General features: G+C 32.3%; 11 protein-coding genes and 2 long non-coding RNA genes across 15 annotated transcripts; 6 read left to right on the top strand and 7 right to left on the bottom strand.

The window, feature by feature from the left end:
• Nucleotides 1–3772: 3772 nt before the first annotated feature.
• LOC143072765 (mesenchyme-specific cell surface glycoprotein-like) lies at nucleotides 3773–22015 on the bottom strand. The gene is made up of 11 exons (XM_076247857.1): nucleotides 21884–22015; nucleotides 20100–20278; nucleotides 17605–17856; nucleotides 16189–16375; nucleotides 12452–12596; nucleotides 11772–11886; nucleotides 10039–10221; nucleotides 7520–7588; nucleotides 5657–5898; nucleotides 4456–4664; nucleotides 3773–4034 (listed from the first exon to the last, which is right to left on the bottom strand). Exons 2-11 carry the CDS (start codon nucleotides 20272–20274, stop codon nucleotides 3929–3931), a joined length of 1683 nt encoding a protein of 560 aa, XP_076103972.1. The 5' UTR covers nucleotides 20275–20278; nucleotides 21884–22015; the 3' UTR covers nucleotides 3773–3928.
• Nucleotides 22016–26213: 4198 nt separating this feature from the next.
• Nucleotides 26214–27639, bottom strand: LOC143072764 (uncharacterized). Its single transcript, XR_012977295.1, has 3 exons — nucleotides 27577–27639; nucleotides 27020–27173; nucleotides 26214–26443 (listed from the first exon to the last, which is right to left on the bottom strand). It is a non-coding gene; the product is annotated as an uncharacterized LOC143072764 (long non-coding RNA).
• A 536-nt stretch (nucleotides 27640–28175) lies between these two features.
• Nucleotides 28176–47703, bottom strand: LOC143072761 (mesenchyme-specific cell surface glycoprotein-like). The gene is made up of 11 exons (XM_076247856.1): nucleotides 47573–47703; nucleotides 39292–39470; nucleotides 38088–38339; nucleotides 37251–37446; nucleotides 36261–36405; nucleotides 35167–35281; nucleotides 33268–33441; nucleotides 30908–30982; nucleotides 29954–30195; nucleotides 29249–29457; nucleotides 28176–28347 (listed from the first exon to the last, which is right to left on the bottom strand). Exons 2-11 carry the CDS (start codon nucleotides 39464–39466, stop codon nucleotides 28242–28244), a joined length of 1689 nt encoding a protein of 562 aa, XP_076103971.1. The 5' UTR covers nucleotides 39467–39470; nucleotides 47573–47703; the 3' UTR covers nucleotides 28176–28241.
• A 1576-nt stretch (nucleotides 47704–49279) lies between these two features.
• On the bottom strand, nucleotides 49280–51129 carry LOC143070718 (complement C1q-like protein 4). The gene is made up of 3 exons (XM_076244903.1): nucleotides 50997–51129; nucleotides 50458–50535; nucleotides 49280–49753 (listed from the first exon to the last, which is right to left on the bottom strand). The coding sequence occupies exons 1-3, from the start codon at nucleotides 51055–51057 to the stop codon at nucleotides 49368–49370; spliced, it is 525 nt and encodes a 174-aa protein (XP_076101018.1). The 5' UTR covers nucleotides 51058–51129; the 3' UTR covers nucleotides 49280–49367.
• A 3365-nt stretch (nucleotides 51130–54494) lies between these two features.
• On the top strand, nucleotides 54495–80238 carry LOC143072760 (mesenchyme-specific cell surface glycoprotein-like). Its single transcript, XM_076247855.1, has 11 exons — nucleotides 54495–54684; nucleotides 55431–55615; nucleotides 56117–56353; nucleotides 56700–56886; nucleotides 57515–57665; nucleotides 59262–59376; nucleotides 59755–59934; nucleotides 60668–60736; nucleotides 61643–61884; nucleotides 62560–62768; nucleotides 80119–80238. Exons 2-11 carry the CDS (start codon nucleotides 55441–55443, stop codon nucleotides 80228–80230), a joined length of 1677 nt encoding a protein of 558 aa, XP_076103970.1. The 5' UTR covers nucleotides 54495–54684; nucleotides 55431–55440; the 3' UTR covers nucleotides 80231–80238.
• A 6069-nt stretch (nucleotides 80239–86307) lies between these two features.
• LOC143072759 (mesenchyme-specific cell surface glycoprotein-like) lies at nucleotides 86308–107791 on the top strand. Of its 3 annotated transcripts, none has more exons than XM_076247853.1 (11): nucleotides 86308–86415; nucleotides 88526–88710; nucleotides 91223–91459; nucleotides 95769–95955; nucleotides 96846–96990; nucleotides 98436–98550; nucleotides 102562–102741; nucleotides 104227–104295; nucleotides 105683–105921; nucleotides 106702–106910; nucleotides 107671–107791. In XM_076247853.1, exons 2-11 carry the CDS (start codon nucleotides 88536–88538, stop codon nucleotides 107771–107773), a joined length of 1659 nt encoding a protein of 552 aa, XP_076103968.1. In that variant the 5' UTR covers nucleotides 86308–86415; nucleotides 88526–88535; the 3' UTR covers nucleotides 107774–107791. The 3 variants fall into 3 exon arrangements, with proteins under 3 accessions (XP_076103968.1, XP_076103967.1, XP_076103969.1); XM_076247852.1 differs by having other exon boundaries at nucleotides 86389–86503; XM_076247854.1 differs by lacking the exon at nucleotides 86308–86415 and adding an exon at nucleotides 86544–86631.
• Nucleotides 107792–112714: 4923 nt separating this feature from the next.
• LOC143072758 (uncharacterized) lies at nucleotides 112715–124369 on the bottom strand. The gene is made up of 2 exons (XM_076247851.1): nucleotides 124214–124369; nucleotides 112715–115330 (listed from the first exon to the last, which is right to left on the bottom strand). Exons 1-2 carry the CDS (start codon nucleotides 124260–124262, stop codon nucleotides 113136–113138), a joined length of 2244 nt encoding a protein of 747 aa, XP_076103966.1. The 5' UTR covers nucleotides 124263–124369; the 3' UTR covers nucleotides 112715–113135.
• Nucleotides 124370–145033: 20664 nt separating this feature from the next.
• LOC143072757 (uncharacterized) lies at nucleotides 145034–147920 on the top strand. Its single transcript, XR_012977294.1, has 3 exons — nucleotides 145034–145067; nucleotides 145326–145840; nucleotides 147782–147920. It is a non-coding gene; the product is annotated as an uncharacterized LOC143072757 (long non-coding RNA).
• Nucleotides 147921–152200: 4280 nt separating this feature from the next.
• On the top strand, nucleotides 152201–164423 carry LOC143072755 (protein mono-ADP-ribosyltransferase PARP14-like). The gene is made up of 2 exons (XM_076247848.1): nucleotides 152201–152786; nucleotides 164041–164423. Exons 1-2 carry the CDS (start codon nucleotides 152213–152215, stop codon nucleotides 164316–164318), a joined length of 852 nt encoding a protein of 283 aa, XP_076103963.1. The 5' UTR covers nucleotides 152201–152212; the 3' UTR covers nucleotides 164319–164423.
• LOC143072756 (uncharacterized) lies at nucleotides 156074–158250 on the bottom strand. Its single transcript, XM_076247850.1, has 4 exons — nucleotides 158234–158250; nucleotides 157760–157913; nucleotides 157385–157474; nucleotides 156074–156485 (listed from the first exon to the last, which is right to left on the bottom strand). Exons 2-4 carry the CDS (start codon nucleotides 157833–157835, stop codon nucleotides 156112–156114), a joined length of 540 nt encoding a protein of 179 aa, XP_076103965.1. The 5' UTR covers nucleotides 157836–157913; nucleotides 158234–158250; the 3' UTR covers nucleotides 156074–156111.
• LOC143070932 (uncharacterized) lies at nucleotides 159730–162269 on the bottom strand. Its single transcript, XM_076245032.1, has 5 exons — nucleotides 162131–162269; nucleotides 161716–161846; nucleotides 160864–160978; nucleotides 160554–160659; nucleotides 159730–159969 (listed from the first exon to the last, which is right to left on the bottom strand). The coding sequence occupies exons 1-5, from the start codon at nucleotides 162181–162183 to the stop codon at nucleotides 159730–159732; spliced, it is 645 nt and encodes a 214-aa protein (XP_076101147.1). The 5' UTR covers nucleotides 162184–162269.
• A 1942-nt stretch (nucleotides 164424–166365) lies between the features above and the next one.
• Nucleotides 166366–176662, top strand: LOC143072754 (uncharacterized). The gene is made up of 6 exons (XM_076247847.1): nucleotides 166366–166820; nucleotides 167658–167864; nucleotides 171866–172499; nucleotides 173180–173344; nucleotides 174794–174869; nucleotides 175775–176662. Exons 1-5 carry the CDS (start codon nucleotides 166418–166420, stop codon nucleotides 174828–174830), a joined length of 1446 nt encoding a protein of 481 aa, XP_076103962.1. The 5' UTR covers nucleotides 166366–166417; the 3' UTR covers nucleotides 174831–174869; nucleotides 175775–176662.
• A 9647-nt stretch (nucleotides 176663–186309) lies between these two features.
• Nucleotides 186310–208448, top strand: LOC143072753 (protein mono-ADP-ribosyltransferase PARP15-like). Its single transcript, XM_076247846.1, has 7 exons — nucleotides 186310–186728; nucleotides 189055–189245; nucleotides 191830–192051; nucleotides 192788–193012; nucleotides 193977–194007; nucleotides 199135–199731; nucleotides 208061–208448. The coding sequence occupies exons 1-7, from the start codon at nucleotides 186542–186544 to the stop codon at nucleotides 208333–208335; spliced, it is 1728 nt and encodes a 575-aa protein (XP_076103961.1). The 5' UTR covers nucleotides 186310–186541; the 3' UTR covers nucleotides 208336–208448.
• The last annotated feature ends 21783 nt before the right edge of the window (nucleotides 208449–230231 follow it).

Below are 230231 nucleotides of genomic sequence, written 5' to 3'. Positions count from 1 at the left end.
ACATGTATTGTCGAAATGCGCATCTGGTGCAAGAAAATTGGTACCGTTAATTTTATTGTCTCTTTGAACACACTTCCCAATTTCATTTTCAATTTCCTGTCTTCATCTAGTACGCTCACAACGATCTAATAACACTTAACGTACCTTCTGTTCTAAAAGTTACATCAGTCAATTACATTTCAGCCCTAAAATGTTTAATGTCAATGACCGTAGGATTTCGAAAAATCTTAATAACAGAAAATGAAAAGTAATGTTGTCAGATCCTCTTAATCGACGCATGTGTTGTAAGCTGATGGAATACTTTTTCCTGCAATCATTTGTAATCATTTGTTCGTTTTTACTTTGAATACCTTTTGAAGTCGATAAGAAACAGTTTATACTATGAATAAAATGCGGGAATTTCAATCAGCATATATCCATGTGGCTATCTCAAATCAGAAGTCTGTGGGCTATGTTATGATGGATCCAAATTTCAATTTGGCCGCAAAATAGTGTTTTTCCAATTGTTATTTACCTTTGTATTTATATTTGAATTTATTTGTTCTTTATCGAGAAAAAAAAATAATAAAGCTGATGGAATACTTTTTCCTGCAATCATTTGTAATCATTTGTTCGTTTTTACTCTGAATACCTTTTGAAGTCGAAAAAATGTTATAAACTGTTTCTTATCGACTTCAAAAGGTATTCAAAGTAAAAACGAACAAATGAGTACAAATGATTGCAGGAAAAGTATGTCATCATTATTTTCTATAATGTATGTACTATCAAGTACCTAAACTTTAAATATATGATTTATTGTCAGATAATTTGTAGGTTTGTTTAAACCTTTTAGTCAGTTGTGTTGTATTTAAAAGAAATACGCCAGTTTTCTTTTTATGTCGTTGTTGGTATGATTCAATGTTTGATTTTGTCACGTTAAAGTGCTTCCGCTTTTAACATTCCTCATTAACATTGAAACTTACATGATTCATGCCGAACCTTTATTTTTTTAAATAGTCTGAACACCAAAAAAGTTGTTGCACTGTATTTTTTGTCATAGGAAAATCCAAAGAAGCATCACTCTCTAGTCTATTCGTAAGTGTGAAACTGAACACATTTCGCCCAGATCTTTCAGTGTTGTGTAATTAAATATAGACACGTTCTTGTGAATAATTGTAAACCAGTATTTCCTTTAAGGTTACTTGATCTTGTATCGTTTGATTGTTTCATTTGTATATTTGAGCATTTCGTGTAGCTAAAGTACAAGGGGTTTATTCAAGTATGAATATTAGTAGCTCGCTTTTTAAATCACAATTTTTTATATATACTTTTCGTTGACTTTCTTTTATTTGAACGTTCTTTTGGACTTATCTTTTAAGTTTTGAGTTTACCAGTGTATCACAGACTCATTCGGGAGTAATTATGGTCATCCGAGGATTTGATGGGGTTTATGCTTCTCTGTTATTAGTTTTCTATGTTGTGTTTTGTGTTCTGTTGTTTGTCTGTTCGTTATTTGTTTTTTGCCATGGCACTGTTAGTTGTTTTCGGCCTATGAGTTTGAATGTCCCTTTGGTTTCTGTCACATTCCTTTGAAGATTACCATTCGTCTGGGTATACAACAAACGGAAGTTATTTACGACATTGACTGGTTATACAGGCAACGCACGGTCGGAAATTCTGGGTTCATAATATATATGTCGATTTATATTTTTTTTTTATTAAATTTTGCTTAATTTTTCTGGTTCAATTTTTCAGTAAGACACATACGTTTTGATGATAACGAAATTGGTATGACAGCATTGCAAAATAAATATCGGGACGTTGTGTGATTCACCAGAGATTAAACCTTGATAATAACTGTGTGTATAACTTAAGCACGTTAAAACAGGTTTTCATGAATTTTACTGGACTATGTAAGGGCAATTTATCGTCAGCAATACGAATGATTTGTAAAACTGCTATTACCAGCCATTTTGTTTTCAAATTATAGGGTTCTTTAATTTATTTTTACACAGTAATATAGAGTCCACTTTTGCTCTCAATCGATTGTCTATTACATGATGTTTATAATTATCAAAAGTACCAGAATTATAATTTAATATGCCAGACGCGCGTTTCGTCTACACAAGACCCATAAGGGACGCTAATTTATGCCGGCGTCATATATGGTGTATAGACCGGTGTCTATATACGTTAGTTGCGCGCCGGAGGAACGCTAAGAAATCGTTAAACACGCTTTGCATACGTTTGAAGTACGTCGAAATGCAATGATATACGCTTGGATGACGCTATAACTCCAAGAAATTTTTATCTAGCTCAAGCGTGTGCTAAGCGTATACCTGAACGCTACACGCATGTAAAACATACGCTATAAGCGCATTGAAAACGCTACAGATAAGTTTAAGACACTTTAAGGGCACGTTAAATACGCTTCAAGATTGTTCGACTCTATCTAAAACGTACGTGGGTATGCTTGTAACAAACACCCCATAATTCAACGTCATTGACATACCGGAAGCACGGATTTTCGTCCCAGATACGACCAGGACACGTCTCTAATAGAACCTTTCTTTTCTTCGTAGCGTGTATCCCATATACGTTATAAATTAGACAAACGCCAGACATACGCCAACATACGTTACTTGAACTCCCTGTAAACGCTTAGGTACGCTTATCGTACGTCCAATACACGCTTAAAGCTTGTTGTGCACACACTACAGATATGGTTGAGAAGTTGAATGTATCCAAAATTACTACCGTATTGGCAGCGTACATGATTCTTTTGCCACGCCCGGCGTAGGTCGGTGCTTTACGCTAATGTGTGATGGCGGTATAAGATCAAGGTAGCTATGAAGTCAAACAAGTACACATGTTGAAGAGCATTGAGGATCCAAAATTACAAAAAGTTGTGCCAAATACGTCTAAGGTAATCTATTCCTGGTACGAAAATCCTTTAAAAGCGAATAAAACTACTAATTTTAAAACGATAAAAGGTTCTTTCTTTACTAGCATGTCGTGCATTACTGTTGACTTTGATGTAATCTTGAAAGTACCATTTACATTAAGAGTTATTGAAGATTTCTTTTCCTCTCATAAATATTACAACGTCCGTTCTATTCTGTTATGATAATCCATGGGGGACATGCACTTATATCACATCTTCTTATTTTTATATATTGAAAGTGTGTGGTAGAACAGATAAAGATAAACCATACTTTTGAAAATGTTGTCCGTTGTCCCTGATTTCGTTATTAGATTTATTTTGTCTTCTGAATTCTGTTATATTAAATTATGGTTAATATCTGTAAAACCTTATTGAACATTCCAGGTTTATTATTCAGAACGCTAGATATGGGTGTCTTTTTAAAGCGTCGGCGCTTGATTCTTAGGATTCAGAAAATTAAAATTATTAAAAACTAAATGTTTAAAAAAAAAAAAAAAAAATTGTACCAAAATCGGTTATGGCAGTATATGCACATGTTATGAACAGTAAAGGTTGAGATAATTGCTGCATTGAAGATATACTATCAGCACGAAGGTATTTTACTACTACCCCAGTGATGCATTTTAGTGCATACTATAAAAACCTTATAGACGAAACGTCCACCAGCAGCGTTATCGGCATAGTGATTAGGAAGAGTCATTTATCAAAGACACAAGGTTCATACTTCACACGCCCGACACACGTTTCGTTTTGATATGACTCCTTAATCGAACCAAAGGCCAAATTAGTTACAAGTTGATTAAACATGTAGAAAACAGAAGCACATCTACGCCTCTAATAGAAAAAAACTTACTGTTTCATATGATTTTAATATTTCATTAAACAGTAGATACAAAAAATGACTGCATCAAAGAAATTTAATGTCATCACAAGAGCGTATCTTTCCAGTACTAAATTGAATTCAACTGAGATGAGATTTGTAGAACCAAAAATTATTATTTTAATTTATTTCCGTAAAAAGCTAACTTCATATACTCCAAGGGAACCAGTCGCTGAGCCAATTGCCCAAACCAATACTCTGCCGTTAGGCGAAACATCTGCGTTTATGATTCTGAATAAATAAAAATATAATCTTATTTCAACATCATTAATAACAGTAAATGTTTCAGTGTGAAGCTCTCTTTAGCAGCAATACAATTTAACATTAAACAAGTGCAGCATAACTAAAATAATTTCAAAGTGGCTCTATGTAATTTATCTTTATTAAAGATACAGGTAGATGTGCTTAGGTATTTTTTGTTCTTTTGATTCACAAATTGTCTAGATTCGGCACGATTTAAAGCTTAACATGAAGTATGGGCAATTGTAAATTACCAACAATTATACGTTGACCTGTGGATGTCTTGATTATTTTTCTGTTGTTTTTTTGTGTTCTTTACTCGTTTATAAACTATCAATATAAACGGTACAAAATCACCCAAAACAACGTTGATGGTAAAATAAATAAGATAAAAAAATATATATATAAATACCCGATGTCTGTTATAATGGCATCACCAGCTTGATTAGCGGTATATAAGGAGTTCCAAGTTTGAGTATTTTGCCCTTCTCTGTGTACACTTTGGTGTCTAGGTACTAATAAATCGTCACTGTAAAGATGTAAAGCACCTGTTCTTGTACCAATTACTATTAAAGGAGTAGTGCCACTCATTCCTACAGCTAATGCGGTTGGTTCTGGACCCTGAAAATTGTTTAAAGACCTATTTCATTGTGTAGGAATATAGCAAAAATAAAAATAAAATCTGGGTGCGTCAGAAGGACAAGTGCAAAACCATGAATAAGTCTCAGTCAGTGGTGTCACAATGAAGAACATATTGTCGTTACGGTAATGTATACATGATAATCATGATAATGAGGGAGGACTTCAACTTCTCTACATGGAAGCATTGGTGTAATAGCTCACTTATATACAGTCATCCTCTGTTAAGATTTGATTTGTTTATATAAGATTTAAAATAATTCATTATGGTCAAGAATGTCCTATTATGCTTAGTCTTTAGATTTCTATGTTGTGTCATGTGCACTATTATTTGTCTGTTTTTCTTTTTTTCATTTTTAGCCATGGCGTTGTCAGTTTGTTTTCGATCTATGAGTTTGACTGTCCCTCTGGTATCTTTTGCCCCTCTTTTATGGTAAACTTTACACGGTATAATTTACCTAATTGATCAAAAACATGCCCTCAACACTCAACACAGCATAACAAGTGATGCAAAGTTGATGCAAACTTCTTAAATCTTATTGTTCAGACTCGTTATATTAACTGTCACTAGATTTCATTAGTAGTCTTCTGCCTTTCACGTAATCCGTGGAAATTTGCCGTACTGCTTTTACTCTGCGTTCTGACTAAACCAATAGCACATTCTGTGAATTGAATGATTGTTAGAGTTACCACCACGTTCAGCAATATTTTCAATATCATCGTAACGGTCATTGTTTTTTTTTATGGTGGAAGCAGAGTACCCAAAGACTTTGGCAGGATAATTTGCAATCCTTTTCAGTTAAGATCGAAGTCGAACGCACCTTCCACCAAACGGGGTCGGAAGTCTCAACCTTAGTGTTGATAAACTACTTTATCAAATCAACCACACATACCAGAATTGGATTCCAAGAGTTGTCAACGATGAGGGGAATGATGCATCTATTACAACTATAATTTATTTTTTATCAACTTACATGATCGTCTGATCTTAGGTCTCTCTGTTGGATTGGTGACTGATTTCCGTTACTGCACTCTCCATTGAAGGTATTTGGATACATTTCATTTTCTTTTGTTTCAAGTTCATCTGCGGTATCATATGCTAATGACATTGTTTGTACTTGCCACAATGACGCGCTTCGTGCTCCATAAGCAGTAACATCCTTAATTCTTTGTGAGATAGGATCCCTCCCGTCTGATTCTCGGACAAGTAAACGACCTGCACAAATAAAATTATCTTTTTATAGTCATTTTCGTCATTTGTTTTTGCTGAATGTTTTGAAATAAGGGATCAAGATGATCTGGTATCAATGAGTCTAAAGAATCGAAGAAAGTTATCTATCCATTTTCTGTTTTATAAATTCACTTGGCTTTCCTTCTTATTGTACAAAACATATGAAAAAGATACTTATTTGATTATTTCGAAGAGTGCTTGTGTTTTTTTAATTCGAAAATAAATTGAAAACGTCATAGGATAAGAGAAAATAATCAAAACACAAACAATTGTTTACGAAACAAACATAGAAAAAAAACACTGAACAACAAGAACCCCATCAAAAAACGGAGTTATCACAGGTGCTCCGGACGAATAAGCGGATCAAACTCCACTTGCGGCACCCGTTCTGTTGCTAATTTATGTTCAAACCCGCTGATCAGTCTGATTCAGTACGTCAAATTCGGAGAAGAAGAAGATGGGATTGTGGTTACGACAATTGGAACGATCCGTCGTCATCTGTAAAACGTATATTCCATAAAGGTCAATCAAATCGTAATGGTACTCATAAAAGTTCCGAATGGTTGATTTCAATCACTTGAAACACTTGTTTTTATAGCATCCTGGTTAGTAGCAACCCTCTACCAATGAAATCAGGAAGCAAATGCAAACCCTTGAATATCGTATCAACTGAGAGATATATACTCCAGATACAGGCGCTGATGGAATGTTGCTACACAAAAATGGAAAGTTCACTAGAAAGCTGAAATAATCTCTTTTGTCGTGAAGTTTTCTTTTTAAGTTCGATGAAATGATATTTATAATAATAGTATCAACAGGCCAGTAGTCAGTTCTTCTGTATTGACATTGAATAATCCTTGATATGGTCATACTTATAAATTAACTGTTTACAAAACTTTGAAATTTAGAAATACTAAAGCTTTTCTACATCAGGAATATATTACGTTTGCTGTATTTGGCAACACTTTTAGGGATTTGTGGTCCCCAATACTCTACTACTGTTCTTTATTTGGCCTTTTTATCTTATTTCGATCGAGAGTCACTGATGAGTCTTTTGTAGATGAAACGCGCGTCTGGCACAAATACACAATTTGAATCATGGTATATATGATGCGAATATCATTTGAACACGAATATAAGGATCTGCTAACTAGTGGGTATTTATCACAAAAGATACAAATTTCTCTATGAAACATAAGATCGTATATGTCTTAATTTATTTATTTCTTAATGAGAGGTTTAAAAAGAATAAATAAATAAAAATGTTTTTAATCAATTATGCTTATCAACGTATTACAGGGCCAGTATAAATGATGAATACTGCAAACTCGTTAATTAATAAACCTCGCAATAATTTCTAAATTTAGAATAACCTTTTATGATCTGTATTAACAAATCACATGATTAAGGGACTTTTGAAATATAACATGATAATTTAATGATGGGTTGTTGATTTTGTACCCAAGAGTTAAAAAACATTAATTAAAACATGACAATTCTATTTTTGAATAACGGAGTCATTTTGCTAGTAATTCATTATATCGATAACGGCATCAAGCAATATATCGATAAAAGGGATATAAACTAATGGAAAGAAGTGACCTACCAAGTTGTTGATTGGAATTCACAGCTGTGGTTAACGTTGCTGGCCACGTGGCTGTATCGAAGTCGCCGTCTAAAATTAGAAAAAAAGTAACCATTTGAATTGCTACAAATAGCTCATAAATCTTCAAGTTGGCCGTTCAATAATTAATTGTTGCAAGGAATTATTTATTCATATTCAGATGTAAAGCTAATATACTAGATTAATGAATTGTGTGGATTTAATTTTTTGTCGAGCCTGCAACTTTTGTTGCAGAAAGCTCGACATAGGGATAGTGATCCGGCGGCGGCGGCGGCTACGGCGGCGGCGGCTACGGCGGCGGTGTTAGCTCACTTCTTAAAAGCTTTATATTTCAGAAGGTGGAAGACCTGGATGCTTCATACTTTGTATATAGATGCTTCATGTTACGAAGTTTCCGTCAGTCACATGTCCAATGTCCTTGACCTCATTTTCATGGTTCAGTGACCACTTGAAAAAAAAGTTAAAATTTTTTGTAATGTTGAATTCTCTCTTATTATAAGTAATAGGATAACTATATTTGGTATGTGCGTACCTTGCAAGGTCCTCATGTCTGTCAGACAGTTTTCACTTGACCTCGACCTCATTTCATGGATCAGTGATCAAGGTTAAGTTTTGGTGGTCAAGTCCATATCTCAGATACTATAAGCAATAGGGCTAGTATATTCGGTGTATGGAAGGACTGTAAGGTGTACATGTCCAACTGGCAGGTGTCATCTGACCTTGACCTCATTTTCATGGTTCAGTGGTTATAGTTAAATTTTTGTGTTTTGGTCTGTTTTTCTCATACTATATGCAATAGGTATACTATATTTGTTGTATGGAATGATGGTAAGGTGTACATGTCTAGCGGGCAGATGTCATGTGACCTTGACCTCATTTTCATGGTTCAGCGGTCAAAGTTAAGTTTTTGAGTTTTGGTCTTTTTATCTAATACTGTATGCCATAGGTCAACTATATTTGGTGTATGGAAATATTTTATGATCTTTATGTCAGTCGTGCAGGTTTTATTTGACCGTGACCTCATTTTCACGGTTCATTGCACAGTGTTAAGTTTTTGTGTTTTGGTCTATTTTTCTTAAACTATAAGTAATGGGTCAACTATATATGTTGTATAGAAGCATTGTTAGCTGTACATGTCTGCCTGGCATGGTTCATCTGACCTTGACCTCATTTTCAAGGTTCATTGGTCTTTGTTTAGTTATCTTGGTTAATGTTAAGTTTATGAGACAGTTGTAATAAAACTAAGCTTTATACTTAGGACTATCAACATAATATCAATGATTAGTATAGAAGGCGAGACATTTCAGCGTGTGCACTCTTGTTAAGAAATCAGTAATTATTTTTGTTATATCAAACAAATAGTTCATGATGTTGAGCATCATTTCACTTTCGGTCAGGTTTATATTCATGGTTTTGTGATTATGACACAGTTTTTCTTTTTTTGTGAAAGTTTTTTTTATTGTGTATTCATTATATTCGTGGTTAACTATTTAGATGTATTGACAAAAAAATGTATGTTTTTGGGTATTTGATTAAATGGTCTGCATACATGCCTACAGACATTTATATTCCACTGAACATTTTAACCGTAAATATTTGAAAATTTGCACTCTCTCTCAACTGCATTCAAATATAGCTGACAGATGGTAGTCAATTGATATTATTATACTTCACGGTAAAATGCCATATTTTGATTGGCTAAGACGAGGGTGTGAATTTACTCTATCACATGGCTGAGCGGATGACAATTTGTTTGAATGTTACCCTCTCGGCTAGACCAATCAAAAGTCGATAATTTAAAGGACAATGAATTGAATTTACATCAAGTTATTAAAGACAATGCTTCAAGTTCTACGTTTTGGCTCAGTTTCTATCATCTGACTTTCAAATAAAACAAATAAAACATCTTAGACTGCACTCGTTCTATTTTTTTCTTTAAAACCTATAAATCTTTATGTGTTATGCTTATTGCTGATATTTTATTCCATACGCAAACGCATTCGTTCACCATCGATTGGTTTCAATAGGTGATGTACATTTCATTGTGATGTATATTTCTCCGCCAGGTATGAGGCCTTTTTATAGGGTGATTTCCCCCAAAATTTAAATCAAATAAATAACAATAGCACAATAACAACAATTGAAAATATTTTTTTTACTATATAGCCGAGCTTTTTTTCCCGTTTAGGGCCGAATCTTTATATCGTTGATATGTCAAGTCAATGCACGATTATTGTCTATTTACTTCACTTCTGTTGATTTTTCTAATACCCGTAACGTTGTTAAGTACGTGACTACATAGAAAATACTTTTAAATAAATTTCATCTATAAAAGACAATAATGATAGGACATTCAGTATAATAAATTAAATAACACATAGCTGAGAGGGTGATAGAGCAGATTGGTACCCCTCGAAAAAGCATTGTCAACATTGGTTTCGCTGAATATCTTATATTATTATTAAAATCTTTCATTAATTCTTATAATAAAATAAACATACCAAGGGATATTTGTCTTGCTCTTTTGGACTCATCAAACGAATTTGTCAATCCATCAGCAGCTGCATATCTTTTTATAACTCCTTGATTTGCTGATACTATATACTCCTGACCATTTAAAATAGCAGTTGCAATATCTGTTGGCTGGTACATCGCATAAATGGGATAATGATTAAGATTTGCTCCTACATCAGTCAAGACATTAAAATTAATTGATTGCAGCCCAATCATGCACTATGGCTAGAGGTATAGGGGAGGGTTGAGATCTCATAAACATGTTTAACCCCGCTGTATTTTTGCGCCTGTCCCAAGTCAGGAGCCTCTGGCCTTTGTTAGTCTTGTATGATTTTTAATTTTAGTTTATTGTGTACAATTTGGAGTTTAGTATGCCGTTCATTATCGCTGAACTAGTATATATATTTGTTTAGGGGTCAGGTGAAGGACGCCTCCGGATGAGGGAATTTCTCGCTGCATTGAATACCTATTGGTGACCTTCTGCTGTTGTCTGTTCTATGGTCGAGTTGTTGTCTCTTTGACACATTCCCATTTCCTTTCTCAATTTTACTATGAGCGGCATAAGCAGTCAATTTAATGTTCTCCGATTTTACCCACAATATCATATTTGATTTATAACATAAACTTAATTCGTATATCTCTCAAAATTACAAAAAACACCAAAAGAAACAATAAGCAATGCATGAAAAAGAATGTATTATCAATTTGTGCATATTTTAGACTAGATCTCATCTAATAATTTTAAATTGAGATGACCTCCGAGGACTGCCGTGGATCCTGGATTCTGACATAAACCTAATCAATGTAGAAATGTAGTCAGAAAAGCATGTATAGTGACAGTTTTTCTAGGTTTGTTTGATTTCATGTTTAAGGATATAAATATATGTAATTCATCGTTTTAACTGTAGCATAATGATAATTTCTTGGCCGGACTAGCACCAAAATGGTAATTTCTGGTATCTCTCTATTTTCACTATTCAATATTGACATTCTTTTCATGACCGTGCCGCGTGACCGCATGCTTGAGCCATAACAATAAATGTTAAAGTTAAGGTTGCTTGAATACAGATTCAAAAGAATTAAATTATAAACTTGCAAGTCAATAATACCTGAACGATATTTTTCAGTTTATTTCGACGAAATTGAATCAACTGATAGCTTATGTTTGAGACAAAAGCATTATATTTAAGTTTTGTATAATTTGTACCTTATTTTCGATAAAAAATTGTTTCTATATGAAACCAAATCCAGTGAATACAAGAAAATCAAAAATTCACGTCGTCAATAAATGCAAACGAAAAACAGGATTTGTTGAAGCAGGTGCACAGCTCCCATGTCTCATCCGAAGATCAAGAGATTCAAACAACAACTTGCAAAAAATTGTAAAAGGTCGTCTTATTTGGACAGGAACTATATGTGGTGTGATTTAACCAGCGATTTAACGCGCACAATCCTCGTCGTTTTAAATATTTATATGTAGGAAAAATCAAGATACAAAAACTTTGAAAAAGATGCAGCACCTCATTTAATCTTTGATGACCCCCCTTTTTTCACTCATAAACTGTAGGTGTAATTAGTCGTTTTCTGGAGTTGTTGCAATGTTTTTTTACCTAGTGCAAAATAGACAAACCGTTCATACTATATTTGATTCTGCAATGTTACTTTAAAAATGCGAACATACATCAATGTTATTTTTTTACAACAAGAAACATCATCATACCTCCATCTTGATCGCTTGTGTCAGTTCTGAAAAGCGTCCAGTTCTTCAAACCTAATCCGAAAATTTCATTCACTGAATATGCGTTGATATCAATTCTAGCAATAGCATTATTTTCCTAAATACAATAAATAAAAACAATATTTAAACTGGTTTGTTATCATTGGCCTATTTTTGTCTCGTTTCATGCGTTCAATCGCAGGAAAACCAAGAAAGATTACTCGGAGACATCAAAATATTAATATAAGCCTTTATTTTCTGTGGTAATGAACGATTAAAGTCGTTTCAAATTAATGTTATGAACCAAGCTTAAATGTATTCATGAATTTTTTTCTTGTGACATGGAATAAAATATAGTATTAACCAATCAGAATCTATCATTTCAAACTGAAGTATACTAAACAAGAATATATTTCATGTTTTGTGTGTCATTAGTTTCATACTAAATTGGAGATTTTTTATATATTTTTGTCGCTATCGCTTGATAAAATACTTAAAAACATGAAGATCGGATTCATTTTAACATAACTATATCGATTTATGAAGAAGGAAATCATTACAAACATAGTTTTTGTAATTCTTCACACTTGAACGTTACCACCAACTCTCTGGGGGAAGCTATCAAGAAGATATAGATTTGACTTACTGAATACTGACAAAACATTTTTAAGTTATACACTCACCGGAAGTGAAACATAAGCAAACCGTTGGTCCATGCTTATAGTAACCTGGTCAGGCTCCAGATCATCCCACATATTGTTGACGATACCAGCAGTATGGTCTCCCCTATATACCCACCTCACACCCTGTGCCTGATACGCGGCTTCTCTATATTGGCGAAATAGAAGTTCATAAATAAATACATATATATCAATATCTTTAAACTTCTTAAATTTTGTGACAATATAGTACCCCAACGATGACCATACATTATGAGAACAATTGATTTAATAGGCGATATGTATTTTGTTCTACAAATTAAAATGAATGGATATGCATAAAGTATTTAATTTCTGCTGAAAGTTTAAGCGACTAACTATCAATATATTAACATTGTGTATACACCTATTTGGTGTACTGTTCGGGCACATGCGAGTGATCTCCCGTTTAACAGAGAAATTCTTATCTAGAAATATACTCAAATAATTTGTCCTATCGTCTGTTAAAAATGCAGTACATATGTACATATGTCTTACAATTTTGAAATTTAAGTTATTTATAAGAAATGTAAATTCTCAAAACACCTTTATGACATACAACATTTTGGCGAGAGCCGTAAAATGAGACTAACCAAATAAATATTTGATGCGTCTAAACAATTTTTCAGGATTTATCTGCATTATGATGGCTTAAACCCCAAAACTGCAGCCAATTATTAATAAAAAATAAATTTGATAAGCTCTGTGACCAAAAGAGACGGAAAAACTATAATAAAACCCCATATAAGGTGAACGTTCCCTGGTGAGTTGTTTTCGTTAGTCGCTAAAGATTTCTTATTTATACACTTTACAGTTAAGAAATGGTATGTTATAAATCATATCAGTACCGAAGCACTTACCACTTGCTGTTGACCAATAAACGGTCTACCAATAATTATATGAATATTTTACTGGCAAATGAAAGTCATTTTATATTTTATACATTGTGGGTGTCAAGAGATGCCGATTCTCTTAATCTGAAATCTTGTAGCTAGTCCGAGATTACTCTGACGTTCTACGGCTGTTTTGCCAGACAAGCTGGGGCCGTGGGACGTCAGAGCTCGTCCCATATTAAAAAGTGGATATTTGCCCACCCAAAATAGATGCGCTGCTTCGTCCGACGCTTCTGGTGCCGATTGAGGGCCTTGGAATTATATAAATCGGGCATCAATCTGTTCATTTTTCATTTATCTCTTCATTTATGTAAGTTTGACCTACCTGCCAACCTTTATTTTTCCATATTTTAACAGTTTTCACAGAGACCCATCGATTTCTGCATTTCAAAGATTATCACGTGACCACGAGAAAACAGTGCAAATGACCATAATGTAACACCTCGTTCATTTACGATGCAAGTTATCTAAATGTCCGAGAGCTTCCGAATGTCATCGTGGTCGGAGCTAAATGCTCAATACCGATCTCCTGTAAAGGAGGTGAAAAGTCGTGGTTGGCTTCTAAATGTTAAACATCGATCTCCTATAAAGGAGGTGAAAAAATATAAATATTTGCATATTTGAGTCTCGAGGCCACGAACTCTCTCGTAACTTGACGTCCATTTGAAAGTGAAAGTCAAAATGCAGAAATCGATGGGTCTCTCGGACTAGTAACAGCTTGTGAATTATATAATGTATATTACATACATATTAATACCTAATGGGAAAATGTATGAGCTTCAAACGGATGTGTCAACAGGTTATCGTTCCATGCTATGCATGCACTACCCAAAATGGGTGTCCTTATTCAGTTAAATAAACATATGTGGAAGATGCCCTGAAGACATTAAAAAATCATAAGTCGAAGACAAACCGATAACGACGTGTCAAAATAACAGCAGAAGACCAAAAGCAAATCTACAAAACAGTTAATAAAAAACTAAAGACAGAGCAGCACAAACACTAAAAAAAAAGCGGTTATGAACTCAGATAAAACAGAAAAGCGAGCATATCTTGCAACTCATGTTGAAACCGTTGTTTTGCTAATGCACGTACAAATTAGGCGAAAGGTTCCATTTGGTGATGTCACAATCGAAGAAAGAAGGACATGATTTTTTGTTGGGAGCATATCTCTGTTTATTCGTGACAAAGAAATACTATAACGATCACCCATCTCGTATTGTTGTTTGTACAATTTTCGATTGAATGTCACAATCGGGAATAGGATAAAAACCGTACAATTACAGATCATACGATGTTAACTATACTTGTTATATGAATAGAACACCAACTGCTAATTTTCAGTTTTCGTTATATCATTTTGACTCTTTCGCTCTATTCTTTTAAAGGGGCGGTAGCTACGAGATATATAAACGTGTTTTTGTTCAATCTTTAATGGAAGTGAAAAAGTGAAATAATAATTCGCGTTTAGCAGCCAGTCTGTTTCAATTTTGTGAAAATAAGCTAAGAAACATTGATGATGAATTATTTACTTGCAAGTGAATATTTCGACCTCATTGAATACGTAATCATGGGAAATTCAATTTAGCTCCTTAGGTAGAGGTGGATTACGAATGCATTGTTTGTGTAAAGTTATTTAAAAGAAAAGAATGTCAACAATGAAAATGAAACGAAGGTAAATCATTTGATTGGATGATTCGATCCACAAAAAAATCATTCGTAGACAGATAAAAACGATGATTGACACATGTTCTTAATCTATACAATAAAAAAAAAAAAAAAAAAAAAAAAAAAAAAAAAAACAGACCAAGAAAATTCCTATTGCACGCTTTCGATATATATATTTATTTCTTTAATTATGTTTATATCGTTGATATGGTCATCGGAGGTCGTCGGAGGTCAACTCGATAGTTAATAGATGGCGTTAAGACTAAGATACACACAAAACGAAGCTACATATATTGAGTCCATGCCCTGTAAATGGTTTATTTTAGACTTTTTATAATTTGGAGAAATGTTTTACATTGTTATAAATCAAATATGAGAATTTGAGAAAAAAAGAACCGGTGAACACGATTTTGAAAGCTAGTGCTCCTTTAAATAAACTATGGCGTTTTTTTTTTTTTTTTTTTTTTTTTTTTTATACAATTTCATTTCTATTTCATAGCAAATACCGTTTCTTTTGTCTGTGGTTAATTTTCGCTTTGTTCGCAGCAAATTGGGAAAAACAGTATATTGTGATGATTGACAGATACCAAAAAATGTGCATAGTTTATTACAAATTTCATTTTTATAAGAATTTAATTAAATTGGCTAATCATACTTGTCAAACCGTTTGACAACACAGTAGTTGGTGACATGTTCAGAAATGTTAATTAATGATGATCTAAAGTTATTAGAACCCCACATTTTCCGTTTAATGCAAAATATATAAAAATAAATCATATTTACACGGATATTTGAATAAATATGATTTTACATGTTCTGTTATACTATCACAATAAAATTATAAAAAAAAAATATTTTGAGCTTGCCCCAATGCAAGTAATTTAATTTGTCTTGAATGTTCCTTATATACTATGTGTTTTATGTATTTTATAGTACAAGTATTAAGTTATCAAAGGTACCAGGCTAATATACTGATTTGGGAATGTGTCAAGGAGACAATAACTCGACCAAAGAGCAGAAAACAGCTGAATGGCACAATGAGACTTCAATACAGCGAGAAAATCCCACACGTGCCTCAGCTGTCCCCTTAACAAATACATGTACTAGTTCAGTGATAATGGACGTCATATTAAACTCCAAAATATATAAAAAGAAATCTACCTATTTTCTAGGAAAGATTGGAAATTAATGTTGACATGTGCTGGAGATCCAAGGTCATTCCTTAGCAAAATAGACACAGAGCCTGGTGGATCTATGAATGACTCATCGAGTCCACCCCGACCTTCATTCGCAATGATAAGCTTCTGACAGTCAGTAGTAAATGCCATTCCTTTTGGGTCAACGCCAACTAAAATTAAAAATAAATATGAATTAGAATATAAGGCTTAATCAAATGCCAAAATCTAAAGCACAAACAAACCAAACGAATAAAAACAAGTGTCATATTCCTGACTTGGTACAGGGATTTTCTTTTGTAGAAAGAAGTCATTTGAGGCTTGATCTTTTCCAAGATTCAGAGATGATAAAAATCCCTTTCTCAAAGAATAAGTACGTATCTTGAAATACCTCACTAAATCATTAACAGATGCTCCGACAGATCCTAGGTCAAGCTAGTCAAATGTATCGTCTTAGAATCGTTTCGCATCAAGACTTTAATCGAATTAATTGAGAGAGGAATTGTATAAGCTGATTTAAAAATATATTTTGACTTATTTGTCAAACCATAACAGAGCTTTGAATGATTCGAAAAAGTATTAACAAAAACATAAAGATACAAGGTATATTGAAAAAAAAAGAAAACTCTATAAAACCTTGTGATAAAGCTTGCTTAACATTGCATTTGACTGTTGTGTGACCGTCACTATAATGGTAAGAGTTTCACTGTTTTCAATTGCTCGTGTTGTCATTCAAAAGACAACATTGAGTTAATTGAAATCCAGGGATCAATTTAATTCATTGAATTGTTAAATCATAATTGAATCAAACTTTTTTTAAGGTACAAGTGAGAAGCTTCTCACTATAAAACCAGGTTCAATCTACCATTTTCTACACTTAAAAATGCCTTTACCAAGTCAGGAATATGACAGTTGTTGTCCAGTCGTTTGCTGTGTTTATCATTTGATTTTGCCATATGATTAGGGTCTTTCCTCGGAGTTGAGTATTTTTGTGATTTTACTTTTGACTCGTTTAAAAGTCCTACAGATCACAATAAAATTTGGTCAATTAATCTAATTTAACTGTAGTGATGAATTCAATCCATCGTAACAATCGAAGTTATTTAACTTTCTTATATGATACAGAAAGAAACTGAGTTGTATGAAACTTAAGAGTTCAATTGATTGAAAGTTTATTAGAAATATCATATACTTTAACTGACTAGTTTGGATAACTTGATGATGTGCTACTTTTTCTAGAACAAATTGACTAAACTAATCTATGACTAACTAGGATTAACAGAAGATCAATTGAACTGGATTGACAATTACCTAGTGTATATGATAGAAACAACCTTGGTAGCCTATTCTGTAATATTTCCCCATAATCTGCCCTGTGTAATATAACGTATTGTCAGCTTACCAGGTTCAACTCCAACACTCACTAACTGTGTATTACCACGTCTAAATGTGGTAAACATAATCACGTATCCTTCTTTAGTAGGCACTGGAGAGTCTAAGCTTACTGCAACGGTGTCACCGCAAACTTGAACATCATTAGCTCGACCATATAAGGATGGATCAATTGAATGTGTGAGTAGAATAGATGGAGCCGCTGGGTTGAACATATCAACAATATGAAGAAGGCGTGGTCGATTTATTGCGAGTTGAGCACCTGAAATAAAATAACAAAAGAACTTTTTTAAGCTGTTCATTTTAAACTACTGTAAATTCAGAAATTATTGCGATGTTTTTATTATTGCGAAAAATGCATCAGGGTTATTATTGCAATAATTTAAAATCAAATTTTATTTTTTTTTATATTGAATTAAACAGGATTTTACTCAATATCGTAAAAAAAAAAAAAAAAAACGCATTTTAGTCTAAAATGACAAAACCGCAATAATAAATGCACGCAATAATTTCTGAATTTACAGTAGTTAGAGCGATCTAAATTAAGGTCATCGTAGTTCACCGATGTACAAATCTAATAAATTGAAAACAAATCAAGGTAACAAAAAACACTGAAGGATAACCACAAAAAGCAACGAGACCTGCGTCGACAGGGTAAGGGTCTTATGATATACATCCATCACCAGCCATGTAATTATATATTCATTTAAAATGTAATAATCTGGAATAGAGCACGGTCAGAAAAACTACAGAATAGACTATTCAGATATCTAAAGATCTGCCCATTGAATGTCGACTTAACAGTAGAAAGAATGGGGATAAAATGTTTAGAAATATGTAAAGAAGAATATTTTGACAATCTAGTTTTACGTCGTTCTCTATAAGGCTTTTGTGAAGTTTCGGTTTCTTAAGGTTATAGTCATTACTCTTCGTAATGAAAATACCATAAAAGAGAAAAACAAATTTGATTTTTCAAAAATCTCCTCCACCAGGAAAGATGTATCCTCCACCAGGAAAGATGTATCCTCCACCAGTAAAGATGTAATGGTATATGTTGGATTCCTAGTTTTGCTGTGAATTTCGAGTTCTTTAACAACACATTTTTTTTATCATAATTTGTGCAAATAAACCAATATCTTTGTTATGATAGATCAAAAAATTTGTTGTAGGGACCCGATAAAAAGTAAAATATCAAAATATCAACTCCAACGAAAATTCAAAGCGGAAAGTGCTTTGTTCTTTAAAGCACACATAACCGCACGTTTTGTAAAAGTGTGAAGCACCCTTGTGCTGAATGCACGTCGTAGATTTGGAATACACATCAGAATAATCTAGGCCGATACGCGTTTTCAAAATGAAAGATGTGTGCAATTGTTAAATTTTTCTCTAATTTTTCAATAAATGAATATTTTTCTTTATGTTAAATTTTGGACAATTTGCTGGTCAATGTTTGATATGTATGTGTTCAGAATTTCTAAACTCTGAATCAACCAACACAAAACACAAATATAATCATAGTAACTGATTGACTGATTATTGTTTGCTTATTTCATGCATATATCGGTCGAAAGTTTATTATAGAATTAATCCAATAGAAAGGTTTTTTAAAGATAAGTCGATCGAAAAAGAGTAGAGAAACTTTACAAAATAGAAAACTCAAATGAAGGATTTGTTAGGTAAGGGCAGAGTTTTGCTTTGAATCAGTTCTCAAAGGACCATTTAAAATTTGTTCAAATGCATGCATATAATTAGACGTCATCCCAAAAAGAGGCAATTTAGTACAATGTCAACACTTCACCAAAACGTATTATTAGACTAAGAAAAACGACCGATGCCTATCATTAGTCTTGCAGACGGACTGTAGTATTCAGGGGGAAAAATGAACACAAATCCTTTTTGCCTTTGTGTGCATAATATTTTAAAGGATATTTGTGCAATAAGTTGATTTCGGCATATTGCAATGTTAACCCCCATATGAGAAAAACGTTACGGAAAAAAATGCCTGAGATATGTAAAATGTTATTGAAAGTCAAAGAAAAACAGAAAATACCTTGGTCAAAAAGAAAAAAAAAGACAATTAAACATTAAAATAAACATAAGGCAACGCTAGAGCCACTCATAACTGATGGAGAACCCAGGAGCTGCGGAAGGGAAATCAATTGCGGTTCCACCTGGAACCTGTCGTATTCCGCATGGCAAGTTGACAATCGGTGATAATTGGCGTTCAGATTTAGTACGATCACGAAAAAGAGACGGGTTTGTAATTAAGACCGCGGTAATATATATTACCTTCCGGCTACCCAAAACTTTTGATTGCGTTTGTAAATATTGCGAAGTGTTGACTTTAGCTTTACAATTGCAAAAAATCCCGGAAACCATGAGAGAAAAACTGACGCTCTGGAATTTTGTATCTGCTGGGAAACATATATTCCAAACGCAGTCGGTGCTGGAATGCTTGAGGTCTATAATAGAATAATTCATAGTACAATTGCAGTAACAACTTACCTAATACGTAAAGTATTCTTTCCTGTGGGTCATAAGATGCCTGGTGAGCAGCATTGCTGAATAATGATGGTGTGCCTCCAGAAGTAGAAGGAAATGTTGTATAGCTTTGTCTTGTCAGTTGAAACTGGCATAAAGCTGTTGATATGCACAATCCAACTAGTAGAAGGATCTTCATTTTACTGTGAATTAAATAAAAATAATATAGACTAAGAACTATTTTGTGCTTTGACTTAATTAAATGTAGCAGTTAACATAAACTAAATGCTGTCTACTAAAAAGCTGCCTTTTGATATGGTAAAACCGAATCTAGAGTGTCAATGTAATACAGACAGACAGACAGACAGACATACATATAACACAAAAGTCAACATATCTGTCTATGTTAGCTTTGACATTTCAGTCATGTGATTGCTAGCAGGGTGATGCAGGGTGATGTAATACTTCTATCGTTCTGCTGTATGTCAAATGTATAAATTTTATCCGGTACCAAATATCTTCAAGTTGCTGAACACCAAAGGTCACTGAGGGATAGTGAAATAGTGAAACTCTCTAAAGTGCGGTGGACGTCTGGCTGTGGAGGATGCACTAGTCTGGTCAGAATGGGGACTTTTTATCTGATGTCTTTTGTAAAGAGAGTGTCATGCTCAACTTGCTACACTAGTTTGATTGGTCCGTAAGTGTCTTGTTTCAAGGCATAATTTCTGTCCCTCTTTTATATACAGTGTAGCTTCGTATTCCAGTGGCAGTCCAAAAATCCCCGTCCTGCACCACGGACCTATCTATTGTATTTATTGTTTTTTTCTCCTAAAAATGCATGAAATATTTGCCTCTAAATGATAAGCAACCAACAATCAATCAATCAATCGACTCCGAATTCCTCTAATGACAACTAGATTTTAGATTTATGGCAATATTCTAAATGATATTCACTGGAAAAGTGTAGATGTATCATGTTAGGGTTATATTCGATCTATGCTTATTAATTCTAAAAAAGCAAAAAAGGGAGAAAAAATGTGTAAAAATTTCGTTAATTTTTGCTGCAACTTTCAAGTTGTCTATTTGTACATTTCAAGGTGTATACCTGGATGTCTTGTTCGATGATTATGATAAGGTATCAATATATATTGTTTTGCTAGTGACGTCATTTAATACAAAATTTAGCACTGACATGAATTATTTGTACGATTCTCTAAACATGGTTTCATATATAAACAAGTCGAGGTAAAAAGAGAATGGTTAAGTGCTTAAATCGCACTGGTTTAACCCCAAACAATGTTAATGGTAATATACCCGTTCATTTCAGCGGCACAGATAATAAATTACTTTAAATTATATTGGTTTATAAAGTTTTAGTTTTGATGGCAGAGTTTACAATGCTCCACTAAAGATTCCTCAAAAAGTCTAGAGTTATGCCGTGCTAAATCAAAATGATATAGACAATACTTATCATGAATAGCAGGACTAACATTTTGTAAGCCTGACGCGCGTTGTGTCTTCTTAAGACTCACCAGTGTCGCTGGAATCAAATGCTTTTTTTAAGGCCACTAAAATACGAAGTTGAAGAGCATTGAGGAGCTTAATTTGCGGATCGTATTTTGATGTATTTTTGTTTTGCATTGTAAGGATGCTTTATAATTTACATATCTTTATTTTTGATATAAAAGAAACAATTGATAATGATAAAATTTGTGTATGTCAACTTGTCCTTTTTTAACATAAATGTGTCGAAATTTGGCCAATTGTCAACATCTGCTAATAGGAAATAATTGCTTGATGGGACTTACCTAGTCGCTTGTCTGTAAAACCGTGATACGTACTAACGGGGTGAGATCTATGTGTACATCTGTTGTGATTCCAACTTTTATCTTAAAATTGTGCGTGACGATCACGTAATACTTAACTTGATTATTTTGAACTATAGGAGGAAAACTTAAATAAACCAGAACAACAGATTCATTGTCACGTGATTTATGTAATGCCAAATTAACGTTTTTGTCCAAATTATGAATCAAACCAGGTTTCTAGTACACCAACTATAGTCAACATGGTCAAGTTGTATATCGGACGCGTGTTTCACTAGGTCGTTGATTAATTCAATACAAAGCCGGAATGAAAAATATATCTCTTGCATTTATTTGAAATAAAATGCAATTGGTATTGTATAATGTATTGACTTAAAAGCAAAAATATCATAATCGAAATGATATTGAGGGTTGCAGCAATCTCCATTATTTGATTTAATGGTCCAGAAAATTTTACTGTCATCCTACTATCAAAGAATAGCAAGGAACTATTTACTAGTTTAAGACTTTGTCGTTTATATACGACTGTCAAAAAGTAGCAACAATGTCTTGGTTGTTTATGTATTCATTCTTGTCTCATTTTTATTTTTCATTTTCATTTCTTTGTAATATACTTGAATTTTATATTCAGAGAACAAAGAATGTTTTAAAACCTTGATGCTAAAAAAATTGTCTAATGTTTCTCGTATTCTGGCAATGGCGTTTTTAAAGGTATAGATACATTGGAAATTAATCGAGGGCCTTCTCTGACGTTGGCTATTGGTATGTTAGATTACAGACGAAAGGTTTAAATATGTATCATTAATGGTATCATTTTTGTCTATACCTATATGTATGCAATGTACAAAGCCATATCTTTTCTGACTGTCAATGACGTCTTTACACTAAATCAATTGAATGTTGAATGGTGGCTGTGAACTAATTGATAATTGAGACTAATATACATAAAAAAAAAAACAAAAAAAAACCACTTTGTTGTTATTGGTGTTGAAGTAGTTGTCAGTAGTTGCAAGTACTCGCCGATCTGTACTTTGTGTCGTGTGTATTGTGGTTGATGTATCCATACCCTATCACATTCAGTTTGTGAGTTTGGTAAAAAGTAAATGTTTTCTTGATTTGTATTGATTTGTTTAATGGGTTAAGGCCTTTTCAACTGATTCCATAGTCTGTTGTTATGTTGTTGTTTCACCACTGCCCCGGCTGAAAAAGGTTGTTAGTGCCTTCAAAAATGATAAATTATGTCACATTCTTTATGAGACTATCCTAAGTCTTTAGTTCAGTGGCTGTTGGTGGTTCATACCTCTTTATTCGTTTGCCCTTATTTTTTGGTTTTAAATTAGGCCAGCAGTTTTCACAATTGAATTCATTTATATTCTTCGTGTCTAAAAGGCGTATTTAAGGCCGTAAGGTTAATACCTATAACATTCACTTCATTTGAAATTTAGAAACAAATAGAGTTTAGTGTTGAGATTGTGAAACGCTTGTCATTTATCTGTTTCAAATACAATGATTATCGATTTCATATTAAAACGTTGTACCCTAGACGCCTGTTTCTTCTACATAAACTAGTCAGTGCTGTTAGAGTTCAGAAACTAAAAAAAAAAAAACAAAAAAAAAAACCGAAAACAAGAAAAATTCCAAGTTGTATCAAACATTCCGAAAGGTTTTTTACAAATGTAGATTTGGTTATATTTTTATCGGATAGAAAATCCTTAGAATTCTAGTAGATCTGATATATTCAAACTTTTGTTCATACTATATTTATATTTGTCTAGATGTTTGTGACCATATGAATGACCATCGATGTCAACATACAAGTAATGACTATTGGGCCGGTGATACATTTTGTACCCTATCGAAGAACCTCCACCATAGGTGGCATCGACATATATAGAATCTCATCACTGGTTATATCCTTTGCTACATCGGAATGATTCTTTTAAAAAGAGTGCCTCAATGTGACTTTGCGATTGGAAAAAGCATTACAAGGACTTCGTCTTTTCCCTTTTCTCTGGGCATGTATTGATTTTGTTTCACGGATTGATATAGGGTAAAAGATAACCATTTAAATCATTTTTATAAAAATAAATTAACCAAATTTGAACAGACATTTCTTATGTAAAATATTGGTAGTGTCAACGATTTTTTTTAGGACAGGGGAATTTTAACAACATGATGACGATACCCTTGAATCGACGTTGTGTGATGTCGTTGATATTTGAGTCTTGATGATTCGAGACAAATATAAAAATTTTTACCGATTTTATGGACCTTCTATTTTTATGTCTACCTATTTTTGAAAGATTTCATTCGGTAATATTCCAGAAAAAATAGGTAAATGTCTTGTTTTTTTCAATTTTCATTCATAGTTTAACGAGCTTAATTTATATGCAAAATTATACCAAAATCTGTAACATATCCCATTTACTGTACATTAACCTTAACTAACGTTCATCAGATAATATAACCATGCATTAAAACATCGTTCCTTGTTTGAAAAAATAACAACACGCACAAGTAATTGTACTTTGTTAGAAGACCAGAAAACTTAGCTTGAAACCGTTTGTTTTGACTAGAACACGAAGGAACACGGAGGTAGACGTTCGCTATAGAAGAAAAGTAAAACACCAAAAATACCGAACTCCTAGAAAAATTCAAAACGGAAAGTTCGTAATCAACCATCAATATCTTCTTGTTGATAACACTAATAACATTTCTCCCATTTATAGTGTTCAGTCTTGTCCTATTGTTTCATTCTGGAAAATAGTTACATTTTCATTAAAAAAATACTAGTCAGGTGAACTTTAGATATGCCCTTTCATTCGAGGTGATTATTTCATTGCCGTTTATCTTTTCATTTCATAGTTTCATTTAGACGTATTGAAATACCATAAAATCATTATGACGCCACTAAACATAGCTATCATGACATGGTGTGGTAACCCATCGTAGATTGAACCTAAACACGAAACGCAGTCGTGACCTACTTATACAGTGTTATTCAAGGAAGAGGTTACGAGAATATCACAAGGCTAAGAAAATACAAATTATAGGAGGAACATTGTGCATTATTCCATAAAAACTGCAACACATTCAATCATAAAAAAATATTTTGGATGAAAGATATAAAAAGTATATAAAAAAAATATTGAACTCAAAGGAAAATTAAAAAAAATCTTCATGACTGGCAAAATCAAGCACTTTCAATCAAAGTGAACATTGACTGGCGTATTCCAGATTTGGTACAGGCATTTACAACTAGATTGGAAGGTTAAACCTGGTTTTATAGATAGCTCAATCTCCCACTTTTGTGACATTTGTTTTTAGTAGACAATGTACACATTCCTCAAAAGTAATATGTCTATTTAGTTGGTTTTCAAATATTTTGTCTTCGAGCATCAATGAAGAGACATTTATAGTCGAAACGCGATTTTGGTACAGTAAATTGAAATAACTCCTCTTATTATATGGGAGATGGGATGACATGTTGTTATTGTACGTCTTTTTTTTATTTCTTCCACTTTTTTTGTCAAGCTAACAACTCGGAATTGGATGAACAAATTGTAATGGAACCACAGCACAAGGTTAACCAATAGGTGTAGAATTGCAATCGCGGTATGAAAATTTAAAGATGGCTGTCAATGCCATGGAAAAAGAAGAATCACAAAAATACTGAACTTAGAGGAAACTATTTAAATGTGATATATATTGAAAAGTTCCAAAATGGCCGCCATTGTCATGGAAACAGGTTTAATACAGATCATAGCGGAAAATACATAAAAACTGCATTTTCTTATAGAATATTAAATCAAATCCGAAAAAACTGTTACCATGGTACCAGAAAAAAACCCCAAAAAATTTAAAATGCTCCAAACTCTTTCAATTTTTAAACAGTGTGTAATGGCATGTGGCCCGAGAATACAGTTATTTCGTAGTTCATTTCTTTCAGAAAATAAATTCAAATTAAAAAATCGCACCTGGTCAATCTCATAAATATTTTTGTCCATTGGGACAAATATTATCAAAATAAGAGAAACTTCTATCAGCTCTAACTCAAAATATTGACCATTCTGTGTTAAGGGGTCTAAAATTTAGTTAAGGAGCTTCAGACGTACTAATTTTTGATTTTTTTTTAAACTGGACATAATCACTACTTAACATAAAGATTCAGCACCCAATTTTTTAAAACATGTTATTTCATCCCTTTCTTAATATTTCATGCATTAAATTTCAAGAATAAAGTGTATAAAAAATTCAAGTTATACACTGTTCACACAAGGGATTATATTCGATAACTGATTGTGTCCTTGAATCATGTGTAGATGCACTGTTTGACTTTGGAATTTTCAGAATTGTTGTCGATACCCTGAACATAGTGAGGGATTTGGGGATGGGGGCGAGGTTGCCATCCTATTTGATCTTAATTTTCTTCTTTACCTAGATATCCTTAGAAACCAAAATAAAATAAGTTCTTGTTGTACCGCTATGTATTTGGTTAGAATACAAGATAATTTACTTCCGTCCAAATTAAACGTGCGTGCACTGAAAAATAAACAAAAGTAGATTTACTAGCTAAATCAACTGGTAACAGATAAATTCTAACAAGAACATCTGTTGATATATGTCTTTCGTTTTAAATTCTTTACCAAATAAACTTTAGTAGAACGGCTAGAAATAACATTGATAATAAGGTTCACTTAGTATGTACCATTATGTTTTTATTTGTTCACATGATGTTTCACCGTGAACAGTCTTAACAAAATTGACTATTCATATTTTGTCTTGGAAGGAAATTCATGTCATGCAAGTCTCTATGTCTTGTTTCTAGAAGGTTTGAGTTCTTATGTTTAAATAAATCGATTAATAATTGAATTCTTGATGTAATACGTCTTCTGTTTAGCTGGAAGTTGTTTGTCTATCATCTCATAGACATAATTACGGTCACTAACGTTTTTTCATGATTAATTCCTTAAAAATGGAAATTAGAATTTAATTATAAAAAACGACTGCAATGTTTTTCTGTCTATTTGAAATGACCTCAAAAATGTGGTTCACACTTATGAATAACTAAAATCACAAAAATACTGAACTCCGATAAAAATTCAAAACGGAAAGTACCTTATAAACTGCAAAATATCAAAAGCCCAAACACATTTAACGAATGGATAACAACTGTCATATTCCTGACTTGGTACAGACATCATTTTCATAGACAATGGTGGATGTAACACTGTACGCAGGTTCAGTATGCATCAGATGGTTGATGTTATTTCTATATAGACAGAAACAATATTACTGTAACAGTTATTCCTGACATACTCTCTAGGAACGTCAATAATAATGACGTTTTTGTTCTATGTATAGTAGTTTAATCTGGTATCTATGATGAGTTAATTCATATCATAGGTAGAGTAGGTACTGAGAGAGCAATCACAATTCACAAATGGAATGTTAGCAGACATCACCAATGCCAAAAGAACAAATGACGTTAGACCATTGATCGAAATTAAACAGGGTGTAAGTGAGATCTAACACGACAAATGCATGAGTCTGTCACAGTCATGAATTTCGTACGTGATTGTCACATAATGTTTTTCATGTTAGAAATCCTACCACATTTTTATATTTTCATAATGTTGAAAGGTCTGAGCTAAAAAAGTAGAAAAAGTAAATACCTGTACATGCGTTAACCACTATTGTAAGGTCATGTGTAAAATTCTGTTCGGAAATGAATCGATCACTTCTTATCATGAGCTAAGATTATTCTTCGAGATAAAACATAAAGTAACTGGGTATGTTCAAATTTCTATAATTTGATATACAGCTAATATAAATAGGTACATTTTGATTTCTAAAGTTGAAAAAAAATACCGATCTGATGCATGTATAAGAAGAAAGAGATGAATGGATAATATTTTAATCGAGACAGCATACCGCTAGAGTCTAACTGATGTGGATGTTTAGGAAAAATGCATAGCAAGATGCTTACCCTATCGACCAACCCTGGCTCGTTCATTTTGATTTAATGCGATTCCATCCGTTTTCTGAACTTGGTCGGATTTGTATCATCTTAATATATGAGTGTGGTTTGGTAAACAGTAGTAGAGCCTTCAACTGATTTTCTGATGAATTTTGTAACCCAGGAAAATAAATAATACATAAAAGTATTTAAAAAGTCTCCGTTTTTGAGTCCTGTATATCGAACGTTTACACAGCTTTAGGTATATGTATATAGTAAAGCCTAAAGTATGTAGCATAATAAAAATAAAACGTATTATGTTAAAATATGTTTTATTTATGGTAAGTCTTTATATATAAAACGTTTTCGATATAGCAGGTATTAGTTGCTGACAAACTGTAGTTCATAGATGCCTAGGGATCCGGACGCAGAACCAATAGCCCAAACTAAAACTTTTCCATTTGGTGATTGCGCTTGGTTGATAATCCTAGAAATTAAATAATATTTATCAGTTTTGTTAATCAGAAGTCGCTTTAGTTGTCAAGTTTTATATTGAATTAGTCAAAGTCTAGGCTTTTCCCGGTGATTAAAATATTCAATAACTTATTCTCCCTGAGTATTATTATAACACTGATTCTGAATTATATGATATAGATTCACTGAATCTATATCATATAATTCAGGCGTATATCCGCTACTAAACAACAATAGTATAGTTTTTAATGCCAATTAATTTTATGCAAGTGAAAACATCTGTTCCTTTTGAATGAATACGTTTATGTGAAAGTAAAATTCACCACATAGACAGTCTAGTATCAGCATTCTTCACCACATTTTTTAAAATTTAAATCCGCAATAGAAAAGAATACTTTTATAACTTCGGATACTTTTCCCCCAATATATTCGGAAAGAACGTATTCAATGGAGGAATTTCTATACTAGAACGTAGTGGTACTCTCTACATTTAAATGATAATTTACTCCATGAATACTGATTGTGCAGTTTTTGTTCACTTTGGGATCATTTGTTGATATTTCGTAAGGTGCATCCGACAAAATATCAAGGTAGTGTAGTATAGAAAACCTACGCCACGTGTGTCTTTATGTATGCACAAAAACTGGCTACCAAACACATGATTTGGTATTTAAGCCAAAACAAAGTGTTACTCATTTTTATACAGATGTACATGTATGTGTGCTTAAGAGAGAGCTGAGACAACTGACTGGGAAGGTTGATTGTGTTCATTTAAATATGTGGCATAAAAAGCCATTTCTGCACTGTACTTGTAAACTGATAGCACTTGAATTGAGATTACAAAATACCAAACATTTATTAAAAAAAAGTTGGGTTGTATCAGAAGGAACAAAGAATTTCATATCAATTTATACCCGATATCTGTAATGACGCTATCACCAGTCTGGTTGGTTGTATACAAGGTATTCCAAGGTTGAGCTAGTTGTCCTTCACGGTGGACACTTTCATGTCGTAAAGCAACATTTACATCACGATAAACATGAATAAGCCCTGTTTTTGTTCCAACTACTACCATAGGTGTAGCATCAAACATACCAACTGCTATAGCAGTAGGTTCTGGTCCCTGGAATAGCAAAATTAAATGCTCAATAGTATTCGCATAATTATATTTTCTGCAGTTTTATGATATTTGAAATTAATTTAAAATGCTATACAAGAGGTGGGTGTGTTTGTGTATGTATGTGTACTATTTACGCTTAATATGTTTAAGCATTCTTACATGTATCTGATGAATGTAACCTTTGTTCTCATTGCCCCTGCATATACTTGTAGTTGGATGGTTAGTACAACAGTAACTGCGATTCTTTATTACTTACTATTATTAACTTACTTACTATAGTTTCTTTTGCTAACAGCTTGGACTGCTATGTATTGTAACTTCACTTGATAAGGACAAGGAACTAAACGAGTATTGAATATTTTGTGCATTGTCTAGGAATATTAAAAATAAAATATTGAAACCAGTTTAACGACAAGATGGGATTATTAATATGAAAAAAAGCCATAAAATAATTAAAATCATGTATATCAATCTTTGTGTTAAATGCACCACAACTTACATGATCATCGGATCTTTGATCTACTTGTTGAAGTGGAGAGAAGCCACCATTACTTGCTTCACCGTTGAAAGTTGACGCATAATTTTCAAATTCCTTTCTTTCAAGTTCATCTTCAGTGTCATAGAGCCTACTAAAGGTTTGTGTCTGATGAACAGAAATACCACGACCGCCATAACCCTGAACAGTTTCAATAGAACCCAGTGCGGATCTAGGGGCATCTGAATATCGCACTTGCCATCGACCTGAAAATTCATTTGAATCTTTTATGTTAACCTTTGATTTAATGGTTATACGAAACAAACAGTCATATTACCTCCTTTTTTGGGGTTGGGGTGGGAAGGGGTCCGTGTTGCTCTGTAGTTCTTTAAGCAGTGTTTGTTGACTGCTGTTTGTCTTTTTTCGTTTACCTGTCTATTGTCGACTTAAGAGTATTGATTCGTCCTTTGATAAATCCACATCTTTCGTGTATAAATATTTTCAAGTCTTAGAAAAATTATAGACAAATCAAAATAATATAAGGCAAAAAAACCCATTAACGTTATGTTTGTTCTCTGTTTCAAATATGCATAGTTATCACGTTTGATGTAGGCATCCATCTTATTGGTTTAACAAATCATCAAAGGCGCGTGCAACATAATAAGAGACAGTACTTACGATTATCAAATATTTTTTAAATATTTTTTTTGATCACAAACAAATTGACCGCTTGGTTCATTTCATTACACAAAAAGAATGATGATGGCAAAACATGAATTTCGTCCTTTTTGACAATCAATATACAAGTACGCCAAACTCCGAAACAGCGGTAACGTCCTCTTTGCTACACTACGATGTTTCGGATTTTGCTAGTATGCCACATATATCAGAATCACCAAATAAAATATTAACATATGGTTTTCAGTCAAACAAATGTGAGGCTAACTTGATATTGTATGTAGTTGAACTAAATCTTACCAAGACGTTGGTTATCCCTTACTGCTGCTTTGAGATCAGCCGTCCATGAAATATCTAATTCATCAAATTCGTCATCTAAAGCAAAAAAGGAAAAGTATAAAATTACATTATTTTTGTTTTCTAATTTAAATTGTATTAATATTGGGAGCTAAAGGTTAATGTGCAAACGTATCGTGACACAGTTTAAAGTATAAGCATTTGAAACAAACGAAATGCCTAAGCATTTGTTGAAATTCTTTACCGCTTTCATAATTATACAATTACGTGGAAATGTAAAATGATCTGGTTATTGTTAATTTGTTTATTTGCGGACTAAGTCATCGCCAATCATTTTCTTTCTAAATAATTTTCAATTACCATTTCGCTCTAAAATGTTACGTCCTACGTTTTTTTTTCTGTAAATGCTACACGGAGTATCAGTAGGACAACCGGTGTGCCTCGCCTAATTTAATTCAACAGTCTTGAGTGAATAGTATCGTATTACACTCGTTACAGTGGTATAATCTATATTTATACTGCACTCGTTCTATTTGAGCAGTCAAAATGCACTGACCCGATATAACTTTCTCATGAATATTTAAATAGAAATTGCCGAATAATATTGAATTATTCATACGACCTCTTCAACCTGTTCTTGTTTCAAATGCATACATCGATGCGTGGAACGACTCAACATTGTTTCTTTTGAAATATTATTAGAAAAAACATATTTAATTTGTTAATATTTTTGTTTGCAACCTATAAATCATTATGTTTTATGGTTATGGTTGATATTTAAGTCCATACTCAAACGATTTCGTTCACCATCGTTTCAACAGGTAAATGTAAATTTCATTTTATACTGCACTCGTTCTATTTGAGCAGTCAAAATGCGTTGACTGTATATTTCTATGCCATATACAGTCACTGACCTGATATCACTTTTCCTCATGAATATTTAAATAGAAATTGTCGAAATTATATTTAATTATTCATACGACCTCTTCAACCTGTTCTTGTTTCCAATGTAAACAACGATGCGTTTAACGACTCAAACTTGTTTCTTTTGCAATTTTTGGGAAAACATATTTCACTTATTAATATTTTTTGTTTGCAACCTATAAATCATTATGTTTTATGTTTATTGTTGATATTTTAGTCTGCAACGAATTCGTTCATCATTGATTGCGGTAATGATATACATTTCATCGTGTTATATATTTCTCCGTCTGTGTGATATGAGGCCTTTTTAAAGGGGGATTTTTCCCAATATTTAAATCAAATAAATAACATTAACACAATAAACAACAATTGAAAATGTTTTTTTAGATTGCAGTATAAAGACAATAATAGTGCATTGACTTGACATATCAACGATATAAGGATTCGGCCCGAAACGGGGAAAATGCTCGGCACAGCCTCGCATTTCCCCGTTTGTAAGCCTCATCCTCATATCGTTGATATGTCAAGTCAATGCACTATTATTGTCTATGTATTGTATATTTCTTCGCGAGCATGATGTGAGGCCTTTTTAAAGGGTATTTCCCCCAATATTTAAATCAAATAAATAACCTTAACGCATTAAACAACAATTGAAAATGGTTTTTTTCAGATTGCAGTATAAAGACAATAATAGTGCACAGCCTCACATTTTCCCGTTTCTAAGCCTCATCCTTTTATCGTTGATATGTCAAGTCAATGCACTGTTATTGTCTATGTATCCCCTATGAAGATCCCGAATAGCATACAATGTATATGAATAAGATATCGCTTTAACGTATTGTGGATAAAGTTTTGTGTTGCTATCTGATTTAGAATATCAATAAGTTAATCATCTAAGATTTTGGTGAAAATGTTAACTAAAATTTATGTTGCTCATATGTTTGCAGAAAACAGCGACCTAATCACGCATAAGATTGAGGGTAATGATAAAATGAAGTCAACTTTTAGGTCACAGACGTTACTTCTGCCTGTCACAAGTCAGGAGTCTGTAATTCAGTGGTTGTCGTTTGTTTTTGTGTTACATATTTGTTTTTTCGTACATAAATAAGGCCATAAGTTTTCTCGTTTGAATTGTTTTATATTTGTCATTTCGGGGTATTTTATAGCTAGCTATGTGGTATAGCTCTGCTCATTGTTAAAGGCCGTACAGTGACCTATCATTGTTACCTTCTGTGTCATTTGGTCTCATGTCGAGAGTTGTCTCATTGTCAATTATACCATATCTTCTTTTTTTTATTCTATATGGAATGAATCTCATGAATATTCAGCTAAAGTAGTTGAGTGACAGTCGAACTTTAAAGAGTCAATAGCCATCATCACAAAAGAGATTTTGAATTATTTTTTATTTCATTTTGTAAAATATAACATATTTTACTAACCTTCGGCAATTGTTCTTGCTCGCTTAGATTCGTCAAATTCATCGCCTTGGGCAGCAGTATATCGTTTGATCATTCCTTGTTCTGCAGTTAATATAACCTCCATACCATTGAACGTAGCAATCTGAATATCAGTGGCTTGTCTCATGGAATAAACCGGATAGTTTGATAATTTACCTTTAAAAAGGAAATATATGTACACAATACGTAGTGTTTCTTATTTGTAATAAAATTTATGTTAAAATATCAATTTTCAACGTGGTATTTACCGACTTGTTTCTTTAATATTATGAGGCTGACTTCATACAGGAACTTCTTAGGAAGAAAGATAAGAAGTTAGCAATGTCCTTTAACTCTACTTTCCGCTATATAGATGATGTTCTTTCACTAAATAATTCCAAATTTGGTGACTATGTCGAACGCATCTATCCCATTGAATTAGAGATAAAGAATACAACAAATATAGTTAAGTCGACCTCATATCTTGACTTACATCTAGAAATTGACAATGAGGGTCGATTGAAAACAAAATTTTACGACAAAAGAGATGATTTCAGCTTTCCAATTGTGAACTTTCCATTTCTAAGTAGTAACATTCCAACAGCACCTGCACACGGAGTATATATATCTCCCTATTGATACGATATTCCCGTGCTTGCATTTCCTATCATGATTTTCTTGATAGAGGGTTGTTGCTCACAAGGAAGCTATTAAATCAAGAGTTCCAAATGGTGAAGTTGAAATCATCTCTTCGTAAATTTTACGGACGCCATCACGAATTGGTTGACCGTTATGGAATAACCGTTTCACAAATGATATTGGATATGTTCATTACGTCGTAGCTACAATCCCCTTCCCTTTCATAAATATGACCTACCGAATTAGACTATTTACCGGATTTGATATCTCATAAGCAACACCACGGGTGCTACATGTGAAGCAGGATCTGCTTACCCTTCCGGAGCACCTGAGATCACCCCTAGTTTTTGGTGGGGTTCGTGTTGTTTATTCTTTAGTTTTCTATGTTGTGTCGTGTGTACTATTGTTTGTCTGTTTGTCTTTTTCATTTTTAGCCATGGCGTTGTCAGTTTAGAATCACATTCAAAACAGTGTAGCTGTGGCCATTGATTGACAACCTTAAATTATCCCATTGACTGGGGCAGATTATGTGAACGTTTGTCTGTAACAACCGCTGCTCACTATGTACTTGTTAAAGGCACTTAAACTGTGGGGTCATAAAAGGTTCTCAACACCTAAATAAAGAAATTAGAAAAACTAATCAGGAATAACACGATGTTTTGATTTATATCAATAATATAAATCAAAACATAAAGTTATTCCCGATTAATTTTTCGAACTATTTTAATATTAAAGGCGTTAAGAACCTTTGGTGACCCCACAGTTTAAATTCTATAATAAGTAAGTAGTGAGCAGTTGTCGTTACAGACACACGTTCACCTCATCTGCCCCAGTCAATGGGATAATTTAAGGTTGTCAATCAATGGCCACAGCTACACTGTTTTGAATATGATTCTATTTTCGTTTTTCGAGTTTGACTGTCTCTCAGATATCTTTCGTCCCTCTGTTTTAACTACAAAAAACTTACTTTCGATCGATAGATTGATGTCAACATTACACATCACGCCCTCTCTAAAAAATCTACAAAAATAATAACCCCAAAAAACAACAACATTCAAATAAAAGTAAGAGAAAAAAAAAAGAAAAAAAATGAAAAAAGCGTTTCTCAGAATATGTTTTTCAGATTTTCCTTCTGCTGACAACGTATTTATTTACAAGTATGACGGTGACCTTTTGCATATACATGTATCTATTTTATCTTTTCTTATTTGTTAACATAAAAGATACAGGCTTTAGTTTAATGTCCGTAACAACATTTCGTACCTCCATCTTGATCACTGCAATCGATACCAAAATACTGCCAATTCTTCTCTCCAAGAGGAAATATTTCATTAACATTATAGGCGTTGATATCAATTCTTGCAACTGCATTATTTTCCTATAAAAAGAAAATGCTTGTTGGGATGTACCCAGACACTTCTACTCTTTTTTTGTTACCTGTTTTCTATTTGTATCTGTCTGATGAGTTAAGCCTTTTTCAACTGATTTTTATAGTTCGTTCTTATGTTGTACTGTTACACCACTTTCCAAGAGGAGGAATTGGATCCCGCCATATTTTGTATGTTTGCGCCCGTCCCAGGTCAGGAGCCTATAATTCATTGGCTGTTGTTTTTTTTTGCTGTGCCACATATTTGTTATTTTTTTGGTACAAAAATCAGGTTGTTAGTTTTCTCGTTTCAATTGTTTAACATTTTTCTTCTCAAGACCTTTTATAGCTGACTATGCGGTACGGGCTGTGTTCATTGTTGAAGGCCGTATGGTGACTTATAGTTGTAAGTTCCTGTATCATTTTGTTTCTTGAGAAGAGTTGTCTCTTTTTAATATTTATTTCTATTAGATCGATAAAGACAAAGCTACAAGAAGTTATAAGATCTGATATTAAATAAGCCTTAAAAATTCAGTCCTGTTAAAAAATACAAGGAACATTTTTTACATGAGGAATCAATTAAAAATAAAACATGTAAGAATGATTTTCCAATGATGATATATATTTTGTATTGGAAAAATTTATTCATTTTAACTTTGCTGAAATAGCTGTTAAGAACATTCTTCTATTTACATAAAGCTGGTGCAAATGTGAGGTAAAACTCCCCAGATAGGCTAGCAAAGAGTTTCTCTGGGAATAAAATCTACCTATCCATGAATATAAAACTTAACACATCTCTGGGGATAAAAGGTGAACACATATCTGGGAATCAAAAGTTCACACATCTGCAGGATTAAAAAAGTTTACACATCTCTTGGAATTAAAAAAGGTATTGCAAGTCTCTGGTCAAAACGTACAGAACATATGCAGTAGTACATAAAGTTAAATAATATTTTAAAAGTTTATATCAAACAACACTTCACACACTTACAGGAAGAGACACGTAAGCGAATCGCTGGTCATTGCTAATGGTTACTTGTTCAGGTTCAAGGTCGTCAGACATTTTGTTTATTATACCAGCATTATGGTTTCCTCGATAAACCCATCTTACTCCTTTATTTTGGTACTCGGTTTCTCTAAGCGAAAAAAATAAGCAATACAGGATTTATGAAGAACGACAAAAAAACTACGTAGAGAAATATACAAAGAGTTAAAGAAGAAACATAAGTTGAAACACGCTAAAAGACTAAAAAGGACAGATTAAAACGATTTCAATTTTAGAACGAACTGTCTCTTTCGAAGTTGAATAGGAAAGAAAATTGGTATTTAATATTTTTGATTAGAAGTTTTTTTGTACACCAAAATCAAGTCACAGTTTATTAATATACACTTATGTTTGCAAAAGTGTAACCGATGCTAAAATATCTATGCTCAATATAAACGTACTAAAAAAAAATGAATATTCTTGCATTTCCACTTTATTAGCTGCTACATCGATATGATTTTATGCTGTAGCACTTATATTAGCTGTTGTTGACTTCGAAAGATATGGGAGATTTGGCAGAATATGAAGTGTTGTTTATATTAATGTATATGTTAACCAAAAATTCAATTAGACTCGACTACGTTTTTGAACGTATGAATATTCAGTTCAAAACATTCAGATTTAAGAATTTAAACTAATAAAAATATAAGCAATATTGGTCTATCATTAAACTGTAGATTAATTTATGCTATTAATGTGTTTTCTTTTGCTGTATTTTTCTCTGTTGTTAAAGTAAAGTAAGAAAGATGTTACAATGTACATGTATCTTGATCAATCGACTATCAAATGCATATACATACGTATGATGTCTTTTGATCTCTTTCCCGCGACGAAATTCTTATCTTTTTGAAAATGATTGAAATGTTTTGCATATATTAATTGAAAATATAATGACAGACTGTTCACCTTATTTCTATACAAGAATAATAAAAATACCTGCCAGCTAAAAACAGGTCGAAACTGATGGTGACCACAGCTGGAGACCCAACGTCATTTCTAAGCATAATCGTAACTGTGCCTGGTGGATCAACAAAAGACCGAGCAATTTCATCCATATCACCTCGACCTTCATTAGCGATGATCAGCTTTTGGCAATCAGACGTAAAAGCAAGTCCCTTAGGATTAACTCCAACTGGAAAATATTTGTTTTGAAAAAAGTATATGTAAGATTAATTCTTGATGACTTAATCGTGGGTTGTTCACGATTCTATTTGAAAACAAGAACATACGGAACAATGAAACAATGAAACATTATAAACTAGTATACATCACGAGTTACAGTCTGTTGAATCCTTTCAGATTTTTCCTTAACACCATGTTTTTTTTTTTTTATAAAGGGTTGTGGCACCTTTTCTTTTAAAGGGAAGTAACTCCTTACTAACCCCATATGGTAACTGACCATGTATGGTAACTAACCCTTTATTTTTTAGTACACCCTATATATCAAATATACATAGTCATCAGATTTAGTCCTTTAACCAATCATATCTCTATAATTATATAGGAGGTAAGATAAACTAGTATACATCAGTAATTTCATAACATATACTAGTATGTTAAATAGAAATCCGTACGTTTGACTGGCAAGCAACAATCATGATACTTCAACACTTCATACCTAATGTGCTTTGGTCAATGCTTTTATGCCCATAAACATTACAAAGTTTGATTATTATTATAATATCTGCAGAAAAACAACAACAGCATTTCTATTCATCTTACACAAACATAAGCTCATTGATAAATATGATTGTACACCAAATTATTTCATACCTTGTTCTCTCCCAAAACTAACTAGCTGTACATTTCCACGTTGAAAAGTTTTAAAGAGTTCCACGTGTCCTTCTTTAGTGGCTAACGATGATTCTATGCTGACCGCTACCGTGTCACCACACACTGCTACATCATTTGCCCTTCCATTGACAATAGCATCAAATGAGTGTGTGTACAGGTTATTTGGGGCGGACGGATTAGAAATATCAATTACATGAAGAAGACGAGGTTGACTCACCCCTGATTGACTACCTGAAATAAAAATAGGTTATTTTTAATTCCTTCAATTAGTTGATTAGTTTAAAAAGATAAGAACAAACTATGAAAACATGTATATATTGTTTAATTCTTATTTAAAACAAGGGCCTGGCCTTGAAGGCATAAAACTTTGCTCAGTGCTCGGACCACAAAAAACATGCTCGAAACATGAAATCCAGCAATTTGATTGGTTGATTTCCGAGTCTGTGTACAAAAATCATGCTCGACAGTTTTATGACCGTGAGTCCAGGTTGTTTCAATTTTTGTAGAACAAGTACTCTATAATTGGTTTGTATTGAAAGCCTTGTTAACCTTTAATTACTATTAGCTTGTCGTTATGTCCTATTGTTTTGTTTACTTGTGTGTTCCTCTGTCCTGTACGTTATTCATTTTATTTGTATTGTAGTCCTGTTATTTTAGTGTTATATTTAACATTGTCATTAAAGCGGGAGGTTTGGCTAGCCACAAAACAAGGTTCAATTTTTTTTCTTAAAATGTCCTGTAACAAGTCTGGAAAATGGCTTTTGTTATCTTATAGTTCGTTTCTGTGTGTGTTGCATTTTAGTGTTTCTGTTGTGTCGTTGTTCTCCTCTTATACTTTATGCGTTTCCCTCAGTTTTAGTTTGTAAACCGGATTTCCCAATCGATTTATGAATTCCGAACAGCGGCATACTACTGTTGTCTTTATTTATATAGATTGTTAACCTTATAGCAAATATATTAAAATGCCAATTTTATTCAAAGGAATCATCAAATTATATATATTTGGTAATGCCTTAGAAATCGCTTGAGCATAAGGTCAATCTACATGTTTACAGTAAGAATTGAAAAAAAGGAATAAATGGAAAAAGCAGGACACTGTAATTCAGTGGTTGTTGTTTGTGCTGTATATCACATTTGGTTTTAGTTCAGTGTTTTGTAGCTAAAGCAGGTGCGAATTTCTTACCTATCACATACATTATCCGTTCTTGGGAATCATAAGCAGCTTTGTGAGCAGCGTCTTTTAAAAATCCATAGTTATTGTTGGTAGTATAAGGAAATTTAAAGTAACTAAGTTTATTCAACTGAAACTGAGAATACACCGCTGACGTGAACATAAGAAGTTGTACTACTGTCTTCATTTTTCTGCAAAGTATTTGAAACAATTTCTAGCTTTTATAATTAAATACTTGAACGTTCTGTCAAGTGAAAGCATACATATGTGAATAAGGAAAGTTGTGTCAAGTGAAAGCATACATATGTGAATGAGGAAAGTTCTGTCAAGCGAAAGCATACATATGTGAATGAGGAAAATGTATATTAATTGATTATTATGTGCAAAAACAGAAGCCAAATCTTTTTAAACATTTAATATGTTTTATGGATCTGTCAAATGCATCACAAAATCTCTTTCTAGAATGATTACATCTATTATATCAGCAAAGTGAATCTGCTACTAAAGTGGCTATCGGTATCTGACCCCATCATGCAATGGTATTCAACATTCAATTTCTTTACCATTTACTCAAGCATTCCGATTTAAAACTCATTTTAAGATTCAACAAAAAGCCATTCTTTGTTTCTTATAAAAGGAATACTTCACGTAGATATGAATTGCCTAGGAAGGGACACATCATACTTTATAAAAAACACACCTTCTAATTTCATCCTAAACTTTTCTATGACATCACCAACGTTCTTGATTTTGTTTTGTTGACAGAATATTTGTGGACGTGCTTAATTTTGATTGTTTACTTGCTGACTTGTTATTTTTATATGGAAGAAGTATGCTTCTTAAGAAAACAAATAGAAACCATCGATTTCGTAAACTTCATCTTTGGCTTCATAGATGATATTCTTTTACACACACGAGTGAGTGGAGATTTATTTCTATTCCGTTAAATTTAGATTTTCCCTTATCTCTTTCTATCCTTAGTAACTGTGGAACAAGTTTGTAGAACAAGTTTATAGAACAAGTTTGTAAAAGTAGTGTGAAGAACTAGTAAGATAAGTATCTATATATAAGTCTTTAATTAGTACTGCACGGGTATTTCTTAGGCGGATATACGGGTTGGTTCTAAGTCCGATACTTGAATAATATGTATTAAGGTTCTCACAGTAACTTATAAGTACGACACGTTCTGTATAGTATATTATTTGCATTATTTTATAATGATTTATTTTAGAATAGCTAGATGTGTATTTATTGAGAGATATTTGTAATGTTTTATTATCTTAAGCCCCAGTCTCACTAGAGCATGATCGCACCATGCTCACCGTGATCTAAAATAAATTCAGATCGTGGTGAGGTCGCGGTATGTCCGGCATGAAAATGTAAATTTGTGTTGCCTTCACGATGCTACTACTTCCTCATTGCGCTTCTACAACGACCCCGCTACGATTATACCACGTTCTCACACGAGTATGGTGAGTATTGTTGTATCGCACAAAAAATAATAAATTACTGCGAGCAAACCAACCCTACATTTTGACCTTGCCTCTTATTTAGCCATGTAGATAGATTATGAGGGAGCAATTGCAATAGTCAGAATCGGGACGTTAAATTAGATGCCTTCTTTAAAGATAGTGTCACAATATGGACTAGTTAATGAACCCTTGCAACAATGGTGTGAAGCATCAGTATGTTGCCTGTTGCAATGTAATCGATTGTGTCTCTATCAAATATGCCATCATTTTCCAGTGAGTCCAAATTTCCCACCTTTCATCACGATCGACTGTATCTTGCATAACCTTACTATTGTTTATTCTCTCTCGATCGTCCTGTGCATGTATGTAATGTTTGCCCCAAGACTTAAAAATCAATCAATCAATCAACCTTTAACTTGTTAGTTTCCATTGTGGTGACTGCTGATCGCCTTTCTCTAATCCTTATATAAAAGATACCACAGACACAGTTAGTTGAATCTGCTGATTAACATCAAAACATTAACAATGTGTATTCGTTGAGAGCTAGATTTTAGAGCAAAGATGGCTTTTTATTTTCTCATTGTCAACGTTCCATGTCTATATATATCAACATTCGAGTAACACTTGAACATGAAATATACATGAAAATATCCATTTGAAATATATTTAAGAGCGTTCCTTGCCTATAACAATGACATTGATAGTGGGATGTTGCTTAAAAGGAACTTACAGGTTCAAGGTTTGGTAAAGTTGTAAAAAGTAAAACCACAAAAATACTAAACTCCGAGGAAAATTCAAAAAGGTCTGGTTTACAAAATTTATAAAGTTTTACAGACGCGATTATGACTAAGTTGACTTTTACAAAAAAAAATCTTTGTCATTCAAACACCTTTTCTTGTCAAGTTAAATTCTGAATTTGTCTCATTCCTGGTTTTTTACTTGTCACGAGCTACACGTTTTCTGTCACTAGTATCATTATTGCACCAGGATGTTCAGCCGAAATTATAAATTGTGGTTTGTAGTAAAATATCTATCAATCCACATAATTTAACTAGTGTATAGAATTCAGTAGAATAGACTATTCTTAATCATGAAAATAGGGCTTTAGGAGAGTACATAACACACATAAACAGTATCATCTAAAACATTTGCCGAACAACAATATTTGTAATCTAGAAAATAGACACAACCCCCTCTCCCCAAAATATATCATTATAAAATTCTTTATAAGTTGACATTGACTCAAGTACACTAAACAGCTGTACGTAATAAACAGAATGTGTGATTAGTTGTTGAAGAAACATCTACAGATAAATGAAAAAAAAAATAATATTTAATTATGAAGTATACCGCAAATCACACTTGATGACTATTTACCGGATTTGTTATCACATAAGCAACACGACGGTGCCGCATGTGGAGCAGGATCTGCTTACCCTTCCGGAGCACCTGAGATCACCCCTAGTTTTTTGGTGGGGTTCGTGTTGTTTATTCTTTAGTTTTCTATGTTGTGTCGTGTGTGCTGTTGTTTGTTTGTCTTTTTCATTTTTAGCCATGGCGTTGTCAGTTTGTTTTAGATTTATGAGTTTGACTGTCCCTTTGGTATCTTTCGTCCCTCTTTTTTGATGACTATCAATAGTTGTGATTTCTTCAATATGAACTAAAAAAAAATATTAGGTTTAAGGTTTCACTAAAGTCAAAATAAAGGACACTTCCTAAACATCTAAACTTTGTCTGTTTTTGTTCAACCTATAATGAATAAAGTCCTAAACTCTGGAAATATATGTTTATTTGAACATCCTTTACATTTACACATTGTGTATTAATTGTAAATAAACTTGAAATTGTTATGTGGTGGCCAAACCGGTTCTTGGGGTTAACACTAAATTTTCTAATAAATCTGGAGGCATGCGAGAAAACTTTATTTGATTATTTTTTTATTTTTTAAGAAAATTATCATATTTTATTGAAATCTGTACATTTGTTAGTTGAAAAACATCAAGTACCGGTACCTTATCCCGGTCCATACCATGTCAGTAATTTCAAAAAAGTAGTTTACCATTAAGATTTTGAAACATAATTATCTAGTATAACAAATGCACAGGTTTTGAAAAAATATCTATGTTTTGTAATGAATTTCTTTTTTATTTGCACATGAACATAATTAGTTATACACATTTTTATGCACAATAGTCATATATACTAAACAGAAGATATATAGTATATTTGATGGACACAGCTGTTTTAGTTTGACACATTGCAGAAAATTATTGTAAGACAAAGGCTGTTTGGATATGAAATATGTTTACAATATATGTGGAGTCTATTAGGATTTTGTTTGTTTGTTTTTATTACAGTAAAGGAGTCCAGGGGTTCCAGCAGTTCTCTGCCCTACTGAGTAATTTATTTTTATAAAATGTATTTTTTGCTATTAATAATTTTCCTTTTAAATATTTTTTAGTGCTATAATATTGGTTTGTTCCATAGATAATTTGCTTCTATAAATGTAGAATTTTGTTAACAGAAGTATTAAGTTTCTTATATCATTTTATCTGGTTTTGTTAGACATGCGCGTAGCTACGTTTACGTCAAAACGCCCGGGCGTACACTTGAATTTTGAAAATAAAACAAATAATCGACATAGAATAAGAAAAACTGGTCAAAAGCACATCAGCCTTGTGCTTCTTTTTTTAATGGATTGTAATTTTAAATAAAAAGGGACTTAATTTACTGAAATAGATCAATTTATGATATATTTTGTTCGAATCTTTTGTAAAAGTCTGAATCCACTTTGAATTCTACGTACTCTTATATTTCTTATATATCTGCTCAGATTCGATATGCTGTTTGTATTTTTGTCGAGCCTGTGATGTATGTCCCAAAAACGAGACAAAGCGGCGTCAATATTTAGGTTCCGAATGTGGATAAAGTCTTTTGAATGACTCTCCGTGAAATTTTACGAAAGTTGTACAGAAACTGTTTATGATCAAAAGAGTATTCAGAGCAATATAATAATGCAATTATATCTTTAATTTTTGCCGCATTTTAAGGACAAAATGTATTTCTTTCTGCAATTAATAAGTGGTCGCAGTTTGGGCTTATATTTTGTTATTTCTCAATTACATTAACTACTTGTCGAACATTCATCGAAATTTATGAAAATGCCGAAGAAGCTTTTTCTATGACTAATGTCTAAAGCTAAAATTTTAAAAGCATTTGTTTTCGTTCATTTTTCGGTTCTTTTCTGATATCTGATAGACAGATAGCCAGACTCTTCTTTACGCAATTAATTGTTTTACATGGTCAATTTATAAACCTTCATAGATTGTCGTGAAATATTCCAGATCAAGAAAAAAATATCAATAGAAAATTTTAGACGGGTAGATTTTTTTTAATCCGTTTAAAGGAATGATAGATTGATTTACTTTTTGTGGAAGAAATCCTAGGTGTTCCAGATTTTTTTTATATTGCACCTCTTAGAAATATTTTTTTCCCGTGTTCATTAAAAGGGGCTTTTGTTGATTGTATGCTCACTCACGGCACCATTTAAACTTATTTAAAAGTAATATTGGTTTGGACGTTTTCTCTAAAACCAATGACCATTAGCCTAGCTTCCAGTTTAACACGATGAATAAGTTAACATATTACAAAATTTAAAAAAAAAATAAACCATTTAGATTCAAAAGTATGTTGCTATCAATGATTTTTTACTGACAGGAATCATTATGGTATCTCATTCTCGATAGCTTTCGGGGCTTCGTCCCTTTCGAACCCACTACCAACAGGTGCTTTGACATTGAGCGGTTGGCACCCCTCATATCCCTCGCCAAGGTTCGGGCGTACACGTAAAAATGACCCTGCTACGCCACTGTTAGAATACCAAATAAAAGCAAATCAATATTTAATGTTAGTTCTATTTCGGTCTCTTCTCAAATATCCAGGAGTTAAGGTCTTCCCATAATTTTGATATATATGGACACGTCCAGAATATATGTTCTATTGTTTCGACCCCTCCACACCCAAAACTACACATATTTGTATCTTAAATTTTTTATTTAAAGAGAAGTTCATTCGTGCCTAAAATTCGATGTATTATTATATATTGAAACCACTGCAATCTTTTATTTTTTTGTAATATAAAAGGGCAATACATGGATATTTTTCCAATTGAAGTTTGCATTGAGAATTATTGACCATTTTTGTTCACATTTTTGTTTAGGATTTGACTTTTTACCATTCAAAATATTATACATATACTTTGAACCTCTCTGGGATTTAAAAAAAAAACTTTAACATTTGGACATATTTTATATTCTATTAAATACTTTTTTATTGCAGAAATTAGTCCTTGATATGTGAGAAAATTAGTTTTAATATTGTATACATTATTAAAGTGATCAAAAGTCATAAAATTTCCACCTTCCTCTAACTAGTCATTGATCAGCCAAACCCTTTTTTTAGTCCAATCTTTATGTAAAACTGAATGGTTAGCAATCTTTATTTCATCATTCTTCTATATAGGGCATGTGTTAATTTGAGAGTATTTTTTTTCATATTTTGAAGATCTTGCCAAGCATCAAATACTTTTGAATATTTAGCTTCTTATAAGGACCAAGAAATTGCATTTCCAACAAAATCAAACTTTCTGAAAAGAGGAATAGTTTCACTAGTTTTGAATTATTAATTCTTCTTATCCAGGTTAATTTCAGACCTTTTATATAGTTTTCAATATTTATCATTTTTAGTCCTCCTTAACGGTGTGGTTTGGATAAGGTTCTCAATTTTGTTATCATGCTTTGCCTTTAAACTTTCTCAGATGCACAGGTTTGTCTGTAAATTTGTAGGTGAAAATGCAGCCATTTTAGCCAAAGGGTCCACATGAACCTTAAGCCATCTAGCAGGCCTCCAGATTTTTTTGAAAATTTAGTTATCACTCTAGTTTAGTTATCAATAAGTATTGCAATATGCATTTTGTTTAAATGAATTATCAGTATTTAGTTCTAATATAATCTTAAATCAATCCTAATTCTATCTCACTTTGATAGTTTTTCATATGTGACGTCATGCTGTTTCTAAATTTCAGAAATTCAAATGTGGCATAACGTTTGTGCCTTTTCGCCATCGTATGTGACGTCACATTTTTGTAATTACGTTGACGCCTGGACTGATTCGGGTGTGTCTATTCTGTGTTAAACTTTAATAGCATTATGTATTCGGGTTTAGTTTTCTGTAATTAGTTAATACTTCAGTTTCATTATGTATATCTCTTTCATATTCATTTGTTAAATTTTACTGTTTGCAATAGCATGAATTGTTCTATATAATAAGGATGTTCTTATCCCGGGCATAAAAACAATGCCGTATTTGGCAAAACCTGTTCAACTTTTTATCTTCAGTGCTGTACAACTTTGTACCTTTTTCACTTTCGATCTTTTATATCTGGGCGTTATGTATTCGGGTTTAGTTTTCTGTAATTAGTTAATACTTCAGTTTCTTTATGTATATCTCTTTCATATTCATTTGATAAAATTTACTGTTTGCAATAGCATGAATTGTTCTATATAATAAGAATGTTCTTATCCCGGGCATAAAAACAATGCCGTATTTGGCGAAACCTTTTCAACTTTTGATCTTCAGTGTTGTACAACTTTGTACTTTTTTCACTTTCGATCTTTTATATCTGGGCGTCACTTGTAAGTCTTGTGTGGACAAGGCGCGTTTTTGGCGTATTGAATTTTAAACCTGATGCTTTTTGTTATCTATTAATCATGTTTTTCTTTGTCTAATATGTTCTATTAATTTGTATTGTAGTCCTGTAATATTATGTTTTCATTTCAATGTTATATTTAACTTTGCCATTAAAGTGCGAGGTTTGGCATGCCACAAAACCAGGTTCAACCCACCACTTTTATTCCCCTTTAAAAGTGTCCTGTACCAAGTCAGGAAGATGGCCATTGTTATATTATTGTTCGTTTCTGTGTGTGTTGCATTTTAACGTTGAGTCGTTTGTGTTTTCTCTTATTTTTGAGAAATTGAGATAAGACGTGGCACGGTACTTGTCTATCCCAAATTCATGTATTTGGTTTTCATGTTATATTTGTTATTCTCGTGGTGTTTTGTCTGATGCTTGGTCCGTTTCTGTGTGTGTTACGTTTCGGTGTTATGTCGTTGTTCTCCTCTTATATTTAATGCGTTTCCCTCGGTTTTAGTTTGTTACCCCGATTTTGTTTTTTGTCCATGGATTTATGAGTTTTGAACAGCGGTATACTACTGTTGCCTTTATTTAAGAACTGGTTTGGCCACAGCATAACAATTTCAAGGTTATTTACAATTTACACAATGTGTATATGTTAAGTATATTCAAATGAAGATATGTTCCCATAGTTTATGACTTTAATCGTTGTAGGTTGAAAAATACTGGCAAAGTTTAGATGTTTATGAAGTGTCCTATATTTTAAATTTAGTGGAAACTTAATCAGTATCATTGTTTTAAGAATAACAGCAATTCATACTTTAAGGCCCAATCATGTAAATTCATGGTACTGCATTTACATGCTATATAACTTTTTAAGACCAATCATTTAACGATGAAATGACATTTATCACCAAAGCGTGCCTCTGGTGTATTAAGATTGGTACCGACTATGTTATTAACCCAGAATATTGTGTACTACATAGTGTAGGTTAATATTCCTGATGCTGTTTTCAACTTGTTTTCCTTAAACGACTGGAATACTACGCAAAAGTACCAAAATGCTAAATACTGTGTGACAACGCTAATAATAGTATTAGTAGTAAATTTGTGTAACATAAAAACTTACCAGACTACCTGTCTTTACTGATAGTCAATCCTTTGTGAAATATATGTGTACATCTGTTCAAATTCCAAAGATTAATCTCCATTCAAGTTTGTAATATAGCCTCTTGTTATTTTGTTTATGTAGGAGAATTTGTGAAAAGTGAAAATTGTTTCTGAAGAACATTGAGAGTTACACCATTAAGTCCGAGGAAACAAACTGACTGTTATTTTCTCGAAAGCATTTAAAAGACGGTTATCAATATTATAAAAGACGATTCTAATTTTTCTTTAGATTTTATAAAGGGTGGACAACTTTCTTTGTCAGTTTTTTCATCAACTTAGACAAATATATTCATTAATATATATCTTCGTTGAAATTGTAGTGCTCTCAAATAACGAACAATTTAAGTCTATTTTTTTACCATATAATGTTTTATAAATTCAAAATAAACTAGACATTGTCAATCAAGTTTTTGATTATTTTTCATGTAATTGATAAGAATGATTGTCAAATTTTGACATTTGATTAGGGACTTTCGGTTTTGAGTTCAGTAATTTTGAGATTTAACTTGTTTTTGTTTTGTATACAATATGGCAAACTTGAAACACATATGAGCAGATGACATAATTGGATAAAAAAAATCTTTTTTTAATTTTTTTTTATTAATATTGACGAAAATGTGATGGGTTTATCTTTCATTTGAATCTTAAATAGTAAAATTGCAACAAAGAAAGTTGCTTAGTTAAGTTCAAATGATTCATCGGTTTGCATAAGAATAAACTCATCATATAAACCAGGCTTTAGATTTTGTATGCCAGACGCATGCTTCGTCTTCAAAAGACTCATCAGTGACGCTAGAATCAGAAAGGTTAATCAAACCCTTTCACAAATCTGTTCAAGAGAGTCTTTTTTTCAAATGTTTCTCAGCTCTATATGTGAAAAAGAAAATGTTGATCATATACCAATGAGATTAGTTTTTGGGATTAGAGTCTTATAACTAAGACCACTAACGTAACGATACCCAAATTGCACCTATTATGACAGTTTTTTTTACCTCCGTTGTTTTATGATCAAAACAAAAATGTCCATTCTGTGTTTATTTTGTAGCCGTATCCTTCTTTATTATATAGGTACGCCAATTTGATTTTTTTCCCATATTTAGTCATAGAAAAATAGGTTTGAATCGACCTTCAAACTATCCATGATTCCGTAATGAGGAGTACCCAAATTGCATCCATGTTTTAATTCACATCATTAAAAATCGAATAACAGATGTTTTATTTTATTTTTCCGAATATTTATAACAATTTGACATTAGTACAAGCTCACTTTTCACTTTTCTAAAAATGGATGTTTGTAACATATTTGTTTTGTTCATTTATAAAAGATGACTTTTTGTGAACGTCGCATGGCGGCGTTTTCGTACATTTTTCTTTTCCCATGAAAGCTTCATCTGTTGATATAAATTGTGAACGTTTAGTGTATATTTGAATATATTCACCTATTTTGTAAGACGTGTATAATGTCAAATAATCCAAATACAATTTTTTTAGTCTCAAAAAAAACTTTTAGGAATTTCTCTCAGCTGTTTGTGTTGCATAGGTGCAATTTTGGTACTCGGTGCAATTTGGGTACCGTAACGTTACATATGTTTGTCAAATTTGAAGACTGGTCTACATAGAACCGCACATTGTGTAAATTAAAAAAGCGAAATAACGGACGCGTACAGACAACATTTGCTAGTTTATTTAATAAAAAAAAGAAACAACATCATGAGCATTTTGAAATATTTTATTAATCCAAAATTAAAAGAAAACTATGCAATAAAATATCCTGAAAACATTGACCAATCTTTTCCCATCATATTTTCCCCACCACGGTGATCTTTTTTAATAAACACCTTGTTTCCCTTTTTTAACTGTAAAACGGCGTTTGCAGTTCCTGTTGAGCCTCTGGTTCCAACGAGCTTTTCTTTCATCTCACCATTAACCTGTATCTCACAATGCAGATAAGAGGATCCATTAGGTCTTATTGTTGCAGATATCATATAAAGTCCGTTCCTTGGTGCTGTAAATATTCCAGTACTAGCAGAGTAATGTCCGCCAATATTGGTTTTCACTGATTCAAATTTTATTATCTGATTGACTTGTGAAGTCAAATGCTTTGACAACGTAACAGTAAAAGCTGGAACAGCTAATCGAGCTGTAAGTATAGGATAAATAAATATTTTAGCTTGTACTTTGTATTAAAAAGCGACTAGCTTATTGGTTGTCTCCCTCATTGAGAGCGTTTCATATATTCATGTATGACTTCATTACATTGACATATGGCAATCTATTTTGCAATTCAACGTTCATATCTTTAATATTTTCGGATAAAGACAAGTCTACATTCATATTCGTAATTTGTAAACTTGTAAATTTTTATCAAACATTCATATTGATAACTATATTTGTCATATCGATTTTTTGACATTTGCCACACATTTTGAATTATAAAAACGTCTCCTTAATAATCGATGTTATTGAGATCAGATCCTTTACCCTTATTAAGATAGAATGGCTTGAACGAGCAAGATACAAATTAAACGAGACAAAGACATTGTTTAAATAAGGTTGTTACATAAAGAGATGAAGAACAAGTAATAAATATTCATTTAGAGCAAAATGAATCGATAGGTTTGTTGGAAATTTAATGCGACGAAAAAAGGTTTGTACATTTAGTTAAACCACAAACAATGTCTGGAATTTGACAGGAGTAAATTGCAAATATACCACAAGTTAAATCTTTATCCAGTGTTTCACTATACTAACTTTTGTGCCTAACACATTCTAACATATTTGTTACTATTGGTTTTCTGTTCATCATGACAAACAAATGTTCTTGCTAAGTAAACGCGTAATTACCTGCTCCATAACTTCCATTCTTCTTTACTGCCTTCAGTTTGATGATGATATTCAGTAAATCTTCAATTATTTCTTTTTCTGAACAATTAAACACAAGTAGAAAAATGTGTAAATTCACAGTATAACAATAAGAATCCTAATATGTTTTTTATAAAAACTTTTGTGGGTAAATAGTTGTCGAAAGAAACAACAGGGCTGAAGTTTAGATTCCCAAAAATAAAAATTGTAAGTGTAAAGAGTGGTTTGAAGTTTTCGCTACTAGTTTCATAAAAAAATGTCAGTAAGTATGCACGTGAACAAGAGTTTAAGAGTGCTACATAATATGGACACAGTTATCTATATGTATGTTTACATGTATTTCAGGCTTCTTATAAAGAACTAAAAGGATATTAGTGTTGTCTAAAATTTGCATTTCCCGCAAATAAGGTAAACAAAAAAATCATTTAAGCAAGTATAGTGCAATAGATATTTAAATTAATACCCTTGCATGTGTTTTTTACGTTTTAAATTTTTGTTTGTAAATCATATATTTAACTTACCATGACACAAAACAACATTTCCACAGCAAACCAGACTTGTCATGAGCACAACAAATTTCATGTCTGTAATTTTTTTGTCTTACTAGCTTAGCCACCAAAATGAAGGCCGTTGCCATAAACATATGAAGAATTCACTTTGGATGGTAGACTAGTAGCATCTGTTTAGAAATATATTATGATTGCATGTTAGCATATGAAAACAGATACATGAAAATATAAAATGAAACATAAAGAAGTTTGAACAGTAACAGCTGGTGTTTTTTTAAGACTTTTTTGGATAATTAACTCCAAAAAGAGTTTAATAAATAACAAATCAAATCTCAGCAATGCATTGAAAAAAATGAAAAATCACTAAAAACAAATGGTGGTACTGTTGGGAATAGAAAAATTTCACAAAAGAAAAGTGATTTGAATGACAATCATTTCCTTGAATATTTTAGCTTTTAATTTCAAATTGATTACCACGAAACAACTTGTAAAGACTTATAATCGTGCTAGTACACAATGTATATTTCTTCAGAATTAGTATAAGCCTACAAGCAGTAAAGTTCAAGTTTCCTGATTGAATTTGTTTTATTCATACTTTATCTAAATAAAGGCAACAGTAGTATATCGCTGTTCAAAGGTCATCAATCGATTAAACGAAAATAAATCCGGGTAACAAAGCTAACCTAAAATAAAATTTTGCAGTATGTAATGAATAATTATATTTGTTGATATTTATAACACATCATCATCCGTCGTCTTTATCGTCGTCATCGTATTCGTCAACGTCATGCGTTTAGTTTTTACGACTTATCAATCCGTAAATGAAAAGAAATGAACACTCATAATACCAGAATGACACTAGTATATAAGGAAAAATTTTAGGCTATGAAATTATATCTCTGCTTAAAAATAAGTCTGTTTAACGACCCCTAATAGGAAGGTGTCGCACGAAAAAGGTTTTGACTTGAGAATTATGTTGCAGGAAATGCAAAATGACCCGACAAAGAATAGTATTTTATGTTTCATTCAATGTACAATCTTTTCATATCGTATCATTATGCAGTTTGTGATTGAAATACTCGAAGAATAGCTTTTGTATTTGTGAAATTTCTGGAAGTTCATGAAATGATTTTTTTCTGAAAGAACTTATAGGTACATATTCTAGGACATACATTGATATATTGATAAAAAAAATCTTTTTCCGTTGAAAAAACTTTAAAATTCATTTGTTGAAAACCATTTCAAATCAGTAGAATAAAGGTCACTTTCTATGTCGGAAATGTTGAGATGGTTGATATTAAGAAAATATTATCATCGTCTTGTTGACAAGTCAAGTCTTTATCTTCAAGCTAAAACGCACATTATAACGAGTTCAATTGCGGACATTAAAGTCTAAACAACAAACAAATACACAAACATGTTTACAACAATTTTGTCATAATAACTGAACTATAAACAACCGTCATACAAATGGAGATTTAACTAGCTATGAACACAGGTTTAAACTTTTTCTTCGGATAATACCTGTACCAAGTCAGGAATAAGACAGTTATTTTCCCTTCTTTCCGTTTGTTGATAAAGTTCAATGTTTATTTTGATATCAGTTTTTATGGTCTTCTCCCTTTTGGAATTTAATAACATTAACGGTACCAATTTTCCTGCACCAGATGCGCATTTCGACAAAACATGTCTCTTCAGTGATGCTCGTGGTCAAAATATTTGAAATCCAAAGCTTATATAAAAGATGAAGAGCTATAATCCTAAAGGTCCAAAAAGTATAGCCAAATCTGTGAAAGGAATCAGAGCTTTGCATGAGGGAGATGCTTTCCTTTATTTATGATAATTTCTAACATATTGTAACAGCAAATTTAAATAACTCCTTAGAGTTAGTTATTTTTGTTATACTTATTTCTATTCATATATTTTACCAAATTCTGTAGAAATTAGGTTTAATAGAGTACCAATTGAAAAGGATAGATCACGGTAACCTGTTATGGCGAAGGGATTTCCTATTTTTCATCTTTGCTGTCTAGTTTGCAGCGTACGAAAATCATAAATAAATCATGGTACCATTCTGAACAGTCAGTTCGTCAGCATTTATTTTCGATTTTTTATTATTGCTTATGTAAGAATTATAAATCACAATAGGAAAAATCGAGTGGAGCAGGATCTGCTTGCCCTTCCGGCACACCTGATACACTCAGTTTTTACAGTGGTTTGTGCTGCCTCGTCTTCCGTTTTTTATATTGTGTTTTGTGTACTGTTGTTTGACTTTGTTAATTTGCTTTAAATCTACTGCGTTGTCAACTTTTTCTATTTCTGAGTTGTGGTATACTTAATGCTTTGATATTTCTGATTTATATTTGTCACCCTAGTAAAGTCGAACTAAGAGAGTTTTACATTTCCGTTATTAACTCTCTTAAGTGAACCTTATATTTTGAACGCAGATTCGCATTCTTATTAAAAACTATCAATACAGGAAAAGCCCTTCGTAAATTATTCATCATCATTAATTCAAACCATTTATTTTAGTCTGAATCAAAGGTACCAGGATTATAATTTAATACGCCAGACGCGCGTTTCGTCTACATAAGACTCATCAGTGACGCTTAGATCAAAATAGTTATAAACCAAACAAGTAGCATGTGCACACAGGGATGATAAAAGAACAGTAACTTATTGACAAAAGGTCGTTATCTGTTTCAGTTCTTTATTTGTCACACATTGTACAATGAACTGATTCACCTACTGGTATCTTCAAATAAACTGACGGCAACCTGAAGTCAAATATAGATCAATTAAATAACTGACACATTCACGTTGCAAATCGTCTGAATGAAGTAGATATATACATGTTAAACAAGATTTAAGCTCATGTCAAATTCGAACTTAGATTAGCATAGTTACTGTAATCGTCTCAAATTAAAACCAATCTGCCATGTTATATACATATGTTCTTCAGTAAAATGCATTTAGAAAACACTATGTTTACTACCAAATATATTTTTGGATTTTTTTCAAAAATTGAACGTGTCATATATATATATATATATATATATATATATATACCCATATTTTGTAGCCATGGCTATGCAAGTATGCTTTGACTTCAATACACAAAGAGATAATATATCTACATGAACTGGTCCCCAAGTGATTGCTTACAAATTTAGATTATAACAAGTTAAAAAGTTGCTGCATTGTATATTTATTTGAGCTCATATGTGCATTAAATTGACTGATATAGTTTGATGAAACACACACACACACACACACACACACACACGTTTTAATAACAGTGTTTAGTTTCCTGATGAAGATAAATCAAGAAAAGCACATCGAACCGTCATGACATTAGGAAAATAGTCATTTCATGTATTTACATATTATCTAAGTTTCTTAAAATGACCCATTTTTGGTAGTCGATGCCTTGTTTATAAGAAACTCAATCGATCTCCTTTAGGTCAATGCACGATCAATTGTATTAAATACCAGTTTTGAGCATGCCTCAGTCAGTTATATATTCAATGAAGAATTTTATAATATTTTGATAGCAATTTTGTCTATATGAGGTCAGATCATGTATATCTTTATCAGATAGTGCCTAAATTTACTTAAAATAAGGTCACAACCAAGCTGTCGTGTCTCAAGGGTGACCGTTTTCCTGGGCTATAGAATATCGTTAGAACAAACTAACTAGGTAAGAATTATACATCTACATTTTTACTAATCTCAAAAATTATTTAAAGTATTATTATTTTATTATTTTCTAGAAGGTGTAGGTTTAGAAACGTGTTTCAAAATAGTACTTATGTAAACGATCCTTTTCTTCCATTATTACTTTTGTAAAGTATAGCAAAAAGTAAAATCACAAAAAATACTGAACTTAGAGGTAAATCAATTCGGAAAGTCCATAATCACATGGCAAAATCAAACAACAAATCGCATTAAAAACGAATGGACAAGAACTGTCATATGACTTGGTACAGGCATTTTCAAATGTAGAAAATGGTGGAACATATAAGGAACCCCATTTCTAATCGAAAAAAGGGTCAATAAAAATTGACGAAATCAAACGCCCACACAAGTGAAAAACAACAGCCGAATTCCTGAAAACATAAAAAGAATAAAACACAGTTTATCATTTCATAATTATCCCATTTAGAATAAAAAGTTTAAATTCAAAGTAATATTTGAAGAAGAAATAACTTTTATAAACATCTTGTGTTTTATGTATATATTCTCTCTCTCTATCTGCGTGTGTTTGATTGCGTATGTGTTTGTGTGTGGGTGTTAGAGTGTGGATATTCTCAATTAATTAAAACGATGGACCAAACTGTTGCTGTTTTATCAATTACGATCCAGCAGATCCCTTTAGTCTTGTCTGTGATTTGAAATCATAGGGTTTAATATTAAAAACTATTGAAAATTGATATGTTCTTGTAGGTAACCAATCATGAGGTCATTAATAATTTTTCTTCTATCAACACCTTTCGTGCTGAGTATCCTACAGTTTCGAGAAAGAGGATACGTCAGACTCCCATACAATACTGCCGGAACATTTGGATTTGGGAGAAATGGAGCTACAAAAGCCAGGTATCATGCTCCAACTAGAATGTTATATGTTATTGGTAAGTATGGATGGAGAGGAGAAACCTTTCTTTTTGTTATTTTGATTCACACCATACATCAACACATGTTAAAAAGAGAGAAAGGAAACCATGTGTGCGTTCAAAAACACATTTCAGATTAAAGCAGAGGAAAACATGGGCAAAATTACAAAACATGTCAAATTGAGTAAGGTCAGAGGAAGATCTGAACTACCTAACATTACATGTATATCTAAATTGGACCGCATTATAGATTACAGTTACACTATTTAAATTTCTGATTTAATACATACGGATGATATCAGCGTACATTATTATGATTATCTGTGATACGTCCATCAATATATGTCGCTGAGAAACAGCAGATATTATTACTTTTAGTTTGGTAAACAAATTAGGAATTTTTGTTTTTTTTTTTTTAATATTAGAATTATTGAATTAAAAGCAAACAAACAGTGTTTAAACACCACAGACGCAAAATATATATAAAGATATGACAACATTGATATGTACTTTTCACAGGAACTGGTACAAATTTGATGCACATAATTGAGCTTACAGATCCGGACACACCAGCCATACGTTATACACATGAATTTAATAGTGCTGGAGATGGTGAAATTACAGATGTCCAAGTTTGCTCAGACACGATAGCTGTTTCAATTGCCAGTAACAATAAGGTGTCTATTGGACATGTAGAGCTATTTTTACCATTCACTAAAAATGATAATACCTTAACTATGCTTGGTCGTCTAGCAGGTAGGTTTGACCTAAAAAAAATTAAGTAAGTTATACCATTATAAACTACAGCAGTCAAGACTGTAAACATGTCATTTCAAAAAAGGAATGAGGTATTTGCATGACTTAAACTTTCTGAAGCTTTCATAGCTAAATGAATGTGGTATATATATAATCCAGAATCTTTAAAGGATAAATTATCAACCAACCATCAAACTTGATGACTGTTCCAAATGCAGAACAAATCACCTAATATATCGGAATAACGAAAAATATTAATCCGTTACAGATAGAAAATAGAAATGTTGTATTATATATGTAATGAATATTTTCCGCTAATTTTATTGATTTTGTTTTTGCTCTATAGCTGGTTCATACCCAAAAGATATGGCTTTCAACAACGATTGTTCACGTTTGGTGGTTGTGAACGAAGGAAAACTTGGACTTCTAAATGGTGTTGTAAATGATCCACAGGGTTCAATGACCATTATTGTAAGAAATGACCAAGGTTTTCCACCAGAGGTTAACGTCAATTTCCAAAGTTTTGATAACAGGTAATGTACAGTTTTGAGAATGAAAAAGTATGAACATAATGGCATTAATAATGGAACGTTTTTGAGAAAGCGATTGAAGATACCAAATAAAGTGTCAAAAGTTACAAATCGAACAGAAACCAGGGAATTTCATAACAATCAAGCAAAAACGATAAAAAGACAAACAACAGTCTACAAATCACTACAAAGAAAAATGGAAACTTTGCAACACGAACCCCATCAAGCGCTTATTAAGAAACTGGAAACTTTTCAACGTCGTACTTTATAAAGAACAGCAATGCATATGCATAACCAAAACGCGGTCAACATGAATTTAAATGGTTATTATATGTTGGTTTATATGAGGCAAAGTCCTAGGTTATCAACATTTTTGTCTTGTGCACGTTTCAGTAAATGTGTCAGTATCGGGAATAATTTCGTATTTACAGGAATTTTTTTTTTTTTTTTTTTTTGCATTTTCGTTGACTGCGCCATGTTTGTGCATGTTATAGCAACTAATGATTTTAATAATTCAAACAATGTTTTATTCTATTATTTTTGTTTTTGAATATATTTATATTTAAACGTCTTTAAAAAGGACAAATACACTCTACTTAAATGTCCTATTTATCATCTACATTGATTGCAGAGTTCTTGAATATGTTTCAAAGGGTGTACGATACGTATTCAGAGGAGACAGCACTGCTAGTCCTCCTATTGAGGGGTCGTTTTCTAAAGATTTAGAGCCAGAATCTGTTGTTATTGATGACGTTGGTCGATATGCTTACATATCATTACAAGTAAGTGTTTACGCATAACAGTTCAAAAAAATGTGTTATAGTAATTATCATACACCGGTATAACAGATCAGTTTTTACCTTCCGGATAGACCTTTAAATCATTTGTTTTTTTCCTTTAACTGTTTAAGTTCATTTAAAAACCAATGCAACAATGAAATAATCTCGTTCATTTGCTGGATGATTGTATCGTTAACGGAACAGGATCGACCGGTCTATATATCTTACTTAGTGATGAAAAAAAAAATTCTTCACTCCAAGAAAAATTCAAAACGGAATTTCCCTAATCAAATGGCAAAATCAAAAGTTCAAACACATCAAACGAATGGACAACAACTGTCAAATTCCTGATTTTGTACAGGCATTTTCTTATTTTCTTATTACACTGATGCTAACAACTAATACACCAAATAATATTAAAATGTTGAACTTTTTGATCGACAGCATATTTGTTGAGTTTGGTGGATTTTTATTTCAACAGAAGTAGGGTTTCAATTGGGTTCTAAAACCTCATCTAAGATTCCAGACTTAATATTTGGCATCTTGCAAAGTTCTACTTTCATATAAACTGCTGATGTCCAGCTGTCACTCAATTATCGACATAGCAATGTGTGCTTACATGTACATTATATATCCCATTGAAGTTAAGATTAAGAGTACATCCATAACCAGGAAGCTTTCTTCATATCTTGAAACGTTTCCTCGATACTGACACAAAGTAACGACTTTAATCCAAATTCTATGACATACATGATGATTTTAACATGTTCACATTTCTCAGTAGTAACTACCCGGCTTATCATATGAAGTTTATATATCTCAATTAATACGTTTAGCTCGTGTATGTTCACACCGTACATACTGCATCAATCGGAGTGTGGTGCTCCTTACACAATAATGCTCCAACAGTGTTATGAGGAAGAACTTCTGAAATCGACACTACATGTATGCATTTTCGGTCACCATTTTGAATTGGTTGACCAATACATAGTGTCAGTCTTCCGACTGTGAAAGTTTGGCTGAGTTTGCATTCGCATGATGGGAATACATGCATAGCTGAAGGAACTTAATAAAGATGTTGTCCTATCCAATTCCACTTCGTTTTTAGTACATGTGCATGCAATTTCCTAAATTTTGGTTTTTAACCTTGATTTTGTCTTCTCTATTGATTTAGGATATTTTTTCATCGGTAAACTACTGCTGTCTTAATATTTAAACACAGTGGATATGTCGATGTAACAGTTTAATTCCCAGAACTTCATTCCTGCAATGCTTTGTGATTGATGAGATATGTGGCTTGTTTATATGGTTAGAAATTCACAATGTAACATCCTAACAAACTCAATCCAAATGTAATATACATGTACTTGTACATGTCTATAAATAAACCTTATACTAACGGTGCCTGTATTGTTTATCGTCAAGTGGCTATAGCTTATCTATCTTTCGTGCCCTTTCTGGACGAGTTTGTGTAGGTTGACAAGGATTTTGGTGGGGAAATATAATTTCCATGAAAAGGATACATTGTATTTTTCAGAAAAACCTGTAAATTTACCTTTAACGTTATTTCGTAATATTAATCATACATTTTGATTGCAGGAAAACAATGCCATTCTTAAGTTTGACTTGACAAATAACCAGTTCATAGATATTTATCCCCTCGGTGTCAAAAACTGGACTAGTTTCGATATGGATGCTAGCGACAGAGATGGAGGTGAATTTGTGTTTTTTTTCTATTTTTGTCGCTTATGTCAATGACCTTTACCATTCAAATATATAATAAATATGTTCTAATAAACGCACATATAAGTTAAGATAAGATACAGATACAAATCGAATTAAATGAATGCACGGTAAACGTCAATGCTATGGATCAGTGACTAATTATAACAAAAATAAATCCCCTAAAAAAATAATTAGAAGTCAACATTTTATTTTGAATACACAAATAAATATAAAATAATTATATTAAAAAAATCATCAAGATTGATACATTGTACATATGTTTTAATTCCATTTTAATGAATAATTAAGCAATATGCCATTAGTGAAAAAAAAGTGTACTAATATAGTTGTATTCTAATATTTTCAGGGCCAAATATGAAACGTCATCACATATATTCTTTTTATCAACCACGTGATCTTAAATACGGTGTTATCAATGGCCAGGGATACCTACTTACTGCTAATACCGGTGCTATGAAACAGTGGACCTTGGCGAATGACGGATACGAATTTTCAGATGGAATGAGGGCACGTGCTTTAAGAAATTGTAGGTTTCCCTATCTTTAAGTCATTTATTGAAATTACTTGACATTTGAATAAAAATGAATGTGGGATATCCACCAATGTGAGAGTAATCAATTGCAACGACTCAGGAAAATAAAAAGACATCAAGACGCCTTCAACGATGAAAATGTTTATATCACTGTTTAGACAACGAACTAGTTATCATAGAAGTTAGTGATGAATTACTAGGTTCTTTCTACTTAACCGTCCCTTTTACTTATAAGTATCCGGAGAATTGAAATACCAAAAATCCCTCTTACAAATTAGCATTAGTTAACAGGTATCTGAACCGCACTCTAAACTGACTCATATTCGAACTTCGTGTAACATTGTAATATTTTGTTCTGGTAATTTTTCATAAATAAATACTGTTTAAACTAAAACTGGTAGGATGAACAGATATTTGAGAACGAAGAGTATTCTTTATTGAGACACCTGCCCGGCGGTTTACTCGTGGAAATATGATCAATAATCAGAATGATAGCTTTGTAATGGTAAAACAAAATTACGTCACTCACAAGAAAGAAAACAGAATTAAAAGTCAAAACTTCAAGTTGGACCATGATGATCATAATTGAATGGACAACAACTGATAAGTGGTTTGTAGACTAGGTGCGCGTCTGGCGTACAGTTTTAAATTTTGTATCTATGATGAGTTGATTGTAGAGCTGCAATTTCTCTTGCACATTTAATTAAAATATCTTATTTGATTTTAGCTGGAAACATAGATGAAGCTTTAGTTGGAGCTGATGTCTTAGCAAAGATTAATAATGATGCCGATTTAGGTAGGGATACTTTCTTTTCCTGAAATAAATTATATTAAATTACGTTAGAATTTTGCAAAAACATTTCGGAACTTTGGGTCCTAAAAGCTTTTCAGCTTTATACTTTTTTTGGATTTTTAACTTCTCCTTTTAGAGCGAACAAATCTTAATCCTGAGGTTTTTATACCATGAAATAATAGTAAATAACTTTTTTTGTTAATTTTCTATTGTTACCTCTTCTGACATCGGACTCTGACTTCTCTTGATCTGAATTTTACTGTGCGTATTGTTATGCGTTTACTTTCCTTCATTGGCTAGAGGTATAGGGGGAGGGTTGAGATCTCAAAAAACCATGTTTAACCACGCCGCATTTTTGCGCCTGTCCAAAGTCAGGAGCCTCTGGCCTTAGTTAGTCTCGCATGATTTTTAATTTTAGTTTATTGTGTATAAGTTGGAGTGTAGTATGACGTCCATTATCACTGAACTAGTATATATATTTGTTTAGGGGCCAGCTGAATGACGCCTCCGGGTGCAGGAGTTTCTCGCTGCATCGAAGACCTATTTGTGACCTTCTGCTGTTGTCTTTTCTATGATCGGGTTTTTGTCTCTTTGACACATTCCCCATTTCCATTCTCAATTTTATTAATTCGTTATGATAAAATTCATGCGGTTTCATCTTTTTTTATACCATGTTTGAATTGGGTAATTAAACATTTTATAAATATTTGTTTGATTGGTAACTGAAATTAAATATTGATAAATTAAAGATAAAAAATGATCGGATTTAGAGGCAAAAAGAAATGTTGACAATTCGCAATCACAGATCCTATTTTACCAGTATGAAACAGATGATATTTATTAAAAGTGAACAAAAACAAATGAGAGAAGAAAACTACAAATTCATGTTTTCTCAATTTCTTTCTACAGGACGTTTACACATTGGTACTGACGATGGTCTGAACAACAACCAACAACTAATACAATATCCTCACTCTTTTGGTGGTCGTAGTGTTGCCATGTGGAATTCTGTAACATTCCAGCGGGTATACGATACTGGAGATGATTTAGAGAGAGAAGCTATGAACAAATATCCAATCACCTTCAATGGGGAGACTAACAATGTAAACTTATCCCCATCAGGAGAAATGGATCTCAGATCAGATGACTATGTAAATATAACTAAACTGCATTGGTTTTTATCCGATCTGTTATTAAAACATGGTAATAGCCCTTCTCCATTTTTTTGTATAATCACAAAGCTATCATCATGAAAGAAATATGTGAATGGTATATCTAATTTGAGAATAAAGGAATTTATCCGGTGATGTAAATGGGTTTTGTTTTTAAACGAGCGCCTATTTTTGTAAACAAAATGCAACTTTTTTTTTGTGCAACTATTTTCACACTAGAAAGTACTGAAGGCACATCTTTACTATTAACTATAGCGAGTATGTATTGTCCAGAAAATACTTTTTTGATACTTACTAGGTTAGTGCCCTCCAATCGAGTGTTGCGTTCTTTACTTTTTTAAAGGTCAGACTTAAACAAGTTTTTGCTGAACTATAATGGAAAGACTATAATTCTGCAGAAAAAGAGAATGTGCCATTAATAAAAAAATCACTTTGCAAATTAAATATAATTATGTTTGACAACGATTTGTTATGAACCGAATAACAAGATCCTTAGTACGTACTGTAACACAAGTTCTAATGTCAGCCATCATTGTTGTTCACTTAAATATTTTCTGAATGTAGTCTGAGATATTCGCAAGATTTCAAAGTACGAGAAAATACTTTTTGTTATTATTTGTCCTGAATTTCTTTCAAAAATAACTTTTTTTCCAGGGTGTTGAACCAACAGCTCTCGATATCGGTTCATTTAATGGCGCCCCAGTAATGGTAACAGCATCACGATCTGGATTTATATATGTGTACAACGTTGTGGGTACAGCTTTGTCATTCCAGTCAGTACATCGTAGAGGAGGTACCAGTCAAACATGGAACAATCTATACAACAGTAACCAAGCTGGTGATGCTTTAATTACTGATGTTGGGTATGTAATTAATGCTTTTATTAAGGTTTTCCTGTTTTGATGGTTCATTTCTACACCATTTTTTTTGGGGGGGGGGGGGGGTTCTTCATAGTTTAATATTCGGTGTGAGCCAAGGCTTCGTGTTAAAGGCAGTACTTTGACAAATAAGGGTTTACTTTTTACTAATGGTGACTTGGATGGAAAGTTATCTCATTGGCACTCATACCACATCTTCTTATATTTAAGAGTTGGTTCTACGTTATTTCATTTTATTCTTTTAAATATAATTTGTGTTAATGAACAGTTGAACGGCAAACGATTTAATGGCGTCTAAGTTCAAGACATTGGTCACGTGATAAAAGGTCAGAGTTTACCGTTTTTTTTGTGAACGTGCACACCTCGTGGTTTTTTACCTCGTATAGTCTTATTGCAACTCGTACTTATTAAACATTGTAGGATCCAAATCTTGAATGAATAAGCTTTATTATTATGTATACATATTTATAAAAAGTGTTACAAAAGTATGCTAAAACAACGATGGAAGTTGAAATATTTTTTGGAAAATTTACGTAGGTCAACTGAAAATCCCAAATCATTTCTTAAATAGGTTTGGTAACGTATGGAGGGGTATAAAATATGAAGTAAAACCATTTTCTGCATCTCATTTATGAATTATAGATCATAAAATCCCCGGATACGAAATTGTGTCAGATTATTCGTGGCGAAGCGGAGACCAAAGGGAGATAACTAGGTCCACGCAACGTACAGGGAAGTGAAGTGCAAGTTCAATAAAACTGTGTAAAATTTGATGCATGATTACAGTTCAGTTAAAAATATGTCGGGGTTTCTTTAAATCTTTAGTAAATAATAAATATCAAGTTAAATTTAATAAATTTTGATTACACAAAAATAGATCATGGATATGAAATGATTGAATATTGCATTTGTTCATAAAAACTTCCAAAATTTATAAATCTTATAAGACAGAGAGGAACTTCCCTAAACTCCAGACAATTAGATTTAAAATTTTCAAACATAAAAATAATATATTCATTAAATTTAATTGTTAAGAGGGGAGAATTAACAATTATGCTAGAGATTCTGTGGTTGAATGCTGCCTTTTAAATTATTTCTAGACAGTATGAAAATAGTAAACAATCAGGGTTTTTTAAATGACTTGCAAAGAAAAGGTTACATTCATGACATGATAGGCTTTTTTCTAAGGTAACAATTTCAATAAAGAAAAAATCTGATGAAAACAACAGCCTTAAAATGAATAGTTGTTGAATTTTTGCCAACAATGAATAAATGATTTCAAACCAAAAAGTCAGACTGAAAGTATGTATTTCACTTAAAATAAAATAAAAAATATAGAAATAAACACGCCCACCGGTTTTATTGGTGGATACACTGCAGTACCCTTGCAGCGCCCTCTAGCGATCCAACAATAGAAAGGATTTATATCCAATTTCGGTTGTTGATTCATCAGCAGAACTCGTGTTATAATTAGAAAAGAACTTTTTTTTTAATTTTATCCAATCTATGTACTTTACAAATTGAAAATGTAGACAGTTGGTAAATATTGATATCTAAGCAATAAAACATTATTTGATGTGAACAGAAATATAAACATTCTTATTATATTATCTTTCTAGATTAGAAACTATATCAGATGTACAAGTTCTACTGCTGGCTTTAAATTAAGAGACATTCAAACATCCAAAAGCCAGAAATGGATTTAAAAAATGCAAAATAAAGTAAAAATAAAAATGAAGAAAAATCTGAAATGCAATATGGTATTAACAATTCACATTAATGGCAAAAGGAGTTAGTGATATTTTTTTCTGAAATTAAAATATTCAAAAGTTCTAAAAAGTTCAAGCAAAAGCAGAGATTGCTTTTAATTTATAATTCAATTATGAATATAAAAAAAAAGGGTCTGTGAAAAGTTTATCCTATGTGTTTTTCTGCTTTTGGGAAATTAAATAATTAAATAAAAATTAAATGTTATTGCATTATAATTAAATAAATGGTACAAATATAAATGAACTGTACCATGTGTACTGCAATTTTAAATTTAAACCAAATTATGTTGTTATTTAATACTGTTTTTAAAGGAAAATAAAATAATAAAAACAAAGCAAAGCAGTAAATCATAAAAAGAAATAAAAGTTAGCTGAACTAACAAATAAGTAAAAAATAAACTGATAAATATTTGTTTTTCTTACACCTCTCCAGCATCCTCGCAGTATACATGAAATGAAATATGTTTCAATAAATTAATAAGAAAAAAAGATGAAGAAAAAAAGGGAGCAACTTGTACATGTACATGTATTTGATGTGCAACAAAATATACAGCCAGTCATTAACCACAATAAATAAATCTTGTCACAACAGGGGATATTATCAACAAATGATTACTCAGTCACTTACCAATGACTTCACTTAACCCTTTCCTCCATAATGATGCTTTTTGACGCAACCACCTTTACTCCATAATGACGCCTTTTTAATGCCTAATTTGAAACATCTTACCTAGGACAAATCTATCAGAATTAATAAAATTTGTTCTAATATAAAAAGTATATCATGAATATATGACTAGAATTTCATTGATGGAATATGTGTTTTCACACTGTATAAATTTACTACTTTAAATCTTATAAACCTAATAAATCTTTTTAATTTTAAAAATCCTATGCAAATCAAATTATTTTAAAAAAAAATCCGTAGAGGAAAGGGTAAACTTATGTGATATTTATTTTCTAATATAATTGCATGCAAAAGCAATTCTGTATGTTAATAGAAAAGAACTGTTACAAAATTAGTATGCAGCAAGAATAACACTTTGCTATATAATTTGCATGCACATTAAAATAAGCAACTATTCTGTTAAAGAGTAATAGGAATAGAGCATAAGCAATACTATGTTGTGTGGTTTAATGGCAACAAAAACAAAAACAAAATAAACAAGTTCTATAATATTAAATCTACAGGTAAGAGGAAAACTACAAGAATTCTATGTTATATTGCTTCAGCCAAGGAAAAACTAATACTAATCTACACTATATTAGATACTAAGCTACACTATATTAGATTATCTAAGCTACACTATATAAGTTACTAATCTAACACTATATTAGATACTAAGCTACACTATATTAGATATACCCTGTATTCATCAGGATACAATTAGAAAGCACATTCACCTCAAAAGAAAACTTAAATGGGACTTACTAAATATTATAACCTGAAAATGTGTCAATGTTATATATTAAAATCAGTTACATGTTTGACATATAATGGATATGGATTACTTTTACAAATTATGACTTGAATTGAGAGTTGTCTTATTGGCAATCATACCACATCTTCTTATATCTTTTTTATGTGTAATGACCATGCATGACTATGTTTTTTAACTTGTTTTTGTGCTTGGTACCAATCAGGCAATCTGTAAAGTTCACCAAATCAAAACTCTCCAGGTGTTGAGGGTTAACAATCATTTTACTTGCCATACTTTTTATGTAAAATTGAGAAAGGAAATGATGAATGTGTCAAAGCGACAACAACCCGATTATAGAGCAGACAACAGCCAAAGGCCACCAATGGGTCTTCAATGTAGTGAGAAACTTGCGCACCCGGAGGCGGTCTTCAGCTGGCCCCTTAAAAAATATGTATACTAGTACAGTGATAATGGACTAAACTATGAATTATACACAAGAAATTAAAGTTAAAAATCATACAAGACTAACAAAGTGTGTCTGTTCCAAGTAAGAACATGGGAGATTGTTTGAATTCGTAAATAAATTGATGTTTATTGTTTTGCATGCCAAACTGGCAGTATGGGTTTCACTGTGAAGGTGACCTTTAGTTGCTTACATTGTACATTCACATCATTTAAACATTGGTCTAAAGTCTTAATCAGATTCACAATCATACCACTTGTCCTTATTTAAATAAACTATTTCTCCATCTTTACTCATTCATTTTAGCTAATTTAAAACCATGTACATTGCATGTTGGACTGACTGAAGTGGCTTGTAAAGACTACCAATTAACAGAACATAAGCTGTTGACGTATCTACAGAAATGTCTCGCCTATTCTTTTTATACTAACATACAAATTTTAAAATTTAAATATAGTATTCAACAAAGTAATATTCAAAGATCCAAATATCAATGACCAATTTTTACCATTTAAAACCAGATATTATCATGACCTTAAAAACATAAATTCAGCAAATGTTGACAAGAAAACAGACCAGGAATGTGTGAAAAAGGCCAAAATATCTTCACCAAAAAATTGAATGTGCTGGGAACCTGCAAACAATATTATTGACTTCCACACAATCTTAAAATTTTAACAAAACTATAATCATGTGGAGCAGGATCTGCTTAAATATCCTCCCAGAGCAACGGAGATCACCATAATTTTTTTGGTGGAGTTTATGTGGGTTCATAGTGTATTGTTTTCTATGTTGGACTTTGTATGCCTTTAGGTCCTTTACTTTTTATCAAGATTCCTCAGTTTATCTTTGACTTACAATGCAAGGACTAATAGGTTCTAATGTTCCTCTAGTTTCTTTTGTCCCTTTTTTCCAAAATGAACAGACCACAACTCAGAAAAAAAGTAAAAAAATAAGATCCATATAAAATAAATGGGGTATAGCACTATCATTTAATGACATTACCCAAAATTTAACAGGAGACCTTATCAACTTTAACAACTTAACTGACCTTATCGCAAACTTGTTTACCCTGCCGGAAACAGCATGCCTTTGTATCGCCTTGAAAACCAACTTCAAAGTGATAAAAATAACCAAATATGATTTCATTTCCACTTCTCTGATACATAAATTAAAGAATTGAAAATAAAATCATCATTAAGTTACTGTTCATTCATCAAAAGGGATATTGGAATGGCAGTTTTAGTTAAGAATTAATGTAAAATAATGATTTCATATATCTGCAATATTTTTAACACTCAATCTTCAAATATAATACAATAACTATTAATCTACAACCCCCTCCATAGTCATAAGATAACAATGTTTTATCAAATGAGCATAATACAGTCTTTGCAATAAGGAGGAAAACATTGTACTTTTGATAAAATGATTGGAATTAAGGAGTACAATTACAATTAGCAAATCTCTTAAAAATAAGTTATTTACTGGAATTGTCTTTCCTTTAGCAAAATCATTAGTAACACTTTTTGAATGAGCAAAAAAATTTAAGCAAAAGAACTTTCCTAAACATTAATAAAACTATGAAAGACCAATATGAATTTTTAAAATTGTGCTTGAATTTTATTAACATCTGAAAATCCACTAAAATGGTCAATTTTTATTCCTAAATAAAGAACATTAAGAGTTTGATCTTCCAATATATATTTACCTTAAATTGGTACAGAAAAACTTAAAGGACATACTATACAGTTTTAACTCGCACTGATATTTTGATGAAAGTTTGATTAAGATCTTTTACCCCTTCAGTCAATTTAAATTTGAAATGAAAAAAATGATGCACAAATTTTTGGATAGAATTTCTGTTTTTTTTTCCACATTTCTAACCTTTGCTAACATATCAACACTTTTTGTTTTAAAAATATAATAACAAATTAATATAAAATAAATTTGAAAGTCTTCTTTGCTCAAGTTTAAAAAAAATCTTTTCCAAATGTTGCCAAATTAGTTTGTTAGCGATTAATTACAGTGAACATTACCACATCTGTAACTGTTTCGTATGCCCTAAAATTATTGAGATTACACACAATAAAAGTTAATGATGGACTTAGTAATACCATAACGCAGAATATTTCAGCTTCAACGAAATTCAAATGTTTTACCAACAACATGAAAAGCATTGTAGACAATGATCTACCACTCTCCATGAAGTTGTACATTTTATTTAATAACTGATTATTGTTTGCTTTACGTCCAGTTGCAAATATTTTATGCATGTTCAGGACGATACCTTTTATTTCACTACATTTAATAACAACAAAGTTCCATCTATTCCATATATTTCTTCAAATGTTCGTCAGTCATAAGTTTCAAATAACCCATAAATAGCTAATAATTATTAAATAAAAATAAAATGAAATTTTTTTAAACTGTTCCCAACGACATGAAAAACTTTGTAGACAATGATCTACCACCCTCCATGAAGATGTATGGCAGTTTAACGAGATTTACTTTTAAATAGTAAAAAATTTACTAATAATTTTTCTTTTGTATTAGCCAACCCATATTTCATGTATTTCTCAAGTAACTTTAAAACAGAATTAAAATCATTTAAACAAATATTTTAAAAATAATAAAGAAAATTAGATAACTTAATAACTTAATTTATATAATTAAAAAAATAACCTCAAATTGAGGGATGTCTTTCTTTTGATTTGTTGGATTTTATGAAAAGGGAAATGACCTTTACCTACTATAATTTGAAAGGGGTTTTAAAAATGAATTAACATTAAATCATTTAAAGATGACCTAAAATTTTTGCAAGGATAAGGTGTTAAGATACGGACACTAAAGTTAAATTTTCCCTGTAAAATGATTTATTTTTTACTTTTATTATAAATATTTCATTATTCAATAGTTATTTGAAATCAGAATTTTGTAGAAGGAGCTAAAATTAATTGAAATATTGAACAATTGCATGTTTTTTGTAATTTACACTTCATCAACAAGGCATTTCATCACAAAGCTGCAGAGCTGTAAATCATTACATACACCAAATATAGTTAAACAGAATCTAATAAACTTACAAATCAGTGAAAAATTATCATTGACCAATAAACAAGGAAAAAAGTCATGAAACCTGCCAGACATATACATGTATTCCTTCCTCATTTAATGCCCCAAATGTAATATACAAAAAAGAAACAAAAACAAAACATTGAACCCTACAAGTTTAAAGTCACATTGGGATGAAACATGCCAAACAAAACTTACACCTTACAATCATTCAATACACCAAATAAAGTAGCCCTTATCATTCAATACACCAAATATAGTAGCCCTAATCATTCATTACACCAAATCTAGTAGCCCTTATCATTCAATACACCAAATATAGTAGCAATAATCATTCAGTACACCAAATATAGTAGCCCTAATCATTCAATATACCAAATATAGTAACCATAACCATTCATTACACCGAATAAAGTAGCCCTTACCATTCAATACACCAAATATAGTAGCCATAATCAATCAGTATACCAAATTTAGTAGCCCTTATCATTCAATATACCAAATATAGTAACCATAATCATTTAGTACACCAAATATAGTAGCCCTTATCATTCAATATACCAAATATAGACATGTACATATTAAAAGGAACCTATATATATATATATATATACCAATTTCTAAATATAGTTATCCTTACAAATTCAAGGAAAATAGACATATGACAGACTAAAACTTCGTAACAGAAGAACCCAGGTACTTAGTTAGGCACATGCAGACAGTAAGAAATTTTTAAAACTTGAAGGGCGATTAAACTACAATGGGTAAATACTTCCAATAGCCCTTCTGATACTAAAGTAAAAACGTTTAGTTCCATCCTCATTTAGATGAACACGATCAACCTTCTTAAAATAACGGGCTGAACTTGTTACACCACCCCTGTGGTACCAAAAAACAACATCAGGTGATGCATGCCTAACTGAATAGTGAGCATCCAACTCTCTATTCAACTTGTCTTTTTCCTCATTGTAAAAGTCAACATCTGTGTGGCGGACTTTAAGACGAGGAAAAATCTCGCACAAAACAACTTTTTGTACCTGGTATTCAGTTTGAAGCTTTGTGATGAAATGCTTCACAGACTCCATATACACCTGTGGATGATAATCTTCTTGATCAATATCATTACCACCTATCTGTAGAATCACCATTTCTGGTCGAAAACTACGGAGTTTGCCATTCAGTCTCCTTGACTCATCTTTAATAAGGGTACTGATAACACCCCCCCGAAACCAAGACAGTGAACTTCAGCCTGATCAAGTCCAAAATCAGGTCTTAATGAAGGAATGGTATAAACATCATTTCCCAACCGAGTAACAAAACTATGTCCAACCACCAGAACATTATGTTTCTTTGGTGCTTGAACAGTAACTAAATCTAAATTACTCATAATTTTTGGAAAAAATTATAAAAAATTAACTAATATTTATGCTTACCCTGAATACACCTGAAAAGTGTATACAACAAGAAAGTTAAATAAAGGGCATTGTTTAAGTAGCAATCTAAAGTGAACACTAGAAAATGACCTAATACATTTGTACAAGAATGTATGATAATATAAAATATTAAGAGTATGTAAAAAACATTTCGTTTTAACTTTATGAACCATGAGTCCATAGTTTAGATAAGCAGATAACAGTTATTTAAAATACTAGTCTTTATACTTGCAAAATTAAATTTTAGACTTTAGGAATTCTTACATTATTAATATATAATATAATTTTAAATTTGTCACAAAAATAAATTATAAAAAAAAATAAAACAGTAACACCAGATTTTAATTTTTTTTCAAAAAGGAATAAATTTAAAGAAAATTAATGAGAAATTAAGATGATGTGAATTCTCAGATACAACAGTATAAATGGTCATTTCTAGCCTCCAATCGAAAAATAAAATAACTGAAATTAATATGATAATGTAAATTATTTTTTCCCTTCCCTTCACCCCTTGTCAATGTGTCTAAAAACTAGTCATGTTCCATCATTTACATTAATCTAAAACCATTACTTATAAGGGGGTTTTGGCCATAATTCAATAAACTCATTTTAAAGGTGGTTGCAAGTACTGGATATACAGAATGCTACAGTACTAATTGAAATTCATTAGGGTTTAGAATCCTCTTCGCACAAATTAGTGGGCTGCTGTCTCACTGGCTATATATATATACCACATAGGGATTTATCTTTGTCGGTGGAATACTGTCTCACTGGTTAATATACAAAATCATCTTATTTCTATTGATGGAGTGCTGTCTCAATGGCTATATATATACCACATAGGGATTTATCTTTGTCGGTGGAATACTGTCTCACTGGTTAATATACAAAATCATCTTACTTCTATTGATGGAGTGCTGTCTCAATGGCTATATATATACCACATAGGGATTTATCTTTGTCGGTGGAATACTGTCTCACTGGTTAATATACAAAATCATCTTATTTCTATTGATGGAGTGCTGTCTCAATGGCTATATATATACCACATAGGGATTTATCTTTGTTGGTGGAATACTGTCTCACTGGTTAATATACAAAATCATCTCATTTCTATTGATGGAGTGATGTCTCAATGGCTATAATATATATACCACATAGGGATTTATCTTTGTTGGTGGAATACTGTCTCACTGGCTATCATGGCTTTATACCAAGTTTTTTTATGTGGAATACTGTCTCTGGTTATTATATATATTAAAGATCATCGATTTTTGGTCCTTAATCTCCGTCAATTTCAAACATTGTAGTTGTTAGAAAATGAATCATTATGATAGATATTTGATTTGACATTTGTACTTAGGGGATTCTGGATTCTAGTGTATTTCAATTTTTACTGTATTATCTGTTACATACATATTGATACAATGGAACTAACAGAAACACACCATACAGCCGTTACATATCATCCATATTAAAAACACAACAGATACAACCAAACCTTGCTGCGTACTTAAATAAGGGTTGGGTGGAGTAGGGAATAGGTAAATGGAGTGGATATAGGGGATAGGTGAATGGAGTTATTAAACAAATGAATAAGAATGATAGAACAGATGGGGCTTTGCTCATTGTTGAAGGACATTCTTACACTGATAGTTGCTTAAATCCACTGCACAAGGATAGCTGTCTTGTTGGCATTCATACCTTATCTCCTATTTAATATGTATAAAATTTAGAAGTAAATAGGGTCACCAATACATGCAAGAAGTCTGTTATAATTGGAATAGTAATAGAAATAAGTTCATTTTCCCAACTTGATACATAAGATATAAGCCTTTGAATCTTTCACAATTGCAACATTATAAACACTTTTTCCAAGGAAGTCACTTCATTAGAAATTATTGAATACAGAATAGGACTAATTTTTTAAACTTGACAGAAACGTTACTGATATCAAACTGTAATGTAACTTGCAAAAAACACCTGACAGTATGCTTCATCTTTTTTTCATGGACAACATATATACTTAATTGACTCTGAATATCAGTGGTTCTCTGCAGGTTCCTGTACGAACCAGAAAAGACGGCCATAAAAATTCCTCTGTCCAAAAGTAATTAAAGTGGTGTTAAACATCAATCAATACATTCTTTAACGGACTGGAAGGCGTCAATAGACCAAATCGTGCTAGGAAAATGGACTAAACTTAAAAATGAAAGTGTTATATAAAAACAGCAGGGCATGGTTGTATTGGAAGGGTTTTTAAACAAAATGAATATCAATTGTAAGGCGAGAACAAATACTCGGCAGATTTACAGATCTGGTACTAGTTCACCTGTTAAAAATCCAAATGTATCCCAATATTGCTGAAACTCTTCTGATGGGTGAGAAGGGGCAATTTGCACTTCATCCTCACCTTCATCAGAATTTGAATCAGAATCAATATCGCTACAAGCATCTAACTCAGTATCAGAAAAACATTCTAATTCATCAAACAACTCAGGAAGTTCATTTTGACAACTAGCAATGTTCTTACAGTTCTGACACTTACAACCTGGACCACAATAACCACCAACACTAAAACCAGACTTCTTACAACTGCATCTATTAGTGGTACAGCCACTTTTGCAAGAGCAACCCTTGGTGTACCACTTAATAGTTTTCTCCACTTTATCTATGTTTACATCAGAATCCCAAACTACAGATACAGTTGTGTTTTTAATAATCCAACCAGATTTGTCTATGGGTTCTAAATGCATAGAATTGTCAAATGCTTGCTTCCAGTACTTGGCAACCCAACAACTTCTATCCCAATGAAGCTGTAAAGCATCTGAATTGGGGAGCATATTATCCTCAGATTGTATACGCTCCCACATATGCTCACGTATAATCTTAACCAATGCTGTGTGACTTTCTAATCCGTCACCCAGTTCAATAGTGTTATATAATTCACTAATAGAAGCAGATGGCCGAAAAGCAGGTCTATGTTTAGCAAAATATACTGATGCTACCAATCTATAAAATGAACATAGCCCTGTTTCATCGTGTGTGGAAAGGTTCAAATCACCTGCAATAAACTGTGCATTCTGGTAAAAGCCATCTAAAAATGCTTTCTTACCACAACCATGGAAGAATGACACAAAATCACACCCACTGCAAATATATAACATCTGAATGCACGATTCAATATGATGTATACCTTGCAGTGAGAGGTCATGAGAAAGAAGTGAAATGAAGCTCATCATGTCTATAAAAGTCTTCTCATAGGGAGTCTCTTTAGTCTGTACAAAAACAGACTTCTTTAGAGACTTGACAATAGGGAGACCAATGAAAAAGGTGTCTGTATCTGGACTATAAATAACTACTCGACTGGCAGCTGCCTGAGACGCATGTAACCAAACCCGTGTATCACCTTCTTCATGATTCCCAGACAGCTGTGCAAACTCTACAATGCCAACGTGAAGACAAGAGATTCCAAGTGCTTTGTCATGGTTGTCGTCATCAAAACCACCAGCTGTAATGACAGTACACGAACCTTCTATGAAAAATGGCGATGCTAGTCTTAAAAGTTCATAGGACAAAAAATTCACCAAGTTTCTCTTGTTTTCACGGTTGGCTAGAAAAGACCTCCAACTGGAAGGCAGCGAAAGACCTGTATGTATTACTGAACTCAACACAGTAGGATCAGACGTCTGAACACTACTATCTCTTCGTGACCTCTCCACATCCTTCGGACTACAACCATGCCTGTTTGGGTGATCAAACACAACATGGATTTCTGAAGCAGAAAACTGCTTATATGACCTAACAATCCACCTGTCAAATATAAACTTAGCGTAATCTCCAAAGTTCTTATGCTGAGGGGCTGGGTTGGAGTTAATCATAAACATGCCTTCCAGTATAACTGCAGTAAGTCCTGCCTCTGTGGGTAAAGCAGAAAGGAATGCATCAGGATAGCGTGACCTAAAATGATGAAGGGACAATGACTTCTGACCTTTCATGGGAATGCCTTCCGCATCACAAATAGCTCTAGGCAAAGCCAAAAACTGATCCAGATCAGAAACTGGTTCTGAGGAGAGTTTTGAAAAAGCTATTTGCTTGCGTAAACAAGAGATCACAGTCTTGTTATCCTTGATCTCCTTCTTCTGCTTATGAACAGTGACCTTAGGAGAAGAAAAGGTTTTAAGGTTTCGCCTTTTCCTGTGTGGCTGCTTAACTGAAATATCTGGGACCCTGATCAAGAAACACTGAATATAATTATTCATGTCCTCACTACCATAATACCTGTACCTCAAAAGGGAATCTGCCTGGTCACTAGAAGCCGTGGTGTGTGTAAATATGTGATGAAGACCACCTACCAAATCGTCAACAAATAGTGAGGAAACCTTCAAATTTTCCACATATTGGAAAATCGTCTGCTCTTCACTATGAATGTAAGACTTAGACAATTCTTTGCGTTTACCTGACTGACCACTTTCAATATCTAACTGCACCTTCAGATTATGCAATGATTCAGCTCTGTAAGGCAGATAATATGTCATGGCAGTCAATGAAGGCAAACTGAAGGTGTTTATTGCCTTTTTGGTCTTTAGGTTGATCTCCATCTCATGAGCTTCATCAAGAGCCACTGAAAAAAAATTATCCCCAGACAAAGACACTACAAAGCAACCAGCCTTAAAATGGTGTATGACATCAACAGGGAATGTAAGTAGGTCAGCAAAGTGATAAGGAATCATACGCATGTAATTATGCCTGTCGAAAGCAGTGAAAAGGCAAGCCAAGTTCTTCAGCGAGGCATTTCGTAAATCCCAATTTTGTTCCCTAATGGCAAGGTATAGACCAAGGTATGCCATAAAGTCTACATGAATAAAAGTATCCCAAAAACGAAATGTCTCGCTTTTTTCACTTGATAGCTTACGCCATTCATCAAATTCGACTTGTACACCTTGCAACATCATAGAAAATCTATCCTTCTGTTCCAAAACAGAAGACCAAACCTTGAAATCTTGAATATCACCTTCAAGATTCCCATTACAGTCTCTACCGACTGTAATGTCAGCACTTTCCAAAATGACAGAAATGATTTTCTGAAAATCATTATCAAAACAAGCAACACCCGGTGACCTGTGTGACCTCATGAAAGACTCTACCTGATATCGGAACATGGCTTCCCAAACATGTGATAAAAACCGATGGGTCATGGGAAATCTAGTGCACTCTGTCAACACCTTCAGAGTGGCCCCGTGATGAAACTTCACAGCTAGTTCTTTTAGACCGGCATCATAGTAAATTTTCATAAACACTGGTAGCAGGTTTTTCAGAATATGCCAATCTCCAGGGTATGGCAAAACCCAATCTAGTGCATTACCATATTCAGATTTCAGCTTAATAAGAATATCGTAAGACTTGCCATCACCAACTACAACTAAATAGTTGATCTTAGTTCCAACCTGGAACTTACCATACAAAATATTGAGTGTCAACTCAACCGTAGCTTTGGAGTCGGCGGTTTCATCCAAAACTGCAATTGAGTGAAACTCAGAAACCTCTGTCTGGCTGCAGTCATATGCTAAATAAGCCTTAAGTCCGGGAACTACAATATGATTTGTTTTCAACACTGATTTAGAGAAACAGTACGCAGACAAATCTGACACGTGTTTATCCCACGCAACTTTCTCTACCTCAGATATGGAAAAATCATCTAAAGATAACCGAGTAAACCTATTTACTTTAATGTTTGAAGGTTCACCAATGTTGTCTCCAGGTTCCCTTAAGGCCTTAATCAAATCAGATGGAATACTCCTAGATACTGATTTTACACATGTATCCGAAGCACTCTGATCTGGATCATCAGACTCAGATGGCTTTGGAACATACGTAAAATCATGCTTAACACTCGGCTTAGGTGTAACTGCTTGAATAGTCGTGCCATGAAAACCTGATTTGTTTGCTCCTGTCCCAACTATAGCATACTTTTGGTTTTTATCCAAATTGTCAAAAGATGCAACAGTGAAACTGTCTGAACTTAACAAATTAGGTTCTTTATCAAGCTGAATGCACCTACTACTAATAAAACGCCTCAACGACTCTTTCGAAACAGTTGCACCTAGCCGATTGCTAATTGCTAAAAGTTCTGTAGAAGAACCACTGTATTTGTCCAAGACATCACTTAGAAGCAAATGAAGGGGTTGACCACATTTAGAACTTTGAGCATTAAAAATGCAGCTAGCAATAAAAAGCCTAGGAAATAACCTCAAACATGAATCATCTATACCTAAATAGCTGTTTTCCCATGAATTAAACACATCTCTGCGCAATTCTTTCTCCTCAATTTCATTTGCAGTAAGTCTATAAATGAAATTCCAAAGAACAGGGTCAAGCTTCCGTATCTCATCATGCACATCAAAGCATCTAATATCAGGCAGTTCAGAAGAATTAACACTTGAAGAAACATATGATTTAATACACTGTCTAGTGATTTTTAATGTTTCATCAAGACATTCAATCTTCTTCATTGCCTGTAAACTTTCTGACAAGTCATCAAGTTTAATCTGCAAGGCCTTATTCACAGCTTGAAGTTCATCAATACTCTTTTTATGACCATGAAGCTGTGAATGTGCACAGCGCATGAAGTCTGTACCTACTCTATATACCATCCTACCTGTCTTCAAACCCTCTGGCACCCAATAGTGAAGTGCAGAGCCTAGGCATGACTTAAGCATTTTAAAAATCCACCTAATATCATGCCTAGCTCTATTTTCACTATCAACATTTAATGAAATGTTCAAAGTGTTGCACAATTTTGAGACATGTCCACAATATTCTGAGTACAAAGACTGAAGTAAAAGTGGTTTATATGTCAAAAATTTGTTTACAACTTCTGCCAGAATCATCCTGAAACAAAATAAATCAATGTTTGTGACGTCCACTGATTTAATATCAATCTCATCAAACTCCTGTAAACAATCAACTAAAAATCCATCAGACTGTGCATGAATTAATGTGAAATTAGTAGATTTGGAAAACACGTTGTATGATCTATAGCAACTCAAACATACTATCATGCTTTCAAATTCTATTTCTTTTTCAACATTTAATTCTTCTGTAATGTACAGGTTGAAATGGTCATGTTTATCTGGAGATATATTAACAAACTTTTTAGAATATTTCAAAGATTTGTCACATATACAACAGTTTATATCATAAACACATTTCTGATACTCTCTATAATGATGCTCACATAATGTAACCTTAACATCACTGGAATGGGGAAGGGGTTGCTGAGATGAGTCCCAAGTTTTAAAGCAATTCTTAAACTTGTGGGGCTCAACTGAAGCAACCCTACATGATATATCACAATCCTGATCACAATGTAAAGCTGAAAGGAAACATGAACCTAAAATAGAGACACATGGATTTGGTGCAACACTTGCACAATCACTGAAAGTGGAACATGAACCTGAAATAGATCCAGAAAAATCTGGTGCATTACTTGCACTATCACAGAGTTCTACACTTCTGCGTTTAGTAGGGGGTGTAAAATCATCGCTCAAGAGACGACTGTCCCTTGTTAACTTTAAATCACATTTCCTGCAAATGCAATCATCATCTTCTATAGAATGGTGTTCCTTTACATATTTATAATATGCAGGTAGTCTATCCTTTTTCTGACACATATGAACATAACGCTTCGTGTGATCATGTGTGCCACAAAGTTTACAGGGACCTGGCTCCCTTCCACTATGTACCAAGCTACAATTGGTGATATGTGGCATTGTCCAACTGTTATTGTTAACAATCAATCAATCAATCAATCAATCAATCTAATGCCTGTTACAATTAAAAAATAAGGTAATGCTCAGTGTACAGGGACAATAACGTATGAAAATACATGTACATGTTGACTTAAAAGGGATGGCCGCGTGTATTGGAAACTGATAAACAAGGACCTAAATCGGTTAAATTTCCACAGATCTGTGTTTAAATTGACAACAAAACACGTCTGGATACTTCGTAGATGTTATAAGTATGTGTGTGGTGTTACAAGAGCTAAATATATGGCGATATTACAAACAAAAATGAGTTTTTTCTGAACAAAATTGCTAATACAACCTTCCGTGAAGAGTCCTCTGAAAAAACAACGTGGTTATGTAACGATGGCTGGTAACGTGTAGCCACTTTATAACGGTAAATCTAATTGGATGATCTTCACAAAACAATTATAAAATTGCTAATAAATGATTGGATATCAAATTGTGTCAGATTATTCTTTCATGAAAAAATGTAAACATTGAAATCCGCCATTTTAACATACGAAACAAACTCCTTTTCAATATGAAATTAAAGACCATTGCACTTTGCCAGCATATCATACATAGTCAATCATGGAAATATATATATTCAAATATGTTTTCTATACTTACTATTGTATGATTCACTTAATTTAAAGTGTTAATTCCCTAAAGAACGGAGCATCGTGCTCAAAAACGACGAAGAAAAAAATATAGGTGGCGCTGTTTGTGGGCGTAAACATTTTACATACGGGTTCTTTTTTTGTCGACAAATTGACCTCTATCTGTCAGATTCAGGCGTTTGCCTTCCAACTGGAAAAGTTCTATTTAATGTTCCCGTATTGTTGTTTGTATAATAATAAAAAAGATTGTTTAAACGTTGAAGTAGTTTGAAACCACAGGAGGTGCAGGATATTTTAGGAGTAAGTGTGAAAAAGAGCAAAATTTTTGGAGCCACCAGAGAAGTTTCTCCCAGATATTTATGTCAGCAGTGTATGATGACGTCATGTTATAAAATTAAATAGAATCAATTTGACCAGAGATTTGTTAAAAGCTGAAATTTTGCTGTTTTGTAATCAAATTCTGGAAAATCTTTCAAACATTATGGTATACTAAAAGTGTCTTATATCATTCAAAATAGTATATTGACTCCCTACTCCCAAATGAAAAAAGGAACCAGATTTACACCAAAAACTAGAAATTACTCGTCGATAATGCTGTTTTTCTTTAGATACTTGAAGAATAATATTGAAATATTGAAACATGGTTAATAACATGTACACATACCTGATTTTATCTATTATCATAACACATACATATTATACAATTGCGTGTTTTGTGATTATTTTTGTGTACAATTCAATATGTAATCTCTCTTCTTTTTCAGGTATATGGATGAGACTATGTCCCCATCAGGTCAACCGATGGCATTCGCTGTTGGATCTGCTTCCAGTTCTATTGGATTATATGACATATATGATGATGGCAATACAAAATAATAAACTTCTTTGCTTTATTGTTTTATTACAAATTAAACTCCTGTTTTAAAAGACGCTGTACTGACTTGTATAATTCATTTGTGAAACATGCATTTGTACAATGAGGTCTCACTTTAAGATTGTCCCTTGATTGAACATAATAACTAACTATATCCGGTTTCAGGACCTGGTTATGTGCCAATAGCTGTCTTGTCTATCTGAATGATCACACAAAATCACAAACATCAAAATGTTATTTATAAAATTGGTTATCATTGTCCGTTGGTTTGTGGTGGACAGAATCAGAATTATCAAGAACTGTTTTTCTATTAATTGAAAACAGAGTAAAGCTGTTGCAATTGGACCACGTAAGAAAAACTATAACTACATATGTCAGACTAAAATAATTTTAGTGATACAAAGTAAATGAAACAAAAGAAGATCAAGTCATCAATATAAGATTGCATGTAACTTGTCTTAAAATATATACGGATACATTATGTAATGAAAATCGAAAGCTGTCACTTAAATGAAAAGTGAAGACTGGCTAAGCGACGACTATGATCTCTTAAAGGCAAAAAAAAAAAAAAAACTGAACAAAGACACATCTTATTTTTTTTTTAAACTACATTTTAATTAGTCATCAGTACGGGGGAAATAAAAAAGCAATTAAGTTTAAAATGCTTTTTAAATATCAAATGGAAAATTACTAATCGAAAAGCACTGACCGACCATTCGTCATTTTTGAAAGGGGTAAGATATAAGTGTTTTTTTGTTTTCTTTCTAAATGTTTGTTTTGTGAATTTTCCGTCCCTCAAAATATGAAATGTTAGTTCCAAACGCGTTAATGACTGTTATTGATTGACAAAGTGTAGATAGAAAAGATGAAAGATAACGCTTTCTGTCTAAAGACCAAACAGACACGAATGACTACTGTATCCACATTATCATTTTTTTTTAAATGATCATAAGTTACACTTTTGATTTTTGTCTTCGATGACTTGTCGAACTTTCTCCTGTTGATTTATAAGAAGGTTTGGTAAGATTGACTGAAGTCAACTTTCCACCAGAGACACCTTAATTATGGAGTAAAAGATACCAACTACATGTAACAGGTCATCGTACAGCATTAAACAATATGCAAAAAACATACCGCATAGCAGGCTATTAAAGGCCACAATACAAAAGTGAAACATTTACAAAAAGACAACTAATGACCTGATTAATGCACAAAACAAAACACGGAAAACAAATGTGATACATGTATACAGCAAAAAACGAAAAAAATATGATTTACAGCACCAAACAAACACCACTGAATCACAAGATCATGACTTAAGACAGGAACATACATGTTTACATGCACTAAGAACCATTATGATAAATTAATCAACCTAGTTAATTTTGCTTATATCAGGCATATGTTTTAAAAAAAGAAGATGTGATATGATTGCCAATGAGACAACTCTTCACAAGAGACCAAATGACACAGAAAATTTGCAGGTATTGGACACCGTACGGCTTTCAACAATGAGATAAGCCCATACCTCAGAGTTAGCTATGAATGGCCCCGAAATCATAAATGAAAACGATTCAAACGAGAAAACTATCATTCTGCTTAATGCATAAAAAATGAACGAAAAACAAATATGTAACACAGCAATATAAGACAATCACTGAATTGCAGGCTCCAGATTTGGGACAGGCGCATACATACAGAATGCGGAGGAGTTTAACATGCTAGCGGGATCACACACCCCCCTAAGCTGGAAAATGGTGTAACGGTATAACATAAGAACGAATTATAAAAATCAGCTGAGAAAGGTTAACTCATCAGATGGATACACACGGAAATACATCTTACAAATTTAAAAACACAGGGTTGACGGGGTCGGGTACTTGTACATCACAACAACAACAAAAAAAGACACTACGTACAGATTTGAGTGTACTCGCAGTTACTGACACTTAGTGCAAAGTCCATCACTAATAATTAAATAAATCCTGCATTTTATACTAAATATATAATCATCCAACATCCAACGGATTTAGTAAAAGGAACAGTTAGAGAAAAAAATGACCTTGTGCAATGCTAAGATACAGAAAAAGACAGATTGTATATCCATGAAAGTGCATATGAATAAAACAAAAAGATATATTCGTGCACGGTTGACAACATCTCCGTTAAAAACACAGTCACTTGTCTCAGAAAAAAATTTCCTATAAACCAGTGTTATAATAAGGTATATAGGAAATTTTTTTCTGAGCCAAGTGACTGTGGTTAAAAAGAGGATAATTTTTTTTATGCTACTTTAAAACCAATAGATATAGGAAGATGTGGGATGAGTGCCAATGAGACAACTCTCTATCCAAATAACAATTTATAATAGTAAACCATTATAGGTCAAGGTCGGGCCTTCAACACGGTGCCTTGGCTCACACCAAACAGCAAGCTATAGAGGGCCCCAAAAATTAATAATGTAAAACCAAGTCTTTATATCTATGGAAGAATTCCCCGTTTCAATTCTCAATTTTATTATTACTATGAATTTGAAAAAAGTATGTTATCTTTTTCTCTCTCTGTTATCAAAGGATGTAAGTGCAGCTGTAGAAATCAGTTGGAATTCTAATGCGATTGCAATAAGCAATATAATAAATAAGTGAGTGAAAACAAGGAAGAAAAGATGCGAGATATGGCAATAAACCATTCCTAAAAAAAAGCACTTGTAATATGCAAATTAGTTACACCTCATATCATTCATTTGACGGCTTGTGTTTTGTTTCCAAATTTACACTTTTAATGTACATTAAATTAGATTAATATGCCTAGGTCTCGCTCACATGTACAGACATACATGTATTTGCATTTCAGCTACACCACATGATACATCAAATACATGTATCATTGATGTATGTTCAGTCAACTTTCCACCAGAGACCAAAATGGCGTAATAGATATCAACTTATATGTCATCGTACGGCCTTCGACAATCAGAAAAACTCATACCACCTAGAAACCTGTAAAAAGGCAACAACATGACAAATGTAAAACATTTAGAAATAGAAAAACTAATGATTTATGTACAAAACAACAAAACGAAAAAAAAAAAAAATTATATGCAACAAAAAAATTGAAAAATATGATATACAGCAACAAATAAAAACCGCTGAATTACAAGAGAAAAAGAAAATGATCTACAGCAATAAATGAAAACCACTGAATTACAAGAGCATTACTTAAGACAGGCACATACATCAGTGTTTATATGCACAAATTGTAAGAACCATAAATTAATCAACCTAGTTTGCTTATATCAGGCTGTAAATTACACCCATTTTCATAATTTATTATTACAATGTTACTGATAGTTATAGTATGAGATTGACAAGGCGCAACGGTGTCTGCCATTTTGAACAATTTGTACATATACATTGCAGAAATCTATTTCTGCATCAAATTTGGCTGAACGAGACGTTTTTATGCTTACTGATTAGATTATTTTTTTCATTATATCTATATTGAGCATTTGTAGTGTTGCTTAATTGTTATATTTCCTTCAGAACGACTTAATATACAACAGAATGCATATATAGTTGAATCTTTAGTCAGAGAGAAATGGATTTTCCAAGTTTTTAGAATATAAATCTGAAAGCCAACTATGACAATTTCCATTTCAAATTCCCATTATTGCATCGCACCTTAAAAGACGCTAGATACTTTTACTAATACTATATAATTATGCATAATTAAATAAAAGAAACTAAATCTAAGGCTTGCTCGATTCCGCTTGAAACGCCTTGGTTTGGCTGAAAATATGTATATTTGCAAACTCAAATTAATCAAATCCCTTTACTAAATAATTCAAATTTGTTGACTACGCCTTAACGTAACAGAAAGAACATCCCACCTTTGATAAATATAATACTGTTGAGTATGTCTCATTGTTTGACTCCCATCTAGAAATTTACAATAAGGGTCGGTTGAGAGCAAAACTATTCGACAAAAGGTATAATTTCAGCTTCCCAATTGTGAACTATCTATTTCATCTATACCAGCAACATTGCACAAAGGCCTGCTTATGAATTATTCATCTTCCAGTCGAAAAGATACCTCTTTGTGAGTGCTTTAAATAATGATTTACATTATAGAGGGTTCCTGCATGTAGGTTAGCTATTAAAACCAAGGCTTCCAAATTATTAATTTGAAGTAATCCCTTCCCAAGTTTTTAAGTAAGCCATTAAGAGTCGATATGGAATGTCAATGTCGCACATTTCAATTGTCGATACTACACTCCCGTCGTATTTTTCTTGATTGTGACTTTTCATCGGATTTGAACGTCGCATATTGAGAAGGAACTGCTTACCTTTCCGGAGCACACGGGCTAACGCATGGGTTTTAGTGGGGCTCATATCCCTCAGTCTTTAGTTTTCTATGAAGTGCTTTGTTTGACTTTTTTTCATTTCGCTGGTGTCCATACATGTATCTTGCAACAGCGATGTCAATTTTTATTTTGAATTATTAGTTTTGATTGTCCCTTGCTAACATAATCATATTCAAAACAGTGTGGTTGTGGCCATTGATTGACGACCTTAATTATCCCATTGACTGGGACAGATTAGGTGAACGTTTGTCTGTAACGACCAGTGCTCACTACTTACTTATTATAGAATTTAAACTGTGGGGTAACCAAAGGTTCTTAACGCCTCAAACAATAAAATAATTCGAAAAATTAATCAGGAATAACCTTTATGTTTTGATTTATATTAGAATGAAATTCAAAACAGTGTGGCTGTGGCCATTGATTGACACATTAAATTCATCCATTGACTGGGACAATTTACGTGAACGTTTGTCTGTAACGACCACTGTTCACGACGTACCTACGATAGACATTTAAACTGTGGGGTCACCAAAGGTTTCTTAACGCCTTTAATTATAAAATAATTCGAAAAATTAATCAGGAATAACCTTTATGTTTTGATTTATATAATTGATATAAATCAAAACATCGTGTTATTTCTGATTAATTTTTCGAATTACTTTATTAAGGTGTTGAGAACCTTTGGTGACCCCATAGTTTAAGTGTCTTTAAAAAGTACATAGTGAGCAGTGGTCGTTACATACAAACGTTCACCTAAATTGTCCCAGTCAATGGATGAATTTAATGAGTCAATCAATGGCCACAGCCACACTGTTTTGAATTTCATTCTATTGATATAAATCATAACATCGTGTTATACCTGATTAATTTTTCGAATAACTTCATTTAGGTGTTGAGAACCTTTGGTGACCCCACAGTTTAAGTGTCTTTAACAATTACATAGTGAGCAGTGGTTGTTACAGACAAACGTTTACATAATCTGACCCAGTCAGTGGGATAATTTAGGTCAATCAATGGCCACAGTCACACTGTTTTGAACATGATTCTATCTTCCTCGTCATTTTCAATCTTCCAATCATAGTTTTGAGAGCTTTTAAATGAAACTTTGTAGTTAATTTTCAGCAATCAATTAAGCAAACAGATCAGTATTCATGTGGGAATATTTAGTAAGTAACCATTAAAAAAAACCCAGATAAATAGGCTTGCATCATTCAATCGCACTAAGTACGCTTTATCACATACATAAATTCTTACAAAAAGACAAAAAACAAAAGGGGTCTGACCTATTGAAAAAAAAAATACAAAACATAATGTATTACTAACCTAAAGACAGTCTTATTTAGATGTTCGGAGGAAACATGTTTTATTCAAATCATTTCAAAGCCTTTTCTTTGACACGAAAAATATATTTGATGTTCGAATTAAAGCATTAGTACAACAACCGTTATCCCTGTTATCTGAAACAAGAACATAGTTTGGCCACTTTTACATAACGAGAATTTCTCGTTGCATTGAAGACCTGTTGGTGACCTTCTGCTGTTGTCTGCTCTATGGTCGGGTTGTTGTCTCTTTGGCACATTCCCCATTTCCATTCTCAATTTTGAATCAAACTAGCTAAATACAAATATTTGACTAACAGCAAATCAGAAAAATTCACATGTTGCTTTGCAAAGCAATAAACAAGATATATAAGATATTTAATTTCGATCATGTCGACCAGATATGCAAGTTCCGTTATCGCGGGTCCACATTCTACGTAGTAGCACTATCTCGACCTGTTCTCAAAAGAGGCCAATATTTGGAAGTAATAAAGATATTTTTCCAGTAGGTATATAGTTGATAATTCGATTTAAAAAAAAAAATTGGATTTTTCACATATCGATAAACTTTAAGGAAGATCTACATCAAAAGCGTACGTAAATTTCGTTTTTAAAGTCAGTCAGCCATTTCTTATTGTAGTCACCCCTCATACAAATGTTTTAACCTTATCAATATTGAATTTAGTCTATAATAGTGCCATTCCTTATAGGTCGTAAATAGGTAAAGTAAAAATTCTATACTATTTATTATTTTTATACGAGATCCAAATGAAGCACACAACAAACTGTTTGTAATAAATGCACATGTTTTCATTCAATTTCTGAAGGAACGCTGTTATGCAAATAATTAGAAAGTTGTATTAAACATTGGGAGTTTTATACCCAATACATTATTATAACTGATACATGTAGAGGAAGATCGTCGAATATTAGAATAGCATTTACTTGGAGATCATGCATGGTTAATGAATGCAAAATCTGAATCAAAATACGTTAAATTCATGACAAATGTCACAAAACGAATCCTTTTTTTAGTACTAAACAAAAACCGTGTTTTGTGTGAAGGTGTTTGATAATTTTACACTACAACGCCTTAAATTTTAAGATAAAAGAATATCATACTTAAAGGGGTAATCAATTTAAAGCAGTCAATATCATTGCAAAAAAGACCGTAAAAGATGTATGTGTTTTGCGATAAAATTGAGGGAGTTGTGTCCCATTGTTAGGTCACAGGGGCCAGAAGGGCCCTTGTTAGCTTATGCCATCACTTTGCGTCCGTCTTCGTCCGTCGTCTGTCATCTAAATGTTCCTTAGGGTATCTAGTTTATAAATGTATCTGAAGTTTTGATCCATCGACAACCATGGCCGCCATGGCTCAAAATAGAACATAGGGGTCAAATGCAGTTTTTGGCTTATATCTTAAAAACTATTTAGCTTTTAGAACAAATCTTACAGGAGATCAAATTGTTCAATTGGTCAAGATTTATCAGCCCTGAAATTTTCCGATGAATCGAACAACCCATTGTTAGGTTGCTGCCACTAAATTGGTAGTGTAAGGAAATATTGCAATTTTACACAATTAGTTTGCTAACATTTAAATCTTCTCCTCTGAAATACAGGTGAGAGATTCAGGCTCTTGAGATCCTCTTGTTTATTTATGCGATTTATCATGTAAAGTAATATGTATCTATCTGAATAAACGTGCTTTTGCAGTATATTTGATTATCTTGCTCTCAAGCAAATGTTAGTTTAGTGGCATAGGGGGCATGTGCATATCTTCCCATGTTTGTAAAACATAACAAAAATGAAAAACTTCGGTTTTTATAAATTCTTAAAACATAAAAAATTGCAGGATGTAAACGTTTCAAAAGGACAGAGGCAAAAAATGGAACATTAAAAACAGGATGAAATTCAACACGAACTTCTAAATTAAAAAAAAACATTATCGCAGATGCTCAAGAAGGATAACCAGTTCCTGATCTTTGCGAATAAGAATTTTGTGACAAGTCGGATTTAAGGATTTCAGAATCAAGCAAAGAGGAAGGGTGTATATAAAAAATGGATCATAACCGTGGTCATCTATAACTCAGATATTCCCGAACAGCCAACCATGTTATCCCTAAAACTTTCAAATGTATGACTTCAACTTTATCATTTGGACCTATAGTTCAATAGCATCATTGTGAGCAGCAATCCTCTACCAAGAAAAGAAAAACAAAAAAACCTGAAGTATCGTATCAACCGGGACTTATTTATGCATGTACATCATATACAGGTGCTTCCAGAATACTGCTACTTAGAAAGGGAAAACTCACAATTGGAACTTGAAATCATCAGTTTTGTCGTTAAGTTAAGTTCTCTCCCTTGTAGTGAAATTGTAGTAAAAATAAAGCAGACTTTGTTGTATCTGGGGTATCCATACTTGCAAATTCCATGGGCTAGATGCAATCACCATATTCACCATACTTTTGACTCTTTTTAATAATTTGTTATAGAATACTAGTAGGTTTGATGAAATCCTCCGTCGTCAGATTTTTAAAAAAAATAACTACAAAAGCTTACTTTGACATACATCTAATGCTCTGACATTGTACTTGTATCTTTTTTTCTCTCAGAAAACCAGACATGTGGACTTTAATTTATTGTTTTGTTATGGTACCTGTTGTATCAGGCATTTTACAGTTCCGCGAAAAAGCATATATTAAACTACCGTACAACACTGCTGGGGATTATAGCATGTTTAAAGATGGAGCGACAAAGGCTAGCTATCATGCTTCGACAAGAATGTTATATGTTATTGGTATGTTTACAATGTAGTTCTTAAAATTCTTAAATTTAGCTACAAATTATGTCAATGTTCTTTGAAATATTTGCCACTGGACGTTAACCAACCAACAATCAATCAATGTCAATGATCTTTCAAACCGCCTCGGTGGTTTCGTGGTAAAGTATTCGCCTCGAGTGCGTGAGGTTTCAAACCCCCGTCAAATTGAAGACTTGCTGCTTCTCCGCTAAACACACAAATCTTAGGATCCATGTAGGAGAAGAGACTGGTTGGCTCTGCGTCAGAATAAGGTGTCCGAGTATGGTGACACGTCTTTCGGCAGACTGTCACCTTGTGAAATACCAAATTAAAAATTCGGCTCAACGTGTCGGTCTAGTACAAAACACGATTAATTTTCATAAACAATAACTTAAAGATGCTCTCTAGCTGAAGAGGCGTTAATGTGCTACTTGACTGTAAGCAGCCAACCATTATCATCATTATCATCAATGTACTTGTGTTAAGACTATTATAATAATAGTTTCGCATTATTATTATTCATTTTTGCTAGAAAATTTACTTCCGCTAAATATAGGAACAAATACTGATATGTTCGTTTTTGGTGCAGAAACGTCAATTATTAGTATCATAGTCACGAATAACACATGCATATGTCAAAAGTGACAAAAAGAATTTATGATGGAGATAAATTGTAAAAACAGCATTATTATACAGTTAATAATATTATTCAACTATATGGAAACAGTTTTATTGATAAACGAACAAGTCGATACTAGTATATTCTGGACATCTTATTACTCAATGGTCATTTGTGGTGTTACTGTGTTGTCGTTAACGTGTCGAAATTGACATATATGACCCTACAATGGTCATCTTTGACATAAATAGATAAGGACTTATTAAAGAAGATATTTCAACATATTAAAACATCTTTGTAAAACAAATCTTTCAGTAAAATATTTTTTGAACGATGTCTATCTGCATTTGTTTATGAAAAGTAATTCGAAGGTGTCAAAAAGTTATTTAACAATTTTGTTATAGTCAAATGCGAATACTTTTAAGGTTAAAAGCAAATATCAAGAAGAAATTAAAACCATTGTTATCTGAAATAATAATATATTGTTATAACCTCAAGCCGTATATTCGATTGTTTAATTGATGATTGTTGGTTGCTGAATGTTCAGTGGTAAATATATCTTGCAGGTTCAGGCGCTACATTTGATTGAAACCATTTTTCATTTTCATATGTCTGTCGTGAATGTTTAAGAAAAGATGGATACATGTAAAAACGTTTTAATCCATTCAAGACATTTATAGTCCTATCTGAAAATTCTTTTTAAATACTACCAATGTTTCAGAAATATTTAGATAGAAAAAAATATGAAATATATTCTATTTTTTCTCATACAATGACAATAATGGCCAAATTGACATAAAATTCAGAGCTGGTAATGTCGCGCTCATGCAAATACATGTACCAAATGAATATTTATAAAAAAAGAATTATTGAACTTTATATAGAATTTTAGCATATGCTCTGAGTTGTCTTAAAATAAGGAGATGTAGTATGATTGTCAATGAGACATTTATAAAAAAAAAACCAACAAAAGTACAAGAATGACTGTAAAGTTAGATTTTATTATAAAAGCCTATTAAAAGTCATTTAAAATTTAACTGACAAGGTCTTCATTTGGATGTACGGGATGTATAAATACGCAGCCACGTCCGATCTGTATGGGGATGTGTAAGGAAATGGCGAAACTCTCTGGATGCTGTGGTAAGTGGTTTGTTGCAAGGCACAATTTCTGGCCATATCCAACATTTACTAGTACTTTCCATATTATTTTCCAGAGTCCATCGAAATTCCTGCATCAATAGTAGGTCGACCTACCCTGAAGAACCTTCTTAATTAACATGTATTTATTGTTATTTCATTATCGCCCTGAATATGCCTACGATTTACATATACAATATTAGGTCAATGTTATAAAAATATAAACTTTTTTGTATGAGTTCAAACGCCGAAACCCTAATACCTAATATCGTGAGGATCTATGTTACAAGAAGTGATATACTGCATAATAAAAAAAGAGACTTTTATGCTCCTTGTTAAGGGCTCATTAGGACTTTGAATTGAAGGACAATAATACATGGCACTGTTCCTTTTCTTTTTAAGTGTTACATCGTTTCAAAATAATGGAGTGTTTTGCGACTGGTTTAGTCCACTATTTTTTACACAAGAAAAAGTCTGTACCAAGTCAGGAATATGACAGTTGTTATCTATTAAATTGATGTGTATGATATTTGATTTTGCCTTTTGTTCGGGGACTTTCTGTTAAGAATTTTCCTTGGTATTTTTGTTTTTTTCACCTTTTTTGCAGTTTATTTACTGATTTTATGTCTTGAATTGGTATCTCATATCCTTTGTTTTCCTATTATGTTGTATTAAAGCGAATTTAGGATAATACTAAATAACCGGACATGTTAAAACATTAAGAACATTTTTCTCATCAATTTACATTTGCAGGAACTGGAACCAACTTGATGCACATTATTGACTTAACCAATAAGGACAATCCAACCATCTTGCTCACTTATCATTTTAATACAGTTGGTGATGGTCCTATAACAGATGTTGAGGCATGCGCAGACACAATTGCTGTAGCCATTGAAAGTAACACAGTGGCCGCTCATGGACATGTAGAACTATTCCTTCCCTTTACGAAATTTGACTCCCAATTATCAAAAATTGGGCGTGTTCCAGGTATGGGATCATATAAACTTGACATTGAATTTCACGTTAACATACATTCAAAATGACTTTTTTCTAGGTGGTGTAATACTCCTTAAAAAGTAGAATATTGGGGGCATTTAAGCCTGGAGTAACGGTATCATGCTTTTGATTTCGCAAATTAATGTCTTCCCTGTTTTCTTTCTTTACCTGGAGTAACTGTACAAGGCTTTTAATGTAGCAAATTCCCTCCTTTCATGTTTTCTTTATAAGCCTGAAGTAACTGCATGTATCAGGCTTTTAATGTCGCAAATTACTGTAACTCCATCTATGTTTTCTTTTCTAAGCCTGAAGTTACTGTATCAGGTTTTATATGTCGCAAATAACATGAATCCTGTCGTGCCTATTTTTCTAAGCTAAGTACAGGGCCGTAACTAGGGTTCAAATTCAGGGGAGGCAGGGGTTTGTGGGCCGCCGATTGAGGCCCCCTGCTGAATTTTTTCTCGCAGTAAAATGACTGAAAATGACCCGTTTTCCTTCGATTTACTTACTTTAAGAAACATCAGTATTGCTTGAACCTGGAAACAATTTTTATGCAAAAACAAACTGAGATTGCTGTTCAGGGTGAGCCAAGGCTCCGTCTTGAAGGCCGTACTTTGACCTATAATTATTGGCCCAAGTATAGAATACGTTTAAGTAGTTCCGGCAATATTCGAAATATCCATACGCCAATACTTTAAATATGTTTAGGCGCGCAACAATCTGAAGGCCTAGTTCCGGCAATAATCGAAATATTCATTCGCTGAAACATTAAATATGTTCTTGTGGGTCGGTGTTTTTTGGGGTTAACATAACAGCTGTTAATATGTCAATGTGGATAGGGACTAGCATGAGGTTGGATACTCAATTAAATAGTCAGCAAGTTTACAGGTCAGCAGGTTGACATGTCAGCAGGTCAACAGGTCAGCAGGTCGATAGGTCAGCAGGTCGACAGGTCAGCAGGACAACAGGTCAGAAGATGTTTCATGTTATCCATAGATTATTAGTCATTAAGTCAGGATGTTGTGTAGAGGGAAGGTTTGGTACTCAGTTAAATAGTCAGCAAGTCGACAGGTCAGCAGGTCGACAGGTCAGCAGGTCGACAGGTCAACAGGGCGACAGGTCAGCAGGTCGACGGGTCAACAGATCAGCAGGTCAGCAGGTCGACAGGTCAGCAGGTCGACATGTCAGCAGGACGACAGGTCGACAGGTCAGCAGGTCGACAGGTAAGCAGGTCAACAGGTCAGCAGGTCGACAGGTCAGCAGATGTTTCATGTTATCCATAGATTATTTGTCATTAAGTCAGGATGTTGTGTAGGGGGAAGTTGAGTACTCAAAAAAAATAGTCAGCAAGTCGACAAGTCAGCAATTGAACTGTATCGTATTGTGTTACTGCTTGTTGGGTGTTAGTTTCTTTTTTAAACAGTCACCATTGCTTTTCACTTTTCTATTAAACTAAATTAAAACCACTGAATTATATGTGCTTCCGCATGATAAATTTTATTACTTTTATTCACAGAACTCTGTATTCGTTGTAAAGCCTCAAAATTATAATTGAAAATGTATTTATCTAATGAAAATGTTGACAGGTAGACAGGACGACAGGTCGACAGGACGACAGGTCGACAGGACGACAGGTCGACAGGACGACAGGTCGACAGGCCGATAGGTAGACAGGTAGACAGGTCGACAGGCCGACAGGTCGATAGGTCGACAGGTCGACAGGTTGACAGATTGACAATTCTTTTAAAAATTATAAAAAAAGAAATAGCTACATTTTCGACTTGTCGGACTGTCAATCAAGCTAATTGTTGACATGTCGCTGTCGACCTATCGACCTGTCGGCCTGTCGACCTGTCGGCCTGTCAATCTGTCAACCTGTCGACCTGTCGACCTATCGACCTGTCGGCCTGTCGACCTGTCTACCTGTCGACCTATCGGCCTGTCGACCTGTCTACCTGTCGACCTATCGGCCTGTCGACCTGTCGTCCTGTCGACCTGTCAATCCCAACTTAATATGGCGATTAAACATAACTACAATCTTCAAATAATAAACCTGGAAAATAATTTAACTTGTATAAAAACCGATTTACTTCATTTGACTTAAATATAAGTCCGATGGTACTACAATTATGTAATTTGTATAAGAACCGATGCGAATTTTTTTTTTTTGGAGGGTATTAAATGAATGGTGCAAAATCCTGCATTCTAGGCATTTTTTTAGAGAGTTTGATAATGTTTTGAATTTGGACACTTTTTATATAAATTTTTCATATTTTAAGACTTTTACTAACACCAAATTTTTAACAACTTATTTAAATTTATATGGAAGATAATCATCCAAATATCACTGATTTGAATCTGCTGCCAAAACATAGAACACACATCGATTCAGTAGAGTTTGCCAAATTTTTCTATGGCCGGTTCATGCATGCTATTTTCCAAGTTTTCAGTCGCTTCAGGGCCGTCTGTGTTTCTAAAGGTAGTACTTTATCATCAACACAATGATCAATGTCTTCTTCCAATTCCTTCTCCATCAGCAATTTGGTAGCAGCATCGATAGAAACAGTTTTGTTTGCAAAAGAGAATTAAGCTTTCCTGTAAGCACCATCATACAGACGTCGCAGTTACAAAATATTAAACTCGCTTTTATGCTGACAAAGAGTAGACACACTAGGGATAGAATGAGATAAAATACATGTAATATGATCCTATCTATAAAGTAAGTATACATGATATGGGTACAGGGGAATTGAAATGGAGTTTTTGACGTTTACATGTAGGTCCGTAATTTCAAATTATTTTAGGAAATAGTTGGTGGTATTTAAGTTCCAGAATCTATAAATTTTATCCGATTCCGAAACCCCGAATATAAAGAAACGAAATTCCGTAGTCCCGGATAATTAATTTAAAGACAAAATCCTGTGTTAAAGTTTCTACCATTCCTCAATAATATCAAATTGAATATGGGATATTCTTTCAATTTTTAAGGTTAAAGAAACATGGATAAAAACTAATCCATGCATGTTTCATATTATTTATATTTTATTTATCTGTAAAGTTCGTGAAATGAATACGCAGAAAGGACTGCCCCTTCCGAGGACCAGTACTTGATTTGTCAGTCTACTTATCGTTTTTGGATTGTTCTAATGAAGTGATATGCAATACTCAGACTCTATTCACAAAAAAAAAAAAAAATTACTAGAATTATTCTTTCTTTACCTTCAGTGTCGCGTTTCCCTTTTCTGAAAGAGCCTGTTTTTAACTAGAGATCCATAATGATTATCGTTACTAGGTTATATCAGGAAGAATAGTTTAAAAGTTATAGAAATTAAGGTTGAGACAGAAAAACAAATGACTATTGTATTTATATATATGCATGAAAAAAATAATCAGTGTCGAAATTTTAGTGAGGCAATTGCCTCACTTGCCTCAAGGGTAGTTACGGCCTTGTGTGACCGCAAATGTTGTTCTCAATATGGCTAAAAATCATCCGTTTTCGTTCGATTTCCTTACTTTAAGAAACATCAGTATTGCTGGATCCTGGAAGCAATTTTTATGCAAACAATTATTATCTATATTTAAAGATATTTTTGTTAGAAATCAAACTGGTAAGTAAAAAAAAACATATAAAGCAAGATCATAGAAAGCAAGATATTTTTTTTGTCGAGGACCTTGAATTTCAATATTGTTGAAAGCTGAACAGACTTGTATACAACTACAACCAGGGACATCCTAAACTAGTATATACTTAGTTTAGAAAGTCTCTGGCATTGACCATAATGTTCTCATACGATCGACTGGGAGACGTTAAAAAAATGACCCAACAGCTGATTCAGCTGGTAACGAATTTCCGATATCATAAAAGATTCACAATACAAAGGGAACTTCCTCTGCTTAATGGAGCCCCTAAATAAATGTGAATATAGTTAAGTTTATTCAAAATTGTCGAAAGCAAAGTTTCATATGTGTTCTCGTACGAATACTGAATAACAGACGGACGGCCACATGAAAAAAATAATATACTGAAACGGTTCACTTTCGATAAAAAAAAACGGAAAATGACAGATATATCACGTATCATGATAACACTGTTAAAACTGTAAACTTGTGTTGTTTATGATATAAATTTGAGTTCTTCGTGTACATATTGTAAATATTTCATTTTATTACTTCAAAAAAAAAAAATTTGGTGTATAGAAAATTCAGGGGAGGCAGTTGCCTCCCCTGCCTCATAGGTAGTTACGGCCCTGAAGTAAGCAACTATATGCATTCACAAAGTGCGCATGCTCAAACATTTCAGCCGGACATTCTCCAAAGGATATGGCATTTACGTCCGACTGTTCCAGGTTAGTTGTCGTAAATGAAGGAAGACCAGCATTACTCCACAGTACGTTTGAAGATCCACGTGGTTCAATCTCTGTTATAATAAAAAACGACCAAGGATTTCCTCCAGAAATTAATACTAACTTTGATAGCTTTAACGATAGGTAAGATTCTATGATGTTTGTATCAGTGATTTATAAATCACTTTTTGTCTAATGTATAAATTATTGAACAGATTTAATAACGCACTTATAATTTGTACTATATGAAGACATGTACACATTGTTCTTGATTTTCTACCGCATTTCACTAGTAAAACGACGAATTTGAGACACAGGCACTCGTCTCAGAAAAAAATTCCTATATACCTGTTATATAAAGGTATATAAACCTGTGATTTGAGAGCTTATTTCTGCATCATAATGAAACGCGTATTTACTCGAGACTTTCTTAAATGAATATGCTAAAGCTTGTAAAAACGTCATTTAACATTTAACAGGAATAACTGTATAAAAATAAGAAGATGTGGTAGGATTGTCAGTGAGACAACTTTCCATCAAAGATCAAACGACGTAGATGGTTAGCAACCAGGGGATACAAAACTTCAACAATGGACAATACACATACCGCCCAGCAAGCAATAAAAGGCCAAGGGATGACAGAATGTCAGAATGACAGATGTTAAACAATTTAAACGAGAAAACTAATAGCCTGAAGTATGTACAAAATCTTAACAATAAACAAATACTAACCAACAAACAAAACAACTGAATCACAGGCTCTTGACTTCGGACAGGAACTTGCATTATGGTATTGGGTCAAACATGTGTGCAAGAGTCCAACCCTCCTATAACAGGGACAGTGGTGTAAAAGCACAAACAAGAACAAACTATAAAAGTCAGTTGACATTTTCTTTTTTACAGAAAATTTTGATTCGAAATAGGTTTGTTTCATTTCCGTTTGCGTTTGCATAATTATAAGATCGTTAATCAAAGCGTGTGACATCAATGTCTTCGATTATAATATGTATTTATATATAGAAATATATTTACAGAGTGAACGAATATCTTAGAAACGGAGTCCGTTATATATTCCGAGGGGACCAAAGTGCCAACGTGGAAACGACATTTTCTAAAGATTTAGAACCAGAATCTGTAGCTATAGACCAAGACGACCGATATGCATACATATCTCTTCAAGTATGTAGCTTTGACAATTCTTTTTACGTATCAAACTGTTCGTTGTAATCATAGAGTAATTTTATTCAGAAATCATTGATGAATTTTGTTTTTGTTTTACAAACTACGAAAGCAAGGTTGCTCGACAGCAGGCCTCTTCATCTAATTTGCTACAGTAATTATCTTGGTCTGCTTGAGTAAATATTGAATATCGGTTTTACACCACATGTGATTAACAATGAAAGTTTTCGTAGAATTTCAAGACAAGCGTAACCTGTAACTTTACTTCTATTTCTTTGGGTTAGAAAATGTAAATTTAAAATCATGGCATGATTTAATTAATTGACAGGCATTTACAAATCCACTCTTGTAAAACACTTACATGTGTTTTCACAACATATCCCTCGTATGTTAATATGGCGAATATGGCGGTATCACTAGTCGAGCGAGAACTGCTGACCTTTTTGATCACATGGGTTCTCTCCTTATTTGGTTTGATTTGTGATGTTCAAGTTTACTGTTCTCTGTAAACTTGTGTTGACTGAAATTATTTTTAGTACTTTCTTTCAGCGTATGTGTTGATTGTTTTCCGGAACTCGTTTTTACCCCTCCCTTTGATCTATCCTTTTCTTTATAATATTTAAATGATTTATAGGCCACATGTGTACGATGGACCATCATTGTATTCAATAGTCATTTATTCAGAGTTTTGTTTTGAAAACATTTACTATTTTCTTTTAAGGCGGATGCAAAGAGTCATGCGCATCATTATTTATTATTTCTTTTGATGCTGTTAGAGATAAATTTGCACTTCACCGAAAAACCCCATAAGGGAGTATCTAAAACAATCATTTCACTTAAAATAAAACACATCAAAAGTCGTGTTGAAGCTGCTCACCAAACAACATAGAACATTGTACTTTTCGTTTTTATCACGAATATATTTCCTTCTTTTGCAAAGATATTTTTGTACGATTTTGCAACGTTGAAACTTCATTCGGACTTAATAATATGTATGGTCGGTACACAATTGTTAACTTCGTCAAAATATTTTTTTAAGTAAAACATTATTTAAGCTGAACATTTTTTTATTCATATGAGAAACATTGGTAAGTTTTGTAAATCACTCTGATGAATTCACAATATTGAGAAAAAAAAAATACAGTTAAAATCATAAGTGTGTATTTTTGAGTCTTAGTTATTTAAAGCAATTGGTCGTTTAAGTTTACACATAATAATCTAAAATTCCAAGACATTCATAACGGTTTTCAAGTGGTTTACCATTAAGTTGACGATTTGGTTCGAGCCCTTTATTGTAGAACAACTCAAATCCTACCACCCAGGAAAAATTATGTTGTTCGTCAGTTAGTAAGATACTTATTGGTGCAAACAAAATATATATTTTCTCGACTTCTTAGGCAGGGAATTTCATGAATTCATGTCCATAGATTGATCTTGTATTGTAGGAAAATAATGCAGTGGTCAAGTTTGATATCACACAAAACAGGATTATAGAGATATATGCACTTGGTGTTAAAAACTGGACAAATTTTGACATGGATGCTAGCGACAGAGACGGAGGTAATGTTGTAAAACTCTCCTTAATTACATTTATTTACATTTTTGTTTCATTCGAATCCGTTATTTTGATTGGATGACAACGTTTGTGAGGATTTACAGTTTCAAATTTTATTTCCATATAAAATATAACGGCTAAAGTGTTGTATGACTGCACGTATTACCCGTCAAATATTTAAAACAATAGAAAATCTTGATTTAACTATTAATTTCGTGGTTGTAACTACATAAAAATGTTAATACGCTTTTGTTAAAAAAGGGTTTGTTCGCGTTGATCGCGCGCACTTGTTAGAATGAAGCGATCCGTGCAAAATGTGCTTTGATCAACGATTTCATTTCTTTATTGAAGTAAATGTAGGCTCGTCATGACTCTCTTTAATGTTACGACGATATGCCTCCGATAATACATCATTATATATTGTGGCTGGTATACAGTTATCTTTTCTGACAAACTATAAAGTGCAGTGATCTTGAAACAAAGTCATTTATAAAATTATAACGCAATCCGCATCAAAAGGTTATTAACTTTATTGTCGAAGTTGTGGTATTATCTAAAATAATGTTGATTGACACGAGGGTTTGAAAGAGGTTGCGAAAATTTTAAAATTGATAATAGATTTGGGGAAAGTATAAAAGACACAAAAACTCGACAAAAGACCAGAACACAGCCCAACCACTCATTCATTTTGAAAAAAATTCGAATTCTACCCAAATTATGTATAAAAGAACATTCTTATATTATCAAATACTTTTGGAATTAAAAATAAATATTGGTATGGTATTGCAGATTGCCTATCGCATCAAAATTTTACAAATTTAAAACTTTGCATTTTTGTTTCAAAATTGTATTAAACAAGCTTGTTTATCAATTGCTTTATTGTATCACTATGTAAATATTTTATTGCATGTTATGCCTTTTATTAATGTTCTAGTATGTTAGAAAAAAATATCTGATTTTGACCTTATAGTTGAAACATATACAAGGGGGATTTGTTTATTGGTTCTACCATATTTTTGTCTTTCCTTGATAAATATATATGTCGTGTACATTTTATTATTTTGTACAGGTTATAACTTGAGCAAAAACTTTGTAAAAGTAATTACTTGTATGATGCCATCATACAAGTTATTACTTGTACAAAGATAATTGTACCAGTAATTACTTGTACAATTTTTGTTGAGAAAAAGATAATAACTTGTACAACACAATATTTTTGAGTTATATTTGTTTCTTCTTTTGCCTTAAATGTTTTATCCAAAAACTCCTTTCTTTGGGTTTGTAAGTCTGTATTTTTTTTCAATTGTTGGGTATTTTTTTTTCTATTACTGATTTATTTGTTTGTTTATTTTTTTATCATTCAGCGCATGTTTCTTATAAATCTATAGTGTTTTTTTTTTTTCTCTCATTTATTTCAACTGTGCACATGTATTAGTATTATCTTTTAAATGTTAGAAAATTACAGACAAACTACGGACGCAAAGTAACATCATAAGCTAACATGACTTTTTGAGCAAATTTAGCTAAACAGCATGTTGCCACATACGGACTAATGATGCGAAGTGACAAAGTCGTTAAAAGCAAAAAAAAAAAAAAAACAAAAACAAAAAACAAAAAACAAAACAAAAAACAAGAAGTAATTATAACAGGATGCTGTTACGAAATCTCCCAAACAAAGCTCCCATAATTAGCCATTTCCATGGTCCCATATTTTACTAGATTTATATTATTATCCCATACAAGATTACATATGGTTTAGAGGTGGGGATCTCTACTGTTTACAAGTTTTCAAACAGAAGGGTGTGGGGTGACCACATAGACTCCCCCTATATTTGGTTTGATGTGTTTTATCGTCCCATACAAGAATATATATGGCTTTAGGGGTGGGGATCTCGATCGTTTACAAGTTTTCAAAAAGAGGGGATGGGGTGACTCCTAGGGACTTCTATTTTCTTTCATTTGATTTGTTTATAGTCCCATACAAGAATACATATGGTTTAGTGGTGGGTATCTGGACTGTTTACAAGTTTTCAATCAAGAGGGGGTTGGGGTGAACCCAAGGGACTTTCCTTTTATTTCATTTGATTTGTTTTATTGGCACTTGCAAGAATATATATGGTTTAGGGGTTAGGATCTCGACCGTTTACAAGTTTTCAAACAAGAGGGGTGGGGATGACCTTCAGGGACTTTCCTTTTATTTCATTTGATTTGTTTTATTGTCCCAATCAAGAATATATATGGTTTAGGGGTGGGGATCTGGAGCGTTTACAAGATAATAGCACATTCTCAAATTAAAGGGGGTGGGAGTTACCCTCAGGGACTCACCCTTTATTTCATTTGATTTGTTTTATTCTCCTGTGATCATTTTTGAAGACTGCATGTGTTTATCACTTACAGTTTTCAAGTTATAGTCATTTGAAATTGTTTTAAAAATAAAATAAAATAGGGTTCCAAAGTTAACCCTTCCCCTCTTTATGCCCCTCAAACTATCCCTTAACAGACCCCAATGCACAAACGAAAGATTGTTGGGCTATTATTTAGACAAACTATAAATACAGAATGTTTTGTCATCCTTGTATCACCTTCACTGGTGATCTGATGGATAAAATCTGTCGTATAGTTGGCACTGGTTCAGACGTACTCATAATATACTTATTTCTGTTTTTAATTTGTAATAACCTCTATGATAGATAATTGTGCTCATCTGTAAAAATGCAATCTTCATGCCTTATATAACATGTACTGTGTTACGACGCTAGATTAAAACTGGCGAGGATAGGTATCACCCGGCCACCAAAAGCTTTATTATAGTAGAGCATAGGAGGTCGAGTGGTCGTGTCGGGCACATTTGATTTGGTGCCATAATATCCCAGTAGCTTGAGTTGGGATTTACATGAGTACCTGATTTTTCAGGGATTTTGCATAATCACTAAATCATTAGTGATAAATGTATAATCGAATAAAATGACAAGTTATTTAAAAAATCACTTAAAAATTTTAAGAATGATTTTACAAATTCCCTAATTTTATTTCATGGATAATCAATGATACAATAGTTCGAATATCCTTTCTGTTTGAACAAAAAATAGTTAATCAAATAAAGATAATAAATAGTCTTATTGCTTACTATTGTAAAGTTTATTTGGACAATGTGTATTCCCTGACAATTTATCAAATATAATTTGTATAATGAAATGCACAACTCATAAACCAAAAAAGTATTTATAATTGAAATTGATAAAACCAACATTCTCAATGATATTGATATTTGCATATGTATGACATGAATTTAATGTTTGCCAATAACAGCGTCTAATGCTCATTCATGTTTTGAATGTAAATGCACAGTGCATGTAATTAGCTGTAAGACAAATGACGAATGTTTTAAGTTTTGTATACTTCAATAACAACAAATTCAAATTTAGCTAACTAATGCTACCTAGGAGATAACTGTATTGTATTTTAAGCTTGGCCTTCGTAAAATGTATATTTTACTGTGGCAAATTGAGTTTACATAGGATACGTAGCGTAGAATTATTGTTCGTGATAAATCTATTCAAATCATGTGAAATAAAATCAGTGAATGTTTGCCAATAACAGCGTCTAATGCTCATTCATGTTTTGAATGTAAATGCACAGTGCATGTAATTAGCTGTAAGACAAATGACGAATGTTTTAAGTTTTGTATACTTCAATAACAACAAATTCAAATTTAGCTAACTAATGCTACCTAGGAGATAACTGTATTGTATTTTAAGCTTGGCCTTCGTAAAATGTATATTTTACTGTGGCAAATTGAGTTTACATAGGATACGTAGCGTAGAATTATTGTTCGTGATAAATCTATTCAAATCATGTGAAATAAAATCAGTGAAATTACTCTGCAAGTATTCCACCACAGACAGAATTGTATAGTTAATGGTTTACTTTTAGTAAATTGTGACTTGGATGACGAGTTGTCTCATTAGCACTTATACCACTTCTTCTTATATCTATATTTTTTTCTTTCTTTTAAGGTCCTATTATGAAACGTCATCATATATATTCTTTTTACCAACCACGTGATATAAAGATTGGAGTCGTCAATGGCCAATCATATTTATTCACTGCAAACACTGGTGCTATTAAAAAATTTACTCAGCAAACGGAAGGCTTTGATTTCACAGATGCCGCAAGAGCAAGGACTCTTCATAATAGTAAGTAATAATAAAATGAAATGAACTTCCTCAAACATAGGCAATTCATTGATATTATTTATCAGTGTTTGTTTTTATGCAATTTTTACACAACGGGTTAAAGGAAGAAATAATGCTTGTTTGCTTTGTTTTACAAAAACAAAATAAATACCAGAAGCAATCTTTACAAAAGGGTTTTGTGAAGAAAACGAATAATACGTCTATTTTACTTTCTTTTCGAAAAACAACCCTTACCATAATCAATAAATTAGTTACCATTGTGTCTGTTAAAAATGTTATAAACAGAATGTATGAAGAATACGCTGATAGTCATTGTCAGAATCCGAAGTGTGTATAAGTTTCGTAAGCATATTCAAGTTAACTTAAACATTTGTTTAGCAGACAAGCAAGTTAACTTTTTCTGTGGTAGACTGAACCTAGAGCTGCATTTTGAGTAGGGCTGCTGACTTATCAAAAAGTCTGCCCCAGATCAGACCAGTCCTGAGGACAGATTTGTTCCAAACCCGACATGTAGACAGGTATCTCTATTTTTGACATGTTTATATATTATGTCTGTTTGTTTTGTTCACACATTGGTGTCAGTATAATGAAATTTGATGCGACTGTAATACAAGTGAGAGGTCTAGCCAGCTTTCCGACCAGGTTTAGTTCACCATATTCTATATAAGAAAATTCCTGTATCAAGTGAAGAAAATACGAGTTGTTATCTATAAGTTCGGTGTGTTTGAACTTTTGATTTTGCCATTTCCTTAGGCTCTTTCCTTTTGAAGTTTCCTCGGAGTTCAGCATTTTTGTGATTTTACTTTTGATCGGTCATAAGGACAGGTCTCATTTTGATATATTTTGGTGTATTTTACATTGCCATAAATGCACGAGGTTTTGCACCCACAATACCAGATACAACCCACCAATTTTTCTTAAAATCTCCTGTACCGAGTCAAGAAAATGTCAGTTGTTATCTTATAGTTCGTTTCTATGTGTGTTGCATTGCCGTTTGTCTTTTGTTACACTTCAGTGTTTCTGTCATTTCGTTGTTTTCCTCTGATAATTGACGCGTTTTCCTCGGTTATAGTTTGTAACCCGGATTTGTTTTCCCTCAGTTGAATTATGACGTGAACAGCGTTATACTACTGTTGCCTTTGTTTGACGTACTGTCGTATTTTTCATTTTTCATATCAATTTTGACATTTGATCATAAAAACGATAATCGTTATGGGCTTTGCTCATTGTTGAAGGACGTACGGTGACCTATAGTTGTTAATTTCTGTGTCATTTTGGTCTCTTGTAAAGAGTTGTCTCATTGGCAATCATACAACATCTTCTTTTTTATATTGTTCTATTTTCTCGTAAAGAAAAATCCCTCACTTTGTACATACTGACTCTATGTATACACAGTAATATTTCTCAAGAGATACATTGTAGAGAAATGGACATTTGCATTTGTTGATCAAAAAACGATAATGAAGAATTATATTTGAATTACAGGTGGCGCAATTGATGAAGCTTTAGTAGGAGCTGATAATAGTGACAAGATAAAAAACGATGCGGATTTAGGTAAAAAAGTTTTAGTATGATTTTCAAAATTTTTTATAGGTATATACATATACTGTTACGTGTAAAGATGAAAACAAAACTACAAAAAGAAAAATGTAGCGTAAGATTTGTTTTTTTACAGTTAACTAATTTTGAAAGGTATATCTTTTTATTTTTTTTATTAGAACAACTCTTAAATGATTGAACAGTATAATATATTGAGTCATGTTTCCAGTAGATGTTCGAATTTATCTACTACGGCTACAGTATTGATCAGACAATGTGCTTGCAGTAAATTGAAACCTGTTCAGATGATGTTCAAACTGTTATTTACCTGCACAAAACAACAACATACTATATTGTAAGAACAGTTACTAAACAGACTGAGTACTGAATTAATTGATATAAAAAGTCTACTCAGTTTTTTATCAAAAACATCTAAAAAATAATAACTCTTTAAAAAAACTGAACGTTTGAGTTTTAGAATTATCAGACGACTACCACATCGACCTTTTATGATTCATTTTGCTATTGCTGAAGTTTTTTTGTACCTTTCAATCCAACTTAATTTCCTTTTTATTCTGGTTTTCTCAGTATTTATATGATTGAAATTAAATAATTTTCATGACTTCCTTGTCGTATCGGTAATTTGTTAATGCAGAAAGAAATTTCAATTAATGACGTCGCATAATAAGGACATAATCGGTTTTTGCTGTCTTCAGAAAAAAAAATGTTAATCTTTGTTCAAATATCTTTTAAAAAGAATAAGTGCGCATCTGATTTTCCCAAATTCATGACTTACTTTCACGTTACTAATTATACTTATAATTTAAAATAAGGTTATGAGTCAAAATCATTTTTCAAGAAAGAACGAGAAAAGAAGGTCAGGTTTCTAGCTAAAAACTTAACCATGGTCATATTTAAAACAGATTCGAGCGCTAACGGATTACAAAAGTATGATGACATCTTTGTTTTTTTTAAATAAGCAATGCTAGGATTTTTTTAAAGTATGCCTTTAAATGTTCAATTCTATGTAATTCCCCATTTCCATTCTCAATCTTATTAGATAATATATTAGTAACGTTTTAATTTTCCTGCCATGTTGATTTTAAAAGAAATTCAAAACTCTGTATACTAACGATTAAAGAACAATTACAGGGAAACATATATATACAAATCAAATTCTTCAACATAATGTATCATTTTTCGATATGAAATAAGTAACAGTTAAAACTGCGTTTCTGTTGTATAGAAGTATAATAAGATTCATGATATGGTCTCTTGCAAAAGTATTTACTATATTTTCTAGGTTAAGGTACAATAATAAGTAATACTATTGAAAGTATGTACTCCAATGATTTTGTAATATTAAAATACAAATCATATCTAGTTATATAACATGTCATAGGCCGTTTACATATAAGTGGATTGGATGGTGTAAACAGTCAGGGCCTTATACAGAACCTTCATGCATATGGCGGTCGCAGTGTTTCCATGTGGAATCCAGCCACTTTTCAACGTGTTTATGATACCGGCGATGACCTGGAAAAACAGGCTAAAAACAAGTACTCAACTACATTTAACGGTGACTGTAACAATTTAAATTTATCACCAGCTGGTGAAATGGATCTCAGGTCGGATGACTATGTAAGTAAGAGTAAATAGAAGCTTACCAAATATTTTAACTTGTCACGGTGTTTATATATATGTTACTGATTTTTGTTACATGGCGACCACGACGACTATATAAGGAACAGGTAGAAGAAGATAAGCGACGATCTGAATTTGTGAATCTGTTTGTTACATACCAACCAAGAGGATAGTGCGAGTGAGACCAATGGACACATTCTGATTTTTTTTATTTGTCTTTTAACTAAGTTGTATTTTGCAAAAAGCTTTCGAAATTTTGGGTCCTCAACAAGTTCAATGCTCTTCAAATCAGAGCCTTATTTTAATTTTTCAATTTTCCTGGATTGTAAGGTCACTAATCAGTTTGTTTTAGACGAATAAACGCGTCTTCATTGCGTACAAAATTAAAATCCTGGTATCTTTGATGATTTTCAAGCAGAATATTAACGCTGATGTTTTACCCAAATGACATGATAGATATGTGTTATGAGAATGGACAAGTAAAGGATCGAGGACTTTGAGATAAGATGTCATGTATAGCAAAGGACGCACGTTTGCCAGATTTGACCCACAACTTTCTTCGGGAAATGCCTGTACTCAGTCAGGAATATGAAAGCTAGTTTACATTCTTGATTCCTTGATTGATGAAGTCTAACGTTTATTTCAGTCAGTTTTATGGACTCCCTCCTTGTGAATTTACCTTGAATTTATGTATTTTATTATACTTTTCTACTATTATGAAAATCTTTACACTTGAATATTATTCTACAATAAAGAATGTGAACAAATATTTTACAGGGCGTTGAACCTACAGCTGTTGCCTTTGGTACCCATAATGGAGCTCCACTGATAGTCACAGCATCAAGATCAGGAATGATATACACGTTTAATGTTATTGGCACAGCTCTGTCATTCCAATCCGTACACAGAAGAGGGAGTACAAATCAAGCATGGAACGTGTTATACCAGAACAATTCTACTGGGGATTGTCTTATCACAGATATAGGGTAAATGTTTGGTTATTTTAGCCAAAGAAGGGTAAATGTTTGGTCACTTTAGCCAAAAGAGGGTAAGTATTTGGTCACTTTAGCCAAAAGAGGGTCAATGTTTGGTCTCTTTTGCCAAAGAAGGGTAAATGTTTGATCACTTTAGCCAAGGAAATGTTTACTGGCAAAAATAATGATGACATTGCAGTTTACAGAAAAAATGTGTCCATTCCGATAGACAATCGTTAGTCCAAAAAATATAAAGATCACATTTTCAAATAGTAAAAGATACACAACGACGCACTAAAACACGTGAGACTCAATGAAACTGCACAACAAACCCTATTTGCATTGAACATAATCAATATCGAATAAAGTGTATACATTGTGAAAAGTTTATTGTTTTGTGGTGTTAATTTTGTCATACAAATCTGAGGTAAAGCTAGTTAAAAAAACAGGTTTCATCCAACATTTTCTTTTGATAATATCTGAATCAACTCATAAACATGGAAATTATGGTTTACTTGTTCTGTCAAGTGATAGCAGTTGATTTTGTCAGTGATTTTTGGACATCGTCTTCCTTCTGAATTTCTCTTTGAGTTCGTTTTTTGTTATACTGTTTTGCATTTGTTTTGCATAGTTTTCTTTTATTTTCGTCTAGATTTTCTATGTAGATTTTCCATTTTTGATTATATGAATTATAACAGATTTCTGATTAGACTTTATATCACAATTTGAATAGATTTATAATTGATGTTAATATTTTTTGTCAATATTTCAGATATGTGGATGGAATCGCAGCGGGATTAGTTTATGTTATTGGTTCTGGATCCAGCTCTGTTGGTCTTTATGAAATATATGATGACGGCATTACAAAAAAATAAATACACAATAATGCTTTAGTTTTATAAAAAGTTTTTCAATATGCTACTAAAAATACTGAAGTCCAAAAATTAATATGTCGGTGTGTTTTTCTGTTTTCTGTATAATTTTACTGAGTTTATGTAAACTTTATATTGGCTTTGTTGAAACCGAATCTGTGTCTCAATCATATTTTCTTCATACCTTCATACATCAAAGTACAACGTTTAGTTTTTGTTGCATTTGATGTGTATTTCTGGATTAAACTGTCATAAACTCGATAGGAACAGAGTGCATAAGTCCATGAAAAGTGATGTTGGAAACAAGAAAATACAATGCTCAAGGAAATTATGATAATAAAAATTTAATAAAGTAAGACATGTGACATGATTTTCAAAGAGCAAAACCCATGCCGCAAATGAAGCTAGAAAATGACTGAAGTAGCAAATGTAAAGAAAAGAACAAAGAAAAAGCACGTAAAGGTAAATACACAGCTTTGTCTTTGTTTTCTTTCTCTTCACTATGGTGTTGTTTTTCATATCTATTTAGGTTTCTGATTATAAGAGTTTATTTTGCTTTAAGGGGTTTTGAAATGAAAAGGTCTTGGTTGTGAAAGACGTGAAGTCTTACCTTATGATAAAGTACTTGACAATGATGGTAACATTCCCATTAATTATACAATTTACAAAATCTGAATCGGAGGAGTCATTAAATTTTAACCCCTGTCCATATGTCAGTACGCCCAAAAGTTGGTTTCCGTTCAGTATTTGATTATTTAATCGAACAAAAAATAAGGATTTTTTATTCAAAGGTAAATATTGTTATAGCTGTAGTTTCGGTTTTCAAGCTTTTTTTTAACAACTTTGTTTGATTTGCCCTTCAAAGATTTAAAAAAAGTAGGGATGGCAACGAGTACTCGAGTACTCGGGTACTCGCTCGGAAGACCGAGTACTCGGGTACAGTTTTAGTATTCGGATACTCGTTTACTTTTTATACATCTTGAGATAGTTCTCTTCACATTTCCACTCAATTTTAGATCTGTTGAAATTTCTCCTTCGTAATACTCAATAAAATAAATTAATAACATAACTATGTTTATCCTGAGGATACTATCTGTTATAGTAGTACCAGCAACGTCCTTTCCTTTCGAGGGAATATTTTCATGTGCACTCCTTGTAACAAAAAAAATAGAGAGTTTAACAGTCTTTCGTCTGAAATTGTTAACCAGATCATATTTTTAAACGAACACAAAATCAAAGTAACCTGCGGGGAACCCTACAAAACTAATTGAGACATTTTTAACGGTGTTTGTACACGGATCAACACTTTCATGGATTAATAATTAACTCATTACAAGCCGTAAAAACTTACCTTTGTTTGTTAATCAAGACTTCTGATTGGTATAAGATGTATATTCAAATTAATTTAATTACTCTTTTTTTAAAGCTTAACTATAATTGTTTAATTTACAATTTAGAGATATGCGAAAGTATGAGAGCGACATTCAACCACAAAAGTTGAAAATAAACTAACAACGTCATGGCTAAAGAAAAAAAAAGAAAATCAGACAAACGATAGTGCAAAAAAAAACACAGAAAAAGTAATACTGAGCAACACGAAAAAGCACAAGTAATTTGAAGTCCAATATCATAATTGTTGTTGACAAATTTTAAATAGACAAGTCGTGTTATAAAAAATACCAACTCCTCAGGAACAGATGCTAAATATATTGTCTACTTTATCGGACTTAAAATGCAAATATTTTTGATTTTTGCTTATAAAATATTTTGATTTTATTGAAATTTGGTTCATAAACACGTAAACAAACAAAATTGCTATTATGATAGGTTATTTGTAACAACGACAGTCGTTTATTTATTGTTTCATTGACACAAAAAACAGAGGAGCAAGCTATGTTTGTAGTACGTTTGTATTTTGTCAATGTGTTTATGAAAGGTAATAACAAAAGCACTGCATCCCACCTAAAATCTAACTTAAACTTTTCAATAGACGTTTAAGATTCATCCGAGTACTTGCGAGTACTCGAGTATTATGACCGAGTATCCGAGTATTAAATTTCAGATCTTTTGACATCCCTAAAAAAAAGTAAAATAAAAAAAAATACTGAACTCCGAGGAAAATTCAAAACGGAAAGTCCCTTTATCAAATGGCAAAATCAAAAGCTCAAACACATCGAACGAAAGGATAACAACTGGGTTATTCCTGACTTGGTACATTAATTTTACTACGTAGAAAATGGTGGATTTAACCTTGTTTAAAGAGCTAAACCTTTCACTTGTATGTTAGTCGCATCAAATTCCATTACATTGACAACGATGTGTGAACAAAACAAACAGACACATTAGGTAAATATGTCACAAATAGGTGTACAACAACAACACGAACCCCACCAAAAACCGGGGGTGATCACGGGTGCTTCGATTCTAAAGGGCAAGCAGATCACGCTCCACATGTGGCACCCGTTAAATTTGAGTATCACTGATGAGAGTTGTTTTAGGGAAACGCAAGGCCGGCCAACATAATCAGAAACCTGATATCTACGTTGAGCTCTCTATACATTTCTGGCTTTCAAAATGCTTTCAAACTTAATACTATTCTTTTCAAGGTTGCCAACCAGTACTCGAGTTCTTTGTTCTTTTGGTCTGATTTGAGTTTTTAATGATTTTCAATATTTTTTTGAATAAGTGATTACATTGTTGTTAATACAATTATTAAATGTAGTAAATAAGCTTCTCAGTGTAAATATGATATCCTCGTTTTTTAAAAATTATATTATACTATTTTTTGTTTGTTTTGGTCACACATCATATAAGTTGATTTATGTGACAAAAAAGTATCAATGTAATTGAGTTAAAATAAAAATACCAGACACCAGACCATTCAATGCAGTTAATACATGCCCCATGATTGTTGTCCAAGATGTATGCGGGTTGACATGATGTTTTCACCAACGGGTAGTTTTCTGTTATGCGTAATAAAGATTGTTTTCGTACGCTCTCTTTGGATAACCCATTGTGTTAGAGAGAGGGAGGCTAAGATGTTAAAAAAATAATATAGATATTTACACTTTAATGTTATGTGTAATTATCAAGTACTAAATAAAATTGTGCTAGGTGAGTGTCTATCTTGTATACTAGTATTTTTCAAGTTCAAATTCAATTCGAAACGTATCAACAGACGTAACCTTGTCAGAAACTATAACATCTGCATTTGGGACATAACCGGTAAAATATTTAGACATTAATTCATATATAATACATCTTTATATAAGTCATTTATAAAATCATAACATTCTACCTACAGTAGTATACATTTTGTTTGATGAAAATAATCCTTTATGATATATATTTTTTTGTGTGTCCGAAATATTTTCTAAATATACTTTCATCACGGAACAACACAAATCCGATCAAAATATTTAGCAGTTATTTTCTCCCATACAATAAATAAAATAGCTTTTGCTCACTGTGTAGTTTATTCATTGGTACCTTTAAATATCGTCACTTCTTGATTAATTTACATTTTTTGCCATTTTTTGTCTAGTTTGAAGATTTTTTTCACGTAAATTAATCAATGAGTGATGAATTTTTCTATTGAACAATAGGCGATGAATATGTGGAAAAGTTTTATTTGGTTTGCAATTATGTTATAACCCCCTCAACACAATCTGTATGCTCACACTTTTCTTTCTTTCATACATGAAAACTCGTTTAGTGTAGAGAAAACCATTTATTTCCCATGTCAACAATCAAAATAAATTAGTAAAAAAGAAACAAATATAAATTGAATTTCTCAGCATCCTAGTGTCATGTAACATAATGGCAAACTTAATAATATTTCTACGTCGTCATATCGAAAAAGGACTATTTCCATAAACTACATAAATTCATATGCAACATTTGTTTCATGATAAGTTATTCTTAAAAATCAAATAAAATGAATTAAAACGTAAATGAATCTGAACACTTGATTACTATATCCTTATTTCTTTCATGATACAGTTGGTTTAATATTTGATGTATAATAGACATAATGAATTTTACAATAACATTTACTTATTAAATACGCAACATTAAAATGTAAAAACCGAATGGCCTAACAGAAATTGTTTTAATGTAAATTGGTTACAATTTATTGATGCAATTATCATACATGTCATCGTATCAAAGTACTTGAATTTTGAGGACAATTTTTCTTTAATAATTTTCAATTAACGTGTATCATTCTTAAATAAAGTATTTATGACAAGAGTATAATTGAAAAAAAAAAATAAAAAAAAAAAAAAAAATAACAATCACTTTGAACTTCAAGAATCTACTGCCAAAACTATTTTTATATATATTTTTCCTATACATATCTTTTTACCTAACTTTATCAATAAATGACTCAAACGATAATGGTATAGGTCTGCACTGATCTCAACAACAACCTATGGACAACAAAATTTCAATAAGTTTATATTAAAAATGACTTTGGACACCTTATACATGTAGGATGCAGATATAAATAATCTACAGGGTCTAACATATAAATCCGTGAAAAAAATTGTTTTGAGCGCACAAAGCCCTAATTTGTTCAAACAAATCTCAAACTGGAAGAGTTTAAAAAAGTACGTTTCCATATTACAGAAATCTTTTATAAAGGAAAATGGAATGAGTAAATAAAATAAAATCTAAAAATTGAAAAAAATTGGATGTCTCATGTGACAGTGTGATTTTCTGCTGGTTTTTAAATAAATGTTCTTTGTAAGTCTTTTATGATAGAATGGTCATCATGTCATTATCACTAAACTAGTACACATGTTTGTTTAGGGGCCAGCTGGAGCACGCCTTTTGGTTGTTGTCTCTTGGGCAAACCCTCCATTTACATTCTCAATTTTATCTAAATCGTTGAGCAATCCAAAATGGTGTTTCCGAAAACTGAAAGTCATTGACAAACAAAATTCATTTAAATTTTAAGATTCAATGCGTCAAATTTGAGTGTGTGTGTTGGTCTCTGATGTTTTAACTGCATCTCGGTTTTCGAGAGGGCTACCACAAACTTGATATCTGCAGATAGAATTTCCATACAGAAAAATCAGACTAAAATGATAATTTTAAAATCGTGGCTGTTATCACCAATTTTGAGACGAATATATTACAGCAAATATGTCGACATAAGGTGATCGTCATTTTTAACGAAATTCAAGGCATAAACATCGCGTCTAAAAATAGACTGGGACGCGTATCCATGCTATATAAAATTGAAAATAATTGTGGTCACACATATAAGGAATGTGCATGAAACAACACTTTTCAATTTGTTTAGGAATATTTGTCGTGATATGATTTACGAGTTTCAATTTGGTCTAATTAAACCAAAAACTTAAAACATAAACGCATCGTTATATGCATTGGAATATTTGTGAAAAGATTTATAATTATCGCCTACGTATTCTGTAGGATAACTTCGTCGTAAATTTGCTAAATTACTATTAAAATTCTTCTTCCTATACAAGCTCCTAATCTTTTCTTTTTTGACTGTCGGTTCTATGAACATCTTAAGTTTTGGTGCGAATTCCCCGGTATGTTTTATTCCTAACATATCTAGACTCATTAAACTTTCTGGTGCCGTATGGTGTCTATCAATATTTAACCTTTGACTACCTATGCCTTTTTCATATCTTTTTCGAAGAAACTGTGATGCCTGCATTGTTGATTTTACTGGTCTTGCATTTGAAATTGGATTAGCTCTTTCATAAGTGGGACTTTTTGGCTTGATAAATTTATTGGTTTGCTTCCCAGGCTTAGATTCATATAGTGCCAAATTTACAGAATGTTTTGGTTGTACCGTCAAAGAGTTGGCATCTATACTTTCACTTTTTATTCTATCAGCTTTAACCTTATCAGCTCGCATATGAAAAGTGTTGATTGACCCAGCAGAAATGCTTTTGGCCTGCAAAAGTCCGTCCGTGCTTTGTTTTGTAAATTCATCTTGTTCAACAAAGTCTAACGGAGGATCAGTTGGTCTATATCGAGGTTGTTTTGAACGTTTAGGATTTACGAAAATATCACCGCTTGGAAGAGCATCAACCGTTCTATAAGATGGTTGCCTGTCATTATTTCTAGAAGGGTTACCTGACAAGTTCTCGCTTAGTACCCTATTTAGTCTAGATTTTCGTCCAGATTTCCGCCTACTATGGCGACCAGAATTGCGGATAAATGATGATGAACGTCCCGTTACGTCTGTTTCCTGAAATCTGTTTTGTTCATGGTTATTTTTACCATCTGTGAATGTCTGAGGAAGTCGTCTTTTCCTTGCCGTTTTTGACGAACTTGAAGTGATTTGTTGTTTGTTCACCGTTGAATCTTGTTGTGTTCTAAGGGGTGGCAATAACACAGATTCACTTTTTCTATTTGGCGACGCTTGAAAGTTGCTGTTTGCATGTTCAATTTCGTCGTTGCCAAACGACTCTGTGTGTGTTTGAGGAGGTCGTCTGCTCTTTTTCCCATTATTACTAGATCTAGTGGAAAAGGTTGACTGTTCCCTTATTCTTGAATCTCGTTCTGGTGGTAAGGGTTGCATTATCAATGATGTCAACTTATCATTTGACGACAATTGAAAGCTACTGCTGGTACCTTTATTTTTATCTAACGGCTCTGTGTATGTCTGTGTGTGTGTTTGAGGAGGTCGTCTTCTCTTTTTCCCATTATTACTAGATCTAGTGGAAAAGGTTGACTGTTTCCTTATTCTTGAATCTCGTTCTGGTGGTGAGGGTTGCATTATCAATGATGTCAACTTATCATTTGACGACAATTGAAAGCTACTGCTGGTACCTTTATTATTATCCAACGGCTCTGTGTATGTCTGTGTGTGTGTTTGGGGAGGTCGTCTTCTCTTTTTCCCATTATTACTAGATCTAGTGGAAAAGGTTGACTGTTCCCTTATTCTTGAATCTCGTTCTGGTGGTAAGGGTTGCATTATCAATGATGTCAACTTATCATTTGACGACAATTGAAAGCTACTGCTGGTACCTTTATTTTTATCTAATGGCTCTGTGTATGTCTTGGGAAGTCGTCTTCTACTTTTTCTTTTTCTTTCTTTCCTAGATCTAGTGGAAGAGGTTGCTTGATTTCCTTTCCTTGATCCTCGTCTTGATGTTAAGGGTTGCAATGATTCCATTTTATCATTTGACGACAATTGAAAGTTACCGTCTGCAAATTGATTTGGATCTATTCCAATGTTACCATTCAACTCTGATGCTTTATCACGTGATCTCCTTGAAGTTTTAGATCGTGTTCTTGTCATTTGATTTCCTTGCGCATCTTCAAACGACCTTCTTTCAACAAGTTTGTTCTTATTTGATCTCACATCGATATTTCCTGTTATCACAGTATCACTTACAATGCTATCTGCTGTTATGGAATTTGCCTTTATCCTTTCTGTTTTCATAGATTTTGCTTCGATCTGCTTCGCTATTAATTGTCGTTTTACTCTAAGTCGTTGTCGTGGTTCTTCTTCTTTCATTACATATTCCCCTTGATATGCTGTTCCAAAACTATGTACTTCTTCTAGCTGACCTTTGAAAAAATAAATGAATTTTATTACTAAAAGCATACTTCATCACTTTTAAAAAGCTTTCTTTTTAACCATAATGTTCTGTTTTGTATACAAATATGTAAAAATTCTAGGTACTTTATTAATATGTAACTTGAAACATGTGATATTGGCCCTTTTGGTTCCATTACTTCCCTTTGTTGATGATTGAAAAATATTAATTATATCAAACTTGCAGATAAAATTCAGTTACTGTAGCCTTTTCCTTTCGAATCTTTGAAAACTTTCTCTGATGATTGAACATTGCGTAATCAATTCTAGGATGAAAGTGCCTAAACTTTGACTAGTTACGAAGTGGGAAAGTTAAAATCACTGTGTTTTTAAAACTTAAAACTTAAAACTTAAGAATAATGCCGAAAATTGAAGAGAGAGAACAGATGAGATAAATGTTATTGAACCTTCTATAAGATTTGTACACATAATAGGTATGTGTACAAATCTCATGTTTTCTTCAGTTCTATTTTGAATCTGCTTTTTTTAACGCGCTTTTTTATACACCAATAACACTATACTACGCTAACGATATTGAATTATTGACTTCCAAAACACTGTAGTGACCTTAACTACGATACTTCTCCTTATGACTTCGGCCATAGCACAACGCTAGTACGAGGGAAAACCATGATGAAAGAAAATACAACAATTTATTTCACAACTGTCAAGGCATAGTTTAAAAAACAAATGGGAATGCATGGAAAATATACATAAAAAAAAAACACAAATGTCATGGCTCTTTCAATTCACTTATTTGTTGCGCTTTCCACGTGTGTGTTTTTTTTTTTTTTTTTTTTTTTTTTTTTATATAAATATCACGATCCGGTAAACTTATGCAACAAACTCGAAAGTTAATTACCTTGCGATCAACAATCACTGAATGAAATATTATTTGTTGATTATAATAGTATTACGTTATAGATGCGTAATAAATGTTAAAAAAAAAAAAAAAAAAAAAAAAAACGTGCATGCAAGCTTAGTTTAGTATGTACATTGTACGCATGCATTGGTCTAAATATGTCGATAACATTGAAATTTCAAGAAAGTAATTTACTTTAAACAATATTTATTAAGATAAATCAATATTAAACGATATTATACAAAATAAATATTAAGGATTCAGAAACAAGCAATTTGCTTATACAAATATGTCTCCATTAACACAAATAATACACTTATTGAACTTACCATAAACATAAAAACTGACATGCTCTGTAATAAATATATGAATGAAAAAAGGATGGTTTACTTTAGGGAAGAAGAAAAACAATAAATTAAATAAACATGAATTTTATTTTGTATACAGGGTGCTCAGAGACAGGGTGAAATGCTAGGGTTCCTATTGAAGGACGAAGTATAAACATCAAGGGTTAAAACGTTTACTTTTAATAATATATTACTGCAACAAACTAAATAACAGACTATTTTGCTCACCTGAGAGTACCATTAAATATTTCTAAGTCAATAAATGGCAATTACTCAACATTTGTCAAAAATTATCAATGCTTTGTAGTTTGGACACATTCAGACAATTAATGGTTTGCTTATTTATCAAAATATGACATAATGTGAACTAAAATTGATTGTACACTTAATATGTATTTTAAAAGATACATATGGCTGAAGTGACAATGTCAGTGATATAAATACAAGGGATTGGCCTCTTGCTCGTTTGTCATATTTTTAACAAAAACGAAGCACGTTATGATGTTCGCTACTGTGTTTCAAAATAATGAGCCTTTTTTAAGACTATTATAAATTAGTTGTATATTAATACAGGAACTAAAAAAGGGGAAAAAATTAAGGGTCCGTGTGCTCGTTTTCGAAATATAAGCCATTGAAAATTTGGCGGGAAATAATTCCATCTAAACTTTTCATACATTTAACATTGGCACTTTTTTCCTTAAAAAAAATTAATAATTATGTATAAAAAATGACGACAATTTTTTGGGTATCTTCTAATATGGCTGTTTAAACTATATGTAATAAAATTGAAAAAAAAAAGAAAAGAAGGACTTAGGGGGGATTTGTTTTAATGACAGTACATGGGTAAAACCAGAGGATTCCGAATATCTGACTAAAATTCAAAACAAGGGGAACGAACATTCTGAATGTCCTTGGCCTTTATCATCTAAGTACTTTCATTTGAAAACATGAATATTTTATTCGAAAAAGTCATATAAGACCATTAAAGTTGTCAAACCTATGTCTCGTCGTTAAACCTAAATTAATGAATTAAAATATCTAAATATTATTCATATGTTAAATTGTGCATCAAAATAACATGCAGGGTCAGTATATAACAAAGATAAACAATTAATCACTGCTTAACTAAATTGTTGATTAATTTATATGTAAGCAAAAAAATAATATGCAACATTCAATTGGTAACAACACATGTCGCAAAATACTCGTTTAGCTGAATTTTTTTTAACTCACTATTTCGTATGCGAAATCTTTTGCATTTTCATTTTTTTTTTTAATCATATATTATATCAATATTGAACAACAAAGATTGCAACATTGATGCAAAAAAGGGAGATGTGGTATACTCAGGGACAGTAGACTTGGACGTATTTATTTTAACAGTTAGAAGCTTGTGATGCCTTTCTATAATTGATGATAATACGGAATAGCCTTTTTTAAATGTTTTTGTCGGTTTTTCTCATGTTGGTTGCTGTCTTTCATACTTGTTTTTTGTTTATTGTTCAGTACATAAATTGGGCCGTTTTTCTGATATATTTCATTCACCAAAAGTATGTTGCGAGAATTTCTCGTTGCATTGAAGGCCTGTTGGTGACCTTCTGTTGTTGTCTGCTCTATGGTCGGGTTGTTGTCTCTTTGGCACATTCCCCATTTCCATTCTCAATTTTATTGGTGTATTTTCTATCAATTACATATATATATTCAGCAGCATTGATCTTTTAAATATTTGTCACGTTTTCCTAAAAGGTAAGAGCACGGAACCAGGACATACATGTAGGTGCTAAGAACCAGGTCATTTTTTTCTCATCACAAATTCTGTTTTGCGATGAAATAAAACAACTTTGTAATATACCTTGCTGGGAACATGTACGAACAAAAATGTATAATGTAAAAACGACAATGTTTTTTTTATGATTCAATGCCTTTCTGATACAATGAACTGGCTGCTAACCTAGTGGCTGCTAGCGAGTAGCTGATAGCTTGAATCTGGTTACAATGTAGGTAGATTTACCTGTAAAGAATCAGGACCCACCAGCACTGGTCTGGATAAAATCACAAGAACTGAATCACATCTCAGAACAACCCTAACCACGGTGAACGGTCTCAAACAAAATAATATGTCAATTACGAATGTCGATCTTTTGAAGGGTATGTGCGCAAAAGTAGCTAGGGTGTCTAAATGTTCGATTGTAGAGTTTCTTTAACTTCTGTAAAATACTGCCGGGTTCATTTTCTTGTAAATTCATTAAGTTTGGGTGTCACTTTATTTTAAAATAAATTAGTTTTCTATAGGAAACATTAAACGACAGAATTGCGTAAAATTCAATGGAGAAATTGTTTGCCATAAATACTTTCGAAATATTAATCTAAAATAGTTGGTCGCTGATCTTATCTTATTGAAAACTAGAAAAAAAAACTGTTCTCTCTTATTCAATTTGTTTTTTAAGCATAAAAACGCAGGTTTATTTAGTTTTTAAACATGAAAAGGCTAGTGAAAAGTAAAATCACAAAAATACTGAACTCAGAGGAAAATCAATTCGGAAAGTCTATAATCACAGGGCAAAATCAAATAACAAAACGCATCAAAAACGAATGGACAAGAACTGTCATATTCCTGACTTGGTACAGGCATGTTCAAATGTAGAAAATGGTGGATTGAACCTGGTTTTATATTTATAGCTAGCTAAACCTCTCACTTGTATGAAAGTCGCATCAAATTCCATTAAATTTAGTTTTTAAACACAGAAAGGCTAGTTAATTCTGTTTCAACGCATAAAAGGCTAGTTTATTTTGTTTTAAAACATAAAAGGCATTTGTTTGAAAACACATAAGGCTAGTCAATTTTGATTTTTTTTTCCACATAAAAAGTTAAATCACTAAAATTTAGTGACTGATGCCATCTGTTATAAAGTAACATCATTAACTTCGACAAGATACATGTACTTTGCTACCGTTTCTGCATCATGTGATTTCAACGCCATCTTTTTATGACGTTAGTGCATCTTAGTTTGTTTGTTTGGTCAATGATTTTGATCACCTTTAAGCGGTAGTCTCTTAAGTATTATATCCCTTTTTGTATAAATAGATTTGTTTGTTTCAATCACGTTGATTATTTTTAAAGAATGTATTGAAGTATCTTTTTGTGTTCTATAACATATGTTTAGACTTGAAGCGAACTGATAACTCACAGTTAAATATCTAGGGATGCCAAAGGACAGTATTTAGCATTTTTATTATTATACCCGATACACTTGCTTTTATTTTCATACGTTTATGATTTTTTTTCTAAGTTTAAAACAAACATTCACCAATTAAATACTATCTAATTAAAACTAAGATGTATTTAGCTGCCGAATGCAAATATAGAAAGATTTTTTTTGTAATCCTGTCAAAAGTGTTGATTTTATATAATTTAATGTTATTCTACGCGCGTTATTCAGTGTGCACCAATTTGTTTATGTTATTTCTTCATAGACAGAAAAAATATTAGAGTCATTCCTTAAGTGAATCAATAAATGAAAAGTACTGTTTAGCCTTTTATTACAAGTGAAAACTTTTCTTTTTTTCAGTTTGACGAATTGATATGTTACAATTGACAAATTTGACATACATGTGAATCGATATTTGACTTATATTGACTACATGCATGTTGGGTTAAAGATCAATGGCCCTTATTGTAATAGATATTTGACTCATATATGTTTTTATATAAGACACTTTACACCAAAGAAGTCTATTTAGATAATGCCGTCTATTGTACTTTTGTATGTTTGCTGTAGGAACAGAAAAGTAAACATTTATGGCAACTTTGAAATAAAATTTTAAGGTTTTGAAAATTTCGTTGAAAACCAAAAGCAAACGTGCAAGATATTTTCAAAGGAAATTATTCTGTAATATATCACTTAATAATAATAATAAACGGCTTATAAACAGTATACCTCAATTGAAAAAGTCGCATCTCGGCAAATAATATTAAATAAATAATAATCATTGAAATTGGGCGCCAGTCGGAGAGGATCCGGGTGAAGGGAAAATATTCAGGGCTATTAAAAAAAAATCAAAACGGAATGTCCTTTATTCAATGGCAAAATCAAAAGCTCATAACATCGAACGAATGATCTTGCCGAATAAATATTTCCGTCATTTTAATAAAATATAAATCCTGAAGAATTAGAATTAAACGAAATGCTATCCATATGATTTGTATGTATTAAAACAAAAAAAAATATTTCTGTTTTTGATGACCCGGCTTACTTTAGTTAGATAAATGGTTTTGTAGAATGTTCTATTGTGTAAGGGGTGACACGGGGCACTTATTGTTCAAATAGCGCGTTTTGGGAATTTTTCCACTTCATAAAAAAGTGTCACACTACTCTAGTGTGTATTTTTTAATTATTATTATTGTTCTTAAAATAGACTAGACTAAGTAATTTCCCATTATTTATTTCCTTGCTACTAATGAATGCATGTTGTTTATGATTAGTGTAGGACGTTAATAAAGCTGTAGTCTCGTTCCAGTTTACACCAATACAACATGACATTTCTTGTTTTAATTTTCTGGATAGACTACATCATATTTGAGAAATAAAGGAAATTTGTTGAAATAAATCATAGCCTGTACGATTTTGCCTGAGCGATGAAGTAAAACGACGATTTAACTTCCAAAATTGGGGGTGGGGTGTTATGTTTTTTTTTTCTATAAAAATATTCTGATCCAAAATTTGATGAAAAAAAATACATATCTATAATACTAAAATTACGAGGTCCAATTTGTCAGCCGTCATCACGTAAAAACGACGAATCAAAGAATTCAACTTTATATACAACTAATATAGTACAAAGGTGTAGATTAAAAATTACACCACTCCAGGCCTTTTTGTTTTCCACGTAATTAAAATCGCCAATAATTAGGAAGTTCCGGGTCGAGTCCGATACCAATACTAATAGTATAATCACCTGTTACCTATTACCTTATCTGTACGTTCCGCATCTGACAGGCGCACCACCAAACGGTGTATTCAGGATTAATATGCTATATAAACGGGTCATAATCACAGGGTTGACACTACTAAATTGTCAAATTGTTACCTATTGTAGTATTTTAATCCGTAAGACTTTCTAAGATAACAATACGAATACTAAAAATCTGGACTAAAAATAAGTTTCAATTTGTTAGCGGGCATGACGTAAAACAGCGAATCAAAGAATTCAACTTTATTTATAACTAATATAGGACAATGCTGTTGATTAAAAAATACTCCATTCCAGGACCTTTTGTTTTCCAAATATTTAATATTACCAATAATTGATAAGTTCCAGTTCGACGGGTTCAAACAGAAAGATTTGAAAGCAGAGAAAATTGTGTATCTTATAATCGGCATGACTTTATCAGATGACAGTACTAATACTAAGATAAGGCTTGCGCATAGTTATATACTTTAATTCAGTCACGGACCCGCGATATCATGGGTGTGTTCTAGTTCTATTTAAGCAGATGACAATAAAAATATTCTGAATCCAGACTTTTCCCCATACCTTATAATGTTAGATATTGAAAAAAAAAATAAAGTGATCGGTAGCGCTGAAAAACTAAATAACATTGTTCTGACTCAGAAAATAAACCATAACCCCCTTGAAGTTAAATGGTTGCTCCCTTATTGGTGTAAAATCAATGGCTAATTCAGTGGCGGATCCAGAAATTTTCAAAAAGGGGCCACTGTATGACTGCCCTAAGAAAGGACCCGCTCCAGTCATGCTACAGCGATTCCCTAAATAATCAACCAAATTTTCCCCTAAAAAGGCCCCCTTTACTCGATCCTCCTTGGATTTTTTAAGATATCTTAAATAATGTGATGTGACATTGTGTATTAATTTATAATTTTATTATTAAAAGGGACAACGAAGCTTTTCATAACTCAGAGCAATTTTTTCACAAAAATGCATATCTCTGTAAATGCTGTATCGTGTGAAAAACGAGACATCAACTTTCTAGTTCATCAGGGCACCTCTTTGTTCAAGCTATTGTCTCTTTGACATATTCCCTATTTCCATTCTCAATTTTATTATCATAGTATACGGAGTAAATATATTTTTCTGAATGGGGGTAAATATTGAATAAATTTATTATAAAAAAGTTTGATAAAGAAATATTGATTAACATTGAGCTTTAAACACTGCACCTATTGTTTTTCTCTCCTTCATTTGTATAAAATGGACTCTGCTTAGGGACGACATCAAAAGTTCAATGAAGGATAAAAAACTTAATTCAAATAGTTTTTTCACTGACCCCCCTACCCCCCTATGAACTTAATTTGGGAAAAATTTATTGACCCATATGGATATATGTAAAAATCAATGTCGGATAACCAAATCTTGCAGCAGTTCAACCCCCCACCCCCAAACTATTTGAATTAAGTTTTTTTTATCTTACATTGATCTTTTGATGTCGTCCCTTATTGGAAAGAAAATCAAATTAACAGTGTCATAATTTGCAAATAAGACTGTTTTGTTCTGTAAATAATTTTGGATACTTAAAATAGCATTAACATCAAAGTTAAACATTTTTTTTTCTGATTTCGCGCAAGTTAGTTTTAGAATTGGCGCTTGTGCAAACTGAGTGCTAAATAATAATCTTTAAGAAAAAACGTTTAACAAATAATTGGTATTAGTTTTACCCCAAATGTAAAATAACTTACATTTAGCCATTGGTAAAATATAATTGAAAAATTACATTGGGATTTTAAAACGGATATATATTAAATTGAAATTGTTATTAGGCTTAGAATGATAACAAAAATAGGTATTAATGTTAATTAATGAATCAAGAGTGGTGAAACTGTAGGATAGGATTTCGGCAAATTAATAGTTTAATCTATGATATCTGACATATACATATGTATAAATTTAATTGATTAAATATAGACTAAATCATAACAGCACGTTCTTATATCCCACAAATCATATTGTGGTTGACATCTTAGACATGAATATTACTTATGTACATATATATATCTATCTGCTCAGTGAAGCGCTTATATTGTTCTTTTTAAATTTTCTGTGTGTATTAATGTTTAATTGGTGAATCTTTACTTTCGGTAATTCAATATCAAGTTATTAAAGATGTCATTATTTTTTTTAGACGATGATAAACCATAAAATATCAATGAATAACTTCGAAACCTATTGAAATTCAAATATCACCCCTCTGTTAAAAACATGGTATAAAATATTCAGCAAAATTGCCAGGAATTAAGGAAAATCTTTAAACCTCGGACAACAGGTTTTCCGATTATTTTTTATCTTAGCTTATTACCTCATATACTTTAACGCGTTTTTACAGATGCATATTAAAAGCGTTCTTGCTATAAGGGAGCTAAATATGACCAGAATCACGTTAAATGGAAGAAAATGAAGTGAAATGATTAAATTTATTTATCAGAAAAAAAAACGTGTATAAAGGTGAAAGATTATTATATTGCACCTGTGATTTTAAGGTGAGAATTTTAAAAGAAGCATGTTCGTACCTTACAGACATTCAGATCATTTTTATCCAAACAAATATGTGCTGTTTGAGTCATGACAAAAAAATCACGACTTAAAATAACCTGCGAAAATTCTATACATAGTAGTTACAATAAATTACATACCTGAAAACACAAAAAATATAACGACTGACACGAAAATGTAGTTATCCATTACCGGTTGGTAAGATATCCAAAATATTACTGCATTTTATAAATAAAATATGTATACCGGATTCTCTTCGTTTCCGGATGATAGACGTTCGAATATTCTCTTTATACTGACTGGTCCATTATTACCGTAATAGTTAAAAGTCATAAGATGTGAGTAATTAATTCTTGTATGATGTTGACAGTAAACCTTATTACATAATATGGTTTTAAACAGACAAGGACATAAATAGATCAACTTGAAGGCCTCAGTAGAACCTAACCACATGTTACAAGCGATCTGTGGTTTACCCAGAGCTAATTGTTAAACATTCCAGCTGGAAAGGTACTTCTTACTTTTCGAGAACTTTACATACTCGGTCAATATATCTGAACACTGTGATTGGACTAAAAATACAGTATCTATGGAACATGTTTTCCATGCTATGGATGAATCAATTGTAGGAAAATATAAAATAATTTTACATACAGAGGAAAATGAATATTTGAGAATCGTTGAAAATTTTGTATTCTCTACATGATTACAATTTTTGTAAAAACAATAAAGTACAAGTAACCTTAGTAGTATTAAGATTATTGCAGAACATGCAAAAATTCAACATACATTTATGACTAAATATTGCAATGAAAGCAATATAATTATCGGTGCGAGTAGGTTCTGTGACAGTGTTAGAAAATGGCTAAAATGACAAAAAAAAAAAAACCCTATCCATTCCTATGATCTAGGAAATACTACCACGAGTCAACAGCCACATGCCAGCTGTAATATGAAATATTTTAGAAATAGAAAACTTAATCCACAACAAAGAAATGTTTACCAAGTCCGCGAAGGAAGAGTAGGACGTAAAAAATGTTTCAGAAGCACTGTAAGGAGTATGTACGTCTTATTTGTAGACCAAACGTGTTTCAGTTATACATATAAACATACAATTTTGCGCCTTTCCCAAGTCAGGAGCCTTCTGGCCTTTGTTAGTCTTGTATGATTTTGAATTTTAGTTTCTTGTGTATAATTTGGAGTTTAGTATGACGTCCATTATCACTATCACTGATACTAGTAGAATCATATTCAAAACAGTGTAGCTGTGGCCATTGATTGACAACCTTAAATTATCCCATTGACTGGAGCAGATTAGGTGAACGTGTGTCTGTAACGACAACTGCTCACTACTTACTTATTATAGAATTTAAACTGTGGGGTCACCAAAGGTTCTTAACGCCTTTAATATTAAAATAGTTCGAAAAATTAATCAGGAATAACTTTATGTTTTGATTTATATTATTGATATAAATCAAAACATCGTGTTATTCCTGATAAGTTTTTCTAATTTCTTTATTTAGGTGTTGAGAACCTTTTGAGACCCCACAGTTTAAGTGCCTTTAACAAGTACATAGTGAGCAGGGTTGTTACAGACAAACGTTCACATAATCTGCCCCAGTCAATGGGATAATTTAAGGTTGTCAATCAATGGCCACAGCTACACTGTTTTGAATATGATTCTATGCATATTTGTTAAGGGGCCAGCTGAATGACGCCTCCGGGTGCGGGAGATTCTCGCTATATTTAAGACCCATTGGTGGCCTTCGGCTGTTGTCTGCTCTATGGTCGGGTAGTTGTCGCTTTGAGACATCCCCCATTTCCATTCTCAATTTTACTTTGTTGAGAGGCAGTCTAAACATTCTGCATATTATCCTATCATGATCTGACAACCAATTTAGAAGAACCTGTCTTAGTCAGACTTGCTTTTCTTGAGAATAAGCATAATATGTTTGTCAATTCATGTTAATCATTAATTTATTACTCATAGTCACCATTATTCCTGCGCGGGAGTAACCGCCGCTCACCCATTTAAAAATAGAAAAATGTAAATTAATAGGTTACAGCCTATAGTGTTGTCAAATGTTGCCTAACTCATTATTATGAGGAAAACACACATAACATAACATCCTGGGTCTTCTTATGTTATTGACCATATAGTATATCGTTTTGTGCTAACATTTATTCTGAGGAAATGTGAATAAAATGCAATTATAGAAAGTAACCCTTATTATATCAGCAAATTATACACATACAGTTTGTGTGTTTTTGAGTTTCTTTTATAAATAAAAAAAAAAAAAAAAAAAAAAAGGATTCAAAAATACGTTATTTGAATTCCGACCATAAACTTTTTATACCTACTGCTTGACAATGTAAAAGTCTGTCAATATTCCAGAATATGGATTCAAATTTGATTTCAAATTGCTTTAATTAATATATAATCCTATTTTGAATCTCATTATATGGGTTTTCAGCAGTATCTTTCTGGAAATGTTACCAATATGGTTGGTTTAACTGTACAGGGGAAAGAAGAATTTGAGAACACAATTTCCTAGTTTTCCTACATTTTGTTGTACATGTGTCCATTTTTACATGGTGTTTTAAATGAAAATAAAACTTAATTATTTTGTTCGTCCGAAGCGCTTTTCGGGATTTGTCTCACCAAGAACGCTCTAACCCAAACATTGTGGATATACATTTCCCAACTTACCGGTATTCGGTATTCAAGAGATTGCAGCTCCTACTAAGTTTTTGTTAAACATCACCAGTGTCTGAGCAGAAATTTGTTGAACCAGGGTTATGTCAAGGAACGTCTCGTCCTTTTTCTAAAAAAAGTTCATCGCAAGGTACCAAAACCTTGTCGATAAATATTCCGTATCAACTTCACAAATGCTACACGATGGTATTGAAGTATATATATATTTTGAATACTGACGTTGTTTCTCATCTTAATAGCGTGTTAAAGTGTTCTTTTATTTGTCTGTATAAATATCACTTTTACTTTCTAGTCTGTTTGGTACATATTAAGTGGCTGTGTACTTATACATCCCGTCCCTTTGTTATTGTTCTATGATATTTTCGTATTCTTGTCTTTCATTTTTGCTAATGTTCTGTATCTATATGCCTTTGTGTGTTTCTTTGATACATATGACTTGGTTCTTTACTTATACATACCCGTCATTGTATTATTGTGCTATTGTAAAACATTTTGTACTCTAGTTTTTCATTTTTGCTCAATAAATCATTAAATAAATGTGCTATGTTTATATGTCTTTTTGTGTTTCGTTGATACAAATGACGTGGTTTGTTATTGTGTTGTGGTAATTTTTATATTCTTACTTCTAATTTTTACTAATATGATTTGTCTATATGCCTTTATTTGTGTTTCTTTGTTCGGTATTTGTTTGTTTGTTTTTATAGTGATTATGATTATAACACAATGTTGACTGCTGTACCCCTATTGTTGACATTTTTACCTATTATATAAAAAAGAAGATGTGGTATAATTGCCAATGAGGGTTCGAACCTTGGTATATTTATTCAATTATTGCATTATCTTTCTTCCGTTCATGATCTTTATGAGATTTACTTCATTTACGGTTAAAACGTAAATAGACAGTCGTCTTACTAGAAATTGAATAAGCTGGAAAATTTTAAGAAGTGTAGAAGGTTCAGAAGAGATAACACACCTACGAATTATGACTCAAATATTTCTTATAAATTCTCAAATTCAAAGTCTAATAATAAAAAACACAAAGTTTTAAAACATTTTATCATACTATATTGAAAAAAAACCTACAAAACCATACTTTTAAAAGAAAAAAAAAGAAGAAATTTACGCTTGTGTTATAGTTTTCTATTTAGTGTTTTATGTACTGTTGTTTGTCGGTATTTTGCTTTTGATCTGACAGCTCGTCCCTTCGTAAATTTTACGGACGCCATCACGACTTGATTGACCGTTATGGAATAACCGTTTCACAGATGATATCGGATATGTTCCTTATGTCGTAACTATAATACCCTTTCCCTTTTCACGAATGTGACCGAATTAGACTATTTAACGGATTTGTTATAACAAAAGCAACACGACGGGTGCCACATGTGGAGCAGGACATGCTTACCCTTCCGGAGCACATGAGATCACCCAAAGTTTTTAGTGGGGTTCGTGTTGCTTAGTCTTTAGTTTTTTATGTTGTTTCTTCTGTACTTTTTTTGTCTGTTTGTCTTTTTTATTTTTAGCCATGGCGTTGTCAGTTTATTTTCTATCTATGAGTTTGACTCTCCCTCTGATATCTGTCGTCCCTCTTTTAAAAGTGTCGACTTATGTGCCTATGGTATGTTTCGCCTCTCTTTTAAATTGTTTTGCAATTTAAAGAGGAAAAAATTCCCCCTTTCCCCCTAAAGAAAATGTTTTAACTGATTAATTATATAGATTCAATTGTAAAATTTTATTGATGACATGTTTATGTTCATATACATTATAGTTATGATACACAGCTACTTTTGCATAGGTACTATTTCTGTACTAAAAAAATGCAGTACTGGAAATTTACTTTGAATATTTAGTACTATTTCCTTACTTTAAAACTATTGTAATATTTAGGTACATGTATTTTACAGTACTTGATTTGTACTAAATATTTTGGTACAGAAATAATACAATATTCCATGTTTGAAAATCATAACTTTAAGAGATTTGAAATAGAAAAACTTTCAAAATGCTGAAAATGTAACGGTAGTAACCAAAAATCTATAGTACCTAAATTTCAAGTACAAATAAAGTACTGTAAAATACTGGTACCTAAATATTACAATAATTTTAGAGTAACAAAATAGTAATGAATATGAAAAGTAGATTTCCAGTACTACAATTTTTTTAGTACAGAAATAGTACCTATGCAAAAATAGCTGTGTACGTCACTTCAAACACATACATATGAAACAAACTAAAACAAAAAAGACACAATTTTGCATAAATAGATATTTTTTTCTATCCTGAATGGTGAAAATTGTGACAAGAAAGGCAGATGAAAATGACTAATCTTTAACATCTATATAATAATGTATAATTTGGTTAACAAGTATGTCTTGTTTCATTGGCCTTTGTTACTGAAAGTTATATTCTATGACATGCTCGAGCTAAAAATATAAACAAGGATGTCTTCAAAATTAGTAAACGTTACGCGTAGTGTCCGGTTAACAAGAATAGTATTAGTGTGCGACGTGGAATTTGAAGGAAAAATAAATGTTATTTCAACTTAAAAGTTCAAAAATGTTCATGTACTTCTTAATATATTTACTTTTTTGTGTATAGTTCTTTTCTGCATGACACTTGAAATATAGTGGTTTGAAAAATAAAAAAGACGTGGTATGATTGCTAATGAGACAACTTTCGTTTGCCGTATTGCCTTCAACAATGACAAAAACCAATACCACATAGAAAGATATAACGGAACAATTGTTATCCAGTTCACCGTTATTTTTTCAGTCACAGTCCATATACCCCCTTTTCATCCCATCGAACCCTTCTACAAGAAATAATAGGACAAATATTCATTAAAATAGTGGAAAAATGTCAGCAAAAGACGTCAATTTCAAGTTTCGGGAATTGAATGTCAATAACAGAAGACTCACATTAAAAAAAGTAGAGAGTCAAAACGGATTTACTCAGCCCCTCGGTTTCTTCGCACTTTTAACATTGGAAACAGTTATACGACAAATAATAACTTGACATTTTTACCTATTATGTCTGTTTGTTTTATTCACGCATCGTTGTCAACATAATGGAATTTACACTGCAACTAGTTGTGTTTATTTCCTTAATATAGTAACATAGCTTTATTTTGTATAATGTCAATTTCAACATGTAACACTTTCTCCACAATCAGAGGTCCAATAAAGGATAAAAATAAGTTTGACATTTGTGTTACGATTAAAAATTAATTTAAGTTGCAGTATAACACCAATATTAGGTCGATGTCATAAAAATATAAACTTTTGTGTACTCGGCGCAAAACTGGGAACGGGCTCGGTAGAACCTCGCCCTTCCCCAGTTTCTCAGCCTCATACACAAAAGTTTATATTTTCCTGATATTGACCTTATATTGTATATTTGATGCGACTGCCATTCAAGTGAGAGGTTTAGCTAGCTATAAAACCAGGTTCGATCCTCCATTTTCTACATGAGAAAATGCCTGTACCAAGTCAGGAATATGACAGTTGTTATCCATTTGTTTGCTACATTTGAAAATGCCCGTACCAAGTCAGGAATATGACAGTTGTTGTCCATTCGTTTGATGTGTTTCATCATTTGATTAGGGATTTTCCGTTTTGAATTTTCCTCGGAGTTGAGCATTTTTGTGATTTTACATTTTATAGCTAGTTAAACCAACCAAAAAAAAAAAAACAAAACAAATTTGACTGTAATTAATGGAATGCATTCAACGGCTCATATAATGATCCTTTTACGTGGTTCCAAAATAGAAGTTTAAGTTGTGAAAAGTTCACGGACGTCGGACATAAAATTTAGTACATTCAATATGAAATCTTTCTACCATATGCCTTAACAGAGAAGAAAAACATTTTAAAATGGACGAAACGACAAAAATAAAATCAACAATATACATAATAAATACTGTTTGGAAAGTCAACTTTTTCAAAGTAACTTTCTAAATTTATGTTTGAAACTTTAAAAAAAATGCATTTATTTAATAATTTTTTTGTTTTTTAATTATTTTATTTTGTATTATTTTACACAATGTACGTACTTTTCAGTATCAAAATAATTGTTTACTCTGTAATGTTTTTCACTGAAAACGTAGCATTGAAGTGTATTTTCCGGAATATGCCGAGTATCACCGGAATGCCATGCGATAACGTCACGGAAAGGTATGTGATAACAATCGAAGCATGTGATAAACTTTTCATATCAGCCCGCTTAGCACCAATTCGAAAAATATGGAATTTACGTAAATTTAATGCTATTATCATACAGTAAAAAATCATATGTTATTTAGTCTAAGTATATGATAATAAAAAATATTCACACTAAGAACACGAAAAAGAAAAAAAACCACTTTAATTAAATATACAAACAACATCAAACTTTGAAATGAATATGAAGAAAACGGACAATAACACGCAACACACAATTAAACTGCTGTTGTAATACAAACTGAACGACAAATCTATGTGACGTATAAAATTTTGCCATGTGATTATGGACTTTCCGAATTGATTTTCCTCTAAGTTCAGTATTTTTGTGATTTAACTTTTTTTTCATGCAATAAACTATGTATTTCTTAATAACATATGCACTAGGACAATTAAGCACCAAGAAAAACTGATGCTTTTCTATTACCAACTCTCATTAGACATAGAGGGAACCACTGAGTAGACAACTCCAGAAAAGCATTTTTGTCGTTCTCTCTCATTCATATATTTTTCCTTTTTTTGGACAATATAAAACAATGCGAGTTAATCTTGTACTATTTGCATTTGTTTTGTATTTTTCTTTAATACATGTACACACTAATTTCTTCTTTAATATGAATAAATTTAAAGAAAATTGAACATTTCATGCAACAAAAAATCATGCGATAAAAAATAAAAACATAAAGTACGTTATCAGAAAGTAAACGAACAGGATTTTCAAAAATTCAATACTAGCTTATCTGTTGTATATGCTTACTACTATAGGGAATGACAATTAATTGTGCTAAAATAGCTAAATACCACATAGACATCTTTCATAAAACATTTGCTAAAAAAGTAAAATAACAAAAATACCAAACTGCAAAGGAAATTAAAAACAAAAAGTTTTTTATAAAATGGCAAAATGAACAGCTCAGACGCGTCTAACGAATGGGAAACAACTGTCATATTGCTGATATTATGCATATTAAAATTGTAATTGAAACTTAACATGCTAGTCTATAATCTAATGTATGTGCATTGCATTAAGCTTTCTTATTGTTGAAACATCTACTCTTATTAGACCTTAACGTAAGCATTGTATACTAGAACTAAATTTTCTTCAACACAAAATTGACTGGCTGTTTTTTTACCTCTGGATTTGACTGTTTGTTGTTTTGATTTATGATCGTTTTGTTTTGTTCGATAACGTCTTCGTCTTCGTCGTAATAATATTCATAATCATTGTTATTAGTATATTCTTCATCGTCTTTGTAATATTCATCGTAATACTCATCATCGTCATTTTTAGTAGAACTTGTTGGAAGTTTAATAGTTTGAACACTCATATGGTCCTCATTATATTCCGATTTTTGTGAGTTAACTTGTAGCCTTTTCATTTCAGCCAAATAATTCTGATAGGCAATGTGACGTTTGCCATTTACCGCAGCCAGATGGCGCTGTAGATCAATCGTACGTTTTCTCTTCACTGATTCTAAATATCGTTGAAAAGCAATGTAACGTCGAAGTTGTTGTTCATCAATATTTAATGGACTATTGGTTGCTTTAAAATTGACAGGTTTTTTGGTTCCGGATCCTTTAAGACCTTCCACTTGCCGTTGACTATCATAATTCTTATAAAGGCTATTTGATTGACGGTTTAATGGCTTTATATCTTCCTTTCGTTCGTTATTGTTGCTATTGTCGACATACTCAACATTTTCATTCATTGCTTGCTGTAATTGTTTATAAAGAGCCTGTTTCAATGAGTCATAAGTATATAAATTATCGCCTGAAAAAAGTTCATTAGATGGGAAATGATGCATCATTTTGTTGGATGTTAAACTAGGCACGGTTTTGATAGCGTTATTCATCACTTGTTTTCGGGAATTTAGTGACGGCATATTATTGAAGTCATCATCATCCTCGTAGCTCTCAAAGCTATCAAAGCTATCAAAACTATCAAAGCTATCAAAGCTGTCAAAGCTATCAAAGCTATCAAAGCTATCAAAGCTATCAAAATCATTGTCCTCGTTTTCATATTCATCAGAATAGTATTCATATGTAATGTCATCATTAAAATTGCCATTATGTCTATTTGTTGATTGTAAATGCTGTTTACTCGCCGTTTTGTGTTGTTGTGACATCACCAATTTTTGGTACGCAGTGTTTTTGTCTGAATCTTTTTTCTTAAGATGTGATAAAAATAGAACGCCTTTTATTTTTTCATCGTAATCAGGTGGTTCATCGTCGTAATTTTCGTATTCCCCATCGCTTTCGTACTCATACTCGTAAGATTGATCCTCTGAATGCTTTTGTTCAATATCCGATGATTTCAAACCTTTTCGCGTTGATAAATTTGTTTTTTTATTCATCGTTTGGGAATCACTGAACATGCTCTTTTTGGGTGCAGTTAAAGAATCAGTTACTCTACGTCCTGTCAGCCTTTCTTTTTTTATAACATGGCTTATACTATCAAGCCCTTTATTAAGGTTCGGTACTACTGTTTCCTCAGGATTCGCCAGTTTCGACTTTTTTGTCCTTACGAATTGTAAGTCATCTCCATCTGAAGTTTGTGTATTGTACACTAAGTCTTCATCATTATCCTTTTGATGTTCATTTGGTACAATCGAACTTGTTTCCTGAACCAATGGAATATAGGTTGAAGTTTCGAAAGAATTAACGGGTGATTTTGTTTTTAAAAAAGCGTTGATAGTAATGTCACTAATTTCGCCAATTACAACATTATAGGAAGATGATTTTATAGCTTCTTCTTTTCGTCTCTTCGGCTTTATGAACGGATCAATAAATTTGTTTATATCTTCAGGATTTATATTAGACTTATTTGTTATAGACTTCGAATTATAAGCCGTTTCCTGAAGTGTTGGAAAATAAGTTGAAGTTTCAAAAGAAGTAACGGGTGATTTCGTCTTTGAAAAAGCTTTGGTATCAACTTTTTTAGCGTCGTCAATTTTAACATGATTATAGGTTGGGTTTGAAGCTTCTTTCTTTTTATGTTTTGTCCTTATGAACATATCTGTTAATTCGGTTTTAACGTTATAATGAATGTTACTTATTGACTCATTTTGAATAGATATCCATTTATCAGCCGTTTTCCCATTTGGCGATGATGTGTATGTATCATTCACTGAATCTTTATCCTTTCGTTGTTGATATGGTACTGTTGAAATTGTTTCCTGAACTTTTGGAATATATGTTGTAGTTTCCAAAGAAGTAACGGTCGATTCTACCTCTGTAAAAGATTCGGTAGTTAAAGTATCAACTTCGTCAATTGTGACATGATGATAGATTGGCTTAAAAGTTTCTTTCTTTCTTTGTTTCGGTTTTATGAACTGATCTTTGAATTCGTCAATTGCAACATGACTAGAAGTCGATTTTGTAGCTTCTTCTTTCCTATGTTTTGGTTTTATTAACTGATGTGTAAATTTGTTTATAACGCTATAACTAATATTATCAATAGACTCATCTGGCGAAGACGTCAATTTAATAGCCGTTTTCCTGTTTGTTGAAGAATCATTTAACATTATATTAGAATCATTTGCACGTCTTTTGTTATTTTGATTTACCATCCACTGGTTTGAATTAATGTCTGCCATTGGCGTGGCAGATGCTGGTGTTGTTATATCTGATTGATTGCTTATTGAACCATCATTGGAATTACTTTTAGGACTTGGTTCAGATGATGTAATATATGTATGATTATGTGAAACAGTATGACTCTGGGAAGAGTGTAATGTGTTTCTGTCGGGTTTATTTCTAATATTTTCTGTTTGAAAAGTATATAAAATAGGCCCGTCTGTTACTTGCAATATATCTAGATTTCTGTTTCGAATTTTAGATTTAACGTATGTTTGAATTTCTTTCCTTTGGTATTTTGTGGAATTCCTAATATGAGTGTGTTCTGTGTGAGATTTATCAACTGGAGTCAACTTCATGTCTTCATTAGCAATGTTGTAGTTTAAGCCATTGACCTCGGTATTGTGTTTTGTTTTGTTTTCCTGGTGTTTTTTCTTAATGAAGACTACACTGTCATCTTTCGAAGAATTGTCATTATTCTGCATATTTTGTTGAATTTGTATAAGACTTAGGGAAGTTTGACTGGCGTTTGAATCGTTGAAGTCAGATGTATTATTGTGAATCATTGCTGTCACCATAGCGTATTTGTCTTTTGTTGACAGGATACTGAAAATAACTAACAAATAAGAACAATTTTAACAAAAATTAGAAAAAGAGAGGGAAAGGCTTATTTTCGTTATTCACCAAAGCAATTTAATGATACCTAAATGTGCTAAATTGATGTCTTTTGTCTTGTTTTCATAAATCTTTTCATTGTTTACTTAAAAAAAAAAAACAAAAAAGAAAAAGTGGTATAAAACTAACATCAACATCATAAGAATATCATCCAATATGTAAACCATGTTTGGCTCGATTTTTTTCATAATTGATATTTGATACATGATACACTATTTTTTTGTGTTATTATGTTGTTCGGATGACACGGCCAAAAGAGATTCCCAAAACCGATTCAATAGTGATCGAAGGTGCTAAACGTTTATTACAAGAACTTTGTTCTAAATAATCAAACCCAAAGAACTGTTTTAAGTACATCCTGTACATACGAAAATGTAATTGTAATTAATATATAAGTCATGTATTAATTAAAATGATTGTGGTTGCAATTTAACCACGTTGGATTGAATGATTGTAAACATTTTTTATCTTGTCTAAAACAAATAACATTATTAGCGCTAGCCTATGACTTTATTACACTTGAATATCTAGTTTATTGTGATTTGGCTATTTGTTTATGTTTCTTCAGTCCATATAGCTCTTCAACTGTTTTTGATCTTTTACATTCCTAACTTTCATATACTAGTATTTGGCTTGAAGCGTTCCTGGTGAAGGTAAATCCAGAACACGTTTCGGACTCATGGAATTCATAAACTATTGTTTTCATTTTTATAACAAATGTTATTATAACGTGGTTTATTCCCTTTTTACGAATGTGACCTACCGAATTATGAGTTTTACCGAATTTGTAATAACATAAGCAACACGACGGGTGCTACATATGGAGCAGAATCTGCTTACCCTTCCGGGCACCTGAGATCACCTCCAGTTTTTGGTGTGGTTCGTGTTGCTTAGTCTTTAGATTTCTATGCTGTGTCTTCTGTACTATTATTTGTCTGTTTGTCTTTTTATTTTTAGCCATGGCATTGTCAGTTTATTTTCAATCTATGAATAAAGGCAACGGTAGTATACCGCTGTTCAAAACTCATAAATCTATGGACAAAAAACAAAATCGGGGTAACAAACTAAAACTGAGGGAAACGCATTAAATATTAGAGGAGAACAACGACACAACATTCAAATGTAACACACACAGCAGCGGACTAAGCATTAGACAAAATCCGATGAGAATAACCAATATAACATCAAAACCAAATACATGAATTTGGGATAGAAAAGTACCGTGACACGTCTTATAGTAATTTGAATTCACACTCAAATATAGGAGAAAACAAACGACACAACGGAAACACAACGTAAAATATTACACACACAGAAACGAACTATGATATAACAATGGCCATTTTCCTGACTTGGTACAGGACATTTTTAAAAGAAAAAAATGGTGGGTTGAACCTGGTTGTGTGGCATGCCAAACCTCGCACTTTGATGGCATTGTTAAATATAACATTAAAATGACAACATAATAATACAGGACTACAATACAAATAAATAGGAGAACGTATTAGGCAAAGAAACACATGAATAATAGATAACAAAAGGCATCAGGTTTAAAATTTGAGTTTTTAGTTTGACTTTTACTTTGGTATCTTTTGTCCCTCTTTTGGCAAAGATTATAATCTTTTATGTTGATCCATTTTTCATTTCATTTGCTTTGCTATTGGAATATGCAAAATCAGCAGGATATGTTACCTATAGATGCACCAAGTTTATAAATCGATACTAAAGAAGATTGATGAGCACCTTAATGAATTGGACGAGCCTAGCCATATGTCTGTTTCTTTTCTAGCTGCTATCAATATCCAAGGCTAGCTACACGTTCAAAAGTCATAAATCTACGTAGCCCTATGTAGCCCTACGATATTGAATGCAACCCAGAATAGTCATCAAATTAGAAATTATATCGATTTTGTCCAATTCCCAATTTTTTCAATTCGACTGGGTTTTGATTCGTAAGGCGGTTGATGCATGTATATTTGATTATTTTATTCTGTAGACGCATCCGATTTCAAGGTGTCATGCAACTTCCTCAGTGTTTTGTCTGTTACCTTGATTTGTCACCGGAATCGATTTTAGAGATTTGAACATCGGTAGATATAATGATAAAGATAGGAACCTAATCCGATACCTCCATTTTACTTACATGTTTGACGTTTAAGGTGGATCATTGGTAGATATTTCTTCAGACAGATGGGACAACATCCCTAATGCGCCTCGAAATGAGGAACTCAAAAGTCACGTGTAAAGAAAAAATCTCTGTGTAGTGATATTGGACATGTTTCTATTTTTAACAATTGATTGAACTTGATTATTTGTGGTGATTAGGAAAGTAGAGGAACATAGAATAAATGTGTAAAAACTATGGAGCTATTGCATGTGTTCAAAATATTACATTTTCAAAGAACTTATTGTGTTAAAAAGGGGATATTTTACCATAAGGAGCCGCATCACAAAAGGATGTTCGGGGTTTGCTAATTTACGGAAAAAGTAATCTCACTTCGTACCCCGAAAATTCAACCACATATGTGAAAATGTCACAGCTTCGAAACGAGCTATCATACATATCCAAGTTTACGATATGGACTGAGCTACAGGAAAAAACGTTACCATTACCGCCTATGTAAAAACAATTAAAGATATTGAGCCAGATGTTTCTTATACTTTGCCAAAAATAAAGGTTTCAATATGCTTTTTTTCTAATATAATTAAAAAGGAGGGGTTTTCCGTGCTATTTTTCAAGCTACAAGACGTGCAAAATTGCCTAAAAAAAACCCACATTTCATTTTGTTTCTGTATCCGAAGAATCTATGAGATAAAATTTTGAAATAAAATATGAGAAGATAGCATTTGTATTATGCTTAAGAAAAAAAACAACTTTATATTTTCTTGCTACAAGTCAAAATTTCCCTATCATTCGGGTATATTTTTGTAACCACAGGAGGTATCTCTTCTGAAATAGCGAAGTAGAAAAATTGATTCTAATAAACACAAATATTTTGTATTTGTTTCAGCATTTTAGATAATGCAATTCATCACTTATTTTACTTCATACAAGTAAAAAGCGTTACTCATAAATTGCAAATCTGTCTCAAAATTTGCTGATTTAGGCATAGAACTGGGCTGATTTTGTACTGCTATTGTACAATACAAAATGGCGGTAATATTATGAATCTGTCTTAATAATGCATCAATTTCAGAAACAACTTCAAATTTAGTGCATTTAGAAATATCTCATTAACTTAAGTGTAAAAATGTACGTGACAAAAATAGCAAGAATACAATAAGTTGTTTTGTATGCAAGTGAAATGTACACAAGGAAATATGTTCCTTAGCTATATAATGTTCCGCTCTTATGGGCATTATAACAAGTACTATTTTATTTTAATACATTTCAGTTTCGGTTATTTCCTCAGTAAGCTATTCTAGTTCAAGTACTGTGATAGTTTAGTCAAGTTGAGCTATATGGTATAGGACGATTTTTGGATGTTAAAGTTAAATGAAGTGTTTCATAAAAGAATAAGCTCATATACATGGAATAGTATTAAGTTTCATGTGGCAACCTAAAAACAGAAAGAAAGATGTTTTTGTTGATTCCTGCAAATATGAAGATATTTGGACTTCGCGTAAAAAAGTTATGCGAATAACATGTTACAGTAAAAAGTAAGGGATTTGCATCAGAACAATGCATTAACCCAAAACACAGTGCATCTTTTTATGCCATTCAACAAGAATAATTTTATAAATTGTGGTATAGACATACGTTTAACATTTATATAAAATACTACTCACATAAAAGATAAACAAAAGTTGTATACATGTTACAATGATGACACAAGTATTCCATTGTTATGCACGAAAAACGTAAATATCACACTGCAAGTGAAATGAAATATTCTGATTACATATTAATGTTAATTAAGTCCAATAGTTAATTGCTTGTTAACTAATAAAATATATATTTGATATGCGTATTTAAAGTTTTAAACTGCGTTATGTGGTTACAGCTCATTACAACATGTTGACCGGAACATGTACATGCCATGTTCATTTTGAATAATCTGCATTTAAAATTAAATAAGTTAAGTTTGATATCCTTAAAGCACTTATGCTGTTCAATGCACAAAAAAACTATAAGGTAATATTACTAATTTAAAACAGTCATAGGGCTCTCATATTGACGTATTGACAACTATTATGTTTTTTTTTAAATTTTAGAGATACACGTTTCAATAGTTTTTTTATAACTTGTCATGTCACAAAATAAGATAATTTAAACATTATAATTCAATTTATGCTAATTATCCATGTAGTTTCCCTTTCATCTTTCACGAATATGAACGTTGAGTTCCTCTTGTGCCCAAACACTTTACTTTGAATGAATAATATAACTTTTTTGTAATCTTGACTCAATTGCTGTGGCATTGAAACAGGCTTCCATGTGTTATGATCCACTTTTACCTTCTAAAATTTATAAGACTTGTACAGTAGTAACTGTATGTTATATTATTGAAAAGTTTGATAGAAGAGAAGCAACTCTAATAATGTATGCATACAAGGTACATTAGTATACACACAGTGTACATTCTGTTACCTCTTATTAGAAAAGTGACAAAACACTCGGCGTGTCGCAGACATTTTTGATTGCTAAGGCTTACAATGATTGTTTTCCGTCGTCAATTAGTAATTCCAAATTGCAATTTAAGATTCTAACATTGTTTTCAAAGTAATTCTTCTAATATTTCGTTCCGTGTTCTGATGGTTTGTTAAGATAGATGTAGACATGTGTTAATCAATTGTGTATTCATGAATACAAAATAAGAAACTACAGTAAATATTAACACAATTTTAACTGCAAATATATTGAATACATGCTCATATTTGATTAAATTGTTTCATACGTTCGTTTAGGGGTCAATTATGTTGGACTGTCATCCGCTCGTCCATCTGTCCGTCCATCCGTTATTAACACATCTGACAATTACTCAAGCACGCTTTCATTAGTTTCATGAAACTTTGGTAAATTGTGTTTATTGACGTCAGCTCCCTTGTCATTTTATATAAATTTTTGATTCTATATTTTGGAGTTTTTCATAAAAAAAAATGGTAGTTTTCCAGTATTTCCAGTAGCCTTAAACAATGCCATATAATTCATGTTTTGCGTCCATTTGAAAATGAGGAGATATGGAATGATTGCCAATGAAACACCTTTTCACCAAAGTTCAAATGACATGCACATCATTCTACATGTAAAAATTCGAATAAACAATGTTATGCATGGACATAATGGACATAGCATGTGCAGTATGAATCTTCCTATTAAGATTTCATGCGCAACAACACCTTATTGAAGGTTATTGTTTGAAAATATGACCTTCTTTTACAACAAAAATTAAACAAGAAAGCAGGAACAAAAAGAACATCATAAAATATTCTGGAATGTATTCTATATTCACGGAAGGAAGGCAGTGCAATCCAGTAAAAAACTAAGGCTTTTCTACCTCAGGAATAGATTACCTTAGCTGTGTTTGGCAAAACATTTAGGAATATATGGTCCTCAATACTCTTCAACTTTGTATTCTACTTGTCCTTTGAATTTGTTTTTGATTCGAGCGTCACTGATGAGTCTATTTACCAGCATATACCTCCCAAAATATTTTAAACGAAGGATAAATCAATGGATAACTCAGGACTTAAACACACCTTAGATTTGAAGAGATCAAGACTATTAAAAGTAAAAGAGAAAAAAAACCATGCCGTTTTAATCGAAAGATGTAAGGAATTTAAGAGGCAATGTGTATGGATGTTGTGATTTTTTATTTGATGGACGGCTACTGATAATATAGATAGTCTGTGTTTAAAGGGGCACTATCTGTCAAATTCATGGTCACCGATTTGACTCAAATTCTCATATTTGATTTATAACAATGTAAAACATTTATCCAAACTATCAAAAGTCTAAAATAAACAATTTACAGAGCATTGGGTAGATAATATATAAGTTCGTTTCGTGTGTATTTTAGTCCAGACGCCATCTAATTAACTATCGATTTGACCTCAGATGACCATATAAGCGATGTAAACATAAATAAAGATATTAATAGATTAAACCAACACGTGCAATTGGATTTTTATAGGTCTGTTTGATTTTATTTTATAGATTAATAATAGATGTTTCTCATTGTTTTTAACCGTATAAGAATGATTTTATGTGCATCGAATTAGTAATCAAATGATTTACCGTAGTTTTACTTTCATTGTTGACCTTCTTTTTCTTTAAATAACCAGTACACGTACAATGCATGCGTTGTCAATCTCTAGCTAGGGATTAAATTGGAGTTAACATGAATTCGGATTTAAAGAGGTCGACTCATTCACTTGCAAGTGAAGTACTAATTATCAATGTTTCTTAGCGTAATTTGACAAAATTGAACCTTTTTGGCTGCAAAAAGCGAATAGTTATTTCACTATTTCACTTTCATTATTGATTGAACAGAAAAAAATCAAACTTTAGATTTTTTATATATCTCGTAGCTAGTGCCCCTTTAAGATATCAATTTTTGAAAATAAAACTAAAATGAAACATGCTTCTTTTCTTTAAGTCTATAAACATGATAAACAAAGAAAAAATGTGTCATGGTTAAAAGCTTAAGTCAAATACCTTTATTATATGTTATAAGCGCTATGTCAATTCACAGGGTATCTGTTACAGTAGCTTATCGTATGGAAGGGATTATGTTATTCAGAAAAAAACCCGTTTTTTTAAACCAATTCATTTAATTTTGTGTTTGAAATTTAATCATAAAAAGATAGAAATTAAGGACATTGTTGAATGGAAGGGTTTAATAAATGGACTTATATATATTAGACAAAGTGGCAAAAGGTAATGATTCAGCTTTAAATGATGAAATTTCTTATTTATGTTTGCACTTTACCTGGATGACCTGTTTAGGAAGTACACGTCGTATACGTACCATCGTTGGTTCACTTTTCATGAACTTACTTTTTTACATCCTGGTGAGCAGGTTTTTGGTTAGTTCAGACATCTTAAGATTATTCAAAAAAGTTATAAGTTATAGATATTGGGTAAGTTTGTCAATTGCAAATAGAAATTGTTCACATTTTTTACTAACTAAAAACATATAGACATATTTCCGTAGTACTATCACTTAGCAATATAACGTTTGTCTCATGTAAAGTGGAATAGTTTTATTGTAATTTTTGTATTATGCTCAGTAATTATTATTTACTTTAAATGACTTATCATTGTTATAGGTAAAAAGGTATTAGTTATTTGTAAACAATTATTGAGCATTATCAGGAATGACCAGCAATTGTGATGGGACAATCAGAAAGTGTGGTAGATCCACATCTTGGGAATAGTTTGTTTGGATTTCAAGATAATATCAATGCAAGAAATATGATATCCACGATGGCAGAACTGAGAAAATGTCAACAGATTCACCACAAACCATATACCATTGTAAGTCAAAGTAGGCAACGTTCTGCATTTAAGGTTTACAATATTGTTCGGGTTCTCAATGCTCTTCAACTTTGTATTTATTTGGCTTTTTGAACTATTTTGATCTGAGCGTCACTGATGAGTCTTAAGTAGACGAAACGCGCGTCTGGCGTATAAAATTATAATCCTGGTACTTTTGATAACTAATTAAAATACACTCACTACGAAAAAGATACTTTTTTATTTTTATTTATTTGATAAGCATAAAATATTTTGTATGTGTTAATATCTTTCTTTGTAGCACTATCTCAAGTTGGTCACGTTATGAAAATACGCATTAAATTTCACATATTTCATTTTTAGCTCACCTGGCCTAAAAGGCCAAGTGAGCTTTTCTCATCACTTGGCGTCCGGCGTCCGTCGTCGTCCGTCGTCCGTCGTCGTCCGTCGTCGTCGTTAACTTTTACAAAAATCTTCTCCTCTGAAACTACTGGGCCAAATTAAACCAAACTTGGCCACAATCATCATTGGGGTATCTAGTTTAAAAAATGTGTCCGGTGACCCGGCCAACCATCCAAGATGGCCGCCATGGCTAAAAATAGAACATAGGGGTAAAATGCAGTTTTTGGCTAATAACTCAAAAACCAAAGCATTTAGAGCAAATCTGACATGGGGTAGAATTGTTAAACAGGTGAAGATCTATCTGCCCTGAAATTTTCAGATGAATCGGATAACCCGTTGTTGGGTTGCTGCCCCTGAATTAGTAATTTTAAGGAAATTTTGCTGTTTTTGGTTATTATCTTGAATATTATTATAGATAGAGATAAACAGTAAACAGCAATAATGTTCAGCAAAGTAAGATTTACAAATAAGTCAACATGACTGAAATGGTCAGTTGACCCCTTTAGGAGTTATTGCCCTTTATAGTCAATTTTTAACCATTTTTCGTAAATCTTAGTAATATTTTACAAAAATCTTCTCCTCTGAAACTACTGGGCCAAATTAATCCAAACTTGGCCACAATCATCTTTTGGGTTAGTAGTTTGAAAAATGTGTCTGGTGACCCGGCCATCAAACCAAGATGGCCGCCATGGCTAAAAATAGAACATGGGGTAAAATGCAGTTTTTGGCTTATAACTCAAAACCCAAAGCATTTAGAGCAAATCTGACATGGGGTAAAATTGTTTATCAGTTCAAGATCTATCTGCCCTGAAATTTTCAGATGAATCGGACAGCCCGTTGTTGGGTTGCTGGCCCTGAATTAGTAATTTTAAGGAAATTTTGCTCTTTTTGGTTATTATCTTGAATATTATTATAGATAGAGATAAACCATAAACAGCAATAATGTTCAGCAAAGTAAGATTTACAAATAAGTCAACATGACTGAAATGGTCAGTTGACCTTCTTAGGAGTTATTGTTCTTTATAGTCAATTTTTAACCATTTTTGGTAAATCTTAGTAATATTTTACAAAAATCTTCTCCTCTGAAACTACTGGGCCAAATTAATCCAAACTTGGCCACAATCATCTTTTGGGTTAGTAGTTTGAAAAATGTGTCCGGTGACCCGGCCATCCAACCAAGATGGCCACCATGGCTAAAAATAGAACATGGGGTAAAATGCAGTTTTTGGCTTATAACTCAAAACCCAAAGCATTTAAAGCAAATCTGACAGGGGGTAAAATTGTTTATCAGGTCAACATTTATCTGCCCTGAAATTTTTAGATGAATCGGACAACCCGTTGTTGGGTTGCTGACCCAATTGTTAGTTTTAAGGAAATTTTGCTGTTTTTGGTCATTATCTTGAATATTATTATTGATAGAGATAAACTGTAAACAACAATAATGTTCAGCAAAGTAAGATTTACAAATAAGTCAACATGACCGAAATGGTCAATTGACCCCCTTAGGAGTTATTGTTCTTTATAGTCAATTTTTAACAATTTTCATAAAATTTGTAAATTTTTACTAACATTTTCCACTGAAACTAATGGGCCAAGTTCATTATAGATAGAGATAATTTTAAGCAGCAAGAATGTTCAGTAAAGTAAGATGTACAAACACATCACCATCAGCAAAACACAATTTTGTCATGAATCCATCTGCTTCCTTTAATATTCACATAGACCAAGGTGAGCGACACAGGCTCTTTAGAGCCTCTAGTCATTAAATGGTGAAATCATTGTCTTATTTTTCTTTTTTTGTATCTAATGATAGTAAATTAAATACAAAAATAATACATATTTCAATTGCAAAACTTTAAAGTCTTGAGAATAACATTACAAACATCATCTGGTATGGTCTGTCTGTTTAATTTAGGAGCTCAAGACGACAGAAGTTACAAGTTTAACAGGTAACACAATCATATTTATCCTTTAGTATTTGTGATTGATAGCTGATAAATGTAACAATTTTGTTCTATTTAAAGCATTGATGGAGAATAATATCTGAAATAAACAATACAATAATTGTGCTACTGATCAATGCAATAAAAACGTTATAATAAACGAAATAATACAAAGTGTACATCAATTAAAAAATGTTTTAAATATTATATATTTGTTGACGAGCAAACAAACAATGCATTTTCATCTTGTTTGATTAATTGTAGGGCATTTGTATATAGATATGCAAAAACATAATATTAAAACTCCTCCATCCTGCATTAAGAACGACCGAACAAAAACATTACGTAAATGGAATTGCCACTCAATATTTGCTAAGACTTTGGCTCAAGTTCAATTTAGCCCAGAAGAACGTTCTACAATCAAAACAATTGTTAATAATACATGGAGGAAGCAGTTTGCTGAACACGGTTGCGATTTGTGGGGACTAAACACTTCCATACAGTTAGAAAGAATCAAGAAATCCCAATTGGCAGAACTGTTTGTCGAAAGCAGAGAAGCAAAACTTCATAAGATTGGAAAATTAGAAAGAACTTTTGCAAAACTTAAAGATATATCATATGAAACAAGTGGAGCTATGTTTACTGCAGACAAGGCGAACAAAATCTTATCAGTCGAAATGAGCAATATAGTAATGAGCATTATTCATCTAATGGAACACATGTTGAATGTATAGATGATAAATCGGATAATGTTTTTGATAACAGATGGACTGAAAACGGTATGTTTTTTTTTTCAAACAAAAATCTATCAACATGAAAGTCATTACATTTTGTAATCAACATTCATGTAGACCTTGTCGAATTAGAAAGGCATTTCTTGTGTATATCATGCTTCTGTATGCTGATGTTTATTAATTGTTTAGCCCAAAAATTTATTTCATGGTGTGATTTGTAAATTTTTTTTCAGCCTAATCATCTGAATGTATTCAGTGCGAACTATTTTTGTTAAAATTATAAATTTTCCAACTACCGCAAAGTATTTTGCAACCTTATATCTTTTATTTAAATTTAAAAAGTATACCCAATCACATTTAGTTTAAAATTCTCGGTATTGCATTTTTGCTAGTTAAAAAGAATTTATACTTAAAAAACTCTATATGTAAGATGTTTTTATTCACTTGGCTGTGTGTATTTAAATAATGTAACACAATGTGGTTGCCCTTTGTTTGTAACCTATTTTAAAGTGATAAAAAACAACACGCATTAGGTAAATAGCATGAATGGTTTCGCTCTAGTTTGAAATATTTTTATTGTGTTTATGCACTGAGGGAACAAAGTACTGTACATTTATAGAAAAAGAAGAATTAGTACTATAAAATTGTATTGAGTATCAATTGTCTTTTTAAAGGCCAAATCCATTTTTTGCTTCCTAATTATAGTATATACCTATAAAGATGTTGCTTTCTGGAAAAGCTTTGTGACAAACAAGGTGAAAAAAAATCATATTTAAGGGCAAAAACTACGTATTTCATATCTATTAGTGATAATACTACTTATCCAAAATAACTTATTTTTTTGGACGTCACATTTTAGATTCAAAAACTGTAGACAATTAATTATAAATTATTTATGCTTTATGTCATTTTTGGTCCAATTTGTCCATAATTTATATCCGTTTTAAGCATTATTTACTGAAAGTGTCTAGGGGTTCAATATTATCCATGGCACCTTTTGATAAAAAGAACATTGTTGATCGTAGGGTTGGGCCATAGTTTCTCTATATATCTTAAAGTTGGGATCAGTTATAGCATATCTTCAAAACTTTCATTTGTATTTCTAAATGTGAATGTGTGGTGCAATATTGACATGATAAGTTCTTCGCTAAAAGTGTTCTAAATTGTTATTAGTAAGAAGTGATATTAAGCGGTATTGTTTTTCCATTTAACAGTTAAAATGATTTCAGTCTTATTTTTCAATTTTAATTTTCTTCATGTTTAAACTATATTTCAATCAAGATGTTTTCTATTTCTATATAAAAATGCTTGAGCAATGAAGCAATATGCTTCTTACAATTCCGTAATTGTAAAAAGAAACTTATTTTCGAAAATAATTTTTCTTTATTAAAGTTTTACATTTTTTTTATTTTGGGGCCTTTTATATCTGACTATTCAAAAGAGAAAACTAACGGCCTAATTAGTGTATAAAAAATAAACATAACAAATATGTAACAGCAACAAACGACAGCTAATGAATTGCATGCTCCTGACTTAAATTTAAATTTCTGTATATCTTTCGTTTTTTCACTCTCGTTTTTGGCGAGGGTCTTTTGTTTTTCTTTCTCCTGAGGAGTTATCACTTTTCCATAGGTATCTTCTTCATTGTAAGTTACTGAGTTTAGATAACTATTTAGATAAAGTGTCTGTTGGTCTTTCTTTTGAGTTTCTACGTAGTGCATTGTGCACTGTCGTTTGTCATTCGTCGATTTCTTTCGTCATTGTGTTGACTGCTTTCGTCGACGTGTTGTTTGATTGTTCCCATTATAGATTTTCTTTTTCCATTTTACTCTAGAAATTTATTGCTTTGAAAAACATACAAACAAATGTGTTCCAAACGTTTTGGAGATTTCCTGTGGAATATCAGATGCTAGTATAACAAAATGCAGTAAAGATAAGGACTACTTACTTGTATTTAAAATTCACAAAACGTTTTTTTTTCCATAGATCAGTTCTCTTCATTTCGTGCATATGTAAGAAAAACAAGGTCTATGCAAAATCCAGCATCGACTGCTAAACTGGACAACTCTGGTTCCTTTATTGATATTGGTAATATATCTGTAAGCGTCATAACTGGTAACCTAGCCGAGCAAGAGGTAACTCAATAAAAATAAGACTGATTCATCTGTTTTTTATGCCACTAAATTACTTTTTGTACTGTTGTATTGCACTTTCTGTCTAACATTTTACACTATGAAAAGATATATCTTTGACTCGCCACCGGCAGCATCAGCAAAAGGAATTATAAGAAAATGAAGTTAATCTTGTGTATAAAATGTTTGCATCCAATTTTGATTATATTGTATTTTGATAGTTGGGTAAAATACACATTCTTAGCATTTTTACCTTTATTCAACAAAACTGAACTTGGTTTTACTTCTTAAACGTTCTTACGATCAAAGTTTTTACGAAAACAATACTCGTGTCTACGATAAATTGAACAAGTTTTCAATTGTTTATTATTCATTTATTGAAAGATACGTTCGCACGTATTTGCAGATGTTAATATATAATATTGATAAGGAAACTTCAGCTTTCCTTGCAGTTCAGCATTTATACAATTTTACTTTTTAATCTTACTGTTGGAAAAGTTAGACTAACTAAAACTCCACGTTATGCACATTCGAATAATAAGTTAAGTCAGTGGTAATATACAACTTAGAGTAATATGTAAACTAATCATTGGTCACTGCATAAAATATTATGAAACATTTCAGGCTGATATTATAATAAACATCGTTACTCCTGATGTAGACTTAGCAAAAGGTCTAGAATCAAATGAGATCTCCGAATTTGGCTGTTTAGAAATACCGAAGGAATGTGATGATGATTATTTATTTGGTGATGTAGCTATAACTTCTGGAGGACAATTTAAATGTTCCAGGGTATATTACGTGGCACTTCCTCAATGGAATGACAATGAGCAGGTAGGGAAAATTCGTTATTTGCCAATTAAAACTGACGAAGATTGCAAATTGTTGTATTTGTATAACGTGACGGTAACCAAATTGCACCTATTTTGACATTTTTTAACCTACGTTTTTTTATGATCCAGAAAAAAGGTTGCATTCTGTGTTTATTTTGTAGATATATCCTTGTTAACTTTATAGTTACACCAATTTAATTTTGAATTCATATTGAATCATAGAAAATTTAGTCTGAACAACCCAACGAACGATTCTGGACTCCATGATGAGGAGTACCCAAATTGCATCCATACTTAAATTTACATTCTCAAAAATTGAAAAACATATGTTTTGTTCAATTTCTCTAAATATTTAGAACAATCTGACATTATTCCATGCTTACTATCCCTTTCATAAGAAACTGATGCTTGTAAAATATTTTATTTGCTCAATTTTAAAAAATGACTTTTTGAGAACGTCGCATGACGACGTTTCCGTAGATTTACCTTTTACAGTGAACGCTTCATCTGTGGATATTTACTGTGAACGTTTTGTGTATATTAATATTCGCTGTAAAATATTGCCTGATATCAAAAGAAAATATTCTGACAACAGTCACTTAAATCATAAACGTTTAAGTTAAAACATTCTAAACGTGATTTTTTTTTCTAAAAACTGGCAAATTTACCAATTTGTCAACACTTATGAAACTTGATTGGTGTATTATTTATGTACATATTGCTCTAAACCAAGAAAAAGAGGCATGCAGAGTCTGATACTAATTTGTCAACTAAAACCAATAAGTCGGATATTGACCGTATATACGTATTTGTATTTGTTATACTTTATGCCTATTTCAGGAATTACAAAAGATCATAAAAATATTCTTCGATTATATTAGGAATTCAAATGAAAAGATAAAGAGTGTGGTAATACCACCACTTGGTCATGGGTTTTGGGCATTTCCAGACGATGTTATCGCTAAAAACATGATAACCACAATTGTAGAGTTGGGGAAAGATTCACAAATACATCATGTATCAGTTAAAGTAGTGTGTCACAGAAGGGAACATTCCGTATTTAAGGTGAGGAAATAAAAAAAAGAAAGAAACAAGTCATATAAAATTTATAACTATCAGCTAACTTGATGCCTGAACGGCAGATGCTAAAATTGCTCAAATGCTACAACTCGGTACCATCGAACTGAAAATATAATATAAAATCAATCCCTTACATAATAGTCAAGAAAAATTGTACGATCATTTTCCTTGCTTAGAATTATGTAAACTTTTAAACTACCAGCAAAAGTGGCTGTACAGCAGATATTTCTTTGGTAACCCTCAGTTGTAACATATTTTAAACCATTTACATTTAAATCAGTAATTTTTAATTTGATTGTTTACTGGTTTAGGGGTGGGCATCTTTTATAGTTATAGTTATAGTTAACATTAGATTTGAGTTTTGATCACCAATTACGTCGTTCGGAAATGTCTGGCTATTTACGTTCTTTGTGTTCTTGTTAGTATGGTGAATAGATGTATGTTACCATAAGCACAAGTTATTAGTTATTTATCTTACATGTATTTACTTAAGAATAGAAATTTATATATTTTTTTGGGCCTGTTAAAATGTTGTAAATGAAGCTCGGAACATATTAAAAATGTACGCACGCTTTAAAAACACCCTGTAAAATAATAAAAGGAAGTATTCAATTCTCATAATTACATGCATATGTATATGTTACAGCCATGAAATTATGTGATACGTCGAGCTTTTGAGTTGTTTTTTAAAACATCATTTTAGCTTTTGTAACAAAAAAAGCACATACAATCATAACTGTTGTATCTTATATGGAAATAAAATATGATATTGAAATGCCTTGCGATTGAATCAAATTTACGTATTCACTCTAATAAAACATACATGTAATGTAATTTTATCAATAATAAAAACTTACATTATAGTATAGTTTAATAATTCAAAATGATACATATATTTTTATGTTTAAAATACTTTGTAATAGTTTGCTTGTTAAATGATACCGCTGTTGAATCGTTTCATCCTTTCAGGTATTGAAAAAAGAAGTTGGAAAGTTAACAGGTAAAAGAAAAAAATGTTTATTCGTAACTATTGGAGATGAATATACATGTATATACTATTTAATTACCAGGTGAAACACAAAAAAATACTTTACAGAAAGAGTTTTTCATTTGTTGATTATATAAGACATTTGAAGTCAACAATTATTTGTTACTACAGTATAACATGTACAAAATATTCTTAACCATTCACTTTCAATGGTTGGAAGAACCTTTGGTATGATCATTTAACAATTGTGACCCATTTGAAGCAGTACATATCCAAGACTGTAACCCACACAATTTCTCTCAATATGGACTGTGCCCTCAGAAAAATAATGTTTCGTTGTTGAAAACTCTGGACATTCATATTTTCTTCCGTCCATTATTGTATATACTCAAAGAACAAAATATATTAACATAAAAAAAACTCTAACATTAAACATGTGGAAATCTATTTTTTTGTAATATACACGTGTCCATTTTCTGGCACCTTTTTGAATCAAAAACCGGGAGTTCAAATCATGTATTAAGATAAGGTTATTTTTTTTTTATTTATCTGGCTTTTCTGCATTAGTCTTGTATTATTTGTCAGCTCTTATACACATGCAATCGTATTAAATGGACAATGTATAATTCATTAGTTTACGATTGTCTATATATATTTAAAATAAGAAGATATGGTATGATTGCCAATGCGGAAAACTCTCCAGAACAGACACAGATATTAACAACTGTTAGTCATTTTACAGCATTTAACAACGAGAAGAAACAAAACATACCGCATAATCAGATATAAAAGACCTTGAAATGACAAATCTAAAACAATTCAAACGAGAAAACTAACTATATATACGTATATTTGCAACTTTCCAACTACATGTTTAAACTAGTTGCATATGAATAAGGGAAATTGCAAAGCTGCTTATGGTAAAATTTAGTTATGAATAATGCACGAGGAATAGTAATAATGTTGTGTGGTTAAAATGAAACATTGTATAGGTACTGAAAAATCATGTAAATACTCATCAAAGATACCAAGCTCATACTTTATTACGCCAGACGTGGGTTTCGGCAACAAAATAATCATCAGTGACACTCGTATTAAACATGTTAAAAGTACGAAGTTTAAGAGCTTTTTGGGTCGAAATTCTAAAAGATTTTGCAAAAAACAGCGAATGTAATCTATTTCTACACATAAGAGGACGCCATTGGTGGAATTACCTGTATACTGTAACACGGATTTAGGTCTTTCAAGTACTTTACTCATTTTATAACTAAACTAATAATATTACCGTTTTTTACAGATCACTTAATATTCTAGTTAAATATTTTTGTGTACTGTAGAGTATGTATTATTTTCAATTTCTTTTTTAGAACAACTTTATCTGAATATGTATTTGTCTGATTTAAAACCACCGTTGTACTGGACATTGAACGAACATACAAAAACCTTCAAGGAATGGAATTGTCAATCGATAAATAAAAGGTGTTGTGAACTAGTTCCGGTCAGCCAAAGAGAACGTTTTGCAATTGAAAGTCTTGTCAAAGATACATGGAAAGCAGAATTCGTTGGAATTGGTCGCGATTCACGTGGACTAGAAGCCATAAATTACAGGAACATAGAAATTCTTAATGTAGAAAGAATTGAAAACCCTTCAGTGGCAGAAAGATATTTCCAATGCAGAGCACGAATGTGCTATAAAGTCGGACAGTTTAAAAGGCATTTTCCAAAACTCGAAGAAATAGGATGCTCAAGTGGTCCAATTTTAACTTCCCGTAAAACCAACAACACATTAAAACGTGGAATGGTCCACATGGTAAACGAACATTACTTATTCCATGGTACAACCGTGAACCTAATAAATAATATAGCAGATCAGGGATTTGATCAAAGATTGAGCAATGGTATGTTTGGAGCAGGTATATATGCAGCTGAAAGTCCTACTAAATGTGATCAATATGCAGGTAAGAACATTAAAAAAAAATTATCCTCGTAAAATAAGAAAAGGAATACGAGTTATATAATTGCCACATGTAGAGCAGGATCTGCATATCCTTCTGTCGGTTTTGTTTACGCATCGTTATAAATATAATGTAATTTGAAGCGACTGTCAGCTGACAAGTGAGAGGTTTAACGCTATAAAACCAGTTTCAATCCACCATTTTCTACATTTAAAAATGCTTGAACCAAGGCAGGAAAATTACAGTTGTTGTCCATTCATTTGATATGTTTTTTTATTTGATTTTGCCATTTGATTAGGGACTTTCCGTTTTAATTTTCCTCGGAGTTCAGTATTTTTGTGATTTTACATTTTTCTATTTACGTTGTGTTTTGTGTAGTATTGTTTGTCTATTTGTCTTTTTCATTTTTCTTTGGCTATGACGTTGTCAGTTTATTTTGATTGATGAGTTTGAATGTCCTAGTACATTTCGTCCCGCTTGAATACGAGTTGTATAATTTGAAAGGAATTCTTAAAACTATGTTTTGAGCTCAATTTCATATATTCATTAAAATTAAGGAATCAAAGGACTGATGACGTGTACATGTCTGTTAATCGTAACGATCGTTTATGATTATATCATATAAACATCATCAACAAGTGTATACATTTACACAAAAACTGCTCCAACAGTAAAATGAGGAGGAACAACTAAAATCGACAACAGATTTTTTACGTTTTACGTTCACGAATAAGAATTGGTTAATTAATTCGATGTGTCGGTATCTCAACGTACTAGCGATATGTGTTATGCAGACTTTGATACTTGAATGGTAGTCTAATCTATAATTTTGCCAATTGTGTCCTATTCCCGATTGTGAGGTTTTAACCGAGTTGAAATTCGCATATCGTATGTTGCATACATAAAGCTGTTTTTTCGCTCCTTTTTGAGATTATGCAATTATGTTTGTTTGTTGCCTTGATGTGTCTCTCCGCAAACAATTTATGAGATTTGAATCGGTTCAATACTGTCTCTTAAGTATGTAAAGTTTATATGTTTACGATACTTGATGTTGAAATATGTAAATCTAAGATAAAGAAAGATGCTGCTCTACAAGTGGCATCGATCTGTAGTTGTTGGTAATTACGAGAAATAATTTAACCCGAATTCAGTGGTGTTGCAAACGACGGGAAAAAATGTAACTACGTTTCGTGGAATATATCGGTGGTCATCTTTGACACTTGTACTCCATAAAATTCAATCAAATCATGATAGTAACTTCAGTCACACAGTTAAACGGGAATTGACTCCTTAGAGATAGTTTTATCATGGAAATTTCTATCTTATCAAGTCATTGTTTGCAAAATATAGTAACAGTTCTATTATTTGGGATACAAATTTATATTGATTTGATAGTTAATCTCTTTTAAAATCTTTTGATCTCTGTATGCATCTATCGCTGAATTAAATGATGTAACTATTAATATTTAAAACTATAACTAAACTAATGTAATCTCTAACCGGATTGACATACATACCATAATCACGAAATTACCATTACCCTAAGAATATACATTAAATGTACAGTTTTTAAATTGTCTTTAAAGAACAGTAAATAAACTCTTCATAGATAACAGGATTGAAATATTAAATTTACGCCAAACGTGCGTTTCGTCTACAAGACTCACCACTGACGCTCGAATCAAAAAAGTTAAAAAGGCCAAATAAAGTACGTAGTTGAAGAGCATTGATGATCAAAATTCCCAAAAGTTTTGCCAAGTACAGCTTAAGTAATCTATCGCTGAGGTAAAAAAGCCTTAGTATTTCAAAAATTTAAAGTTTTATAAACAGTTAATTTATAATTATGACCATATAAATGATAATCCATGTCAACACACGAGTGCTGACTGGCTGTATAATGATGTCAAATAACATTGTGAGCGTTGATTTGAAAAAAAGTGTGCAAAAAGCAGTAAAGCATATTTATAATCTGGGTTAAAATCGGTTAAACTTAAATCAGTGGTTGTCGTTTGTTTATGTGTTACATGTTTATTTTTTGTTCATTTTTTTAAATGTAAATAAGGCCGTTAGTTTTCTCGTTCGAATTGTTTTACATTGCCTTTTCGGGACCTTTTATAGCTGATCATGCGGGTATGAGCTTTTATCATTGTTGAAGGCCGTACGGTGACCTATAATTGCTAATGTCTGTGTCATTTTTGTCTATTATGAAGAGTTGTCTCATTGGCAATCATACCACGTCTTCTTTTCTATACATGTAATTTCTTTTTATTATTCTATATACAAGATCAGTATGCATGTAGTGAACAAATTATTTGACAGAAGTAAAATTGAAATTCAACAACTGATAAGATGTTGAATTTAGGTTGGAGTCTTCAAAGGAGTAGGAAGATACCCTATGCATAAGTCGAACAGAAACTGACAACGACATAGGCAGTACAACTAACTCCAAACTATTTACCAAATGCATTTTTACAGGAGGGAAATTAAGTTAGAATAAATCGAGAATATAAAACAAAACAGTATACAAAAATTACAGAACATCGAGGCTATTAAAAAAGGGCAAATCCATAAAAACTGACAAATCAAAACGCTATCAAACAACGGAACAAGGGAAAAACAACTGCCATACTCCTGACTTTGGTACAAACTTTTTCTGTTGAAAAAGGGAAGAGGTGATCATGAAGCTGGTTTTATAGCTAGTTAAACTTCCAACGTGTATGACAATTGTTAATAGTGCAGTTATATTGACAGAATGGGGTGAACACACTGTAAAAGTCGTGCTTATATATTAAACATTTGTTTTACATTTTTAGTTCTAAACGTCTTTAGCATTGTGTTTAATTTCTAAACACATGTCTCAGTAAGCACATACTATCTAAATATGACTTGAATTTACGCACTTTAGAAGTGTTCAAAAATGAAAGTGTTTACAAATAAAACACTTATTTCTAAGCTTAACATGATTCTAAACACAATCTGAAGCACTTTGTACTGAAACATGTTTAGACCTAAACATGTAAAACAAACCACAAAAGATGTGCTTGGAAATGTGTTTAGGATCTAAAAACGTACGGTATGCGTTTTAATTATTGTCGAAAGCGTATGTGTATTGATCTGTTGTTGTTTACATTCCTGATCTCTGGTCTTTTGTGGAATCCTTGGGTCAACTGTCTCATTGACAACCGTAGGACATCTCCTTATTCTTATATAAATCTAACATTCCATAGACAGTAACAAAACCGTTCTTTTTTCATAATTTTATTAGATTAATTAAAAAGTTATATGTACAATTCAAACATTCATTTTGGCATATAATTGTTTTTCCATTTTAAACTACCAATAATTTTTCTACCACTTCAATCTCGTGAATACATTCAGCAATAAGTTTCTGGATCATGGGCACTACAACTGCATCTTCTTGTTCTTTCTTTTCTGTGTTTTCGTGCTTGTCGTTTCCATGGGCTATAATACATTGATTATCCCCCTGTCCTCTAAAATCGTCAGAACAATCGGTTACTTCAATTGTTGGAATAGCTTTGAGTGATGGTACTGATGGCACACCTATTGTTGATGTTGTTGTTGAATCTTCTGGTGTCATGAAATAAAACCCCCATTTCTTCTGTCTAAAGAGTGCATTTTGTCTGACCCAACCGAAACCAACATTTCCGTCCATTAAAACCAACTTTAATTTGACTTGGTAACCTGTTGTAATAAAATTAAACATAGTATGAAATTCAAAACAGTGTAGCTGTGGCCATTGATTGACACATTAAAATCATTCATTGACTGGGACAATTTAGGTGAACGTTTGTATGTAACGACCAATGCTCACTATGTACTTTTAAAGACACTTAAACTATGGGGTCACCAAAGGTTCTCTACACCTAATTAAGTAATTCGAAAAATTAATCAGAAATAACACGATATTTTGATTTATATCAATTATATAAATCAAAACACAAAGGTTATTCCTGATTAATTTTTCGAATTATTTTATAATTAAAGGCGTTAAGAAACCTTTGGTGACCCCACAGTTTAAATGTCTATCGTAGGTACGTCATGAACAGTGGTTGTTACAGACAAACGTTCACGTAAATTGTCCCAGTCAATGGATGATTTTGATGGGTCAATCAATGGCCACAGCTACACTGTTTTGAATTTCATACTAAGATACATACTATAAACTCAAATGTATTCATTTATTGTCAGACAAGCATGAAGAAACTGGAGTTGTTTCATTAGAAATCATACGGATTCATACCACATACTCTTATTCATATACGGTACCACATCTTTTTTACTATAATTGCATGATTTACAATTGGGCAATTTATCTAAATGAAGGAAAAGGTTGATCAGTTTTACTTTAAATGTAGGTTTCCCAAACTCTTGGTTCTACATTTTGAACTTTAAAAAGATGGTGGTTTTTAATCGCGTATTTTTCTGTAAGAAGAACCAAGAAATAGGGAATTTGTATGATCAGAACAATACATTCTCTGTTTAAAAATAATTTATTTATTTATTTATTGAAATTGATTTCACGATTCGATTCGGATATAATTTAACATCGGTCGTTTGGAGCAAAAAATTGTTTAACAAACCTGTTTTGATGTTGATTATTCCTCTGCTTTTTTCATCACGTGTCACTGGAATTGTGCGAATTCCGCCATTTATGGGGAAGAAACAGCCTTCTAAAATACGTTTTAAAATAAAATATTAAATAAATGATAATAAATTGTAGTAAAAGTCATTACTTTATTTGAACAGCTTGAATATCTTTGCACGACAAATCTAGCTGTATTCATCTGTTAATAACAACCAACATTTACTACTGTGTAAATGTTCATATGGAGTTACTCAGAAACGACAGTTCAAAATATTTGGACGGATTTTCTTTATTAAGAGTTACTTTCGATTTCAAATATTAATAAAAGCAAAACCATGAACAGTGTAAAACTACATGAAAGAAGACTTACCTTTACTACTCTCTGTTTTGTCAAACAAAGATTTTTTCTCAGTCTTTAATTTTCTGAAATAGTTTTCATTTTTCATTCCCAGTACTTCGTAATCACACTCCTTGTAGTATATCTCGGCCAATTGTTCGTCGAATCCAGTGGTTTGGATAAATTCCTACAAAACAAGTCTTGCATATTCATCTCCCATTAAAACTGAAAACTGATGATATTTTTTAAAGAGAAAATAACATAAGCTTAGCAGTAATTTTACAATTAAAGTTTTGTAAGAATTGCAGTCATGCTTGAGTGATTCTCTATACAATCAGCCAAATTTTTCCCGCTAAAAGGTCGGCAAGGCCCCCAGCTTCCCTTCCCTGGATTTTCCTATGTTAAAACATACGGACATTATTGAATTAACTTTGTATCTGTGTGAATGATAACATAATGTTTTAAGTAAAGTTAAGTACTTCTGAGTTGTATTTGAAGCATACAGACCTCAGGTACTGGTGTGTTGTAGGGGCTCCAGTCATGCTTGAGTGATTCTCTATACAATCAACCAAATTTTCCCCACAAAAAGGTGGGCATGGCCCCCAGCTTCTCCTCCCCTGAATCCGCCTATGTTAAAACATACGGACATTATTGAAATATCTGTGTATCTGTGTGAATGATAACATAATGTTTTAAGTAAAGTTAAGTACTTTTGAGTTTTACTTGAAGTATACAAACCTCAGGTACTGGTGTGTTGTAGGTGGCTGATGTTATATCATATAACTTCTCAACAATGCCATCAATGTTAACTGCCGTTAGTTGTTGATCAACCAAGTTAAATCTGAAAAAGCAATCATTGCATAAGATCAAATTCATCTACAGTTGGTCTACTGATTCTATTGTACTCTTTTTATATATGTCAAAGTTACATTGTAAACTGAACTAATATTTGTAAGGTCATCCAGCTAATACATTTGTCCATTGGGCAGTACGTTCAAAAACTATTAAACAACACATGTAAGCAATACTAGATATAGATCAATACAAGATATGTTCTACCACTGTCACATCCTTTTCTAAAAATATTATCACAAAAACATACCCGTCTTGTTCCTTTGCCATGTATACAGCCTGTATCATGTCACTGTAGGCATGGGTTAAGCTTTCTTTCATGAAAGATGACAACTTTTCTCGGATGAGAGCCACTTTCTATAATAAAACAATAACTCTGAAAATATGTGTTTTGAAAACCAAAAAATGACAAATATAACCTAAGAAACCTGATTGTAACTCGCGAACTCGAAAGAAATTACAAGAAACCGTTGGTTATAGGGACTTTCCTATGGCAAATGCTATACGTTGATTCCATTCATTATTTACATTCGTTTGTTATGAGCCTCTATCTCACTCCCTGCCTCTATTCGATAATACTGGTACCGACCGTGGAATAACATTGAAGAATGAATCCTAGACATGTTGTTCCTTTTATATAGTACTAAATCAGTACCAGTCAATGTTTTTCAATGTTACCTAACGGTTTCGCTTTCGCCTTTGTACTTGAATTAGTTAATAGTCTTAACTGACATTTTCTTTTTTTTAATCCTTTACAGTAACTTTACCTTATGAAAACTTTACATTTGGTTACCTTTTGTCACGATCATTTGTACGAAAAAAAACGCATTTCTAAATAAAAATGTGCTATAAATCACGATTACAGTTGTATTACAAAATGATATGAACTGTATATTTTTTGGTTTAATCTTGTGAAAACCTTCCTTGTTTATACGTATGGAAATAATAGATAGCAAAAATTTTCTGAAAATGCAGGACCAACAAATCTTTAATGATAACATTATATTTGTCAGAGTCCGGTGTTCCTAATGACAAACTGACTTAAATGGGTTTCTAGAACTCTATGTTCAACAAGGTCATCAAAAGTAAAGAAAAATAACATACTTATTAACCTTGTGGGCAGACCATTAATAGACAGAGCTAACATAAACTTAAACAAATTTTACCTGCAAAATAACTGTCCTCAGTTTCTTCTCATCATCCATTTTTTCTTGGAAGCAAACCAGTATAGCCCTGTAACGTTTGACTGCCTCACTCTGCTTTAATACTCGATTATCATATTTGCTTTGAAGCTTTCTAGTAACAGTTTGTCCTTCATCTGTGTTTTTCCTCAGGAAAGAGTCCAATCTACTGTTCCTGTGCTTTAGACGTTTTTCCCAATACCAACAATCCTTGAAAGAATAAAAATCAAACACTGAACATATGTTTAGAAAATAAAGATTTTATCCAAATATTATCTTTATGTATATTATAAAATCAGTGAAATCCTAATTTTAAGCTCGTTTTGGTGACGTCATCATTAGGACTTTTTTCCACAATATCTCTATTTATGATACATTAAAAAAACTTCCAATGAAGTGTCGGATTCCTCTATAACGAGCATAAGTCGCGTTTTTTAAAGGGAGCTAGTTAAATGATGGCAACTTAATTAAAAACTAAAAATGTAACTAATTCTATATTTTTGGACGTTGAGTTGAATTGTGATTTGAAAAGCTGACACAGACTTTTTATTTGTATTATCACTCTCTTTTCTTTGAGTTAATACGAACAAATGGTCACTCGTCCAAAGTTATATTTTCACATTATAAAAAAAGATAGAATTTGAATACCTTACTTTATTTTCAACTTTATTGCTGGTTTACAAAACGTGTTTCAGTCATTAAAACTTAACAATGTAAATATACCAATTTATAAACTTACGATATCCAGTCTTGTGTTACAACATATATTTTGATTTATTCTATCAAATACTTACTTTCTGTAAAGCCCTGAGTCCTTCCAGACATACGATATGACTCCTTATTTTACGACTCAATTCCTTCTCCATTTTTATAATATCTTGACAAATACTGTTATCAAATCTGAAAGAAGAATGAAATGCGGGTTAAAATAATTTGGTGAATTCAATGACATTTTGCTATTTGTATCTAAAGACTTTGTTTTTCTCTTGTACTTTTAAAGCAAAATTCTTAAGTTAGCTTATGATATACTAACATCAAATAGTATACAATTAAACACAAACGTCACAATATACCATTTGATTTGACTATTCATCTTATACTCACGTAACGTCAAAGTTTGGTGTCTTTTCTTTCATGGCAGCAATTTCTGGTGTCTGACAGTGTAGAAGAAAGGCGGTGTTACAAAGTGGCACCAACAAGTCCGTCATTTCTACCATACCTGTCAAATAACAATTATAGGTTATATAATAGGGAGAACAAATATACAAATTATTTAGTCAGCTTAACTATAGTTGATAAAACCCAAAATAAAAATCATGAATGGTAAAAAAGATGATACGGGGTATACTCTGTGAGGTATGAACTAAACGACACAAACAACCAAAACTGATAGAGGTAAATAAACGCTTTTCGATAATAGTATACATACATTAGTTATTAAGCTAGCAAGAATTCAGAGTCCATACAAAAGATATGAAACAATTTGATATAGACTACATATTCAATCATAACAATGTTCTGTTAATTCTTTTTCTTGTCGTTTGGTCTCTTGCGGAGATCTGTCTCATTGGCAATCATACCACATCTTATTTTTATTTTTATACAATCAACAAGTGTGGACACAGATCAGTGTGGATATTATGTTTTACAATCAAAGATCAGAAATCCTTTCTAATTCTAAATCTTACATGGACATACAAATCAATATATAATTTAAGAGATTCCAAACATAAGACGGACCATTTATTTAGTACTACAAATGATTTGTTAGCCATAAAGGCTCACTTATAGTTTTTAGTCCTGGTATCTATGATGAGTTTATTATACTTTTTTTTTGTCACATTTCAAATTTATTATATTTGGATTTTTACAAAGATGTATGCTCAAAGTTGAAATATTATTAACTTATTAAATTCAAAACAATATTTTTTACATTACAATGATATATTAGAATACCGAAATTGTCATTTTCCTGGGAATAAGCCATTCTCTTCGCTACATATATTGGTGCTGGTATTCCGTTTACTGTAAATGCTTCCATTGCATATTCCTTCAAAAGCCTACAGTACCATTTATACTGGTCAATTCTAAACGAAAACAAGAATAATGATTTCATTAATTCGTAATAAATATGATAAAGTTATACTGAAGACTATCCGTTGTTTTTATCATAAGCTGTATTACTATCAATGATAAATTTCGTTTTCGAGTAAAAACATTATCATCATGTCTGAAGCCTCTAATAATTGTTACTAAGAAAACCATGCCAAACTGTGTGCATTTTTATTGCCTTTAGTCTTTGAAGAATTGTATATCAAAATAAAAACTTATAAAGTTAGTAACCACAAATTAATGGTACCTGAATACATACCTGATAAACTGCTTCAAAATTAAGTCAAGTCTTGAAATTGAAATGCTCTCCATCTTTAAGAATAATTGATTTTATTCTGAAGTTTCACTAAGCGTTCTCTTTACTTCTAAAGCGGCAACACAACTGAACGTCGCCAAGGTACCTCGGCTGGACAACGTCATAATGTTGCGACCACAACGTTGTTGACATTCGGATGTTGTTCGCCGTCTCTTGGACTTTTTCAAATGCGTATGCTCTGAATAATAATTTTACCTTGGATGAAGATGAAAATGAAATGGCCCAAATCATAAAGTAAAACATTAACATTGACCAAATATAAAAAGAAAGATGTTGTATGTTTAACTATAGGATATTTATAATACCAATATAATGATTCTCCATAGTACAAATAACAAAACAGACGAAACAACTGTTTGCGTCCAAAACAATGTTCTTATTTTGCCGTCAATATAAAGAATTAAAGCTCAAAACCAAATACGTTACAAGCAATAATGTTATGATTTTAAAACACATAGACAGCAATATGCCATAAAGAGACATACATAGAATAGTGTAACTAATCTAAGGCATAATTTGTATGAAGGACTTGGAAACTTAGTTTCTCAAACATTTATGAATTTCTCTATGTATGATTTAGAAAAGTCATGTTTTGACAACATATTTGTACGTTTGGGGACGTGTCAAAACAATCGGCTTTCTTATGAGAACTAACTGTTCTCCTCTTTGCCATTTATTCATTATCTAATTAATACCAGACTTTGATTATTGTTGTTCTCCCTACCAGGCTACATTTATTCAGAAATTTCTAATGAAGAATGAAAAGAAGCTAGCATTATCCTTTTAATTCATGTTAAACTACATGAATTATGGTCTCTTACTAACAAAATCAAAAGTTTGGTGATTACGTGGAACGCATATATGCCATCGAATCTTAAATAAAGGATACACCAGTTACAGTTGTTAAACCCTGCCTCATATCTTTCCGAAGTTGACAATGTGGTGGGTTGAGGTTACAACTTATAACAAAAGAGATGATTTCAGCTTACAAATTGTGAACTTTGCACGTCTATGTTGCATCTGCAACAACACCTGTACATGGATTATATATCGCCCAAATGGCCCGAGAACACAGTTATTTCATAGTGCATTTCTTTTAGACAATAAATTCAAATTAAAAAAATCGCACCTGCTCTTTCTCAAAAATATTTTTACAGTGTAGTGTACTACCAGTGAGACAAATAATATCAAAATTATAGAAACTTCTACCAGCTCTAACTCAAAATATTGACAATTCTGTGTTAAGGGGGTGTAAAATTCAGTTTGACAGCTTCAGACGTGATAAAATTCGACCTTTTAGTACTAGACCAATTCACTACTTAACATAAAGTTTCAGCACCCAAATTTGTTTGACATGTAATTACATCCCCCTACTTCATATTTCATGCATTTAATATAAAGAAATAAATTGGGAAAGTGTATTAAATTAAACATGCAAGTTATACACTGTTTACACTAGGGACTATATTCGTAGACAACGAAAACCAAAGGACGATAACTGTGTCCTTGGACCAAATGATGCAATATTCTAGAGCTTGCATTTCCTATCATGACTGCCTTCATGCCTTGAAAGATGGTTGCTACTAACAAGTATGCTATTGAACAAAGAGTACCATGTGGTAAAGTTTGATTGTGTTTTAACTTTGGCATTTTGTAAGTTATGTCTATTTTCTCGTTAGTATTCTTGTTTTATTTTTCTTAAAGTGTGATCATATCCGTATCCAGGGGTTCATGGGGTTTGGACGACCCTACCCCACTCCCTTGATGATTGATGTGTCGCATAATAGAATTTTTTTCATCATAACTGCAGAAAATTGTAAAATGCTATGTCTTACAAGTATTAAATATTCCAGATCCGAAAGGGCAGCGAGATAAGAAGTCAGAAAAGAAAATGATTCTTACTAGAATGCTTCTCGGAGAGATTTTTGTTACGGACACGCCATACTCGTTTCGTAGACCACCATGCAAAACCTGCAAGGACGATGAATGTTGTGAATCGTTCCACAATTCTCAAGGGAATGGATCTTATGATTCAGTAGTTGCTGATGGCATATGGAACTTCAGAGAATTTATTGTTTATGACAGTAGTCAGTGCTACCCAGAATACATTATCACATATAAAAGAACATAGAAACAGGAATATGGCAAAATTTGTTTTTATATTTTTGTGATTTTTTTATTTTGTTTTTATCAAAGCAATGTACGCTCATACTGTTCACTCGTAATAATTTTGAGGGATATATGTAAAAAAACATTCTACTAATTATCAGGAAAATGAAACACAGTCGCCTTTTTCTTGGGTCATACATTTTGTAACAGCATAAACAGAGTTGAAAGCAATTAACTCTGATGCCATAACCAATTTAGAAGCAAAACAAAACAGATAGAAATGAGTGTAAATGGGGAATATGTAAAAGAGACAACCACCCGATCACGGAGCAGACAACAGCCTAAGCCTACCAATGTGTCTTCAACGCAGCAAGCATGAAAATCCCGTCTATCAAGCCTTGAACAGCAGGCTGGTATAAACCAGTTGAACAAAATTAGAATCGAGGAAAATGAGAGTAAAAAAATCTTTGGCACGAGAGTAGGGACTGATGTTTTGCGGAAGTCACAAGTTATACAAAATTTAGTGTAAAATCAGAAAAATCTAGAGAACGCAAGAAGCAATATTTTTTGCCAAAAACTATGTTGCACTAAATCAATCCGGTTTTGTTTTAAAATGGATAAAGAATAAGTAAAGCCCTTCATGAAAATATGAGTTTGTTCTTGTAGGTGTATGTTGAAAAAAAGTTTCGGGACTGAAAAAATGAAATTGTAATTTTTTCATTTTGAAACATAATTCTCTATACATTTACTGTCTGTATGGGTCTGTATGGGTACGTCGTAGTTACCGATACTGAAGGCATCGTCACTTAATAACTGACGTTTCGCGAGATTTAAAGCTCTCAATACTTGCTACTTAACACATCATACACTTTATCATACATTATCCTAGTCCAAATAATCATGAGCACAAATTAAACTGTTAAACATAAGAAAAACACAAACGCACACACCTCTCGATAAAACACAACGTGTGGTAACCCTCAAAATAATAATAAAAGCAACATCTAAAAAACATATCATAAATATAAAAACAAAAACGAGAAAATCCTAATAAAAAAACACCCCATGCAAACAAAAAACAAACTCAATAGCAGTTAGAAGTGTCCCTAACTTAAAGTCGGGCTTAAAGTATTATATGAAATACCCCGGCCTATCACTCCAAGTTAAACAGTATTCAATATAAACACATTATTATATTATTAAATATCTAATCGATCGAAGATGACTATTTTGTTGTCTCATTAGAAATGTTTATTGCAATTCCGTAAATTCTTGCAATGTATATGAATTTTTGATATATCGAAACATTTTAAAGTAAAATAAGATTCAAATAAGAATAATACTGTATAGAAAGAGAAAAAAAAGAAGTAAAATCACAAAAATACTGAACTCAGAGGAAAATCAAATCGGAAAGTCCCTTTAAAAGTCACTGTGGCACTTTTGTTATTTATACAAAGCATCGTTAGGAAATCCGCACAACCGTTTTCTCTGAAGCAGGAGACTATTAGTACAGGGAAAGGTCAGTCTTTTAATGATCATAGTAAAGTATATTTTGGATGGAGGAGTCCACAGCTTTCTTTTTTCTCCTCATCAATATTTTTGCAAGGTTACATGGCTCTCAAGATATATCTTCATGGCATGGTGCGACCAAATCACATACCAGCTTTTCAAGTAGAGCACAAGAGAGATTCTTCAAGAAAAAAGGTAAATGGCAAAATCAAATGACAAAACACATCAAAAACGAATGGACAACAACTGTCATATTCCTGACTAGGTACAGGCATTTTCAAATGTAGAAAATAGTGAAACAGTCAAAAACTGAACACGGGACCTCTTCATTTTTCATTCATTATATTTTTTTTTTTATAAAAAATGGTAGCAGGGCGAGATTTTTAATGTCCGAGTTTGATATTTTGACCGAAGTCATGGCAAAATATTCAGTTTGTTGATTGTGGATATTACCCGGTAGAAGTAGAAGTAGAAGATATGGTCCGACCGCGTTGGACCGAGTTCCTTTTTAGGCCGAGTTGTCTAGCAGCGATAGATTCATTGGTATCCTTCCCCTGTACTAATGGTCTCCTGTTTCAGAGAAATTGAGAAAGTTGTGCGGGTTTCTTAACGATGCTTTGTATAAATAACAAAAGTGCCACAATGACATTTAATACCATAAGAACTTTCAGACGCCCTTTACATCATTCCTCTGCAGACGTTCTTCTACCTGCCCAAAAAGAATTATTTAAAGACAGAATTCATCACTACATTTATGCAAATAAAGGTTACGAGCTGCAAGCAGTCAATGCTGGAGTGCCATGCCCATCACAAATGACGAATCCTTTTTTGCATGGCCAGTCTTTTAGTGATCATAGTAAAGTATATTTTGGATGGAGGAGTCCCCAGCTTTCTTTCTTCTCCTCATCAATATTTTTGAAAGGTTACATGGCTCTCAAGTTATATCTTCATGGCATGGTGCGACCAAATCATATACCAGCTTTTAGAGCACTAGAGAGATTCTTCAGTGAAAAAGGTAAATTTGCAATCTTGGTTTTGTTATCGTGTTCCACCAAATAGCGCAATACTCATGCTGCAAAAAGTGCTGTAGTGGCATTACACACCAACCAATGCAATCAATTATAGATTTCACCAGACTTTCAGTGTGATAATTTTATGAAACCCTAAGGCTTTTGAATTAAGGCAGTGTTCTCCCCAGGCCGATATGACGCTGCAGTGCCGCAGCGCCTTCATAATATTTTCGTTAATCCCGCAGCGTCTTAATTGGCTGCTGTCCCTTACTACTTGATCCCGCAGCGTGTTAATTTTCACATTTACATTATAAATGTTGGTTAAAATTGTCAAGTTGCTGATCACCGCTGAGAGCAGTGGCGGATCCAGAACTGTGCCTAAGGGGGGGCCCGCTGACTGACCTAAGGGGGGGCCCGCTCCAGTCATGCTTCAGTGATTCCCTATATAATCAACCAAATTTTTCCCATTTTTTACATTGAGTCTATGGGAGCAACATTCTCACTTTAACAGTGCTTAATGGAAAATGACAAAAAAATCTATAGGGTACATGTACATGATGTAGGCTAATATTACGACTAAAAAGTAGGGTAGGTAGGGTGACTGGAACCACACATATATTTTTATTTAAACCTTAAAAAAACGTTGGAATTTGTTTCATTACCTAACAAATTTAAATGGGGAATAATTTTAGCGAGTAAGATTTGCACAAATACATATACAAGTATATTAATTGAGTATTCATTTTGCTAGAGCTGTACTTGTGAACTTTTTAACTAACATGACTAAGGTTCTTTATTTTTTAATTTACATTTTATTTATGTTTTTTCTTTTTTTATTTCAGAGAGACATGAGGATTGTTTATCCAGGTATTTACAAAAGGAGAGATCATTAACTGAACCAAAAGTGGCAAGTGTTTTGACTCAGCATTTGTTATCACAGTTGCTACCACATCCTACAAATTTTATTTTGGATACAAGTGTAAAAGGAAAAAGTGCAGAATGTCCTTGTGGATGTGGAGCACCCATGTTGTATGGTACAACTTTAGTCGGTAAGAGTAAATATATTTTAACACTGATATCTGCACTTATGAAAATTTAAGTGAAGTGAGAGATTTTTCTCCATGTTGAAGGCCTCAATGAGAATTTTAGTAGAAAAAAGCAACAAAAGCACTGTTCCTTTGTTTGGGTTTCTGTTCCTCTGAAATGTTGATAGGACAAACAAAATAGTGCAGTGAAATGAACATTCTTTAGATCTTATCTAGACAATGTCATACAATTTTTTGATAATACATGTACATGTACATATATGTTTAATATACTGTAAACCAACTAACACTAATTTATACAACGTTTGCAAATATAAAAATAACGCAAATATAGATCGTTGTTGATATAAAGTAAAACTTGGATTTTTTCTTTAGGCCAAATAAAAATATATGTGTGGTTCCAGTAACATACTTTTAAAAAACAGGGTCGGTAGATAGGTCGGCATTTTTGGAAAATGACGCAGTCATTGTTCCATTACTGGCGACCTGAACTTCATTACATTTCTCTGCCTACCGCGCTTGGTTTCGTATTTACTATTTTCTATACAAACTGGAATTTGCTTGTGTTATCATCATTATGCATGAGAGGTCATTGTGTAGTAATCAGACAGGAACCAGTTTACAAACTTAACTGGTTTCTGCTTGTATTCCACTACACTCGAACAAGTGTTGTAGTTTGACGGGAACCAGTTTAGAATTTGTAAACTACAAAACGTAATCGGTTATTGTTCATTCCGTTTTGGTGTTTCATACCAACTTTTATGGTTTGAATAAGCTTAAGACCCTTCAAACATTAATGTGATAGGTATATTAAAGACTGTTTTACAAAAGGATGGAACTGTTTTTCTTTCAAAGTCGTACTATAGTGATATCTGTTATGTACGGATTTCCACTCTCACCGGTTAATTTCTTCTTTTACACGTGCTTTTGAAACTTCCTGTTTTAACATCGCAAGTTTTAAAATTGTTTTTTGGGTGAATTTCACTTATTTTAACAATCATGAAGCGTTCCAGAATCATTTTCAAGCAGTTTCTTCTTCTCTTTGCTGATGGAAAATAGTTTTTTCTCAAGAAAATACCGAAAACGATCGCAGAGGAATTGAAACGTACAAGTCAAGTCGGCACCTGGTTAAATTGGCATCTAGTCAAATCGGTACCTATTTGACATCAATTCGGTATCCAATAATATTTGTTATAATATTTTCTATTCAATTAATTAATAACTGTTACCAAGTACATAGTGAATATGTTGTTGTGTATTTAGGTAAACAACGAAACCAAAGTGAAATTATGTTGTTGTGTATAAAGGTAAACAACGAAGCCCTTACCCAAGCTGTTGTTTTAACAATTAGACAATTATTAAAATAAAATGGAAAACTATGAGTCCCTTTAAATAAATCAAACTTTCATGCCAAATAATAAGCAAATTTAAGGTGTTTTTTTTTTCAGTAAAGTTTAAAAAGCATTAAACAAACAATCCTGTAAAATGCTCAACTGGTTTAAATAATGCATAAAAATATCCAATATCTCATGTATTAGTCCAAATAATTATGACGTCTGGCAAGACGAAGTTCATAGGAAGGCGTCCCAGAAAAAAATGAACATAGCCTTGCGGTCATAGAAAGGTGTCCCAGAATAAAATTAAAAAAGCCTTGCCAGACGTAATAATTATTTTGACTACTCATATATATATCATTAAAAATACACCAAAAAAGTCATTAAGTTGAGAAAAATAAATATATACAAAATGTACATGAACACCCAAAAATGTGAAAGTTAGTATTTAACTCTTTTTGCTTAAATACTGAAAAAAATTCTGGCAACCCCTTACTTATTTTTACTCTTTTTGCTTAAAATACTGTTAAAATTTATATTTAACAAGGGTGACGAATTGACTATACCAGGTGTCGATTTAACCAGGTGCTGATTTGTCCAGGTGCCAATTTCACCAGGTGCCGGTTTGACTAGAATTCTTTGACAAATGTTTGAAATTACCTGAGTTTCATTAGACCTTTGATAACAGTAACAAAAAGATTATTTACTTAATATTTTGTGGGAGAAGGGGGTTCAGACTATATATATGTGGTATCAGGTCTGTTCGCGCCCAATACACTTTCGCACCCTACACGTTCGCACCTCGCACGTTCGCACCCAAGGTCCGTTTGCACTCTACTCATTCGCGCCCAATTTTAATTCAAATTCAAGTTGAATAATTGGAAAATCATGATTGTTGTTTTAAATTGCTTTGGTGTAAATACTGAATGTATTTATAGCTTGGTATGAGTAGAAAATTGAAGATTTTAAAGGAAAAACACAAAAGATAATTGTTTTTAACAGCTTGGTCCCTTTGATCTGAAACAACGAAACAATAAAATATAGGAACCAAAATATAGCAATCCACTATTATAACCAAAACATGATAAAATCTATTCAACACACAGAAAAAAACATAGTCAGAATCTCACTTTATATTGAAACAAGTCAATGAAACAAAGTTATAGCAATACACTAACCAAAACATGATTAAGAGTTATTCAACACAAAATAAAACGTTGACAAAATACCACTTTATTTAGAAAGGATTATTATAATTTTTAACAATACGCTATCTAAAACATGATTAAGATTTATTCAACACAAAAAAAAATGCTGTCTCACTTTATTTTGAGACAATGACAACAATTATACTTATAAGAAAACACTTGCTTACAGAGTTATTAAACACAAAACCAATTAAGATTGGGTGCGAACATGTAGGGTGTGAAAGTGAAAGGGGCACCATGAGTGGGCGCGAACGGACCCGGATTCAGACTATGTACCAGTGAGAAATATACAAGCCTTTCTACGGTATTTATTTGTACAATTCAGGTAGTCTTGACCTATTCATTTGTCTTAAAAAACAGCCAGTTGTCACCTTCACTTCACACACACACACACATATACGAATATCAATTATATGCTTACGAGACATGTTGCATTGTTAAACTAATTACGGTATGTGAAAATCAAGACTTGCATAAAAACTATCCCAATATTAGAGACAGTGGCATCATTTTTCTTCAGAGCTTTCAGCTCTTTGATTTAATTTTTTTTTTTAATTTTTATTTTTGATTGTCAATATCTGGAAAAAAATCGGGTGCTTACCGAAATTGTTTCCGGTATTATACACGCTCCAACCGGAAGTCTGCAATTTTTACATGTGTTTGGTTGTAAAATAAACAGTCATGACATGTTTTTAGTTCATTTTGCTGCAATCTGTTATGAATTCTTGAATTTTAGCCGTAACAGATACTTCTGATGGAAATTTAGATGACAGAAATATATGATTTTAATTATTTTAAATCAGATTCCTCAAAATTTGAACGTTTGAAAATTTATTTTTCAGAAATGAAAAAAAAAGTTCCAGGGTCGGGGGGTTTTAACTAGGGTCGGTCGAGTAACTGGAACCACACATATATTTTTATTTGGCCTTATTTATCTTAGTCAAGTAAAAATTTAAAATTGCAAAATTATATATACAGTGTAGCTGTGAAATGGGTTAAATGGTGTACAGTAATTATACATGCGTGATGTACTACAAATGTACAATCAGGAACAAAGGGAGACAACTCAAACTAAAATGTAAAATTTGTCTAGCAAAATACAAAATGTACAATTCAATATTCAATATTTCATTTTAAATTTGCAAAATGAAAGCAATTTTAACCCTTCAGTGCATCTTTTCGTTTGTCTGTCTGACTTCAGGTTTAAGTTTTTGGTCCTACGGGTTAAAGTTTTTGATCAAGGTAGTTTTTGGTGAAGTTGAAGTCCAATCAACTTGAAACTTAGTTCATATGTTCCCTATGATATATTTTCTAATTTTAATGCCAAATGAAAGTTTTAACCCTAATTTCATGGTAAACTGAACATAGAAAATGATAGTGCCAGGGGGGCATCTGTGTACTATGGACATTTGTTTTGTAATACTATTATGCTTTTGAATCACACAGTTCTTTAAATTTGTAGGAAGCCATGATCTATTTTACGGGAATGCTGATCTAGTTCTTTTTCCATCTGACAAAAAATTATCCCAAGATGCTATGGATGTTATGGAAACTTCTTCAATTATAACAACTCCTAAATATTCCTTTGAAGAAGATGATATAGACGGAGATAAGTTTGCTGAAAGAGATCTTTCAGATATTATGTCAGATGAAATCACAAAATATGATCAGGTCTTAATGCAGGCTATTTCAGTCTCGCTCTGTAAACACACACAAATAAAAAACAAAAAACTAACCAAAAACAACATTTCTGCAGTTCCAATTTGCCAAATTACTAAAGACACTTACTGTGTGGCATTGTATGATGCACGATACGACTACTTGATGAGAACAAATAAACCTTTAAATCTATTTGATGGAAATTCTCTTCCATTTGATGCAGTGTTAGATTTGTGGCTTTTGATTCACCATAATTTGTTTTGTTCAACACCACATCAGAAAATTTTGAAAAAAATTAAAGGGACATGTGATCTTATTCCTCAACTTGGAAGAGATAGATTTAAAAAAATTGTTCAAAACTCAAGATTTCTGTATATGCCAGAGAATATGCATCCCGGAAACACTGATGATGTTTCAGTCCCTACAGCTAAAGATGTGTAAGTATTTTTATTGCATTACAGTAAGTAAATATACATGCAAGAAGAAGATAAATATATGGAACTGATCATAAAGATACATGTAGCAAAAATGACATCAAGCAAGAAACTTATTTAACGTCCAAACTGATTTAACGTCCAAACTGCCAAGAAATAGCACAACAGACTAAACAGTGCTGAAAGTGGTGTTAAACACTGATCCATCAATCGAAAAAGTTATGCATAAAAATTTCAGACAAAGTTTCTTCTTATCTGTACATGCATATTGAGTGACTGTCAGATATCCACTTACCCAATTACTACTGTTAAAAAAACCAACAGAAGACAGACTAATGCACTGTAAACAGAATAAAAAATATTGCTCCCTTTAGCTTTGTAGGATCAACTGTACACACAAAGGTTTTTTCATTCAGAAAAGTACAATACAAGTTACATACATCTGTATATATACATCTGAGATGAATTTTAAGTTGTCTATTACATTGAAGCTTAAATCTTTACCATCTGCTAACTATATATACATGTACTAGTATACAATGTAGCTTATATATTTCATGTTTAAAGTTAAGCAACTGTATTATGATAATTTGCTGTGCTAATGTGGCATAAAGTAAACAACAATCAATCAATATGATAATTTGTGTTGCCTTTACATGCTCTATCCTTTTTTATTTGGTCAGTGGAGAGTTAAACTGGTTAGAAATATTAAGGAAGAACATTGATCCAATGGAACCATCAATTGAAAACTATGACTCCTGGTTTGATGGTTGGAATGAAGACACTATGGAAAACTCAGAGAAAGTTTCAACTGTTAACCATCTTCAGAAGAAAGATTTATGTAATAGGTATGGGTTGTATACTTTTCCCTATAACTGTTAACTTTTTATACATTGTCTCATTGCATTGGCACATACCTACCAAAATTAAACTTTGTTCTCATTAAATACAAAACAATCAATTTAACCACATGAATAGGATTCTAAAAGTATTAAGAAGCAAAAATGCAACATTGAAATAAATTTGTAGGTTTTGTAGGACTATGAGAGCCATCTTGCACATAAAACCCCTATGGGCATTTTGAAATGTTGGCAGGTATTACTCATACCACATCTTCTTATAATTTATATGTAATGATACAGATTTTCCATATACATGTAAAGGGATACAACTCTGTATAACCAACCTCTCAGCGAGTTTTGGTTTTTGCAATAAAATTGAAGTAAGTGTCAGCAGATTTTATTTAAGGACCAACAGGGGAAAGAAGATTTTGAGAACCCAATTTCTTAGTTTTCCTATAACAAAACATGCAATTAATAAATGGTATACATATATATATATATATATATATATATATTGGGAGGTTTCATTTCTTCAGAAATTAGGCCTACACAAAAACAGTTATAAGTGTTTTGATATTAACTTTTATACAAATGTTTGTTAACTTGCTAGGTACTTATGGCAGTCATGGGTAAGTTTACTTTCTTATACTATACATGCTTTATGATAGATAAAAAAAAATGACTGTTTGGATTATCTCCCCATGATCATCTCCAAAATTAACTTATACAAGTAGATTTTTTACAACCCTTATGAGGTCATAACATGCCTAGAAAAGTTTACTGTTTTTGATACTTTTTAAAAGAGCATTCAATCTTTTATCCCAGGAACTTAACAAAGAAATGTACTTTCCAAAGATGTGAAGTCACTGCAAATGCCTTTATAAATTGCTCCCTGGGGGCTTGTTATTAAGATTTGACAAATGACAATTTCCATTGTCTGTGATATTTTACTTTCCTGTGTGATCAAGAAATCTGTAAAGAAGAGACAATTATATTCTTGATTAGCATGGTTAGTGCAATATAGTCAAGGAAGTTTATTCTTGGTTATTGCAATATAGTCAAGGAAGTTTCCCCAAAAGATGAAATTTGACTCTTTTACTTAAACAATCTCAGTTAAAAATCTTCAATGTTTAAGGGATATAACTCTGCCTCCAAAATAGTTATCTGCATCAGTCAATAAATTAAAAAAAAACACTTGTATAAGTTTTACCCAGTGGCGAATCCAGGGGGAGGGTTGCGGGGGTTGGAACCCCTCTTTTTTTGGACGATCAATGCATTTGAATGGGAGCATATAGTTGGAACCCCCCTTTACTCTGGGTTGGGACCCCCCTCCTTTTTAAAATGGCTGGATCCACCCATGTTACCCCTGAATGTATATAGAGCAATAAGGATCTTTTTGACAATAATGAAGAAAAAAATACCCATTCCAGTGCAGAGACTTTTCTTCTTTTATAGGCAGACAAGGGGTGAAGAAAATGGGCCAGGTTGCTGAGAGGTCAATATCTAGAGCAGTTGCATTTATTTGTAACATGTGAGTATTTGTTTAGATATGTTGAACACTTACTTAGTTATATACTGTATTAAACTTTTTGTCACATCTTTCTGAATAGACTCAGTCAGAAGCATTTTAGTGATAAATTTTAGTGATCTTTTTTGGTTTATGAGTTCGTGGTTATTGTAACCACTGTTATCTACTTTTTTCCAAGTTAATGCATATTGTGCAGTAGGTTGTATGTTTGATTCATTACTCAGTACTGGGTCAGTCACATTATTTTTAACTGATATTTGCTGCTTCTCTGTCTGACAACTGGTATTAAGAAGTAAGATCATAAACAGGTCTGTTCGGATAACTTGTTTTAGACGGTGAAATATCTTCATATTTCACCTTGAATGTAAAAATCACCATCACGAAATCAAGTACTGGTAATAAAGGTAAAGCCATCTTTCAATTTACTGCTGCTTACATACCCAATGTCACATTTTTATTGCAATGTGGGCTTGCTATTTCTAACTGAGTTTTTGTCATATATCATTCTTTACTAAAGCTTAAGCTACATGTATATATAAGCATTGTGGGAATTTCGAATACAGACATTTTTGCCATGTTATTTATGACTTATACCCATATATTTAAAGAACTATCACAGATGAGCATGCTTGCCATACATGAAGCAACTGTGCAACTGGTTCAAATTGAATGACATCTTTCTGACTGTGTATGCTTAGATACAAAAAATACACTACATAACACATTAATTTTAATTGCAATGTTAACAATATAATTTTCTGTTACAATTGATCATTCTCAAGTTTAATTATGTTTGAACTATATGACATTTTTATTACTTATGTCAAGCCTTTCCTGAGTACTCCTGTTTTATTTTCATTACAAGTCTGATTGATGCATAATTCCATGTCTTATTATATTTATTCCAGATCTGATAGCACAGTGAGATTAGAAGTCAGAGACGAACATGATTCTTACAAGAATGCTTCTAGGGGACATTTGCATGACAAACAAACAATACTCGCTTCAAAGACCAACATTCAAAACCTGTAAGGAAGGTGGATGCCGTGAATTGTTAAAAAAATCTTAAGGGCATGGATTTTATGATTCAGTAGTTGCTTATGGCATTTGGAACTTCAGAGAATTTATTGTTTATGACAGTAGTCAGTGCTACCTCGAGTGCATTATTGCATTTAAAAAAGAAAGAACATAGAAACAGGAATGTTACAAAACTTTGAACACTTACAGGATTGTATTTTGTGTTTTTGTACAGTTTTGCTTTAGTTTTATCTTAACAATGTATGCAAAATCAGTTAACTCTGATAATTTTATCTTTATGAAATTTTTCAACTTGTCAGAAAAATGAAACTAAGTTGTCTTTTTCGTGGTGTTCATTAAATAGAATAATCTGAGACTGAAGCAAGACATTAAACTTGATGTCATTACCTAGTTTTGAAAACAAAAACAAAACGACGATGAAAACTGAACATCAGGCTGATAACAAACAAGTTCAATGAGGGAAATTTAAATCAAGAAAAATGAGAAAAAATTAAATCAAGGTTGTAGGAATCAGGATCGCAGCGAATTTTTCATAATTTTTAGGGAAATTAACCAGCTGGTGGAAACTATATAATGTACAACATATAATCTAAATTTATAAGATCTAACAACTAATTAATCTCTTAATTTATAAGAGGAGAGATTACTAATAGAGAAAGTGGTACATGTATGTTGCACTAAAGCAATCTCATCTTCAAGAAAAGTTTGTAATGTTAAGAGATTTTTCAGAGGTTTAGAAAATAAAGATTATTGATGTATGAAGGTGTGTTGCAATTCCTTTAAGTGTCTGCTACATTTAACCAACCTTGATAGGAAGAATAAAAGCAAAATTTAATATTGAAACTTAGAAACTTTTCACTTCGTTGAAAAAATCTACAAAAGAGGAAAGTTTAGTGTATTTGGTAAATATAAGCCTATTAATTAAGTTGTCATTACAATAAAAGTGAAAAAAGAAGTGAGATGTTATTTCTATCGTCTTACAATAAAATGCCCTCTTTAAATCTTTGGCAAAATGTTTGTAATGCATTCGTTTTCAATTAATTGTTTTATATTCATTAATATTGAGAATGGAAATGGGGAATTTGGCAAAGAGACAATGCAACAACCCGACCAAAGACCAGATAACAGCAGAAGGCCACCAATAGGTCTTCGATTCAGTGAGAAAATCCTGCACCAGCAAGTGGTCCTTAGATGCCCCTAAATTAAATTGTGTACTAGATCAGTGAAAATGGACGTCACACTATACTTCAAAACATGTAAATGATCTAAAATTAAAAAACATATAAGACTAACAAAGGCCAGAGGCTCTTGGCTGTGGACAGGAGGAAAAATGTAGTGGGGGTAAACATGTTTAGTGAGATTTCAACCTTCCCCCTAAACCTCTAGCAAATGTAGAATAAAGAAACACATTTTAGCAATACACACAGTAAAACTCAGTTTCAGGAAAATTGGTATTGTTTATGTTATTACTACCACTGAGTTGATGCCTCTGCTGGTGAACTGTTAGTCCCCGAGGATATCACCAGCCCAGTAGCCAGTTCTTCGGTACTGGCATGAAAATACAGATTTTTTGTGTTATTAAAGTTCGCTGTTACAAAATGTTAGAAATTGTTATAAATTAAGGAATGTATCTCCATCATGCAAAGCTCTGATTCCTTTAACGAATTTGGCTATACTTTTTGGACCTTTTGGATTATAGCTCTTCATCTTTTATATAAGCTTTGAATTTCAAATATTTTGGCATCACTGAAGAGACATGTATTGTCAAAATGCGCATCTGGTGCAGGAAAATTGGTATAGTTAATGTTATTAAAGAAGTCAGAGTTTGATGTTAAAATAGGTTACAAAAGAAACAATACAAAATGACAATGGAACATAATTAACAAAGGACTAGAAGCAGTTACTGATATGCCAGCTCTAGACCTCATTTAAACTGATTGAAAGATTATGCCTTCATCAAATGAAAATCAAGTACAAATCCCTCCCATTACAATTAGTAACAAGACTATGTCCTTTATATTGATTGATTGTTGGTAGCTTAACGTCCAGTCCATGATATTTACGAATGTTCTACATATAGTTGTATCTAATATAATATGCCAACAACTGGTTTTAGAATAAATGCTTGCATATATAAATGAAGTGCAATTTAGTTCAGTTCTGCCACTGTGGAAGGTCCATGAAGGACTGAAAGCAGTCAGGCTATATGGATCATCACCAGGCTGTTAATTATGTAAATGAATTTGGCTTTCACATAATAAAAGTTCTATTTGGAGCTACTATGATTAGAGACCTCTTATGTCAGTATACCAGTACTCTACGATTGCCTTACTCTTTACTCGAAGTTCAGTTTTTCTTCCTATACAAATCTTTGGTTTAATGATTGGCATGGTATATTCTGAAACATACATGTATATTATGTCTCTTGTATAGTGTACGATCAAATTATAATAAAGCAAGCAGTTATACCATGGTATCGGGAAATATCTACAATATATCAATACTCAAATTATGATTTATTTTCCCCTTTTTGTCGAGCCTTCGACTTTAGTCGAAAAAGCGAGACTAAGCGATCCTACATTCCGTCGTCGTCGGCGTCGTCGGCGTCGTCGTCGGCGGCGTCCACAAATATTCACTCTGTGGTTAAAGTTTTTGAAATTTTAATAACTTTCTTAAACTATACTGGATTTCTACCAAACTTGGACAGAAGCTTGTTTATGATCATAAGAAAGTATCCAGAAGTAAATTTTGTAAAAATAAAATTCCATTTTTTCCGTATTTTACTTATAAATGGACTTAGTTTTTCTGCGAGGAAACATTACATTCACTCTGTGGTTAAAGTTTTTAAAATTTTAATAACTTTCATAAACTATCCTTGATTTGTACCAAACTTGGACAGAAGCTTGTTTATGATCATAAGATAGTATCAAGAAGAAAATTTTGTAAAAATAAATTTCCACTTTTCCGTATTTTACTTATAAATGGACTTAGTTTTTTTGCCAGAAACAAAACATTCACTCTGTGGTTTAAGTTTTTAAAATTTTTATAATGTTCTTAAACTATCCTGGATTTCTACCAAACTTAAACAGAAGCTTGTTTCTGATCATAAGATATTATTCAGAAGTAAATTTTGTAAAAAAAAGACATCACTTTTTCCGTATTTTACTTATAAATGGACTTAGTTTTTCTTCCAGTTAACATTACATACAGTCTGCAGTTAAAGTTTATAAAACATTTATTAGATTCATAAACTATCCTGGATTTTTTTCCAAACTTGGAAGCTTCTTTCAATCAAAAGACAGTATCGAGAGGGAAATTTTTATTGATGTTTTTCCTCATTTTTGTTGAGTCTGCGATTAACAGCAAAAGTAGGCGAGACACTGGGTTCCGTGGAACCCTTACGAATTTTTACTTTGCAAAATCTCTTGTGATAGATGTAAGTTGATGAAACAACTAACAAACGTGATTATATACATATCAAATAAAATTGTAATCATCAAAGTTAGTGTTTGTCTCACCTTGACGGATAGGTATGCTGTTTCTTTGGACAGCGTTAAGAATGTATTAGTTTGTGATTAGGTCTAGTTTATGGTGAACCACAAGTGGTAGGTCAATGATATTTAGTATGCAGTGGCATAAGCATTGGCACATCTCATTTCCATGGAGATTTTTTGGCCCTGTCCCCTCTGCCATGGTCTATTGACTTTAATACTTTTGCTTATTTTGCTGTGACATGTATAAGTTTGTGATTAGGTGAGTTGATGGGGAATCACTAGTGGTAGGTCAATGATATTTGGTATGTAGTGGTATAAGCATTGGCACAATTCCTTTCCATGGAGATTATTTGGCCCTGCCCCCTCTGTCATGGTGTATTGACTTCGAAACTTTTGCTTATTTTACTGTGACATGTACATAATTTGTGATTAGGTGAGTTTAGGGGGATTCACTAGTTTTTGGTCAATGATATCCAGCATGCAGTTATATACACATTGGCACATCTCATTTCCATGGAGAATGTTTGGCTCCGTCCCTTCGTCGTGGTCTAATTTGCTAAGTTAACATGTATTAGTTTGTGATAAGGTCAGTTCAAGGGGAACCATTTCATGTAGTGGTAGGTCAATGTTAATGGGCATTCTACTTGTATTTTTGTCCATCTAATAAGTTTAGCCTATTTCTACAGATTTTTATAGTTCGTTCTTATTTTGTACTGTTATACCACTGTCCCAGGTTAGGGGGAGGGTTGGGATCTCGTTAACATGTTTAACCCCGCCACATTATTTATGTATGTGCCTGTCCTAAGTCAGGTGCCTGTAATTCAGTGGTTGTCGTTTGTTTGTGTGTTACATATTTGTTTTTTGTTCATTTTTTTGTTATAGTTATTGACCAAGCAAGTCGGTATATGTATTATTCCGCAATCCACTGATCCTAGGAAAGTTTCTTGTAGGGTAAAGCAAGGTGGAAATACGACTTTGATAAGTTTTAAATTAATATTTTTTTTTATATTATGACTTATTCTAAAATTGCGATTTAATGGTATACTTTTTTTTTTTTTTTTTTTCGTTTCCGTTAAATTTATCCCCAATCTTTATTTAATTGGTGACGATTAAGACTTTGACAAATTGTGTACTTTCAAATCGGTGTATGAAAAACAAATCATAACTGAAAGGGTTATTGAGTTTATGTTAAATTGCTTTTGAATTTATTTCCCTAAGTGATATGCTTAGAGAAAAAACGAACAAAGGAAGATGTAATATTACCTAAATTTAAAATGTTAAATGAACAGAAAATACGTTTCTCTTTTAAAACCTTTTACTCCCCGCAACCCCCCAAAATTCTTTTTATCTACTGTATTACTTTTTAAGACACTCCATCTAAATGAAGTCTTATTGATCTCACGCTAATACCCCTGTTTTAAAACAAACTTAAATATGATCCTCATTAAATTCGATCCAAATATAGTCACTTTATAGGAATAGATTTTCAAAAAGTCGTTAAAAATTCCATTGAGTCTATAACTAAGGGACGATATCAAAAGATCGATGTAGGATAAAAAACTTAAATCAAATAGTTTGGGGTTGGGGGGGGGGGTTAAAATTCTGCAAGTTTTGTATATCTAAAATCGATTTTTACATATATCCCTATTGGTAAATCAATTTTTCCCAAATTAAGTTACAGTGGCGTAGCTGGGTCATTTTTACGTGTACGCCCGAACCTTGGCGAGGGATATGAGTGGTGCCAACCGCTCAATGTCAAAGCACCTGGTGGTAGTGGGTTCGAAAGGGACGAAGCCCCCGAAAGCTATCGAGAATGAGATACCATAATGATTCCTGTCAGTAAAAAATCATTGATAACAACATACTTTTGAATCTAAATGGTTTATTTTTTTTTAAATTTTGTAATATGTTAACTTATTCATCGTGTTAAACTGGAAGCTAGGCTAATGGTCATTGGTTTTAGAGAAAACGTCCAAACCAATATTACTTTTAAATAAGTTTAAATGGTGCCGTGAGTGAGCATACAATCAACAAAAGCCCCTTTTAATGAACACGGAAAAAAAATATTTCTAAGAGGTGCAATATAAAAAAAATCTGGAACACCTAGGATTTCTTCCACAAAAAGTAAATCAATCTATCATTCCTTTAAACGGATTAAAAAAAAAAATCTACCCGTCTAAAATTTTCTATTGATATTTTTTTCTTGATCTGGAATATTTCACGACAATCTATGAAGGTTTATAAATTGACCATGTAAAACAATTAATTGCGTAAAGAAGAGTCCGGCTATCTGTCTATCAGATATCAGAAAAGAACCGAAAAATGAACGAAAACAAATGCTTTTAAAATTTTAGCTTTAGACATTAGTCATAGAAAAAGCTTCTTCGGCATTTTCATAAATTTCGATAAAGGTTCGACAAGTAGTTAATTGATGTAATTGAGAAATAACAAAATGTAAGCCCAAACTGCGACCACTTATTAATTGCAGAAAGAAATACATTTTGTCCTTAAAATGCGGCAAAAAATTAAAGATATAATTGCATTATTATATTGCTCTGAATACTCTTTTGATCATAAACAGTTTCTGTACAACTTTCGTAAAATTTCACGGAGTGTCATTCAAAAGACTTTATCCACATTCGGAACCTAAATATTGACGCCGCTTTGTCTCGTTTTTGGGACATACATCACAGGCTCGACAAAAATACAAACAGCATATTGAATCTGAGCAGATAGTGAATTGCTTTAAATATAAGAGTACGTAGAATTCATAGTGGATTCAGACTTTTACAAAAGATTCAAACAAAATATATTAAATTGATCTATTTGAGTAAATTTAGTCCCTTTTTATTCAAAATTACAATCCATTAAAAAAAGAAGCACACGGCGGATGTGCTTTTGACCAGTTTTTCTTATTCTATGTCGATTATTTGTTTTATTTTCAAAATTCAAGTGTACGCCCGGGCGTTTTGACGTAAACGTAGCTACGCGCATGAGTTAAGAAGGGGGGTGTGGGGGTCAGTGAAAAAACTATGTGAATTAAGTTTTTTATCCTACATTGAACTTTTGATGTCGTCCCTAATCCAAATCACATTTCTTTTATTCGGATATTCTTAGATAAATTCCTTTTTTTGCAGAAATTACCATTCTGACTTTAAAACACTGATTTAAGATTTACGTTGTACACAAAATATAATAATGTTTATCGGTTTACTGATAATACAGGTTTAATAAAAGTTATAATTCCGTATTTATTCTCGCGTCCCCCTTTTATCTTTGCATTCTAAACTTTGACCCAAACTCCGGACAGTGATTAGTGTAGAGTAGTATTCGGGCCCGTATGCGGATCGGAACTGGAACTGCCGGGGAGTTTGACTTTGACCGTGTATGTCACGTGACTTTAGCGTATTGTGACGTCACTTCCAAATTTTCTAACGTTTGAACGGGAAGGTTGTTCAATCCCACCCACCTACCCCGACAATCTCCAATTTTGGATTATTTTTTCTGCTGTTGTTTTTTAATGTTTTTCAGGTATATGCCGAGTGAGTTTAGGAAGACCGGAAACGGATCCAGGTGGACTTAATGGAGTATGGCAATCATTGTAGAGGATGAACTTTTCGACTCGTCTAGGATAACCTAATATTGCAGTGGTTGTGTCCAGTTATATCGTGAACTGTTATTGCAATTTCATGTTTAAATTCCGAATGCTTTTAAATTGAGGATGGAACATTTTTTATATAAATACTTGATACTGATTTCAAACAGACAGTGCTAGTTTTTACGCATCTTATAATCTGCTGATGTCTTGATGATGGACGTTTTCTAAGAAAGGAGAAAACTTTAATTTCTAGAATTCAACTGCATAAACATATAGATGTGTGCGTTTCCAAAAAGGATATCTTTTTAATGCATTTTGATATTTTTCATTGTTTGGTAGTATTATCTTTAATAAAACAGTTGTCGCAGTATTAGTGCAGAGGCGGGATCTGGCAAGATGACAGGGTGGTCATGACCCTATAATTCTACGTTAGACCATATGTTAAAATATTCTCCTGTGGTACCACAGGGAAGTTGTGTTTTTTTATAAACGGCTTTCTCTTGTTTACCAGAGCGGCCGGTTCATCACTGTTACCAGTTTTGAATTTTATCCTCCGAGTACCGAGGAAGCGTTATTCAAGTTATGGCCTATCGTCAGTGTGGGGTCGTGCTCCTCGTTCACTCTAATTTTCCTTAGAGGAACTTTTGTTACTTCTGTTACCAGAAGAACACCTACTTGCCAATATTAAAAATGCCGGCGGTTTGTATCGTCTTGCCAGACCTCGTTTACTGTTTTTTCCCTGCGGCCGATTTTATTCCACTTAAGATTTCTTAAATTATTTAGTTTTTACGGAGTTGCGGAATGATCGCCTATGAGACAACTCAATTGTACAAATCAACGTTGGTATTAGCATCTAAAGGTAACCGTACAACCTTCAACAATGAGCAAAACATTTACCATATGCGGCCGGTTTTATTCCACACATTATTTCTTGAATTATTCTAATCTTTAATTAATAAAATATTCGATGTCCCAGCTTAGATAAAAAAAAAAAAAAAAAAAAAAAAAAGGAATGAGAAACCTTGTTTTTTCCTATTTTGAAACTACAATGTTTGTACAATCTTCAACTTTGTCGTCATTTCAAGGAAGATGGCGGATTCGGGAGTGGGGGCGAACAGGTAGTTAACCCTTGAATTGGACAAACTATCGTGTTTTAGCTTAAAATCATCAATATTGTCTTTAGTCCCTCTACACTCGGTGATATATTTTTTTTTAATATGATAGAATAACGCCCCTCTCAAAATCCAGGAACCGCCCCTAAAGGTAAAAGTAAATTTGAACTGTGCAGTATATCTGAGGTAGTTAATGCACACCTTTGCTTGCATTATCCAGATGATAGCACAGTAAAAACAAAGAGATTTTACCCATGCCATGTGTTCAATATGAATAAGGCCGTTGGTTTTCTCGTTTGAATTGTTTTACATTGTCGTATCGGGGCCTTTTATAGCTGACTATGCGGTATGGACTTTGGTCATTGTTGAAGGTCGTACGGTGACCTATAGTTGTTAATGTCTGTGTCATGTTGGTCTCTTGTGGACAGTTGTCTCATTGGCAATCATACCACATCTTCTTTTTTTTATATACAACATCTTTTTTATATTCAGTAGTATAAGCATTTGCACATCTCATTTCCATAGAGAATATTTGACCATGCCTCCTTAGCCATGGTCTATCATGGCGCCTTTGAAACTTTTGCTTAGTTTACATGCATTAGTTTGTAAAAATTTAGATCAGTTTAAGATGAACTAAATTTTTGTACTAATGTTAAGTCTATGATATTTGGTATGTAAATGAAACCTCCTCTTCATGGTTCTTTGACTTTGCAACTTTTACATAGTTTACAAGTTAATGTTATTGTTTGTGTTTTGTTTTCTTTAAAGAGAACGACTTGTAGTAGGTTAAGGTCTTTGGTATGCAGTTGTATTAGCATTGGCACATCTCATTTAATACATGGAGATTGTTTAGCCATGTACCTCAGTCATGGTTCATATTGTCATAAAAGAGGGGCGAAAGATACCAGAGGAACAGTCCAAGTCATAAATAAACTGACAACGCCATGGCTAAAATTGAAAAAGACAAACAGACAAACAATAGTACACAAGAAACAACATAAAAAACTGAAGACTGAGCAACTTCACAACTTATGCATGTTATGAAAAGAGTTAAAATCTCATCATTATAAACATAATCAAAATTACAAAAAGGGGAGACATAGCATATCTCTGCGATAACAGTTCATTATATTATTGCATGAGACAGATTATCCAAAATTATCAATTGTTCTTATTAAATATTGGAACGAAGTTACCCAGCAATTTCGAACGATATAGTAGGTACGAATATGAGTTAAAAACAAATAATCCAGATACCAATTTAATATATACAGAATAATAAATTAGGACAAGAAAATGTTCGGTTAACGTAAAAACTGAGACTACTATATGTTGTGCTTCAGTATGCTCCGGCCAAAAGAAAAACAGCACAACGATGCAAAATATCAAAGGCAATCAAATAGAAAACTTGTGATAGTAAAACATTAAAACGCTGGTGCTAACGTACTAAATTGTTTTAAATACAATAGACAAGAAATAGAATTTTTGTTTACAATTCTTTTCGGGGCCTTTTTAAGTTGACTATGCGGTAAAGGTTTTACTCATTGTTGCAGGCCGTAAAGAGACCTTAAGGTTTTAACTTCTGTTTCATTTGGTATCTTCTTGTTTTTATGATTTTTATGAGCCTGTTCAAAATAAGTAGCTGCGCCAGTAATTGTTGTTTGTCATATCTTGATCTTTATTGATTTGGGGAATAAGGCGTTGGTGGCAGGTTTGTGATAGTTTCTGTAAAATATATGATTCGGATGATTTGAATAGTTTATGGACGATATAGTCGAACTTGTCCTACATCTATAAGATACCTGTCTGCTTTTGAAGCTTAAGCGGGTTATTTTTGGCGTTGGTGGCTTTATCATCGACGGACACCTCCATTATTAAATTAAATGTTATTTGATGATCTTTTAATTATCAAATTCACAATATAGAAACTAAAATGTATTTGATATGTTTTATACTTGTAAGTCGAAATTTGTTTTTAATTGATGTATTAATTGATATGTTTTTTTTTATATTTTATATGATATATTTCCTTTTACAGATTTATCGAAAATAAGATATTTATTTAATAGAAAGAAGGAAACAGAAAGTCAATTTAAATTAATTTTAGAATTATGAAATAAGGAAGAAAAAAGCTTAAAGTTAGTAATTTATAAAAGATACAACCTTCCGTATAAATTATTTCCGCATTGTGTGTAAATTCAGAATATGATTCACACGTTCGTGTGATTAAAGCCTATGAACATTTATATGAATTAAAACTGTTTGCTAGAATAAAGGAGAATTTTTAACCACATATTCACATGCAAAAAGGAGAACCGTTATTTATACCACTTATTTTCATGAAAATAGAACCTTGTACCACATATTTGTATGAAAATAGGAGAACTTGTACAACCTAGGATTTTATCTCATTTTGAATCTTCATAGATAAAGATGAACCGGATAAATTGTATCAGAATTGGAGGAGGTACACCCACAAGAGATTTATTCGCAGTTAATAATCCTGGTATTTGGGGGAATAACATGGATCCCATGGATATGCGAATAGCAAGGTTACTGGCGCAGCAGAATTCTCGGATGGGGTTTGAAGATGACTCTAGTGATTCTGACGACTCGGAAGGTAAACTCATTTGTACATAGTTGTATATATAATCTCTTCTTTCATTGTTTTTGCACAGTCTGACCGAGATTAAAAACGGTGACGGCATACAAAATTTGATGCAAAAATTAGAAGGTGGGTTTAATTGCCGATGAGATCCGCCAAGTTCAAATAAAGTGAATGTTAGGAATTATAGGCAATCGAACGGCCTGCAACAATGAAAAATAAATCCCATACTGTATAGTTACATAGATATAAAAAGATGTGGTTATGAGTGCCAATGAGGCAGCTCTCCAAGTAATAATTTGTAAAAAAAAAAGTAAACCATTTTAGGTCAAAGTACATGCATAGAATGCATTATATTCATTCTGTCAAATGTACGATTAATCAAAGTATTTCTGTCTTTTTTTCTATTTTTTTTTGTTGCAAAATGAACTAAAGAGTGTAGTCATACGATCACGAGGCAGCAAGCCAACAAAACAATCAAGTAAAAGACATCAAGATGTGTTGACTGATACATAAAATCCTGAACACAATGACAAGATGGTTCATAATTATGGCAAGCCGTTCTCGTCAAAACTATGTTTAAACCATTTTTCGAAAAATTTACACACTGAGAATTACAAAAAAGCACACTGAGATTTAAAAACTTCAATACGCACACTGAGAATTGAAAATTACACACTGAGAATTGAAAATTACACACTGAGAATTAAAAATTACACACTGAGATTTCATAAAGACGCACTGAGATTACAAAAATGAAAAATGCACACTGAGAATTGAATATTATACACTGAGAATTGAAAATTACACACTGAGATTTCAAAAAGACACACTGAGAATAAATAAACTGAAAACACACACTGAGAATTTGAAATTACACACTGAGAATTTAAAATTACACACTGAGATTTGTGCGCACTTTTTATGCGCACATATCTAATTAGCATACTTAATCTGAATCTATTATAAGCTTAAAACAACAAGGGGACATAACTCGTTAGTCCTTCGATTTGGTTCCAAATTATTAATAAAAAACACTTTAGAAATACAAGAACAAGAAAAATACCCACTTACTCTTATTACAAAATACAACCAAATGGTGAAAAACTTTATTAAAATTATAAGAAAACATTGGAACAATCTGCAAAAGAATGCAGTGAAATTTTTACCCAAGTGTCTATTATAGCATATAAACGTAACAAAAATATAAAGATTAACTAGCGAAATCAAGGAAACTGTTGGAAGACTTTTGAAAAGGGACCCATGTTTAATTAATTACTGGTAGTAGTAATGATCTGAATTACATTGAATTATAGGCAACAAACTTATGAATATGAGCGATGTTAAGTCTTGAAATTTAATACGAATGTTGGTTGAAGGAATCGCATTTCATTATAATGACAAGAGTTCTTGAGATCAAGATATTAATCTGTTGAATTATTCATTTCATGAATATTCATTAGTAATTTGCATATTAATCTCAGTGTGTATTTTTGAAATCTCAGTGTGTAATTAACAATTCTCAGTGTGTGTTTTTCAATTTATTTCATCTCAGTGTGTCTTTTTAAAATCTCAGTGTGTAATTTTGAATTCTCAGTGTGTGTTTTTTATTTTTTTTAAATCTCAGTGTGTAATTTCGATTTCTCAGTGTGTTATTTTAGGTTTTTAAATCTCAGTGTGTATTTTTGTCGAAAAAAAGGTTTAAACATAGTTTTGACGAGAACGGCTTGCCATACATAATCTCCAAATTTCAATTGTTCGTTTTCAAAATAATTTGTTTACCTCATTTAACACTAGTGTGTTTCTTAGAGGTGAAAGGTCATGTAAATAAGACAAGCATATGTTAAAAAGTCAAATATCTTTGCCAAATTATTAACCGCTCAGCCTGCAGCTACATATGAAAAGGTGTCATCCTCCACATCAACAAAACGTGCTTATGATACTGCTCCTTATGTTTTTGTGCATATGCATGTACTGATTGTGCATCATGGATGGATACACCACATCCTTTGTTTGTCGATTCATTTTACTGAAACACCAATTAAAATGTCATTTTAAAACAAATGAAATAATTTCTGTAGTAATCGTAAATATGGTATTGCAAATGTACTTCATATACATACAAATCAAGTATTGACAATGTTCCCATAGAGTGTAATACATATAGTACAAACATGTAAATATCTCTTATGCTTACGATTTAGCCAACTCAATGGGTGGAATTTATGCATCCAAAGCAAACTGTGTGTCTTGTATTTATTTATAAAAATATGATGCATTCATTCAAAGTGATCATTGTACATACAAGGACAAATAAGATGTATTTCAAATTCTCACACAGGAAGTTTTCAAACAAATTCAGTACCTTTGCATATTGGAGGTGCAAAAGGAGGGATAAGGCCACAACGCAACTCTCAAACAACGAGATCAAGTCAAAAAGATTCCCCTACGAGACGAAGAAATTTCGATGTTTCTATTGACATTGGTAATATTTCTCTGAACGTCAAAAGTGGTAACCTGGCAGAGCAAGAGGTAACTCTATGGAATTTAAGACTGAATTCTTTTATTTTTTTTTTATTACATGTTTACTGTCTTATCTACTATATTATTTTCATTTACTCCGTAGTGTTCTAAATCAACAGCGGAAATAAACCAATAGCTACTAGTATGTAAATATATCTATAAACATGTATATATAAAATCAGGTCAATGTTGCATCTTTTTTGTTTGAGGCTATGAAAATAAGGAGATTGTATGATTGCCGATGGCATGTAACTATCCACCAAAGTTCAAATGAAGTAAATGCAAGCAATTATAGGCAACTGTACGGGTTACAACAAAGAAAAAGTGCATACCGTATAGTCGGCTTTAAAAGGCCCCGACATGAGTAACTTTACGAAACAGCTCATTTGAGAAAAGTAACAACAGCGCAATTAATGAATAAAACATAAAAGAAAAACATGATCCAATGACAACCTCTTTATACAGGCTCCTGGTTTGGGCAAGGTGCATAAAGAATTAGACGGGGTAATACATGTCTGAGGGGGCTCAAATCCCCCTTCTTACCTGGGGCATAGGTGTTACAGCACAACATAAGAACAATCTATAAAAATCAGTAACTCATCAAATCGACATGTCCTTAAAAATTATCCGTTTCTTACATCAACCCTTTGAATCTAAAATTAGTAACAACTCTTGTCAACAAAAGATATTAATCTATATTTGTTACTGGAAATTGAGTGTTTTCCATCGGTTTTATGAACATCTTCCTTATGTATTTGAACCATAAAGTCTACACATGTGAAGGTTTTAACTGGTGTTGCAACGTTGGTGTCAAACAGAAACTCAAAAATCCACCATTGGAAGTCAAAATTAAACTTTGAAATAAATTGCATTTTGCCTATTATGCAAGAATTAATGTATTATAAGTAATGCACCACAGAGATAAATAATCCGGAATCGTTCCCAGGACGATAATTTTAAAATACTGTTATATACTTAAGTCTTATCTTAATAAAAAAAAAGTACAATATGACCTCCACTGGCCAAAAAGAGACCCAATTGGTCTGATTTTAAAAGATCTTCTTTAGAATCTCAAGAACTAATCTACCGATTATAACCGAAGTTGCTAGATATATGCCTTGAACAGAAAAATACATGTATAAAATACAAATCAATTAAAAGAATGTCACAAAAAGTTAACCTCAATTGAATCATTCATGTTTTTTGTTTCCCTGTATATTGATTTCGAACAATGAATAAAAAATGCATATTAAGTGCACATTATTATACAGGAAAAAAAGTAAAGATTGCGTGAAGATTTCCTAAACACAGCTCTATAATAATGGAGTCGTATACAAAGTTAACGATCGTTTTTGCAATGTTGTGTGAAGAAAGTAAAATATTTTTCTTAAATTTCCAAGAAAATATGATGTATATTTATACGGACTCATTACAGGGAAAATTGGTTTTTATTTCCTGTTTTGAAGTTTTATACTATCTTATTCACATGATTTTATAATTATAATTTTTATTTAATTGTTTTCTAAGAAAAATGAAATTTATTGAACAGTAGTTTAATACATTGTATATTGAAGTATACTGACAAAAATACCCAACCACGAACGTTGAAATATCCAGTGAAATATCTACATAGAACAATGCATAACATACCTGAAGAACTAAATTGGTATTATTCACTGTGTACTTAAAATACTTGTACAGCTTTTGATTCCAACTTTGGATAGCCATTGCTAAAAAAGAGTTTTACTAGGGATTCGCTTGATGCTTAAAGATCCAATTTGAAAATATGCTGTCTGTAACTTCTGAAGATTGGGTGGTATTAAGTGCAACCCGAAATCAGTTGGGACAGTACCGCGCTATCTGTAGGTTAATGTTGCGCTTTGAAACAACTTATGTAGCCATTTACTAAGCAACATTTTTGCTTGTAGCTACCATACACCATATTTCTTTTGGCGGTCTAAATTTTCCGTCCGTCATCCGTTTTACTCACTCACATTTGCTCTTAATTTCGTTTACACATGCATTAAATTCGGATTTCAACTCTTTCAATTTTACTTATTCGTATCGGTCTTGTTTTTTTTTTATTATTGTAAGTAAAGAACAAATAAAAATAAATTAATGTATACAAATGCTTTCTAAGACTAGTCTTTACATTATTCACTAATTGATATTATAGTTTAAGAGAATATGTACATGTATTTTTTTATTTTTTTTTTAAAAAGTTTTTAATAGCTTTAAACTATCTTTCAGTAACTGCGAATACCCTTAGAGCTGTGAATTGTGTTTTTATGTTAGTTGTTGTTTATGCTTCGTTCCGATCTTGTGAGTTAAGCAATGTCTACCTTCCTTTAACGGGTTTGTTCTTTATATTACACTGTTACACCATTGTACCAGGCTATGAGAGGGTTGAGCACTCAGAAGCATGTTTGACCATGCAACATTCTTTATGTGCCTGTCCCAAGATAGGAAGCTGCAATTCTGGAAAGCCTTTTATAGCCGACGATACGGTAGTTGGCTTAAAGGCGATTAAACCACATCCCTTGTTTTATATAGTTTTACATTCAGATAATTCACACTTATTTCTCTTTTTCAGGCTGATGTTATAATAAATAGTGTTGCTACTGACCTCGACTTAACAAAAGGTGTTGGGTCAAGTGCCATTTTTGCAGCTGGTGGTCAAGTTATTCAACAGGAATGTGATGATAGTTATTCAGACGGCATATCATATGGTGATGTAGCTGTAACTTCTGGAGGGCAGCTTAAATGCTCTAAAGTATACCATGTAGCACTACCTAGCTGGAATAACAACGAACATGTATGTATCAATGTAAACTAAGGCTGCAAATTAAATTAGGTGAAGTGTATGCAATTGAGGTGTAATTACAATATCCCAGAAAGAAACCATGATCTTGTCGATGTTTTTACGCCCCATTTATCGGCATATATTTTCTAGTTTGTGCGTCCGTTCGTCTGTTCGTTCGTTCGTTCGTTCGTTCGTCCGTCTGTCCCGCTCCAGGTTAAAGTTTTTGGTCGAGGTAGTTTTTTGATGAAGTTGAAGTCCAATCAACTTGAAACTAAGTACACATGTTCCCCATTATATATTTCTTTTATTATTGCCAAATAAGAGATTTTACCCCATTTTTACGGTCCACCGAACATAGAAAGTGATAGTGCGGATGGGACATCCGTGTACTATGGACATACTCTTGTTTTTGTTTAAAATATTACAGCTTTACTTATTTGCGGATTATATCACTCGGCGGTTTTGGGAAGGGTGAATGTACAACTTCCGAAGCAAGGTTGTCGGCTCTCCGGACATTCCCGAAGTCCTGCGTTTGATTGCCGAGCTTATGAGCTTCGGTCCTTGCTTGGAAGTTGGTTGAATGTAAAGTATCATATGCTTTGTAAGGTATCTGTAAAGCAAGCTCACATTGCCCATAATGTCCTGTGACACAATTGCTGTGAAGAGCATTTTTAAGAAGTTAATGTGCATTAATCAATTATTTCATTGTAATTATTTGTTAATGAGTAAATACTTATTATATTATTAGGAAATACAAGATATCTTGAAAAAATGTTTCGTGCTTATGGGACAATCCGGCGCAGCTTTGAGAAGTATGGTAATACCGCCACTTGGGTATGGGTTTTTGAGATTTCCAGACGATGTTATAGCGCGAAATATGATATCGACCATTGTAGAATTTGGAAAGAATTCACAGATACATCATTCGTCAGTGTCCATTGTATGTCACAGACGACAGCATGCAATATTTAAGGTGAGATAAAAAAAGGAACAAAACTAAAGAAAAAATAAAACGAGGATTAATTAATATGAACAGAAAGTAGCTATCTATAATTGAGAGATAAATGATTTAACGTCCCTTTTCTCATTGACCGTATGGTAATAAAATATTTGACACATTAATCTAAATTTTTACCCACTCTCTAAACAACAAGGTCTAATGCGGAAGATATGAAATACTTATGTGTTAAGTTTCTCCACAAACCAGGCAGTTTATAAATTTGTTTCATATCCAGATTACAATTTTTTAGTTAACCAAAGTCTAATGTAAAAGCCCGATTTGATAAATGTTATGATTCCAAGAAGCCTGAATTTGTAGTGTAAGTAGTGTAACGAAGAGCAATCATAATGGCAAACAGTAAATAAGATTGTTTAATAAATACAAGGCTTACATTTACAAATTGGATGTTGTCTCATTGGCACTCATTCCACATTTTGTTATATATATATATATATATATATACATGGTCATACAATTTACATAACCTTAAATAAGTTTTACAAAATATAAATCATATATAATATATATATACAGGGAAATTATGTGACATATTATCTACATTATATTTCAATAAAATCTTCATTGAATGTTTGAATATATGATAACTTTTGATTGATTGAACGTGTTAGTTATCATTTTCCATCTATGCAGGATAGTTACATGTAGGTCATTAAGTTGTGTTTATTATAAAAATAAGTAACCGCATGCCTGGTTTGTATGCTCCGATGATTTTTTTAATTTTTCACTAGATAGACGTTTTGTTTCTATTACATGTGTATTAAAAAAACAAAACATCATCATGTACGTGAATTAATAATTCAAATACTCTAACAAACCGTTTCAACAAAATTCCCAAGTTTCGGGAATAACTTTATAGGGAGAGTTTAAATCAATGTAATATGAGTGTAATATGTTTATTTTTTAAATTTTGTTTCAGGCACTAAAGACAGAGGTTAAAAGATTAACAGGTATAAAAAAATATATATATTCATATTTTTCTGGGATGCGTCACGAGTTCCACTCTTTCTTTATGTAAAGGGAAGTATTTAAAAAAAAATTATAAATAGAAAAACAAATTTGAAACTCAAGAATAAGGAAGAAAACCCAATCAAGAATAAATAACAGACAAGAAGTAGCTCACTAATGTTCAAAACATGCAAATTACTTTGATGTATATAAAATCTTGAAAACAAAACTAACAGAAGCATAAAACTCAAAATGAATCAAGAAATGGTGCGTGGAAAGGATAAGCATCTCCTGTGTGCACCTTCTAAAATGACAATTCCCACTTAGTAAGCACTTGATGTTCTTATCAACAGTATGAACAGTTGCTTAGGAATATTCATTGTTATAACTGACACAAAACTAATTTCAGAGGAAAGGCTATTATCACAATATGATCTTTGGCTTCATTTGGTGGGAAGATTTTGATCGGTTCCAACACGAAAAACTCTTTTTGTTTGTTTATATCTTTTATAGACGATATGATAGCCTTATTTATCATTTCTAAGAGTTTGTAAGTCAAATCGTCTCTATTGACACTAGAGGCAGTTCAACAGCAATTGTAGCGATAAAGTTGAAGTTATTTTAAAAAAGAGTACGTTTTTCTTTTTTCTTAATAAGATAAAACATTCATGTGTTTATTGTGATTCAGAATTGGAAGTGACAATTCAAATGCAGCTATTATTACTCATAAAAATAGTCTTTTTTTATCACACATAGAAGTTATTTAAAATATGTTATACAATACATTTTGTATGTTGGTGTAACTTGAGGACAGACAACAAATCGCGTAGCTTGTTTTCTTTTTAATATTATCATGCAAGACACTTGGGTGGAGAGTTCTCTTATCGTTATAGGCACTCATATCATGTCTTCTGATATCTATAGACCTTCCACGACAATTTGTTAGAACAGATTTTTTATAGGCAATTAAATATATATGTAGAGCAAATAATATTAGTTCATGTTAAGGCGAAGTGTACGTAATTAAACTGCACAATGGATTTTTTAAAAATTTTACATTTAGATTCTGCTTGTAAAAATAAATCGGAAAATAAAATAAAAAAAGGGGGTAACCGTTTTCGTTTTTGAGATACGAGCTGTTGAAGTTAACAGCATCATACACCAAAATTACAAAGGATATATAGGGAAAATCGTGAAATTCTGCAGGAATTGTTACATTTCCAAGATTTTCTATTAAATTAGACAATCGATTTTTTTTTAAATTTATGAGACGATTCTAAAATGTCTGAGGAACCAATTGGTGCAAAGAAAGTCCTTAGCAACTACTTTTCAAGCTATACCCTGTTAAAGTTGAATCTTGAGTGTAAAAAAACAAAAAACAACGACAACGTTATTGACGTCGCCGCAACAGTTACGACGCTTCATATAATCCTATACTTGTATGAAATATATACCGTTTTGTTGGAGTTCGTGTTGCTCGGTTTTTAGTTCTTTATGTTACGTTTTGTGTACTATTGTATTGTATTTGTCTATTATATTCGGGTGCGTGCGGAGATCGCCAAGCTAGAAAACGGTTGACATTTTCTTCATTATGAACTAGAACTATTTTCGACCTTGGTGCCTTATTTTTTGTTAAAATCTAAACACTGCAACGTGTTTTCAAAATCTTTGTTCCCATAAAACTTCATTTCATCAAGGTCTCTTCTCAGAATATCAGCCATCTGTCTGGCACAGGATAACAAATCAATATTTAAGTAAATTTAAGTTGTGTGGTAATTCTTAGTACATTTGGGTAAATTAATCTTATCTTTGTGCCGCATAAGCATCCCTATAATTCAACACATCCCTGAGCCACGACATTATATATTGTATGCATTGCATGCGCTTCTTTTTATCACAATCCAGACCGGCTAGTAACCGTTGTATAACTTTACACGTCTGAAGACGAATATTTGCGTGCAACATTTTTGTATGATTTTTATTTCTGGAAATCATTCTGAAATCTACAACAGTCTATTTCCGAAAGTCGGGCTGGACCTTTACTTTTATGTGCATTCGGGATTTACACAAATTGTAACCCGAATAATTCAGTCGTATTATTCAGCTGATGTACGAATGCTACATTTTTCGTGTGGGAGAAAATCGGACATGGAAAGGGCTTGAATTATTCGAGTTACTCAAATTAACTCGGGAATATATTTCTAGCTGTTCGGAATTCGCGGAAACAAATGCATGATTGTTTTTCGGCATTACGGTATTGAATCAATAGAAATGTAACCGGAGGGGTTTTTACGTTGTGTATTTTCTGTGTCAACTTTAACATATTTTACCCCAGACCGGGTAAAGAGTAGGTATAGGAATCCTGAGTCTCTGATCCTTCATATTTGGCTTTGCAAAACTTAACACTAGCAAGTTTTCATAGTTTATTAGCAAACTACATAATTCAACAAATATCAACAATTTGTTAAGATAAAAACATGAAACATGAATATAAAAAGCAAGTTAAAATTCACATAAAAGTGACATAGCTTAATCTGTCATTTTAACCTTTGTCTAGATGCATTATAATTCTAGACACAATAGCGACATTGTGTCTAGATGCTGTGAAATGCATTACACCTTTCGTGTACACAGTGAGCAAGGTCTGTGCAAGACCAGTTAGTCAGCAAAGTCTGTGCTGGACCTTACGTGTAGACAGTGACTGAGGTCTGTGCAAGACCAGTTAGACAGCGAGGTGTGCAACACCAGTAAGCTCTTACTAAAAAGCTAAAATAAGCGGTCGTTTAATCAACCAAATGGCTTATGAAAACAAGCCCTATATAATTATTTAATCATCAGTTATTTAACAAATACTATTCAAATATAAACACTCTATAACTAAATTATAAGTTGCAAATTCAACAAAATATGAGAATAAATTCAATGAATTATAGCACCATAATGTAACTAAATATATAAACATGTTAAACAACAATTTTTATCAATAATTCATATTAACAATAGTAATTAAATGTTAATTTTACAACAGTCCATTTTAAAGGGACATAATACTGTTCTAAAACATAGGGTCGCCGTTACAGAGATACCAATTATTTCTTTTAACAAATTCGAATACCAGTCAGTTTATAGGACTTCAGTTTGAAATAGGGGCGGCAATCCATTCATTTTATCCGCAATCAATTGGAAAGGGGGGGGGGGGGGGGGCGTCAACATTGATAGTCAAAAAGCCTTGAAATATTCGATAAAAAACGTTGAATGTAAATTATATGAACTCCAAAGTCTCATATTATAAGACTAGTGAACCACAGGCTTCTCAATTCTTGTATTATCATGAACTAGGTGAAAAAAACCTAGAGCTGACCGAGTGCGAGATCCTCATGGATAATCATCGCGGTCGTTAAACACCCCTTGCAGGGGTTAAACTTTGGTTAAATTTTAAAAAAAATCGAAATGTAATAATCTGAACACATTTCACCTCTCATTCCACTAAATATTAAATTGCAGTTACAAGTAGCACAAAACTTCCCTGACCTCTTTTCTTTAACCATAATAGAGGGAGGAGAGAAGGAGGGATGCAGATCCCGAAATCCCGGGCTTAAAAACACGAAATCCGGCGAGGTCCCGAATTAAAAAAAAATAAATCCCGACTACCCGAAATTCGGAAATAGAATTCCCGGATCCCGAAATCCCGAGCTTAAAAACACTCGATCCCGGAGTTCCGATAAAGGTCCTACCCCTCCCCCCCTCCCCGTGATTCTATATTCTATTCATTCATAATCTTGAATTGAGACTTGATACTTCAAAATTACATTCTCTAATTTTGAATGATGCACACAGGCACAATAAAAGAAAACAGATTTCGCTATATATCTCTTCGAAATTGGAATTTGTGAAAGAAGAAATGACATGTTATATGTTATCTTACATGTGTACTTTCAATTTCAATATGGTTCTAAATTTAGATTTAGTTTTCCCATAAATTGCGGACGGAATAGAAGACACCTGTTTATTTTCTGCACATGTAGAAAAAGTTGAAAACGGGGAGTTGAATGACATAATTTTTACTTATTTTAAGATAATTGTTAGAGTGAGACAATTTTTAAGTTACTAAGTAATTTTTGAGGCATAATTTGTTTATTTTTTGTTTGTTTTCCGTCTCTGTTCTTTCGACTGGTAAGTTTTGCACTAGTGGTCAAATTATTCTCTTGGTATCGTCTGATTTCTTATATGAATATAAATCATGTCCTTTAATTTTCAATTGCACAAAATACGAACATTTCAACGTCTTTTTAATTAAACAATTAAATTCACACGTCTTTCATTAATTATTTGTAACCTATTATAAAACTTTACGTTGATTACTGTGTTTTTCGTTCAAGACTACGGCTTTTTAAAACGATATTGTTGGGTCAATTCAGGTTCCATTTTAATTAATTTGATATCAATAGAATAAAAATTGTTACATGTTTATTTGTTTATTTGTTTATAATTTTGTTGTGAGGCGTTTTTTCTTTCTGTTGATATAACCACGAAATGCCTTCTCCTACGCGTCTAAAACAACAAAAAAAAAACCCAGTGTTTTTAAGTCAGGCTTCACACAGAACAACGTACAGAGTGCTGTGATTTCTAATTGGAGTTATTTAGATAATTTCTATGAGGTTTAAGACAGCACAGGCGTGCTTGTTGGATTCATTATAGACCGCAGAAAGTAGTTTCTCTTTCATGTGTCCTTTCTTGGAGTAAGGGAGATAACTTGCGTAACTAACGACGAACGTTTTTAATCCCGTATTCCGCTAGAGGCGTGCAATTACGTACACTTCGCCTTAAGAATTCATTGAAAGACTTTAGTTCCAAATTGGGCAGGCAGCGTTGGCTTTCGATGGATTAGGGTATTCTTTTATGTCCCCTTTTAGTCACCTAGCTACTCGTGTAATATTATTTAATATTTGTCTTTCAATTTTTTGGGTGAGATGAAGGTAAACCCAGAATAACGCTTCGTGACACACCAAATTTATAATTGGTTATATATAGCTGTTAGTATACCAAGAACTGAAAGTTCTGCTTATAAAATTAATAATCATCTAGCAGACGTAGAAGAAACATTTCTATCTTTCTATTATTCATTTTAGTGCAGCTACATATGGATATGTATAAAGGCGATCTCAAAACTCCTTCATACTGGACAAGGTACGACCAAACAAAGACTCTTAGAGAATGGAATTGTCACCAAATATCTGATAGATGTTGGGAACAGGTTCAAGTAAGTCTAGAAGAACGCTCTGCAATTGAAAAACTTGTTATGGATACATGGATGAAGCAGCTTGTTGGACACGGTCGCGATTCACGGGGACTTAGTGCATTAAATTACTCGAACATACAAATTCTTGACGTAGAAAGAATAGAAAATCCATTATTAGCAGAAAGGTATTTCCAATGCAGAGCAACTATGTTTCATAAGGTTGGACAGTTAGAAAGAACTTTTACAAGACTTAAAGACATTCCATATGCAAAAAAAGGAGGTATTTTGACCACGAAAAAATGTGGAAAAACCATAAAACGCGAAATGTGCCCAATGGTGAATGAGCATTATTTGTTCCATGGTACAACAGTAGGGCGGATAGATGTTATAGCAGCCCAGGGGTTTGATAATAGATTGACCGAAAACGCTATGTTTGGACCAGGTGTTTATGCTGCTGAAAGTTCCACCAAAAGTGACCAATACGCAGGTTAGTACACTTTGTAATTCCAACTACTGTACTTGAAAACGAGGCATATATTTCATACCCAGTTATGTGTCTTACCGCTTTTATTACTATTTGTGCATTATTAAAAAAAGGAAAAGAAGGGATAAGGTGTAGAACTTATGCTACAAATAAAAAAAAAGCCCTTGCTTTAAATTACTTTTTTTCACATCTTAAACTCACAATATCATTGAGACCTATAATACGGACCATAACGCTGACATATCACTGTACTGGATGTACTGACTGAGACGACCACTATGACCGAATTAATTAAGTGGAATCATTTGCTGGATATGAACAAAGCTACCTACTTTGTATGTTAATTTTAGCCAAGAAATTCTCGAAATTAAGGTGGTACCTATAACACCTTGACTAAAATTAATGTGGCTCGTTTAATTTTCATAAAATGTTTGACAAAACATTAACGTTGACAATTTGACAAAAATATTTTTTTCCAAAAACACACATCGTCTGAACATTTTCATTGGATAAAAAGTAATTTGGAAAACACAAATTTCGAACTCTCAGAAGCTTAATATTTCTTTAACAATATATAGTGTTAAAACGTTCAGCTGATTTACAGAGTTACCTCCCTGTCTTATTTTTAAGTTGGTAAAATGGGGAGTGAAAAAAAAATTAAAAAATACCAAAGAAAGTGTGAAATTTGAATCGTTCAACAATGCATAATGCGAAAAAAAAAAACACATTCAATGCCATGAAGGCAGTTAAGTCTTCCTCATAAGGACAGGTGTATGTAAATACTCTTAAGTGCAAAATAGGATTTCAGGTCATCTGTCATCTTTCACAAAGATTTATTCTGATCCTCTTTAAGTAGTTTCTAAGTTTTATAAATAAATGGTTAGATTATTCATTTTTCAGTATTAAAACAAATCAAATTAATAGGTCTGGACATAAAAAGAAAAGATTAAAGCCATTGATTTCTTTTACTACATCGAATTAACTAGTTCAGGCAATAATATAACCACATACAGGTAATAATGTAGATTAATCCAGGAAGTGAATCAGACGCAGGAAATTTATTTGAATGACATGTGATGTTAAATATGTTAGAGTTATACGGAAGCAACCAAAACGACACAGACAATACCTGTAGAGATATACATACGGTTTTAAAAAGTAACTAGTGTAAAATCATTCAATATGTTATGCAGTTAATCTTCGTGTCTGAAAATCGTGAATAAATTTAATTGAAATTTAGATCTAAAATCATCCCAAAACATCTAATTTAAAAATCTTCCCCAAAGGTCTCAATTTACAATCAGAAATTAGATATAACAAAAGATAACAACCGAATATGTTCTGGAATCTGTCAAGCATATATATATATATATGAATATATATTGCAGTTTCTACTGTTCGCATGCCGGGTGCTGCATGTATACCAGGGGGCACTTACCTGGTCTCGCTGCTGTTAGAGTTCATGCGATTCCCTCATTTTTTGGGTTTTAACCTTTCTTTGTATTTTCTTAACGGATTTATGATATTTGAACATCTATAACATACTCTTGACTCTAATATTTTATATCTGACATACCTCTTTATACATTGTCATCACAATTCGTTGAATTACATACAAATTTAACATCAACGAACGTACAGATAAAGGATAATTAATGATATTGCATTTATGATATTGCATTAATGATATTGCATTTATGTTTGCCCCTTGATTTGAAAGCCAAACACTAGTATGTTTTAGAAAAGATGTTAATATCTACTGGTATCAAATGGTTATACGTTTTATCTTTTTTGTTCTTATTAACATTATGTTTTGATTCAATTTGAAGCAAGACATATTTTGTTTTCTTGATAGACTCTGGAAGTTGTACAGGAACTCCCTATTTTTTAAGATCGTATTACTGAATCAATTTGACACCGAAATTTATAAGCCGACATTACAGTACTGGCTGATATGATTTCATTACAACATGTCGCAAACTGTGTTAGTAGCTGCAAACAAGATTTAAGTCAGTAATATTTATAATTGTCTTTTACATTGTGCTTTTAAGTTATCTCATAAAAAGTAAACTAACAAAGATACCAACTTCCAAGGAAAATTCAAATTAGAAAGTCCCTTATCCTAAATTGTTGAGATTTTACGTGTTTTTTATGTTATCTCCTAAATCGGTCTTTGTAGGCAACTTAATTACCTTTTTTGGACTGATTTGTGTTTGTCGTATGCTTCCTGGTATGCATAGTTCTTTGTTCCATTAATCGAGATGAAATAAGGGGGTGTTGATTTCTAAAGGAAACTGGTTTAATTTGTCTGTAAAAAGTGAGGAAAATAGCCAGTGGTTATCTCTCAGAGTATCTATAAATAAACTCATCAAAGATACCAGAATTATAATTTAGGTGGCCGACGCCCCCTTCGTCTACAAACAATTAATTTAAAAGTTTTTTCTGTCTTTTAGAGAATTTGGAATACCTTTAATAGCCTGGTAATTCTATTCAACATTTTCCTATAGATACTGGCTGATTTAGAGCTTACCATATTACATTGACTCTTGTGTATTGTTGATGAGTGTATGATAGATTGTAGATATGAATAAAATCATCCCATATATATTCATAAATGATACAACCAGCCAACGGTAATAATAACCAAATCACATCTAGAGGTCATCTAATGTCCATAATTATTTACACATATCGAATACTGTAACCCAACTTATTTTCGCGGATACTTTATTTCGAGTTTAGCCCTTTCTAGCATATTTCGCGCCGATTGAAATTCGCGGTTCTCAAATTTACGTGATGTAATTAGGTTAGGAAATATCCAAGTTTCACATATTCGTCACAAATAAATATTCGCAATAATTTTCTACTCGCGGAAGTCGCGTTAGTAAATCACTCGTGAAAAGGGTCCGTACCTGCATTTTGAATTGGGGCAGATGTCTTTGTGTCGATTGATTTGTTTTCTATATATTTGATGAATGTGTGAAAGCCTCTTGGTCAAAACGATTTCATGGATATATTCATAAATAATGATTATAGCCCCCTTACCACCCTTACAATTGAATCAAAACAAGAAGTCAACTTAAAGTCATCAAATTATTTATTACGGTTCCTTACTTAGGATAAATGTCTTTTGTGTCGGTCAACTATTGTATACATAAGGAACGACCATTTAACTTCAAAAAGATAGTTTGGGATTTAGGGGGAAAAGGGGGAGGTATGTTTATTGTGATCCCCAATTTGATAAAAAAAACTACTGTTGTCAAGCAGATGACAAAAATATATATTCCGAATCCAGATTTTCCAAGTACCTTATAGTGTTAAACTTTGAAAAAATAATTTGATTGATAATGTCGATAAATTACAAAAACAAACTGTTCGTGTATTTTCCGACTAGGACAAAAAATCATAACCCCGTTGAAGTTAAATGGGTGCTCCCTAGTGTCAACCTCATATCGGCTTTCACTAATAAAGATATATAAAGCAATACATGACTCTAGAGTCTTTGTACCTTACATTTTAAGAACTGACATGATACATATCGTCAGTGTTAGTGTCATAAAAGGTAACAGATGAGACACAACTTTAATTAATGTCAGGAAAATGGCCATTGTTATATTAAAGTTCATTTCTGTCTTGTTACATTTTAATGTAATGTTTCTGTTGTGTCGTAGTTCTCTGATATTTGATGTGTTTCCCTCAGCTTTAGTTTGTGACCCGGATTTGTTTTTTTTTTCTCAATTGATTTATGAATTCCGAACAGCGGTATACTACTGTTGCCCTTATTGATGACAACCAAGTTTATATTCAATACTATCTTGATAATTTTTTGACGATTTTTGGTTCACAACCAGAATCGATTCCAGACATAGTTGTCACCGGACATTTTACTGGAAAAATATAATCTTAACCATCGTGTATAGGACTAATTGCTACTTATCTCTGTTGAGGAAAACCTTTCATTGTCATTTTTTAAAGAATTTTCGGTAGCTGACTACTACTGCCTTTAACCACTGTCGCCATCGCTACTAGAAACAGGAAACATAACCAATAAAGTTAACTGAAAAATGATGTTAAAAAGTAATTTGTGTTAATAAATGAAATTAAATTACTACCTTTAAATATCTCTGTTATAATATTTCAGAATTAAGATAAACATTACTTTTCTGTTTTGAAACATACTTTCCCCTTGAACTATACACACTAATTGAAGCCTCCATTAATTTTTTTCTCTTTAATAATGGATGTTAACTTATAATTCATTTTTTTCATAACTATTACTTATAATAAATATATTTTTTTCTTCAATTAAACTTTCTCAAAGAGATAGAAAATTAATACATCTGTCAGACATAGATCATGTTTAACAACCAATAAATTACAACCTTTCGTAATTAAGTTTTATAAATACCAGGAAATGACATTAATTTTGTTTTGTATTAGAATTCTAGTGCCTTAAATAGTGATGATGGAGGATTAATTTTACTTATAGATCCTATTTCCTTTAATAATTCCGATGTTCTATCGGCCAACAGGTTTATAGACAGAAGTTCGTTCATAGTGCAATTAAGTTGAAAAAATCTGAATAAACCTTTTTAAAGAATTCTTAGTGCTAAAATACTGATTTTATAAGTCAAATTTACTTGTATAGCAATTTGATTTTCATTATTCTAAAAAAAAAAAAAATTTCAAATTAGAAATGAATTCTTTCCCTTTAACTAGTCGACCTATATGACTTAATATCAATTTTCATCCTGTCATATGCTAAGTTTTGTTTTCCAACTTTTAATTGGCCAGACTATTGATATTAAGAAAAAATTATGATAGTAGGACATGTGCAGAATACGTTGAATAACACATACAGAAAAACATAAAAGGTTAAAATGCAATATATATATATTGTGTTTTGTGTGAGTTGTTTATCTGTTTGTCTTTTTCAATTTACATATATGTATGTACCGATTATCAGGTTGTCTGCATGTTGATATCGTAAAATATCAGCTGCGAGACATAATATGAAGCTTTTTGTCGAGTAAGCACAGCAAACGAGATCAAAAAGCCTTCATATTATGTCGAGCAGCTGATATTTTACGATATCAAACTTATCAACGTCGGTTCAAACATTATGACGTCGCTGATATGTCCGGGTCAAAGTTATTAAGGCCAGGTCAACGTATTTGACGTCACAAAGCCGTGATATGGAGTTTTATTAAGAACTGAGCAGATTGATATAGACAGTTGGACAACCGATAAATATATATATAAACGAGTCTAAATTGAAAACTTACGTTCAAACCTATGATTGCGTTGGATAAAAACCGCAATTTTTATACGTGTACATGTAAAACATGTGACTGAAATAACGTTTCCGTTTACAAGCTTCTAATAATTAATTTTTCTAACTTCGAACATAAACTTGGCAACGCCCTGGCTAAAAATAAAAAAGACAAACAGATAAACAACAGTACACACCATAGACAAACTAAAAACCGAGCAACAGGAATCACATCAAAACTGGGGTTGATCTCAGGTGCTCTGATTAATGTGGATTATATATTCCCCCTTTAACTGAAAACAGTCAACAATTAGTAGCCAAGATTTACATTATTGGATGTTCATACTGTCATAGGACTGTATTATATGGCATATACACTATAACGTATAAACTTTTTCAGATATATTCCATTCTAGTTCCTTTAAAGCCGGTTATACAGTCATTACAGTTTTTGTTACGTCTATCAACTCATAGACATAATTTTGTCAAATAGATAAAGGCAACAGCAGTTTACCACTGTTCTAAACTCATAAATCGATAAAAACATACAAATCCGGGTTACAAACTTAAACTGAGGGAAACGCATTAAATATAAGAGGAAAACAACGCCACAACATTAAAATGTAACACACACAGAAACGAACTAAGCATTAGACAAAATCCGATGAGAATAACCGTGACGTCATCTTTTTTTGTTTTTGTTATATATTTATTCCTAAAAACGGAATTTTCAATTAAATCATAAATAATCAGTCGCTTGCCTGCAAAATTATTTAATTAGAATATTATACATTTTACTCATAAGCACGACTCAGACTGACCTATATTGACAAAGTGTCTTACTTGGATCATTATCTTCCATTTTTGATTTCCAAGCAGGTTTTTCCTCTTTTTTAATTTTAATATGTGTGACACATAATTTGATCTACTACAATTCTTTTTGGAATTTTGTAAGGTATTGTTTTCTACTTCCACCCATTACTATACGCCCATAACTATAGTATGATACGCCACAAACTGTTTCTCTGAAATCACATAATAAAAGTAGCCGTTCCTCCATACAACAATAAAAGAAACTTTGAAGGATCATGACAATCTGCATTTCAAATCAATCGATATACAAACAGACTTTGAAGTAGGATAATATTAAATTGATACGGCTATTGAATGTAAATGTAGAATTAATATTTAAGAATTCAACTCTTAAGCAGGAACATGAATAAATTAAATCAAACAAGAGCCTTTACTTCCTGCTTGAGACTTATGGTACAATATGTGTTTGAACTTGAGCTTGAATTTAGCATTTATAAATCAGACCTTTGGTGTTTGTCTCTTGATTTTTTCACACTTTCTAGGCCTTTTATTGCTATTTAAACGATTTAGAATTGCTATTATAGAGCTAGCAGCAAGTTTCAATCAAAATGAAACATTAAAACTTAAACCATTTACCAATCTAATGCAAAAACGGAAAAATACCCTACTTATCGCATATCAGAACGTATTTGATGTCTATCATGTTTCCCTAGCTTCTTGGGAGGAGTGCAGGTGTGATTTATAGCAGGATAAATTCATTTCACACGATTCTATAATCATTTACAACACGCATAACAAGCGTACTTTCGCGATAAAAAAAATCACACTTTGACGTCATCCGAACAGAACACAGATGGTTGAAATCGATGACCTCCGTACATGTTACATTTGGACAGAAATGAGTTACGACTTAAATAAAACCCCTTAATTACTTGAATGTTGAACTTCGCATTTATTTCTTTGATTTTTATGTTACTGGACGCTAAGCTACCAATTATAATCAACCAAACAATCAATCTTGGTTGTATTGAAAACCATGTCTGAAAGAAATTTGAAAGTCTATCGTTTGTTAAATTAAAACTTAAAAAAATCCTGTAATTCACACATGTTTTTTCATTTTGATCAGCTCTTTTCGTGTCATAGCCTCTAAAATCCTATTTCAAATTATTCTTTAACCGTAGTTGTTTTTGGTATATTGCACCTATTATTTACAAAACAGATATTTCATAATATGAGAGAAGTCATTCGTTTTATCCGTTATTGAACGACGATAATGTGCAATTTAAGAATACGGAAATTAGTGTTTTACATTTTATCAAATTTTCCATTAGATATATTTTAAGGTGAATAACATGACTTATTTGGAATCCTTAATCAGTGTAGAAAGTCGTTCAAAAATATAAATAAAGGCAACAATAGTATACCGCTGTTCGTAATTATAAATCGATTGAGAAAAAACCCAAATCCGGGTTACAAACTAAAACTGAGGGAAACATCAAATATAACAGGAGAACTACGACACAACAGAAACACAACATTAAAATGTAACACACTCAGAAACGAATTATAATAAAACAATGGCAATTTTCCTGACTTGTTTTGTTTTTCTTGGGTCCTACGTTTTGTTGTTGGCGGGAACAAAGTATAAATAGCAAGTTTGCGTCCACCGAGTAGGCTTTTTTACCTTAATGCAGAATGACTGCTGAACTTAAATTGCAAAGCAAAATTATATTGCACCAAGCAAATTAGTATTTTATGCAGAAACATGACACAAAAACATATATAAGATTCGGACAAAAATTGGTAATTTTCTATTCTAAAACTTTATAAAAAGATTTTAATTCATTGATCGGAGACTTCTATAAAACTACGTTGTCTGCTGTTTAGCACCAAGATGCGTAGTCGGTGTTTACATTTTTGCTAGCACCAGAGGTCAAACATATGTAAACTGCACACAGCAGGATCTCAAATCTTTTGCTGATTTCCTTGCACCAAGCGCAATGGGAATAATAATTTATTATTTAGGAATTAAACTTATCTTTGTTGATATTAAGATAACTCTATTCATGTGTTTTATGAACTACTGTATCTGTTGTGAATTGCTTACCTTAATTAGTAATAATATTTAATACAATTTATGAACTTCCATTACGAGAGGCCCACAAAAGTAGCAGGGTGTCCTGACAAGAAAATACCGGAATGAACAATATAAAGATACAAAACTGATTTTTTCATTGACTTTTTCAGATCCCAAAGATCATCGAGATAAGAAACCTAAGAAAATGATACTAACAAGAATGCTCCTTGGAGAGATTTATGTTACGGACCAGCCGCAATCGTTTCAAAGACCACCATGCAAAACGTGCAAGAAAGATAAGTGTTGTGATTCGTCACATAATATCCGGGGGCAGGGATTCTTTGATTCCGTAGTTGTCGATGGACAGTGGAACTTCAGAGAATTTATTGTTTATAACAGTAGTCAGTGCTACCCTGAATACATTGTCACATATAAAAGAAAATGAAAGTGGGAAAACTTGAATGTGACGTTTTAACCTGACTATGATTTGTTTTCTAACAACCTTATTAACTGTTATTTTTTCCACAATTAAAAACTGTATGCGTAATACTGTTATAAGTGTGTCAATTTTTACATGCACAAATGCACCACAAAGCTGGATATGTCTTAAGAATCAACAACTCATTATTTCTCTCTATCGAACTCAATTTTGTACCCATATTTTCAAAAATTGAACAACAATTCGATGCAAAGGTTACACCTGACGAATTTGAATTGATTGAATTAATCGTCAGCTCAGTACGTTAATTTTGGGTGTATTTATTCTTAAACTAGGCAAGAACTCTGTTATCAGTTAACTAAGTAAAAATCAGCGATGTAAACGAGTAAATATAGAAAGGATTTTTTTTATTATACAAGATGCATTATCCTAATGTCGTGCAGCCAGTAAAATACAGACTAAATACAGAAAGGATTTTTTATCCTTATCTCATGCAGCTAATTAAAGCAGCGATATATAAGACATAATATATAAAGGAATTTTTTTATTTGTGTAGTAAGAATCATCCTCATGGCATATAGCTGTTTTTGTGCCAACTTGTTTATCTGTTCAGTGACTTCATGAAACCGGATATAAGAGCCCTAATTTTTTTCGTGGAACCAAATTATTCAGACAAACTATAATCCCCCTCTTATTATATCGTTTAAAATACAAATATTACAAACTTAGTTTATTTTTTACGGAAAAAAACAAGAAGAATTTTCTTTTTTTAGAATCACGATTAAATGCTCACTTCATAAAAAAAAACAGTTTTGTACACATAGTGTGTATCTATCGTCTTCAATAAAATAATAACTATGAAGAATGTAAAAGAAAAAAAGTTTTGTGTGTTCGTCGTGCATTTAATAGATTTACGTTCACTAAGATCGTTAATGCTGAAACCTGAGCTGTCGATAGCAAAAAAATTATATATACTAAAAAACTTCAAGAGGTATAAAGCCTAAGGGACATACATAAAATAGCAATACGTCTCTCAGATCAAGTTTGTGTTAGGGAGTTGAAACATTAGTTTCTCCTAACTTCTGACCTTATGAAACCCTATATTGTTTCAGGAGTAGTGATATAGACCCAATGCTGGTAAATAAGTAAAGCACATCATAAGTTTCGTTCAGATTGTTACTTACTTACATGTACATTATTTTATGAGAATTTGTTAAACATTTATAGTTGTAAATCGGTATGTACTGTGCAACAATCAGTTTATCATTTTAAATATTAATACATATACATTTGATATTTTCGTAGTTTATTCGGACTGAAATGTTGAGCTTTTACAATACGGACTTATTAAATTAAATACTTTCATGAGACATTATATATTTTGTCATGCTAACTCGTTCGTATGGCCTTGTCATTTAAAACAAACGAATACCGGCAGCGGAGTGAGATCATGATTTTTAAAGTAAATTATTATTGATATGTGTAAACCAAGAAAATTCATGCACATAACACTGATGAGAAGAGTTATTTTTTTCATATTATATTTTGAAACATCATCAAATAGCACTAGTACAGGATAAAAAAAAGTAATTGGTGATTAACGGCTTAGAAGGCCTTATCAAATGGCTTTTCCTAATTAAGATTAATACTAGCACTTTCTGCAGAAAGAATAGTTAATACGGATTAAGTACATTTGTGTTTTAACAAATATCCATATGTTCTAGTTGAAATGAAGCTTTTATTGCTGAAAACTCGTAAATCTTAAGTAAAACTGACAATGACATGGTTATAAAACGAAAAACGACAAAATACAAACAAGTCCACAAAGTTCATATAGCAACTGACCAACTATGATTCTATCAAACACTGGATGGGGAATCACATGTATTTTGAGAGGTCAATTTGATCCTGTTCCTCAAAAATATTTTTTATCTAGGTTGGAGGTTTCGATTATCTTTTGACTGTTGTATTTTTAAATAATTCACGAATTATAGCAGCTTCCATTTTGGTTTTGTCATTCAGTTATTATCGAAGACTGGTTTAATATTTTCTCATTTTAGAGGGCTTATCTATATCAAAATAGTTTCTATTATTAAATGTAATTATGATGTACGTCAGCTGTAAAATATTGATCTCTGTAGTGTTGATAAGTTATTTGTTGTCTTACAACCATTTAGTGTCGTTATTAGTCGTGTCTCCCTTTCACATGCCCAGTGTGTTGATTTCTCTGATGTTGAGCAATTGTTGATGATGATTGAAGAAAAATTTACCTTAGCCGTATTTGGCACGACTTCTTGGAATTTTGGATCCACAATGCTCTTCAACTTTGTACTTGTTTGGCTTTATAAATATTTTGATATGAGCGTCACTGATGAGTCTTGTGTAGACGAAACGCGCGTCTGGCGTACTTAATTATAATCCTGGTACCTTTGATAACTAATTAAACATAGTTATAGTGTAAATAGTTATAGCTAGACTTTAAAATATTGTGATTAAGGTAGATATCTGTTTTTTGCTCTCCTCTATATGTTGCACGACCAAGACTGAAGACGCCTCCCATAGAGATTACTGAATATCATGATTTTTCGTTGTATGATTGCTGTTATTGTTGTTATTGTTTAAGATTAAAAATCTAAGTTGATTTTAAAATTATTGACTTATAAACATTCTGCTTATTTTCTAACGTCACAGTTAGAGTTCATCGATCAAGAACGTAATTTTACACAGACTGACCTCGGTCAACTTATTCATTAAACAAACACCAACTTCCACTTGTACTTTTGTCCATCTGATGAGTTAAGCCTTTTTCAACTGATTTTTATAGTTCGTTCTTATGTTGTACTGTTATACCACTGTCCCAGGTTAGGGGGGGGGGGGATCCCGCTAACATGTTTAACCCCTCCACATTATTTATGTAGGTGCCTGTCCCAAGTCAAGAGCCTGTAATTCAGTGGTTGTCGTTTGTTTATGTGTTACATATTTGTTTTTAGCTCACCTGGTCTAAAAGGCCAAATGAGCTTTCCTCATCACTTGGCGTCCGTCGTCTGTCGTCGTTAACTTTTGCAAAAATCTTCTCCTCTGAAACAACTGGGCCAAATCTAACCAAACTTTGCCACAAACATCATTGGGGTATTTAGTTTTAAAAATGTGTCCGGTCACCCGGCCAACCAACTAAGATGGCCGCCATCGCTAAAAATAGAACATAGGGGTAAAATGTAGATTTTGGATTATGACTCTGAAACCGAAGCATTTAGAGCAAATCTGACATGAAGTTAAATTGTTTATCAAGTTAAGATCTATCTGCCCTGATATTTTCAGACGAATCGGACAACCCTTTGTTGGGTTGCTGCCCTGGAATAGACAATTTTAAGGAAATTATACCGTTTTTGGGCTATTATCTTGAATATTATTATAGATAGAGATAAACTGTAAACAGCAATAATGTTCAGCAAAGTAAGATTTACAAATAAGTCAAATGAACGAAATGGTCAGTTAACCCCTTTAGGAGTTATTGCCCTTTATAGTCAATTTTTAACCATTTTTCGTAAATCTTAGTAATCTATTACAAAAATCTTCTCCTCTGAAACTACTGGGCCAAATTAATCCAAACTTGGCCACAATCATCTTTGGTGTATTTAGTTTAAAAAATGTGTGGCGTGACCCGGCCAACCAACCAAGATGGCCGCCATGGCTAAAAATAGAACATAGGGGTGAAATGTAGATTTTGACTTATATCTCTGAAACCAAAGCATTTAGAGCAAATCTGACGGGGTAAAATTGTTCATAAAGTGAAAATCTATCTATCTTGATATTTTCAAATGAATCGGACAACCGGTTGTTGGGTTGCTGCCCCGAAATAAGTAATTTGAAGGAAATTTTGCAGATTTTGGTTATTATCTTGAATATTATTATAGAAAGAGATAAACTGTAAACAGCAATAATGTTCAGCAAAGTATGATCTACAAATAAGTCAACATGACCAAAATTATCAATTGAACCCTTAAGGGGTTATTGCCCTTTATAGTCAATTTTGACCAATTTTTCGTAAATTTTTGTAATCTTTTACAAAAATCTTCTCCTCTGAAACTACTGGGCCAATTTTAACCAAACTTGGCCACAATCATTATTGGGGTATTTGAATTAAAAAATGTGTGGCGTGACCCGGCCAACCAACCAAGATGGCCGCCATGGCTAAAAATAGAACATAGGGGTGAAATGTAAATTTTGGCTTATATCTCTGAAACCAAAGCATTTAGAGCAAATCTGACAGAGGTTAAATTGTTTATCAGGTCAAGATCTATCTACCCTGAAATTTTCAGACAAATCGGACAACCTGTTGTTGGGTTGCTGCCCCTGAATTAGTAATTTTAAGAAAAATTGGCAGATTTTGGTTATTATCTTTAATATTATTATAGATAGAGATAAACTATAAACAGCAATAATGTTCAGCAAAATAAGATCTACAAATAAGTCAACATGATCAAAATTGTCAATTGATCCCTTAAGGAGTTATTGCCCTTTATAGTCAATTGTTAACAATTTTCATAAATTTTTGTTAATTTTTGTAAATTTTTAGGAAATATTTTCCACTGTAATTACTGGGCCAAGTTCATTACAAGAATGTTCAGTAAAGAAAGATCTACAAACACATTACCATCACCAAAACACCATTTTGTCATGAATTTATCTGTGTCCATTGTTAGTATGCACATAGACCAAGGTGAGCGACACAGGCTCTTGAGAGCCTCTAGTTCGTTCATTTTTTTACATATATAAGGCCGTTAGTTTTCTAGTTTGAATTGTTTTACATTGTCTTATCGGGGCCTATTATAGCTGACTATGCGGTATGGGCTTTGCTCATCGTTGAAGGCCGTACGGTGACCTATAGTTGTTAATGTCTATGTCATTTTGGTCTTTTGTGGATAGTTGTCTCATTGGCAATCATACCACATCTTCTTTTTTATACCAAGGTTACGACAGTAAAAGAACGTAGTTACAGAGGATAAATTTTGAAGAGTCTGTTCGGGCCATATCTATATTGTCAGACCAGAAGAGAATGGAGTCCGAACATCTAAATTATAATTTATTGAGCATTTGTTAAATGTTTTCTGATTTTATTTATCACTACACAAAATTGCAGCTTCTAACATTGTTTTGGTGACCTCCTTCTTAATTTTAACATGACCAAACCGTCGGACAAGGCATCAATGAACCTATTGCAAATCAATCCGCCACCCTTAGACTCAGGTTGACAAGCTTACAAAAATTTCTCGGTGCATAAATATATAAGTTTTAAACTAGTCAGTTCAGTGCCGAAACTCTAAATATTGATAACACCAGGGACTTGTAGTCCACCAGCAATTGTATCGACCCATTGCATGAAAATATAATTACTACTTTAAATTGTTCCTCCGAAGCTCTCTTACTAACCGACCTCCACCAGGGACACTCAAATCAACCTCAAACCTCTTTCTTCTCAATGACAAAACAATGCACCAGCTACTTCGAAATTCCTAAAGCGAAACCTTGAGAACAATCAATACCACATAATCAATTTTGACTGACGGAGTAGTGACTTTAGTTTCACTACCTTCTACATTAGTCTACAAAACTTCCATTAGCATATATAAGAAATCCTATTAATACGGAAACACTAACAACTCGGCATATTGAATGACAATGATTGTGAGATTTGTACAGGAAATTTATCAGTTAGTCTAAATCATTTTGTTAGACTTATCAAGGACGCCTTGTGCTGATTCTTCTTGCCAGTTATTTCTAAAGTTTCCTTGTGTACTCAAATTAAGTGCCATGTTTTAAAACACTTATTCATCAGAGATCTCAATCTTTTTTAAGATTGAGAAATGTTACAAAGATCACATTCCGCAAAGTAAACTGTCAGAAAGGACATTAAATTCCGTAAATGCTGAGAAGCCAGAATTTTTAATGATAGTGTACAAAATAGCACATTAAATATCTCTTGTGTCTAGAATTTACTTTATTGTTCTCTTGGTATGATGCTTACTCACTAGATATATGACTCGTAAGCGTATTTAGACAAGATTTATTAATAGATTAATCGTGAAGCGCTAAAACAAAGAGGCGAAAGTCATAAGACAAAACTATCAATGACAAGGCAAAATATGAAAAACAATTAGATTGAACCACTCATTTTGACATTTTTACCTATTGTTTCATTTTGTATAGGTCACACACCCTTGTCAAATATTGGAATTTTATACGACTGTCATACAAGTGAGAGGTTTAGATAGATATAAAACCTGATTCCAATGCCTTTTTTCTATATGAAAAGTGCCTTTACCAAGTCTGGAATATGACAGTTGATATCTTTTCCTTTAATGTGTGTAAGCTTTTGGTTTTGCCATTTGCTTAGGTACTTTCTGTTTTGAATTTTCCTCGGAGTTCTGTATTTTTGTAATTTTACTTCTTGCAATACAACACGAACCATACCAGAAACACGGTACATTGCTTTACATTAAAGATGAATAAAAATCTATAAAGATTATTTATATCCTCATTACTTCAAATTCTTGCCTCTGACTCTTATCACAAAAGACATAAAATATGTTTGGTACTAACCAATCCTGTTTCCTAAAATTTGAGATATGCAATTAAACGAATTGATACACAATAAAGAACAGTAAATGATCAAACTGGTTGGAGTGAGTGAACAAAAACATCTATACGCATTAAATAAAGTAACTTAAAGACAATGTCATTGACAAATTATTAAGTCTTCTGCACTACAAATATATTCAGTCTTCAATTGGGGAAAAACAAGGACAAAACAAGAGAAATTGTAATATTTCTTATTTCTATAATTTAATGACTCTATTTGATATCCGTAGGATTTAAAATTATTGAAAGATTCTGGAAGAATGTTTGTATTGCGTAAATAAAAGACAACCATTTGAAATTCCTCATTATTTCTTTGCACAATTGAAAAGCATGCTTTTTTGGATGAAGTAACCTGCAATGTTTTGTCTGGAAAGTCTCATTATATAACACAAAGAACATTTTAAATAAAACTAAAAGGCAAAAAAATACCATGAAAGCCATAAACATAAATCTGAGGAAAATGAATGCACATATATATATATATACAATTTCGTTTTCATTGCACATATGGGAAAAGAAGTTAAATTGTGCAATTATTTTGCTTTATTCTCTATGCATTTAAATTGGTTCAAACCAGTTTGATGATTTTTTATGAACCAAAGTTAATAAAACATGTCTTATGTATTTTCGACACCAAATCTTCTTGAAACATGATACTCAAGTGTCCATGCATATAAATCATTAGAATTATCCACTCACATCCAGACCTACATATATACCTTATTATTCATGATAATAATTGACCCAGGATCTGCACAAATATTTGATACGCTAGAAAATAAAAAATATTTAAATGGTCTTCTTATATCTGATAAGCTTCCTTCCAACGGTAATAGAAAATCAGGACTTAATTAAATAGTTTCGTAAATTTAATCGAAAATGTAAGTCGAAAATGTGTATTATTTTCAGAGGACAGGGTTTCAAAACGGTCTGTTGATGAAAATATGAAATTGAGCCAAATGTACACTATGTTAAAAGTCAACATATTCCAACACAATAAATATATTGGAAGAAAGACTTGCAAATTATATTAGCTATACCGATAGTTCTCTCATATGATATTTTATAACAAACAGTATAAATTATTATTACAAAAGGACAAAATTATTATGATTAATAGTAGTAATAGTTTTGTTGGTCGTCTGTAATTTTGAGCCTAAGGACAATAATATATCTAAAAGGTATGATAAATGGTAATGTGGGCATAGCAGATTTTGTTTTTACCTATAATCATAAAATACGGGGGAAACTACAGCATATTCGCCGTTTTTATCAATATCATATAAAATACTCAGATACGACATAGGTGGAAAGAGCTACAATAAAAATTGTAGATCACGAATAATTCCCGATAGCGAATATGCAAGTCAGAGAAAAGTAATAAATTTAATCTTGTTAGTATAAACTGATAGTTTAATGAGTAATGTTTACACAATCTTGGGTTTCATATTAGAAAATTATGCAATATATATAATAATTGTTTGTCATTGATATTATCAAAGTTATCAAATTTATTGCGAATAGTTTTCGGGTATTTCTGATACATACCATCTCTCTGTTTGTCTCGGGTAAACAGTTGGACGTATGTGCTAGTTTTTAAATCATGGTTCCCTTTATTAATGAAACAAGTAACTTTGCATTAAATCCTCGTACTTTTATTCGATTTACTACTATATATGAAAAACAAAACATCAAAAGGAGATGTGAGAGTACATTTAAAAAAAAAACCAGTAATCGATTATTATCAAACCGACAAAGTTATCTATAAATCTTGTGTAACTTACATTCTTCACCAATAGGCATATGTCTTTACATTATGTGAAGTAGAATAGAGAATGAGAACGGGAAATGTGTAAAATAGGCACCAACCCGAAAAAAGAGCAGTGAACAGGGGACAAGTCCACTAACAGATCTTTAACGCAAGAAGATAATCCCGCATTCGAGGCATGACAATATAAAGCTCTAATAAAAGAAAACCACAAACACAAATCTCTTGTGAATTGAAACACAACTACGTAGATGTCTACTTATTCGCGACGATGTCGTAAAACTTATGTAGCATTTAGATTGCTTCCTTCATAATGAGTCTGGATATTGTTAACAAGCAATACGAGCATAAAAGTATTTTCGAAAACTATAAACATATAAACCACCTGTTTTGGTCCAACACCATTATCACTGTGCTTAAACGGCTGTGGGTAACTTAAGTTACCCACAGCCCAAGATGGAGCCGCCTTGCGTCGGTTAGGGACTTCTCTTCTATAGAATAACAATACCATAAAAAACGCTTAGGCTGTCCGTAACTTAAAAACAACTTGTCCGTAACTTTTTTCATTATACCAATATGAATGTCCGTAACTTTCAAAGAATCGACATACGTGGATGTAATGTTTTACTTATGATAGAGATTGCATCGAATACATAATCAGAAATGAAGTAGATCTCTAGTATGATATAATTCGTTTGAACTAGAATGGAAGACAAAATTGGGAATAAGATGAAAAAAATAACGATAAATCCGTTAAACTCGGGTCTGATATTTTATAACGTCGGGATACCCAAATCGCCCAGTTCGGAGGGTGGTTTCCTACCATTGCAGATAATCTGTTAAAACATCAATGTTGATTTTCATTTTTGAAAAAGTAGACTACACAAGTATTTTTTTACACATGCATGTGTCGTGTATGCACAAACTAATTTTCTGCCAGCAATGACAAGAGTAGATCATGCGTAAATACCGGATTATTTTTTTTTTGGGAGGGGACCAAAATTGCCCAATTACATGACAATTATCAAAGGTTCAGCCAAAAACAATTATATTCAAAAGACATTCCTTTCCATTAATTTAAAAAAATAATTTAATTCTATGTCCAATGACATTACGATTCGATTAGAATTTAAAGTGGCCTGCTGCATTCGATGCTGGAACTTAATAGATTTGCAGTAAATGAGAAAACTTAAAGACAGGACATTTTGTAAATATGTATAAAACCTAGTTTTACAGCTAACTGCATATTTCACTTGTATGCAAGTTGCATTAAATTTCATTAAATTGAACTTAACTAAAAGACACAATAGTTAAAATTCAGTGACATAAAAGGAATAGAGCAATCAACATAGTGTAACATTAGAAATAGTATATGAAAATATAAATAACTAAGACAACAGGGTATTTTAATAGTTTAACAATCCCTGATAACATACAAAGAGAAATAAAAAAAAACATACTAGGAAACGTCTTCAAAAAAACATAACACTATAACTTACTGGTGGGATGTATAAATACAGAGCCGCGTCAAAGAGTATTCATCAAAATACACATAAAAAGAAACAGAGGTGAAAATAAACTGCAAACAGATAATTAAACTAAAAAATTTAAAGAGTATGACAAAGCTATGGTGCGAATCGAAAACGTCGATAAGAAGCACATCAGTTAATAAAAGTTCAAACCATAACCAGGATCGAGTACCACAAACCCCACATAAAACCTCTTTTGTGTAAGTATGATGCGTTAATAACATTTGGTGTTGAATGAGTAGTATAAACGGCCGTGAAATATGATGTTAATTGTCTTCAAATTGTTGAAATTATAATTCTTAAAATTTTAAATCAAAAGTTACCCACATCTGAAAATAAAGTTACGGACAGTCTGCTTAGTTTCGATCAAAAAGTTACGGACGTCTTATGCATTTTTTAAAGTTGGCCTTGCGCTTTAGTGAACTCTATATTAACAAATTTATGGTAATTGTTAATTATTTCTTTATTCAATAATAATATTGTGTGATTTTCTTGGATGAGTTATACGATGCAGATGAACATTTGAATGAGTATTGACATATGAATATATGAATTGGTGTTGATGTTTGAAAAGAAAAAATAAAGTATGAAAGTGTGCTTCTCACAAGGAGAGCTCATTCCTATATATAGTATACATGTGTTGAGTTTTATTGACTAAATAATTAATGTTCGGTTAAGCTTGGCGAATTAGAACATAATTAAACAGAGTAACATATAGACAAGGTCAATGACAAATCATTAAGTCTTTTGCACGACAAATATATTCAGCCTTCCATTGGGAAAAATCAAGGACAAAACAAGAGAAAGTAGTAATATTTCTTATTTGTATCCTTTTATGATTTAATGACTCTATTTGATAACCGTGGGATTTAAAATTATTGAAAGATTCTGGAAGAATGTATGTATTGCATAAATAAAGGACAACCGTTTGAAACTCCTCATTAGGATTAGAGGGCGTCATTTCCACTAGGAAAGCCGTCGTTAAAAAACCCACAGAAGAATTCCTCTTTATTTTTTGCACAATTGAAAAACATGTTTCTTTGGATGCAGTATCCAGCAATGTAGTGTCTGGAAAGTCTCATTATATAACACAAAGAACATTTTTAATAAAACTAAATGACAAAAATACCATGAAAGCCATAAACATTAAATCAAAGAAAATGAATGCACATATATATACAATTTCGTTTCCATTGCACATATGGGAAAAGAAGTTAAGTTGTGCAATTATTTTGCTTAATTCTCTATGCATTTAATTTGGTTCAAACCAGTTTGATAATTTTTTATGAACCAAAGTTAATAAAACATGTCTCGTGTATTTTCGACACCAAATCCATTTGAAACATGACACTCAACTTTCCACGCATATAAATCATTAGAATTGTCCACTCACATTCAGACCTACATATATACCTTATTATTCATGATAATAACTGACCAATGATCTGCACAAATATTTGATACGTTTTAGAAAATAAAAATGTTCAAATGGTCTTCTTTTATCTTATAAGCTTTCATTCAAGGTTAATAGAAAATTAGGACTTCAGTAATAGTTTCGTAAATACATTGTATAATCGAAAATGTAAGTCGAAAATGTCTATTATTTTCAGACGACAGGGTTTCAAACGGACTGTGGAGGAAATCATGAAATTAACCAAATGTTTACTTTGTTAAAAGTCAACATGTTCCAACACAAACAAATATATTGGAAGAAAGACTTGCAAATTGTATTAGCAATACCGATACATAATGTTTCTATCTTTTTTCTCTAGTAAACAGTTGGACTCGTGTGGTTCACATTTGATTTTGTTTAATAAATAAAGGCAACAGTAGTATACTGCTGTTCAAAATTCATAAATCATGGTTTCCTTTAGTCACATAGTGAGAGACTATGCGTTCAGTCCTCGTACTTTCCTAAGATTAATTGCTTTATTTAGATTTAAAAAACCATCAAAGGATATGTGAGAGTACAATTAAAACCAAACAGTAACCAAAAGCACACAACGTCAAATTTATCTATAAATCTAGTACAATTTACATTCTTCACCAATAGACATGTGTCAAAACAATATGTCAAACAGAATAGAGAATGGAACCGAGGAATGTGTAAAAGAGACAAAAAACCGTACAAAGATCAGAGAACAGCACAAGTCCACTAACGGCTCTTCAGCACAGGGAAACAATCCTGCATTCGAGGCATAAAAGCTCTTTTAAAATAAGACCACGAAGTTGTCTATTTATTCGCGATCGATGATGTCGTAAAATTTAGGTAGCGTTTAGATTACTTCCTAATAATGCGTCCACCCTCGTAGTGTGAACATGCAATGTGAACCTAATAGTATTTTTGTCCACTCTAAATAGATAAACCAGCTCAAGTTGTGGTCCAATATCATTATATTTAGTTTCAGAGTGACATTATGGTAACTTTATTGGTAGAGTTGCTCTCCATCTGTTGAAGTTTATTCAAAGTTCTAACCATATTGCAGGATCTCCTTACCCATCTGGAGTACCTGAACCCACCCCCAGTTTTTTGTCGGAATCCTGTTGCTAAGTCTTTTTTTTTTAGTCATCATGACGTTGTTTGTTTATTTTCGACTTGTTTGATTGTCCCTCTGGTATCTTTTGCCCTCTTTTGGTAATACGTTATGGTAAACTGCAATACGTGGAGAGAATTACTTACAGACAAGTCACAATAATTTACAAAACACAGTTCATTTTAAAAAACACATTTGAAAAAAAGAGAATATAATTCCGATTCACTAGATTCCTCTCTAAATTTAAAACCTATTAGGATAATACAGGATGCTTATATTTCTGTATGATTGCATTTAACAATCTCCACGTGTCTGTTACAGATATGAGTAGAGTGGGCATGAGTAATGTCGGTCAATAAATTATATTACCAAAATGAGGCAAATATAACTAACACTCCCTTTTTTTGTTCAATGATCTATTTGAACAAGGATTTATATGATAACTTATTTTTAGACACAGGATTGTTTATTCAGTATAGACAGTGCACTGTATTTTTGTTGAAGTTTGAAATAAACAAATCAAAATTAAATGAGTTATCAATTAAGTGGGATGTTAAAGTTACATTTTTGTACTACGTAGCGTCTACCTTTTGAAGTACTTTTCTTGGAATTATCATCTGTTTATAGTTCGCCTAATTATTGAAAAATGAAATTATCTTTTGTTTACCACTGGGCGTAGTAATAACATAAAATACATCAATATTAATCTACAGTAAAGATTGCATTAGCCGTATTTACCACTAAATGTTGAAATTGAAGGTTTTAGATCTTCCTTAACTTTGTATTTGATCTATCGTATAACTATTTTAATTCTATCATCATTGAAATGTCTGGCCATATGGTTATTCAAATTTGGAGGCAACCTCTTGTACTCAGACTCGGAATTCAACCTATGAAATAGCTAAATACGCTACGAAGATTAATTGGATATATATGAACATAAGGAAAAAGAGTAAATCGAATAATTCAAGCGGCCCTTACCGTCTTTGATTCTCTTCACCTTTCAAGGTTAATGTAGTGATCGATAGGGAGCGTAATATAACGACTGGATTATTCGGATTAGAGTGAAACAGAATAGCGGAATTCATTTAAGTCGATAAGTTCTTAATTTATGAACGGGAAATTATATAAAAAGAAAAATAATAAAATACCAAACTGCAAAGGGAAAAATTTAAAACAGAAATTCCCTTAACTAAAGACAAAAGCAAAAGCTCTAACACATCAAACGAAGGGAAAATAACTGTCATATTCCTGATCTGTACAAACCTTGTTTAAATTGCGTGCGCCCGAAGCATTTTTCAGTATCTTATATTTTTTCAAACTTTTGAGCTTAAACAAAACAAAAAAAGTTATAGCAATATTTAAGATTTTCTCATTATGTCATACATTTAAACATTTGCGCGTATTAACATTACCTTTGCACGTGAAATCATGACATACGCGCGCATTAATTTAACAGGTAGACACAGGTAATTTTGGGCATATAGATAATAAATTATCTTTATACCGTTACGTGTTACCTGCTGTAAATTGAAGCCAAAAGTTGCATGCAAACGTAGTCCTCTTAGCATCAGTTTAAATGCGGTACCAGAAAATTTATAGTGACTATTTGTTGTAATCCAGTTGACCTGTTAATTGAATTGCTTAAATTTGTTGAATATTGCTGCTATCAATTGTATAAGTAAACTCATCATAGATACCAGGACTAAATTTTGTATATACGCCAGACGCGCGTTTTGTCTCATCAGTGACGCCCGAATCCAAAAAAGTTAAAAAGGCCAAACAAAATACGAAGTTAAGGAGCATTTCCTTTATACAAATTAATTAATATTCTTACAAATTCAGAAATGTTATTGTATAACAACTTTGAAATTTTTGTATTAAGGATAGCTTTGAACGGTATAGAAAAATATCTATCAAAATACATTGACGCCTATACATTAATTTATGTACCTAAATTTATCACATATACTTTTAAAATCCAGCAGTAACAACCATGTGAAAGATGGTCTATCCAACATATTGTTTTCCGGATACAGTTTAGATAAAGTTTCCATCCTTTATATTTCGGTCAATCAACTTCAGACATGCTATGTCTTTCGAACAGCGGTATACTACTGTTTTCGTTATTTTCTATAGGATTTGATTTTAATTTGTATTCGTCCTGAATACCAGTATACATGACAAATATTTCCAGCTTAACGTTTAGCAAACAATAATGTAGGTAATCGAATGTTATCAGTTCATCTATAAAAAGTAAATGAACCCTCCAACAAATAGTGTGACCCAATTATATACAAATACCAGTAGTTTTAGCTTTCTATCTTGATTTTTATTATTGAATAATCTTTAAAAAAAATGTTCTCGTTATTTTGCCATCAGAAAATATGAGGTAAAACATGATTTTACGAGAAGAAACAGTGAAGACAAATCAGCGGATTCTCTCCCATAAGACATGGGCTTTCCGCGTTATAATTATAGGATTACAGTGTATGATGTGTGAACAGTTATAGTAAGACAAAAGTAAAATAACAAAACTCTTAGGAAAATTCAAAACAGGAAGTCCCTTATCAAACGAAAAAAAAAATCAAGTGGCAAATGAAAAGCTCTAACACATCAAACGAATGGATAGCAACTGGAAAAGCATTCGAAACAAAGCTAAAGATCATTACATCATAAGTTTCCACATAGCAAATCAATTGAGGATGTTTCTGCTTGTTCTTTAAAAAAATGCAATATTGTAATTTGATCCTGCAATTCCATCCTCAGAATAAAATAGTTTTCCTTCTATCACATATTGTCCTTTGCGTACTGTCCCCTGTTTGACATTGAGAGCACGTTCCTCATTATCATGATACCTTAGAGAATAATATAAAATGAATAGATGATAAATAGGTTGTGTCCTGTAACTGAACTCGGTCATAATTGTAATAGTAATTTCAAATTGATGTAAATGCTTAAAATACTGAAGAACTTGATACAAAATGTAAACATAATGTCAGTTTTCACAGCTGATAGATCCGAATGACATTATCAGACGAACATACGGAATCATTAGAGCTAATTGTTTAAAAGTCATATTATCAGATATAGGATCATTATAGCTAATTATTTCTATGTCGTGTCATTTAAAAGAAAATTTCAGGCTTATCAAACATTGTTATTCCTGTTAGAACTAATTGCTGAAAAGGAAAAGAAACCATCATAACAGTAGTTAGTAACGTTTCTTGCTTTTAACATCAATATTCATTGACAGAGTGATCACCTTGAAGCATCATTGAAAAAAAAATCATTAAAATACCAGGGTTAAGATTTTGTTAGCCAGATGGGTATTTTTTTTATAACTTAGAGTGTATGTTTTGTTTTGATAACCCATTATTTTCAATACAATGGAATTCTATGCGACTGTCACACAAGTGACAGGTTTAGCTAGCTTAATGTCTATATAAAGTCAGGACTACGACAGTTGTTATACATTATGCATGTACCCTAAAATATACAAAACTGTCTAAAACTAATGCAGTTAAAAGTATATAAAATCTACAAGAGATCCTTAAAAGCAGTCAGAAATAAATGAGTCTTGAGTTGCGTTTTAAAACCATCTAAAGAATTGACACTCCGTAAAGACGATGGCAAATTGTTTCAGAGTGTAGGCGCAGCCTTGTCAAAACGCCTCTCACCGTAGCTTTTCGTTCGAACGTCATTTGGAGGATGTAGGAGCATACTATTTTCCGACCTGAGGGATCTACTTGGCTTGAATGGCGTAATTAATTGAAGGTAACTAGGAGCCTTGCCATTCTGTGCTTTGTACACATATAAAAGAAGTTTATATTGGCAACGGTAATGTATGGGTAGCCAGTGTAACGATATTAAAACGGGCGTAATTGAGTCAATTTTCCTTTTTCGTGTAATCAAACGTGTTGCTGTGTTTTGGACCCGCTGCAATTTACTGATAATGTTGGTGTTAGTACCGTACAACAATGCATTGTCATAGTCCAGCCTTGATGTAGCTAGGGAGCAGACTAGTGTTTTACAAGCTTCAACTGAAATTAAAGATCGAATTCTACCAATATTCCGAATTTGGTAAAAACAAGCCTTAGTGATCGCACTGGCTTGATGTTTCATACTGATGGTTTTATCAAAGTACATTCCCAGATTTTTCACACAAACAACGTCGCTTAACACTGTTCAATCAAATGTCAGACGAAAATCTGAAAGATGCTCAACTGATGTTTTGGTGCAAAAATAATTAATTCTGTCTTGTCTTCATTAAGTGTCAGCATGTTGGCACTCATACAATCACCAATATCAGACAAACATTTTTCTATGTGTTTGGACAGATCGCACCAGTCTTCTTTTGGTCTTATGATTTGATAAACCTGAGTATCGTCTGCGTACAAATGGTATGACATTCCGTGGCGCCTACAAATTTCGCCTACTGGTTTTGCAAAAATACAATATAGTTTCGGCCCCAAGACCGAGCCTTGCGGTACGCCAAAATCAAGTTTGATATCGTCAGATTGTACTGATCCTATAGCATCACGTTGAGTCCTGTTTATAAGATACGATTGTAACCATAGCAAAGCATCTCCGGTAACGCCAAAAGAATATTCCAAACGATCAAAAAGAATCTGATGGTCGATGGTATCAAAAGCGGCCGATAGATCGAGCATGAGAAAAACGGCACAACAGTTATTATCTAATGCATAGGCAATATCGTGATGAACACGTAAGAGAAACAGTAACATAAACAAATGCTATAAACGTATCTTGAATTATTAAAACATTCTTATCAAAATCGAGCCCAGCATGAAATTTTTATTTTCCATATGCACGAGAACTATGAGGATATAAAATGAACACTTTATCATACTAGCATATCAATACCGGAAATCTGACTTTCATCGATAAAAAATATTTTTTATGAGAATTAAAAGATCAAAAGTTGTACAGTTTGGGTTATTAAAGATTAAATGTGTATAATCCTGCATGCGGTTGTAGTTCTGTGACTGCTTTTAAAGTATTCTCAGATTTAGCGTTTTTTTTTCAATTTATTCTCTAGATCATACCAGTAGTCAAACCTACCGAAAGGGGTGATATTTCCATGTCTTGATTTGGACAATGACTGTTTTATTCCGTTGGACACATAAATTCGTGGATAAAGTCATCCACGAAAACCACGAAAATTGGTACCCCACGAATAAAAGTACTTTCACGTTACTTATATTTCAGATATCAAAATTGAATATTGTTATCTCCCTTTTATGTATTTAATTATTTATTGTTTTACATTAAAACGTTTTGCAACCATCAAAATAAATCTTGAGAGTATACCGAGAAATACTGATAGTATGCTGTCCGATTGTTTGCGTCTTGTCGCGTTCAGATGGTTTTGACGTTTCGTTGAATTTCTGTTGAAGATCTTGTTTAAAGTCAGAATGCAGAAAATATTCAATGCTACGTTTTGATAAGACGTAAAATAACATAAATGCTGCAGGAACATACAAAACTGAAAATCCTCAATAAAATAACAAAATCAAAAGCTCAATCTCATCAGACGAATGGTTAACAACTTTCATATTCCTGATTTGGTACAGACATTTTCTTGTGTAAAAAATTAACACAATTTGCCTTTCCAAGTTTAAGAATAAAATTCAATGCAAAAACAATCTACAATTAAACATTTTAAAGCCTTTTGACCATTAGTAGTAAAAGATTGATTAGATAACGTTCGTTGTTCATATTCACATATAGACCTGACTATTATAATAAAATATCATTACAGTACATTGTATGTGCATGCAATTGATTCCTTGATCCGTGGATTCCTTTCTAAACGATGTTAAAATGACAAATAGGTAAAAAACTTTTATGAACTTTGGTCCTCAATGCTCATCATATTCGTACTTTATTTGACCTTTTAAACTTTTTTGGATTCGAGCGTCCCTGATGAGTCTTTTGTAGACGAAACACGCGTCTGGCGTAAATACAAAATTTAATCCTGGTAACTACGATGAGTTTATTATTGATATAGGCTAGAAAATACCACAGTTCAACCTTATAAAATGTTTCATGCATTAATAACTTATATGCTTTTCAACGACTCTAAATCAGGTTCATATAAAAAAAAAAAAAGTTTTATTGAAATACATATGGTGAGATTTGCAGGAATGGTGCCATTTAATGACTATTCTAAATAGGAGAAGTTTAAAGTAATGATGATAACGAAGAATACACTAACAGGGATTCGAAGAGATATCCGGACTTTAATATGGAAGTTCTAAATAGTCATATATGAGGTCAACTGTCAGTGGAATGAAATCATTTCGTTACATTACATTCAAAAATATTTTCTTTTGAAGTTAAAGAATGAATGAATATTTGAATATTTAGAGAGCTTCATGAGCAAAATGGACTAAAACAAAATTTCCAAATCCACAGAAATATAATGCTTTACACGAAATCTAAATAAACATGGAATGATTCGACACTAGTTATTTTTGGGCCCTTTGTAGCTTGCTGTTCGATGTGAGCCAAGGCTCCGTGTTGAAGACATTATATATTAATTATTACATGATTTAAATTGGCAAGTTCTAATTGTTTGTTAGTAAAGAAATTTGCAGTATAGTTAAATAACATTTTATTTAATTTCAAGTCAGCATTTCGGTTTGTCTCTTTGACACATTCCCAATTTACGTTCTCAATTTTATCATGTTTATGTACTAAATACAGATATTATAGCATTGTACATTTCTTTTTCAAACATATGTGGAAGAGAGCTACATTTGGTTTGAATATGATATATGTATAATTCCGCAAACTATGATCAACGAATTGATAAAAAGAGACTTGTCTTCAAATTTAAAATGATAGCATCGTTTAAGAACAGTTTTATATATATATAAATATCAAATGCGAAGTTCCATATCACTCGCTTGATCATCTACTTTGAGTATACCTGTGATTTGTTTATTCAAAACACACTACTTAACAATACACCAATAGGTATAAAAAGATGTGATGTGTCAATGGGACAACTCTCCATCCAACTCTTAATTTGTAAAAGTAAATCATTATAGGTCACAATACGGTCTTCAACACGGAGCCTTGGCTCACATCGAACAGCAAGCTAAAAAGGGCCCAAAAATAACTAGTGTGAAATCATTACAATGGGAAAACAAACGGCCGAAAATTTATAAAAAACGGGAAACGAGAAACGCTTATGAACCACATCAACAATGCAAACGTCAACTACTGAACAACAGATTCCCGACTTAAGATAGATGCTAACAAATACAGCGGGTTTTAACGTTTTTAATACCTATCAAACTACACCCTTATCTGAAACAATAATGTTACATAGCAACATATAGAGACACACTATAAAATATCAATTTAAATGGCTTTACTCAATCAAAAGACATATTAACACAGTGAACATACACTAAACGAATAAATTTTGATCTTCGGCACAATGTTAATACAGAATCAATAAAATGAAGTTTTAGATATTAAATAATTCAGAAAAACAAACATAAACGTGAACAAATGCCGCAAAATAGAATATTGTACACTGGTTAAAGAAATTAAGGTTACATTTTGTAGTCAAAAGCTCTACGGATGTTCAATTACAAAAAAAAAAACACAATAAAACAGTTCTAGTATTTAATGATTATGTTGTTTGTCATTTTATAATGTATGCAGAAAAACACACTGTTGAATGCTCTTCCCCAAATCGTTGACATTTTACCTATTATGTCTGTTTGTTTTGGTCACACGTCGTTGTCAATATAATGGAATTTTATATCTCTGTTATACTACGGAAAGGTTTAGCTAGCTGTAAAATAAGGTTTAATTAATGCAATTTTCTGCATAAGAAAGTACCTGTACCAAGTCAGGAATATGACAGTTGTTATCCCTTCGTTTGATGTGTTTGAGCTTTTGATTTTACCATTGGATAAGGGACTTTTCGATATGAATTTTAATAGTAGTTCTGTATTTATGTACTTATACCTTTTTCTCTCATATGGAATTTAAGGGGTCTAACTGACAGACCTATTTATGGAAATTACTTATTGAAGGATATATCAAACATACAAATATTATATTAAGTTTTTTATCTTATACGAAGTAGTTCCAACTTTGTTTACTAATAACCTGGGAAAAGTTATGTTAAAGGAACAACGTAGTCATCTTGAATTAGAATAAAACATATAAACTGGTAGATTTTTCGGTCGTTGCCAAAATTATAAATTTACTCTCTAAAGGAAAAGAAAACAAATTAATGGAAATCGTTCTATTTTATTATTTCAACACAAGCATAGTGCATGTGTACTACTATGGCAGATATTGCTGTTTTTTTTATAATAAATTTGAAAGCTCAATTTCAACCATTTTTAAATATTTTTTTTTATTGTATTAACTATGACAATGGATCATTAAAATTCAGGACAATCACATTATTGTTATCAATTTACAATTTTGGTCTTTCGGTATGAACTTAATGTTTCAACGATATCCTGAGTGAAGACAAATTTTCCTTCCTCAACATCCGTTGTAATTATTTTACAAGACATTTTGTAGCTATAACATCTCGACGATAATTGAAATGACGCGATATGAATTTTTATCTAGAAAAAATAAGTCAAAATATGACAATTTTATGATGACTTTTGGTATTTGAAAACATGTCCTTGAAATGACATTTGATGAACATTTCTTTGGTAAAGATATAGTTTTTATCTTTATTTTGAAAGTTTGAAAATGTCTAGACACATAGGATGAATCTTTACTTGTGTTAAACGTATAAACTCTTATTTTCATGGAGAAAGATTTTAAAACAATTGTTCCATTATATTTTGAGTTCATTCTTTGTATTGTCTGTTTTTGTTATCGTTTTTTGCACTTGTAATATACATCTAAAACTTTAACGAATACTCAGCATTCTGCAGCAATGTAAAAATGTCTTATATTAAATCAATATCATTTCAAATTCAACATTGATAAAATAAAAGCAAAAACATGTCTAAAAACTATGGTTCAACTCCTTCAGATAAAACGGACCTTTTGTGAATTGGGGGTTTCATTTTTAGGTCCCTTTTCGGGACTTAAGATCCTAACTGTACTTATATATTTTTTTCTTTCAGTATCAACATTGAACTTGGACAAGAAATTTAGCTTACCTCATAAAATGCACTAAAAGGCTATCATCATATAAAAAGACAGACACAAAAAACTACCAAAAATATAAAAGTTACTTACAAAGAAACGTAGAATTTTAAAAAATAAAATGACTTGTCCGAATAGACCACTAAAATGTCATTAAGGAGTACATACAAGCAGCGCCTTATATATCTCTCAATTAATACAGTATTCCTAGCCTGTATTTCCTATCATGATTCCCTTGATAGATGGTTGCTGCTCACAAGGAAC

Source organism: Mytilus galloprovincialis, chromosome 4, assembly GCF_965363235.1.
Source record: "Mytilus galloprovincialis chromosome 4, xbMytGall1.hap1.1, whole genome shotgun sequence".
Taxonomy (NCBI): Eukaryota; Metazoa; Mollusca; class Bivalvia; order Mytilida; family Mytilidae; genus Mytilus; species Mytilus galloprovincialis.
Note: the sequence above shows the minus strand (reverse complement) of the source record. Positions and strands in the feature narration are given on the sequence as shown.

Coding starts and splice junctions, on each gene's coding strand:
- LOC143072755 (XM_076247848.1), top strand. CDS start 152,213: ATGTATTTGTCTGATTTAAAACCACCGTTGTACTGGACATTGAACGAA. Junction 152,787..164,040: donor TAAATGTGATCAATATGCAG/GTAAGAACATTA, acceptor TAAATATTCCAG/ATCCGAAAGGGCAGCGAGAT.
- LOC143072765 (XM_076247857.1), bottom strand. CDS start 20,274: ATGAAGATCCTTCTACTAGTTGGATTGTGCATATCAACAGCTTTATGC. Junction 12,597..16,188: donor CAATCTTTCCTAGAAAATAG/GTAGATTTCTTT, acceptor TCGCCAATATAG/AGAAGCCGCGTATCAGGCAC. Junction 10,222..11,771: donor CACAAGCGATCAAGATGGAG/GTATGATGATGT, acceptor TGACTGATGTAG/GAGCAAATCTTAATCATTAT.
- LOC143072760 (XM_076247855.1), top strand. CDS start 55,441: ATGAGGTCATTAATAATTTTTCTTCTATCAACACCTTTCGTGCTGAGT. Junction 61,885..62,559: donor ATCTCAGATCAGATGACTAT/GTAAATATAACT, acceptor CTTTTTTTCCAG/GGTGTTGAACCAACAGCTCT. Junction 62,769..80,118: donor GCTTTAATTACTGATGTTGG/GTATGTAATTAA, acceptor CTTCTTTTTCAG/GTATATGGATGAGACTATGT.
- LOC143070932 (XM_076245032.1), bottom strand. CDS start 162,183: ATGGAGAGCATTTCAATTTCAAGACTTGACTTAATTTTGAAGCAGTTT. Junction 161,847..162,130: donor ATTTTGAAGCAGTTTATCAG/GTATGTATTCAG, acceptor GTTTTCGTTTAG/AATTGACCAGTATAAATGGT. Junction 160,660..160,863: donor ACACCAAACTTTGACGTTAC/GTGAGTATAAGA, acceptor TTCTTCTTTCAG/ATTTGATAACAGTATTTGTC.
- LOC143072758 (XM_076247851.1), bottom strand. CDS start 124,262: ATGGATAACTACATTTTCGTGTCAGTCGTTATATTTTTTGTGTTTTCA. Junction 115,331..124,213: donor TATATTTTTTGTGTTTTCAG/GTATGTAATTTA, acceptor ATTTTTTCAAAG/GTCAGCTAGAAGAAGTACAT.
- LOC143070718 (XM_076244903.1), bottom strand. CDS start 51,057: ATGAAATTTGTTGTGCTCATGACAAGTCTGGTTTGCTGTGGAAATGTT. Junction 50,536..50,996: donor AAATGTTGTTTTGTGTCATG/GTAAGTTAAATA, acceptor TTAATTGTTCAG/AAAAAGAAATAATTGAAGAT. Junction 49,754..50,457: donor GAATGGAAGTTATGGAGCAG/GTAATTACGCGT, acceptor CTATACTTACAG/CTCGATTAGCTGTTCCAGCT.
- LOC143072754 (XM_076247847.1), top strand. CDS start 166,418: ATGCTTTGTATAAATAACAAAAGTGCCACAATGACATTTAATACCATA. Junction 166,821..167,657: donor GAGATTCTTCAGTGAAAAAG/GTAAATTTGCAA, acceptor TTTTTATTTCAG/AGAGACATGAGGATTGTTTA. Junction 167,865..171,865: donor GTATGGTACAACTTTAGTCG/GTAAGAGTAAAT, acceptor TTAAATTTGTAG/GAAGCCATGATCTATTTTAC.
- LOC143072761 (XM_076247856.1), bottom strand. CDS start 39,466: ATGAAGACAGTAGTACAACTTCTTATGTTCACGTCAGCGGTGTATTCT. Junction 37,447..38,087: donor TAGTTTTGGGAGAGAACAAG/GTATGAAATAAT, acceptor AATATTTTCCAG/TTGGAGTTAATCCTAAGGGA. Junction 29,458..29,953: donor ATCAAAGATCCGATGATCAT/GTAAGTTGTGGT, acceptor TTGCTATTCCAG/GGACCAGAACCTACTGCTAT.
- LOC143072759 (XM_076247853.1), top strand. CDS start 88,536: ATGTGGACTTTAATTTATTGTTTTGTTATGGTACCTGTTGTATCAGGC. Junction 96,991..98,435: donor ATGCATACATATCTCTTCAA/GTATGTAGCTTT, acceptor CTTGTATTGTAG/GAAAATAATGCAGTGGTCAA. Junction 104,296..105,682: donor AAAAAACGATGCGGATTTAG/GTAAAAAAGTTT, acceptor AACATGTCATAG/GCCGTTTACATATAAGTGGA.
- LOC143072756 (XM_076247850.1), bottom strand. CDS start 157,835: ATGAAAAATGAAAACTATTTCAGAAAATTAAAGACTGAGAAAAAATCT. Junction 157,475..157,759: donor CAAAACAGAGAGTAGTAAAG/GTAAGTCTTCTT, acceptor AACGTATTTTAG/AAGGCTGTTTCTTCCCCATA. Junction 156,486..157,384: donor AATAATCAACATCAAAACAG/GTTTGTTAAACA, acceptor TTATTACAACAG/GTTACCAAGTCAAATTAAAG.
- LOC143072753 (XM_076247846.1), top strand. CDS start 186,542: ATGAACCGGATAAATTGTATCAGAATTGGAGGAGGTACACCCACAAGA. Junction 186,729..189,054: donor TGATTCTGACGACTCGGAAG/GTAAACTCATTT, acceptor ATTCTCACACAG/GAAGTTTTCAAACAAATTCA. Junction 199,732..208,060: donor CAAAAGTGACCAATACGCAG/GTTAGTACACTT, acceptor TGACTTTTTCAG/ATCCCAAAGATCATCGAGAT.